At 45.5% G+C, this 288,358-nt stretch overlaps 6 protein-coding genes across 12 annotated transcripts; 2 read left to right on the forward strand and 4 right to left on the reverse strand.

Moving 5' to 3' along the window:
* Positions 1-23,040: 23,040 nt before the first annotated feature.
* Positions 23,041-64,947, reverse strand: CCDC50 (coiled-coil domain containing 50). The gene is made up of 11 exons (XM_054639173.2): positions 64,738-64,947; positions 47,962-48,024; positions 46,505-46,634; positions 41,900-41,990; positions 39,128-39,236; positions 33,378-33,484; positions 32,741-32,785; positions 32,104-32,208; positions 31,118-31,197; positions 30,036-30,127; positions 23,041-29,038 (listed from the first exon to the last, which is right to left on the reverse strand). The coding sequence occupies exons 1-11, from the start codon at positions 64,784-64,786 to the stop codon at positions 29,019-29,021; spliced, it is 891 nt and encodes a 296-aa protein (XP_054495148.2). The 5' UTR covers positions 64,787-64,947; the 3' UTR covers positions 23,041-29,018.
* On the reverse strand, positions 33,496-35,518 carry LOC143694888 (uncharacterized; the record flags this gene model as incomplete). The annotated part of the gene is made up of 1 exon (XM_077183992.1): positions 33,496-35,518. A coding segment is annotated over one exon (801 nt), but the record flags the coding sequence as incomplete, so codon positions are not given.
* Positions 64,948-76,000: 11,053 nt separating the features above from the next.
* UTS2B (urotensin 2B) lies at positions 76,001-84,665 on the forward strand. Its single transcript, XM_054639634.2, has 5 exons — positions 76,001-76,370; positions 78,554-78,655; positions 81,533-81,570; positions 82,274-82,367; positions 84,037-84,665. Exons 1-5 carry the CDS (start codon positions 76,247-76,249, stop codon positions 84,060-84,062), a joined length of 384 nt encoding a protein of 127 aa, XP_054495609.2. The 5' UTR covers positions 76,001-76,246; the 3' UTR covers positions 84,063-84,665.
* A 3,988-nt stretch (positions 84,666-88,653) lies between these two features.
* On the reverse strand, positions 88,654-145,772 carry OSTN (osteocrin). Of its 4 annotated transcripts, none has more exons than XM_054639596.2 (5): positions 145,581-145,772; positions 95,913-96,011; positions 93,871-94,088; positions 89,305-89,401; positions 88,654-89,017 (listed from the first exon to the last, which is right to left on the reverse strand). In XM_054639596.2, exons 1-4 carry the CDS (start codon positions 145,593-145,595, stop codon positions 89,317-89,319), a joined length of 417 nt encoding a protein of 138 aa, XP_054495571.2. In that variant the 5' UTR covers positions 145,596-145,772; the 3' UTR covers positions 88,654-89,017; positions 89,305-89,316. The 4 variants fall into 4 exon arrangements, with proteins under 4 accessions (XP_054495571.2, XP_077040110.1, XP_077040109.1 ...); XM_077183995.1 differs by lacking the exon at positions 145,581-145,772 and adding an exon at positions 135,581-135,707; XM_077183994.1 differs by lacking the exon at positions 145,581-145,772 and adding an exon at positions 113,687-114,149.
* Positions 145,773-168,457: 22,685 nt separating this feature from the next.
* On the forward strand, positions 168,458-177,056 carry GMNC (geminin coiled-coil domain containing). The gene is made up of 5 exons (XM_077183996.1): positions 168,458-168,531; positions 169,330-169,486; positions 169,582-169,667; positions 171,056-171,172; positions 172,515-177,056. Exons 1-5 carry the CDS (start codon positions 168,529-168,531, stop codon positions 173,157-173,159), a joined length of 1,008 nt encoding a protein of 335 aa, XP_077040111.1. The 5' UTR covers positions 168,458-168,528; the 3' UTR covers positions 173,160-177,056.
* Positions 177,057-218,735: 41,679 nt separating this feature from the next.
* On the reverse strand, positions 218,736-269,790 carry IL1RAP (interleukin 1 receptor accessory protein). 4 transcript variants are annotated; one of them, XM_054639277.2, is made up of 11 exons: positions 269,463-269,790; positions 253,494-253,561; positions 241,230-241,515; positions 240,290-240,482; positions 238,403-238,568; positions 237,395-237,466; positions 236,135-236,264; positions 235,081-235,229; positions 231,620-231,769; positions 230,234-230,377; positions 218,736-220,603 (listed from the first exon to the last, which is right to left on the reverse strand). In XM_054639277.2, exons 2-11 carry the CDS (start codon positions 253,558-253,560, stop codon positions 219,885-219,887), a joined length of 2,076 nt encoding a protein of 691 aa, XP_054495252.2. In that variant the 5' UTR covers position 253,561; positions 269,463-269,790; the 3' UTR covers positions 218,736-219,884. The 4 variants fall into 4 exon arrangements, with proteins under 4 accessions (XP_054495252.2, XP_077040112.1, XP_077040113.1 ...); XM_077183997.1 differs by lacking the exon at positions 269,463-269,790 and adding an exon at positions 269,154-269,440; XM_077183999.1 differs by lacking the exon at positions 218,736-220,603 and adding an exon at positions 223,463-227,592.
* Positions 269,791-288,358: the final 18,568 nt, after the last annotated feature.

The following is a 288,358-nucleotide window of genomic DNA, read 5'->3' on the forward strand; positions in this document are numbered from 1 at the left end:
TTTACCCAGTGCTGCCTGGAACCACGGGTCAGAGACGTGGATGAAATGCAGGCTGAAATGTTCAGAGGCACAGAAAATCCAGTAAACTAGAAAAGGATGAAACAGGAACTGCTTGGCTTAGAAAAGGGGAGGGGAAGCACTCAGTGCTCTGCAAACAAAAGGTAATTACAGAAAATAAAGTTACAAGTTCATCTGTGGTGGTCTGGGCAAGGAGGGAAGGGCTTGGACTGAAGGAGGGGAAATTCCAAAAGTCTTCTTAATATTTAGCCAAGGGGGGGAAGAAATGGAGAAGGACTGGAAATTCTTGTGCTTGAGAGATCTGGATGCTCCAGACATAAAAATCTTACATGAAGAGTTTAGAAAAGGAACTTTCAGAGGCACAGCAAGGTGAGTCAATCCTGTCTTTAAACAGAAAGAAAGGGACAGACTTATGGCCTTTCCAACCCAATTTTCTCTAACTCCTGTGACTTCTATTGTTAGTACTTTGCCCAGCTAAAATGGAGCAGTTTCTCATCTTCCTCAAACATACTTTGCCAAAGACAGAGCAAGGAAAAAAAGGAATTTTAATTGGAATCTTATCCACTCACCTCCGGTACATCTCCCACAAAACAGAAAAACAGTTAAGTCATCTCTTCCTAACCACATTCTCCCATGAGGCTTTTGCAGAGAGGAAAAAACCCAGATCCATTAAAAAGAGCAATATTGCTTTTTTTATTGAAATGAAAAGAACTAAAATAGTTCTTTTCCCCACTGAAAAATAAAGAGGTGAATGGAGAAGCAGCAGACAGGCTTTATGGAGGCGTTTATCTCTGAACTCATCAAGATACCAGTGCTGCTAACATTGGAGAAGGACAAGGTCCTGTGTGCTTAACAGCCCAGAGCAACACTGCAAATTGGGGAAGGCTTTGAAGTGCAGCAGGCTCCTGTAACCAGTGAAAGCTATGGCAGGGGTGTGGGGGTGGATTTAGCTAAGCAGAAAGTAATTTCCTTCTCAGGTAAATTCAGCCCAGGTATTTCTGAAGGCCACAAAATTGGCTCCAGAAAAAAACTCCTAAGTAGCAGCTGCAAATGGATTATTCAAGCATTTTACATTTATACTACAGTTTGCAACAAGTAAGGGGGTTTAATATTGTGTATCTTCATTCCAAAAAGAGTTGCCAAATTCAAATTGGGGGCCAGATTTTCCTAGAGGAAACCAAGAGATGAGGCTTTTCTGTGGGATCATACTGAAGTAATTCTGCAATTTAATCAGGCAAACTCTTTGCAGACATTGACTTTGTGTCTCCATTCTGCAGCTGGCCAAGAAGAATGGTTATAAACTTTTGCATACACACATACACACTTACAATTGTGCATTTTATTTCTAGCTGATCCCACAAAAAAATCCCTTTTGCAAATATTGATCTGAGAATTCTGACAGAAAACAAAAGCACTAAATGAGGCAAATGGAACTATAACAGGGGAAAAAAATAGGAATAGAACTGGAAGGCCACATGAAATTTCATCTGCCATCTCTCTTTTAAACTGCTCCCAACAAAATTCATGACTCTGGAAGATATTGAAAACTCACATGCAAGCACAGTCCAGTCATCAATCCCTGTATTTTCTGTGCTGGGCAGAGTCTTGGGCTGCAACATTTTTCTCCTCCCATCCATGTTTTGACTGGTGAAGCTATCAAACTTCACCTGGTCTTCTCATTCCTTGGCAAAGCCCAGGAAAAAAGCAGCAGCTCTCAGGGAAGTCAGTCACAAAACAGAACCTGCCTTTGTCCAGACAAATCCAGAGGATTTCCCACCACCCCCAGTTCACTGAGTCCCTCTTTCCAGAGGCTTTTGGTACAAGTGCTGGAGAGGCCTTGTCACTGGTGCTTGACAGACACACACCCAGGCTGGGGTCTGAGCATCCCAGAGAGCAGAACCCAGGGAATTCCAAGGACCAGAGAACACTAAGCACTCCTCTTGTTTCCCTCTCACTAATAAAGGGTTTCTAATAAAGGCCACAAGGAAAAAAAAAAAAGTGTTGCCGCTTAAGAAATAAGTTATTAAGAGGAAAGGCTCCAAGAAATCCCTTTGCAGGCTCTCCTGAGGACTCTGAGCTGCCAGAGCTGCCCAGATGGATGAGTGACACCCTGCAGAAAAAGAAAAGAGTCCTCAGAGAAGCACTAAAGAGAATTGAATGATGTTTGATATAGGAAATTTGTGATGACCTGATGGATGACAAGGAAGGAGTTCAAACACAATGTCCAAGGTTTTCAGTGTGAAGGTAGTGAGACACTGGCACAGTTGCCCAGATGAAGCTGTAGCTGTCCCATCCCTTGTAGGGCCAGACTGAGAGGGGCTTAGAGCAACCTGGTCCAGTGGAAGAAGTCATTGTCCTGTCCAGGGGGTTGGAAAAAAGGTGTTCCTTCAGGTCCCTTTCAATGCAAACAATTTGAGGATTCTAGGATCACAGGACAGGCAACAACTCTCTTAGAGCTGGCCAGCAATGTCCGTCCTCTGAGGCAATGCTTATTCTCTTTGCAACTGCCTCAGGAGACTTTAATTCAACTTTTTATCCTTTTCACTAGACATGTTCCCAGCTGGAACAAAATAAATTACCCTTAGCTATCCAAATGAAAATTAAAAAGCATCAGTAAGACTTGACTAACATCTTAACACATTCCAAATTTCTTCCAAACCCATATTATCATTCTGAACAGGGCAGTGTAATCAATCCCCTCCTACATTCTTTTCACTGTTCCAAGTTGCCTTTTCCTTTACTTATAGCTGTGGTCTTGCATACTTGCATTCTACCAGAAAAACCTTAAAATAGGAAAACTATTTTTGCTCTTTCCCCCATACTCATCAGGCACAAAAAAACAGCACCAAAAAAAAAAAAAAATCCTGTAAGGTCACCTTATTCATGTGTCCTCAGACTGGTCTGAATAGTCTGACTCCCTGTTACCCAAAGCTTCATTTTCTGAGTGGCACTGATTTCAGTGAACCTGTTCCCACAGGTTAAGGACAGGCCAGTGAGTTTATTTGAGTGACAGCTCCACATACCCATACCTTCATCCTGAGAAAGCAGTCAAAGATAGCTGAAATGGTTCCTAATCTAAAAAGATTAGGTTTCTTCAATCCTGAAAAGAAACAACTAGGGGAAGTATAAAAATATCCATAAAATCAGGAGTGGCATGGAACAGGGAACAGGTACAAGCTGCACATGCACTGTCTCCAAATCAGAACTAAGGGCTATCAGACAAAACCATAAGAACAGCTTCAAAACAATCTAAAGGAGGTGGTTCTACATAAATGTGTGTTGCAGCCAAGGAGCTCATTGCTCTGAATGCTGTGGATGACAGAAGTTGACACAGGCTAAAAATTGGAACATTTCTCTGAAGAATAAAATACAAAGACAGGCACTGCCTTTGCTGTACAAGAGCCCTGCACCACAGACTGCTGGAAGCAAGATTGTTTAGAAAACTACCCCTGCACTTGCCTGTATGCTGCTGTAAATGAGACCCTGGGCTACATCCAGCATGTTTATTCTTCCATCCTTATGAGAGTTTCCTGAACGAGACAAAAGTTTGCTGGGAGGAAAATCAAGGTTAGGAAATAATGTTACTGAATGCTTTCAGTATCCTGCTACAAACAGGAGAGAAAGAAGTATTACTTTTCCAGAAACTTCAGTGGAAAACGGTGCCTACAATGTTTTTTCCAAAATGCAATCATGCTTCTTGCTCCAGTAGTAACCTTGGTGTCATGCCACGTGCTCCTCATTACAGTTTTGAGTGCAGCTTGCTTTGAAGTGTTACTGTGCCATTCAAAATGCTCTTTATGTGTGTTCTCACACAAATCTGCTGGCTCCAGCAACAGAACACATTTCTGCTCCTCCTAATTCCTGCTTGCCCTAAAATTGAAGAGCTTTGCCCTCTTCTGTGTGTCACCAAGAGCACTGATCAAAAAGACACAGTTGAGCACCCAGGGAAAGCCTTCCTGAAGGGGTCAGATATTGCATAAGGAGTTTACATTGAGAATTTTGAAAGGATTTTATTCATACAAGTAAGTCACAAGGAAGAGGAGATCCAGGACAGCTCCCAGATCCCTGGTATGTCTTTGGGATAACAAGCTAGCAAAAAACTTGTAAGGAAAAATATTTTTAGTTACATGATCAGGCATCACTAAAAGATTTTTTGTGCATGGAAAGTTCTTACTTATATAAAAGCACGTTCAGATTTGCAATGGCACATACAAACATTATCAAAACTGAAGTGGGCCTGATGCTGCTCTCTGTTCTAGAAGAACAGGTCTCTGTAGGATGAGCAGGAACTCCATCCCTCACTGCTCATCAGTGGGTCTCTCACAGAGTGTGAGCTCCTCATGAGGCATTAAAAACAAAGGGAAATAAAACAATTCTACCATTTGGCAACAAAACTTAGGAGAAAGATCTCCTAATTTCATATCAAGGAAAGGTTCAGTTACATTTGGATATGGCTCTTGGCAACAAGGCAGAATTCTGGCCTACTATTTCTCCAAGATATGGGAAGATGGAAAAAGTTAAATAATCCATGAGCCTTCAGATGATATTTTTTTATAGATACTATGGGATTTAGAAGCCTTAACCCAAATCTAAGGTGTCCAAATAATACTTCATTTCTAACCACATGTCTGCAACATAAATGACATTCACAACCCTATAAAAACCCTCAACTCTTCCTCTTCTGATTTTCAAATTTATTCATAGGAGAACACTTCAATCATCACTGAGCTGTGATTGCCTCTTGGGTGGCAGGCAGCACTTAAACTGCTCAGTGCTGGAGGATGCAACCAGATGAGACAGAGCCAAGAGAATTTTACCTGGGCAAAGCAGCCCAAATGCCCAGGAGCACTTTGGCTCTAACTCTCACTGACACCCCTGGCAGTGGGGCCCTAAGGAGCTGCAGGGAGCTGGGACAGTGCAGTTGCTCCAAGCAGGGCTTGTCAGTGTGCAGCAGGGACTGCTCTGTCCTCTCCAGGGGTGATGCTGGGAGCTTGAGACACTTTCTGTTTTACTCCTCCTGCCAACAGCAGCCTCCAGACAGAGCTGTTGAGACAATCACAGCAGGCACCAGTGTCAGGGCAGCTCTGCAGGGTGGGTGACAATGCAGAAGGCCACCCCAGTGTCCACAGCAAGTCTGAGCATTAGCACTGCCCTGTCTGTGTCAGCTCACTCCAGCTCTGAGTAACTCACAGCGAGCTGCCAGCCCAGCTTCTGAGAGCCTGAAAAATGCCACTGACAGAACAAAGTGTGTAGACAGACACGATGGGAAGCAAATTATCAGGATTGCTATGGTAACAACAGGGAGTGAATGATGACTTCAAGGTCATGACAACATATGCATCTTGTAGGAACAGCTAATTGTCTGACTCTACTCACTGACACCACAACAGATTTTTCACTAAATACCTTAGTATTTTGCTGCCTCCAGCTACTATTAACATATTTTGCATTCATTCTTTGAATAAATCTCCACTAATGTTTCCAGGTAAAGTTCACAAACATATATTCAATTTATATTTAATGAGACAGTGTGAGTTAAGTAAATGAGTGCTAATTAATTGAAGCATATGTATAGTGGGCTGAGAGGATTAATTAGTTAATGTTTGCAGAGAGCTCTAAAAAATGTGAAATCTATCTAAACATGAACTGTGCTTTAGAAGAAAGAAGGAGAGTGAGGAGATGAAGAGATACAGAACATTATATCTAACATTTAATGAACACCTCAAAATCATGCATGGTTTGTCATCAGTGTTATCTGCAATGAGAAACTAGCCACACATTAGTTAAAATCTGGTTAATCCGTTGTTACTTTTCAGTTAAAAGTAAAATGGGCCAAATTCTCCAGTTCTGTCTCCACTGGGACAGTGCCACATGACATGACTGGCCAAAGGTATCCAGAATCACTGGGCAAGCACCAAGAGGGGACAGCATGGCCCAAGGGCAGGAGCAGTGTTTGAAGAGATCCCAGTGCTGGCTTGCTGAGTCCCAGTGATCTCCATCTACCTGTAAACCACAATTTTTCCTAATGCTCCCACTTCTTTCCTGGCACCCAGCAAATCCCTGAGCTGAGCACTGGGGCTCAGCTCCTCTCTGGCTCCAGGGCAGAAATCACCAGTGCTCAAACCTTCTGCTGCAACCCCTACACACATCTTCCCTCTCCTCCTTCCTCCTCTCAATGTTTTCCACTCCTGGGCACTGTCTGTGTACTTGGAGACCTGCCTGGCAGCATGAATGAAGAAAAAGAGCACTTGGGGCTTTCCAGCTCAGTCTGCCACTGGCAGCTTGGTCAGAGTTACCTCCACTGCTCCCTGGGCTGTGCTGAGACAGCTCAGACCCCACAGCCCCAAACCCACCCAAATCCACAGAGCCCCAGGGCTGAGAGTGCTCTGCAGGCAGCATCTCAGGGAGTGATGGACCCTGAGCCAGAGGCAGCCAAAGCTGCCCCATGTGCTTGCACTACCCCTCCCCAACACTCCAAGGATAAGCAGGGAATATTGGTGGGCAGACAGCCAGAAGGATTGTGTTTCTTTGGCTTTTGCCAAGGTATTTCATTTCATACAAAGCTGGAGAGAAGGGGCAGAGCAAAGTCTTTGGGAAGGCTTCTTTAGACAGTGTAATTGATGCAGGGCAGTATAATTGATGTAGGTTTGCTTTAGAAGAGCTTTCCAGGACAGCACACTGGTAAACCTTATGCTCCTGCTAAACAGCCCTAGAAATTAATTTGGCTGTCTACAAACATAGAATAAAACAGTCTGCCTGACCTCAAGGTGAGTCTTTCAACCAAAACAGGGCAAGGAATTTGCTTCCCCCTTCACCTCCTGAAAACTGAATAAAATTTGATGAAACAAGAGAGCTTACCTGTGGCAGGCTGCTCAGCACCTGGGCTGTGCTGTGTCCTCAGCAGGCACTGAATGCACAGGAGCCCAAATTTCTTCCCACCTTCATGTGAGGCACTGAATAAGAGGCAAATCCAGCAGAATATCTGTGAGGGGTCCTGCTGGGGCTTAGGTGGCACCCAGGTGCTGTGGCAGCAGCTCCAATGCACAGCTTTCCCAGGCATTGTCCTGGGGAAGGCTGAGAGGAGATCAGAGAAAATAATGATAAACAATTCTTATCTTAACTTGCTGCACCTGTTGTTGTGAACATGGGGAATGTGTTATGGAGATTTGTTTACCAAAGGGTGATTTCTTATTAGGCAATGGTGATGGTGTTTGGATTGAAGGATCAATTGGGTCCACCTGTATTCTAACTGTCTGTAAGGGCAATGGGTTTCTTAATAAGTGTAGGATAATAGAAGGGTTGATCAGCCTTCTGAGAATCATGGAGCCAATGCTAATCATTACCTGGGGCCTGCAGTGACATGGTGACATGTGTCCCATGCAGGTGAGCTCCATAACCAGCACCCAAAATCCTAAACCAATCATGTACCTATTAACCCCTGAAGTCAGGGGAAACCTCCCAGCTCTAACTCCCACAGGATGGAACAGTCTATTAAACAGTTTCTGGGCTGCTCTCCTGTACCTCAAAAGGCCAGACCCAAGGCAACATATCCCTGGAAAGATTTGGTTAGTTACAAACTCTAACAAATGGCAGCCTCACCTCCTGCCTGCTCCAGAGAAAGGCAGCTCAGTGCAGCCTTAGGGAGAGGTTGTGGCTACTGCCCCAGGCACAGCTCCCCACAGGTCAGCAAAAAGCTCCTGCAGCTTGTCTGGATACAATTCTGCAGCAGTGCCAAGGAGGAGGAAGGCCCTTGGGTGGCAGAGAAAGCAGAAAGCTCAGATGCAAGGATGCCTGGAGAACAAAGCAGCACAGGGCAGCTTCATTTCTAGAATGGAAACATTTCTAGAATTGAAGCCCAGTCTGCCACTGGGTTTCATTATCCCCCAAAAGGGCTAAGGACCTGCTGGCAGGATGTTTCTGCTGTCCCACCAGCCACCCTGCTAACCTGGGGCTCTCTGGGGAGCATCCCCCAAGAGAAAATCCATGTAAGCACGAGCCTCCATGCTGCTGCCAGCATGCCTGGTGTGCTGCCCAGAGGAGAACCATGTCTTCTTCCAGGAGAATAATCCTCATTTGTTCAGTAGACTTAGGAGGGTCTCAGTGGTAAGGAATGCTGCATGATTTATTCAGCAGTGCCTTTCTCCTGGAAGGACATAAGCCATTCTCTTAGGAGACCTACAAAAATCACATTAACACTAATGTGTTCTTTGATGATTAGAGAGTTTCTCTGGCAGCACTCCATCAGTGCAGGCTGGCAAAATATATTGTCATAATTGGAGATAGACTTTTCCCCCTTTTGCATTGCAAAGTAATCCAGCTGAAGGACTCCAGCTGGATTCTTCCACATGTGGTGCCCATTTTCAAATAAAACTATCTCCTCTGAGATTATGGAAGAAGCAAATTTTCAGGAATTTCCCCACACTGTCAGTTGTGTGCTCATGTGGTTTTGTTTAACACAAAGCAAGAACTGGATCTCCCATCTGTTGCTCCATGGCTCATGCAACATTTAGCTGTGTTTTGTATTAATGATGGTCACCATTAATAAAACAGTTTGTAGATTAGGAATTTATACCACCTTTATAATTAATAAGAACCTCTTGCTAAATCTCCTCTATGGTACTTTCTGTCCTAAATTCTCAAAGCACTTTCTCTTCCTACCTAGATCCCACTGGCAGGCCATAATCTACCATGGGGGACTGGCTCAGCTTCTAATTGGGAAAAAAATGGAGACGTGGCAGGGCACCAGCTGGTGCAGCTATTGCAGGAAATCACAGCCATCAGACTTAATGAGAGAGACCACAGCAGCTATTAGAGAAGCTGTTGCACCAAACATCAGTAGAATTTCTATATTCTTCAGTAGAGAAGTGCAGTCAAAACCTCAAACATTTGCTAGAAGCATTGATTAAGTTTGCAAGCACCAGCACCCACCCGGGGATACCAACCTGACCATAATTATCTGTGTGACTAAGTCCTGACAAACACTTCCCTGGGAGAAGATAAGAGGCTTTAGGAACTGATACCTGCCAAGACCTGTTCCATATTCCCAGTCTGGCTACTGAGAAAATTCAAGCAGCTTCAAGCCTCAAAGAAAACTTGAGGCAGTCACTGGTGAAATGACAAAGCCTTGATCTCTCCCCAGAAGTTGGACTTGAAGTCTAATAATGGGTCCTGAAGAAAAAGAAAGCATAAATTATTTCTGTTAAAAGTACAGAATTAAAGTTATGTTAATAGAAGTCATTTAGCCATCTGAGCAGTCTCCTAGCAATTGCATAAATTACTGACAGAACAAGGAGTTTCAACCAGAGCTTTATTTCACGGACAGACCCTGACTGATTTCTAGGCAAGCAATAACAAGCACTCTGGAGGGAGCTGCTCTATCCTCAGATGAATGGAATTAATAAGAGACAGAAAGCTGTTTAATAAACAAAGTCCCCCTTTTTCTCCTGTGAGCTGTATAGGAACAGAGTATGTGAACAGGGAAGCCTTTGCTATTTCTCTGGATTTCCCAGACAGTTTCCTCCTCAAGCCTTTGCCACTCACTTTAAGCCCATCACTTCTAAGCCCCAGCTGCTTTGATCTGCAGCAGAGAGCCCATGGCACTGCTGGCACCTCCTGAGAGGGTTTGTCACCTCTGTAAATCCGTATGCTCCACTCAGGGCAGCGTTTTGACTGGTCTCTCTCTGCCTCCGGGGACAGAATGGCAGAGTTTTGGTTTAAATCTGTTATTCCCCTCTAAGACTCAGCCATTTGTAGCTCATAAATTGCACTTTAGCAGATAGATTGAGATGTTCAAGTTTATCTTCCCACACAAGTAACAGCAAATTGTAGTGTGAGCCCTGTGTGCAATTTTGCTGGAGTGCCCTGAGGCTGGGAAGTGGCTCAGGGAAGCTGCTTTGCTGGAGATGAGCACTTTCCCAGGCACCATCTTTCCAACACAAAGCTCTTCTCCCTCTGAAGTGGCTCTGGGAAAAGTGATGGATACGCTGCAGGCAGAAGCTTTGTAAATGGCCCAAACTGAAAACAGTGAGCTAAAACTGCTTGTTTGAGAAAAACATCTCAGAACTTCTTACTGAGTTGGAAAAAAGATCATTGGACTTGTTTTTATTGTGCCTAAAAAGGTTCTGTACATTCCTAGGGAACAGCAACAGTCCTGCTGAATCACCCTGAGGAAAAGCCTGTATCTAGGCAGATCTGGCCTTGCAGACAAGAGGCTTCAAATTCCTTAGGACTAGAAGGATTTGAAAGAAGAGCCAGCTGTGCACACATTTACCACAGGAGAGCTGGATCCTCCAGCTGCTATCACAGTGGAGTTTATCACCATGGGCAGAAAGGAGTATGGGAAACTTCTTTTCCTGAGGCACTTCCATGTGGAGCCATGGCTGTAATCACATTCAGTTTATCTATAAAGTGCCTAAAGCAATCTCAGGCCCATCCATGTCTCCACAGCTGAAGGCACAGAGATAGCACAGTCTGGCTGATATCACAGCAAGGCTAATCTAGATTTTAATAAGACATAAGCTGAAGTCTTGTGGCAAATGTTGTTTTTAGGACCACGGTGGTGTCAGACTGGAAGGAGCATTCCTGTCCCACCTGAGCTCTCAGTCTGTGCCAGTGTCATGGGGTGGTCAGTGCCAGGGGACAGAGTGGCACACCTGCAAAGCCACAGGAGCACCTCAGCTCTCCTCATGACCCAGGGATTCCCTCGTTATGGCAGCACACAGCAATTCCCCCATGCAGGCCCCCACCAGGCAAGGGTGAGGATTTTGGCCTCATATCTGCTAAGCCTCATCCTCTGTGGGGAGACACCACAGCAGTCTGGCATCTTGGCCCCTTCTGCCACTGCATTTCTGGGGGAAAGCAGAGGGAGATGGGGCTGGCCAAGACTCCCTGTCCCAGGTTCCAGACCTACAGCACTGGTGGGGGCAGAGCCTCATCAGCTCCTGTGGAAACTGGCCACCCAAATCTTCCTGCTTTTCCAATGGTGTGCAAATCTGCAGCTCATTAACAGGATCAGGCAGGGAAGGGGAATGGCACAGTGCTCTATCAAAGGCCCAGCTCTGAGAAGCAAACCCATCACTGCTGCTGCTTCCATCCAGCTCCAGCATGACCTCTATTATTTACCACAGTTCTCCACAACCCACAGAGACATCAAGTGGCCAAAGAATCCAGTTGCACATACTGAGCAGACTGCAGACTTGCTGGGGAAGGTTTGGGAGGAGAGTGGAACATCTGAGCTTAAGCAAAGTTGGGCCATTCACTGACCCATTCATTGGCCAATCCAGCAAGGATTATTTTCTCCACATTTTTGCTCAACGTTACTTCTTTTTATTTTTCCTTTCTCTCTTTTGATTATAAGCCTAGTAAAAACATGCAAAAAAAAAAAAAAAAAAAGGAAACCAAATAAAACCACTGAGAAAACACACAAAAAACCCCACCAAACAAAAGAAACAGAAAAGAAACTGGGTGATCCCTGAAGACTGAGTGTTCACACCCACCAGTCCACACAGACACTGCCCCTGCAGGGTGTGTGAAAAAGCTCCTCAACACAGCAATCTGCTAAAGGAGACCCTGGCACTGGGGCCTGTGCTCAGGCAAGAGAGGCATCACAGTAAACAGGTTGTGCAAATTTATTTCCTGGAGTCTGTCCTCCCTCTCCTTCTCCCTGTATAAAGTAAATTAGCTGCTTTATTATTATTATTATTATTATTATTACTATTACTATTACTATTTTGGGTTTGTTTGGGGGTTTCCCCCCCTGAATCCCTGCTGTGATGTTATCAGCAACAGAGAGCAGAACAGAATAGAGGGGAGGTGTCTTTCTCTCAGAGCTGGAGAAAAAAAAACATGTCAAAGCTAACCCTAGACCAAAGCTCACATCACTTGCTCCTTTCTACACCTTCCCTGTGATGGTGCCAGCCATCCCAGCTTCCTGGGGACCTTGGCAGGAAGTCCTGGAGCCCCAGAGGTGCTGATGGGTACCACCCCAGCTGATGGTGCTGTCAGGAGCCTGCCAGTACCTTCTGGGAACCAACTTACTAAATCTTGCATTAAATCAGTAGCTTCAATCTCACACCAGAACTAAGAGGGTGAGGAGTTTATGGGACAAGTGCCCTGTGCAGGTGTCAGAGGGGAAGGACACAGTCACAGCTTTTGCCAGCCAGCCAGGTGTCCTGTGCTTCAACTCTGAAACACCACAACAGGGTCTCTGCTCCCAGCAGTGCTATTTCAGGAGAGACTTTTCCTTTCCCACTCCCAAGCAACTCTCATCACAGTCTGCAAAAGAGCTGAGACCATGCTCATGCCTCCAGGTCCTCAGCTTCCTCAGGAACCATCTTAATGAGATGTACAATCAATCCCTCCTGCTTGGAACAGGTAACTCCTCAAGTTCTCAATTTCCTAGAAGGAACAAGAAGGAAGAGTCCTGGGACAGAGACACTTGACAGGGCTCTTGAGCAGAGAGGCCAGGCTGAAGGCATGAGGAGCTCTGTCCCCAGCCACAGAGCAGAACCCACCAAGGCTAGGTCAGCTCTCAGTCTCCCTGCTGCTGCAAGCTTGCCAGTGTAAAAGGAAAGCAAGTGTGATGGGATTGTTACAGAAAACCTGGGTTAAACCTGCCAAGAGACCAATGTTTCACACTGAGGTTCAGGCACTCATTTGAACCAGCAGCCCTTGCATTCCTGAAACATTAAATCATGACAAATTCCCCCCTAAGACACACCTTCACTTCTCCTTCTCCCACTGTTGCCTGTGGAGGTTTAATACCCAACTCAAATTCACCTGCCTGGCTCTGGGGAGAATCAAATGTGCATTGCTTCCTGAGAGCAGAACATGAAAACCTATTTTCCTTCACAAGCACCACTGTGGATTCTCCTGTTGAGCACCCACAGCAATGCCTAAGATGCCTCTGCCCAATTTCACTAAAGCTCACCTGTTGTAGGTTCAAAGGGTAGAGGAGCACTGGCAGAGTTTCAGCTCAAACCACAGGAAGCCAGGCAAGGAAGAAGGTATATCCCAAAAGCATTTCCACAGAGGAGAGTTCCTCCTTCTATAGCTAGACAATAACTGTGTTTGACAGAGCAAAGCTGGTTTTACTGCACTTTAGATGTCCTCTCTGGAGAGACCAGGGCTCCCAGCAGTGCCCTTTCATACATGCTTGAAAATAACATCCAGATCAACTCTTCCCAGCTGGATTTGTCTTTCCAATTCAGGTTTAAAAGCTGTGCAGTCTGTAGGAACTGACGTTGCTGCAGTCTGAGCTGCACGAGGAAATTCCAATTTGAAATGCAAAGTTTGTTTGCCATTTCCCTCAGCTCAGCACGGGTTCCAGGAGTGCAGCTGGGATGGGCATCACCCATGGCTGTTCCCTCTTCTGGCAGTGGCACCTCTCTGAAACTGCCCCTGTTCTCTGTAAGTCAGGACAGAACTGCACAGAGCTGCTCCAGCCCTGTGCATGTCAAACAGACAGCTCTATTAAACCCAAAGGACAATTGTCCTCCCTGTGCTTCAGATTGCTCTAAAACTGTGCTATAGGGGACAATTAATCTTCAAAATCAATTTTTTGTCAGGAGGCTACATTTCAGTTGTCTCAGGAGTGGTGGTGCTGGGCTGGTAATAACTGTCTGATGAGGCAGCCTCTGAACTGACTGCCCAAGAGAGCACTTCTTATTAATAACTTTTGTCACAAACCACAGGTCCTTTTTTTGACTTTGAGAAAACATGTTGGTTTATTTACTGTGTTAAAAACCTCCTGCTGTCAGGAGTCAGAAGATTTGCTTTGGGTTTTCATTGCATTGTGAGACAGGGAGTATTTTAAAAGAGATATTCCCTTTTTCCCAGGAAGGCAAAGCAAACCCCCCAGTTTCTTTTAGAAAAAAAAAATTACAATAAAAATTGTAATTTCTTCCTTTGCATTTGTGGCCTTTTCCCCCATGGCCCACTCCACAGTAATCCTGATTAACCCCACCCATGTGCTGAAGGTGAGGCTGCCCCAGGACTCCCCATCCAGGCAGTGCTGAGCTTGGCTCCTACAGCCTGGACATGCCAGGATTTAATCCAGTGACTCTGTCAATGCCTGGATCACTGCAGAGACAGGGCCAGGGCTCTCTTTGTCCCAAGGGACACCAAGGCTCCCCCTTGCACCACTTCCCTTGGCCTGGGAGCTCAGCTCATCCAAAAGCAGCAGATGCTGAGCAGCAGGGCCTGGAGAGCCGAGTGTGAGCAGAGCAATCCTGTGTAGCCAGCACACTCTCCTGGCCCAGTGGAGACATGGCTTTGCATCTCAGAGTGCAGGCAGCAGAAACCCCAGCTCTTCAGCTGGCCAGCCACCCCTTCTGGCTGCAGAATGCTGCTGGGCTGATGCAGAGGGCACTGCCTGGAGCATGTATGGATCTCCTGGAGCCATGGGAGCCAATGTCAGCCTGAGCCAGGCACACCCACACACATTCCTGAGCAATAGTCCAAAGTGTATCAGCACCCTGACCTCCTCAGCCATGCTTCTGAGCCCCCAGAGTTCCCCAGGAGAGGTTTGCTGTTGGCAAGGTGTTTCACACACCTTCCTTGGCACCAGGCTCCTCTCACTGGTACCCTCAACCTTGCCAACACTGCACTTCCACTCAATGGAAGATGGCCCCAGATGTCCCATTTTCTGCTACTACTGTCCTTCCTGTGGAGGAATGAATCCCCAGTGTTTCAGGAAACTGGGCTCTTCAGGAGCTACTTTTTACTAGCAGAGGGATACTAATGAATTGAATTGCCTTTAAGTCCCTGCATGTTCTTTATTGCCAGCTTACCCAGCTAAAGCTTATTTGATTTCAAAGATAATCCAATAAGCATCAGTTAATAAAATTAACTCTGCAAGGATTGGATTTCCCTCGTGCATGAGACAGATTAAGGCACAGGCCAAAAGGGAAACAGAGCTGAAATTTCTGTTATAAAAAGGCATTTTTGTTAAATCCTGGACATTTTCCTTTGTGCAAGTGAAGGTTCAAAGGACTCCTGCCCTGCAGAAGGCCAGGCCAACACTGTCTGTGGGTGAATAAATCCCTCCTAGGTGTTGAAACAGGCACTGCACAGGTCCTGAAGAACTCAGCTTGTCCAGGCTGGTCCTGCAGGCGCTGAGAAGCAGGAATGGTGCTGCAGAAGTTATAAACAAGGCAGCCCTGCCAGTCCCACTCACTGTTGCAGGCTCTGCTGTCCCCAGATTCACTGTGAGCCCTGCCCAGCCCACCCAGGCTGGAGCACACCATGATTATCCTGAGGAATGAAACACACAGGAGCAGGACTCAGGAGGAGAATGGAATGTGCAATATGCTTCCAAGTGAGGACAGCAGTGTCTGCAAGACCTGTAACAGTGTTCCTTTGCATCCTGCAACATTTGCATTGCTGCTTGCATTACCCGATCACAGCTGGAAGAGCTCATTCTCTATTAAGACCAAATTGAGCTTTCTATAAGCCCTGAAAACGAAGGTTTGGTAAAAGTTCCCTGCTGTCCAAATGTGCTTCTGAATTATTAGCACCAGCTTAAGCTCTTTCACTTTTAACCACAGAACCTTTTTCTTACCACAGCCAGTGTACTTTTGAGACAGTTAACTCCAAATGGTTGAAGGCAAAACCATCACAAGGACTCTCCTGGGCTGCTGCAGGATTTCCAGGTTGGCTTCCGAGCACCAAAACAGGAGTAATCCCTTCAGTGACCCCAAAATCCCTTCAGTGACCCCAAATACATTCTCAGGCACAAAGCATTCTCTGATGCTTCAATTCATATATCATGAAAACACCATTTATGTCAAGAAAAAGAAAAAAAAAAGGAGCAAGATGCTTAGTTACAAGGAAATGCCATTTACCAGTAGTCTGGGGTTGCTGCAAGCCTGAGCTCAGCCCATGAAAAATTAAAGGCAACAGAGACCTCTAATGCATCACATATCAGGAGAACCATTAAATAATCAGTCAGCATCCAGTTTTATAGGCATTTTGGGCATAATTCAATCTCCATTCATTTTAGATCATTTCCTTAATGAAGTAATGCACTGGACATAAATATTTCAGTGCAACTCTCCAATGCTCTTTAAGTAGTAAGCAGCTTTCAGTAACACAGAACCCAATTAAGCTGTACAGGATAAAAACTGACACACAAAAAAAGCTAAAGAAGGCCTACATGTAGGAATCTAGATGCAGGAACAGTGATGTGCCTAAGTCCACACATAGATACAGTCTGGCACATAGATACAGCTGTGCTCCTGAAGAGCCATTAAAGACAGCAAACAAAATCAGAACAGAAGAAAAACCTGGGGTTATTAAGATGCTATTCTACAGCTAGATTTCCTCTCCCTTACATGTGCACCTCAAGCAATTTGAGGAAAGGATTGCTTTGCTGTTCAGGTTTGTACAGCACCAGCACAGTGGGATGGGTATTGTGAAGGGAATTTCCCAGTGATGCCTTTCCTGCCTCCATGCTCAGCAAAAAGGGAATGGGTGAGTAAGGAACAGGTTTCCTTCAGAGCTTTTTCCTGTCGTTCACAGCACTAAGTGATGGTTTTGCCACAGAAGATCTCTCTTCCACAGGTTATGGTAGCTCAGGAAGACATTTAAAATCCTTACTAGGAGGTTACTACAGCAGCCATGTCCCAGCCCATGACCCTCCTGCACTGCAGGACAGCCACTCCTGTCCCCTGCCAGGCCAGGTTCTCAGACAGGGTGCTTGGCACATGGGGACCCAGTACAGCCCTACAGAGGTGCCACACATCCAAGAGTCACTGCATGCTTCACAGCTGCAGCCACAGGTTTCTCTGGGATTCACACCACAGTTTGATAAGAGTCTTCAAAACAGAAAACACTGCAAGTCCAAGAAAACCTTTTACTGCCTTTGAACCACAGGCTGAAGAATTTCACACCAAAAAGTTACAACAAACATGGGGGAGGTAAGCTAGGGAATTAATTTTAGCATGTAAGAGTCAATTTTGAATCCTCTGAAGAACAAACCAAAACACTTCACAACAAAAGGAGAGAAAAGCTTAAATCCATCAGAAGGATGGGACAGAGTCTTTCCAAGTGTGAAAAAGCCTATTCCCAGGAGAGCAAGCTGGGAAGGGCTGGTGACAAAAGGGAGGAGTCACTGGTGGAGACTGGCTCCCAGCTGGAGCTGGGTGAGAGTGGTTGTGTTATTTGTCAAGCAGAACTCCCTGTTCTTTGGGGACTTTTGACTCCATGTAATGCTTTAAAACTTGTCAAATTTTCTTTTTTTTTCCCATAATGTCCTAGTAGCTGATGTGTTGTATTGCTGGGGAGCAGCATTCCTGTGGCTGCCCCCCCAAGTCTGAGTTCATGGCATCTCTACTCCCAGCTCATCCCACTGTGAGCTTGCCCTGGGCCTGAGGCAGGAGCCCAGGGAAAAGTTCTGCCCCTGATCTTCCCTGGATTACACTGTGTGCTGGCAAAGGGGCTTCTATTACTTCAATTCTGCTAACTTTTAAAAAGTTTTTGGGTGTTTGGCTTTGCCACATATTCAACAATACTAAAATCCACATTTTCCTGCACAGTTTCTGTAATGAAATAAACAGAAGGTGTTCAATACTGCAAATAAGAAAATTGCCCAAATACTACCCTGCAAGCTCTCAATACTTTAGGTGCCAATGGCTGCTACCACCCATGCTGCCAAATGATAAATGTAAAACAAATATAAAGGAACAAGGACTCCAAAGACTGAAGGCTGGTCAGCCTAGAGGAGGAGCCCTCTCTGCTGTCAGTTCCCAGCTGCAGGGTGTGGAAAGGCAGAGTGACTGCCCAAACTGAGCTCTGTCTGTGAGCAGCCCTGGAGGGGACAGCTGCCCCATCCAGCTGCTCAAGGGATGCTCAGCCCAGCATGTTCCCCTTCTGGGGGGTTCAAATCCAACACAACCCCCCTGCACTTTATTTTTACCCTGGGGAATTCACAGGACTAAAGCACCATCAACCTGTCTGTTCTGGGTTTATTCCTCTCTCTGCACACCCCACAAGTGTGGGCTGCATTTCCCTGTGTCCCTCTGGCCCCATTAGGAGGCACATCCATGAGAGGGGAGCCTGTGGGGGAGCACAGATCCATCTGCTGGGGCTGCCAGCACCCGAAATCCCAGCCCCTGGGTGCGCACGAGGGTGCCTGTCCCTAAACCCACAAACAGGTGCCTGTACCTAAACCCACAAACAGGTGCCTGTCCCTGTCCCTAAACCCACAAACAGGTGCCTGTCCCTGGCTGCAGGTGTGTGTCCCTAAACCCACAAACAGGTGCCTGTCCCTGGGTTCAGGTGCCTGTCCCTAAACGCACAAACAGGTGCCTGTCCCTGGCTGCAGGTGTGTGTCCCCAGACCCACAAACAGGTGCCTGTCCCTGGCTGCAGGTGTGTGTCCCTGGCTGCAGGTGCCTGTCCCCAGACCCACAAACAGGTGCCTGTCCCTAAACCCACAAACAGGTGCCTGTCCCTGGGTTCAGGTGCCTGTCCCTGGGTTCAGGTGCGGCGCCGCCTCTGCCGAGTTCCTGCCCAGCCTTTCCTTTCTGGCCACTAGAGAGAGCCCTGGGATAGAACTGGATGCTACTGGAGCATCCTGGGTAAAAATAATCGCTTAAAAGCAGAATAAAGCATTTTTCTGCCTTCCTGACTCTTTTTTTTTTGTTTGTTTTTTCCCCAAAAAACCTGTTAAATTTTATATTTATTAACCTAAGTTAATTTTCAAGCCTTTATTTTTAATTAGCTCTTAATTTCTCAAGGGAGAGCTGGATAAAATTGACAAATATCCCTTTTTAAGGATATTTGGGAGAAAAAAAATCTCACCAGGAAAAAATGGACTGCACACCAAGGCTGGCACTAAAACTGAGTAAAGTTCACTCATGTGAGAAACGCCAAGGTTGTTAATACACCCAGTAAGTGTGGGGTAGAGGTATCAAAGCATTTCCATGGGAGTTTGGGAGTGCAGAGGTATCAGTGTGAACTCTGGTGGAGTTTTATCTGAAGGGAAAATTGCTTTTTTTTGCCACACAATATTGGAATGTTTGTGTTGCTGCCAGGCTGGGTTGGAATGCTGCAGCCCTGAGCTCTGCTCACACAGCTCCCACTTTGGGACTGACTCCAAACCTGCACAGAGCAATGCTCTGCACACCTCGAGGTGATCAGCACTGACTTCAGTCTGGGCTCTGTGGGACCAAGGAATTCAATTTAAGGAATAAGGCCTCCATCTTCTTGCCTGGCTTTGTACTACCTTTATAAATAGTCCAGTAACCCACTAAAATGGTGACCATATACATAAATTTGTTGTTGTTTTATTTCTGCAAGAATTGCCATCACTCTAATTTTTAGGTTTAGTAGCTCATTTTGAGTGTTTTCTGTTCAAAATTCAGGTGGGCTGGACTGGATCACAGGGTTTGGCCATCCATATGGTGACATTTTCCCTTGGTCCTGGGGACTTTCTCTCCTCCTCTCCCAGGGAACATGTGCTCTATTTGCACAGCTGAACTGCATGAAATTATGAGAATATATAGAGAAACAAAAGTTTTCAGCTGAGCACAAAGTGACTTCTACATGACAGCTGGTGCTGGGGTCCTGTCAAGCAGGACATCCTGACCTCAAGCAGACACCTTCCCAAACCCAGCCACCACTGTGTCCCACAGCAAAGCAAACCACCCCTTCTTGGCTTACCTGCTTCCAACAGGAGCCAGCCTGGGCCCACAGGGGCTCTGCTATTTCCACAGCTGAAAGCAGAAAACAGCAGGGCCAGGGGGGTCAGCTTTGGCTGGCTGCTCCAGCATCCTTGTGGATGAGACAAGCTGGCATTGACGTGCACCTTTGCACAGCTGGGTTAACTCCTGGCATCAGGAGAGCTGGCCTAGCTTCCCAGAGGAGCAGGCACCTGCAGAACCTGGCTTTCTGCTGCTGTTAGGCCAGTCCAGTTCTCCTTAGCAGACAGAGACCTGCCCACCCCAGAGACCCACCCTGCTGCTCCTGGTCCCTGTTATCCCCTGGGGATGCTAACAGGACACAGCTGCTGCCGGATCTGCAGTCAGGGCCACCCTGGAGCAGCTGTGGGTCCTCCCTGCAGCAATGCATCCCTCTCCTCCTGTGGGATGCTCCTCTCTGCCTCAGGTGTGGAGCAATGCATCCCTCTCCCCCTGTGGGATGCTCTGCACTGACTCTTGCAGGTTCCCTGTGGCAACAGTGGCAGTCCTGTCTGTGCACAGGACTCACAGCCTGAGGCTGGGGACCTTTCCAGTAGGACAGTGTGTCTAGGTTTGCTGGCAGCCTGGAAAAGTCACTTGGAAACCCTTGTTTTGGTGCCTCCCTTTGCCTTTGGAGGAGAGGGCACTGCAAGGAGCCCCTTCCTCCAGACCTGCCTGATGGGAGGGATGTTCCTGGACATTAACAGGCACCTTCAGGCTGGCCTTCAGTGTTTCATCAGTTGTGAGCAATTAGCAATTAAATAAAAATGCACAACTGAGGGGCTTGGGTGATGTTTATGTGTCCCTTGGCAGGCTGAGCAGAACCTTTTGGGATAATGTGCTGTGTGGCCAGTAACTGGCAGCCAGTGCCAGTGGTGGGAATAAACCTTGTGTACATCTCATGCTCTCCCCAAACACCTCCCCTTAGTGAACCTCCTGCTGCTGTACCAGCACCTGCTAAAGCTTCTTTGCAGTTTGGCTGGGACAAAGCTCACAGTCCCCAAGCCCCCTCTGGTGTCATGCACATCCATGGCCATGTCATCACTCTCTGGCACTGTCTGCACCTGGGGAGGATGAAGAGGGGAGGAAGGCAGCACTGTAGAGCACTCTTGGGTCACAAGCTGTCCCAGCTCCAAGCTCAGCCCAGGGAAGGGGATGCTGGTGCACTTCTACTCACCTGGGTATGAGCCCCAGCAGTGAGACACACACAGGTGCCTCTGGCTCACAATTAAACCCTGCATATGTCAACCATGTTTGCAGTAAAATGAGAAACCATTCAAGTCTAAAATAGCCAGGAAAAGCCTGTGCTGTGGCATGACACTGCAGACACATCAATAGGAATCATGTGTGGCATGGCCTGGAGCCCTCAGTGCCAGCCAGGGGCTGGGCCTGGGCTGGCCTCAGATGGCCACAAGGTGAGTCCCTGGAGTTAGGATATGGCTGGGGGGAAAGGGCAGGGTGGGAGCTATTACTAAGCAAAAGCAGTGCCAGGGGAAAGGAGACTTTGTGCAAACTGGTGTCAGTACTCAGAGCTGCCACTCACCAGCAACAACATGAAACAGGAGCAGGTTTTGGCAGAGCTGCTTGGGTGCTTGTCTGGGGCTCTCTGGGGTCAGGGAAGCACTGACATTCAACAAATACCCAGCTGCCAGACACAAGTTCTGTGCTTGTTTTAAACTTGGTTTGCAGCCTGATCCCAGGTCTCATTTAGTGAATCTAATTTTTGCCATTAACAGTGACAGGAATTCTGGCCAGAGTGATTCAGGATCGACTCAGGGCACTGTTCAAGGATCACTGTTTCTAAAAGAAGAAATCAGTGATGGACACGTGTCCCTCAGTGCTGAGATAACTGACTGCTGCCAGGAGCTATCACTGTGTGCTAGCAGGATGGTGCAAAGAATGTTAGGGGCTAGCTTTGCTCAATACTGAAATTGAGAAGGAATAGTTTCAGGAATAAACCAGGGTTTCACATGGCAGAGGGGATGTTCACCTCCACCCACATTGTAACACACCAGGTCTCTGCAAAATGAACTGGGAATGGTGCACACCTACCATGTGTACTACAGCAAGTGATTTGTGCCTCAGATACCTCACCTGGCTTGGGTTCTGGGTCTCTGCAGCTGTGATTTGCCTTCTGAACAAAAGGAGCACGGGTTCCAGGTAGGAAACCCCTACCAGCATGGAGCTGGGTGGGAGATGAGGACCTGGACATGCACACAGGCAGGAGACTGCAGCTGCCACCCTGCAGGGCAGTGTGAAGCAGCCAAAGGGGCAGGCAGGCTGCTGGGAACCCAGCAATGCTGCCTTTTAGCAATCTCCACTGGCTTTTTTCACAGATGGAGGATACATGGGAAGCCTTGATCCATCACCAGTGGCACACTGGATCCACCCACCATGGTACACCCACAGCCTGGGAGCTGCACGCAACTCGGAAACTCAGAAACCAAAGTTTTCTGGTACAGAAAAAAGTCCCCAGGGGCTCTTCAGTGCTCTTTTTGTGGTCCCCACACCCAGTTCCATGTGCACATCATTGCACCAGGTGGAAGATGTTTCTCAGGGCTCCAGCTGGCCCTGCTCCCACCACAGCCTAGTGCTTCAACAAGTGCCAAGGCTCCATGAAAGAAGCCTTTCAGAGAAAACAGGCTGACCCAGTCACTGCAGACAAGAGGCTGCAATAGGTTGGAAGTTGGCAGAGCTCTTGGCACTCCCAAGAGCCTTGTTTTTACAACCAGGCTCTTCCCCTGCCAGCCATGTGTGTTTTGCTGACTCCTATTTCCACTCACTGATAATACCCAAGGGACTCTGAGATGCAGCTGGTGAAAGGTAAAGATGGCATCGAGGAAGCACTGGGGTGGTGCTGTGACACAGATCCAGCCCAAAAATGAACTCTGTTGGAGTCAGAGCACTCACTTGTGCAGCCCAAGGCCCTGGCTCACAGAGGGAAAGCCTGGTGCACCCTGTGCTGGGGTGCCAAAGGGCTCTCTGCTCCCCTGTGCAATGCTTATTCTTGGCACGCAGACAGAAACGAGTAAATAAGCATTTAAGAAATGGTTTACAGTCCAGATGCAAGATCCAGAATTTGTATTGTGTGACAACCTCTCTATTTCAGAATGCTCAGTCACAAACTGAGTTTGTGGGATCAGGTCTGCTCACATTTGAGCTTCATGTGGCTGCATCCTCAGCTGATGCCTTTGAAGACAGCAGTGAGTCCCAGGGCATTTGCCATTCTTCCTTCTTACATTCTGTCCCACCACTGAAGGTATGTGTTGCTTGAGGGCATCTTCAAGCAGGCTTTTATCAAACTCAAAAGTTATGTTAATGAAATAAGGAAGAGCATCCTATCCTTGCAAATAATCATACTGCTTTATTTTTCAGTATCACAGTCTCAGGAAATGAAACAGTCCAGATCTTTTCCAAGATATTACATAGCCTTTTTTCCATCTGTCTGTCAACAAAATAATCAAATTAAATACAAATTTGTTTGTTTGCTACATCTATTACAGTGGAAGAACATATTGTTGGTAGAAGCAGCTAGGTTTCAGGAACAAAGGGTGGAACAAAGTCTTATTTTCCCCTGCTTCTGTGTAACCCACTCAGGTTTCCAGAAAAGCACACGGAGGGACAGAAGGAATTGGTGAATAACAAAATACAGCAATTTATTGAACAAAGTGGGGCAAGGCAATGTTCCCTTTACATTCTATGACAATTCAGGAGTATGAAGCAAAACATGCTATACACACACACACACAGACATGATACTTTGGTTAAATGTCATTCAGAAGTTCTATGCCAAACCTGGTAAATTATAGAGTGAACAGTCAAAATAAAACCAAGAATAGGCTTGCATAGACAGATTATTGTCAGTGTGCAATTCATATTTAAGGATTAGCTGTTACAATGCAGGATACACTTGCAGCTCTGAGGAATTTAAGCCTTCTGACTAATCCACCTCATTGCATGGCTAATATTTAGATTCAACAGGCTGAAAGTTTACCCTGAAGAGCTAAATGAGACAACTGCAGTTATTTATCTGAGGCAATTAACTATATTGCAGTGCACAGATGCAGCTGGAGACAGACCATGGAGTCTACTTAGAGTGAACACTGATACAGTGGAACTTGTTTCCCATGAAGTAGAAAATACTCATTTGTGTGTGCCACTGTCCTCTCTGGGACTCTCCTGAAGAGCCCAAACTGCCCAGCTAAGCCTTGCCCTGTGCTACTGATGGGGAGGAGGTGGCTGATAGTACCTCCAGTCCAGAAACTGAGGCTTGGGCAGCTCCTGAACATGAAACCCATGTCCCACCGTCTGTCCTGGGCAGGGCAGTCTAAGTGGCACCTGTGTGCAGCACAGCCAGTCCCTCCCCAGCAGGGCTGCACAGCCACAAATGGGCTGGACTGCAGCAAACTGGGATCTCTGCACGTTTGTGCCTGTCCTCTGCAACAAAAAGAAGACAAGCTACCCATGGTGTGTCCATGCAAGGGATATGTACCATAGCCACCTCCCAAAGCAACTGCAAAACTAAGCCCTGAACACCTTGGGAGAGTGTGGCAAAACCAAGTGTGCACTGGCTGGGGACAGCTAAAGAGCAAAGCTCAGCCCCCACCACCCTGCTGGGCATTCCTGCCTGGCACAGGGCAGCCCTGAGCTCAGGCACCCCTCAGGCTGTGCTGGGAGCTGTGCTCCAGCTCCTGCTGCATCCCACACAGTCCTGCAGCGCCAGTGCTGCCAGGAGGGACAGCAGGAGCCACCTGCAAACACACAGGAGATTGCTCTCTGAAGGAAACAGTGAGTTTCATGTACTGGCTGTGCTCAATTTCAAGAGTGTAAACTAAGTAGGGGAATCCTCACACTGTCTCCAAGTGCTCCCCTTTATACATATATAAATTAGCAATCCACAGTTAGTTTGCATAAAGGATAATATGAATTAAAATAAAAACCTTGATAATAAAAATATATAATATACACATTGATGAACAGCAATAAACTGAATGAAAACACTAGAATGTAACAGTGGCTGTAATTTGGCACAAAATAAACAAACAGACCTCTAGCACTGTAAAAATAACAACCCATTTTTTTCCACAAGTAGAGAATGTTATCAATCCTGATTCAAATCCTGATAGATGGGAATGCAGAGATATAAAAATACTGTACATACAAGATCCCTTTTATAGACAGAGAAGCAGACTGCATCATCTGTAACTTCTATCCTTCTTCCCCAAGAGGAGAAATTCAATGATGAGAATTCATCTATCCCTTAACAGCTGATATTTCCTCACCCCACCAAGTTCAAACCCATGAAGTTCTTTAAAAAAAGATGAAATCAACCTGTTGGATCTATCCCTGTGATGAGAACTGCTTCTTGCTGCAGGAAGCTGTACAGTCCCCATTAAGACAGTGTTTCATAGCAAGGTGACTCAGGTCAGCCTGCTGAAGACATCGAATATCCCTGCGTGTAAGGCACGATCCCGCCAGGTCACCCGACCTCTCTTCTGCAGACCGTTGTGCTTTGGACGGAGGTGAGGAGGTGGTGAGAACTCTTGCTGCTGAGATGAGCTTGCTAGGAAGGTCAGGAAGTGCCAGGATTTCAAGGAGGTGAATTTTCCACGTGGTGCTGGATGCCTTGTTAATGCACAGAGTCAGAAAGGGATGCAGGACCCAAACAACCTGGGCAGGGGTCCCAGCAAGGGCTCCAACATGCTACTAAATCCAGAGCAAACCCATAGGCAAAGCTACTGAAACTTGGCAAGAGTAGACAAGTAAAAAAAACCAAGATACTTAAGACATTTTTCTGTCATAGAAAAGAAATATTGCTGAGTGTTTTTTAAGAAGATCAGTTTCATTGTGCCTCTTTCCCGGAACACATGTCCAAGGTGCTGATTCTGCATCTCACCTACACAAGCTGCATCTTCTTCTTGACTCTCAGCAGAACTGTGGCTGCTGAGCCCCAAGGAAAGTGGCTCTTTGTTTATCCATAATCTCAGCTCTTGTTGACTTCAGTGGGACCATGGAACCCCTTTCCAAAGGTTGTCACTAAAGATGCAAGTCCCATTGCAACCTCTGCCTCAGGAGGTCTCTAACCTGCATGGCTGCATGAGGACCCCAACATGCATAAGATGAACAACTGCTCTGTTCTTATCCCATTTACCACCTGCTTTCCTCAGCTGCCATTCCCAGCATTTCTCTCCCTTTTCTAGCAAAGCCTTAGGAACCCCCTTTTCACAAGGACTATGGAGTAATAAAACAGGAGAAACACTTACAAGGAACAGCAAATGAATAATGGTAGGCAGAAAAAAAAAAAGGATGAGGACTAAGGGAGGATACAGAGCAAAACAGCCCATAAAGCATTCAGCACCCCCCAAAGGCATCCAAGAAAGCAGCAACTGCTCCTGGGATCCTTCTCTTGGGCTCTTGTCTCTTGGTGTCTTGGCCAGAGAGCTTGACTGGCCACTAAGGAGAGTTTACAGCTCCACAGAGGAGGCACTGAGGTGTTCTTCAGAATACCCAGCTTCCAAACTAATTCTACCAGAGTTTTCCCTCACATTCCTACTCATTACCATTGATAACAACAACCTGGATACTCCCAACCATCCCTCCTGAATTAACAGGTTCTTTGAATGCCAGAGGGCTCAGGCTCTTCATGACTTCTCTGACAAGGTTAAGACAAAAGCTACACCAGCCAACTGCAGTGCAAGAAAGTCCATCACTGCCAGACACAGAGGCCCATGGAGGGCTGAATTCCTAGCTGGTGATTTCCCCATGCCTTCTACAGAGAATCACCAGTTTTCTGCAAGCACAGCCAGTACAAAGCTCAACCTCTTTCTGATTTGGCAGGACTTTTCTCCAACCAGTTTTCACAAGTGCACCAGGTGGTACAAGCAGCAGTGCCTGGACTAGGGTGTTCGTAGGAAGTATTAATTCTTACAAACCCACCACACATCCATTTCACAACAATTACTCTGATGGCAATGGAAGGGAAAAGCCCACAGGAAAAAATGGCATTTTCAGCAGTAGAAATTTTGACTGTTACATAAAATACAAAAATAAATCCATACAAAATAAAACCTTGGTAGATGAGGTTGCCACATTGGGCCAAGTTATCAAATAAGAAAGAAAAAAATAGCATCTGTGTTGGTTTTTTTCCTGAATCCTTTTAAACAACATGAACACTTCTGAATGGACAGAGACAGAATGAGAAGTGGGAACAAGGCAAGGACAGTAAAATCTAGCTGCTGACTAGGATATTTCCTGAGAAGCAGCAGCAAGCAAGACCTTGCAAGTCACTTAGGAGCCTGTGCAGGCAGGTGAGCCACAGTGTGGAAGCAAGGGTATGCAGGTAGCAGGATTCTGCCCATACACCAAGTCCTACATGGCAAGGTTTTTGGTTAGGGTATCCCTGGAGCAGAGATCCATGGGGGGTATGTGGTTCTTCACAGGTACTGAACTGCTGCCAATGGGCCAGTGGGAGTAGGAGATGCAAGTCTTTGAGTTACTGCTCAAGGCAATACATGATCTTATTATGTGGTATTAAACCTGCCCCTGCAATTTATGTGAAAAAGGAGTTGCCCTGTCTTCCCAGAGATCTGGCCCAGTAATTATCCTGACCAAGAAGAGCCAAGGTTAAAGCCTTACAGCTGCCTTGGGGCTTGAACTGTGCACTAGAGGAACAGCAGACAGCCAGGCTCTCTTCCTATTTCCTAGAGGTGCTCTCTCCCCACAAAGCTCCAGAGAGCTGCCAAGGCCCCTTTCCCAGGCAGATCAGTGGTAAGGACAAGTTTCCTGCCCTAGACACAGGTGTCTCCCCTCCTCTGCAGAGCCAGAGCCAACAGAGAGGGTGGTGAGACAGACTTGGTGCTGGCACTAAGGGTGGGCTGCAGGGGCAAGGCAGCCCAGCCCTCTGCCATGAACTAGGCTGGCCCATGGACAACCAGCCTGCCCTGGCTGAACACACTCCAAGACAGTGTCCAGATGTTCAGCTTTGTAGTTTAAAAATACACCCAAAAATAATGGCAAAAAAAAAATTAAAATGACTAAAGAATTTAAATGAGAGGAGGCCAGGGAAAAAGGCTACTTTTTTGTGCAGGAGAAAAATTATTTTCAAAGAGTGGAGGGAAAACAAGCCAGGATGGAATCACTGCATGGGAAAATATATACAGACAACAAACCTGCAGACCCTGCTGTGCCCTAGAGAGCAATGATTCTTTTATTCCTGACTGGAGCTTGCCTGGGGTGCTGGATGGAGCAGTGCAGAGGAAAAGCAGTCAGCACAGACATCATGTGGACTGATCAGCACTCCGTGTCTGGCTCAGGTTGCCTGTAACTGTAGATTTTGATGCTCAATGCCCATATGGCCCTCTCTCCATCAGCCCCATGTTTACAAGACACATCCAAGTTCAGAAACAAGTTACTCTACTCAAGTGCATCAGCAACTGAGCTAAGAGTTACATGAGATCTGACTTGGCTTTAATGAAATTCCTTGGCTTCTTCCACACTGAAACTTAAAGCAGGTGACCACAGAGCTCCTTTCAGACACATAGATCTGTTTGTATGAGTTTTCCCAAACCACAATTCACAGCTTCTTGAACTCCCTGGCAAATCCTAAGTCATGCACACAAGGTCTAACTTCAGTTGGAATTGTCTTTCCTTTTAATTGTTCTATCCTATATCCTGGAGCTAAATGCCTATACACACTCTATTCAGATTGTTGGAAACCCTAGATACAGCAGTTTAAAAATTCTGTTTCATAGGCTATTTCTGCCTCACCAGTCTCAGGGTTTGGCTTTTGCTGGTATATGTTTGACAACGCTCTCTCCTTTCTGCAAGCTCATATGACTGTCAGGTTGGCTCAGCTGTCCTATCCAACACAGGAAGAAACCCAATTCCTCTTATAGCTCTCTTTGCTAAGTTATCCTAATGCAGAAAGGACTTGTACTTCTGATGTTCTGCTGCACTGCCATAACCCAACTCATTTCTTCAATTTTCCTCCATTGTACATGCATCTCAATTTGTCCAGTTCATCAGAGCTCCAGCCAAACTTAAAAATAAAAAGAAAGCCTCAAAAGAATGTATGAGGGAGCTGTTGAGCCAGCTGGTTGATTGGCACAGCTCAGTGGCAGCTAGATTATACTGCACTGCTGAAGTCATCACAGATGAGTAAGAAATTGAAACAAACAATTTTCCTTAACATGACGACACTTAAAGAGATGATCCTGGGAGTGGAGGGTGGGCCTCCCATAGGTCAGGGATGGAGAAAGTTGCCTGGCAATTCCAGTAATGTTTGCTACAGAAGAGTCAGTACCAAAGCAAAGGCTAGCACAGTTTACTGCTTCCTACGGGAACCTAGAAAACAAAACAGAAAGGAAACAGTCTGTGAGGCTAAATCCTGGTGAAAAAATTACTGCCTGCAGTCATATTTTACCTGGCCTGCCCTCTTGTCTGTCTGTCTGACTTCTAGGGTACTAGTCAAGTCAAAGGCCAAAATGGGAGCTATATGTTACATGACTCCAGCAAAAGGAAGGACAGATCCATGAGACAGGCAGACGTGCATTTCTTCTGGGGTGTGAATGGTGCTGCAGCCCCATTGCACAGTCTCACTAAAGCAAACAGACCCTATAAAGTGCCATCAACTTTCCAGCTTTCTTGATGAAGACACAACATAAGTTTACCAAACTAAATTTTGGAAAGGAAAGCGTCCACATTGAAGTTTCACTAGAGTTGGAAGAAATCTGAGACTGAGTTAGTCTCAGACTGCCCCCTTCCTTCCCCAGAGGCTTCTACAGATAACTCGGACAATGGGCATTCAGATTTAAAACAACTGCAGGGGCTACCCTACCCACACTGCTCTGTGCCAAGTGATTTCAGGAAACAAACCAACAAAGCAGTGCTGAGGTGCTACAGGAATAAAACCAGCCTGCTCTCAGGACAAATTTCTGTCTGATCATCCCATCTGCTCACCAGACAGGTGAGGTTCTGTCTTGTATTGGATTGTTTGAGAATAGTGAGTCACCTAAAATCCATCATAATGTTGTCTTCATGACATTTCTTTGTCATTTGCTACCTAGATTTACAGTCATTCATCATTAAGAGATCAGAGAAGACATACAGACAGCACCTTGACAAATTCCAGGCAAACCAATTCAGTTTTTTAGTCTCACAGCCTGCAACGTGCTCAGCAAGTCCAACCCAAACACTGCCCAGCATCACCTGCCTGCTGGGGCATTAATTCCCCTTCTTTATTTGCATCACTTTCCATCATCACTGTGTTCCCTGCAGGCTCCTTGTGTGAGGAAAAGAGCTGACAATAACCCAAGTGCTGGGCAGCCCTGGCAGATCCTACCTTTAGGAGAGTGCTCAGGTCTGGGGTGGTGGCGCAAGGGGCTGGGCTGGCTCGTGTAATACCGAGAGTGTTCATCGAGGAGGGGCTGTGACCTGCCAAGGACAGTGTCAAAGGAGTGTTGGGAAATAACTCAAAGTCACAACAGTGCAGCAAGAGCAACACCTCAGCTGTCTGGCCTGTTACTGACAGTTTGATGCAAACCTTGCCTGGCCCAGACCTTCCACCTGCAGAAGAGCTCCTCTGAGCACAGCCCATTACTGTTTCTGCAGTGAGAAAAGCAGAGTATGTACTGCTTGTCATGGATCTCTTTCATTTCATAATGGTTTCAGTTATCAGGAAATAATTTACTGCAAACTTCACTCAACAGGGCAGCATTTTAAAGTGGTTATTGCTTGCACAGTTTTACCCCCAGAGTATTTTAATATGATCAATCTCAATCTCCACCTGCACCTCCATTTGTTGTTTCTTTTGCAAGTTCAACAAGAATTTCTAGGTTTATTTCTGGAATGGAAATCAAAGCCACTGGGGTCACTTTCAGGGTTTAGTACCTCATGAAGACCACTGAGCCAGAGTATCAAGGGATTCAGAAGCAGCACTGGGCTACAGCATGTTCCCAGTTTGGGATGAGACACCCCAAAGCACAGTGCTCTTGCTTGCAGGGTGGTGCTCAAATGCAGCAGTGGGAGCAGTGCACAGGGCTCAAGTGGGAGCAAGGACCAAGGGAGCAGCTGTGCAAATGCATGGTGATTGCTCCTTCCTGCCCAGAGATGACATTTGGTTTCACATCCCCAGAGGCTGTTTAACCCTCTCAATGTTTCTCTGCCATTTAACAAATGTCACTGCACAAGCTCATCAATCCCTGTCAGCACTGGGCATGGGGACCAAGATGGACAAGTGCCACGAGCACAGTGAGTGACGCACGTCACCAACACCTCATGAGCTCCGTGCCCTCATTGCCCTGCTCTCCACCGAGTCCCTTCAGGGTGGGTCAGGCTGGTCATCCCACACCTCCTCCCTAGGACCCAGCTTCTCAGCAGCTTCCCAACTGCATTCCCCATTCTTGCCAGCCAGTTCAAGCTCACCTTGAAGGCCTGTCACTTCTGTGTCGCTGAGTTTCGGGCCCTTCTCTTGACCTTGAGCGCGTGGACTCGCCTGGATCAGGCTGATGGGAAGAAGGGAAATCAGCTCATCTGTGTGCCCTGCTAGACACCAGCCAGGACACTGGGACTGCCACAATTCCACACAGCCCTCTTGTGCTTGGTTTACACATAAAATTAACTACAGCCAGACATGCAAATGGCAGCATCAGGACTCGTTTTCAGTAAAAACCCAGCCCTGCTGAGCCAAACTCAATTTCTGCGACAGCAGTAAGGGACAGTTCTGAATCTGGGGCTGAACACAGTCTGGGTGTAATGACAGTGCACAAGGCTGGGCTGAGCAGGAAGGACCAGCTGCAGGCAGCTGTGCTCCTGCAACCACTGAAACTCAGGAAGGAGGCTGAAAACGCCAGAGCTGCCACCATCTGGCCCCAAGATTAACACCACATCCCCTTTAGCACCTTAGCAGTGCTGACCATAAAATCTGTTTCCTATCCCCTTCTATGCTGGCCAGCCAAGTCTCTCTGGTGTTACTCCTACCAAAACCAGGCATGATAGACTCAGGACTTTCATTACACAGCCAGTTATGAGGCAGAGTGACAACTGAAGCAGCTGCATTGCCCTTACACAAACAGAACCAATTACTGCCTTTAATGCTACAAGTCAGGATTTCAGCAAAGGGAAGGTCCTGCAGAAGGGACTGACAGTGCTTCAGGGAGGCCACAAGGTGCTGTGACATCCAGTGCCATCCTTCAAGGCTAGAGCCCCAAGGACTACCTTGCTTGAGGCTGAAGCCAAAAGCATCTTAGCAAGGAGGTGGCTCCAAAAGGCTTGGGAGCAGCTGAGTAACAGACAGCGAAACCCTTCAGATGCATCACCACCTCTTGCTCCCACCATACACTCCCCTCCCTCTGAAAATAGGAATAATGTTATAGCACCTTATCTGTGGTGCCTCCTGAAGCCTGGCATACCTTCCAGTCTTGATCATGCCTCCTCTTTTCAAAGGAAGACTTTTCTCTTTCTTTCTCTTTTCTTAAAGCCTTTTTCTCCTCAGCCATCAAGAGACGAGCAATTTCCTAGAAGGGAAACACAGACTTTGTCAGACAATTTTACTGCTCTTGTGGGTTTGAGAAATTCAAACCCTTTTCCATGGGCAGCTGCTGAATGGCAAGGGTGCAAATCCAGGATTTCATCCATCTGTAATCAGAAATCAAGGGATGGAGCAAAGTTAAGACTGGTGACATGCAGCATGTCCACTAGCTGATTTACAAGAACTGCATTTGCAGAACCTTTCTCCCCTATATCCCTTCTCCTAAAAGGGGTTGGTGGTTCATCTCACAGCATCTCGGATAGTCCCCCTTGGGTTTTAGTTACAAGAAATTCTCTTACAGAACCATGAACTTCCTGCCTTTGTCATGGTTGTAACAGGCAGTGCAACTCTCTGCTTGGCCAGCCCATACACAAAACCCACCTGGGAGAAATTCCCACTAGAGCCCCAGGCTTCCCCTACAAGGAAAGAAATTAACAACTAGAGGGTCAGAGAAAACAAGGGCTGTTTAGCAGCTTCTGCATTAAAGGAATTCCACAAGTATTTGACTTGTTGCTCACCTCATCTTGGGCTACTTGAGCTGCCTTCTGATCTGCTTCATTAGCCTGGAGGTGGGGGGAAAAAGTGGGGAAGGAAAACCAGAGACAAAAAATTACCATCTCTGAATTAATCATACTCATCAACCTACTGGGCAGGGCAAGTATGTGCCCATACAAATACACCATCATCCTCTCCAAATACACTTAACTACCCCAATACTTACCTCACAACCCAACTCCAATCTGCCATTTCAGCTTTTCAGCTGAATTTTGCCCTCATGTATCTGCCTGGCCACACCACAATGCACTTCCCACTCTGCTGCCTTCTCTCTCAAAGATGGGCAATGGCCTGTCTCAATTGGAGCTGCTTACACTGACTACATGCCATCTTCACCTGCCTGGAAACATCCATTTAATATCACTTTGCTTCAGCACTTTAATTTTAGGGTGTTTATTTCAAAAAATAGGGCTTATTAATTGGAAGCCAGCTGTCATGCCATATTTGTGTGTATGGAAGACAAAGGTAATTAGCAGAATGCACAGGAGCAAGACCTTTGGTCTTATAGTCACTCTTATATATTAAAGGTTTACAAAGTAAAGTTGTCTGTGCTGGTTGCCTTGGTTCCTTTGAGTTGAGCAATGCACCCTCTCTACTTACCAGGAGCTCTTCCTCCTGCAGCTTCCGAGCAATCTCTGCATCAGACAGCTCCTGTTCCATCCGGGGGCCATCGTACATGGCTTGTGTCCTCCCCCTCAAATTAGTGCCTACACAATTGAGAGAAAACAATCAACTCAACCATGCTCCAAATCCTTTGGGAAGGAGATCCCCACCATCTCCTCAGCCACCTGCAAACCCCTCACTCAAGAGAACCAGAGATCATCACAGTGTACCTGCCACACCCTGTCTCAGATAACAAATGCAACTCCAGGGCAGAACAGGCCATGTCCCTTGAAGCACTCTTTGGTGACAGCAGTGCTAGCAAAGGAATTATAACTTGTCACTCTGCATTGATACAGGCACAGTGGCAAAACTGGGCAGCAGAGAGCAGCCCAACATTTGATATGAGCACAGCAGAGTCTGAACACACTGCTGAAGCAGCACGGGCCGCAAGGGTTACCCAGAACAGGCTCACCTGAGTTTTCAGACAATTTCTTCCTTGGGATGACCCATGAATTTTACAATTCAATGAGAAAACAGAAAAGTAAACATTTTTGAAGTTCATATAATGTTCAGTTCTTATTTTGAGTACAGAGTTTTGTTATTTCAAAGCTAAACCTTCTATTTCTCTAAGGAAAGTGTTTGTATCATGAGGAAGAAGAATAAGTGTCCCAGTGTCTTTAAAAGTAGAAAGATGGGTCTGGATCTTTAAAGCCAAGTGCTTGTTGAGCAAGAACTACACAGGTACACATTTCCCAGAAAATTCCACGCACACAGAATTTGGCAAGAATCTTGCAAATAGAACCCAGTTGGGTGCCCAGTGCCACTAGTGAACTTTGCCCAAAATGAATTAAGTTGCAGCAGGGTTTTCAATAAGAAGTGGATGAAAATTGCTGGGTTTTTTTGTGCTTAAGCAAAGTGTGCTCACTTACAGTCCTGCATCTCAACTCCACAAAATACAACCATAACCTAACATTCAGGGGTTTGTTCCCTTTTTTCCTCCTGTACAAGGAGGCCACGGCACAAAATGTATTTTTAAAACAAAAGCTGGGTGTTGGTTGGAGTTTTCTGGGGGGTCTTTCTTTGGGGATGGTATGGTGTTTTTTTTTGGTGGGGGGAAGAAATTTGTTTTCTTAAATGAAAGGATACCAAGGGCACCACCTCCAACAATACCTTCTTACTCATCCTCTCCAATGCCATGGAACATCAGGATATAGAGCAAGAACATTAATGGATAAGAAGAATCCTGCTAAATCAGGAAGAAACCTGGGCAAGATTCCCTGTGTACACACTGCAGGTAGATACTGGAGAGAAGCATCTTCAAGGAAGCCAAACATATCTCAGACAGCAGTATGGGGCACGCAAAGGTCCATCCCCACACATACGCACACCTTCCCCATCACTCGGTTACCTGGCTCTCGCTGGCAGACTCCAACCTTCCCCTGGCTCACAGCATGAGGGGAGGGGGAGTGTCTCCTGTGTCCTGCCCTTTTGTAGGCTCTTGCCTCACCCCTCCTATGGTCATCTCTAGATTCAGCATCACAGAGCTTCTCGTCACGTGCCATCCTGTGTGACGAGTGGCCCTGGTGGTGAAGTCTGTGTTTCTCAGGGTGCTGTCTGCCACCCCGATGCCAGCTCTCCTGCTCTGCCTCCAGTTCCATCTCAAGGAGGGGAAGTTGCTTTTCTCTGTCTTGCCTTGGTGGCTTTCTGCTGTGCCGTGCTTCCTCCGTGAGTCCATGCTCCAAGTCCAGGTCCAGACTGAGGAGTCTCCTCTCCTTCTCCCTGCCAGCTGTCCTCCTCTCCTGCAGCTCCCAGCTATTGCTGTGATCATAGGCACGGTGCTCGGTCTCTCTTTCCAGGTCAAGGCTGAGATGTCTCCTGGACCTTCCCTGGCTGGCTGTCTTCTGCCCCTGCTGATGGCCACTGCTGGCCTCTCTCAGCTGAGGAGACCTTCCACGGCCCTCTGAGCTGGAGTGCCCGTGTGTGGGGGCACGGCTGGACGAAGGTGAGGGAGGTCCTCGGTGCTCTCTCTGCTGGTGCCTGCCCCTGCCATGACTGTGTGCTCTGGGAGGTTCAGAAATCTGCTCTCTGGGGTCACCCCAGGGCTGCTCTGAGCAATGGGGGGACAAACAAGGAGGGGGTTAGTGGTGCAGGTGTTAATGGAGGTTCGAGGCCAGACACACAGCAGGGAGAGGAAGAAGCTTGATACAAGGTGCTGAAAATGTAGGCAAAGCATGATGAAAGAAAGAATAATAACAGGGACAGATAAGGCTGGCAGGGTACAAGAGAAGACACAGTGAAATGGCAGCCTGGGTAGCAGGGCAGCACAGGAGGCAACAAGGTTGGAGCAGAAAGCACAGGTCCAACCCAAAAGTGTCTGAGCACTTCCTAGACAAGGACAAGTCAATACAGAGACAAATGACTTTTAATGATGCCACTGGGGCTGAAAAACTGCCAAGAGAGCAACTCATCTCCTGATGACACATCACTGCTGCAGGATCCTGAAACCACCTGGAAAGATTACAAAGAAGGGCACAAGATGCAGGAAAAGTTGGGAGACAATGAGGGGCATAAGGCCAGGAGGGGCCAAGCAGAGTGGTCAGGTTGGACCTTGGTTTATAAGCACAGGTGAGACTGCCCTGGCTCCAGGCACAAGGTCTTTCATAAGAAAACCCTAGCTGGGGGAGAAGACCCACATAAAGCAGAAAAGAAGTAAACAGGTAGGATAGGTTTTTTTTTTCCTTTAAAAGCAAGAACAGGATAGCTGCAGCATCCAAACATCCTCCACCACAGATTGTCATGTTTCTTTTGCAGACCCACAAGTTTCAGGGCCTGCACTTATTGATTGTCCAAAAAGAAGTTTCAGCTCTGAATGCAAAGGCAGTTATGGACAGAAATTTTAGGGCAGATTAAGACTTCAGAAAACCCAGGCTCCTGACCTCAGCATTGTAGCTAGAAAAGCTGCTTACTTGGCATTTTAGTGGGATTGTTTCCTCTGTGCTTTCCAGAAAGCAGATAGAATTTTTCTCTGCTTTTAGTTTCAGTAATAAACCTGAAACAGCTAAGAGGATGCAGCAATCTGCCTGCATACAATCTACTAATTGATTTATTCTTTCAACTAACCTATTTGCTAAGAAAAATCATTGCACTGAGTGAACTATTATCTCTCTACAGCAGCTTTACAAAATGAAAAAAATGCCTTGAAGCAGAGATTGATTGCAAACAGAACTACACACACAACCCCCCACCAGAAAAACCCTGCAGCAGGAGACTTTCCTCAACTGTCCAGAGTTTGTTTTACAGTATCTCAAAATATTTAAAACAGATTTCACTGCACACGAATTGCATTTTGTTTTAATGAAGAGCTCTGCCTCACTTACAATCTATCTAGATTTCAAAGGGAGAAAAACAAACCTCACACCAAAACTGAATGTTCCCTTCGAGTCATTCTATTCAGAAGAAACTTTTTCAGAGCCAGCAAAAATAGAGCCTACAGAAAATCCACCTTCAAAACAAGTCTGTGTGACTTTTATCCAGAACAGGTGTATTTTTAAAAGTCTAAGAACTGTAACAGGAACTGCTGTGGTCACTCTTTAAATGGTTGGATTTTTTCTGTTCAGTTTTAGATCCTACATAAGATTTACAGAAAACAAATACCCAATCGAACAATCCAAGTGACTTACTGAACAACAGAGACCAGAGCCTGAAAGCAAGAGTCAGTTTTTGAACAACAGTCACAAGGATCAAAAAATTAATTCAATTTTGTCATTGAGGAAAGCTCAATAAATACAGCAGCAGAGAGAAGGAAAAAAAAAAAGAGCAAAGCCTGGCTGTGCTGGGAAAGGATTGCTGCAGGTAACACAACCATGCCAAACAACCCAAGCAGATAATTTGCTTTTGGGGTATCTCAGGGTGACTGGTTCATCAACAGGTGCTGGTTCCTGTGGCACCTTCCATGGAGGCCATGTAAACACTCCACAAACCCTGGTGTTACTCTCTGAAGCAGCAAGTGACTGAGTGAATACAAAAATGTTTTTCATGGCACAGGCACTGCTGGGAGGAACTCTGCCTTTTCTCGTGTTTATTTTTCCACTTTTAAAGAGCTCAGGTTGCTTTGGAGCAATAGGCCTAATCCACATTCCTCCTGGACGTGGATGAATTTTACCTCAGTCTCAAACAATAAGAAAAAAAAAAACCAAAAACACACTCCACCCTCACCAAAAAAAAAAAAAAAAAAAAAAAAGAAAGAAAAAAAACAACAACCCAAAACCAAAAAAAAAATTCACAACTAATGAGGACAATACAAACCAAGGCTGCTGAAGCCTAATCAAATGCTGCTCAAGTAATTAAGAGTTCCCAGAACAACATGCTAGATGATCCAGGCATAAAATCCACTCCAGTCCTTTATAGCTTTTAAGGAGCACAGATCAAGAGCAGCACTGTTTGACTGGTCAAACACCTCCTGCCTCACATTCAAAATTATGGATTACTGCAGGAAGAAAACAGACCCACAAGATATCCTACCCTCCAAGGCCACACCACAGTCTCACTTCAGGAAGTCACAGGCTTTGTCAGCTGATTGGTTACAGAAGTCCATCCTGTCCTACCATCTCTGCATGCACACTTTTGCTTATGTTGTATTTTTTCAGACTTCTCCCATTTAATTCTGAAAACCTGAAGAGTGGGTTGGCCGTAGGACTCCAAGATCAATTTTTCCCAGCTTTGTACATGTAGAAGGACTTGTGATCATGAAGTTTCCACTTGGTTACTGTTTTGCACTTCTGAACTTTGTGCTTTGTACTCTCTTGGCTATCTTTGAACTTCTTCCAAATTGAAACTAAAATACTTTGTGTAAGTTCAAATAAAGGACTTTAAACTGCCAATGGCATTGATGTTAAAATGAGAAATGAGGTTTGATCTTCATCTTCACAATCTGTTAATCAAAAGCAACCCATCTTTCCCACCACATTTCTGAAGAAAGAACAGAGGAACCACCACCAGCACACAGCAAAGCCATCCCCAGATTGCTCCATAATTAAATACACCCTGATTCTCTCCTCCCAGTTTAAAGAAGGTCTGTATTCAATCACAGAAGCTGACCAAAAGGAAGCAATAGAGCACTGTGGATCAAATCATTTCCACACTGTACAGTCCCAGACGATAATCACAGCAGAGACATTCAGTAGAGATGACCTTGTTCTTCAGTAAGTCATTCAAGGCAGTTGTGCTAATTTTACAGCTTGGATACATACCTGCAAGGAGCTATTTTTGAAACATCTCCATGAACCAGCATTTATTCCTTCATGTAGCTGTGCCAGCATCACAAATGAGCACATGGAACTGTCTCTCTTCAAATGCAAGCATGGAATTTCACCAGCATTTCTCCCCCACACCCCTGGTGTCACACAGCAGTAACTACCTTATCAGCCACTGTCTTTTTCCACAAGCACTTCTAAAACATGCATGTGTGGCTGTACTTGCACATACACAAACCACATTGCCTATCTCTGTCATTTAGGCCACCTTCAAGGACAATAAAAACTATTCAATTGTCTTCTTTGCCTTTTGTTTTTTAACTAAACACTTCCTGATTAAAAAATAATCTGATTCTGACCCCAGAAACGATGTAATGCTACAGTGCTAAATGCAGGACTGTAGCATAAAGTTGAATCTGAGGGATAAAGAGTTGTCAGACCACCAGGTTCACCTAAACTGCCATGATCCTGACCTTTTATCTTGCAGAAACATACCTCCATTTTGTGCATAATAGCTCTCTTCATAGCCTGTGTGTCCCTGGGACTCTGGGTAGTGCTTCTTGTGCTTTTTTTCTTCCTGCTGTTGTAGGAGACGGGCAATATCCTGCAGAGATGGAAGAAAACAGACATTAAATCACCACTAAAAAGTATCTCCAGATTATTTTGATCAAATTCTTTATTCAATTATTAAAATCCTCACCAAAAAAAAAAAAAAAAAAAAGTAATTTTTCAGACACAAGAACAGTTACTCAAATTCAACCCCCGGACTGGACGAGGCTTTCAAATTAATGGGTGACACAAGGGACCGTGTCAGCAACCAGCAGTCAGCTCAGCCCAGTACTGAGATTCCAACACCATGGCAAACTCCCAGGTTCCTGCTCCTCCTGCACACAAACCTGCTAAGCCCTAATGGCCAAAGCAGGGCAGAAGAGACTGCGTGTGCGACCTCAGGCTTTCCACAGTATTTGGAAGTCACAGAAGTGCACAGCCAGAAATGGGAGTGGGATCTCCTCCCTGCAATCCACCAGGGAAAGAAAAGCACAGAGGCAAATACTGTCCAGCTAAAGGCACTTCTGACTGGAAGGAGTTCCCCAAGCAAACTGTGAACTCACTTCACACTGGCTGTAATTTGCAGGGACTACAGGATGCCAGGCAGGGAAATGCATCAGTTTGACAGACAGAGACTTGAAGGAAAAGAAAATCGAAAGGACATTAGGAAGAGCAAACTAGGCACAAGGCAGGAGCACAGTGGGGACTGCAGCCATTTGTCTCCTGTCACAGTTTTGGTAGATATGCCAAAGAGAAGAGCACTCCATTTTCCTAATTGGTTTTCCTTCGAGATGACTAATGGGTCAACAAGGCCTAGGAACCACAAACAGCTCCCTGGGGCCTGCTCCTCTGAGGCCCACGAGCTTGTGAGTCAGTGAAGCCAGTCTGGAGCTAGAGAGCAAAGCTGGGAGACACCAGCAGGTCATGCTGCCCCTTTGGATGCTATTCATTTAAGCCTTCCTAATCCTCAGGACCTTTACAGAGCCATGCATGTAAAGTGGACACTGCAGGCAGGAAAGGCATGGCTGAAATGCAAACTAAGAGTCAACACCCTCCAGAGCCAAGCCAGCACTGGAGGACATTGGATGGCTGCTCAAGTACAAACTATTATTTCAGGATTCAGGTAAGATCTGCTCTGAAAGCAGCTTTGTGGAAAATCTGGGGATGACACAGGCTCTTTCGAGAAAAAAAAAAAAAAATAAACAACCCAAAAAACTAAACCTCCACAAACTCCTTTCCCTGACAAGGTTAACCTTTCTAGCAAGTACTGTAAGTCTATAAATATATGAGCTAAAGCACATTATCTCCAGGACTGAGACAGCTCAGGACTTGCAAATCCACACAAACCACTTCTTACAAACAGGATTCATCAGCAGGCAGGGCAGGCAGGCTTAGTGCTTCATTTAAAATACCTGCACTCCAGAAAGGATCTGCCTCAGTCCTCAGCTACATTTCAGACACACTTGGGAACTTCCCAAGTACCAGCAGGAAGAGAGAGAATATTTATGACTTCTCCTTGCTTTAAGGCACAGTCAGCTGAAGCCTGCTCCCAACTGCACAAGATGGTCAGCAGGCAGGTTTGACAGGCTGCAAGGACCTGTGGTCAGACTGCCGACATCCCTGCAGTTCTCTACATAAAGCAGGAAGGAAAGGTGCAGCTCCACAAGTCAACATTAGTTTTGCATCTCCTTCACCTTCCTGATAAAAATATGACAGATCACTACCTTTTAAGCAGAAATCCTATAGCCAAAGTGTTCCTCCCACCCTGTTAGCACAAACTCCTCTCTGGGAAACCAAGCTCTTCCCATCTCTCTGGGCAGCCTTTCAGTACTTGCTTGGAATTAATGGTAGAAGAAGAAAATGAAGTCTTGCAAAAAAATCCAGTGCATCTGTCAGGTAAGGGCAGATTCTTATTTCAGGCTCTTCCAGGAAATTCAGCCTTGTATTCAAGCTCTTCCTAATACAGAGAATGCCACCAGGTGCCTCTTGAACATCTCGAGACAACTCAGGCTTCTCAGAAAACCATCTGAAATTACAGGTTCTCACAGGTGTTCCTCTACCCTGTGGGTTTCTTGAAAACTCTATATGACAGGATGATCCACTGAGGTGACCAACAAGCAAAACCCTTTGTACACTATGAAGAAACCACACCACCCACTCTCAAGCAAAAGGAGCAGAGAAACATTCTGAAGTCACAAAAGGAATCTGCTTACAGATTCCTTACAGCAAGAAACTGTAACAGGGTGTTCAGGCTGTGAAATACTAAATTGAAAAGTGAAGAACCCAGAAACAGATGGCTGGGCCAACAGGCCCACTGAAATCTTTGCATTAAAGACAAAGAAATAATGGCCCAGGATTCTCCCAAGAGCAGTACCTATCTTCTTGCATTTGAGAAAGCAAGCAGGTCTCAGAGTGTATAAACAATTACAACTTCCTACAACAGGGCAATAAACACCTCAGCAAGACTTACCTATTATTTGACCTCTTCATTAGCAAGGCCACTGGCATCAACAACCCTTATGACCCTTGAGTGTGAGGACTATGACTGTATCTTATTCCTGTAACAGGACTCCCCAAAATCTGTGCATACAGAGCTCTGTCATGACAAGGGCTGCCACTATGCAAGCCAACTCCTGTGGCTACTGGCCAAGAAATGTCTGCCCTGAAAAGGCTGCTACAAATAGCCCAGCCACCCATCCCTGCAGCTTTAAAGGTTACCTCGTCTTTTTCCTCTTGCCTGCGGCGCTCCTCCGCTTCAAACGCGAGCTTCACTTGGATTTCCTGAGCAATCTCGCAGTCCTGGCGTTCCCTAGAAGGCAAGGAGACAGGGATTATAGGCAGCTGCAGTCACAGGCATCAGTCAGGCTGGAGAAAGGGATAAAAGAGCTAAAAAAAAAAATCCACCCAATTTACACAAAAGAATTATTACTCAGTGTTAGTGCAGAGCTATGAATCCTCACCAGGGACCAGGACTCCCTGTACTTACTGGTGGCCAAATTTAGAAAATACTTCCCAAAACATCCACAGAGTAAAATGTAAAACAGATTCATGGGCAGATTGCTAAGAAAGGAGATAGGTATCACAAAATAGGGCAGGCCAAGGTAGTGCTCAGGAGAGTCTGCAAACAGCCTAATTCTGCTGAGTTTTTGTCTATGTGGTATCTAAGGAGAGGTTCAGGGGTATGGTTAATGCAGGCACTTCTGGGAAGTGACTTTCATGTGTAAGCCAAGGAGAAAAAAGTGCATGAATATGGTACATAAGCCAAGTGGAGGCTGGAGGTGGCAGTCCAGTAATGAATGAGAAATGCCACTGAGGTGGGACAAGATACAAAAGCAGGACCAGTGTCCAGAGGCAAAGGAGCAACATGTGTCAAAACAAGGGGGAAGGAGCCACTGCCACAGTGCCAGTGTGGATGGAGGAACACAAGACTGCATGAACTAGGGACAGGGAGAGATGAGAGCAATTGAGACATGAGAAGTTTGGCTGTGCAGACAGACCAGGAAGGCTGAAAAGCATCTGCAAGAACAGTGCCACACTCAGCAGCATGCTGTGATGTCCAGCAAACAGGCTGGAACAATGCCAAGGATTCCTCAGGGCAATTCAGAAATGGACTGGGGGATCTGAAAAGAAAAACTAAAAGTTCTCTCTTTCAGCACTGTTGAGATTGAGCTAAAGACCAGCTCTAAACATGTCAGGGAAGTCAATCCCCACAATTGCAATTACTGAGAGGCAAGGCATAGGAGAACAGTGTGAGCAGCAACAAGCAGAGCCTACCTTATTAGAATACAATCTTTTGAAGAATACACTGACAATGATCAGACAGGTGATGAAAACACTACCCAGAGTGGAAGACAAGCAAATAACTGAAGCAGATTGAGCTATGTCAAAGGTGTGCTATGTGGGCTGGAGCAACTAGTTCTAGGTTTGAGCAAGAATCTGGGCATAAATGACCGAGTGAATCTGGAGACAAAGGACTGGGAGAGAATCTAGGACATGAGAAGAGGAAGTTAAAACACTCAAGTGCAGACAAGCACGTTTTGTTGCAAAAACAAGAAATGTGGCATGGATAGAGCAGCCAATGGCACGACAGAACCTTCTTTTACAGAAAGTAAAGAAGAAGGGGAGAAGCAGAAGGGGTGGATATGTGGCAAGGGTGGAGAGGAAGAACATCGCAACAAGAGGGTTTTAGAGGACAGATGTCACTAAGAAACAACTCATTTGTCATAGGTAACAAAAAGGCACGCACAGCAGGAAGGAAAAGAAGATTATTTCTGTCAACAGCTCCTTGGGAGCAGACCTCTAGACTTTAGTTATCAATAGGTCAAACATTTCAGGACACAAGTTGCTTTCATCCAGGTAATAAAATCTGGCAATTTTTGCATGTGCCTGTGTGTGTTTCATTTGACTCTGGGGACAAATCTGTTCAAAGTCACGAGAGTTCACACAGCAGCATATCTAGTTCTTGAACTTGCTTTTTTATAAAGATACTTTGGCAAACCTGGCACCAGCAGAGAACCACAGCTCCCAGGAAAACAATAGTTGAATTAGCAAATCCCAGGGAGCAGGCTGTCAGTGAGTCTAGTAGTGGATCCTTTACAACCCCAGGCTCTGAGGACATGAAACTAGGCAGAAAATAAGTTAGAAAGGTCAGACACATCAAGGCATTGCACGTCTCCAGTTCCCCTGGCACCTGTGAGCAGAGCTAAGGTGCCAAGTTCATCAGCACAAACTGACTTGCTAAATGCTTAAAATACATCCTATTGAAAACAAACAGGACAGAAAAACAACTAATCATCTTTCAGAGCCAAGGCAACAAGGTCATTGCCTCTCCGTTACCAGCAAGGAACACCAGAAGTATTGCCAACATAAAAGCATTTTCTTCTTTCTGATGACACATCTTGGAATACACCACATCAATTCCTAAGAACAACATTATAGAGGATTAGATTTGGAGGTTTATTGCTCAACAGTAATTAAATACTGAGACTTGATTACTTAGTGAACATAAACTAATGTATTCACTTGTGTGAGCATAAGAAAATAGGTTCAAGAGCTTTGACAGCTCTTCCTGCCCTTCAGTTTCCTTAATGTGAGCTCAAGTCCCAATCAGACCCCAAAAATCAGCCAGAGCAACACAACCATCACCATTCCTGAACATCCCACTCATGTCCTACACTCCTGGGCAGCCAGGAGTGTTAAGAAAGTCGGGAAAAGTCTACATCAGTTTACAAAAAAGAGAAAAAAACCCAAAAGTTTGTGTGATCAGAAAGCTCCCTCCCATTCACAGTGACTGCAGATACTAGTTGTTGCCAGATGAGGAGAAAAAAAGGGATTGCTGTTCAAAGGAACTATTCAGAGGAACTGCTCACATCAGTGCAACAGAACTATCACACACTGAGAGCAAAACAGGGAAAGAACACATTTTCACACTATTTTATTTTAGTAATCTTGCTACTCTGCTTAGCACTTTGCAGGCTGCTCAGCTAGATGCGAGAGATGCTTTTAAAGAAGCATGAAAATCAGGTTTGATGTTTCCCTGAATTCTTAAAAAGAGATGTTTCTGTTCTCTCATTTATCTTCACAAAGTCTTTCTGAGAGAAATTAGGATCTGAAAGAGAGAAGAAAGCCAATAAACTTGAAGAGCTCTTTTTTGTTTCCTGTTTCTAAAGACCCCTTAGTTCTGCCCTCTTACTCCTCCCATCACCTTGTAGCATCAAACTGTCCTACGTGACACAGAAAGCAACAACAATGGGGATTATTTTGTTGCCAGTACATGCTACTCTTGGGCAAGGAAGAGACTGTGGGAATGTACAAAGAATTAAGGAAGAAAAAGATCCAATTACAAAAGGATGCCTCCAACTTCTTTTACTACTCTTGCAGAAGAGCTCCTGCTCTCAGAAGCAGAACTGCTGCTGACATAACGTTTTACATCAGCAGTTCTGCCTGTGCTTTGGCTCACAAAGTTTGTAAATCCCATTTTACAGAGTCCTACAACAAGAAAATTGTTTGCAGCTCCCAGTAAGTAACAAAGAAGAATCATGTCTGCCATACAAAATCAATTTTTATGTTGTCATTTACTGACTCACATCTCTAATTGGTAATAAAGAAATAAAACTATTGAAAAAAAGCACAGACTTGAGAGATACATATGTACACAAGGTTTGTCCCAGTGTGCTGGGAACATTGGGACATGTGGCTCATCTGTCACGCCCCAGCTTCAAAGCTTTCATGAGCTGCTGCTTTGAAGCCAGTCCTGTATCTCCCACATCTGCAACACAGAGCTCTTCTGCTCTGTCACTGGTCCTGCCAGATGAGCTACCCAGGCTCTGTGATCCACCACCAACTGCACCTAGTGGGTGGCATTCCAGAACCCAACAACAGTCAGGAGGCAGCACAGCTGCTGGGAGATGCATCCTGCCTTGCAGACCTTGTATTTGCAGGGACCCCCATCCACCCACATCTCACGAGTGGGATCTGGCTGAGCCCTGTCCCATGAACCATCTGTTACATCCAGTGCTCTGCAAGTCCACTCTGGATTGGAAAGCACAGTTTGTTTTGTCCTGTGCTGCCATGTTTCACTTCTACATCAGCTCCACAGCTGAGAACCATGGCACACAGAGAGCCAAACCACAGACCACAGGGTTAAGATGTGGCATGTGGGGACTGAGCAAACCTGCAGAGCAAACTGGATCAGCCATTAAACCCTCCCACAGTTACTGCAGAAGTCAGTGACTGCAAGAGAAGGCCTGTCCCCCAACACCCATCCCCATCGAGGCTCCCTGGAGCAGCAATTCCCCTTCCCAGGTCACTTCATGCTGAATAAACAGCTGCAAGCACACACAGGGGCTGTCAGTGCAGCAGGACACCAAAAGCATCACACCCAGCTCCTCAAAAGCATTCACCAGGCACAGGGCAAACACACCAATATCTGCAATTTCCACAGGACAGAGATTCCCTGTAGCTGGGTACTTCTGTGGCACAGTTCCTTCAGTCTCAGACTTCAGCCAGGGACAAGGTCAACACAAGTGGCCAAGTTACCCCATTTTCACAACAAGCAGTAGAATGGGAAGGCTCCTTCTCATGGACAAGCAACAGTATCTAAGGCAGGATGGGCTCCAAGACCACCTGCTCCCACACTGCTCTCATTCCTCTGTGCCAGAGCCTGGTATCACTACTTTCACAGCAGTGGGCAGCCAAAGAAAAAAAGAAACAAAAGCAAAAGGCTGATGAACCCCACACACAGTCAACTCAAAGCAGCTGCTATTAGTGCTCTGACCAAAAGGGACTAGCATTCCCATTCCAAGATCTCCAGCACAAACTCACAAGTCTTTTTGGTGTTTCTGGATTTGAGCACGGGCTTTCTTATCCTCCTCTTCTTGCAGTTGCTTGGCCATCTGCAAGTCATGTTGCACCAGACGATTACGCTGAACATTTGTGGCCAAGTGATGCTCAACTGGAAATAAGCACAGACAAGAACCCTCAAATCAGGCTGCAGAACTTCACTGAGTGAACAAGATAAACCAAGTGGGAGGGAGATTCCAGCCCAGAAAGGAAGACAGATCTTGGCAGGGAAACACCAAGCAATCTCTCTAAAGGTGGGAAAGTCCTGAACTGAAATTATGCTAGCAGCTTGAGATTGCCTCTTTTCAGCACTGAGGGGGCTGTACACGGGTCTGATACCAAAACAAGTTCTGCGTATTTTAAACACATCCAGGTTTATAGGGAATGGTTTTTAGGCTTTGAATTTCATTCTCTGACCACAGAAAATTAACACAGACAAATGAAGTGGGTCTGGGAGGGACCACCAGAGGCCAGTGAGGATGAGCTGAACCTAAACCACTTATTATGGATACTTTTCTAATTTGTTTTCAATAACCTCTACAGAAGAAAACTCCTCTCACTCTCAGCAGAATCAGTTCCAAAAATCTCCCTACCTTTATATTTAGCAACAGAGCAACTTAGTGCTCCAGTGAGTCCTTTACCATACATGGATATTGCCTGCCAGAAAAAATGGCTACATGAGCTGCAGCCCAGAGTCCTCTTTAATTCAATGGTGTCAGGTTCCAGCACCAAGGGCATGAGCAGCTGCACCCTTGGTGGAGCAGCAGGAACAGCATTAGCACCTGGTACTGGCAGATACCAAATCCATGAGAAGCTGATTAGAGAGGCCACCACACCTGAAACTACAACATAAACATTCCCAAACTAACAGATAAGCATGTAAAAAAAAATTAATTTAAAAAAAAGCACCAATCACTTTGCAGTTTCTGGCTGGTTTTTTTTTCCTCCTTTATAAACTCTTCTAGTGTACAGCTGCCCTACCTTAAAATGTCTGAAAAGGAAGGCTCCTTTCAAAAGGCAGACACTGCTAATTCTGAAATAAGTAAACAAACAGACTCTTCTGGTGGTACTTTAGGTCAGACTATAAAACTTGAAGCTTCCAAAATTGCTAGTCATTTCTAAAATCCTTGCACAGCAACAAAACCCCAAGTGCACTCCTACATGCAATTTTATCATAAATGGCATAAACAAACTCAACTCTAAAGGAGAGCACAAAACTGAAATATAAAATGCAACTATCTCTGGGGTACAATGTGAGCTGGAGCAGAGTGAAGTGTAGTGTTACAGGATAGTGAAGACAGCAATAATAAACTGTATTCCATTAAAAGGAAAAAAATTAAATAAAAGCAGGAAGTATTTTTCTTAGCAAAATCAAATAAAGCCAGCTATCTGCTGGGACAAGCTTGCTTCAGTTTGCTCTGAAGATTGTTGCTACTTACTCTCTTGTTCCTGTAAATTATGGGCCAAGGTATGATCTTCCAGAATAGCAAAGTCTCGACACACTGAACAGGGAAATAAAGTAAAGAGAATTAGCACCAGAAAAACAAAAAACAAACAAAAAAAGCATCAAACAAGCTATGGTAGTCAGGGAAGCATATGAACTTCTGACAGCTTCTACTAGCCAAGGTCTGGAATTGTGGTTTTCCCCCACTCCTATCATCATGTCTATTTTTGTGTGCATTTATTTCTTTGTCCTTGTTGGCATAAAATGCCTTCTCCACTCTCCCCTCAACCTCCATTTCAAGAACAGAACAGTCCATGCTACCACTGGATCAGACCTTAGGTACAAAGCTCTGCATTCCATTCCAACAGAATATATATTATATATTTTTACCAATGCCCACACTGACTGCTTTCAGCTAAAACCAAGGGCAGGCATTTGTGTTTACTGTGACTTTCTGTGCCAGGTTGAAGAGTCTGAGAATAGGATTTTCATGGCACAAAGGGCAGGTGCACACTGGCATCTCTCCAAAGCTGAGCAGACTGAGCTCCATGGCTCTCACTGCATTTCTCTCAAGGCATTTCTACCAGCTCAGGTATCATTTCCAGTTGTTTCTTGTAAGCTTCACTGACTGTCTAAAAGCAGATGCTGGATTTGCACCTAGAACCCAGATATGGAATCAGTCACAGCATTATAGGCAGGGATAACTACAGCTTCTTCAAAAGATGCTGAAAGTGACCTTGAGACAAGTGAAATGGGAAACAGATGAACTCCCTTTGGCACCAGTTTAAAAGCAGCAGATTTTTGCCAATGCCTATCACTTTCCCACTTGAACTTTCAAAGGAATGCTCTACCTGCACTGTAGGAAAACACCAGAGTACATTTTTAACTTGTTATGATAGGCAGTAGGGCAACAAAACACAAGCCACATACATACTGGGATAGGGACAGACACACAGCATCAGGCTCAGCCTTCTGGTGGCAGGTTCACAGCAGCTTCTCTGTGAGCCAAAGACAGTGACCTGTCCCCCCAGACTGCAGAATGGGGCCCCTCTTCACAGATCTGCCAGACCTGGGGTTTCTGCCTGCTTTGAGGGGAGTTTTAGGCAGTGGCACCAAAAAATATACACTATAGAGGTCTGTCATTTATTTTTCCCTCAATGTGACAAGCTAAGAAGCTTAACAGCACCCACAGAGGGGAATATCTCCCACTTGAAACACATCACAAAGCAGAGAACTACAAGGTGCTTCTGAAGCCACAGAGGGAAGTACAAACTCCTCCTGCTGCACTCCACTGGCAAAACTTCTGGGGAAGACCAAGATTTCTCTTTAGCAGAGCACAGGCACAGCCTAAAAGATAAACTGAAAATAACCCCAAAACCCCCAGAATGCATCAAAAGTACAAGGGGAATTTATGAGGATCCTGTTTGTGAAAGGGTTCAGAGTCAGAAAAGATAAAACATTTCCACTGCCACAAAGGAAATGAGAAAGCAGCTGCATTTCCTAAGCCATGATCCCACAAGCCTTCCCTCTTCTCACAGATGCACATGCTCCACTAGAGAAGCATCAAGACATTACTCCACACCCAGGTATCCTCACAAAATACCTGGAAGAGTTTCTAGTTGTCTGTACCAAGAGATCAGACAATGCTTTACCATAGTCAATTGAGTTTTTGGTTCAGTCTGCACTGAAAGGTGTTTTAAGATGACAAAAGCTCCTAACAGCCAGAGCAACGCTTCAGGGAAGGACAGTGACACGCAGCAGGGTGGAGATGAGGACAAAGGTTACAGTTATATGATCCCACAGTGGCCCACTTTAAGCATGAATAAATCTGGATGGTGTAATTAAGGTTTTGCCGTTGCTTTTTTTCATTGCAACTTCTTTTAAAAAAGGAAAGATGATATGAAACTCAATAGCATTGAAATGCTTCCAGTGGCCATTTCTGTAGAAAGAGAGAAATGTTGCCTTGAGGCACAGATCTGGAAAAGCCACAGCTGAGTCACATGCTGCAGTGCTATTCACAGGTGACAAACCCAGAGTGCTTGGTGGTCACCAACACATGCTTTTTACAGGATAGGGCAAGGGAATCTTGCCCTAGAGACTAATTCTGTGATCCCTGCTGAATACTGCTTCAGCTTCCTAGAACAATTGTGGAACAACCACCTTCTGCTCACAAGAAGCATCATCTGGCTTGCTCAGTGACTGGGCCAAGAAGCACATATAGGCCAGAGTACCCTGGTGCAACTTCCAGCTCCTGACCCAAAGCCACCTAGGTCCAGTGCCATCCCTAAGATGGCCACACAGCGCCCAGACCTGGGGCTGTGCCCTGCCACCGCCTGTCCCACATCCACACAACACTGACAAAGCAAGTGGGATGCTGCCCTGGGATGAGCCACCAAGTTGCAGGGCTTAGAATGAATAGAGGAGCTGGGTCTTAAGCCAGTGATATTGACAGAGAGAGGGAAGCTGGACAGTTACCAGTGATATGCACACTGGAAACTTCTCAGTGTCTAGGTTCCTTGGTGCTCCCATCTCACAGGGGACAGACACAGCATGGAGCAGACTGGTGGGGCAGCAGAAAGCCTTGCGTTTGTTCACACATTTGGAATTATTTAGCATTGCTGAAGAAGCCATTTGGCTGCACACACTCTCCTGTTACAAACCCAAGCAGACAGCTTGAGCACACAGCCCTCTCTTTGTGCTGCTGTGGCTGCTGGCAGGGCAGGCAGCACAAGAAAACCTTTCGTCACTGTCAGAAACTTGGCTGGGCTGGCTGCCTCCAGCTCATCTGAGCACATTATCCTCAAGTCCCATCAGCCTGAGAACAACGTGCTAAGGAGGATGAGAACATCCCATCAGGAACACAAGGAAGCACTGTCAGCCAGCCAGGTGGCAAAGGATGGGAACACCTGCACCTCCCTAGCAGATTTGGGGCTGATGGCAGTGCAGAACATTCCCTCACAATCAGACCCAGTACCCATGGCACCGAGCCAAGCATGACAGCAGCTGCAAGAGAGGCCAAGGAAACCAATCCTTGAAGACTCACATCCAACAATGAGGCAACTATGAAATTACTGGAGATGTGGACAGGCCAGCCATGGTCTGAAATGAAGTTTCATCAGCACTAGTTCTCATTCCCTGCCCAGTCTCAGCAGGGTACAGCACAATCATTACTAGGTTCTGTGTACCCTGGGTTTGTGCTGAGAAATAGGATGGCCCCAAGGACAACAGACTCAATTTCTCCTCTTTGTATTTAAGATAAAAGAAAGGCTTTGTATTTAAGAGAAAAGAAATCCATTTCCTTGCTCCCTAACTGTATGTCTAAAAAATGAAAGGTGAGATTAATATTACTTTCACTGTTGCAAATTAACTTGACTTCCCATCCCTGGGCCCTGGCTGGGAGCCACCAGGCAGTCAAACAAGCAGCAGGGGTGCAATGAGAGCAGCTACAATTGGCAAGTCCAGCGAAGCATGGAACATTCACAACAGGTTTACCAAGTCTGATTGAGCCAATCTACCTTGGCACAGCAGGGAGCAGACCAGGAATACACTCTGGCACAGCTGTCAATAAAGAAATGCCTGCCCAGGAATCCCAGTGGCTGCTATGGCCAGCAGTGCTGCCAGCTGGGGAAGATGAGGGCAGAAGCATCAACCTTAACAGTGATAGGATCCAAAATCCATGCATGGAAGAGGGAGCTCACTTGTCTTGAGGAATCCCTGAGAGCCTCTCTGCAAGCTCCAAGCACAGATCTGCTCCTCTGGTAGTTCTCACTGGAAATATGCTTTTTGTGTATTGGTGCATCTGAGGCTCCTGGAAACATGGCTGCAGCCCTGCCTTTATGGCTGACATAACAAAGTCCCTAGGTACAACAGTTCAGCAAAATTTCATTAAATAACCTCTTCCATTTTACATTCTGCCATTTTACATTCTGCCACCCATAAAACTAACTTTCCCCAGCATTACCTCAGCTCCACAGCTCAGCATTTTTAACACCTCAAACTGTCTCAAACAGATCAAGATAACCACAAGGGAGGAGCAAAGGCACCCTTAGATGTTGCTAGTGATGCTCAGGTGTGTGCCAAAGAAGTAGGTAACACCCAGGAATGGGTGCTGTGGTGCACCCATTGTGTCTCAACAAGAGGTCAGCCCCTACTGGCTTTTCATGCAAGGTTCACAGCAAAACACCCCCCTCACTTCTGCCTGAAGTCTTAGATCATGATTTGACATCCACTGTGGGTCCCAAGGGCCCCTTGGTTCACGTGGCCCACGTAACGTGTCCAGTATCCATGCCAGTTCAGTGACCCAGGCACCACAGATGCATGTTCCAAGCATTTCCTTTTGGGTCTTAAAAACCATCCCCACCCCCTCCACTCCCAGCATTTTCCCGACAGCACTGTGTGCTGGGTAATTCACAAAACAAACTAGGTGTGAGTCATGCTTAGTTCAGAGCATCTGCAGCTCTTGAATTCTAATCTAAAGGACAGGAGGGAGAGGAAAGACAAAAGTAACATGAAAAAGCAGTATCATCAGCTAAAAATCAGTTTTAGGCCTACAGAGCTGATAAATTAATGGCAAGTATCAAATGCAGCCTTTTACAAGCCAGCAGTCTCAGGAGGATGCCTGAGTTCTGCAGACTCCTGCAGATTAGAAAGCAAGATGGGATCTCTTAGAGACTCTTACCAGCAGGGACTGGTCAGGCCACTCCAAGACAGATAAGCCTTCAAAATCTGGGAATTATTTCCTTGAAACAAAGCCAACCTGACCAAGTAGTCACCCAGCTGGAGGTGAAGAGCTGCCCTGAGGGCAGATAAAACATGCAACTGGGACGTTTTCTTCCCAGCCCCAGCAGAGCTGCTCTGTGAGATACACGGCCCAGGCTGAGCAGCTCCCATTTCTGCCCTGCCTCTCCCATCACAGCAGCAGCTCCTGCTACCACACATGGGTGCTGACAGAGGCTGGACAGGACATGTCTGGCTGCTGCAGTTACACAGATGACATTCCCAGGGCTTTGCTCACCAGGCCTCATCATGCCAAGGAAATCAGAAAATCATGCAGGAAGAAGGTGGATCCCAGACAGAGGGCAGGTCTGGGCAGTCTGAGAAAAGGAACAATTTCTGCTCCTCAGCCACAGGACCAGAGCATCACACATAGCTGGGAGCTATGAGGCAGCACAAGGAGACTGGGTAACTCTGTGGGGAACCAAACTGAAGGGTCTCAGCCTAATTCTCAAAAATGTAAACATGCAAAATAATAATAATTAAAAATAAATAAACCACCAAACCACAATGGTTTTTTTTACTAGCAGTCTTGGCCTGGAAGCTAAGAACATCTTAGGATTTGGGAAGGAGGCTATCCTCTCTGCTTAAGCTAAATGCCTTGAGGTCAAGGCCATGAGATTTTTGTGCTCTGTCTGCACCTTTCTCCAACATTAAGCTCTCACCTGCCTAACAGTGCTTTAAGAAGGAAGACTGCATTTTGGAATCAAACCCTCAGAACGTCATTATATTTTTTTAAGCTGACTTGAGAGAGAAATGATCAACATTCACAAAGTGCCTTCTCCAAGGCTACTAGTTTGGCAGTCTCACTTCTGTAAAGAAGCCTGCACACTGTACCACAGACCAGTCCCAAAGCTGAGAGAGTATCTGCTGAAGACCTCAAAGCAGAAGATGATGTGCTTGCAGTGTAAACAGGAAGCTGGAGATACTCAAGATAGTGGAAAAAATAGCACAAGACACCTCAAAAGGTTATCCTTTGAGCAAGTCCCAGCCACAAAATTCGGTAAGATTTATCATTCTGCTTTTCTACAGAAGGCTGCCATGTTTTTCATCACTGGATAATTCCACTCTACCTGGTTTCATCTGCAATGTTTCTAAATAAGAGCAAGTCTTCTTATTCCCAAAGCTTAAAACACAACCCATAGGGTGAGAATAATAAAGACCATCTCTTTGACTTCCAGAAGAAAATGCTGAGTTGGTGCATTTCAATCACAAAATCCTAGAATAACTTATGTTGAAAAAAAATTAAGTCATCAAGTACAACCACTGATCTGGCACTGCCAAGTTCACCACTAAAGCATACCCCTTAGTGCCACATATACACATCTTTTTAGCATCTCCTAGAATGGAGAATCTCCCAAATACCTTCCTGTTTCAACCACTGGTCACCCTTATGCTGAAGATGTTTTTTTTAACATCCCATATAAACTTCCCCTGACAGAACTTGGGCCAATTCCTCTTGTTCCATCACTTGGTACTTGGAAGAAGAGGCCAATGGCCACCTGGCTGCAACCTCCTGCCAGGGACTTGTAGAGAGCAATAAGGTCAACCTTGAGTCCTCTTCTCCAGGCTAAACACCCCCAGCTCCTCAAGGACTTGTGCTCCAGACCCTTCCCAGCTTCACTGCCCTTCTCTGGACTCATTCAGCACCTCAGTGTCTGTGCTGTAGTGAGGGCCCAGAACTGAGCACAGGATTTGAGGTGTGGCCTCACCAGTGCCCACAACAGGGTGATGGTCACTGGCCACACCATTGCTGATCCAGGCCAGGATGGCACTGGCCTTCTTGGCTACCTGGGCACACACTGGCTCATGTTTAGCAGGCTACTGACCAGCACCCCCAGGTTCTTTTCCACTGGGCAGCTTTCCAGCCACTCTGTGCCAAGACTTTCACATGTACCTAAAAATGGCATTGAGCCTTAAGAAGTAATGACATCCATGCTTTGAAAATTCACCCTTTTCAGCCATGCCCAGTTGGGTCCCTAGACACAGAATACCCTGAGTCACTAGAACTGTCCAATACTCCCAAGTCCTACAGCCAACATTGCTGTTACAGCTGCTGCTTTCTATTGCAGGGGCTCAATACACAGAATATATTAACACTTTAAAGCAGGGAGCAGATAGATGATGCAATATGTGTTAATGTCTGCAAGTCATTACCTGCCAGGCTCAGAACACCAATCTCTGCAGAAATTTCTTGATTGCCCCAGTGTCCATCTACCTGTCCAGGACTGCCTACACCCAGAAGACCACCAGTGAGCTCAGCCATTGCATTGTGGACCGGCCAGTAACACCCAGGTGGGGCTCTACCACAAAAACCTCAGGGTAGGGATGGCTTGGCTGGTTTGACACCACAGTCAAACAGCAGACCTCAGGCAGCCAAACACTTCACTCACAACATCTGAGACTGTAACTGAGTCTGTGTATGGAAGAAGATAATCTCAATCATCAGCGAGAACAAAAGCTGTTTGTGTAGCTCATCCTGTCCAGCATTGGACACAGCTTCAGTTGACTCAGCTAATACCACATGTGCAAATGGAACAACCAACAATAAAGGCAGGGAGTTTTCCTAGAAGTCAGTTTTAACCACTACCTCCCAACCATGGACCACAGCAAAACAAACAACACTTGACTCCAACAGCTGTGCTTTACCCTTTACCCCAAAGGCAAACTACCATGCACATCACTGGAGAGCAGGGCTGGAGTTGCCTTCACCAGGAGAGGTCAAAATCTCTGGCCCACACAGGCCCCATGAGCACCACTGTAACTGTAAGACACACCTTTAGCTGTGCCCCATGGATCACATGATACCCCTTTTCTCGAAGGTTTTTTGGTTTCTTTTGCAGACAGAATGTCATGGCACCTTTAAACCCAGCTTTAAACCCAACACCACTCATTTAAATTGGTGTAGGGGAGGGGTAATAGAAAAAGAGTCTTTTATCAAGTGCAACTCAAAACAGCCACCCACTCAGAAAACTGCTGGGGCATGGAACTTGCATCTCAAGAGATTTACACCATATGTACACTCCCTTATCCCACACCCATCTCCAATAGCAATCACTGTATTCTGTGGTTTTATCTGTTTAATTCAGCTTTTATTTCAGCATTTTAACTAATTTTGCACCATACAAAACTTTCGGAAGGACACACTGAGTTTCCTGGATAAGCAAAATTTCTGTTCTCTTACACACACTAAGTTTCCCAGATAGGCAAAACTTCCATTCTCTGATGAATGCACAGCTAAACTCCTTGTTCAGTTCAGCAGTTTCTCTGCAGAGAGCTGGCAGGCCCACTTTGTGGTTCAGGATGGCTTTCAGGAGCCATGGCACCCTGGACTGCAGATATTTCACCAGCACTTCTCAGCCCTCAGGCTGTGGTGAATAACCTCACACAGCAGCTCCAAAGAGGCAGCTGGGAGCAGAGATAATGCAAAGTGTCAGCTCTCACAGGGTTCTCCTCTAGCTTAATCCTGAAAGATAATGTAGAAAAATACAAGGGAGACAGGATGCAAAAAGGGAGGTTTGAACACCCCTCTGGTGCAGCTTCATGCCCTGGCTCAGTTTAGTGACTGCTTTACAAAAGGCTGACTGCTGGAAACCTCACACCCACACAGAAGCTGCCAAGTGCCAAAAAAAGGTTCAAGTTCCTCTCTCTAACCCCACAGCGTGCTTTTACATGACAGTGACCTGCAGTTGTACAGAGAAACAATAACCTCTGGAAAAAACAAGCAGAATAAAGAGTCCCCAGAGATGCCACCTTCTCTTCAGCCTTTGGATGACTAGAGCCAACCCTGAGACTGCTCCATGGCTTGTAGCTAGACCAGAGCTGCAGCTGAAAGGACACACCACAGTGGCAGTGCACATTCAAACAGCCAGGTTTTATCCCTGCAGATCACATACTAAGAGAAGCAAAGCTCCAGCAGGATGGGCCTCTGAGCAGCCTCCCCTGCCAGCTGCAGCATTCGAAGCAGAAGGTGTCTGAACTAAGCCTGCAGTCAGCTCCAATTCTTGCACAGATTCCTATCAGCTTCCTTTTCCCTAGAAAGGTGGCTGCTAGGATGCAAGCAAAGACTCCTGTCAGCCACCCGTTCAGCTGCTGCCAGCACTGCAAACTGCTCTGCAAGAACAACCATCCTCTACCCAGCCAGCCGAGGTTGTTGGTTTGTTTCAAAACCCTTCTCCTTCGCTCCACAGCTCCTCACGGGTACTCTCCCCTCTCCCCCCTTGCTTCCTGTGTTTAAGTTCTCCAGGTTTATTGGTCAGCTCTGAGGAACACAAAGTACCAAAGCTGGCCCCAGATCAGTCAAAATTCCACATCTATCTACAAGTCACAAATCAGTAAAGCTACAGCACTAACAATACATGTTCCCTTTCCTGTCACAACCTTGTGTTGGCAACACTGCCCTAAGCGCAACGACAGATTTAAAACCCTGGCATACAAGGGTAAAAATAAGTCTCTGACTTCTGAGACCAGATGGACAGGGAGGCAGAGCTCCCTGCATCATTTTGAAGCAAACTGCTTTGTGGCATCTGAGCCCACAGTTCATATACATTGCAAAGCATGAGGAAGAAGCAGGCTGGCAGCCTTTTCTCCTCTCCGAGAGCACTACATGAGCTCCAGGTCAGTAAAGGTAATTTTTTTTTTGCTTTGGGAACCATATCACCTTCAGGTGATATTGCATACTCACAGCTTCTTAAAAACAAGAAAAAGTTAAAAAAAGAACAGTTAAATCAGGACCAAGTTAAGTTCACCTGTTACACAGCCAGAGTTGGTGCTGTGGGCAATGCCAGCTGCCTGGAATACCAGGTAAGTGAGCACTGAGCTGGAGACAAACCTGCTTTTTCCACCTTGCATCAGGGATGTGTGGAATCCAGGCAGGGCTGTGCAGCCCTAGCCAAGGACTCAGTCCCTCCAGCACTGCAATTAAGGTCAGGAGAGCTCAGCCTCTTCCCAACATCAACTTCCTCTGGAAACCTGGCGCCAGGCAGATGGCCTGCAGGAGAGCACAGCCCTGTGAACAGCAGAGCTCTCTGCCTGCCATGAAAACAGCCAACACCCTGGTGCCTTGGAAAATTCCCAGGCCTCCTCCATGCTGTGCTCCACCACCTCACCTCAGCAGCACTGCCAAAAGCTCCAGGAGCTGCTGCTGAATTTAGGTCATAAATCCTTCCCGTGCCACCAGCCAGCACCTCAATAATAAAACTAATACCAGAGCAGAAGGAGAGGCCATTTCTTTGCACCAGGATGCTACAAGTAATGCTTGCTGTAACCAGAACAGATAGATATAATAAGCTGCTTTTGCAGTGCAAAGTCATTGTGCTGTGCAGAGATAGAGAAGCTTTCCATCCACATCAGGGAAGGCTTCCCTGAGCCAGACCAGCGTTACCCCAAGCCATGTGCCAAGTCAGTGGCAACAGTCCCTCTGCAAGGAGCATTTCCAGCCAGAGCACACTCCAGCCTCTTGTCCTGTCTGGGTGTAAAAAGCCAATGCTACACATATAATGCAGAAAGGAATTAAACCCCCTGCCTTCTCACTGCCAGGAAATACTCCTGTTTGCATAAACTTCCTTCCTCCCTTTTGTCCCATTACTTCTCATGTCACTCCTGTCAGCGTCCTTATGGAATGTCTGTGTCTCAGTGTTTTCAAATATTTCTTCACTTATGTCCTTTTCCCCTTTGTTATCACTTATTGAACACCACATACTGAGCCCACATAACATTTCCCCTTAGAGTTGACTCCTCTGGTTACCAAGTTCTGGTTCAGCAGAAGGGCTCAGGAAAGGATGAACAAAAATGCACGCAGGAACTCAGTTTCACTGCACATGGCTTGTCACACCTCTTTTGAAAAGGGAAGTGAAGAAAAGTGACTCACTCACAAACCACTTTGACTTTCTGTCCTGAAGAGCACATAATGCTGGGTGGAGCTACCAGGTGCACACAAACCAAACCTCTACCAGGCCGAAGACAAAAAGATCTCCCTATTTTAGTTTGGCTGACAGAGCATTGTGGCAGTGACATCGTGGGTTGGTGTGCAATGAAAATAACCATCAGCTGATCTTCAGGAGCCTGACACAAAATAATTGGGCAGGTGCAGATGGGCTGTGCTAGGCTCTGAGCAGGCTTTCATCTACACCTTTATCCCCAGGGAGAGTAACACTTCTGGCAAATTTAATTCACAGGGTGCCTGGGCTTACAGGGTAAATTTTATGAGCACTAAGGCGTGAATGAAGCCCTTTGCTCAAGGTAAGGTTCACAACAGCACTGCCTTGCACCCCTTACACAGCCAGCCTGATGCTGCACTCTCCTGTTCCTTTCCCAGCCCAGCTAAAACATCATCCCTGCAGCCATACAGTGTCAAGGCCACACAACACTCAGTGAGCTGTGTGGTATCTTTTCAAGTACTGAGAAAGAAAACAGCAGGAAGGCTCCAATTTCTATTTCTCAAAAAAGAAGTAGAAATGAAATGTCAAGGGACCTTCACAAAGTCCTATACATGTTCTGTGGAAAAGCCAGTGCTGTAAGGTGAACAGAGAGCATTGCTGACACACATCAGCCTCCAGGGAGACTGCAGCTTTCCTGGTGGAAATGTCCAGCAAACGTGCCCTTTGCTCCCTGCAATGCAGCCAACCAGCAGTGAACAGCAGCTGTTGTTATCACCTTCTTGGAGAACAGCTGAAGGTCAAGCCAGCAGTGAGTGTCACGCCAGAAAATGGACCTAAAGCTTCTTAAGTTTTAAGGCAATTTCACCAACAGACCATCCTCCTTCCTCAGCCCTTCAGCCTTCAAACCAGCACTACACAGGAGTAGCAGAGAAGGAGCAGGAAGCCAACCAGCTGGGGACACTCTGGAAAGGGGAGAAGGAAGCAGGCAAGGAACTTGTCACTTTGTCCTATAAATCAGCACATTCATGTGAACTGGATGACTCCGAGCAAGAAAAAGAAAGCTTATTCCAGCAAAACAGAAGTTTCACACAGCTCCAAGGCATATCCCATTGTTTATCCAAGTGGGGTTTTTCTTGCACCAGAGAGAGCAGAACTGGCCTTTCCTGCTCCTTGCAGCAGCCATCTCCAACTCCTGCCTGGCATCCTCTGACGTTTCCCATGGCCACAGGAAATGAAAGATTAAACAGAGGCCCATGGTGACCATAAACACACTGCTCAGTTGGGAGCATTCCCCAGAGACCAGCAATGGGTGATGGACCAAGTCACGATGTTGTATCGTAAACAGGAGAAAACTCCCCGCTGCTATCCCTGTATCCCCAGGAATCAGTGCAAAAATAGGATGTGTCCCCTCTTACCCCCACCCAAAAATCTGCCAGGAACCAAGGAAACATCTCTGCAAAAAGCATCAATGGGAGTCTTGGGGTGTCTTTCTGCCAAAGCTTTTCGAGCAATCTTTTTGCCTCAGCAGAACCTCCACAGCAGCTCACAGAAGTGTTAAGGATTTAGGGATGGGAGGAGGCAGACCTGCTTGTTCAGCTGCCTTTCAGAGCCAAAAGCATAAAATATGCTAATCCTGCCCATCTCTGCCAAGCACTGCAGACCCAGAACCACTGAATGCAAAATAAAACTTTCACCCAGCTTTAACCAGAAGTGAAATGAGTGCCACAGCCTCAGCTACAGAAGTCATGCCTGCTGGAAGAACAGATCTCCTATTACCCAGAAGGGCTGGATGTGAGCCAGTGACCTGTGTCTATGTCCCATCACTCTCCACCTCCCCGCTGCCCTCAAGCCATCCATCTTGCCTGAATTTCTCAGAGCCCTTAAACCCTTAAAGGAAGTCACAAAGCAGAAAATCGTGATGCTGCAAGGAAAAATCCCAGCTGGAGCCAAAGGGCATGGGGCAGGTGGCTTCACAATGACCCGGCTGACCCTCAGCTGCTCTCAAAATTGTTGCCCTGATTATACTAATCCAGTTAAAGGCCAATGCTTCCTTCAGATGAATACAGCTGACAGCTCATCCCTCAAAACCATTCCCCTGAAAAACCCCTAAGCAGAATCTTTCCTCATCAGACACCGTGCCAGCCATTCACACTTCTTCAATCCTCTTCCACCTCTGACAGACATCAAGTTTCTCCTGTCCACTCTCATGTTGCTGAGCACAGAGGCACCAAAGGCCTCATTATAAGCCAATAACCTCAGTCTGCTCCATGGAAGCCTGACACATTGCCCCTCAGACCTCATCCCCCTCCCCAGTCACTGGGAGGGTCAGTAGCCAGGAGGTTTTTATTGCAGGAGTCTCAGCAGAGGTCATGTTAAGCTGCAGAGGTCAGCAGAAAGGTCTGTAGCTGGGAGGAAGAGGAAGACTGATGCTAAAAGCAAACTTTTATTCAATTTATGCTAAGGCAAAAGAGAGCCAGCCAGACTGCCTGCCCCAGAGAACACCTTGCCAAGACAGAAACTATTCAAGCTCTTCCTGTTTCCCCAAGGTCACAGTCAGAGCTGTATCTTTTACTACCACGTTTTGGATACTGGCCTCTCGGGCAGCAGATTACAACCAGCAGCATTTGAATGTACAGTTCCCAAAAGTCAAATCAGGTGCTGAACAAAGAATAGGAAGCAGTGTGAGTGTTGTTGTATCTCTCCATGCACAGGTGCCACAATCAGCCTTTGTCAAGGCTGGAGCTCCAGACAGTAGTGGCAGGGTCAGTTCTAATCATCAGCCCAGACATACTACCCTTGCATTTCCTTACAGTACTACTAAAAATAAAATTCAATAAAAACACTTCACCCACTGCAAATTTCCACAGTTCTCCAGAGTTGCACACTACTGGGGCAGAGTTCAGAGTCTTCCCCCATCCCACCCCTCCCTTTTCTCTCCTCACAGAGGATTCAAACTGGCAGGAAGATGAGGAGTCCCTGGGAGAATGCCTGGACCTGGTTTTCTTCTGCTGCTGCCAACAACTGATGACTCTTGGAGACTGCAATGGGTGAAGGACTGAGCCTCAGCCTGAGCAGGCAGGCATTCCCTTCACAAAGATGTTGCCCCAGACCTTTGGCAAGGCAACAGCAGACAGGACCACAGGTACATCCTCCAGGGAGGGGTATGGTTTGCACAGCTCCAAAACACCTCCCTTGCAGCTCAGCCTGCCTGCATGAAGCCAGAAATGCCTCTCAAGTCCAAGGGCTCACTCACAGCTGAGTGCCAAAAGAGGGTGGAGCCCTTCCCAAACACAGCTCCTAGGAATGCATCATGTCACAAGAGATGAGAGGCAGTTAGAGAGCAGAGCCCAAGACAGTTTCATTTGCTTTATAAATAACTAATAAAAATAATGTTTCTAGGATGTTTTTATCACCAAAAGGCTCACAAATGAGACCTCTAGTAAAAAAGATCTACACACACAAAGCTGAGCAATCTCCTGAGGTAGGTCAAAAGAGCAAACAGCAAAGGCTGCTTTGTGAAAAGCAAATATGCCACAGACACTTGGGAGATGAACAGAATGCAGGCAGAGAAGCACAGGCCACAGATTGCAACTAACACCAAAACAAATAACTTACATGAGGTTTACTGACCACAGAGGTCAGATCCACTCTGCTACTCATGGAAAAATGGGTCTGTAACACCAGGCTGCAGCAGCAAGGTGTAGTTCATACTAGGAAAACTGTGTTTTGAGGGTGTATTTTACACCAGTAAACCCCTGCCCACAAAATAAACTGGACCAGGTGAAGTGGTTTTCACCAGCAAAATGCCATCCACCTCAGGCCTTGAGCTGATATAAATGCTTTTAGAGATAAAAGAGGAAAGACCTCATAGAGCACCTAGCTACAGTTATCAGATCTTCACTGCCATCGCTGCACTGGAATGATCCCACTTTTAGAACAGCTTTTGAGATCAGTCCTGAAAGACTCGGACATAACACCTCCTCTCCTGAAGCAGAGCTGGTGAAGAACAAAGTACTCAAACCAAAAGGTTCTTCATTGTTAATGAATGACTAAGCCGACCTTTACCCTAAACAAAGAAAGGGAATGCTTTTTCCAGAAAGATCAACACTGATTTCTCTATCAGGAACAATAAATATTTCCCTCCGTATGGCAGGCAATGCTTTTCTTTCTTTGGCTGGCATTGACACAGAGCACGAAAAGACCTAATCCAAACCATAGCTCAGTCTCAACACTTTCCAAAACAAAAACAAGTGATGCCATTAAACTAAAAGCGTGACACATGCCTGAGGCTTTGCAGAACATGGCTCAAACCTCATCTACTTTGCACGTTGCTCTGGCACACCACTTTAATCCCACTGCTATCAAGTAACAACAGATCGTAGTAACAGGACACTCTCGAAGCTTAATCCACACTATAGCATAGGTGCAAATTTCCCAGGGACTGGTTGAGTTACACTGCAACGCTGTTCATGTACTTTCATTCACAATGTAAACGACCTCAGCTCAGCCCAGTTAGTCCAATTCAAAAACTAATAAAGGCAAATCAAATCCAGCCTACTTGAATTGTGAATATAAGCATCTACACAGGGATTTAATTCACTTTAATCAACCCACTGGAAAGGTTAATTGGATTCATTTTCTTGAGTTACCAACCATGTGTGGACAGACTCTAAGGAAGAGATCTTGACCACACTAAAATGCCCAATAACAGTTCTGCTAATGACTTAACAGGAGGAATATTAACCCCTAAAACATCAGCTTCAGCTTTTGTTCCAGTAACACTGAGTGAAGCATTAAAGGATGACATAAGGTTAAAAGGAAACCCTAGCTGCCTGCACAGAAACAGGTTTTCTACTCTTGGCCAGCTAAATCATCAAATTCACAACTGCTGTTTTGTAAGAATTGAAATTTGAAATTTGAAAACAAAAATCACCAGTGGGAAAAGAAACAAGTTTAAGGAAGTTTGGGTTTTTTTAGGCAGGAAACCATTGCTCTCTATTACAAGAGAGTAAATCTAAACTAACTTGATTATGACAGAGCTTCTACTGGTTTATATCACAAATCACTATCAGAAAGAACAAACTATCTCTTACAAAGCTTTCTAAACCCAAAGCAGCTCCAGGGCACATTTAATTGAGCTCAAAGGCTCACGTGTGAGGCAGGCACTGTGCTAGCAGGGAAGCCAAGGCCTGACAGAAGGTGAATCCGTGCTCTGAGCACAGGCCAAGCCAGCGGGACCCCTGGAAGCGAGGGGGGCACGGGGGGTCTGCGGGGCGGGAGCGGCTGCTTGGCGCTCCCAAGCCCAACGCAGGCCAGTCTTCATAAAAACCAGTAGGTTAATTGTTTGTAACCGGGGCCTCAAAATCACCAGTCCCCGTCAAATCGCCAAATCTGTGGATATCCACAGTTCTACTCCCATTTTAACAACGGCCCGAGCGGAGTCTCCGACCCCGGCCGAGCCGTAACTGCCAGGGACAGACAGACGGACGGACAGACAGACATCGCTGCTGGTCCATCTCCCGCAGGGTGCCCCGGCTGCCTCACCCGCCGGGGCAGCGCAGCCCCGGCCGGCGCCCCCAGCCCGGCTGCCCGGGCGCGGCGGGGGGAGCGCGGCGGCGGCGCCGGCGGCAGCCTCGGCCCCGGCGCAGACAAAGGGCTGCGCCCTCCCTCCCCCAGCGCCGCTCCTCGCTCGCTGCTCCCGGGGAGCAGCGGCGCTGCCAGCCCGACCCCCGCCGCTCTGCCGGGGAGGGGAGCCGGAAGCGAGGCCAGCAGAGCGGCCACGGCTCCGTGTCCAGCCACTGCGGCTCTGTCCAGCCCCTGCCGCTGCTCCGCCGCCGGCCTCCGCCTCTCGTCCCCTCCCGCCACCCGCCGGACACCCCGCACCGGCAGCGGGACGGCCCCGGGCACCCCGGCCGGAGCACGGAGCGCCCCGTCCCCTCCCGCTGACCCGGCTCCCCGCCAGCGCCGCGAACCGCAGCGGCGCCTGGAAATTGTAAAATGATAACGTTTAAGAAAAGCCACCCCAAACCAAGAGTTTCTCTCCTTGCCTCGCTCCCATTTCCCCCACGCTGCCCCGTCCCGTCCAGCGCCCCCTCCTCCCCCGCCGGGGTGAGCCGCACCTTCCTTGACTCCGGGCAGCTTGGAGTGGTCGATGCCGATGCCGGCCATGGCCGGGCCCGCGCCCCGCTGAGGGCGGCCCCGCTGAGGGCAGCGCGGCGGTGCCGCCCGCGCCCCGCACCACAAAGTTGGGAGCGGATGGAGCCGGCGCGGCCGGGCCGTACGGCGCGGGAGAGCGGACAGAAAGCGCCGGGCGGGGCGGAGCGGGGCCGCCTCGCCGCCCCTCGCCCCCCTTCCGGGGAGGCGGACGGGGGCGTCCCGGGCTGCTTCCCCCTCCCCTTCGCCGGCGGGGCTCGGGCAGCGGCTCAGCGGGACGGGCAGCTTCCGAGGGCAGTTATTAAAGCATTTGGGGTTTATTATTGTTATTGTTATTATTATTGTTTTATTGTTTGGCGGGGTGTTGGCTTCTTTGAGGCCATGCCGGGAGGCCGGGGCTGCTGTCAGAGCTCACGGATAGCTCCGCTCCCCCGGCGCTCTCCCGTACCGGGTCCGGCTGCCTGTGCCCCTCATCCCCAAAGCAGCCGCCCCCTGCTCGCACTGTTCCGCCGGCCTGGCAGAAGCAGAGGTGTCCCGGGGGAGCCTCCGAGCCAGTGCCCAGCCGTGCCACGGACCCGCACCTTGTCCCTCACGACGGGGCGGTGTTGGCACGGGCACCTCTCGAGGAGAGGCGAGAGATTCCCGGAGCCCTGTGAGAGGCCTGCGGGTCCCGGCAGTGCTCTGCCACACACGGGTGGTGCCTGCTCTCGGCGGAGATGGAGGATTTACAGCTGCTGCCCACCTTGGTTTGCCGCCAGCAAAGAAACAGAACGAGATGATGTTCCGTGGGCACAGGGGAGAAGATAAGAGGAAGAGGATTTGGGGTTTAGGGATGTCTGAGCTTCTCTGGGCTGTGCTCAGCACAACCAGTCACTCATGTCAGCTGTTATGTTTGATCATAATGTGTGACGCTGAGGACTATGCAAGAAGAAGAAGAAGTTAATATTGCCACATTCAAAATTAGTTACTCCCAGCATCTGTTCCAATGACCCATGGCTCCTGTGCCACTGGTGAGCATTGGGGATACAGAGGCTGAGCCCATTTCCTGCTCCCCCTCTCCAACAGGCTCTGGGAAGCTCTGCCCTGTGGGATGTGAGCTGAGGGAGACAGAGTAGGATGTCAGAAAAAACATCAAAGGGAATAACATTTCCATTTTATTAAAAAGCAAAAACATTGAAGAAAATGACCAAAAAAAATTATTGGCACATCCAGGCACATCCAGAAGGTTAGCCTTTTGCTACTCCTGAATATTTTAGTCCCGTTTCCTGAAACTCAGGAATCATCTGTCCCAAATTCTGCCCCTTTCAAACAATATTTCACCAATCCCAACATGGGTATGCATAGACTGAATTCAATCTGACTTCCTTCACCTTCCCTTCAACTTAGCCTCCTGCACAGAAAAAGCCATGGGGTTGTGTGTGTTTGTGATCCCTTCTCACACTGCACACACCTAGTACACCTCTCCTGTGTGCTGGCCCACTCTCAGAGCTGATGGGCCTCCTGCCCAGAGGGATGTGGGACCCACTAACAGAGGGGCGAGCAGTGCACAGCTGAGCCCCACTCCACAGGTTCTCCATATGATCACACAGATGGGGATTAGTCACAGGGTCTTGCTCCTCCAAGGGGCAGCTCACACTGATTATCTCCTGTCACAGTCCCAGCTCTGCCCAGCTCCTCCTTCTAATCCCCCTGCCATACAACTGGACTTCTTGCAAATAATCCTCATGGTTTCAGCCAGCTCTGGGCTAATGACAGGTCTAAAATCCATTCCTAGTTTCTCCTAAATTAGAGTTTTTCTGAACTCAGATATTCCTCTGGACATCCTTCACCTTTTTCATAATCAAGTTATTTTGGTCACTTAATATGATTTTTTATTGGACAAAAGAAGAGGCCAAGCAACCAGGACTATACAGCAGAAGTGGCAACGAATGTACTGATTTGACACAGGTCACACCTTTCCAAGCCCAGAGTATGGTTTTCTCCTGTCCTTCTCTCATTATGAAGTATTCAAGTCAGAGCAGCAGAAGCTGAAATTCTGGAGCATTCACATTTACACAGCAGCTTTAATGCAACAGAGCCACTCTATGGCCCTGCATTTATGAACAAAGCTTTAAAGCTGTCCATCCCAATGGTCATGCACTTTACTCCACACACACAGCTCTTTGCTCTAGTCTTCAGTAATGAATTTATATCATATTGAATTGTCTGGCTAGGGCCAAAACCAGCAACATAAATAAGTCATAAATCTGCACTGTATTCAGGAGATTCCATGTCGGGATGCTGTGGCTGCTGGCTGAGTACACTGTCTTCCTGCATGTCTTTAACTTCACTAAAGTAGGATCTGGTACCCAGTGCTCAAAGTCACAGCAGAGCAGTTCCTGATTTCAGGTTTCTAATACACAAATTAGGGGCTCCTAATGCCTTCCTGTAGCTATATTTATTTATCTTGCAAGGTTTGCTGAAGCTCAACGATAGCCAGTGGATGGTGAGCTCTGCTAGAACCTAAGGAAACTACAGGAGCACAAAGTAAATGACATTTTGTTCTTGCTGCTGGAAATGTGGAAATGCAGGGAACATTTCCAGCTGTCAGAGCACAGAAAGGCTGGAGCAGGCTCCTGGGAAGGGTAATGCAGGCAAAACCCTGTCAACACTGTCAACCTGTTCCCTAAGGCAGTGTATTACACACCAAATATTTTCTTTGCCTTCTTGACATCAGATTTCTCTCTCATTTTAGCTTGATTTTTGAGAGATTATTCAGATGAAGTCTCTGAAATTGGAAGATGGTACATATCACTTGATTACAGAAGATCCAAAAATGACCACAGCACTACTGAGGATAAGGAATTAAACAGGAACCAGGGAACGAGCTCCTGATGTAATGCTAGCACTGCAGTTAGCATCACATCTTAGGCTCCATCAAAGGGCTCTTCAGCGTGATTGATCTCAAATCACCCTCCCAACCCTCACTAGTGTCTGCAAGCTGCAGCTTCTAGGCAAAAAGCATGAAAGGTGTTTGTTCTGAGAGTCTGTCATCAGCTTTTCCTGGGCAAATTGTACAGCACCTAGCTTGACAAGTAGTACATGTTGCAGTGGGTAGGTGAATCCCAATAAAGCTGGGAAAAGTAACCACTTTATATTGAAGATAACAAGATAGTGACCCTTCACTCTTTTATAAAAGCAGGTACTTATTCTCACAGGACCTTCTGTTGGAAGAAAAATCCATATTGTTTCCCATGAAAAAAAGCAGAATTTGATCTGAGTTTAACTCTTCTCTCGTGGAGTAATTTAATTCAGAAGAGGTTTTGCAGGGCACTAGTCCAACCCCCTGCTCAAAGCAGGACTGGCTTCAAAATCTGATGAGGTTGCTCAGTGCCTTCCCCAGGTGAGGTTTGAAAATCTCCAAGGCTAAAGATCACACCACCTCCCATTATGATTTTTCTCCTTGTGTCTTGGTGGACTTCTCCTGGCTGCAGCCTGCAAATCTGGACCGTTGTTCTTGCACTGTGTGCCCAGCTTGGCTCTGCTTTCCAGCTGCCCCTCTCCATGGCAGACCACATGTACCAGGCACATCTGTGAGGGGTGTGCTCCACCAGGCAGCTGGGGCAGGGGCTCAGACATGGCACTGCAGCTGGACTGTGCCACCACACAGGTATTAAACCAGGGAGCTCCAGCACTGGGCACTTTGCCTACCTGCATCCAGGCATCTGATCTGCCCCTAAACACTGGAGTAAACCCAAACTGTTATGCAGATACACCACACAACACTTTTCCAGTTTTCACAGCACTGAAAACACTCCTGAGAGGATGCACAAATGAGAAGTTGGGATACTTAAAAACAGGGAAAAAAAGCAACACAATCTGGACTGGCCCTCAGAAAAATCACAGTGAGCTTTGATGAGCAGGAGCTGCCAGACAGAGCTTTGGGACTAGGAGCTAGGATTGCTTTATGCTGCTAAGATCTTTCTCCAGGCAGGCAGAGACTGTTTTGTGCTTGCTTCTTGAATAAACTGGGCACCTCTCCAAGTCTCCTGCTGTCATTTTAGGTCAACAGGATAACAACAACTGTGAAATAAATTAAGTCTCATAAAGATGTTCACTTTTGACAGAACAGTCTTTGTTAAAGTCTCCTTAATGACGGCAAAGCTCACTTCCAACTGATGGAGCTGCTGTCCGAATAGACACAGAGAATAATTATCCTACAGGCAGGAACTTGTGCATCCATTAATGCCTAATGCAAAGGAATGGGGGAAAATGGTTCTAGGTCTCTCATGCTAGCAGGCATTGCACAAGCCCATATCCAAAACCAGTATTTCAGAGGTGACTGATGCCGGGGAACTTCCTTCTGGGGACATAAGCTCTAGTTTTTCTCTCCAAAGTCAAATTCCTGTATAAAGCTATAAAACCCAGTGCAGGACTCCATTCCATCTGCAGGAAGCCTGAAGGATGTGAGTGTTTCCCCTCTGTGATAAATAAAAATCAAGAACAGAACCTACCCCTGGCCCAGAGCAAGGATGCTGCAGGGCCTCCCAGGGAGGGAGACTGGTGATGTAGTGATGCAGGGGAAAAAACAGACAGGGGGAAAAAATAATACTTCATACATCAACCTCCTTGCATTTCTAAGCTAAGACACTTCAGGAGAAGTTTGAAGTCCTGTGCCAGAAGGGCTGGAGGAGAGGAAGCTAACATTACAGCATTGGCAGGGAGCACCAAGAAGCAGGTGTGCAATTTCCGTAGGTAGCTGAATGGTGCCTTTGGGAATTCAGGCTCCCTGAAGAACAAGGAGAGCAGAAGCCTGCAAGGATTAAGGTATTATAAAGCTCACCAGGGGTAATGAATGGGGTGATTGCAAAGAATGAGCAGAGGAAACATAACTTGTGCTTACATGTAACATAACGAGGAGCACTAGGAAAATCATGAGCCATGCCAGAACAGAACAAGGGCATTTTTTGACTGTCAAGTTGGAGAGTAAACATGTGCAATCTGAAGTGAGATATGCTTTCCAAAAATCTCACTTAGGGAAAGTATTATTAAAAGTGTTACATAGTAGATGAGAGAAGAAGAAAGTAGCTAAATGTGTCATTCCTTACTCTTATGTCAGAAGAACAGAACCCACCAGAATAATACATTATTCACTTAGTGCACTGCAGGGAGCTGCCTGCAAGCCCACACAATCGAGGCATAAGAAGCATAACAAATGTGGCAGCTAGTGATGAAGCACCTTGGTCATTGTCAGATATTTACAGCCACTACTACCTGGATGAAACCTCAAAACACAGATGTTGTAAGAGGGAATTCGATGAGGGCTGAAGTCGGTGCAGTTCTTGCCTAGCAGTGACTTTGCTATATTCCACTAAGAAAAATTTCTATGTCTACCTAAAAAAAAAAAATCACTTAATATGATTGCACCTGCCCCTCCTCTTCTGGATTAAAAAAAATAAAAAATTCCTGTGTTATCACTTGTGCCAGCTTTGCTTCCTAAGCTGCAGGGTGGTAAGGCATGAATATGTCCTATAACCTCAGCTGGAGCCCACATTTCAAGTTCACTCAACATTCATTAACAAAACACTCTTTTGCATGTGTAGATCTCTCAGACTCTCAGTAGATCAAGGTGCAAATGAAAAGCTAAGTTAGAAGACAGGCTCTGCAAAAGGCAAAGTTTATGATTATCTGCACAAGTTTCACCAAAACACTACAGCTCTGTGTATGCTCCAAGTCATCCCTTGGGTGACTTGTAGTGACGGTTTTCCAAAAAAATGGGCAACATTTATCAATAAACCAAAACACCAGATGGCAACTGAGCAGGAAGAGAGGGAAAGGGGACTGACAGTGAAAGTTGGCACTGTTAGCAGATAGAGCTGACCTCCACAACCTTAAAAGTGCCCTTACTGATATTTTTAGCAGGAAATCACCCAGCCATGTCTTTACTCAAAATAATTCATGCACAAGCTACATTCATCATCCAGGACGAATTTGGGGCTTGGAGAAGGCAAGTGAGAAGAGAGAGGGGTCAAGCTCAGGGTAAATCTGGTGGTTTAACCAGTTCATACCAGATCGTGCCTCTTCAGGACACTGTCCTGACATGGAGGTCAGATTAGTCAGATTAGATTACACAGGCACACCAATATTTACCATTCAGGAGCATCATGGAACTGTCTTTGAGACCAGCAAGTCACAGCACATTTCAAAGCAGAAGATGTTTCCCCATTGCCTTCCTCTCCCCAGCAGGAGCCTCAGCCAAGTCACCCCAGTCAGCAGGGAGGCTGAGGTGGAGGAGGTGCTCCAGCTCAGGATTGAGGCAGAAGTGAGAGATGGGGCATGACTGCCTCTGCTCCCTGTTTTCTCCCTAGGCTGCCTCATCCCACATTCAACACCTGCAGAGTCCTGATTTACTCTTTCACCCCCTCACTGCAGGACAACACTTTGGAGCTGCCTTGTTCTCTGAGAAGTTGAATGCCTGGCAAGCCCTGGACTGGAATCAAAAGTCAAACAGGCAGCCCAGCTTCACTCCTTACCCTCCCCAGCCCAAACCTCAAGGAACTGGTTCTCTTTACTACAATTCCTGTCAGATGTGAGCTGGTGATGCTCCCCTCTGTGTGTGATCCTTGGTTGCCTGCAGTGAGGTGGCAGCTGAGCTGCTCTACACTGCCTTGGACCTTTCCCTTTTCTTTCTCTAAGCAAATATACAGTTGAACCACAGCATCTAATTTTATATCAGTAACAGGCCAAGCAACAGCTGAGCCCCAAAGACAAGCACATAGAAGGGGGAACAAATTGCATGAGTCAGACTAAAAGCTTCATAAATATTGACTGGTTTTAACAGTCCCTTAAGGAACAGAGAATCTCACAGAATCTTTATAACTACATCTCCCCCCCCATTATGCACTCCCTCCTCTCAGGAAGCTGCAAGGGGAGTTAGTCTTCTGGCTTATGAGCACAATATTTTAGTTCTTCTCCGCAGTCAAGTTGCTCTGGCTGGGACTTTGCACCACACACCAGGAGGATATCTGAGCACCTTCCAGTGGTTCTTTAATAACATTCTGGGGTGGGCTTTGTTCACTCAAGTTGGCTCCAGCATAGAAGTGACTTGGTTAGAGGAGAAATCAGACATTAAATGTGTAAGAGATGAAAGCTGAAGAGCATAGGGTGCATTTCAGTATCTGCTCCTCTGATTCCTACCAGATAAAGCACAGCTGGAGACTCAGAGGAGCAGACATGCAATAGGAATGTAGACAGAAGAGATAAATATTATTAAGTGTACAGTAGTGATACAGGCAAGAAAGGCAGACACCATGGGAGAAAGGAAGGACTTGGCTACAGAAGATGGAAACATCTTGTTGTGCATGTGAATAGACTGAGGGGATGGAGGCATGTGGAGGGACACGTGGGAGCACTAAGCCACTGCCCAGGATGGAGAGCAGGGTAACTCTTGTCTTTCTGACACTGTGCACAAAGCTCTCTTCACCCCTGCTGTGAGGGCAGCTCTCTTTTCTTGCCTGCTAAATGCTTACCAACTTCTCCCTGATTTGTTGGCACTGTCAATCCCCCATTCTGCTTTGCCCTCTACAAGGCATGTCCACTCCCCATTTCCAATTTCTTTGTTGTTCCTTATCCTCATATTATTCTTAGGATCATTCTAGGCAAGAAAACAGTGATACATGAATCTCTCCATGTGTACCACACAGAGAGAAGTCCTGTCTCTACCAGCTGAAGCTACTGACTCACAGCAAAGTCCCACACTCAATGCAGAGGTTGTGGCACTGTTCATATGTGCTTTCTTAAGCACCTTTAGTAAAGACACTTCCCTGATAGGTCCTTTCTCAGCAGGTTGTTTGCTTTGGGATGAAACAAGCTATTGTTAAGTGGAGTCCATAGGACCATGACAAAGTCTGTGGATGCTCATGAGGTTCAGCTGAAATACATGGTGCATGTGATGTTTTATGTGTTCTCAGGAAGCTCTGAAAAAAGAGATAATATTGTGGGTTTTTTTCCTCCAAACCCCAAATGTACAAAGTGGTCTGGAAACCTGCCACTGCAGGCTGGCTCTGGGAAATAGCCCTTTTCAGCAGCTCACTCACCCTCCCACTGAATTCCACCTGCCTGCCTGAGGCTTGCTGGGGAACAGCAGGGGTTACTGCTTTGGGGTTAAACTCAGGTTAGGTTATTTGGAGGCTGCAGCCCTACCATCATTAGAGAGAACTGCAAAGCCCTAAGCAACTTCAGAGAAACTGGAATATTATATAACATACCTGAAAATCTTAATTGCTGCAAGATGTACCCATCCACCTGGCAAGGAAGAGGAGTCCATGCACAGAGAGAAGCTGAACATTTTGAGGAAGATGATGTCAGAGAGCAGAAAGGGCCAGCTGTTCCCTAAGGAACAGGGAGCCAAGGGCAAGCAGGTGAGGATCAGAGACTGCAGCCAGGTTCAGTCAAGAGCCCCAGCACTCAGGGAAGGCCATGAAGATGAGGCAGATCCCAGGTCAAGATGGAAGTCAATACACTGGTCAGCATCAGGCCTGATGACAGCAGTCAGAGACAAACACAGCTCAGTGAGCACCAGACAGGCCCACAGAGACAGGACATATCCACAGCCAAGAAGAGAAGTCCACTTGCAGGTTTGGGTCCAGACCAACAGGGACCATGGGCAGGCAAGGACAGCTGAGCTCCAGACCACAATTTCTCCAGCATAGCTCTGGGAAAAACAGGAGAGCAGGCTGGGATTGAATGGGTCTCATGAGCTGATGGGCAGAGAGGGTGGAGAGGCCCCACCTGAGGACACTCAGGACCATTAACACCCTCCAGGCACTGACACTCCTGTTCATCTCTCTCACACTGAGAGCTGGTGCAGCTGCATTTGGTGGCACTGCTTGAACCAAATCTTCTCTATTCCTGCCCTTTGGGCTGTTGCCCCTTGTCAATTTTCCAGTTTGGTTGTGTTGGGTTACCCGAAGTCTGAGTAGCTTTGTGGAAAGAGAAACTTCTACATGCAAGGACAGACTGGGATCATGGGAGGTAGGGGTGGAGCTCACATCTTTGTGTTCTCCTTATCCTTGAACTCCAGACACAAATGGATGATTATCAGTTATCAGACATTATCAATGAGTAAAGTAATAGAAAGACTGTGGAGATTGCATTGTTTTCCTATGGAGAATAAAATAGACAAGAACAATAAAATGTAATATCATTTCCAGCATCTGGACTAATGGGGTAAAAGCAAAGGAATTTTCCAGGTGGGAGCCTTAGAGAAGCCCAACAGTACGAATCAATTATTCCCTAACTTCAAAAAATCAAAAAAATTCCACTAGTGCCTGGCAGCAGCTGCAAGGCTTCTCTCCACCAACCCATCCCCTGAAAGCATCCACTCCTCACAGCATCCAGTCATCTTCCTTCTCATACGTAAATGTAGCATGGCAGTTCCATACCTTCACCACAGCCATCACTTGAAAGGTCTGGCACACTCTCTACATGAGTTGCTTTGGGGGCTGAACAGTTGCAATGATCCAGAACTGAAGATCCTCTGTAGTGAAAGAGGAAATCCCAGGAATAGCTCAACTTCCTGAAAGAGCCTGCCAACAGCCCATGAGATCTTGTATCCAAAGGTAGGGAAGAACAGTCAGAAATCTGTGGATTTTGTACAAACTTATATGAGATGGAGAAACTCACCTTCTGTATCCAGGCAAAGTCAATTTCACAGCAGATCTCAAGACAGATTGAGATTAAGCCATTTAGCACTAAATTAAAATAGACTTGACCTTCCCTTAGGGGTATAGTTTTGAGCCAGAGCTGCTATTTGCCAGACTGGACTCCTGTGCAAAGTGGTGCTCATCAAGTTGTGGCCTCTGCTTCGTGAGAGCTGCTCACCTCTGACCAGTTTGAAACTGGCACCTTAGGGAGATGGAGGTGGCTGGAAAAGTGTTCCAGTAGGACATATGTGTCCCTCCATCCAAACAGAACTTTGTAAAGAAGGAGAGCACTTCAGATAGCTGTTCACTAGTTCACAAGTCTGAGGGAAACTTACAAGTTTGGGTAATTTGTACATATTATATCTCCAGGGAAAATTTGTTTTCTCAATAGAGAACTCTTCATTAATGAAAGCATCACATTCATTTTTATAGGCATTTCCCACAAAAAAATCTGAGCCTCTCCCACTCCATTTTTGTTAATAATATATTAAATAATAAAATATTACAAGGGTTATTAAAAGGCTTGTCATTCAATACCTATCAAAGGCACAGAACGAGCTGTAGTGGGAGCTGGAGACCTGAAGCCAAAAGCCCAAACATGGAAATGATACTGTCTTTTAGTTGAGAGGTACCATCAAATAAAGCTATCTTGGGTAATCTGGCATGATGTGGTGTCAAAAAAGCACACACAGTGAGTCACTAGGAGTGTATGTACAAATCAGAGCTTGCCCTGATCCTCTCCCCCATCCCACCACGGGGGGAGTGAGCTGGCAGCTCTGTGGTGCTTAGCTCCTGGCTGGGCTTAAACCACGACAAATACAGATGATTCAGTTCTGCAGGAAGTGAAGAACAAAGCCTAGCACTGTTACTATTACAATATTTTTCTTGGTAAGTTTGTTGTGGAAAAGTAGTAGCAGGTCCCTCATCAATAGTGATGGATAGGCAACAAATGGAAGTCAAACCAAAATGTAGTCATGGCCTGAGAAGATGTGGAATATATGCACTGTCTCAGTACTTTGCTCTAAAATTATCAAACAAGGCTGTGTAGCCAGAACCAGCATCTGACCTTCCACTTCTTTTTTTTCCCCCAAGAAAAAAACTGAAGACTCTTGCCCATCCTTGACGTATTCCATACCTACTGCCAAAGCTGCACTCCCCCACTCAGACATAATCCCAAAATAGGGTGTGATGCCTTTCCCGTTGACAAAGCCATAAGTCACAGCGAGCAAGACACACTCAACATTCTCCAATCAATTAAATGAAAAGAGCTCTCCCCCTCTGTTTCCCACCACTTCAGCACTCATTATATCTCACATTAATTAATATAGGCACTAGGAAGTGAGATGATAAATTACAAAACCCCATTAACCTGATTCTGTCCAAACTGGTAAAATATGGCAGCTTGTACATTAGACAAATCTTCTTTCTAACGTGGGAGTCCTCATGCCTGAACTCTGTTAAAGCAACAGCCCTGAAAAAGTATTTTTAATGTGTGTACGTATGGAATGTATATCAACGTGCGTGAACAGTGCACGCCTGTGGGAACATCAGAATTCATTAGATCAGTCTGATATGAGATATATTGAACAGGTTCCATCTGACTTATGTTACTGGGCTGTTCTGTCCACTCCCAGCAGAGTGAATCATATTGACAGGTTGAATTATATCTCAAGAGATATTTTTCTCCCCTCCTCCAAAGGCCATTTGCAATCACGGCACATCCACTGCCTCTTAAAAGTGAGCTCATCTGGCGCTGGTTGCATTGAAGTCCTCCACTGTGCCTGAAGGAAGGATGCTTTTGGGCTCTGGGAACGTGGAGAAGATGTGGTCTGCCCAGCTGTGTCTGGGAATGCTGACCATCCTGACCATGGCTCTGTGTGTCCCGTCAACGCATGGAGACCCTTTTTTACTCCAAGGTAAGCTGGAATACAGGCTACATGACACAGGTAGGTGGTTATCTTTTTGCTTTGCTGCTTGCCATGGCCAATGCAACACTCTCTTCTCTGGGAAAGAAAACAAAATGAACCTCGAGCTATACTGTCTGTTAACATGGGTGCTAGCGAGAGGCTTGTTCATATCATCATGAGCCAAAGCTGTCCTTCTGCTCTGCAGCTGGCTGTATGACACCTTCTGCTAATCAGTGAAAATATCAAATCTGGTGAAATCTGGTAAGGGTAGATTTTTCTCTCCCATAAGGACATTAAAAAAAAAAATTAGAATATCAGAGAGTAGCAATTCCAGAATGTACCATACGAGATTTGACAGCTCATAAATGTCAGTAGTACGGCGATGCTGAACTTTTTTTTCTTCACAGAACTTCTTTTTATATGTATTTCTCCCATAATTTAAATTAATGTTAACTTGAGTTTATACTGCAGGGAAATGTCAATCATTAGTGCTCTTTCTTAAAGAGGCTTAGCAGTGGAAAAAAAGAAAGAGCCGCTAAGTATAGGCTTCAAAATAACATTGCTTTTCAAATTATTTTTCCTCTAATATCACCTATTTATTTTTGGAATTACAACCAAAACATTCCCCAGACCACTCTATCTAAATCCTGCTTCTGTTTAGCTTTCACTGGAGTGTTTATAGCGTTGGGGTTTTTTTCCCTGTAGCAATTCCCCCAAAAAACTTAAAGTAGCTATTTTAAAATTATAACTGTCCTTCATACTTAGGAATGAGGTTTATGGCACTCCATGCTAACTGCAGGTCGCTCTGCTCGCTCCCCTGGGTTTATTTCCAGAGATCACAATCGGGACCAGCGGCTTCAGCCGCAGCGTGAGGCAGGGTTGAGCCTGGCCAAATGCTTGGAGCATCTCTTTGGCCAGCATCCCTTTGGCCAGCATCCCTGAGCTTCTGCAGGTTTGTGTGACATTAGCTAATGGAGCTGATTCCCACACGCTCTTGAGCATCCTTCAGGCTTGTCTGGTACAATGTTTTGTTTCATGTGTACCAAGAATAATTGCAGTCATCCCCTCAGAGGGGCTGATAGCCCCTCTATGATATGAAACTGCATTGAGGAGAAGTACTACAGATCCTGGAAGAAGAGAAGAAAAAGCTTTTCTATTTAATTTCTTAGTATTTTCCATGGAATTCTATAGGCATCTTCTAGGGCTTTGTAGGGTCTGGGTGTGGTGTAGAGCTGTTCAGACCAAAGATTTTTTTGAATGCTCAGTCTCCCTATAAAGTCTGGCTCCTATTCTATCATTCTCAAAAATTAGTACAACATTTAGTTCAGATGACTCTGGAAATCTGTTGAGCAGAGCTGGGAGTGTCTCAGAGCCTTCAGGGCACTGAGCAGACCCATCTCCTGTGTCTGTTGGTTTCTCTGAACCCTTGACCTTCACAACCATTCATTTGAGGGCACAGCCACAACCACTGAAGTAAAACCACTGAGAAAGTGCCCTAAAGGGGCCTCTTAGAGAGCTCCAAATTGCTTTAGGACAGCAGCTTGGGGAGATTTTTCCTGGAAAATTCTGCGTGGTCTTGCTTTAAGTTCCTCCACACTTGAACTCTGTTCAGGAAGAACCCTTCAGTACTGCTGGGAATCAGAGCTGAGTGAGCTCAAGAAAGGGCTGTGGGGCTGCAGGGCTTTTCAGCAGTGGTACCCACACCTCAGCCCAGTGAGGAGGGACTTCCCACCTCTGTCAGCCCTGGGAAGGTGCATGGAGTGAGCGGGGGAACTCCTGCCCTTTTGAGAAGAGAGGATGTTGTGGGCTCCTGTCTAGCTTTGCAGAGGCGCCCGCTCCAGCCGCCTTGCAGAAGAGCTCAGGACTGTGTCAATCAGGGTGATGGCTCCAGCTCTCTGCAGCCAGTCGTGCTGATGAGGCTGCAGTGGAGCTGGCCAGCAGCCCAGGGCTGGCAGGGAGGGCTCCCCATCCCACTCCCTTCCCCTGCACAGCCCTCACTGCCTGGACATTTTGTTCTGTGCTCACACACCTTCCTTTTCCACCGAGCTCCTTCCACCCCGATGAGTGCTGACAGGAGACATTTTCCTTCCACTTCTCATCCTTCTTAATTTGATTAAGAGATTAATTGCATCAATTGATTAATTGATTCTTAATTTGATGAGATTGAGAAAGATGTGTTTTATGTGCTGCAGAGAACCGAGTGCTTCCAGAGAGAGAAGACACAAATCATGAGAACACATTGCTGACTCTGCTTCTTAATAAGAAATTCGCATGGCGGAGGCCAGAAAATATTGGTAAGTGAAGGGGAGGGGAAATCTCTGCTTCTTGAATCTGTGTTTGCACGAATGCAAGGACCCTGCTTCTCAGGTTCTTCAGAAATACCAACTGCTCAGAAAGTGCAAGCAGCACCCAGTATGATGCCTACATGTGATTAATGTCAGATGCTCTCCAGCATGGGGCTCTGGGACCTCTTTTTGCAACGCAAAGTAAAGCCACCAAAACCCATGTGCCCTAGATCCTCAGACACTCAAGACTTTGCTGGGAACATGTGTGTGTACATAAGTAAAACCAAAAAAGTTTTCTGCTGAGTCCCTCTGGCCCTATTACCCCTTAGGTGTTGTGTGCCTTGCCTGGGGCATGGACCGGCTTGGGAGTCACCTCTCTGCCCACACCCCACACAGCCCTGTGTGCTTTTGAGAGACAGCTCCATTTTGTTACCATTTGGGGCAGGGGGATTTCACCAAGAATTTCCAGTGAGATCCATGGGGGTCAGGTGTAGTTTGGGACAAGGGCAGGGGGAGCTCCTGCCTGGGCCTAGGCCCCTGCTGCTGCTGGAGGAGGTTAACTCAACTGGCTTTTCCCACACAGCCACCAAAGATGGGCCGGGGAGAGGCTCTTCCTGTCTGTGCTCTGTCAACAGACACCACATTTAAAAGCCACCCTTCTGTGACTAAACTCAGACCTGCTGAAGGGAAACTTGGGCTTTCCCTGACATGAGGCAGAGCAATCACAAGCACCAAATGGACTGCAGAGGTCAGCTATTCCCACGGCCTCTGCAGCCAGGGGAGGGTTTGGGCTGGATGTGCTGGTCTCAGAGCAGGAAGCTGCCCTTCCTTCTGAAAACAGCTGAGAGGGGGCCCAGAAAAATCCTTGTTATGAAAATCCATTTATCAAACTCACTCAGTGCTCTTCCCCAGACCCTTGTTAATGCAGCAAGGCAGTGGTTAAACAAGCTTGGGACAAATAAATAAACATAAATAAATCAAGCCCTTATTCTAACAAAGGCATTCTTCTTGCAAAGGGGATGCATTCAAGAAATAACATTTTTATGATAAGTTTATGGATTATTGCACTTATTAGTCCTAGAGGAAAGGCTGCATTTTATGCCAGACAATTGAATATAATGAATCTCTGAGCAGAGCACAGACAGAGGATTTACAGCAGGCACTTTCTCAAAGCTTCATCCATAAATTAACTTCCTTCTCCCTGTCTGAGATAATCTGTTCCAAATTTCAACTGCTGTTCATTTTATATTCATAGCAGCCATTGGCCAAACTTACAGTTTGCAGAAAATCAAGCCAAAATAGGCATTTGAAACTTTGAAAGAGGTAAAAATGTTAATAATAATAATTCTTAAGTGACACTTTTGACTTATAGATATGCCAGGGTCTCTCTGTCTCTACCTTATGGGTATGTAAAGATATACTTAGGAGGAGTCTGAGTGAGGTCATTGCTGATAGTGCCAGAACAGAGCCCACACCTTCTGATGCCATCCCCATCCCCATCTCATCTCTCAAATTGAATCCTGATGTAATGGATTTGCTTAGGAACTGCTGCTTTTACTGTTGGATGAATATCAGAAAATATTCAGGATTTTTCAACAAAACTGTTCCTTTCTTGAAGGAGGTACCAAGAAAGCAGTCAGCTTTTTCTTGGCACCCTCCTCCTGCTCAGTTTCAAATGTTAAAAAAAAAAAAAAAAAAGCCCAAGTCTGGCAATGTGTCTGTGTGCTGAAGTCTTATCTGAAATCTGAAATCAAGGGGAATTATGTCTTAAATCCCTCTGATGATCCAGACCAATGCCTGCTGCCACACTAGGAACAGAGAAAAAAGGCAGCCCCAGGGCTGTTTTTTGGTTTGCTTGTGGGGCCCAGCAAAAACATTCTTTAGCTCTTTCCTGGCTCTTCTGCTTATTTTACTGCATTTTTTTCCCCAAACTAGCACTTAAAACCAGCTGATCACTTTGCACTCCCCTCCCAGGAGAACTACTGTAACCAGTCACTCAGCTTGGACTGAACTCATCTGTCTTGTTAAAAAATTTTGGTTTTGACATCAGTTTGGTTTGGAATAAGGTACCTCAGTCCTCAAGAGCAGTGAGACTGAAATTCCCCACCCCTGCAGCTTCCCCTGTTGCTATTCCAGGCTCTTCTCAGTCCAGCTGGATGTTTCAATCCCTGTTCTTGGGCACCTAACTCTCCCCTCTTTCTGCATGGGCAGTTCATTCATCCACCTGCACAGCTTTTTGACAGTGGTACAGTACTGACTAGCCTTGAGATCTCTAAGTCTGATCTGTGAGGCTGGGCCCCAGCTCCTCATGCTCCCCTAAGGTTTAGAAGTCTGGAATCTGTGCACTTACTGCTATGTGACTTTTCCTGTTGCTCCACTCTGCCAGCCTGGATCTTTGCTGACTTATAAATCAGTAAGTTAAGCTAGGCTAAATTTGTGTCTTCTGACTTCTGCCTGCATGGTTGATGTTAGGATAAACAAGCCTTAAAGGAAGCAGTGGGATTTCATATAAAAGCAGTGACAAAAAAAAAGCCAGCATTAGAAATTTGCAGTTAGCAGGATAAAAATTAAAAAGCAGCAAAGAGTTCACCTGAATTGGTTTCACACAGTCAGTGACCTCATTGGGCCAATTCCCCATGGCCTGGTGAGCAGTAAAGAACCCTCCCTCATAATGGAGAATTAGGATAAGATCCCATAGGATTCAGCAGAGAAAACCTGCTTTTCTCCCTGTTTCTGCTGTCATTCATTTTAAGATCACTAACAGGAGTTAAATGATAACTAGGTCTTTGCTTGTTGACCTCTGGAGAGGGCAAATGAAGAAATTATTTTTAATTTGAGCTTTGGGAAGCAATGCAGATACTGATGTTACTCTTTTCCCTCTTGCAGACTGGGAGCTGGCAAAGAAATTTGAAGAGCTTGAAGAGGTGAGAGGAGCAAATGCACAGACACAGATACATGGGTGCTGGAGGTTCTGCTAAGATCCACATAGCACTTTAATTTCAGATTGAAAAATCCCAGTGCATCATGCCAGACAGGAAGCTGCCAGATCCCCCACTAGCCTCTTGCTAGGGACATAAGCTCTGACTTTTGAGAACAGCTCTGCCAGAGCAAAAGTCAGACTGTAGGTGTTCCCAGTCCACAAGAAGAGAGTAGCTAAAGATGAAGGAATGCAGCAGACTGTCCATTTTATAACCAAGGGAAGGTAGCAAGAACTGTGAGGGAGGGAGAGGAGGGACAACCCAGGGCAATGGAGCAGCAATGTCCTCTGCTGCAGTGTCTGGATGCCTGGAGACTTCCTGTCCCAGCACTGTCCTGACTCTTAATGCTGCAATATCCTTCTACACACCCTCCCTTCCACAGGGACTTACCCCTAGGCTGGAGGGACAGAGCATGGAGTGCCCACAGCACTGCCACCAAACAAGCAGCTTAATGAAGGAGGGCATGAGGAGGTGTGAGTGCTCCCAAGGCAGATCCTCTGGGAAAGGTCCTGCTCCAGGGAGCCCTCTGTCCTTCCCAGTGAGGCTGCCAGCCAATCCACCTGTAGCTCCTTTGCCCTGCATCTCCCAGCACTCTGTGGAGCTCCTCATGCTGGGGCCCTTGTTTACTGCTGTGTTTCTGTTTAAGCAGCTGGAGAAGTTGAAGGATCAGCTCTCAGCTGAGGACGGGTCAGAGGTGGCCTATGCCTTGGAAAGTCTCTCGGCATCCCAGCCCAAAAAGCGCGGTAGGTTTTGAGTTTGAGCCTTGCAGCCATCCTGTCCACCCTCATTTCCAGGGCTTCCTTTGTGCAACAAAGGCAGTCACAGTAAACATGCCCCAAATATGCAGAAAAGCAGCTGGTTGGCAGCTTTTCAAGCAGTCCTGGCCCTCTCTTATGGCTGGCTGGTTTAGCAGCTGCTGAGAAGGATTGTGTCCCCCAGCCCTGTCTGCTGTGGAGGCAGATACACCAGGTCAGCACACCCAGGCCCTCACAGAGGCAGGCAGTGTCACATCCTGCTTTTCACAGGGGAGTGTGGGGTTGTATGAGCCATGAGTGCCTGCCCTGGAGGGGGGCAGTTCTGTATGAACACGTCCCCACAGTGCACCCCTCTTTTGCTCTGGCCTCAAAGCAACTGCTGGAGGCATAATGAGGCATGTGGACTGCAGGCATTCCCCTTTGCCAAGGTCAGTGCCTCCCCACAGAGAAAAAAGGAGCACTTGTCTGCTGCTGAAAAACAGCTAAAAAGGATGTGGAAATCAACCAAGAATGCAGGGAACTAAGATCTGGTATGTCCCTCGGTTGGTCTCCCAGCTTTGTTTGTGCAGTCTGTATCCAGTGGCTTAGGAGCATTTTGCATGAGTGCTCCTGTGAAGCTGCCCCTGACAAGCACATGGACAATGCTGCTCATGCTGGCTTTCAATGGATTCCTCCACAAAGCTGTAGCAGCTGTGAAGCAGAAGTCACTGATGGCAGATCTGGCCTAAAACCAAAAGAGCTGGTTCTGCCCTTAGCCCACATGCCCTGTACACGTGGAAGCTGAGAGCTGCCAGAGAGCCAAGAGAAAATCCCTTTGTGCAAGGCTTGCTTAGATGCTCAGGTGATCCTTAGGCAATATGCAATTTGTAAGCACCCCTGGAGGCTGCAATTAATTTGGCTAATGTAATTCATGCCCCCACCAGTCTGGAAGGTTTAATGCAGATAAAGCTACTTTCCGGTGCCAGGTTTAAATCAGATTCTGACAGAAATGAAAGCAGGGAATCTTTGTCTTCATCTAAAGTCCTTCCAGCCTGGGAGGAGCTCATGTCTCAGCACGAGCACTGCTGATTCAGTAGGAGTTTTCTTCCAAGATCCTGCTTTCAAAAACCAGGTATAAATCTCTTCTCATACTTGAGGAAACAGGAAACTCACATGGGATTCATGCTGGTTGTGAAACAGTTACTTATTCCAACACCAAAATATACATCCTTCCCTAATTTAGTCTTCTTAGAAGATTCTGCAGAAATCCATGTTGTTTGTAAGATGGTTGATAGCAGGGTGGTAGTGACTGGGTTTAAAAAAAGTTAGAACCAGATCTAATCTGTCCAAGTCAGTATCCTGCTCTTCCAGTCAGCCACAGGTGCAAAGCCCTGCACACACCTCTGAAGCAGCAAAACTGCTGACCAGTGCACAGGAAATAAAAAGCCAGTTCCTGACATCGCTGAAGTAGAAGAAAAGGAAGTCTTTTAAATCAAGCAACATGACAACTTTTAGACCCCATGTTTACACTATGAACAGCTAAAAGAAACACCTTCTAGAAGTGTTACATGAACTCAGAGCTGGTTATTGAGATGTTATTGACCTTCTCCAGGGCTAGAGTGGGAAGCTGGAAAAATTCCCATGTATGCTGACATCTTCCTTTGGTATCCCTTCACAGCCTGCTTTTGGAAATACTGCATCTGAAGGCTTGTCAGGACTGGAGGATGAAGACGAGCCCTTCCCCAAACTGCCTTGCTGGGTATCAACACGTTAAGAGTTTGTTCTGTTCCCTCATCGTGCTGCTAATCTGGAAGCCATCCTCCATGACTGCACCACAGCCGAGTCCAACAGGGGCCGTGGTGGGAGCTGGCAGCCCCCTGCCACTCTCTACTGTTCCTTCCTTCCAGGTTTAACCTGCCATGATCTTCTACTGAGAAGATGCTTCCCAACTTTCTGTGCTGTCCTGTGTGTGCCATTCAGGCTGCTGTCACTGTACACTCTCCCCCTCCTCACCAGGTCCCCTGAGGCACTGAGCACTAACTCAGCTTCCCCCGGCTTGGGGCTCTGCCCACACCTGCAGACGCTGCTCCCAGCGGTGTCTGGGCTTTTCCTGTCGCCTCCTGAGCAGCTCTGAGCTGCCCTGGTGGCCGCTGCTGGGACATGAAGGCAGGCTGGGTGCGATGTGGAGGGCTCAGGGCTGGGGTGCTGAGCCAGGGCTGCTCCTCGCCGTGTCCCGCAGTGTGCGCAGGGGAGGGCAGGCAGTGAGCTCTGGATCCTTTGGATACCATTCCAATAAAGATTTTCTGTTGCACAGAAGCATGTGTTTCTCAGTGTTTGCTTTCTCAGCCCCTGCAGGGACCCAAAGTGCAGCACATTTCCCTTGATGTTGGCTCCTGTTACCTTAATGGTTCATGTGGAGTTCACAATGGAAGAAAGGCTCCCATTAAACACCGAGGGGTTTAATGGGCCTGAGAAACAGATATCCTTTTGGCCAGGATCAGGAATGAGAGCTGAGTCTTTTTTATAGCTATTTATGGGATATTGCCCTCATTGGTCTGGACCAGACCCAATGGTCTCTATCTACTCACCCCAAAGAGATGTTTTGAGCAGAGATTTTTGGTAATCTGGCTGGTCAATGCAGGTGCTAGCTGGCCTGTTCTACTGCAGAATTATATCTGGCCCTGTTCAAAAGGAAAAGATCACAATCCATTAGTAATTCCTACATATATTCATCTCAAGTCACATTATCCATATTTATTTGCAAAAGCAAAGGACCTCATTCCCAAAAATGTAAATTCTAAATAGATCCCAATGCTAACTTTGAGGTTTCCAACAACCTAAATGACAGCAGGATCTGGTAGCCACTGTGAATGTGTGGAATGATTTTGACTAGCATTGAACTGTCTCTCCAGCTCTGTTGAGCCATGTGATTTAACTGCAGTTTGCATATTACATATTCTTCCAAAGCTACCTCTCCCAAAGCTGTAATTGCCATCCTACACTCATTGCCTTGGGCTCTGGCAAGAAGCACACGCTTACCACAGCAGTACCTTGCATGCACTTCATTAACAGGAATCCTATCCATCCTGTTGCAGGCCAAAGCCAGCATCTAGGGAATAAGGCCAGCTTGCTTGATTATATCAGTGAGTTCTAATGACATGCAAAATACAGTTTCCTGTTACCATTAGTTGTTTTTCATTTCTTTGGTGGTGATTCAGAACCCATTTCCCATTTGTTCTTTGTTGCTTTTGTGTGAGTGAAAAAGTCTGTGGGAACACACTTTCCCATACCCTCACACTGGCACCAAATCCAGGAAAAATTTATAACCTATGGACAAGAATAGTCTCTCTCTTTCTTTAAAAGTTTGGTGCTCCAGCTGAAAGGGAGGTGTGTTCCAAGAGTTGCACTGAGTGCCCCAAGGTGGTGTTGAGCTCAGATGATTTCAGCTTGCAGGAAATCCCAGCGTAAGGAAAGGCCAGAGCAGCAGGCTCCATCTGCCACCTGCTTGCTGTAGCCATGCCTTCCTGAGCCAGTGTGACAGCTCAACAGCAAGCCAGGAGAATGAATACTGTGTCTGCAGATATTTAACAGCTTGCTTTGACCTTAGACAGGAGTTCCCTGGAGTGCAATGCATCATGCTGCTTAGTAGTGATTTTCTGCTACATCCTATCAGTGTGGTTATTTAAGTGCTCGTGGTACCCAAACTGCCCCTATTTCCTGGCAGGCACTCTATGCTGCTGTATTAGCTGCTTGTATTGCAGACATCAGCATGTATTGAATGCAATTTATTAACTAATTAGAAGCAGAGGTGGTGGAGTTCCCCCCAGGCTTACCCTCGACATGGCAGTGTGAGGGTCCTGTCCTTTCTCCTGAACACACAGAGCAGAATCCCTTCTCCTCCACAGAGTGGCTGCTCACAACCTACCCATGCTTGGGCAGGCACTCTTGCTAAAGTTAATGACCCACAGGCAATAATTAAAGGGATTTCCCTGAGACATTCCAGTAGATCATGTGGATTTATTAGGAGAAAATCCTCACAGACATCTGAATGGATTTGCAAATCCAGGCAGCACAGGGCAAGTCTAGTGTGCAACGGATGCTGCAATTAATCCTCATTTCACATTTCCTGATCTCCATGCTGTGCACTAGGGCTGAAGCCATCCAACATTGTCTAGAAAATGAAATTGTGGTGTTTGGCCTTTCAGACATCATCGTGCTTGAAACAGCACTTGCCAATTTAGAGATTTTAAAGAGTGCTTCTTGAGCCACAGGAACTCTCCATGTGCTCAGTGACTGATGAGGCAAAAGAACAGAAAGACTGTTGCTTTCTCCCAGGTAATCCACACAGTGGGGTGGGAGCAGGACTGAAGCTCCCAGCTCCCAGTTCTACCAACACCACCAGAGACCCCTGTGTCCTGCTTTGCTTTCACATTTCCCCTCAGATGAAGGCCATTTCTGCACACAACTTTCAGCCTTTAAAACTCTGCTTTTTTTTTTTTTGGAAGCCTTGCCTAGTACTTGCCAATTATTAAATACTTCTATGCTCCAGCAGTGTCTTTGCAAAGCTGCTGTGTTTGCACTAGATTCCTCTGCTCTCAGTCTCCAAAAATATGTCAGGCACTGACTCTGGCCATGGTTCTTTGACTGGCAGCTGTTTGAGTGGTCAGGTCACCACTTCCATAATCTGCCCATGCCCCATACATATGGCTGCCCTGCAAGCAGATTATCTGCAGCCTGTCTGGATGAGCTCAGTGCAAGAAGATAAATGTTCCCTAAACTGCAAGGCAGGCTGAGGATGGATGGTAGCAATGACTGCAGAGCTCTGACTGCCTGGCACTGCACTTGCAGGCTTGCTTCTAGCATGGGCTGAAACTCTTGAGTCAGTCTACATGCACCCACTGAGCCCAGCTCTCAGACCCTGAACCTGGAGGCTTAAAGGCAGAAAATTAGCAGCATGACCAGGAGAAAAGCAGGAAGCAAAAACCCAAAATCATCACATATGGACTTACAGGCCTTCTTCTTTTCTCTGACCTCTGAGAGCTTGGTCTGGAAAGCATCTTCAGTGCTTCAGCTCACATACAAGGACAGACAGCTCACCCACCAAAGGGGGAATGATCTCCTAACTCAGCCCCAGTGCTCTGGCAGATGGCAAAGATAGGGACATCTCTTGATGTGAGTCACTGGTTTGTGCTGCTGCTCTCAGCAGCATCAGCCTATATTAGAAATATCAATAAAAGTGAAGTTTCTTGCAAATTTCCTATGCCTGGGCCAGTCTTGGTCTCTGGGCAGGGCTGTAGGCAAGGAGAGAAATGGAAAAGGCCCCTGCTATGTCTGAGCACATAAATTAGATGTTACCTGCTCTTCTGAGTGGGAGCCTCATCTCTCACCATGGCTGAACCAGGGCAATTGTCCCAAAGTCCCAACCCTCACAACAGCTTTTAAGTCTCATTGATTTGCCAAATACTTTTTTTTTTTTTTTTTTAAGATCAGGAAATTTACACTTAATTCCCATCTCCAGCATTGCTTACTGCCTAACACAGGCTGTTTGGCAAGAATAACTTTTTTTCCTTAATCCTGCATAATCCCTTTCTCAATGGATCTTCTTTTGCAATGCTAAGGATGATTTATACCCCAGAATAGCAATCCAAGGAATTTAGCTGATATGGACCAGTCCAAGAAGGAGAGAGAATGCAAGGTTTAGAAAACATCAGCTAGGAATCTGAGCACTGAGATGTCAGCAGAGAGCTCTTCTCAGCTGTACTTTATAATCTGGAAAGCAGTGAAAAGGATGAAAGAGGATTTAAGATAACCTGTTTTACCCTGAAATGAAGTGGAGAGGACATGTTTACATTTTACCAGAGTGAGAAATACTTGAACTTTTAGAGCTGGATTCTGACCATGCCCTGTGCACACATCAAGAGGCTAAAATAAGGCATAAGATGCAGATGGCCTTGGAAGAGGATGACCTCATATTTGGACACTATCCTATGTTATGCATAGGGAGGGGTGAAATGTATTCATCAACTAAAAGTCTCACCACAGTTCAGGATCTGCTATAGGATGAAAACATGTCTAAATATGGTGCAGAGATAAGAGAGAGACTACTCAAAACATCAGGACAAATACTAAGGGTCTTGTCACTGTTCTTATTCAGAGTAACTCCTGGTGAGGGCAGACAACATCTCCTCCCAAACAGCAGTTCAAAAGCATTCTAGCTTTGTCCCATAACTGCTATATCCTCCCTTCATCTACTGGTCAGCTCCCCTCCAGAAAGGAATGTGCAAAGCAAACTCTCTGCTTTTCATGGACTGCTGTTGGCATCTCTGGAAGTTTTATTTTCAATCCAAAAAATCTCAGTCCGGCCTGGGATAATAAAATTCTGCAAGTTTAACAGATAAATGCCATGCAATAAAAATATATACATATTCTCTGTTCCCTCCTACCAGTGACATTGTGCACAGCTGTGAGCATTCTGACCTGATGAACTGAACATGTTATTTGTAAATGCAACATTTGTAAAATGCAACTTGAAACAGATTTTGCAGGAGGTCAATTCCTTGAGTGCTGTATCATTAGGCAAAGACAAGACATGCTGTGAGGCATCTTCCAAAACTCTGTAATGTTTCCAATACAGCATCACTCATTCAGAATAGAAGCATCTGTAGGCAAAAAAAAAAAAAAAAAACAAAAAAAACCCCAGTAAACATTACATTTTCCAATGTCAGAAATGCAAGGCTTGGGCAAACACACTGTAAGGTGGAGTGGAGGAGATTAAAATGTTAGGAATATTTGTTTGCTTGTAGAGAGGCACTCAGTGGGAAATTAGGGCATTCCATGTTATAAGAAGCCATCGTTCCCCAAGCCTGCTGACATGACTGAGCACCCCCAGCAGCAGAGGACACCTGGGTTCTCCAAACCTGCCCAGAGCTGGGATGCTTTGGCTTACCTGCAGGAGCTGCTAAGCCCTGGTATCACCGAGGTGGCTCACTCCAATCCGGTCCAGAGGAACTCCAAACCTTCTCTTGGGCAGCTCCAGCACTTTCCTGCACCAGGAAAATGAGCAGAGAGGGAGGGAAACAAATGGGAAAAGACATCTATGAATAATCAAGGTGTTACTACATGTTTGATTCCTGTATTCATCCCACTAATATCTCATTGTTCAGGTAGAACAGTGTGCAGGAGCAGCCAAAGATCTGAGAGGTTAAAAATAAGATGCTGCACTTGTCTTACAAAAGGCTGCAGTTGCAGCTGTTTTACAGACTGGCTGAGCTTGATCCACTACCCCTATTTTTATTTGGCAGCAAACTGACTTCACAGGTTAACTGCTATTCATAAAAGAAAGGTGATACACTGCATTTATAAAGGGGAATTGTTTCCTGCACAGTAGCACACACTGCAGGTGACCCATCACCTGGGTCTCTGAAAGCTCCAGGGCCAGCTGGGGCCAAGATTAGCAAGGAGGAGGAGAAAAGTATTGCACAGTAAGAGGGGAAAAGTCAGAGATGGCCTAACAAGGTTTTTCTATAGGTTCTTTGGCAATGTAGTGTTCATCGAAATTCTATAGCAGCAGTCCTTTGATTGAAAATGGGAAGATTTAGGGGTTGATTTTTTTTCCTGTTTATGGTAAATTTCCTGACAATTTGATGAATTAGGGCATGAGGAATGTGTGAAAGAATTTCTACACAGCTATATTTTTTTTGCAGTTCTTTTTATATAAAATAATACATTTCCCCATCTTAATTCAGCATTCTTGGAGCATTTTTTCCACCAGCAGAAGTTTTATTTTAATTAGTTGTGGGAATGGCTAGAATTCCTGCAGCTGAGAACGACCTCAACTTTTGCCCTTAGAAATACTTGTCAGTGAAGTGCAAGTCCAAGAGAAGCCCTGGAAGATTAATTCTTTATCGGTCCTTGTTGAGGAGCATAAATAAAAATAAATTTTGTTCTGAAAGTTGACAACTGCTAAGTAACAAGCAGGAGAGAATGCTGTGGTGCACTGGAGGCTAACTTGGTGCCAGCACTGCTGGGCTGCCTCACCCTGGGGCTTTGGGGCTGTGCACACCCCACCCAGAGCTGTGCAGCCCTGGGGCTCACTGAGCAGGCTCCTTCCTCACACCTCTGGGCCAGGGGCTGCATCCAATGCACCATTCCATCCAATGCACCATTCCATCCAATGCATCATTCCAGCCCAATGCACCATTCCAGCCCAATGCATCATTCCAGCATCCACAGCCCTGCTGGCTGTGTCCCAGCTGCTTTCCACACGAGCTCAGGGACTGGGAATTGGTGGTGTATCCCCTGTGAGAGGAGCACCACATCAGGGCTGGAGCAGCTGGAGAACATCCCAAAGGAAGGGGAGTTTTTGTTTGGTCTGTTCCTTCCTCAGGCATCCAGCACTGCTGCCCCGAGCCCTGGGGAAGGCAAAGGGAAGGAAAGCCAGGATGCTCAGCCTGTCACCTCGAGGGAAGAGCTGCTTCCTCTGCGGGTGGGGAGGCACAGGTGGGACACTTGGGCTGTCAGAGCCATCCCGAGCCTGCTGGAGAAAAGGGGAGTGAACTCCCTGGAACGGAAGGGGACTGCGAGGCTGGGGCGGGGCGGTGCTTCTGCCCCGTGGGCTGTACCAGGACCATGCTCTGTGCCCCGGGCAGGGATGGAGAGCTGTACCAGTGCCATTCTGTGTGCCCAGAGCAGGGATGGAGAGTGTCCCAGTGCCATCCTGTGTGCCCAGAGCAGGGATGGAGAGCTGTACCAGTGCCATCCTGTGTGCCCAGAGCAGGGATGGAGAGCTGTCCCAGTGCCATCCTGTGTGCCCAGAGCAGGGATGGAGAGCTGTCCCAGTGCCATCCTGTGTGCCCAGAGCAGGGATGGGGAGTGTCCCAGTGCCATTCTCTGTGTTCAGAGCAGGGATGGGGAACTGTACCAGTGCCATACTGTGCCCAGAGCAGGGATGGAGAGCTGTACCAGTGCCATCCTGTGTGCCCAGAGCAGGGATGGAGAGCTGTCCCAGTGCCATTCTCTGTGTTCAGAGCAGGGATGGGGAGCTGTACCAGTGCCATCCTGTGTGCCCAGAGCAGGGATGGGGAGCTGTCCCAGTGCCATTCTCTGTGTTCAGAGCAGGGATGGAGAGCTGTACCAGTGAAATACTGTGCTCAGAGCAGGGATGAGCAGCTGTCCCAGCGCTCAGAGCAGGGGTGAGCAGCTCTCCCAGCGCTCAGAGCAGGGATGAGGAGCAGTCCCAGTGCCATTCTGTGTTCACAGCAGGGATGAGCAGCTCTCCCAGCGCTCAGAGCAGGGATGAGCAGCTGTCCCAGTGCCATACTATGTTCAGAGCAGGGATGAGGAGCTCTCCCAGCGCTCAGAGCAGGGGTGAGGAGCTGTCCCCGTGCCATACTATGTTCAGAGCAGGGGTGAGGAGCTCTCCCAGCGCTCAGAGCAGGGATGAGCAGCTCTCCCAGCGCTCAGAGCAGGGATGAGGAGCTCTCCCAGCGCTCAGAGCAGGGGTGAGCAGCTCTCCCAGCGCTCAGAGCAGGGATGAGGAGCTCTCCCAGTGCCATTCTGTGTTCAGAGCAGGGGTGAGCAGCTCTCCCAGCGCTCAGAGCAGGGGTGAGGAGCAGTCCCAGTGCCATTCTGTGTTCAGAGCAGGGGTGAGCAGCTCTCCCAGCGCTCAGAGCAGGGGTGAGGAGCAGTCCCAGTGCCATTCTGTGTTCAGAGCAGGGGTGAGCGGCTCTCCCAGCGCTGCCCATCGTTCCCTCTTGCGGCCGCCCCGCGCCACGGCAGCCCCGCCGCTCCGCTCCGCAGCGTCCCCGTGCCGCGGCGTACGAGGGACAAAGTGGCTTTTTCTACTTAAACCAGCCTTGTCTAGGATTCCCGCAGGTTCTTTCTCTCAGTCTGATGTGGATCTTTCTCTCTCTCCTGCCTCCTGCACGCTTTTCCCGTGCTTTTCAAAGCGCTACAAACCGGTGTTGATGGCAGACCAGGATCCGGGCTCTCCTGACATCAGTGGGTGTCAGGACAAGCTGGGAAGTGGCCAAACATTTGATCTGCTCTTTTCCAAAAGTTTCTGCTTTGTGCCAGGCACTGCACACACTGCATTGACTCGGGGGGCTCAATCTGTTTATCAGCTCTCACAAATTTGTTTCCTGGTCTCTAAAGGCACAGGAATGAGCTGTGATCTGCTGGCTGAGCCACTGGGACAGGCTGACACACTTACTCCTCCAAGTGCAGCAGCCTCTGCCTGTTTCTATCTGAAGGTACTTCTCTATCAAAAGCCTTACTACTCTTCCATATCATCCATCTGATCTGTGGTCCATGCTGCTGGTGGTGTCAGACTATCACTGCACTGATCAAAGCAGCTCAGGTGCCTCTAATAAATGGCTCAACCCCAAACTTAAAGGGTAAACAGCTCCCCCAAAGTGATAATCCCAACTCAGAACTGCAAACTGTGCTGATGCTGCTGGGAAAGGGGGAATTTTGTGCAGCGTGCCACTCATTTTCCTGAGCTCATTTTTCAGAGACAAACTGCTTTCACCACCATTTCCCTTTTTGTTTTTTGTTTGTTTGCTTTTTGCCATTGTTTTGAGGAATTTTTTGTTTGTTTCTTTGTTTAGTTTTTTCCTTGTGCTGCATATAGAATGAAAGATTTCCATCCAAAAAAAAAGGAGAAAAATTGGGAACACCATGTGCCTTTGCACAAAATTACAGCTTCAAAAATTACCTTTTTTTTCTTTGCCTAGAAAGGGAAAACATGCTAAAAAGCAAATGAAGAGTGAGCTGATTTTGATATCTTGAAGAGGCAGACAGAACAGAATAATTCTACTTAAGGTTTTAAGAATTTTGTATTTTATCAGTTTTGGCTGCAGCCAAACAGTCCTAGTGGCAGACTGGATGGATAAATGGAAAAACAACAAGAAAATATTGCAAAACTTTGTTTGAAAAAATACTTGTAATATTGACTGGCTCTCATGAATACTTTCCATTTCCAGATTAAGCTTTAAGCATGTTATTAAATACTTTGTGGCATTAGGGATTCCATCCAAGAGAAGACAGTTACCAGAAGAGCAGAACAGGACAGGCAAGCTCTGTCAGACACAGGGAACAGCCCCTAAAGCTGTGCCCCAAACTCTGTCTCTCCCCAGCCACACTGAGCATCATTCTTTGCTGAGCCCTGTTTATCTTCAAACACACATTGCTGCATTGTTTAAACCCTGACTTATCCAAAGCTAATGGAGGTCTTGAAGCTCATTCTACTGTCTGCCTGCCCATTTTCATGATGTGTCCTTCATCTTTCTGTTCAAAACATCCACTCCACCACACCTTCCTTCCATCCCAGTCTCAGGAGCACCCAGCCCTGCCCCTCTCCTTGTGAACCTCAGGCACATTTCTTGCTTTAGCAAAGCTCATGGCCAGAAATGTAGTTTTAAACTACATTTTAAAGCTAACCCATCAGTGTCCAGAGCACCTAGCAACAGCCTTCCTCCAACTTTATCACTGGCAGGAGCATTTAAGGGTTTACCTCTGTTTGCCTTTAGCATCCAGAGAGGATGAGGAAATTCTGTCAATGGGGGAGCCAAATCCTGGGAAGCTCCTTTTCTTCTTGGTCTCAGTCACCTCATTCTCCAGAGACACCAAGTCATCAAGAAGGAACAGTTTGGCTGCCAGGTTGGTGGCTGACTTCTCTTCACTGGCAATGGGATGGTCTCCCACGCCCAGAGCAGCAGAAGGCTCCAGAGGCTGCAGAAGAAAGCAGGAAAATTTCAGTTTGCTGGCTGCTCAAGTCCCAGGAAAAAAAAGAATTCAACCAGTGTCATAGGAGCAGTCCTGTAAATACAGAACTACCAGGACACTCACTGAAACTGGGACAACGTTTTAAAACAAAGATCCTTCTCTGAAACGTGGCCTGTTTCCACAGACAGGATTTTGCTGTCAAAGTCTGGAATTCTTTTTTAATAGAACTGAACTTGCTTTCGTTATTATTGCAAGAAATATCAAAATTTGTTACTCCACAAAGCCTATTTCTGCAGGCCATCCCACTATTCTTATAAAAATTTCATAGAGGCTTGCAACTGAACGATGCCTTCAAAAAAGACTGAACCCTTCCTTCTGGTTAGTGGGGATAAATATCTACAATAACAGTTGAAATTAGAAGGGCAAGAAGAGCCTTTGCTCTTGAATACCTTGCAACTCCACTTACTTTGTATTCAAAAGATATAATGGAATTGTAAGAAGTAAAGTGACAGCTAAAATGATAATCAGAAGTAGAAAACAGTTTCCTTCTGGTAAACCACTGAAAAAAGTACAATTTCACAGATAAGCAGAGATGAGAGTGGGTGTATGTGGTATAGTGGAGGGTTTGCAAACTTGGGAACAGCAATGAAATGAATAAAAACTAGTAATTCTTTTCTCAAGAGAAAGAGCTTCCGAGTCCATCCAGTGAAGTCACCAGATGGTGGATTTAAAATAAATATAAAGAGTTACTTTTTAAACACAGCACACAGATGAAGAGAATGCACTGGCAAAGAATGTTGTGGATACTGAGATTTTAAACTGGTTCAAAGACAAATTCTGGCCCATCAGCAGCTAAAACATGCCCTGGTCCAGTGCAGGTCTCTAGATCTAGAAGTCTGCAAAGATTTTCTGTTCTTATATTCTTCTCACAAAAATCTGTCACTGATGGGGGCAGGATACCAGGTGTCTGTGGCACCAGAACAGCAGCTGCTGCAGCACTTTGGGAGAATCAGGTCATGCTTGTGTGAAGACAGAGAGCAATGCAGAGGGATCCATCAGTATTCTTCAGCAGCCATCTAATGTTTAAGTTGATCTTAAAACCTATGTAAAAACCCTAGAGGCAAACAGCACTACTTTTAGTTAACTTTTAGATACTTGACTTTTTTTTTTTATGGCATGAAACCATTACATAAATACCTTTTCTGCCAAATCTGCCTTATGTCAAGATGACATAAAAATAGGGAATGCAGTAGAAGTATTTTCAGGTGCAACCCCTACATATCATCCTGGGTGAAACATGAGACAACTCATCCATTTCATCTGCTGCTCTCCTTTGCAGGCTTAGGCAAGTGACTTTGCTCCCTCCCCCTCCTGGTCTAGTCCATCTCCTTTAATTTGTAATTTTTGTGCAGGTGACCTTCTCCCAGGGATCTCCTTATGGCTTCTGAAAGCTTCAGCTTTCTCATGCTATTATTGTAAGAAGAATAATTAAAAACTTTCCCTCCAGTGTTAGAAAAGTTTGCTTTCCCCTCTTCCTTCACCTCCTTCCCCTCTGCAGGAAGTTCTCTATCCACTGGACAATGTTTTAACACACAGGAAATCCCCAGGTGTTTGGGAGAGGCTGTGAGAATTTGGGTGAGGCCTCATTCAGTCTGTTCCCTTAGAACCTTGCAATTTGCATCTCTCTCTTCCTGAGGCTCCTCCTTGGCCCTCACAGAGTCCATTCTGATCCTACACCTTCCAACAGTGTTTGGGTACTCCAGTGTCCTCCTCACTGTGGGGCTAAGAATGCCCAAGGAAGGGCAGGAACCTTCAGGAACCTTCACCCACCTCTGGAGCTGCCTGTGCAAGGAGCACAGAGCTGGAGTTCCACCACAGCAGGGCAATCACCAGGGCCAAATGCACCACCACCAGCTGGAACTGCAGCATCTGCAAGGGAGAACAATCTGCACATTACTCCACAGCTGCATCCCCTGAGGAATCTTGCTCCACAGGTCTTAAAGAGGTAAAAAACAAAGGGAGACTCTCCCCATGGCTGTTAAGAAGTTTTATCTGTCAGAGTCACTGCATAAAGATAATGCCAGCTGAATGCTCTTCACCCTTGCATGCAGCATCTGCTCCCTCCTCTGCTCCTTCTACAAAGCCCTGCCAATCTTCTGGTTCCTTTCTGCACAGAGGTGCAATCCTTGCAGCAGCAGTGAGGAATGCAAACCTGCCTTAAAACCAGATGAACTGCATGCTCACTTGTCAGCAGGGACCTTTGGCTGCCCCTGGCCTCCCCACATGCTGGAGAGGTGCTTAAAGCTGTGACAGAAGTCATGTACCCCTCCAACAGTATTTTGAAGGCAAGGCTGAATTTTGCTAGTTCCCAACATGATTTAGTGGGAGCCACAACCTCCAATGGCATCCTGCAATAAAATTATTCACAGTGAGCTTGCAGAGGGATGGGTTGGTGAGACTGGTGTGGTCTGACCATGTGTCACAGCTGCAGAACTGCAGATGCCCACCAAGCCTTTCAATAATGCAGGGAGTTTTGGGAAGCTCAGGATGAGGAAGGTGCTTGGTTACCTCTGGACACAGGTTTAGCCTACATTGTTTGAGTCCTTGTTTGGATCTAGTTCTTAAAACCTGATGTCCCCTCAATTCCCCAGGTGGGAGTGTTTCAGGTGATGTCAGGAAGAGCTGGGCTGGGGCCTTTTGCCAAAGGCATCTGCTAATTTGCTGTTTTCTCTGTCTCCAGGTCCTGCCCCAGAGTATAATTCAAGTCTGATTCTGCTATTCCTTGCTGATTCTCCACTTGGCAGAGCAGAAACACAAAGAGTATATGAATATATATACACATAAATTATTATTATTATCATTATCCATAGGTGATGGGGAGTTAGGAAGAAAGCTGCTGGTTTCTCTGCAGGGGTGAGGCAGACAGTTGACTGGAATTAAAGGACAAAGTCAAAGCACTAAACCACCTGGTGCCACTGTCTCTGAGCCCTGCAGCAACAGCCATTGCTTGGCATAAACACAGAGGTCTGCCTGGGTGTTTTTAAAGCTGGAACTCTCTACAATGTATATTTTTGTATGTGGGTGTGCATTGAAATTTGAAGTAGCACTCTACTACCTTCACAGATAACCACATCCTGATTATTTGGATACAGAGATGTAAAAATAAAGGGCAAGGTTAAAAACATATGTTTATTATGGTTTAAGATCTGTGCTGGTATTCATTCAAGCCAAAGACTAAAGAGCTAAAAATAGCAGCTGGTACACTAATGAAAATAAACAGTGAGGCACCTGCAGCACCAAAGACATTTGATTAACTGGTCAGAACTCAACGCCAGTGAAATTAGAAGCAGAGGAAATTTTAAGGACTTAAAGCTTGGCTCGACTTCCCAAAGAAATAAGCAGCTAAAGAGGTGGTGTCACTCACTGAAAAGGGAGCAAAACCTGAGTCCAGCAAGACCCTGTTGTGCTGATTTTCATGCAGCAATGGGACCAAGGCAGGAGAAAAAGGCAGGGTTATTGTAGTTGAACGGTTTGGCTTTAGAAAAGCAATTGCAAAACTAACAATGCAGTGAGGATTATGTAAATACAATTAAAATCACACTTTCTTCTGCCAGTCTGGGACTTAGTTTTACCACCTTCAGCCATGTCAAAGGACCTTAGTTATTAAAACAAGTTATTGGCATTTCTCCTTGAGCTTATTTGTTGCAATTGGCCAAGCAGAGCCCTCTGGCCAAAACGGGGTTTTCCCAGCCATGCACTGGCTATTGCTTCACCCCACCCATATTTTACCTTGACACATTCCAAGAGAGACTTTAAGAGAGGCTGGACAGAATTTGTTCCTGAAGGAGACTAAGCAAAGCCCTGACAAGCTTTTCAAGATGCACCCTTAACTGAATTTGAAATTCACTGTATTGAAATTGTATCCTTCCAGAAAATTCTTCACCACCAACTTCACAGAGCTAGGTCAAGGGATAATAATTCCATGCCTGCAATATCTGAGAGTCTTGTGTTATCTGACATAAAATATGGTTTTCCCTTCTCTAAATGTAATTGCAAGTCTGAAATTCAGACATATTTATGTGTCTTAGTGATACTTTAGCTTGAAATGTGTCAAAACTAAAATTCCTCATGTAATTAGGTATCTTTGTTGGCAGTCCAATTAAAATAAAATTAAAGATAAAAGAAAGAACAGTATTCTACCTTATCAAAGCAGGAGAAACATACAAAACTTTTACTTAGGAACCAGTGCAGAGCCATTTTCCAAGAAAATATCACAAGAAAGCAAAACACCTTACCAAACAGAAACTGTTAAGTCTCCAACATCAAACCAAAGGACTTAAAAGATGTTTTTCTTACAGACAAAAAACCAAAACCCAAAATGACATCCTGAAGATAAGTGGGCTGAACAAACCTCAGACAGAATGCAATTCATCACCAAGCTCCAAACCCATTGCCTGTCAAAAGCAGTAACAGCCATCATTGTTCTTACCCATTTGAACCACGATATTTCACATTACTGTGGAGATTACTCTGCAAGCATAAATCACAAGGGACTTATTTTTCTTACTGGCCTGTTAGCAAGAGAACCGAGGCAAGACATCATGCCTTGCTCTGCAATCCTTCACTCCAGTGTGTCCTGCTGGCTGTGCTCTGCTCGTGGCTCCAGCATGCCGCATGCCCAAGCCGCCTGCAAACCAGGACCTTGCTCTTGCAGTGAGCACCCTGTGGCCAAGCCTTGAGGCTTTGCCTGGATGACACCAAAGTGACCTGATGCAGAGCCAAGGCTTGGCTGTCCCACAGGCATTGGGAAGCTCCTGGCAGTGCCTCTTTGGCCTCCAGTGCTCCTCTTATAACACTGGGACAGCACTGGGAAGTGATGAACTTCATCGCCTGCTGGCCAGGAAGGTCTGGGACTGTGCAGATTCTGGCCAGCTGGGGGAAATCAGGTCTGCAAACCAGTTACTGAGCTGTTTTGTTACTGCTCCAGCACCACAAAACAGAATGTTAACTGCTGCTACCTATCTTAATTGAATTGATTAATCAAACTGAGTACTCACACTGGCCTTGCTATGTTTGCATTGCACACCCAATAGGAATATACCTTGGCCCAAAAAAATTATGATGGATGATTATCTTACCAAAAGAACAACTTACAAATGGCTTGTATGAAGCTCTAAGAAGTCTGCTCCTGCTGGAACAAATTTTCCTTACTTTTAAAAGTTGTAAAAGGTATCCTCTGATCATATAAATCACCACAAAGCCAAAAATACCACCCCTACCCCCAGTGATTTCAGAACTGCTGAAGGACCCTGTGTGTCCTTGTAGTTATGTAAATGTCAAGGAAAAAGGATAAAAATCCAAACAAATCTCACCCTCAGAAAAAAAGCAGATCTCAAAAATAGGTTAGAGTGGTGTTTCTGTTGTCATCCCACAGAGGAGATATAGAGCATTTCTCACATATTGCTTTCTAAAAGATACTGAAGCCACACATTGAAACTTGGGGCTTTAGTGACAAAATGAAATGTAAGCTGCCAGTGTCAGGCTCTTTATGTTATTAATAATGTGTTTTCTGGAGTAGGCATAGGTTTTTAAACAATGCCATATATTTTGTTTTACATGGTACAGACACTGACATTCTACAATGTATTTTTCCTTCTATTTTCAGTTTCATGACTATATAGATATATATAGAGGCAGGTAGGTTTCATCTAGGGGAACCAGAAAGAACTTGAAATTCATAGACTTATGCAAGAGGCTTATGATTAGTTATTTTGAGATAACTAGGCATTTTTGCGTCCCAAAAGAATCTTTTTGTCAGACAGTATTTCAAGGCCAAGCATGCTCCACTTCCTGAAAATGAAGCTCCTTCAAGGTTTCTCAAGGTAGTCAGGATTTGTTGATTGATTTCTAAAGCCTTCATTTCAATAACTGCATTCCCTGTGCCATGATTTCTGGTTATCAGTCCTGACATGTTCTCATCTCACCACGTGAGTCACCTTTGCCTGTTTGACAGCTGTGCTTTGGCTCAGAGCACACAGCTGTTCCTGCCACTTGTACTCAGATAAAACAGAGCTTTATGCCATGGTTTCAGTCATGGTTTAGTCACTGCAGGGTTCACCTGGACCCTGCCCACAGAGGACACAACATCTGTGGGAGCAGCACTGGCATCATGTGAAGAAAGGATGGAAAGGGGACCCTCTAATTTCCATGAGGAGTCCAAGAAGGGCATAAATGAACACAGCCATGCCAGGGCACCTTGGCTGAACTGACACAAGTATGATTCAGGAACAAATTAACTGACAGAGGTGGGCAAGCACTTGTGAAAAGACAGTCATGGTTCTCATCTCTATGGTTCTCATCTCTTCCTTTGAAAACAGGGCATGAAACCAAGTGGCCATACAGAACAAATGAGAACAAATTTCTTTAGAATGGACAGGAAGGACACAGGTTGGACATCCTGCAAAGCTGGCTACACATTTACACTATTACACTGTGTAATCAATCCATTTTTAGCAACAGATTTCAAAAATTAAAAACCCCAAACTCACACATATACCATAAAATTAGGAGACCGTGAAGCAACAGATAAACAGAAATGACGAAGCCCATCTAGAAGCTCAGGGGCTACTAAAAAGGAGGGATGCTATGAAGTGTAAAAAAATATCTCTTAGTGGGAAAAACCTATTTGCACCTTTCCTCAAAAGATAATTGAGTGAGCTGCAGTATTCCTGGTATGTACAAAGGAATACAAAACATTATTAGTCTGTTCTTCATTGCCAACAAACTCTCAACCCTACACTGTTTATAAATATACTGACTAAACATGCCAACTTTTCTTAACATTTCCAACAGTTTGACATTCAGCTTTCTTCCTTCTTTTCCACAAGAGCCAAAAACTTTTCATTGTTAGAGTGCCATCTTCAGAATTTGAAGCAAAAATAAGAAATCTTTCCATCAGGAAAAATCAGGAAATAGATTGCGGTTTTTTTATATTAGAAAATTTTTTTCCTAACAGCATTGAAGAGATAAGTAGAAGATCTTCACATCAGATATAAAGAGTATATTAGAAAAATAGGTTTTCAATAGAAAAACAGACCATTTAAAGAATAATAAAAATATCCCTCAAGATGAACTTTTCAGAGACCAGAATGGCATTGGAATTTCTTAACAAGATTCAAACACTGATACTGCTTTACTCAAAAAACACTTAAACATTCTGATCAAGGGTATTACTTGAAGAAGAAAAGTCTTGGGGGAGATGCATTGCAAATGGAAATCAGAGAGTAACCCGTCTCTCTGAGTTAAGTAAGAAGAGAAGGAAAGCTGGAAGCACTTGCAATCTTTGTCAGGGTCTAATAGCAGAGCTCTTACAACTGCTGTGTGTTTTAATTGGCTATTCAAGAAGCCCAGAGAGGCACTTGTCATTCATTCCAAGAGCGAAAACAAAGTCCTAATCTCCTGAAATCAGATTGGCAAGTATTTATAAAAAATTAGGAATGCCTGGTCCAGTCATATATATTTTGCAGTCTTCTCATCATTTACACCATAGATTTGCTTGGTTTGAGCTGGGGGGTTTTGCCTGTTATTCCTCATAATGTTCAAAGTATTTTACAGGAAAAGTAGGTTGAGCTGCATTTTGGATACAGGTGAGCAGAGACAGATAAATGCAATAAGAAATTTCTTGAGTTAAGCAGTGGGCAGAGGCACAAAATGTCCTCTCAGCTCCTCAGGTTTCAGCTCTGCACTCCCCACTAGAGAACAATCATTGCAAATTGAAAGACCAAGTAAGGAAAGCTAAGGGCACTGCATGCTAGTGCTTCAAAAATTAGTGTCTTCTGAACTTTATTGTAGCCTCTGGACATCTAAACCAAACGTTATTTGCATGTATTTACTTGTACAACTTCAGTGTGGGAGGAAAAAGAAACCCAGTGAAATAGTTTTGAACTCAGAATGGAGAAATTACAATGACTATCACAGAATCAGAGTCTGCCTTCAGTTACAGGGGCACAAAACTGAACTAGCCAGATCACTGGATAATGATAATTACTCTGCTAGTGTAGGAATGTTTTTGCAGTTATTCTATTATTGCAGGAATGCAGCAGAATCTGGATCAACATTTGTCTAATATGGGATATAGTAAAACCCTTTTGCAGATTCATAAATTAAAGACTTTTCCTAAATAATTTATCTCATATTTTCCAATATATTAGATGTAGCAAACTTGTCTACAACATAAGATATTTAGCAATGCAAAAGAATTATTCTGTCACAGCTCTTCAGCTTATTTTAAGAAGTAATATGCATTTGACAATAACTTACACAAAAGAAAAATCCATAACAATATAAAAAGACAGCAGTTTACTGCAAAGCACTGCAACAGCATAAAAGTAATTTGTCACTGCTGCAAAATGCACTGACACATTCTGTTTAAATATTGGTGGATTAACTGAAGGAAATAAGTTACCACTGAATATTTGTAGCTCAGTTTTACTACCAAAAATCCCAGGTGATAGGCACCTTATTATCTTAATTCCAAAGTAAAAAGTACTGGAAAAAGTACTTGTGCTTTTCCCATCAGATCTTTATACCTTTTACACGTCTGTTAATTAAAAAAAAAAAAAGAAGAAAACATCAAAAAGAGGAAAACACAGAAGAGAAGAATGCTTCTGTAAAAAGAGCAGAAGACATAAAACATCCCCAACACATTCTGCCCTCACTCCTCTTACCTTGCATTGGATGCAAGCAATTCCAACCTTAATGGTCCTGCTATGTTCTTCCTCCTAACTTATCCTTAATGTTCAGCTTTCTTTCAGAGTTTTTATAGTGTCTGGTGTAGGCTACAAACTCCAATCACTGCCTTTGCTTTCTCTTACATCATTTCTAAAGATTTTCCACTGATCCTTGCCCTAAACCTTTCTCTGTCCTGCACTCTCACACACATACTTGCCACACATTTGTTATATTTATTGCTGTGATCAGAATGATTAGGTTATGATTAAAGGTCTAGAGGTTCGTTCTGGGGTTTTTTTCAGCTTTTTTTTTCATATAATTTCAAGATTCAGACAGTCAGGGGAGTAGAAAGATTTTCAGCAGCATCACTATTCCTCTAAACTCTCACTTTTGTAAACTGCAGTACAGAAACAAAATCTCCTGAGTCATTACTGAGGTTTTTTTTAAACTTTGTTTCTTGGGGACATCAGAAGGACTGTATTAGCTTCAGAAAGAAATTACCATATTTTTAGTAGACCAAACACCACTGTAAGTTAAGCATTTAGAAAAGGATTGTGCTTTTGTAAAGCAAGTGACAAGAACTTCAGTCTTTCAGACACTTCATTTCTGTTATTGAACTGTTAAGCTATTGAATTGTAAAGCATGAGCTGTGGAGATGCCTATCTTTCCTAGGCAGTACCAGAGGACTTATTTCTTTCCCTGTTTGCCTCCCTAGAATAAGTCTATTTCCCTTTTTGCCCCTTTTTAAAAATCTCAGATTTTAATAGATTCTCAGAGCATTTTCAACCTGGTTCGGGGTTTAAAATTCTAACCAATGCAGGCTCCTTAAGAGTTAATTCACAGTAATTTTATTCCCTAAATAGAAAGGCACAGTACTCTGAAATTAGTTTTTACTCTGACTTGCCAAAAGGTGTTCCTACAAGCCATGGAGAGTGAAAGGAAATTTTCAGTATGTGGGAAAAAATTGCCAGCCAGGAAGCAAACACTTTGATTTCATTTGTCTTGATCAAAGTGACTAGGGAAAAACAGGAGTTTGGTCATATTGAGGCAAAGCAAGGACTCCTGCCCCATATCTGGACATGTTCCAGGCCAGGCTGGATGGGGCTCTGAGCACCCTGGGCCAGGGGAAGGTGTCCCTGCCCAGGGCAGGGGGGTGGCACTAGATGATATTTAAGGTCCCTTCCAACCCAAGGTGTTCTGTGTTTCTACAGCATCTCCCAGCACAGGCCAACAGGGGAATGTGGCCTAGAGCAGATCTGCAGAAATCCTGCAGAAACACACAGAGGAGCAGCCACAGGAGCAGCCACACCAGGGTCAGGCAGCTTGAGGCTCTTCCCCACTGCAGGGTCCAGCAGAGCAGTGATGGCAGCTGCAGAAGTGCAAATGGGCTCCACGGGTACTGGAGGAGCAAGAGAATCAAAAGAGCAGAGCCAAACACCAGCAGACTGCTGGAACCCAGCTGGAAATGCTGCTGCACAAAGAGACCTGGACTGAGGCCATTTTACTGCTTTTAGGTGGTGGTTTGCTGCTGGAAGTCCAAGGACACAGCGGTACTTGACCAACGTGTCTAAAACAAGCAAGAAGGATCTCAAGGAATAAAAAAAAAAAGAAAGATCATGACAATCTAACAATGAGGTATGATCAGTGTATGGGCTACCTTAGTGACATGTGACCACAAGGTGCTGCTGACCAGCTACTGCAGTTCCAGGCACTGAGTTTCTTCTTCCTTCTTCTGTTGGAAGGACACAAGGTGGCACTCACAGGCATTTACTCCTCTTGGGAGTTCTTACAGGGTCTATCTTAAGATCTTCAAGCAGATTCTCTGCAGGATTCCATTCTGCCACCATGCTTGGTGTTGCTGTGGCTGGTAGGAGAGCTGGGCTGTGACACTGAGAGTAAGCTGATGACAGAGAGCTGAGTGCTGGCAGTGAAGGTGTTTTGGTGTCTCACAGCACAGGGGAGAGTCTGGAGAACAGCTGAGACTCAGCCATCTACAACTCAGCACCTCACAAGAGTGAGGGAGAGGGGGGAGGACTGCAGAAAAAACAGCAGGAGAAGTGCAGCCATAGTGTCACCTCCTTTGGCTCCAAGAGGATGTCTAAGAACTGGCATCAAAATTTTCTTTTATCCTCTCCATGGATCAGTGATGCTACAGCAAAGCTCCAGCCACTTTTGGACCTACTCTGAGGTTGAGGGTCTTCCTTTAAGAAAATTTATTTTCTATTTGACAATTTATCATTGTGTCCTTCCTACAAAATCTAAAAGATCTCAGAAATGATTGCTGATACACACAATTATCATCAGCTCCAACTAGGAGGTGTGTAAGACTCAGATCTAGGTAATTTGTCATCTTTATGAGCTGCTTCTGACCTTAGCATAAGACATTCTGCCAGCACACATGTGGGTTTTCTCTCTGGGGAAAAAGAAACCCCAACAAACCAACCAATAAACAAAGCAAGCAAGAAGCAAACAAACAAAACAAAAGAAGAAATACTACTAATAAAAATGAATAGCATGTTAGAGTGTTAACATTTAATTTCCTGCTTTAAATTGACTGTGATTTATTAACACTTTTTTGACACCTTCTAGTGAAGACTGCCAAGGAAGCTTCCCAGATAATGAAAAAGGTATATGGTGGTTACTCTGCTGGCAGAGCATCTAAGGAACAGATACCCTCAGCAACGCTGTGGTTTAATTATACTTACAATATAATTAAGTGAGGGCAACCAAGAGTTTGGAAGGACTTGTTGTTGTCTTAAAAATGAATGAATAAACAAATATAATGTGATGTTTCTCAACTATGAAAACAAAAAAAAGGAAAATTGGAGGAGGTGAGGACACAAGACAGGAAGCTCTTTTTGTTACCATCCAAGAGAAAGACAAACTTACCTCCCTACTGCCCTCATGGTCCCACAAGAATTTCTGTAAATCTTTCAACACTGGTTTGCAAATCAGTTGAGCTGGCTGTTTTCCTTAAGTAGACAAGTTCTGATTCAGAGAGCAGGAGTTAGCAGGGGCTCACTTGAGTAATTGTTGAGCAATCTGGCTCTTCAGCACCCTTGCCTGTGGAAACTATATTTGGGGTTGTCAGACCTTGTCTGTAAAGGCGTGGGAATGGCCCAGGAACACAATGCTTGATATTCCTGCACTTTCAGTCCTTCCCTTCTCCCACTAAAATGTGCAGCAGTGCTGTTACATCCCTGGGATCTGAGCCACAGGAGCCTCCTTGCTCTATCTGAGCTGTCCCATGGGAATTTCACCTTCCAGCCTCCCCAGAGGGTGCAACCCTTTCCAGCAGCACTGGTTCCTCACACAGCATCACTCCCCATAAATCAACATGAACAGTGCAGGGGCCAGCAGGCGTCATGGCCAAAGCAAAAGACCTGGCCTCAGGAATTTCTGATTGATCTGGCATGGAGTAAAGGCTTGTGACCTGAGCCATTCTGATTACTTCTGATTATAAATATTATACATATTTTCACTAAACACTGAGTGTGTCATCAGAAAGAGTCCAGTTCTCAGTTTAGCATGGAAAAACAACACCACACTGAAGTTAGCAAAAGTGGACATTTTTCCAGATGTGCAAGGCTTGCCCCAAAATTCTAAGCAAGAATCCAAGTGCTTTTTTTTTGTTTTCAAATTAAAAACTATATTCTTTAAAATAAAGAGCTGATTTTCATGAGCCAGGTGCTCAGCTGATACTGATTCATATAGCTCTGAGATAAAAAACTGAGATATTCCAAATTACAGTGACTTCAATTTATTTTTACTTCTTGAGACAATAAACTCTTCAGATAAAATTGGCCCAATTCTGACACCAGTCTAAAAAAGGAAAAGCATTCCACCAGATTAATAAAAACACAGGATTTTACAGCTACATTATTGGTACAGGGAGAACATCCAACATTACTTTTGTTGCATTTACATTCATATCTTGTCTGGAGAATGGGAAACATTTAAAAATAACCACCCCAGATTTTTAGTCAATACAAAAGAGAGAATTTCAGAAACCAAGCTAATTCCCACCTATTTGCATGTTGATACAGAGAGCAGATGACTCAGTGTAAGTCAGACTATGGAAAAGAGACCCTGCATTAACAATGTGCATGAATGTTTTCCAATAGAAGGTACATTCTACCTTGGAAGGAAAACCTATGTTAAGACAGCTATTTTTAAATCTGCAAACTATCAAAGTAGGCTTTGCTGTGTCACTTCCATTTAAGATGAATCCTTGCAGCTAGATAGAGTTGGAGAAACAAAACCCACAAAGTGAAGGTAGAAAATAGCACTGAAGACAGTAACATTCTTTAGGAATGTTAGGCTTCTTACCAGAAGTTTCTATATATGTACATTTTTAAGTCCTTTGTGCTGGAATTATGTGCTTGCGGTAGGTGTTGGGCCAGGACATGGATGAATCCATGAAAAGCTCTCAAAAAAGCAAAGCACAAGTCCCCAAAAAGGACAGCTTCTTGAAAGGCAAGGCATGCTCTGATGCAGAAGGTTGTGTTTGGAAATAAAAGATGTTTTATCTCTGGTGCCCATGCCATTGGCTCCCAGCCCAAGATGGACGTGAGGAGTGAAGATGGCCAAGAAAAGCAACAGGACCTTTTGTGCTATGGACACAGTGGTCCATGAGCTAATGGACAAGGGGTAACAAAAACACACACACACCTCAATGTACCAAACAAACAGTAAGAGTCCTGGGACAGTGTCAGCCTGGTCCTGACCCAACTGGCAACACAGAAATGAAAATTAGTAGATTGTATTTCTGTCCCTTCTAACTATGCTCCTTGGAGTCAATGCTAAATATAAAGATAAGCTGGGAACCAGCCCCATCTTTCTGTGCTAGGAGGGAAAAGCGTTGATGTTTTCCCACTGCCTGCCTTGTCCAAGATGTGTTCTGATGCCCCTGCCACTGAAGCAAGCTCTTTGTGGCCTGTGAGCCCTGGTGCCACAGCACACAAAGCACAGGAGAGCAGAGTGTGCACCTGCACAGCTCACACTGCAGCTCCAGAGCCAGCTACAGACAGATGGGGCCATGCAGCACAGCCCTGGATGTGCAGCAGCAGCTCAGGTTTAGATGTGCTCAAAGAAGAAAAAATGTGTCTGCCCTGAAGCTGTCCTCACCTCAAACTTTATTTCAATCAACTTTTCATCATTTTCTTGCAGAACTGAGAAGTGTGGTGGAGTTTTGTTTATTGGCACCAGGACGAGAGGTGCAGAAGAAGCAAAGAAAGCAGCTAACCAGCAAAATGATGACAACAGATTGGGGAAAAAGAGGAAGGATAGATATTCTCCAGTCAGATGCAGAGGTGTGGAAGCTGGGCAGAGCCATGTGGACCACTCACAGCATCACAGGATGCTGCAGGAAATCCCACCACCCGTTTCCTACCTGACATGCAAGTAAAGGAAGTCATGTGAAAGGTGAGGCTGGGAAGCTGTTTCTCCCTGGAAACAGTTCCTGCACCAAATGGCATTAATAAGGAAGGTTCTGTCCCCTCATTCCTGGAAAGTCCACCCCTGGGATGGGACTATGCTGTGCTGGAATCCAAACAGAGCATGCTGTTAGTGTCAATCCAGGAGTTCAGAGCAATTTGTGCTGGCTGATTTGATTTCTTTTCCTGCTTTGCTCTAGTATAAATGCACTTATGGATTAGTTCTTTCAAGAGAACCAGCAAACAAGGGAAACAGCAAACCTTCATTACAGAAATGAAGCTCTCTGGTATTTCTCAGAATTCACCATCTCACAACAGTTTGGAAATACGTCCTAACAGCTGAGCCAAATTCTGGTGCATGACTTGTCCGCTTCAGCCGGACAGAGGCCTGACTGTGCCGGACTGTGCGCCTTTCTGCAGGCAGCTGCGTTCCGTGGGCAGCCGCCGTTCCCGGCTGGGCCGGGCTGTCCAGCGCGCCCCGGGCGCAGCGCGGCGCTCTCCGGTCGCTCACCGCCCCCTAGGGGCGGCCGTGCCGGGCGCGGCGCTGAGCGGGGCGCGCTGCCCCGGGCCTCCCGCAGCAACAGCGGCAGCAGGAGGGAGGCGCTGGCAGGCTCGAATAGCTCCAGGTACTCCTGTGGGCACAAAGGGCTGAGCCCCGATGCCCAGCTCCCCCCTTATTCCTTCCCTCTCCGGATCCGAGCTCACCCCGCTGGCAGCGTTTTCCCTTTGGGCATTTTGCATTGTGCCATGCAGAGAGGAGTGAGACACACAGAGAACCATAATACACAGGTACAGTAAAAGGCAGTACAAGTAACTGCCCGACTAAACTCTTGTTACAGCTTATTTTTTTTCACAAGCAATGTGCATGAACTAAACCAGTGGCACAGCTGCAAGGATTGACTGTGCCCACATGAGCTGGATGTGCTGTATGAGAAAAGCAGCAAGCCCTTCTGTACAACTACACACTTACTCATTACTTTTTCCTGTCTGGAATAGCTTGGGAGCTTTAAAGAGAAGAATACAAAGAGTCATGAATAGTAAGTAACCTACCACATAATCAAGTGATGAATCTACTGTTCCTGGTGTGCAAAGGCCCTCTTTGATTAGGTGAGTATTAAGGAGAAACTGCTCTGTACAGAGACTTAACATAAGATCCTGGAGGCAGGAACAGCACAAGGCCAGGTTTCCCCAGACACATCCTTCCTCTTTTTTTTTCCAGCTGGAAATTCTGTCTAGTTGGAATTTAGCAATCTTTTACATTTTCTTCTGACAGGCTGGCTGGATGTGCTGGTTTGCCTGCATATGGAGGGACTCTGCAGGTACCCATGCATGTGCACACACCACCTGTGCATGTGCAGCCTGATCACACACTGCTGTTGGCAGTATTTAATCAAAATACAGCAGGATCCAGTAAACATTACATTTCAAACATTACCCTGGGATTCAGGAGAGCTGTGTTCTGTTACAGACTTGCAGCATGGTGGAGCTTGGCAGGGACCTCTGGAGATTGATTAGTCCAACACCCCTCCTCAGAGAAGGGTCAACAAAAGCAACTTTTTGCCAGTGCTCTCCACAACCTCTCTGGGCAGCCTGTTCATTTTTCAGTCACTGCCACAGTAAACCATGTTAACCAGCTGCAGAAATCACCAGAGATTCATGTGAGCTGTGGAATCCTTTGGGCTTCAGTTACTCACACCAAGCTGGGCCAAGTCCCAAAGCCACACTCTGCCCTCCCTGCAACGTGGCTGCTCTCTGGAGCCTGCTCGGTGCCTCTCCCTCCCTGCCCCTTGTCTTCTCCAGAGGAGACCTCCACATCTGACACAAGGACCTTAGAAGAGGGGACAAACCCACCTCCCCTGCACTTGCTTGCCTCATTAATTAATCCCAGGCGTGAATCCATGGATTTGTGTGTGGAAGGAGGTTTGCCCTCCACCTCCACAAAGGCAGGCACTCTGCATTTGTGCTTACTTTACAATTACACTTGGAAGCAGGGAGCAGCAATATAATATAGTTCCTTATGTAACCATATATTTATTTTGGTTACGTGCAGCTTCGAGACAAATCTGAAACGGTGCTGGACCGTGCTGCTGCCCTCAAAAGAAGTTTGTCAGCAGAGTAACAATAATGTTCTGCTCCTGAAAATGATGTGCTGGGCTTTATGGTCAGCTTTTAAGTTTGAATGCTTTTTTTCCACTTTGATATTTGAGCCCTCCCCTCAAAGCAATTCCTTTGAGTGTATACACAGCTCTCCAAGCAGTGGTCACGGGAGGACAGAGACAAAGCACAAAAAAAAATGCTGATGGCATCTGAAAATGATTTACAATCTCAGCCACAGGAGCTCAGTCTCATTAACACAGTCATTTATATACTTAGGACGGGTTTCCTGATGTTCTTCTAGACATTTATTTTGGAATTATTAGGTATCCAAAATACATTTGGAACTAACCAACCAGAGGAGTGGGATGGAACAGATAATGCTGACTAAGCACCCCAATCCCTCTCTCAGAGCCCCAAATCAAGCACATTGCCACCAAGCACACAACTGCAGTGACCAGGCAGAGAGGATCTGGAGCTGGGTACTAAACTAAATCATGTAACACAAGCTGGGATGTTCCATCATAAGAGGCTCCTTCTGGGATTTGAAGCATCTACACTCGCACAGCCCAGCCTTGCCATAGCAAAGCCTGGTTGTCTATGAGAAAAAAACGGCATTGGGAGAGCATGGAAGCTTTGAACATCAGATGTGCTTAAGGTAAACATAGAAGAAGTGGCTGATCTTTTCTGCAAAATCTGTGATAAAATAAGAGATAATAAAATTACATTATAAATAACACAAGGAGCATATTAAACAAAACAAAACAAACAAGAAAAAGTGAGGCAGGCTACTAAGGCTGCTACTGAAGGAGTGACAGGCCTGGCACACTGCCACAGATAACTCATCTCTGCTCATCCCATGGGGCAGAACCCCTGCCCTGGGTGCTGCCATGTCTGGCTGCACACAGAAACTCCTGGGCACAGCCACTGCTGTCAGTCCTGCCCATACCAAATGCTTGGAGAGCTCCAATGCTCTCAGGAGCAGGAGTGCCTGATTCCCTGACTCATGGAGAGATGAGTTTAGTTCTCAGTAGACCAAATAAACAACCAACAGGAGAAAAACCAGCCAGTCCCAGCCATCCCTGGTTCTTCCCAGCCGAGACAAGGCACTGGCTTCTATTTAGGGGTGTTAGCAGTGGAATAACTGCTCTCAAGTCAGCACCTTGATAGCAGAGAATGCTGCCATTGCACAGAGGTCAGCGCTGTGACTGACACCAGCACAAACAAGGCCAAGGCCTGGCTGCAGAGGCTGAATGGAGAACAAGTCAGACCCCTTTCCTTCAAGGCATTTATCACACACAGTCCCTGTCTGAAGCACCTCAATCCTGCCCTTCCTCCATCTCTTTTTTCCACCTGGTCCTGTAAGCTCCATGGACCAAAGGGGAATCCCCCCTCCCCTCCATCTCCCACCACTGAATCACTCGGTGTGAGCAGCATCACCCTGAGGAGCAGCCAGGGTTCATGAAATGAAGCCTCTCCCTCCTCCTGCTGCCTGCCCAGGCTCTGCAGCCTCTGGGCAGCCAGGCACATCACCCAGAGACTCTGCAGGTTGTTTTCTGGGGCCATGGGAAGCAGAAAGAGCTGTCTGAGCTGTGCAGCTGCACGTTGGGCTAGGGAGGAGAAAGCTCAGCCCAGGGCTGACAGTGACTGATGACTGTAGGTGCTGTGAGAATTCAAATGTCAGCAGGTAACAGTGATGTTATTAAAGCACCACAGGAGTGCAAAGATCTGTGTAAACTGAGAGGATAATCACCATGCAGGCAGAGCAGAAGCTGTTTGACAGCTTATGTTCTTTGGTAGCTCTCTGATTTGTCACATGACTTGATAAACTAAAAACACCCATATTGTGTTTTTATGTCCATGACAATTGCTTTTCCTGCAGCAGACAATGATTTGTAAAATGACTTTTCTTTTTCCCAAACCACTCAAAATTTTGCAAATTGTTTTCCATGAACTAAAAGTGGTTTAGAAATAACCTTGGCTCAGGGAATGGCTCAGTTATGGGGCTTTTGCTGCCACGACAGCCAGCTGGGAGCAGACAGTTATTGCTAAATTACTCTATTTCTTACATTAATATCTCTTTTAGAGCAAAACAGCAGCAGAAGCAGAATTATTTCCGTTGTGTGCTCTGAAATAGAACTGGTTCCTAGGAACCACAACTTACTATCATCCCGTCACAGGCATCCCTGGCCATTTCCTATGGCATAACATCCACTGTCCCCCCAGTCCCAAGCCCTGAGATCACTGTGGGGCTACAGAGGCAGCTCCTTTTCTCCTCTCTACTGGGAACTGCCATCAGAAACACAGATCCCACTCTACAACAGACAGCCTTGTGTGGATAAAACTCTGCAGCCCAAAATCATAGAATGGGTTGGGTTGAACTGGGCCTCAAAGGTGATCTAATTCCAACCTTCATGACAGGGGCAGAGGAAAGGGAAAACCCATCTATGCAGGGGCTCAAACCTCAGCTTTCAGCTATGAGCTGAACATGCTGATGGACTGCACCACAGAGACTCCCTTGTCACAACTCTCTTCGTAACAAAAAATAACTTTCCTACCTAAAGTAAAACTACTTCCTGAAAAACGCTGATTCCAAGTAGCAGAAATATCACATAGACCAAGGTAGCCTTTATCATGACATTAACAGTGGTTCAAACCTACAAGGGCAGCAGTTCTCCTTTCCCAGAGCCCCACCAGCAGCTTCCCCATCTGCAGACTGACAGCTCAGACTGACAGCTCAGACTGACCAGCTCAGACTGACCAGCTCAGGCACCTTACAGGATTAGATCCCACATTCTCAAAGCTCTTGTTCCAGTAGCAAGGACAGAAATTTGGTGTCTTCTGAGCACACTGAGGACTGAAGCACTAATATGCCTCAATTATTTCACTGGGCTCTTCACATTTCAAGAGATCAAATGTGCAATCCAAAAGATTCCCAGAGAAATTAAAGAAGTGATTTAATGAATCTCTTAAATTTTTAAATTGTTTATCATTTAAAGGGAAATCCAACATCATCTTAAGGTGGGAGCAGAAAGAGGGGAAGGGGAAAAGGAAACAAATGAGGAGAGGCACCAAACTGGATTCCAAGTACACACAGTGGAAAATGCAGGTCAGTGCCAGCAGCCTAACAATCCAAATTCTCTTTCTATGCACTGACCTCTTCTGAGTAAAGGAAAGAATTTAAAGGCACATAAATGATAACTGTACATATGATGGAAGCAAACCTAAGAGTCCTGCCGGGAAAAATCCTCCTTCTCCACGCAGAGCCATTAGCACATCCCCTTCCACGGGGGCAGCAAAGGTCCCACCTACTCTGGAGGCAGGGAGGGAGGGGATGCTCCTTACCTGCCACACACAGCCAGTCCTCAGCCCAGCAGAGGGATCAGCATCAGATCTGAGCGGCAGAGGGGGATGCCAGGGCTGGCAGGAGCGAGGCACACACTGAGCACTGGCACCCAGGCAGGCACTGCAGCTTTCTGAGAGCCCAGCAGTGGAACCAGCCCTGCACACACTGAGCACTGGCACCCAGGCAGGCACTGCAGCTTTCTGAGAGCCCAGCAGTGGAACCAGCCCTGCACACACTGAGCACTGGCACCCAGGCAGGCACTGCAGCTTTCTGAGAGCCCAGGAGTGGAACCACCCTGCACACACTGAGCACTGGCACCCAGGCAGGCACTGCAGCTTTCTGAGAGCCCAGCAGTGGAACCAGCCCTGCCCCTGCAGGAGTCCATGGCAGGCACAGTGCAGGTCACCTGCCCCTTCCCCTCCCTCAGGGAACAACAAGAACTGCTTTGGAACTGCCCTCCAAAGAGCTGGCAACTAAGAAAATTGTCCTAAATGCCTTTTTTTTTTTTTTTGAAGACAAGCTTCATCCCTTTTACGTGCTCCAGATGGCTGTAATAGCAACAATAATTCATCAAAATACCAGCAGCTAGATCCACCAATAGCATAATTCTGTATAGGGCTTTATTTTCCCTTGTTCTTCATGCAGCTAAATGCCCACACATATCTCTGCATTATATTTCTCCTTTCATGCTGTTCAATGCCTCCCCTTGGCCCCAGTGAAGTGCAAGTCCCACTCATTTTGCACACCCACTTCATAGCAGCTTTGTTTAGATACTTTTTCTGGCCAGCTTACACACTGATTGGGTCAAACTTGCACAAAGAGGATTGCAAAATCTGCCCCCAACATTTCCAATGGAGGATTTTCTTGCCTACCCCAGCTTTGTCTCTGGCCCATCTGCCCCAGTTGTTGCAGGGCTGAGGTAGTGTCAGTACTGCAAGCAATGAACTAAATGTTCTTTAGAGGGGATGAAAATCCTGAGAAATTCACGAAAATCAATGGAGATATTCCAGATGAGGGAGGTATATAGCTAAAAAAAAAAAAAAAAAAAAAAAAAAAAAAAAAAAAAAAAGAATCAGAAAACACACACAAATGCAGGAGATGCTGTCCAGAGAGTTAAGCTGCCCTGGCTCAGTGTGCCAGGAGCACAGCTCTCAACACCCATGCAAAAACCTTCTGCACTGCAGCTTCACCCTGACCCTGGCCCCAGACTGCTCCCTTTGCTGGCTCCTGCTGACTTGGCATTGAAGAAAAGCTGAACCACTGAGATTACTTTAAAAACACATTTTGGGGTGTTCAGGAGGGGTACCCTGAGTGCCCCTGGGGGTGGCTGCAGAGCAAACCCTTGTCAGGCTCAGAGGGGTCACTGCCAGGGGAGGCCTGGGGCAGGAAGCCTGGGGAGATCCTGCTGGGCAGGGGCAGGGACACACAAGGACACAAGCACAGGGTGAAGAATGAACTAGCAAAATAAGTATAAGGTTTCTTGTATCTCACAGGATTATGTTGGGGTTGTAGCTCCTCTGTCCTCAGTAGCATTTACTTTGGTGTAACTGGAATGAAGATGTGGCTCAGGAGGATTGGAAGCTTCTGAGACCAGCTGGAAACTGAGAAAGCACCACTTTACTCCCCCAGCATAAGCAGCTTTCCGAGGGGCACATATCCTGAAAGGGGAAACAATTCACTGTACAGAGCTGCAGAGATTTTCACTATGACTTTCAATCAACCAAACCTGCCAGCAGCTGAGATTTTGGGCAGTAAACGTGGCTGGAGCTGAGCCAGCCTCTGTCAGGCTGGGACCCTGCCCTGCAGGCTCCTGAGCAGAGTGCAGGACCCACGAGTGCTGAGTGTGGCTGGGGAGGTGCCCAGGGCACAGGGGAGGAAACCAAACCAACAGCTCCAGACAGAAAACACATCTGGCTGCAGCTGCAGAAGGAAGGATGCACAGAGGAGGGCAAGACAGGACTCTGGTCCTTGGACAGGCGAGAGCAGCTGGACTGGAGAGGGGAGCTGGGCACTCCCATCCCCTCTGGGAACAAACACTGAATTTAATGGACACGCTTTTGAGAACATTAATCCAGCACAGTGAAAACAAGAGAAGTCACCAGCTGTGTGCTGATGAAACCAGAGCCTTTGGCTACTTCAGGGAGTTTACAAGGTGTGTATAAATAAACATGGAATACTTCACTGCAGCAGTTTAACAAAGTGCTAGAATCCCTTCTGAAATCTTTATGAGGTGAAAATTAGTAAGCAACCTCTGCAAAACCAACTGACATTTTTCAATTTATGAGGCTTCCCATGTCACAATGTCTATTATTTTACACAAAGATTTTAGTTTAAAAACCTCCTCTCTGAGCTATGCTGAGATGAGAGGGCTGCTGAGATCCTGGGCTAACATCCCAGGAACCTCAGCAGAGTGCCTGGTATTCACAGCTGAATTTCCTAATAAGATGGTGCACATTTCCAAAATATCTCTGCACAAGTGTCCATTGGTGGAGTTATTTTAAGGCAGTGGTTCAGGAAGGCACTTCTTGTGCCTGTTCCAGACATGCATGCCTTGAACTTGCTTAAGACCCTGCTGTGAAGAGAGACTTTAATGGCAAAGACAGCTCCAGGATCACTTACTGGAAGAGATTTTTATCAGTTGATTTTCTTCTCTTTGTACTGGTGTCAATTAGAAAAACAAAAATTTCTGAAATTCAAGAAGTTAGCCCTGGATAAAAGAACCCTGAACTGAGCCATATAAAGCAGCTTCTGCCTCACAGCAGTGGTATTTTCCACAGATAATTTGCACTAGAATAGATGCAAACACCATTTTCTGTCTCCCTTTCAACATCACATTGTCAGGGACAGCTTGGAGGCAGCTCTGTTCAGAGTGCAGCCAGCCAGGCTGGGGTGTCACACTCAGTGTTTGCAGTGCCAGGCACTGATCTGAAAGCCATGCCCAAAGAATCTCCTCTGATCCTCACCTCAAGGCTCTGAGAGGCACATACCTTCATCCCATCACCTCCTCTCTCTGGCAATCTGACTCTTTTCCTTGGTTTTGTCTTTATCTCTGCTCCCTGAACATTTTTCAAGTTAGACTAAATGCTCAGGAAGTTGCTGCTGTGGGGAATTGATTTCCTTTTCCCTTCTAGAACTGCAAGGGCCTTCAAGCACTGCTGGTAAGTCTTTCACAAAGATGCTCATGAAGATCGATATTTATGTTCCCTAAGTGCAAGGTAGAAAATCCAGGGAGCCTTAAGGTATCTGCTATTGTTCCTTAAGACACATTGGATATAATTTTATTTCTGTTTTTCTCCATTAGTCAGTACTTCATCATTCCTTCCTCACTGCTCAACTTCTGTAAGAACATTTTGTGATGGACTTGGTCATAGGTTTGGGGTACTGCAAACAAATCAGACCAGCTCAGCCTCCTTTCAGTATTATTTTCCAGCACAGAAAAGGCCAATCATTTTCACTTGTGAAAGAAAGTGCTTTAAAATTTGCTCTGGTGCCTTTGTCATTGGTATAAGTGTGGACTTTGACTGCCCTCTTCTATGGAAAACAAACAAACAAATCAGAAACAGGGAAATTGTAGCTTTTACGTGGCCTCCTATTTGTGGAAATGACTGCAGAGATGTACTTTGGAGAATGAGGAGCAGTGTCCCACCCACACTCCAATTCTGGCCGTGCAGAGTCACAGCTGCTGTGGGAAGGACGTGGCAGCAGAGGAGCAGAGCCCCTTCAGGATCTCCCCCACACTCCCTGCCCCTGCCTTGCCCCAGACACATTGCTTAGATCATTTCAATTCTACCTTTTTTATACATAAAATGAGCTTCCTGCCTCCCCTCATATCTGTTTCTACTGCATTTCAGTGAAATTTTACTTTGTCATATTCCCACAAGAAATTTAACGGAGTCTGGAGAGTGGACAGCAGAAATAATACACTGGAAGGCAAAATAGAAACAGCAGGGACAAAGTAAGGTAGACACTAGAACTATTTTAATTCCTTTTCTACTGACTATTGAAATCTCCTGCTGCTGATGTTATTTCTTTTCTTTTTTGCTGGGGAAAGCCCATCATGTGAAGAAGGAGCAATGCCTCCTGGCACACCTCCAAATTCCCTCTTACTGGCAGGCTAGGACTGAAATGTCCCTGAGAAAGCTGCTAAGAGGTGACAGCTGCCCTGCTCAGAACTTCTGAGATCCCATCTCTAACAAAGATATTCCCTTCCTTTTCTGCTGGTGGGGTTGAACTGACCCAGCAGAGGAGCCCATGCTCTGGAACAGATCCCACAGAGGGTGGGGAGCAGGAGGCCTGGGAGCCCCCAGTGCCACTGCAGGGGCACAGGAGGCTTCACCCCATGCAGGGGGGTGGCTTTGCTACCTGACCATTCCTTCTCCCCATGCAGGTGTTCCTACACCTGCCTGGCAATCCTACATAAGGGAGCCACTAGGATGCTTTCATGGAGAGCTGTCAGGAAAAGGGAATTTCTGATCTGTGGGAAGTTCCAGCATTCTGAAATTCGCTTTTCTTCTGCATATAAATGAGAGGCCAAAATTCCATGGGCTGTGTGGAATGGATCTCCTGGAGAGGAAGAGGGGGAAGGAATGGAGAAGATTAAGAAACTTCCTTTTGAAGGAAAAAAAATAAAATCCTGTTGATACGGTTTTGGTGAACTTTGCCAGTTTTTAACTTCCATGGGGACCAAACCAGACCCCTGAGAAGACTCTCAAAGTTTGCAGCTCACAGGGAATCTGAGAGAGATGCATGGAAAACAAACAAATAACTAATGATCAGTCAAGCCCCCTAATAAAGAAGTTACTTTCAAATTGGTTTTACATTTCAAACAATTCACATAAATTCAGTATTTTCAGACAGCTATACAACTCCTCAAAGAGTCCAGCAAAGCCTTTAGGTATGGTTTTCAATTTCAAAATATGTGTCCCCACTGAAAATATTTACTCAAGCATGTACAGTTGAAGGTTCATTTAACTTTTTCCTGGACTAGTTCCTATTCATTCTTAACCCAGGAACATTATTTTTACATTTGATACAAGATCCAACTGATTTCTAAGCAAGTTTCACTCTCAATTTCAGTCAGGGTCTGCCATTTAATTTTTTAACCAAAATCTATTGGCCTTTGGTATGTCAAGTTAGCCCTTTAAAGTTACATTAATAAAAGGCACTTATATTTCATTAAAACAGAAAATCTGCAGTTTTCCTCAATCATTGCTGTTCAAGAATCTGCAGCATTCCCTTTTACATGACTCATGAAATTTTGGGATGCTCATGGGCATAGCAATATGCATATTTCTGACAGTCCTGACTCCCACCTTTCTCTTTTTTATCATATGAAGTGGCTAAAGCTGCTCAACAAAAAACAAAAAAAACCCCAAAAACCTCTTGGTATTTTTATCTTGAGAAAAACAAGCTTAGAAGAGAGTTTGCTACCAATAATTAAGTATTCCAAAGTATTGAGGAATGATTATGGAAAACTTTAGGTGAAGGTGACAAGATGGTTTGTCTGGCCCAGAAAATGGACAGGTGACATTGAGTGTCAATAAATGTGAAGTGATGCACATGGGAAGAAACAATCCTAAATGCTTCTACTTTATCTGCATAGCAAAGGGCTTTGAGCTGACTGTTCCTGATCCAAAATGAGGACCAAGAGGGGGTTTGGCACAGCTGGCTCTCAAAATGATTGGTTCCAATGTAACAACTTGGGATCTTGAATTGAAAACGACAGGAAATATGCCTAAAAACCAGAAAGGACCTCTTTTTAACCAGAGTGTATTTGAACAGTGAAACTCCTCACCAATTACGTTCTAGGTGCCAAAAGCTTACACAGATTCAAAAACAAAGTCACCAAAGGAAAATCCCTCAAGGACTATTAAGCACAAAATATTGTGCCTGGTTCTAAAATCCCTCAGCCACAAATTGTTGGAGGCTGGGGGAATATTTGAAGGAAGTGACAAATATGCTTGCAGGATTGGCACTGTCAGAGTGAGTATCCTGAGCGAGACAGACGCCTGGGCTGACCTGGTATGACTGTTCTTGCACTTTTATATCACATTTTCCTGTTGCCTTGTTCTCAGTAAAACCCAAAAAGTAAATCACTTAAAAAATGGTCATTTACATTCACACACGCCCCATATTTTGTTCAATAGACGAAGCTGGCATGGAAAATTTCAATGCAAAGACCTAAAGTTCAGTAAATTCAATAAGCAACCAAAGGAAGGGAAATGCTAAATGTTTACAAGTTAAATAAGAGACAGAGCTATCTGCCCTACCTCTAATTAAAACAAAAATATTTAGAGTCCAAGTGGGTAGCACATATAAACAATTTAGGGTAATACAAAATACAGAAATTATATAACTGCTCATGAAGTGAGCTAAAGAAATTCAGAGAAAATCTTGAAATTTAAAGAAACTCAAATATACAGACACACAAAAATAAATACATATTATGCATCCAGACATAGTGTGGTGACATTTGCAGTGTTTCCCACAGCCTAATAGACTCTAGTGGTTTTAGAGATATCCTTTGCAGTAAAAATTCAGAATCCTAGTAAACCTAATACTTGTTCCTCCATTTGGTTGGAATTTCTTGTGCACACATAAAAATGCAATGTCTTTATTTGAGAGGCCAATGCCAATTAAATGTAACTGCTTCCCCTGTGGACTTAAATCATGGCTGGATGCTAAATTAATGTACTTCTATATATATAGTTTCTTTGTAAGTAATTCTTCTTCAGTAGTTGCACCTTTTCCATGTAGTTCAGAATAGAAGCTGCCCTTGTTCTCTAGCACAACCTCTACCATGAAAGTACCAGAAGAAAGTCATTACATTTAGCAGGCACCTCCCTTGTTTAATGGTGTATCAATGTCTTGGTGCCAGTCCTGTACTTGGCATACAGGGAAAGGTCAAATAAATGAAACATCTGCAGCCCACCTAGGGAAACAAACACCAAACACCGGTGAAATGCTGCAGGACATGTGATAAGCACAGAGAAGCACTGGAGAAATGGAAACACTAATGATGGAAGGGCACTGTTTAGGATAATTTGTAGTCATAGAATATGCTTTAAAAGTAAGTCCAGGGAAAATGATGCTGGAAATATTTCCTAATGGGGACACCTAATAGGCTGTGGAATAATCACCCAAGGGAGAGGAAGGAAGTCCTTTTGACTGAGTCATTTCTTTCTGGACTGGGCAAAGCAGGGAAAAAATGTGCTGGCAGACAGCACTGTTGTTCAGAAGCCTAAGACATTTCTGTTCTCAACAGTAGCAGTTTTATTCAGAGCAAAACCAAGCTCATGAAAACTTTTTAAATTGTGCATGAAGAGATGAGTGACTTCTGTAATCTCTCCCTTCTCTTCCTGAGATTTAATTCATTTAAATACACTTATGGCTCCTTCTTAAACTGCATTTCCAGAAGAGAGGTTTCCAGGGCTGCAGTCCATCTGATATGTGTGGCAAGAACAGATGCAGCTTTATCAGGAACTTGTCCTGCTCAGGCTCTGGCCAAGCATGACAAGTTTAATGTGACAGATTATAGAATGAAAGGAGAGCGAGAAGGGATGAATAACAAGTGCCAGGGAAAGATTAGATTCTCCACATTTCTGCATTTATTGACCTTTTCTTTTTCAATATACCATTAGTTACCCAGATTTACAGCTCGAGATGGCAGGCAAGCTGTCAGGTGCACTGCTTAGGTCAGTGATGATGTTATGAACTCTACTGGAAACTGATTTCATTAAACAAAGCTATGTGGCTTGGCATTTGATATTGCAAATATCTAACTGACATTTTTAATTGCTCTTCATACAATTCCTTTGTAATTAGTGTGGTCATTTTAATAACTTTTTAGGGACTTAAAAATTTTTAAAAATGCATGTTGGGTACCAACAGCTGGTATACAGCATCCATCCCTGATGAACAGTCAGTGTATGTGAGTGCAGTCTGGCATCACTGTACATAAATCTACAGAGAAGCAATATTTTATACTGAAGGTTCTTGAAGGCTCACTTCTTTGGTTTTCTTTCAGCACCCTCTACATCAAGTATTCTGTCATAAATTGGACTTGAGTTGCAATTTACTTGTTAACAAAATACCACCTCTGGGACTTAATCCAGAGTGAAAGTAAAGAACCTAACTGCTGCTGGCCAGCAGAAAGAGTTCAACATGCAGGACACCAGTCTGAAATGATGCAATACTCTACAACAGTGCAAGCAGGATTTTCTAACCTTTAGACCACATTTCTGAGGGAAAAATCTATCCTTTCTCTAAAGCACATGCAGGTCTGTGTCTTTATTCTGAGCCCAGGCTGTTACTGTGTGTTCACTTTGCTCGTTGCTGTCCTGGTTTAACCCAGCCAGGAACAAAGCACCACAGTCACTCACTCCCTGACCCCAGCAGGGGAAAAAGAAACCTCCAAGGGTAAAAGTAAAAAACTGGTGAGCTAAGATCAGTTTTATAATCGAACTGGGATAACAATAATAAATTTTAATGAAAAGGAAATTAACAAAATTAGAGAAATAATGTTCGGAAAGGACAAGTGATATAAATTGAAACAATTGCTCACCATCAACTGACAGATGCCCAGCCACTGCCTGAGCAGCCTTGCCTGACTCTGACCTTATCTCTAAGCTCTTTGCTGAGCATAATGTCAGATGGTCTGGAATATCCCTTGTGTCAGCTGGTGTCACCTGTCCCAGCTGTGTCCCCCAGTCCCATCACTGCTGGGGTGAGGTGAGGCAGAAAAGGCCTTGGCTATGTGGAAGTGCTGCTCAGCAACACGGCTCTAAGACATCCCTGGAATTCTCAGAACTTCCCAGCACAGGTCCAAGACACAGCCCCAGCCCAGCTACTGTGAAGAAAATTAACAATAGCCCAAACCAGCTCAATGACATCAGATGAAGCAAAGGAGTCACAGTGATACACAAAATCCCCACCACTGGGTCTGGGTAAGGGTTTGATCACAGCTCAAGTGCAGCATGCTGGAGCCATCCATACATTCATCTTGTAAGAACACTTGGAGGCTACAGCACATCTCCTAACCCTAAACAGGACAGGAAGGGGAAGGGATTCCTTCTGCAGCTGAGACTGTTTTGGATAGAGCAGATGAATGATCCTGTTGAATGTGCTGTCTCCTGCTGCCACAGGGGAGGCTCCAGGCCAGCACATTGCCTGGGCCTGCTCCAAAAGTTATGTACAAACAGAGCTCTCCCCACCACCTTTCTGCTCCTGAACACACCTGAGGGAACCACGAGCAACTTCACCAGGATCAAGCTGATTGTGTCACTGTGCCATGAGTGTAGAATACATTTTATGCACCCCTGCAAAGGAACCAGGGCACTGTAGGTCAGCAGGGTGGGTGGGGCTGGCACAAAGCAAAGGGGGGGGACTTGTTACCTTAAAAGTTCTTCCGCAAAAAGTGCCTTATCATCTCCCAGTTCCTGGATTCTCAGAGTGAGAGCAGGTGGGCACATCCTCCCTCTCCCCCAGGGTAGAAGGTGTCAGTCCTTGCATAGCTCAGGTTCAGCAAAGCAGGGTGCACATGTGCAAACACACTCAGACAACACTAATGTCCAAATGCTCCCAAACCCAAACAACATCAAGATTTTCTTTAATTATTGTACTTTTAAACCATTGATTTTCTCATGGTGGAGGCCTGAGAACCACTGGAGACCTTGGGGGTGGAGGGGTGCCAAAGACAATTGTGGCCTGGGAGCATTTGGCAGTTGGACTATATGATTTATTTTTCTTTCTCAATTTTTGTTTCCCCTGTTCTCCTTTCAGATCTTCCATTCTGGCTTGCTGGGGTATGCAGATGCCCTGATCTAGAAACTGCAAACCCAGACTGCATTGCTGCATCAGCCCCTGCAGCTGAGAGCCAATGCAGCAGTGAGCAGCAATTTAGATACCAGGAATCCTGCCTCTAACAGCCTGCACTCACTAGCCCCAGTTCCCTCTGAACTTTGAAGGCCCAGGCTTGCTCCTGTTTGCACCCCTTCAGCTTTAACTGCTACTGCTGGTTTATATGAGGAATACAGTTTGGAATATGGGATTCATTTCCTAGTCTAAAGAAAGAAAAAGGAAAGAAAAACCACAGTTTGGATCCAGCTATCTTGCAGGCTGAAATTCTGTTCTGCATTTTTTCCTTCCCGTGCTGCAGCCTCCTCTGCTCCTGCCTATTTTCAGATGAACTGTTGAGATGCTGAAATTCCAACTACACAAATGTGCCATCATATCTATCACTCACAAAGACTGTGTTACCTTCCTACACCAAAGTGAAATGCTCTGGGTGCCTGACACGGAGAAGACACTCATGCAAGTGTGACTGGAATTATGCACAGAAGAGGGTAAGCACTGCAGCAGCTGGTTCTTGAGGCTGCTGCCCACCATGGAGATGTGCAGTACTGCCTTGAACTCAGTCCCAGCTGTGTGCCAGCACAAAGCACCAGGACCCCTCCTTTGGAAAAGATGAAGGTGTGAGGCAAAAGATGTTGATCTGCTCCAGCTGGCAGAGAGGAAGCACTCTGTACCAGCTGCACACAGAAGGGAGAGCTGGAAGAGAATTTTGGATCTCACAAGCCCCCACCATGGAGAAGAGCTGAGAACAAAGCCCTGTTATGCAATAACCTTGAGGCATTGTCAGCAGCAGAGGTCTGAGGGGATGGCTAGAGCAGGAGAAGGACATTACACATGCTAATAAGGAGCAATCACAATTGTTTGGGACAAACTGGGGCTGAAGATGAGCTCCTCCATAGAATCTCATCAACATGAGCTGCCTTGCCAGGGACTAAAGGGAAATATTCAGCCTTCATGCTCTCAGAAGAAGAGATGAAATAGCATAGGTGGAGAGCCTGAAGATTCCCATTTCCTGCAATTCTTGCAAAAGACTCTCTGTGGCCACTTTGTAATCAGTTTGGTGCCATCTCCTTTCTGAACTTTTGTCTTTTCCTCATGAGTCAGCTCCTGCAGTACCCAAAGCAAAATAGATCCACCTTTTGGATAAGAAAAACCTTGTCCTATACACTGGTTTCATCTGTAGCAACCTGAGCCAGCAAGGTACCTAAACACCAGGTGGGTTTTCAGTCTCATTGAGAGAGCAGGAAGGGGAAGCCTTACTGGAAGGCAAAGCTCAGCTACACATTGCATGGCACAGCATGGACATCCTTCCTGCTGTCCCCAGCAACTTTCCAGGACTTAATCCACTAACAGCACACAGCATGCAAAACCACTGGAACCCATGGTCTTATTTGGAGACTTTGTCTCATTCCTCACCCAAATTAAACCTTTCTTTTGCAGCTTTACCAGCAGTTTCACAGCACTTCAGTCACTCCTTTCAGAAAGGAGGAAAATACTCCATCATCTGGATATGCCACAGACATCAAACTAGGATCAGCTTACATGAACAAAGTAGAAGCACACTACATCTGTGCTTGTCCAAATTATCTGGCAAAAACCAAGTATACTGGGAAAGAACAGATAGGCCAGGACAAAACAGAGGAGTTATTTCATCACAAAAAGCATTCTTAATAAATACCCTGAATCCCTTTGCTAAGAATAGTTTGGCTGGAACATTGGACTTAAACTGTTTAAAACTTTTATTTTCCACTTGGTCTTCATGTACAGATTCTGTGACAATTTAACTCATTTTTACTGGATTGGGGGACCAGAGCTACACCCCAGCATTGCACTATTAAGCTACAAAATTGTGCCTCCTCCCTGTTTTAGCCTTCTTCACTGGTATGCAACATATTTCTATCCAAACAGAAATCCTAAAATGCAACTTTGGGGTAAGATATAAAGTGCCCTACATGGCTGGTCAGGACATAAACAACCACAGCAAAAGTTGCTTGCTAACCTTCTACCACTTAGCAAAAGAGCTAAAGTCAAGAAGGCACTTCCTTCCCGTTACCCCATCCCCTCAGTTTTCCTTTTCCTACAGCCTATACAGCTTCAGTTTGTATAATATATAAACATTCACAGTTTCATTTGCAGAAGTTTTTAGCTCATCCATCTGGGTCATACATCTTTGGGTGATACCAGTACAAGTTAAATACTTAAGCAAATTGTGGGTGTTTGCACTGCATTCCTGTCCAGAAAAAAGCTCCTGATGGCATGCAGGCTCCACCAGCAGCCATACACCCTACAAACTGCCCAGGCATAAAAAGCAGATTTCTTTGCCATCTTCTGGGGCTTTTTCTTTTCCTCACAAGATCTGTTGTCAGAGGAAGGGAGTTCAGAGCTTATTTCCTTCCACCAGTGGACTGGTTTCCCTTTGCTACATTAATGGGAATTGCAGGTGCACATCAACCCAAATGTTCATTTCTTCAAACAGCAGAAAAGGCTACATGCACTTGGGGAGAAAAAATATCCATCCGTTCATGCAATCTTAGCTTTCAAGGGAAAATGCGCAGTGGAAAAAGAAGGAATGATAGGGGAAATTAAATTAAAATGCAGGAAAAAGAATATTAGTAACAGGAGGGAACTTTTACCTGCGGTGCTTGCCAAAACGCTTTCATGCTGCTCAGTGAGAATACACAGGTGTGCAGGAAGCCCAGCAGACAATCCAAATATGATGCCAAGTTGCCAGGCTCCAGGGCAGTTGTCCTGCAGCTGTAGCCTCAGGGACCTTAGCAGCTCAGTCAGCTCTGATCTGGGTGGCTCTGTGGTCCCCTATTTCCCCAGGCTGGCAGGACAGCCCCAGGGCATTCCTGCACTATCTCCTGTTCTCCTGCCAAAGGCGCCTTAAAGGCGGCGCAGGGCAGCGCCCGCTGCTCGCCCGGGCTGTTCTGGCCAGGCCTTCCCAGGCACTCTGTGACAAACAGCAAGGGAGGCTGCTTGCTCTGACAGTCCAAGTCACACCTACAGAACTGCCCAAACACTGCCAGCCTGCACTCAAACAATTTGCAGAGTTTTACTACTGTGCACTGCGGATGTTTCCATTTCCAATGCTTCCTCCAAGTGAGCCTGACAATAAAACACACTGGACTTGATGAAAATACAGCCAATTCTTTCTTAAATCCAGGCTCTGCTCTACACTTCCATAGCAGCTGACACTTTCTTTTTAAAGCACTCACCTCAATTTCTGAATAAGATTATCATTGTGTGCCAGTGCTTGGTGTTGGTTACTGTCTGTGGAAAAGCAGGGTTTTAGTTTTGTAGAATCTGGGGGGGGACCAACAAACCAACCAAATCAGAACTCTACTTTTGATTCCAATTCCTCCAGAAATTATTGTGGCCTGCTTCTTAGCCTGTGAGCCAACAATGGGTAAGGGATGAATTCTACACAGCAATATTAAAGTACAATTAGCATTTTCTGAGCTTGATATTTTCTGCACTTTTCCTCACAATTAACCTCTTTGCTGTGGATATGTGACCTTTCCCAATGCACAGGTGGATCACACCAAGGCCAAGCTCTGTGATCACCCACACAGCTACAACTCACAAAATTAACTGATTCACACAGAGAAACACCAGCCATGCAGGGCAGACCCTTGGCTTATGTTCAGGCTGGCCCTCCTGCATCTCGATCCAGCCACAGGCTGAGGCAAGTGTGAATTTATGGCATTTTTCACGCAGAGTGGCACCAGTAAGGCACCAAGCAGCATCCAGTCAGGAGGAGCACCCCATGAAGGCTCTCAGCTCTCTGCAAGTGCAGATCTGCCAGACCCAAAGCATGCAATAAAGGAAAATTCACTCAGGCACAAGACCTTACACGAAGGGAGAGCTGAGCACCTGCATCAATTCAGTGATCATGACTCAGTGATCTGCAATAATTTGTCAAGTCACAGCAATGTGAGCATCCATCCAAATTCAAGTGATTTCCCAATAGTTACAAAAGAAGCCCAAAGCACAACAGAATGAAAAGCTTCTCTGTTTCCCAGAATCTCAAATACCAAGCCCAGGTTCCCCTGCCTCCCCAGTAATAAAAAAATAGCATTCAGGTGTATCCTTTTATCAGAAAACCAGTACTCCTCTAATTGCTCCACCATAAGAGTTTTAAAAGCATCATTCATTTAAACAGCTCCCAAAAGCACTGAATCTGTACTAATGAAGATTAATAGCAGATTTGCAATTACAAAGCTTGGAAAGGCTACTTTTAGAAATGAACATCTCACCAAAAATACATTTTCAGCTGAACATTACTAATTCCATGGCTGTCCACTGCAGGGTTTCCTGGACTTCAGAAATAAAGGTATTGCAGGCTGTGGTGTATAGGACTAGAGGGGACCTCAGTGTGGCAATTTCTGTGCAAGACAAGATTTCCCTGTTATAGGATTTGCCATGTTCTCAAAGCACTTATGCAATCTCTTGAAAGGGAAATATAGTAGAGTTTTACACAACTGAGTTTATTCCACCTTGCAGCATGAAGCTGTTCTGCACAGGTAAGTAGTGAATGGGAAGAAAACAATTCTGCCATTTCTGGTGACATTTGGGTTTACAATGCTCATTTCCCAAACACATATCTAAGGGTGAGACCCTGAGATGGAGCTCTGTGTTAGGCACTGAGAGAACTGTGAATTACATTAGTCAGAAGTCAGATGCTTCCTTCACACCCCGAAGTTAAGTGAGGCCATTAAGTGTCTGGTGCCACTCTAAAGGATTTGCTACACCTCATTATTCATGCATATTCCTTAGGGGTTCCAAGAACTTAGTGTGTAAGAGCTCCCAGTGAAACCCAGCCCCAGTGCACAGGAAAAAAGGATAGGCATCAATATGGAATTTTCCAGAAATCTGAACCTAAAAGTTTTCACAGGCTTTGCAGAAAGTACAAGGAGTGTAGAATGCCCAGCAGCTGCCAGCCCCAGCACCCTCCAGTTTTGCTCTCAGTTTGCTCTGGCCCAGCCCAGCAAATGCACAAATGTAGGGTGCAGAGTGGTCTGAGTCCCAGCCTTCGCTGGGAAGGAGCAGCACTCCTGGCACAATAACATCCTGCAGGCAGCAGCAGAGCTTGCTTTGGTTTGAGACTTGATCACAGGCACAGCTGGGGGGTCTTGCAGCCAACTGTTACCCTCAGCAGTGGGCAGTGAGTGCTTGGCAGGATGAAGTGCAATTGGAGTGGGTTTCTGTGGAAAATATCTCTGTTGATACAGTTCTCTGTGTGCCTGGGTATGGCAGAATTTAACCCCCAAGAAGCTCTGCCAGCCACAGTTGCTGTCAGTAAAGCCCACACTGCTGAGAAAGGACCCATGACAGGGGAAGCACGTGAACAGCAGCTCTGCAGAAAGGGGATAAAGAACTTCAGCTGGAGCTGCAGCAAAAGGAGATGGGTGACTTGGCCAAGCACCCTGTCCAATTTACACTGAGTGCCCAGGGCACTTACTGCAGATGATATCAGGACCAAAGGACAAAAGGCCATCCTCAGAGAGCTCCTACACAATTCCCCTTTTCAGGTATTCTGCCAAAGAAATCCAATATGGGTTATGGGACTGGAGAAACAAAGAACTGCTAGATAGTAAAGGTGGAAGCTGATTTCCCTCTGTTTCTCTTGTTAGAGAGGTCAATCCACCTGATTTCTCCCACATGCTGTTCCTGCTTAGGCTGACACTTGCAGCCAAAGAGGAGCATCAGACTGGTAATATTCCATGTTTGGCAGCACACAAACAGACAGCAAGGCTGACTAAATGCCCTCAGTAACTTGTGGTTTATGTATGAGTTGACAGCACCCTGACACTTTCAGGAGGTATTAAATACCTCATAGAATTGGGCCAATAGCCAGGGCACAGATCTGGCACATGGAAAATAGTAAGTGGAGTATCTCCTTGTAACCACAGCAACTTGAAAAACACAATGAAAACAGTGCATATCCCTGCAGAATTACTGAAAATGAACAGACATATATTTGTGAAATAGTGAAATAAATATTATAATGATGCTCCTGAATTGCAGAACAGATCCTACTTCATGCAGACGTCAATGTCAGAAATCCAGATGCTGCCTATTGATAGTGAAACTTCCTATAATCCCCTAAAATTTGTTGGATAACATACAGGAACTGATTGTACCAAAGCTGAAAGGAACAAGAACAGCCCTGACACTTACACAACTAAAGACAGGGCAATACTGATAGTATTTCAGAACTTGCTCTTAATCAAACTTTAATTTTTTTTTAAGGCATATTTATTTACTTCCATGGATTGTGTGGTAGAGACCTCATCCACATTACCAGAGTTTGCATTAGGACAGACATGGCTTCAGAATGTAATGCCAAGACAGAATAGTAATTTAATGTCTTGAGATAGGGACTCTGATGCAGAAAATATGAAATTATTACACACTCCATCAAGCTCCTCGTAACAGCTGCTGAGCAGAAATTATAAACTAGTTTTTGGAGATAAAATATGTGATCATTAAAAAAAAATACAGTAAGAACAAGAATGTCCATGTGACATGTCCAAAGTGACAATAGTTAGACAATGGAAGGCTCTCTTGGGTCTTGCTGAGTTACAACTTTCTCATATTATGCCCACCTAGTGATGAGGCCAGAGGAATTATTTCCTGGATCAATCAGATACTACAGCAATACTTAATTTAGTCTACCTGAAGTTCTGCACTGAGTCTGATTTTTTTGTCACAGTCAGGATGGGGACACTAGAGAAAACTAAAAAGAGGATGAAGATGAATCTTTATCCAAAACTTGAATGAACGTCATGAACTTTTCATCAACAATTTCTTCCCTAATGGCTAAAATTTCTGTTTGCATTTCCTTGATTTCAGACATTACTGTTATTAAAGGTAGGCATTAGTATCAGGTTATGAACAAGTTTGCAGCAGTACAGAGCTCTTTAATCTGTGGATTTCCCTAGAGACTAAAAGAGGCCTCAAATACCCATAAAAAACTAATGATGATAAATAACCTGTGCTGGGTTAAGTTTACAAGAAAAAAGCCCAGTATTTCAAGACATTCCATTTGTGAACTGTTCCATGGTAATGGCAGGAAAACCCAAGGGCATGGCATCATTGTGCTCATCACTCTTTGTCTCAGTTTCACAGCATCCAAGATTAAACAAGGGCCAGGAGGAATCCTAGGAGGTCGAGCTGATCCAGATACTTTCAGTGCTGCAGATCCCAGACCCCTCTTGGCCAACTCATACCTGAGCTTTGTTGCCTTTCCATAAGAAACCTTTGCTGGTAATTGCAGCTCACACAGGACAGCGATCTGCACATACGTGATTCACACTGGTGAATCCACTCCAACATCACCAGACCCTTCCAGAGGCTCATAAAAGAGGACAGAGATCCCTGCTTTCTGGGAAATGGACCACTGAGAGACCAAGTGAGGTTCCCAAAAGAAAACACACAGCCCGCAGTAGAGCCAGAAAAAGAGTCATCGAAACTGAGCGTTGTCAGGTGTTCATTGAAAAACTGCAGTTGTGTTTCCCACTGGAGAGCTTCTGATCCTAAACCAGTGATCCACGGGGAACACAAATGCCACATGCTGCTAACAAGGTCTGTTTCCATCACAAGCATACATTTATCTCATCACCCTCTCTCTCAGACCTGGATTTTTTCACTGTAAGTCACTAACATGTCACAACAATTTCCTGAGTTGATGCCAAAGAAGCTGTTGATTGTGATTGCTTTAAATATGTCAAAGCTCTGCCTTGGTTTTTGTTGTTTTTTTTGTTTGTTTGTTTTTTAAAAAATATATTTTACCTGATGGCTTTTGCCTTAGACATGGCAGTTCAGTAAGAAAACAGACTAAAGCGATTTTTCTAACATATTAAAGTCCTTCTTAATTTAAATGTTGAAAGAGCTTTAAATGGGAAGGAGCTGCAAGCAGAGCTCAGAGCACAAGGGCAAATAATGCCTCTGTGTTGGCACCCTGTGGTAAGGAAAGCAGGAAGTGCCAGATCTGATCAGGCCAACAGATGATTCCAACCACGGCTCACAGGCTGGGACAGTGAATCACCAACCAGCCCAGAAACATTTCCTTCCATTAGTCAGGGGAAAGCCTCAAGAACGAGAGTTTATTCCACTTCTGGTTTTAATTTCCACTTTGTGGTTAGCCCTGAAAAACTAATAAACATTTAGTATCTCTACCACATAATTCTATGTTTGCCTGCCTATATAGGAGCTGTAGAGAGCAAACACTCACTCATGACAGGCTTTAAATCAAACTGACAGTCATTTGTCTGCACCAAAGAATTTTTTTTTCTTGTCCAGTGACAGCTTTTCAACCCCTAATAAATTTGAAATCAATTACATAAATGTGAAAACAGAACAGAAAAATAAATTTGCTAAAATATATGTGTGTGCAGATTCAACACAGGCTGGAAGTCTTCCCACAATTAACTAATTAATTCTAGGTGTTTTCCAGTTTTTAAGAATGCTGCTCTCCTGAAGCCAGTCCAGCCACACAGTGGAAGACTCCAGGAATTACATCAGCCTATTTCTGATCACTTCTTATGTATTGATACTGAAACTCTCTTAAATTACCAAGATGCTGCTATTCTTCAGTAGCCTACAGGCTCCCCCCAGGCTAACAGCCTTCAAATGACCTCTACTTAACACCCTTAACAGCCAAAAGCCTGGGACATGGTTTGCCTTAGCTGAACACCCCTTCCCATTTCCACATCTTCTCTTACTCCATCACACACAAGCCTAAATAATACATGACAGTTCACATTATGCTGCCTTTCTGTGACAGTTCTGAGATGGTTCCTCAAAGAGCTGCAACTCCCTTTGTGCAGCAGGTTTTTAATGAGCTTTGGGAAGGGCTTTATAACCTCTCAGAGTCAATCTGAGCCCTTATAACCACTCCTCAGTGACCTGCTTTTCAAATAAAGCCTTGTGGTTTTCAGCGAGGAAGATGCAGAGCTGGGCTGGTTATCTAAGCATTTGTTGTGGTGAGAGAGGAAGGAATATAAAGACAGCCCCAGCCTGAGCTGGCAGCTGGGCTTCCCAAAAGGGGCACCAGGAAAACCACAGAGCGTGGCACAGAGGTTCTGCAGGGTACAGGAGCCTGAGCAAGGGCAGAGCCAGCACATGAAGGGATGTCACTGAGCCAAGGTGTTGCCATTATCTCCAGTTCCAGCTGGGTGTTCTGTGCACACACAGGCTGCAGAATATCCTGAGGCTGTGCAGGGAGAAGGGCTGGCTGGGAGGTGAGCAATGGGACACAGAACAGCTCTTTGGAGAGCCCTGGTTTGTGTCCATCCCATCTCGTTAGGGGCCCTGGGTGGGATCCCTGCTCTGCTGACATCAACGGCAAAACTCCTGCTATTGTTTGCCTGGACAGGATTCACCCTCAAGAGCTTGTGACACACGAGGAAACCTTCACAACCCCACAGCTGGGTCTGCCCTGTGATCTACAACAGACAGCTCACTGTCCCACCAGGGTGACACAACCTTCTGCTGGGTATGTGAGAATGTGAGAGGCTGCGTCAGAGGGGACAGAGCCTAGTAAAGCACACACACACACAAATGCACTGTTGCCATCCCCACAGCAGCAATATCCTCTAAAGCTGGTTAGGGCAGGAATCTGAGCAAAGTCCAATGCCAGGAATCTGAGCAAAGTCCAATGTGAGAGAAATCACACCACAAGCAGCTTGATAAATAAACATTGAACGAGCATCACAATTTTGCTAAGCACATAGGAAAGGCTCTGTTTCAAAAAACCCAACTGAACAAAAAACAACCATCAAACAACAACTAAAATAATACCAAAACCCTAAAAACCAGAATTCTGTGTTTTATGCACTCAAAAGAACTTCAGTCAAAGAACTTCCTCAATAAACTTCATTTACATAACTTCCTTCATTTACAATACTCAGTCGGGTTTAGAGCAAGTCACTGCAATGACCTGGCTACAATTACAGCAATAGAAGACACTGATTGCAACACTACAGTGTTACACATTCATCTCTAAACATGCAACAAAGCATCTGCAGCCAGTCCCAGCACTCCAACCCCATCATTCACTGGAGCTGGATGCAGGCAAGGTCTTTATTACCATGACAGATTAGGAGGTCTGCAGGTGCCTAGCATGCCAAGAAAGCATTATGCTTTGTGCCACTGAATCTGAGAGAGGTGACACACATTGCAGTAGACCACTGCCATGCAGAGAAGAGGCCAAGTCACTCACAGCTGTAGCCACCATCCCACTCTGGAGCAGACTGTCTAACAAGGCAGCAGGAAAACAGGGGTGGATATTTAGCCAGTCCCCAGTTAGATGTATTTATAAGTTAAATAATGTAAAATGTTGCTTGCAGTATTAAAACCACAGAGTCTTTCCCACAGGGCTGTTGCTCAGCCTTAATACAATGGATCCATGCTCCTGCCTCAGTTTCCCTCAGGTGAGCTGGCTAATCATAATTATTGTACATCTTCTTATAGATAAAGTAACAATGTTTGAACTAAATCACAGTTTGGGTTTTGTGCAGAATTTTACACTGACTATAAATGCTGCTTCTGCAAATGGTTCCCAAAACAAACCTGCAGCTTCACACTTCCTGTAATTCCTCACTGACTGGAATATTGCTTTAGCAATTATATGGATGCTAAATGAGGACAAGCCAAGCACATAATTTGGGAAGGGTTTTAAAACTGATAAAATCTGATTCATATTTTAACATTAGTCAGTCTTGCAGTTATGTAAATGTAAAGCAAAAGGATCCCTGAAAATGTGTTTCCTACACAAGAAATTTACAAGAACAGTGATTCAGGTTTGAGTACCAATGAGATGTTGCACAATTCAAACCTGTGTTTACCTCAGGCAGCTCTCAGCATGCAGTGGAGCAGTGTAAGGCAAATGGAATTCTCTCTTCACCCCTTTCACATGTTCTATACTGCACAGCAAATTTCACCCCCTGGATTTCCACTTTTCAGAGCTATAGTCTGAGATCACTTTAGAAAAATATACAGAGGAATTAAACTCTAGACTTGATGGGCTGCTCCAGGAATATTTCCTTCCCAATAGCTTCCTGTGCAGTAATTGAAAACCCAGGATAGCTGAGCCCCGTGTTGTCACACTCGGGTGTGCTGCAGTTAAGTGTTACTGCACATGGTCCCATCAGCCAGGGGTGGAGATCCAGGGACTCCTGATGGGCAAGGACACCTGAAATTGTCTGCTGGCAGCACAGTCTCTATGAGCTCTTTGGATTTACATGGCTCCTGCAGTCCTCGTTCCCCTTAGCTGGAAATACACGGGACCCTGCTGCCAGTGAAGAGCAGGCACCAGAAGGAGCACAGCAAGGGAGAGTGGCAGGGGCTGGGGGAGTCTTCTCTCTTCCATCAGACAGCTCTCCCACTAAACCTTATCCCACAGCTCTGAGACCCTCAGGGAGCCCAGGTGATGAGTTAGAAAGTAGTCAAAAGTAATTTAAAAGAACAGGCAAAAATTAATGCTTGCAGTATGTTTGACTGATGGCACACTGAGGTGAGAACCACAGGAACAGGGACTTCATCAATTACATTTCCAGTTTCCAAATACACTTATTCTGCCCTACTAGATTAAACAATTACTCTTTGCAGCACTCATAAAAAAGTACAGGCTTTCCACGACTGTAACTGTACCTGCTCAGCACTCACATGTGGCATTTCAGTCCTTTCCCTTGATACCTAATGATCCAGCATCACACAGGCTGCTTCCAGGAAACATGTGTTTCTGCCTCTCTAGCTGGCCACAAATTAAAATGGGGTCCCAGAACAAAAGAAACCTGATCCGTGAGGAAATTCAGATCCGGATTTGAATTCCAGTCTAAACATTACATCTGGTTTAAAGAAAATAAAATAACCATACACACATAACACATATAGAGATCTGCGCTCCCCTGCGGTTCCAGACCAGGGAATAGGATGTATTTTACCTTTATCCAGTAGTTTTTTAAGATAATATATTTTCTATTCATTTCTATCTTTACTCACAAAATGCTTTCAAAGAAAACTGTGTATCTTACTGGGAAAAACAGGATAAAGCCGGGGAGGGTTCAGACGCCGTGAAAAAGACTCCATGCCCCCGGAGCCGCTCGCTGGAGGAGGGAGCTCTTTCCCCAGGGCTGCCAGGCTGGATCATTCCCCCCTGAGGCCCCGTAAGACAAAAACGCTGGCCCCGAAAGGCCCCGGCTCCCGGCCATGCCCGGCCGCGCTCCGCTCCGCGTGTCCCGCGCACGCCGCGCCGCGAGATGGGGCTCTGTGCGCACGGACAGACGGACGCGGCCCGGCAGGGGCTCTGTGCGCACGGACAGACGGACACGGCCCGGCAGGGGCTCTGTGCGCACGGACAGACGGACGCGGCCCGGCCGGGGCTCTGTGCGCACGGACAGACGGACACGGCCCGGCCGGCGCTCCGTGCGCACGGACAGACGGACACGGCCCGGCCGGCGCTCCGTGCGCACGGACAGACGGACGCGGCCCGGCCGGCGCTCCGTGCGCACGGACAGACGGACGTGGCCCGGCCGGCGCTCCGTGCGCACGGACAGACGGACGCGGCCCGGCAGGGGCTCCGTGCGCACGGACAGACGGACGCGGCCCGGCCGGCCCGTGTTCCTAGTGGCAGGGAAAGCCGGTCCATCTAAAAGCTGGTTTTTGCGTAAAGGAGGGAGCAGGATATACATAATGCTCTTGTATTTTAAAAGGACTAGAAATGGCTGGAAGGATATGGAAAAGAGGAAAAATAAAGTCCAGAATACTACACATGGTGTACATGGAGGCTTGTGTACAGAACATTCCTTAGCTGTCCTGCAAAACAGAAACATGAGTAAAATGCACATCAAATAGCTCCATAAGAAAGTCAAGACTGGAGCAGATGTCTCCTGGCCCTCAAACAGGCTCCTGTGGCAGAGGCAGAGCCACAAACAGCCCCTTTGTAAAGCAGCCCCTAAACTGCCTCCAAAATCTGCTGCAGATTCCACCCACACCCCACTGCTTCCCCCCAGGGGCACCTCTGCCTATTTCCTTGATGCTTGCTCACATCCCGGGGTTCTGCAGAAGAAGGAAGAGCTCAGATATCTGAGGCAGAGCCATGGGGCACCAGCCCAGCCTGTCCCTGTCCCACTGGGCAGCTCAGCTGAGCGTGGCCAGGCACACACCACAGGGGGAGGGTTATTCAAACGACCCAGGCATCCAGGATGTGAAGTCCCACCTACATTTGGATGGTACCTTCAGGTGATTTCACATCTGGTCTGTGTGCAATAGCTCCACACTGGCAGCAATACAGAGGGGTGAGGCAGGAGAGAGAATCCCCTGTGATTCCACAGTGCAAAGGAGATTGCAGGGGCTGTCCTTAGTGATCTCTGGGGTGCCTAGAGATGTATGCATGGTGATGAGAGGTTGGAGTGGGAGATAAGAGACCAAAGAGCCCTGTAAGAAACATGAACGCAGGAGAAACTTCAGCAGACACAGCATTTTTCTCTCACCGAGGCTGAGCCAGTAGGTGCCTCCCAAGGAGGTTGCTCAGAGAGCTCCTCTTCCCCTGGCAGCAGGGCAAGTGCATTTACTAATGAATAGGACTCTTAGAAAAGGCAAGGAATTTTTTTTTCCTCCCTACACATATTCAGAGAAGCAGAGAAGTTTTTTTTTGTTGGTTTTTTTTTCTTCACCCCCCTCTTCAAGATTCTTTCATTTGTGATTTCTAATCATCATTCCACTCTTCTTTCCCTCCTTTTCTTTACTCCCCATTTGTGAGTCACCCCCCCAGGCTTGGCACCTCTCCAGACCAAATGAACTCCAGGAAGGTTTTTTTCCTCTCCTTTCCTCACCACCACCACCTTCTCCTCCCTATTCAAGCTGAACCTGTGGACAAAATAAATGCTGGTACTGGGTCATTGTCCTTCCCTTCCCCATCACAGGATTCTGAGAGAGGATTAAACTAATCTCATACATGGACTCACTCCTGGGTGCTGGCCTGGACTCCTGCCATGCAGTGGGATGGCATCAAGTGCAATGTCCCAGCAAAGTGTTTCTGCAGTGACTTCCCATGCAAGGGCAGCAAAAGGATCCAACTCAGGAGCTGGTGGCTCTATAGTGTGCAATGTCAACACAGTCACCACATTTAACAGCTTGCCTTGATTGAAAAGGTAAAAAAAAAGGAAAAAATAAGAATAAGAAAGCCTAGGAGGGCCAAGGGATTCAACAAACCAACCAGACCAATCATTTAAGTGCTTCTGCATTGGCTCATTTGTTAATTAATACTTAAGCAAAGCATACCCAAAGTTGTGCTGTGATGGGAGGGAGGCTACTGGGAGTGGGAATTTCTGGAATTACTTTCTGGAATTACTCCTCCTGTCTCCCACATATTCAGATGATCAATACCTGCAGCAAGCTCCTAGGAGCTGGCAGTGCCTGCCTGCAGGGAGCCCAGGATCAGCAGGATCAGAACTCCTTTGAGTGCTTCACAAAGGAGGACACAACCATCACTGCTGCCCCTCAGCAAGAGGGGAAACTGAGACCTCAGAAAACACAGTGATTCCCACAGCCCACATGGATAAACAAATGGCTTACTCTGCAGCTTTCATTTCAGAAAATAGCAGCTCACTGCTGACAGCTCTGAAAGGATACTGCTAGGGTTCAACTGCCTGGGTAGCTCTAATGAAATGAAGCTGCTGGGCTGTGTGGGCAACTCCAGCACCCTTCACTGGCTTACACAAGGCTACTTCCATCCAAAGATGTCAAAAAAAAAGGAAAAAATAAGAAAACATTCAGCAGACAAGGCCACAACTCAGGAGAGTTTGTGAATCCTGTGAGTGCCATATGACAATGAGTTGACTTTGATGCAACGCATTTTTTAGGCACTTTTAAATTAAAACTTCTTAGTGGGTTTTAATTGATAAGGTTAAATCAACTCAAGAACCAGATGAGCATTAAAGACAGAAATGCACAAATGATTGAAGATCACAAATGATTGAGTTTTCCATTGATGGGGAGTGTATGTAACACATTTCTTGTATAAAGTGACACTGCTTTAAGGCTTGGAATACCAAGGTGTATGCATATAGAGGAGCTGTGGTCAAATGCCTACAGTGGCTGTGTTAGCAGCATAATCCATAGAGGCACAGCCTGAGGGAGAGCTGTAGAGCTCTGCCAGGCCAGCTGAGCCCCTGATGCAAAGCTCACCCGCACAGCCAGGCATCCTGGTGGCCCTGAGGCAGGAGCTGTGGCTATTCCTCATTCCACACACCATAGATACCCCCACATCCTTCAGCAACACACTTAACCTCTCCCTGCCACAGGTATCAGCCAAGGACACCTTCCTATGCCATCCACCCCCACCCTTGGTGTGCAAGCTGGCAGAAAGGTAAAGGTTGCTGGGAAGAAATAACTGCAGAAAAATTGAAGAGGCCAGACATGACCAGAGCATAAAAACCCTTCCTGATCCATCTCAGGCAGCAAGTGCTAAGGGAACAAATTCTCATTCCGGCATCAGTCTTGCAGCTGATGCCTGAACAGCTCTGAAACAATCCACAGACAGCAAACAATTCCAGTCACAAACACCCAGGCACAAATGTCTAGGTGGTTTGTCAGTGAGCAATTAAATCCTGTGCTGGATAAAAATGTTAAAAATGCATCACATTGTGGCTTTAAATAGTCTCTTGTTGGAGAACTTGGTCTCACTGCCAACTTGCACTTGGGTAAACTGTTTTTGCCACTGCTGGGATTCGCTGAATGTCCATCAGGCAGTTGCATCACACACTGAATAGTTTGGCATTACCTCATGCCTTAAGGGAAAGGCAGAAGAAAATGAACTAGCAGCCTGTTTTCTGTCTACTTATTTATTTACTTTGGTGAGGGGCTTTTTTATTTGCTTTTGTTTTGGGAGTATTTTTCTGTCCTTTTCCCTCCTGAGCTAAGGGTAACTTGAGTGCACAGCAATCAAAAAATGTGGTGAGGAAAGTACTTTGGAAAGTAGTGGGAATGTGGAAGGCAAAGGAGAGAAGGAAAAATGTGAGTCAAAGGATTAAATCCAAATTCCAGTCTGGGACTTCTTAACGAAGATGGAATACTGACTAGTTGAACAAATTAAGGTTTTTCAAGGGGGTCTGGGGAAGTGATTGGTTTCTATCCAAGCAGAAAATGTCATTCTTCTCCATCGGTACCAGAGAAAATAAGAGAGACAAAACACTCCCAACCCTGCTCTGAGAAATCTGAAAAGATGGGAGAACAGACAAGGACAAACAAGCAATTAAAAGGAAATTGCTTCTCTCTCCCCACCAAACCTTTTGTTTCTTTCCAAATGAAAGTGGAAAAAATTGATTAGGGGGTCAAAAGGAGGAAGAACCAAAGAACTGCATCACGTGCAGTGCCATGTGAAAAGAGACACTGGGTGTAGGCAAAAACTCCACCAGGGTGTAGGCAAAAACATGCTGCAGCAATGGGGCTAAAGACCTGCAGGAAGGGACAAAGACTCACTTCTCAACCTGTTTGGGTTGAGCTTCTTCCCATCTCTGAAGCTTACTTTGACAGTTACAGTTTCTCTGCCTAAGTCAACCATAACATGACTGAAAACTCAGAATATTTTAACCGGTGTTGTTATTGTCTCATCAAGCCACTCTACCATCCCTTAGTGTGGTTTCCAAGGGGACAGCAAGCACACACAGACCAGCAGCTGCTCAGATCTTCAGCTGGAGTCCCTGCCTGCACAGCAGGTCAGCAGAGGGAAAACGTGCCCTCATCTCTGCCACTGCAATAGCTACTCACACATCCTACTCAAATCTGGTTTAACAGTGGAATAACTAATATCAGGCTGGAAAAGTGGATAAAAGGGATGCTCAGCATTTGTTACCTGCTGCCCTTCTGCCACACAGAGCTGCAGACAGCAACTTTGTCAACCTATTCTGTAGCATTCACACAGGGACTTCCCTTGGAGCCCAAAGCACACTAGCTACACAGGAAAGGGGGAAAAACTCATGGAACACTAAGTATAAGCTTTATTTTCTGCAGCAGTACAGTACTTTTAAAGGAAGTATAATCTTTGCAAGAAATCTAGATTCCCTTCTGTGCCCAGTGGTCTGCAGCTTCAAAGTGTTCCATCTCTCAGCTCTGGATGGAAATAATTCATACCCAAATTATCTGAGAATTCAGTACTCACTAAGACTGGAATATAAGGCTAGGAGAAAATCATGTTAATAGAAGTTTTATACAGAAAGAGCATTTGCTGCATTGGACCAGAGTGAGCCCCTCTCTAAATAAGCAGCCTCCAAAATGGCCTCAGTAGCTGACAAAGCTCACAGATGTATGATATTTCTCCCTTAAATTCCTCCACTCTGCAAGTATTTTCAGCCCAGGAACTTCTCAAGTCAGAGGGGCATTTTCAGTGGTTGGTAACCCTGGCTGGATTTCTCCTTTCTGCACTTTTCCAGTCTTCCCTTGAACACAAGTCCAACTTTAGCCCCTACATCTTTTGGCAAGGAGACTCCAATCTCTAACACAGAATGTCTTTCAGGAGTTAATTGGAAAATCAGGCAGTGATGGACCTGATCACTTGGTGGTTTGCAGGGCCTGCAAAATTCTCAGCTCTTCTCTGTTAAAAATAGTGCTTAACACTCCACAGGTGGGGAAATCAGAACCATCTCTCCTGCATTTCCAAGCTGTCTCATAGGATGAGCTGTGGTAACACGTACTGGGCAGCTCAGCTGAGCAAAACAGAGCAGCTGGAAACCCTCTCCAGACACCCCCTAATTCCACCTTACACTACAATATCCACCTGTGCAGAGCTTGGACAGTGATATCCACACAACCATGATAACTGTGAATCTGTCAGCAAAACAGTGTGAGAAATCATATCAAACCACCAGATTTCTTGAGAAGCTTGAAGTTGGCACATTTGTAAGTGTTTCCTAGAGGTCTGCATATTGCCAAGGAAACCTGAGAGAAAGTATCACTGATTTGAAATACAACCACTCAGAATTTTGATGAAAGTGAGAAATCTAAGACATTTTGTTAAGCTCCACTTCAATATTTCAAACTCATGTGTGACTGCAAAAATGAAGTGACAAATTCATTGTGAGAAACACATTGGTAACAAAAAGGGAAAAGCCAGATGAATTTCTGCAAAGTGTGAAGGCTGTTTCCAGCATCTCTCCTGTTGGACACACATAACCAAGAAAGCTTTCTACAGTAATTTAAACTGAGCCAGAAGACCTCTGGCCTCATCCTTCTGACCTTTGTTTCACCACAAGGATGAAGGATTCTCTCTACACACTCTGGTGCTGGAGAGGTTTATCCTGGGAAACTCCTCAAGCATAAGGCATTAGTGACAACAAAAGTTTAGAGGAATTCTTGCATATGTAAAATGAGAATTCTTTTTTATGTTAGACAAAATAAACACTTAAACAGTCCTAACCTCCTGCACATCAGAGAACAGGCTGAGCACTCGTTACCTCCAACTCAAACTTCACTTGACAACGTTAGAGACTGTAATTTTTTTCTGTTTTCTGTTTTATTCTTAACTAAAGCATTTTTACTGGTATTTTCTATACATTTATCTACTTGAGATATTCACCTTTTACAGTAATAATTTATATAATTAAGTGATGTCATTATATACAAGTGGCATCATAATCCACCTGCAAATGCCATGTATGAAGACATGGCCCAGCAAGCTGAGGATGGGCAGGGCAGTCAGTCTGCACTGAAATTTCATTTTGCCCTGCAAGCCTTCTGCTCAGTAACCCAGAGGTCCTGGGTAACCCAGAACAACGATGCCTCACTCCTATGTCCCAGGCTTTGACTGGTGCCACAGCAACAGCTAAGTCTGGCTGGGACATTTCCATTATACTCTCAGGGCTGGAAAACAAACAAATTTGTACAACGCACACAAACAGTCTTTTCTAAACTCTTTTAATGGCACTCTGAAGACCAGACTGTCAATTGTCTGCTGTGTTCTCAACAATTTGCTAATGATAATTAAAGATGCTCAAAGTCTGCCAAATATTTCAGCACTCTATTTAACCAAGGAGATAAGGGTTCAGGAGGAAAGCAAATGAAATGAACTTGATCCAAGGAGGAGGTGTTACCTACAAAGGAACCCATAAGGGCATAAAGATAGCAAAGGCAGAGTAAAATGTTCTCTAATCTGCACAACAGATACACAGGGAGATGATGCCAAAACCCTGGAATGAGATTACAAAAGCAGGAGAGTAAGTGGATTCTTTTCCTTTCTTTCTGAAAGATTCCATCCCAAAGAAGTTGCTTAGACAACGGCAACCCCCCACCACGCGATCCGTGTATGAAGGAAAACAAATCCATGCTGTAGTAACAGGAAGATCAAAACCTGGGTTGTGGCTGCTTTTTGGGGTTTTTTCCTTTGGCTGAGAGAAATTAAATACTCATTGCATGCCCATTTCTGCAGAAAAGGACCATATGGGCTGTGGGATATGGTGCATGCTGGCCACAGAAAACAGGAAGAGAGAAAGAAGAGCAGGCACCCATAACTGGAAGTACAGCTCTGGTTGCTCTGAAGTTCTGCTGAATTAAGGGTGCTGTATAAATTCTTGATGCCAGAGAATCATTTGAGGCATTCAGCTGACCCATGCAACAACATTCACTTGATCACTAAAGCTGTGAGTTCACCAAGTTATTTTTAATAAGATCTACAGTGGCAAATTCCTAAAGGTGTGTCAACATGTGCAGCAAGCACACACCTGTTCCCGTGTGAGACTGAACTTGTTGCCTTACAGGAAACACCTTTCCTTTCTGAAGGTCACCAACCCTTGCAGAAGTTCCTCTGCCATGACCCAGTGTGATCACATGCCTGCTCTCAACACTTTTACAGAATTTTATCAAATTCAGACTTTCTGCAAGCCCCGTGCATGCAAAATTGTACCTATGGCCTTCTGGCACCCCTAAGCATTAGGCTCTTTGCACTTCTACTGGCTTATTGCATTATGTTCTAAACCTGTTTACTCCCTGACTGGGCCCATGTTTGGAGCAGCATAACAACTTCCCAACAGAAAATTAATAACATGGAGAAAACATTTGTACCAAAGGGCAGAAAGTCTTTATTGGGAAGAATAGTCTTGCTTTATACCTGAAGGAGCTTTATCTGCCCACCTATTTTCTGAGAGTATCATATTCAATTCTGCCTATTTCAGTAAGTGCCAATGACTTCAGCAACACCCCCTTGGCAGAACTATGTTCCCTTCATGTGAGGAAAATAGTAATGGTTTTCCAGCAGATTGCCCTCCACATCATCCTCAACTAGAAACTCAGTGAAAACACTGTATTCTTTAATTTTCAAACCACACTTTTCCATCTCCAAATGACTGGGACTACAAACAAATAATCAGAGACCCTTATTAAATGTTAATTTTGAATCTGGCCATATCGATGCTCAATTAGCTTCTACTACTGGAACTACTTTTATAATACAGTCCTGCTAAGTTTCAGATAATTATATTTTCTAAAAAATTCAAATTTTTGTAGAAAACATGCAACAGTCAAAAGCAAATAGAAGCCTACTGCCTGGAAATGTCTATTTCCAATGCAGCTCCACTTTTAGTGTCATTTATCATCAAAATCTTTTAAATTATTAGTAAATTAAAAACTCGGGAAGCATTTCATGTAAATATTTATAGGTTTGAAACCTTGCAGCATTATGTTCAGAGGTTTTGATGTTAGCACTTTGGGGCTAAATTGTCTTTATTTTCTCCACACTTTCATGCTCCCAAACTCATGTGAAATAGGAGCCAATTCTCTTCCAAAACAGCAGTCATTTCAGATTCTGTCTGGCCCAGTGGCAATAACTCCAGAAAGCAGGGGTGTCTCAGCACACAGCATTCCTTGCTCAGAATGTGTTTGACTGGAACCAAGTACTTGGCTCGGCAGTGACAAATCAGGACATAAGGTGGCATTATTGCCCTTCCTTAACTGTCTGCAGGGCCCGAGTCCAGATCTGCATGTCCACAGTGCTACAACATCGTTGTTTGGCATTCCAGAAACAGTACAAAACAACTTTAAAAGACCCAGTGAGAAAATCAAGTCTGTACCAAGATGCATTCAGAATACCAGACACGGCCAAATCCTGACTGTTTCCTGCTTTAAATTTTCTCCAAATACTGTGTGTATGAAGTAGCCTGACTGAAAAAAAAAAAAAAATAAAAAGATTGTTAGGCTTTTAGTGCATTAACTATACAGGACTTCTGAAATAACATTTTAAATGTCTGGACTTCACTTGTATCCTTGGCTCAGTGTTCAGCTGTGATTGCCCACAGCAGAAACTCCCATCAAATTCATACAGATGCTTGGAATAAGAAATGAGAACGTAACTGCAAAGGACACAGGAACATGGTTTGCAGGTTCACCATTTGATTGTTTTCAGTTCACACAAAAAATTTAAGGACTTGAAGCTATTTTTTTAATTAAAGAGAGCTGATAGCTGTACATTTCAGATAGAGGACTGAAACTACAGAACAGGGAACCAGCTTTTCCCTGGTCTTGTCCAACACTTGTGGTGTATTTGGACTGAGAAACATCTTTTTTGTCTGTTCAGTCCAGCAAAAGAGAAGAGTAGCATGAGACCAACAGCCACATCTGAACATGTTTCCAGTTCCAGGTACACACAGGATCTTTCATTCAATAGTTGGAAGCCACTACTCACAATAGAAAGAAGGGGAAGACTTCAAATAACACCAGCAGTTAAACACTGGAACCATTTCCCACACAATGGCACTGTCCCCTCACACAGTGACACTGTCCTCCAGTACTTCAAAATCAGGGCAGGTGCCTCTTGGAAAAGGATATTTTAACCTCATTCAAAACCCCAGTGTAGAGAGAACTAAGAGAACTGACAGAGCTATATGATGTCAGAGGCAAGGTGGCCCCTTTTGGGTTTCGAGCTCTGCAAACACTTGATTCTACAGAACAAAACTCATTGCAATATCCCCATATATCTCATTCATTAATTTCTCCTAACAAAATACATTCATGCCTAATTTTTTATTTTGTATCTAGCATGAAACTCACCAATGTCAGGTCCATGTCTGTATGAATAGAGGTTTAAAGATGAAAAGCTCTGCAGGTGTAACACAGACTGTCACAGTGTTCTCCTCTGCAAATCTCATGCCACTTTAACACTGAGACATGGGGGCCAGAAATAAGCAAAAGTGGGAAGCATCCAGTGAAAAACCATCAGAAACTCAAGACAGCTTTGAGAAGGGTTTGTTTGTGCTTGGTTACCGTGGTGGTGGCAGTTGGGGTGAGCTCCAATTACATCTGACCCATTGAAAAGGAGCTCATCACAGTCCAAGAGATGCCAAGCACAAAGGTGCTTATTTAAATTTGTCTGTCTCTGCTTCCATTAATCATGACCTCCTGACAACTTCTGGATCCCACTTTCCTCTTCCCCCATCTTGCTGCAGCCCTGAAGGGCCTCTTTTATCAGGTCCATTGAGCCAGCAGCACAATCTCCATGAAAGCTCCCAGTGTGGCACTGGCTCGCTGTCAGACGTGGCTCCACTTCATTTCTTTCCAGCACTAAGAGTCCCCTGCCATGGTTATTAATCATGGCCTCCCTGACAGGGCACTGAACTGTCTGGAGATGAAACTTCATATTCCCCTCCAGGGCTCCCCAGGTAGGACATGGAATTTGTTTCATCTTTGTGTAATCAAGAAATAGAGCACTGGGGGAGCGAATTAACCCCAACTTCAGGTTCATAAAGGTGTCCCTGCTCTGTTTAATTAAATCTGTCTTAAAACCTCCTAATCCCAAACTAAAGACTTAATAATGTTCAGGAACCTCTTTTTCCTTACAATATATTGGTATAAACTGCTGACAGCTTAATATTGAAATAAACATGCTGCTCCTGTACCTGACCAGTGCAAAGACCAAAACCCACATGACTAAGGCCAGCTTCTCCCAGAATGGCAAGAGGACAGTGCACCACAGATGTTAGGTGTGTAAAAACCTCTTAATTTAGTGCTACAAAACGTCAAAGACAGGGAAAAACATTTAAAAGAGCAAAATAAAAATCATGAATGGAAGCAAGAACAGGGTGTAAAGGTTTGATTCTCTCTCTGAACATGCCAAGACCCATCCTTTTAGACTGAGGATAGCAAACCCTTACCCATGGGTTTGGGATAATACACTTTCCTTTGAGAGAGTTTTGAGGCACCAAACATCACTCCAGGTCTGTTTCATAGTGGTTAGAGAGAAGCTCTGCTCAGGCTCTCCAGATGCGGTGGCAAATCTGGTTTTGTAATTCCTTCTTAAAAAAAAGTGAAGATTTTTTTCAGATTGTGATTAGCAAAATTCAAACCTAAATCAGAGCTTTCTTCCCCTACAATAAAATACAGGTGCTTGGATTTGGAATTTTGGTACCAGAAATGTAGTATCCTGGAATAGTGATCTCAGCATCTGTTTAGTCTCAAGAGGTAGAAAACCATAATCAACATTTTAGAAGACAGCTTGTGGAAAGCAGAGTGACTCTACATGAGACCTTTAAGGAGGCAACCACATCAAGAGAAAAAGAATGTGGTTTAGCATCAGAGAAGAACAGACAGCAAGAATAAAGCAGAAAAGTACAGAGATGTAAAGAAGAGGAATCAATGCAGGCTGTAAGGAAAGCCAGTCCATGCCCAAAGTGATTTATCGGAGGCAGACCTAATCATAGCTCTCCATCCCAAATCCATCCAGGTCCATTTGAGGAGGGGTATGACTTGTAGTGCTTCTCCCTTCCTAAGATGTCCTGCTGTGCCTCAGAGACAGAGGACAGGGAGAAATGTAGAAGACACAGCAAAGCCCGTGTCCCAACAGAACATGGAGCAAATGGAAACGGTTTCCACTCTTTCTTTCCCTAAGAGGATTATGTCAGCAGGGCCTGCCTGGCGTCTGCAGCAGAGCTCAGCGCCAGCGACCAGGGCAGCCAGCCCTACCCTCCTGCCCAAGGCTTTCATTAAGACTTTGGTTCCCTGTTGCTCACATGGCGGCTTGCACGTGCTCCCTAAATATCCTGCATCCACCTCCAAAGTATTTGCTGATATAGAAATCTCTTCCTCCCCCTTTGCCCCTCCTCCCAAGGGCCTGGGGCCACAGCACAAATCACCATCCTGCTGAGAAATTTTCATTACACAAGGATGGGACAGAGGACTCGAGCTGAATGGGTATTACCAGAGAGGCAAGGACCTTATAACTGTACATGGTGTCTGCTCCTCTGAGCCTGACATCAGTCAGCTGAGGGTGCAATAAACCCTGCAGAGCCCAGCAAACAACCCCTTCTGCTCATGCACTGCCCCTGATGGGAATAACCAAAGGAATTCCTGCTCCTGACCAGCTCTGGGTGCTCTGCTCTGGCTGCAGAGCCACACCACGGGTTGGCATCTTGGACTTCTCTCATTGCTAAAGGGGTATTTCAAACCTTAGAATTGAATAAAAATCCTGAAATCCCAAAGACACACCCTTGTAACTTCTCTTTTGCAACCTGCCTTGCCCTCAGGCCTGTCTCTGCCCTGCATCCTGAGACAGCCAGAACAGATCCAGGGGGGTGAGATCGATTTGGCTCAACATAGGCAGGTCAAAGGACAGTCCCAGCCATTTCAAATAACACCACAAATCTTCAATCTAGTTTTGAGATGGAAGTGAGGGATTTTCACCATTAAGCTCAGGGGGGAAAAGCCAGGATCCTTGTGGTCAGTCACACAGTTAAATACACCCAGCTGCAAAGAATGACATAGTGTGGTTAGAGAACCTGCAAGTGAGGATGGGTTTTCCCATATATTTAACTCCCCAGCATCCCAGCAACAAGGGATAGCTCTACCTGTCTCCAGGTAACACTTCCAGCAGAATCAGTCAAGGAATCTACATGGAAACCAGCTCATCCCTTTCATCTCATTTCTCTGTTACCAACTTGAACAAAACCAAAATAAAGAGTTGCCTCTGATTGTACAGAAAAATTAAAGGCAATTCCATTTACAAAACACAGCATATAAAAATGCATATACTCCTTCAGAATAATCAGCACATGTCAAAATCACTTATAAATCCCATTTGTTTGAGAGCATGGATTCTGGCTTCAATTTTATGTTACTTGTTTCTGAAGTAGCACCTATGGGTCAAGGCAGGAACCAAAGCATCAGACAAGTCAAATGTACCATCTAATGTGGAACTAACAAGTTTTTTCCAGTGTTTCTCACACATGATACCTGCCTCTACAGATGTCCAGTATGAAAGCAATAAGGTGATCATAAGCTGGGCTATTTGGAAAGAAAAAAATTTTCTAAAAACAAATAATAGAAGTCTTTTTTATTAACCACTCTCAATCAGCTGGAAAATAAGAACTACCTTTACTTGAGTGTCTTTCTTTTCTTTCAATCTATCCCAATTTGCATTCTGTCACTGGAGAGGTCATACTTAGTTCCTTTTTAATTTGAGAAGGCTTGTTTTTTCCTTCTTTCCAAAGACAGAAAAATTTGGAGAAACCAAAACTCTTTTGTTTTTGAGGAGGGATGAGCCTGTAAAGTGTTGGATCAGGTCCAATAAGTTATCTTTGAATTTCTATGGCAATACACATGGAAAAGTCAGAGACTAAAAATATTCGTTTCGTATTTAAGTCAAAGAATATTGAAGAAAATCTATTTCCATTTTAAAGCTTATATTATACTGTATTTTTCGTTTGATTCTTCTTAAAGCTTTAAATTGCTTTTTTGCCAAAATATTCAAAGAATGAGCCCCTCCAGAAGCATTTAGGAAACCACATATTTGTAAACCCACCACTGCTGGAACTGTGACAGCAGCTTCACCAATCATATAATTCATTGGGCTACCTGAAGTCCTCCTCTTTTCATAACCATTTAGTCCTTTAGCAAAGAAATATAAAGGCTGTATAAGCTAATGCCTGCAATCTAAGCTGCAAAGCAAGTCTTAACTCCAGGTTTAAATTAAGGATCCAACTTTTAGCAAAAAACCAAATATCCAAGCAACAGCTATAAGGATGATAATCTGACATATTTTTAGGTATCAGGTTACCTATACATGAACATACACACTGCAGATAAAGGTATGGTACAAACTACTGATATAAAATGTAATTCCCAAGTGACTGGCTGCAGCATGCCTGTAACCCAAGTCTTAAATATAAGAGAGCCTCAGTGACAGAAGTGATTAGTGATTGCCTGAGGTGGCTTAAGGCAGTTCCACTTGCATCTCAGATGGGCAGCATGTTTTCCAGAGCACAGACTAATGCTGCCATCTCTTTGGGATGTCCTTGTCTGTCCCAGGTGGCGAGAAGCCCAAGCAGAGCCAGTCAGGACAGCCTGGACAAGAGCCATAGGCACAACAGGCCCAGGCACTGGGGCAGAGCACACCAGTGGCAATCACTAATGCTGGCTTTGAGCACTTCTGAGACTCAGCCCTGAGCATCCTGCACCCTACATCTAAGGCCCAGGCAGGAAATAATGCTTAGAAAGGCCATCCTCAAGTCAGCATGGGGCATTGAAGGGTTCAGCTTTCTGATAAAAACTCTGTTTCTGGCCCTTCATGCATTCCTCTCCAAGTATGTATCTTGCAAAGTCAGTGGAGAAATCACCTTGAAATGTGGTCTGCCAGTCTAAAAACATTTCAGAAATGACCACAAGAGCCACTACTAACTAAAGCCCATCAAAACAACGGGATCTTTTTAAGAACATACAAATTATATATGGTTAAGTGTGTGCAATATATGCATAGTGCCTATGTCCAATTCCATTGTATTGTAAGCGAGTACCTGTGCCATAAGGGAAAGTCACCAGGATGAACCTGCATCGTGCACAGCACTAGATCCTGCTTTATATGCACAGATCCCAGTGCAAAGGCAGATGGAGGGGCCAGTTGTGTTAAACCCAGGTGATTAGGTCACAGGTTTGCAGTTTTGTTTTGTGTTTTCTTTACCAGCAAACTGTCCATTAACTTTACTGAGAGCAGAAAGCAAAAGGAGAGGAATTTGTGAAGTTGGTAGCCCATATGGCTGGTGGGGAGTTAATCTGTGCCTAAGCAGCAGGTCGCATGAGCCAGGCTGTCTGTTGGGGTTGTTAGTAACCTAGGGGCAGATCATGGAGCAGCAGGGAACAGGATAAACTCAGCCTACAAATACAGTCAGGAATGTGGCAGGAAATTATTTCTGAAAACATACTCTGAAGCATAATAGCAACGATCAGACGGTCAGGCTGTGTGTATGAAATCTATCTGGACTCAGGGCACACAACAGGAGTGCACACAAGGGTGTGATAAAGCAGATTGGGTGGATACTCCTGTGTCCATACATGCATGTTGAAAACATAAACTCTGCTCAGAGAAAAAGTGCAGGCACACCAGAGTATAGCTAGACAAACATTGCTTCCCCTACCATTCTAAGCAAAGGAGAATAAGTTATTTGCTTATGTTTCATGCAAACCATCTGCCAAACAGCTTTATAAAATTATTCATTATGTCAACTCTAAAGAATGAAGGACAGAATTAGCAGAAATTGAAAGGTTCAAGGAAAAGAGTTTTTTTTAAGTGAAAAAGTCATGAGGCAAGCCTCAGGTCATAAGAACAGCACAGGACAAAGCTTTTGCACCCCAAGTACAGACTGTGACACCAGGCAGGGAGCAACATGACAGAAAACCAAGAACCAGGTGGCACCAATGGACACAGCCTGAGGCAACGGGGAGGAGCTCTGCAGGTCTACACCAAAAGAAGCAGGAAATCTAATTACCTTTTTAATTTAATTTTTAAAATGTCACTCAATAGGAATTTTGATGCTCCAAGCTTTTTCAGCATTCAAGACAACAATAAGACAGCCAACAATTGTCTAGGCTGTAACACTTAATTTTCAATCATCTTTTTTAACTCATCACTGGCATAACGTCAGAAAACATTAACTTTACAGCTATTGCCAACTTTAGGATAAGAAATAGTACATATTGGACACTTCAAGCAACACAACACCACACAGCTGGGTAATCTGCCCTCATTTTGAGGAGAAATGGTAAATGATAATCAAATAATCTTTGTGAAAATGTAGGTTTAACAGCACCAATGGACCATTTAGCTCTACAGCCTGTCTTCTGCTGCGGCTAGCAGAGGTTGTCTAGGAACGTTTGCAAGAGCAGGGCACTGCTTCAGCCATATACTCACCTACTTAAGAGGCATTTCAAGTTCAAGAACTTCCAGAAGCATTATCTTTGTATTTATTACTAGTGATCAGTGCACTAGCAGGACTTTATTTTAGCCTCAGCAAAGAGCAGCCCTCTTTACTGACCATAACAAATTGCAAGGCAGTTCAACTCAGAGGGAGAGACTCAAAACCTCCCATCACAAGTGAGAGCTATTCTTCCCCAAACTTAAGCACCAGAACAAATCAAACCTGACAGATGTCATTTGTATTACATATTAGGGCACTACAGGAAAGCCAGGGCCCACCAGCAATGTGTGCTTTATAAAGAGCCCCAGCACAGACTGCATAGTTAAAAGAAGAGAAAACAAGCAATACAAAATTATTTTTATGCAATGACTGATATTCTTTGAGACCACTTGGAAACAAAATTTTTCTGAAAGTAGTAAAATGTTGAAAAGTGAGTGAAAAAGCAGATTGCTTTTTTAAATAGGAAAAAAGGCTTCACCTTGCCTCAGGTAAGCACTAGAATGCTATTTAGGTCCATGTACAAAGTCAGGCATCAGGAAAGTTTTAACAGAAATTACATTTCTCTAGATTATTGCCTGTTCCCAAAACTGTAGGATGACACCAAAAACGACAGAAAAGAGTTTATCTTGGGAATACAGACGAGCTTTGGAGGGGTATTAGATGTAAACCAAACCTTAAAGGGAAAAACAGATCAACCTAAGTGTGAAAAAAATCTTAAAAGAGGTTCTCCCATGACCTTTGGTCAGAAATTGACAGTATTTTGCATCTAGCAAATGGGAGGAATGGAGAGTCAACGGCTGGGCAGAAGCACTGCATGCTGCTCTCTGGATAATCTCTGTATCTGCCCACCAAGTGTCAGAGGTGCTTGGCCCAGCACAGGAAGACCCTGTCATGCATTTCACTTGATCTCAGCCACCTCTCCTCTCTTAAGAGGGGAAGTCCTGCTTAGTGTGAAAGAACCTTATCACAGTCTCCTAGAGAAAAGTGCAAGACCTCAGTCTTTAGTGGATGAATGGAGTAGATCTGAGCATTCCTTGAACCTTAGCAACTGCAGGGCAACCCCATGTCCTTCACTGGCTCTGCACACACTGCCAACCCTGTCCCAAAGATCAGCTTTGGGATGCAAATCTCCTGAGCAGAGCACCTCTGGAGCTAATTAGCACATTTATACATGAGCTGAAGGTGAACACTAAACCTTTTCCTCTTCCTTAACCATCAGACTCTACCTTGGTCACACAGGTAAGACTGTGTTAAGCATCATCTGAATTTCAAGATGCATTTGGGATTCAAAGCAAATAAACTGCTGCTGAATATTCTTTGTCTCACAAGGGTTTTTCCATTAGTCTTCAAGCTCTGTTTTTCTGCTTTTCTTCAGGTTCAGATATTCTACATAAATTTGTTCCTACAGAGACCACAATCCTTCTCCAGTTTTATCCTAGACCTGCAGCGTGACCTCAAAGATTCCAGCAGTCACAGATCACAAATACTGACATACTGGTCTTGAATTCAAAGTGAGATTTCTTCAGTTCATATATGAAAAAAAGCCTTCCCTCCTGCATTTGCTTCTCTCCTTTAACCATCAGGCCTGCAACAGGTCAAAATATTTCTCTGCACTGAGAGCCACAGGTGAGCAAGGAAGAGAAAAGGAGGTTTATCTCTTCAGAGAGAAGAAGGTGGTAGGAGCTGCCTGCTGGTCCTGGCACTCAGGCAGTGTGGGGGCAGAGTTCCACCTTGTATATAAGTTATTTCATCAAGTGTCTCAGCTGACCAGCTGCTTCTGACCAAAGAAAGACAACACTGAGATCCCAAAACCTCCAGAGTGACTGCACAGCTCCCATCTCTGATGGGCTGAGGGTGCTTTGCACTGCTCAGTTCTTTAAAAGGCAAATTGAAAACTGTCAAGTTAATGGGGAGGTTTTGTGTGTGCTAATTATAGAACACAAACCCTCATTGTCTCTGTCCAAGGCTGGGTCACACTCTTGTTACAAAGCTTTTGTAACTCTACTAATGCCTTTAATATAAGCTCCTATTAATTGCATAGTCAATTCCTAAGCCCAATGCTACTGGGTTGCAGTAGCCAGGCAGCTGACTATAATTACAACGTGCTTATAGTGTGCTTAACCTGCATTTATAAAGCATGTTAATTCTCATGATTCTGTTTTAATTTGGTGCAGGATTGACAGCCTTTTGGTTTTACTGCACAGATCAGACTGAGCAGAAGCAGCAGCCAGGTGAATATGCCATGCTGTCCATGTGGAAGGAGGTGACCAGCACTTCATCCTCCCTTGGGTAACTGGAACCACACTGTCCCTTACAGCTCTCTGCAAGTTGGTTGTTTTTTCCTTGCACATCCTGGCTCATTAGAAACCTTTATCTCCAAAACAGCCACCCTTGTAGAAGGCACAAGAGGGAGTCCAGGGCAAACAGGAGCTCCTGTGAATGTCACCACTAGTAAGGGATCCACAGCCTCCAAAAGAAGAGTTTCCCTATCCATAAAGGCCCCAGTTCAGGCCACTATGCAATATTTAAGCAATTTTAGAAACTAAATGAATTTTTTCCTCAACCATTTCAGACCAAGTCTGGACTCTACAGGTGAAAGCAGATCAAGGGAAACACTGCTTTGTCCATTTGCTTTTTTTGTCTATAAAGAAAACCTCAGAGAAGCCCTGATAAAAACCAGAATGCTGCATAAATTGGGATGGAAGCCAATTCCTCCTTTACTCTGCTGGCTGTCTGCCCCATGAATGTCCATTTTTGAATGACTCGGGGGCACTGAGGCATTCAGGTCTTCCTGGTGCTACTGCCATGAGCTGCACTAGGCTCAGGGAGCTCAGTGCTTATGAGGGTGGGCCACTCACAGCTGAGATGTGCTCAGACCTCAGGATGACAACTGTGGCTTGGCTACATCCAGCACTGACTCCATTCCCCTGACTTTCCAATTAGCAGGTGGCTCCTACCTACAAAACTTCTCCTGGGTAACAAACTCTCTTTGCAGCAGGGCCCAGTCTCACCTTCCCTCCTCCCCCATCTTCTCTTGGTTGTTCAGCAAATAATAAATAGCAAATGGACAATAGAACAACTAGTGATTTGGAAACCATGAAAGAAGAAGAAAAATGTGGTGTTTTCTCTGAAGAAGATTTAAGAAAGGTATCAAATATAGGAAATTCTGCTGAAAGAGGTAAGTGAATTTATTTTACGCTCAAGGAGTGCAGGACACGAAGCAATGAACTTAAGTTACCACAAATTCAATATAAAGGAAAATCTCTGTAGTAAGAACAGTGGCATGCTGGATTTGGTTGGCAAGGGATCTTCCATTCTTCTGTTTTCAAGAGCAGGCCAGGTAAACACCCATCAGACACAGCTCAGCTAAAAGCCAGCTCATTTTACAGCATGCAGAGACATGCTGACTGACCAGGATTTCTTACAGCTATCTTTTTAAAAAAATTTTTAACCTTTATTTTACCTTCCTTTGCGTGTCTACCCATTTCTCTCTTATTAGCTTTTTCTTTGGCAATAATAGTTTTAAATGGGAATGCACACCCTTATTTAAGGACTTAATACCAATATCCAATCTTTCTCATTTGTGTTTCCCCTCTTGAAAGAGATATAAAATCCCTCTATCTATTCATGTAACTACACTGATAAATATTTTCAAATCAAAATGTTCTTTGGAATAAAGTGAACTTAAGTAAACAACACTAACATCAAAAAACTTCTGTTAACAATAGGCTCTCATGGAAAAAAAATCACTGTTTTAGAAGACCGTTTTCAGCAAAAAGGATCTTTGACTTATGTTTTCAAAAGAAAAAATAAACTTCCTAACTTGAAGAAGTTATTTCATTGTTCCTTGTATGATTCTCTCAACATTTCCTGCATTGAACTCCCCATTAACATATTATTTTTATTTCTCTTCCTAGGTATTTTTCTAAAAACAAAGGCCACCAAAACCTATAAACTGAAAGTGTTTATATTGGATATTAGATCACTGCCCATGCACACGAGTGCTTGTTTAACACATGCTCCAGCAATAATATCTCAACTTTACAAATTCAGAGCCTGCTTAATCTCTGTTTAACAAAATCCAAACAGGGAAGCCCTGTGTCCCCAAATGCTGCTCTGCCTTCATCCCAACAGGTGGGCTCTGGGCTCCTCTGTGGATGCGATTATTGCTGTCCAATTCCTTGCCTTTCTCCCAAGGCCATTCTCCTTCTGCAGGATGACTCATTAGCCCGTCCCTGGCAGGGAGCTGACATCCAATTAACCAGCTGACAGTCCTCCAGTGGCTCCCACTACTCCTCTAAGGCTCTGTTTACAAACACAGGCTGCTGTGCCCGTAAAGGAGGGAAAGCTGAAAGTCCCCCTGCCAGGCCAGTTTGTTCAGAAGGCTCAGAGCCCTTTAAACAATACTTTTGTAGGGTAAGGATCGGGCACATTGTGTGCAGCAGGATGCAAAGTCACCCTAATGGCTGCAGCTGCATCGGGCAGGAGAGGGAGCAGCAACGGGTATGAAACAGCAGCATCAGGACTCGGGTGCCAGCTGCAGCTGGGAAGCCAAAATAAATTAGCAGATGGGGAAATATCACTGAGTTTTATATGGGAAAGCACCTACAGAGTTCATCCAGAGTGATGTCAAGGTTTCTCTGACAAAGAAATAAGCTTTTAAGTACAAAGCTACAGGTATTGCAACTCCATGGAGAAGGGACAAGTCATTTTACCAACACACAGCAAAGAAGCTCCACACACTCGAGCAGGAACATGATGTTCCCTGCAGAGAACAGAGGTTTTCAGTTTGCAGGGACTCACTGCAGAATGCCTCTGTCTTTGATCTGTCTGTGTTGGTCTCATTCATTGGCACTGGGAGTTCTGCTCAGATTTTTTCCCCCCCTCTTTGGCCAACTCCAGAGAAAAAAGGTGCCCAGAAAACTATGATCATTGCTACCCAACTTCCACTTGGCACCAGCTAAAGCAAATAACTGCTTCTTCTAAGTTACAGGTCTGCCTTGGTATAACAACCTCAAACTTCGGTCAGGAAAGCTTCTAACTCAACAACTAGGAGATGTCCTTGCAGCAAGTCTGAAATTACACTTCAAATTCACATGTTTGAGTATTTACTGTATTTTTGGGATTATGATCTACATCCTAATTTTTACACCCAGCTACCTTTTTGAGTTAGGTACAAAACCGCAAACTGGTCCAGCCAGTTTCAAATCTGAGCCAAATTCAGTGGAATTTTTCATAACCACAGTCTCATCATTTTAAATAACTTGCACTTGCTACAAACCAAGGCAGTGGCAGATTTTTGCAGTGAGGAATGACAACACTATCTCAAGAAGGTCTCCACTGTAGTACACTGCAGCTCTAGGTAAGAAACACAGCAGAGATGATCCCAAGAGAGATGGGGAAGCACAAAATCCTGGTTCTTCTTTCCTCCAAAGGTGTTTTGCACCATGCAGACATGCTTATAAAGTGTTATACTGGGATTAAGTGCCTTCAGATTTCTCCCTCTCACACTAATAGTGTGATACAAATAAGGATTAATTGAGAATGTAAGGCTGAATATTTAGTCTCTGTGCTTTTCTTTAATGTAACTACTCTTATTTGGTTAGCCAGCAGCCAAGGATTTCAGCCAGAGAAGGTCCTTGCAGGCAAACCAAAAGCAGGGCTTTGGCCAGAAATATACTGTAAGAGCAGATTTAATAGCCTGAGAATTTACTCCTCCACCTCCTCTAGATGAACATGACTAGAGATGAACCTGTCAATAGCCTGTACCTGTAGTTAAAGTGACATCAGTGCTCCCAACCTGCAGCAGTGCAGCTCAAACAGGTGAATGAACTCAAACCATCTTCAGCAGCAAAATGAAATCTCACAGGGACCACTCATGTTCTGGTCCTCAACTCACCTGCAGCATCCTCTCACAGGAGATAAGAAATAGATGAAGGACAGGCACTTATTTAGCCTCAAAAATAATTTCAGTTCTAACCAGCTAATCACAGCTGACAGCAGCCTCTGCTAAGAAAAGCTATTGCTTTATCTGGGTGAATTATATATCCAAATTATTGTGTACAGATCAACTTTACCCACTAATTATCTGCCCTAATTCATTACATTATAGAGGCAACAATGATAATTGCCATGAACACTGTGGTGTGACACCAGAGCCACAAACCAGCCAGCACAGCAGCACCCACAGAACATGAGCCATGTGCCTCTGTCCCAGGCCCTGGGCTGTGCTCCAGCTGCAGCCTGATCATAGGAAAATAAAGAGTTCCTTCCAAATTTAGATCACACTGCTCAGGACTTGGCCCAGGCAAGTTTTTTGCGAAAAATCACAGAAATGGTGATTTCATGATCTCTCTAGCTTATGTCTGGTTTTTTTTCTTTTTTTTCCCTTCCTCTCATATCTAATTAAAATATAAATTCTCCCAGCTTTTGAATACTTTCACTGTGCATGTCTGACTTGGTCTCTGTCCTCTCTATATACCCCCACAGCAGCAGAAAACTGTCATCAGATTCATTTAGCCCTCTTCTCCAAGCTAAGCAAGCCCAGCTCCCTCACGCTCACATTCTCCAGCCTCCTGACCAGCTTATTGGCTCTCCTATTTGATTTTCCAGTTTGACAACAACTTTCTTGCATTGTGAAGACCAAAACCAGATGCAGTACCTCACATGCAGTTTCACCAGTGCCTAGTAGAGGTTACCAACCATCTCCCTCAGCCTGCTGATTGTGGTCTTGCTAATGCACCCCAGCACACAGAGAGCCCCCTCTGCCCACTTCTGCTTTGTCTAGGTGGTCATAAAATGATCTGTTTGTTGGCTGTGTCAAATCACTAATCCCTGGAGTTCTTTTAGATGCCTGTTACTAAAACTGTCTTGTTTTACACTCAGCATTTGCAGTTAAGTCAAGTCTAAGAACCCTAAAATTGTTTTAAAAGTTTGGGCAGAAATAAGCTCACTCTTTCTGCAGACCATGTACACCCACAAAAAACCAGTCTAACTACACTGCTTTGAATCCTGTGGCATAGACCAATTCACTTGTGAAAGACCAACAGATGGACAGAAAGAGACACCCTCCTCCCCCCTCTGGCTGGTATCAATTCCCATTAAAGACTCTCCTGTGTCCACACTATGCATGCTGACCACTCAATGCAGGCAAAATTGCAATCCACCTTGATTAACTTCCTAACAAGTTCTTTGCACCTCCCTCCTTGTTCCTCTACCAGTCACACTCCTTCTCTCTAAAGTTTTCCTCTAATTAATTCCATATTAAGCACTGAAAATCGGCAGGGTCCTCTCAGACAGCCCTGGTCCCTTTCTGTGCTCACCCTCCGGGTCCCCAGTGCTAAGCCCACTGGTAAAAAGCTGACATCTGTGCAGCAGCTCCCAGGCTGCACTTTCAGGTACAGCATGTGTTGCACCTTGAACTACAGTCTCATTTCAGACCCCACCATTGAGACCAATTAAGTACAGAGCATGCAAGGAGCTGACCGAGTGTCGCATGCTGGCTATAACCACAAGGACTTAGAGGCCCCAAATCTGTTATTACCAAGCTGTTCCTGACAGCAGCATGCTGCCTCCTAACAAAAAGAATAGATTAAGATCAATCAAGTCTCCCTCTGGCTTGTCAGTGGGACTTTGGACCACACCTTCCACCCAAAATTTCTCTCCTCTCCTGCTTCTGAACACCTAGGCAGCTCCAGGCTAACAAGGTGGCTGCTGAGTCAAGCGTGAGCTGAACCATATGTTCATAATTAGTTAACTTCTTGCTTTATAGCTAGAAGCACTATCAATAAATCAGTGACAGCCCACAGTGGCCTTAGGAGATGCAACAAGCCACCCCCAGCCAGCACGGGGCCCTCCCCTCCACACGAGCAACCGGCCATATTTCATTCCAGCTGTGGCATTGTGCACTGAATTAACTTTATCCTCAATTTAGAAAGCCAGCATGAAATCAAGAGACCTGAGGGAAAGAATAAAGCAAAAGAAAGAGAAGGAGAAGAGGAAGGGGAGGGAGGAAAGGGAGAAATCATAGCAGGTCAACTCAAAAAACAGTTTGGTGAGTGACCATCTACAGGGCTGGTGCTGCTTAACCCATTGCTGCAAGGCTGGTTGTGGGCAGCACATTAATTAATAAGAGCCTTTCTGCCTCTTATTTCCCAGGGCTGCAATTGAAGGTTTCCTAGCACAAGCTGAAGGGGGAACCCAGTGATATAATTGTTTTTTAACCAGTCACTGTTAAGTTGCAGCCTAAATAGCAGGTAAAGCAGAGGTGAGTGTGCTCACACAGAGCTGTGTCCAGCTTGAGCACAGGGCTGTGATAGGTCAGATATTCCCGGATCTGGGAAAGCACATGGCAACTGTCACACTGCTGGGTGTTAAGGCAGATTCCCTGTGGGCAGTGGAGAGTGCTGGAGGCTTCTACACAGCCATTCACAACACCTGAATCCAGAGCTGGCCCCTTCTATGGTCCTCACATGTACTGCAAAGTTACACAGGCAACCTTAACATCACCCACAAAGAAATGCTGAAATGCCTGTAGTTATCTCATCCTGAGATTGTTCTGCCTGCCTGGACATTTAACTGAAACAGCCCAAGCTCTCAGTGCTCACACTGGCAACTTTTATCTGGTTGAAAATGCACCTGAAAAGGTCATTGCCATAAGGCAGAGTAAGTGCTATCATCCTCCTGAAGCTGATAGAATTTTGAAAATGCAGCACAAAATAATTCCTTTCCCCCGTGTTGCTCAGTTTTCCCCATCCTCAAAACTTAAATCCAGCTGTAAGATCCTAAGTGAAGGCTTCCTGATTTACTCAGCTGAACCTTTTTGCTGTGCACGGGTGGGAGCAGAGGGAGAGATGCTAGCAAGCCCTCTAGTGTCCACCTGCAACATCCTTCTATTAAACATCCCAGGGTCCAGGAGTGCATGAAAACCATAACATTTTCAGCAATAAGCTAACCCTCCAAATTCATGATACTAAACCACATCTTTGATAGAATAAGGTCTATAATCAGTGTTACTCTTGAAAATAAAACTGACAGCAATTACAGAGGGCTATTCTTTAGTAAGAACATCTATCATAGTATTTTCCTCATCACACATTTAAGATAAACAAAGCAATAAAAGCAAGTTATTAAGGGCACTTTGCAGGCTGGCAGCCAACACAGAATGGGGCACTGTAGGGTCTTTCAGTTTCCCAGTGAAGTATTTTGTTCCAGGGGCCCCACTCCTTTGTGCCCAAGGCACCAAGGGTGCTTGCCCAGACTCTTCCATGTAGATTTGTATCTCCTGGGTGCTGGAGATTACAGAAAGGTCTAAGCCCTGTCCCTAAACATAAAACTCTCTTAAAAATCGTGGGGTTGCAAAACAACATCCAACAGCTAATAGCTGATAATCACAAATTAAATTAGTTCAGTTCAAATGAAGCTGCAATTTCTCAAACAACACTACACCTATCCAGCTCTAAGGGGGAGGTCAGAAAACACTGACCAGAGCCAACAAGGTCCCCATGTGCACATCAGGAGTCTGCTGAGCTTCAGTGCTGGCCATGCATGACAAACCAGTCACTGCAGCTTCTGTGGGTGGCAAGTGGTCTCATTTCTGTCTGACTAGAAAGAGAGAAAGGAGGGATGATACAGAATCCACATGAGCTTCTGGGCAGCTCAATAGCTGCCATTAAAGTCTCTGTTCCTTCCAGTCACTTCAGGAGACTCAGACACAAGAACCTGGAGCCAGGAGAACATCTCCCCTCCAAAGCCTGCTCTGTTGCACTGCACTGACCTTTCCTTTCTTTCCCTGCTGTACTATTAGAGTTTGCAATGGAATTGCAAAATTACAGTAAGGCATGGATGAATCCTGCTCTCTCATCCAGGAGCAGTTAAAAACCAAATACTTCTCTTGTTTCTTATTCACTCTCAGGCCTTTTTACATTGCTTTGGCACAGTATGAGGCTGCCAAATGGATACAAACCTCCCACCACCCCTTTCTCCTCCAGGATAGCATAAAACATAACATGACCAAAAAAATCCTGTCTGCAGTTATTATCCACTGCACATCATTCCTACAAGGGAAGTCATGCTGCCATTGAAGTGTGTAAACTTTTGGTTAAAATTAAATTTCAGAAAAAATTCAGGGAAGAAAACAGCTCTGATGTGTTTTGAATGGAATTCTTTTAAAAGGCCTTGGGATTTGGAAGACATTTACTCTTTTAATCCATTATATCAAAATAATTGACAAAATCACAATGAAACATTTTGTTCCTTCCTAAAAACAAAAACCAAAGAGGGGAAAGAAAAAAATCTCTCACAGAGAATTAAAAAGCATTCAGGTTTCATTCCAACGAGCTGGGCGTCAGGACCTCGGCATTCTTCGAGAAAAGAGATTATTGTCTCCAGCCAGCCCTGGTATAAGCCTGTAAAATCCTCTGCCAATCTTTTAGATGAATTACGAGCCAACTAATTCCTTTTCATCACCAGTTCATCGAACACTACCTGCATGGACTAGGAGCTGGAAATTTTGTGTATACAGACAGAGCTGTTTTACTAGGCTATCTCCCCCGTGACTTATTGCTTTAACTCAGCCTTTGAAAAGTATGCACAAAAACCCTGACATCTTTCTCAGCTCATGACAACAACATCCTTCACCTTCTGACCTCCAACACATTTACACATGTCCTAGAATCTTTCTTTCATTATTGATTAGGGAAGGCAATGCCATACAGCTCTGCAATGAAGAGATGCCCTCACACATATTTACTCAGATCAGAGATCTCTGCCAAACATCCCAACTGCCAGCCAAGAATGGAAAATGCCCAGCTCTGCACCCAAAGCAAGATGGAGAGAAGCCAGACTGCCAACTCCTGAGCCAGAGCCAAGAGGAAAAGCACTGTTCAATAGGTGAAGCCCAGTACTTTGGGCTGGCAGCACCGTTCACACAGGAGGAGCTCACAGGCCAGGTTAGAAGCAGGCAGATGTACACATCAGTGAATGATTAGACACGAGGCCCCAATCATGTCTGCATCTGGTCCCGTGAAAATTCATCCTAATTTGGACTAAACCCGTCAGCTAAGCTTTTCTGGCATGTCTCCCTGCAAAATAGTTTGAGTTCAATAGAAAACACCATGGAGAAAAACATGGCTTTTTAGCACACAGCTCTCTCTCTTGTAGGCGCAACAATTTCCCTCAAACCACGATGGTCAACACTCTGAGCACACTCAAGAAAAACTGTTTCTGCCATCTGTTATTTAACCCTGGGACTACCTCAGGGCTTTTGTTTGCACTGCTGAATCACTTTCTATGGTGTAAGGGTTACTTAGCTGCAGCATGGCAGCTCAGTGCAGTGGGAACCTCTGGAATGAGGGACATGGACAGCAGCAGCATGCTGCTGATGCCAGCCAAGAACAGACTTTCCTTCCATAACTACATCATGGTTTATATTAAAACTCCCATCCAATTAATCTCCAAACGTCACAAAAAATTATCAGTTCACAATTAATTTGCTCTTCTAGAGCCAATTGGTCTCAGCCAAGAACAAAGGGATTAATCTGGCCAGGGGCTACATGAGGACATTTTTTATTACAGAAATGTGAAATCTAAGCAGACACACCAGACTGACAGATGAGGAACTGAAACAAAAATGCAAAGACTGACTTAGGTCTATACCGTAAATGGGTGATGTTCTGAAATTTCAGGCATTTAAGTGCTACTATAAAACTGTACAACATCAGAGCCAAGAGTAGAACGTATTTCTCTTCCATACACCAATCAGATTGGCAACAGTAACAAATTCTCACCTGCAGTTTTCAGGAGAACCTATCACCTCATCAAAAGCCAGCCCTAGGATCAGGACCTCCAGGTTCTTTTATATTACAATTCCAGCCAAAGGAAAGGGCAAGAAACAGGCAATAAATAGAGCCTGGGATAAGTTCTGAGAGAACACGTCCATAGGATACTAAACAAGTGCAATTAATGTCCACCTCTGCCAAAAGATCAATATACCCAGTAGAATTAATGAAAGCATTCAAAAGAAAAAACAAGAATTATAAAACTCATTCTGTTTTTATCCTCTCACTCTCAATGACATTCTGCAAGCAGTGAATTCTGTAAACATATTCTGTGCTCATAAAACATGAGCTTTCTCCATTTGCCTTTCCATTTCAGGGAAACCTCATACTTGTACCTGAAGCTGCAATCAAGTGCAATCTAGAGGACTGCTTCTCAGATGGCTGGCAAACAAAAAAACAATTGCACAAATCCAGACAAACACAGCATAGATTGTTGCTTATAACACATCAAATGGCACACAGGGCAAACCTGAAAAAGCTAAAGCCACAAATGTCAGATTAGAAATTGGAGTGAAATTCTGAACAGTAAAAAGCAGTACCAGCATCACAAGAGCACATCTCTCACATAAAAGTGCCATTATCTATTTAGAAAACCTTCAACTTTTTCAGATAAATTCCATCCTCTAGTCACTGACTCACCACTCTTGCTGTGAAAAACTGAAGGTAAACCCAGAAAGGTGCTATGCAATTTTTCCATCCTGTAGTCAGCTTTTTTCTTCATTCTAAACTTGTGGAACTCCACAGTACTAAGAAATACCAACAGAGGAGAGCTGGAGCAAACAGCACTAAAAACTCAGTTTGACTTAACTGCATTTTACAGGAAATAAAGCCCACAGGTGTATTAAATAACCCACGTAATAAATCCCACTGCCACCTGACAGTGATTTCAAGACTAGTAACTGGTGTGAGAGAATGATGAGAAAGGTAAAGGCTGCCCTAAAATATACCAGGAAGATATAAAAGAGAAATGCTTTTCTGTAAACAATGGTGTGTTACACAGCAACCTGAGTAACGTTGGTCATCCATCTGAGAAACAGGTTAATATCCACTGGAATATTTTCAGAGATGGGCTCCTAAGGTTAGGAAAGATTGTAAAAGATCCTGCCTTCTTTGACCTAAAGAAAAAAAACCAATGTGTGACAGTGCTTTGCAAAGACATCAAGGCTAAACACTGGAGAGGGAGATGAAGTGTCTAAACTAGAGTAAGAGTTTGGCACAAGGACAAAAGGGATTATACCTACTATGAATACATTCAGCCTGAAACTAGAAAGTGTCCAGCCATCAGAGCTCAGAGTACGGGGTAGCCTCACAGTGGGAATAACATAAGGAAAATAACCTAATTAGTTTTAAGAGGGAGATTGAAAAGTTTAAGAATGTCTCAACAGCAGGGGACTGGATTTGGGAAGTGCCTTTTAGTCCTGCGTTCAAGGAGGAAGACTGATCAGAAAAACAGCCAGAACCTGTATCTGCATAAATTCCCTTTCAAATGCATTTTTGCAAATCAGTCTCATCAGGTTCAATTTCTCACACCTTTGGCTCACAAACATGATCAGAGATGCATGCAAGTGCCATGCACCTGTGTGTACCTGTGTGTAGGTTAACATCCTGAGTTATAAGTGAGCCTCTGTTCAGTCACTGGTTCACTTAACCATTCTGAACACGGATAAGAAGCACTGCAGCAGTAATATGGCAGGACAAATAAAGAGGATTTGGGATGGGTTTGGACACCAGTGCCAGCACTCAAAGTAATCCATACTGTAACTGCTATAAACCTGGTATAAAACTTGTATTAAACTATGTGTAAGCATTATTTTCTTCTCTGTACCATCCCTTCTGAGAGCCCATTCACTATGATGTAAATGCAACTTTAAGGCTATTTTTACACAAAAAAGGGATAAACCAGAAAAAAAAATTTGGTTGGTTTTTTTTTTTAATATTAATCTGAAGGATTAGCTTCCCCACTGTTGTTTAAAGAAAAAAATCATAGAAATTACAAAAGAAAATATAAGTACAAAGAACATACAGTAATTAACACACTACAATACACTTAAATGTGTGTTCCCAGAACTTCAGAAAAGAGCTGCTATGACATCCAAAGTGAAATCTCCACTGAAGCAATATTGTAATCTTGATAAACATTCTCCCCCAGAACTTTATTCCCAATTAAAGAGGTCCATCATTAACTGCAATAAGCAGTAAAAGCTCCAGATGAAGAGGAAAATTAGTAAATTATTGTTACTTAGTTTTGTTTTACACACACACATCAACGTGATTGCTACTGTGTCTTCAACCTCTTCCATCATCATGTGTGATCATCCATGCAACGTGTTTCAAAACGAGGTGTTTCTCTCCTACAACAGCATTTTTATTTCTTTGGCAGTCACCCAAAGGGGATCTCCCCAAACCTACCAGGGCTCTGATTTGGCTTTTACCCATTACCACCTTTCACTCCCCAGCACATCAGCCTCGGTGAGTTGACCGGAATTCCCTGAGCTCCGAAAGCCAAGCACTGTCAGCCCCAGCCAACACCACACCAGCTGTGCACACCCAACAGCGGCTGACAGGTGGGTGTGAGATGTCTCTAGACAGGGAAAACCCACAATTCACACACGACCTGGGCAGCTCTTACACTGCCTGCACCCTCAACAGAGAGTTCTTCCAGATGTTGAGGTGAAGCCTCTTGTGTTCCAGTTTATGGCCATTTTTCCTCGTCCTGTCACTGGGCACCACTGAAAAGAGTCAGGCACCTGCCTCTGGACCCCCACCTTTGAGCTATTATATGCATTAATGTGATCCCCTAAGGAGAGGCCCCGTTCCCTCAGTCTCTCCTCATAACAGAGCTGTTCCAACCCCCAGTTATCCCCAGGATGTGCTGTTCATTCAGCCGGCTCTCCTCTCCCTGCTGCTGCCCTGACAGACAGCCGCGAGGTGGCCGGGGCCACATGGGGATCACCCCCTGCGCAGGGCATCCCTGCCCTTCACCCGCTGCAGGCTCCTCTGCGCCCGCCTCACCCCCTCCGGCGCCAGGCGGCACCTCCCGAGCTGCCTGGAGCCGGCACGGGGAGTCGGGCAGCCTGGGCACCGGGAGTGGGGCACGCCGGCCCCTCAGAACAGACCGCGGTTCTCCCCGCCGCCATGTCCGCACGGCGGGGGCGGCGCGGGCTGATGACGCCATCTTGGGGAGCCCCAACATGGCCGCGCTTCGGGCGTTGCGGGGCCCGGAGGTGCTGGCGGGGCCCGGCGGGATCCATGGGGTGTTCGCCTCTCGCACGGGGCTGCTGCGGGAGCGGAGGGCTCCTCCAGCCTGCCCGTCCCGGGACGTCTCCTCTCCCGGCTTTACCCGCCTCTGCCACGCCATTACCCAGCGCGCTGCCGCCGGCGGGGCCCCAGAGCAGCGGTGCCTGCGGGGGACGTGCCCAGTGTGAAGGAGCCGCCGGTGCCACAGCGCCCTGCGGCACCACCTCAGCAGCGGGCAGACGGGCCAGAGCCGGCCAGGGAGCTGCGCTGGGTGTTGGGCGTGTGTCACACAGCTGCAGTTCCTCAGTAGCCAACAGAGGACCCAGCCGTGCAGGAGGAGTTGGCATTGAAGGGAGTGGGTTATCATAGCAGTTATCAAATGCTGTGCTGCGGGTTAAGAAACCTAAAGTGTGACCCCAAACACTGTAGGCTGAGTGAGAGAGTGTGAAGCCTTTTTAAAACGCTTCTGTTGAAAAAAACATAAGGCAGGAGATGGCAGGGGTTTAATTTGGTATAACTGCCAGTTTACCTTGGGCACCAACCTAGGAAAATAGCCAGTAATAAAAGAATGGAAGGCAAATGGCGCTCTTGGTTTGTCCCTCAGGTATTGTCCCTGAGACGTGCTGATGGAGGAACAGCACTGAGCATCCTGCAGGGGAGAAATGAAAGACCATCCCATATGCCAGCACGGCCTGCCCTTGGCCCAGCTCATCCTGGCTGGCTGCAGACAGGTTGGGACGGCACCTGGAACAGCCCTTGCCGTGGCAGGGGCAGGATCCTGGCAGAACAACTGCTTTATTCCCACCATCCCCTATGCTATTCAAAGGCAGACCCTCAGTGAAGATTTTTTGTTTGATTTTTTTTTTTTTGTTCCCCTCTGAGAAAATCTCAAATTTATCCATGGATTTTGATTGCTACATAAATCTGATATGAATCAGAAGTGACTATATGGAGACAATCTCTGCCTTTCACACACCTGTCCATGGCTTTGCAACATTTTGGTAGTAAATCCTTTATGATAATAAATCTTTTACCACTGCCACATTTATAATCTAAGATCTTCTGGAAGTCTGGGGCTTGATAGAAAACATTCTCTATATAGTGAGATATTTGCAGAAGCTTGTCCTTGCAGACTCTGTTGTTCTGAAACCTGCACTTTCCTCCTCAGAACTGTCCACAGAAGTGCTCTGAATCATATTTGCTTCTACACACCTCTGTAAGCTGGGCAAAACTCACTCTGACAGCCAGGCAGGTTGGACAGACTTGTTTCTTCCTGCTGGGTTTTACAACTGCAAACAAGTCTTCAAAACAAAACAAAACAAAAAAAACTCACCAGCAACACTAGCAGCCTTATTCTGAACATGTGGGATGCTTCCCTGGATGCCTGTTCATTTCCTGGAGTGAAACTCAGACACACCAGTTCACTGCTGCCCTGAAGTGTGTGGAAGCTTTTTTTTCCTTCTCCCTCCTTTTCTTTTCCCTCCTTCCTTGTGTTGATTTGTGGGACCAGAATGACTTTGATTTCAGCAAGTTTGCTGTTTATTCACGTCACAAGTTTGACAGCTTTACACCAAATCAGATTGCTGGGTTTCAGGAGAGCTCTGAGGCGTCACTGGGAGCTCCTTTAGATTAAACTCGCCTCCCCGGTCTCCCCCCTCTCCCCCTCCTTCAGAGCCATTTAAACCTCTCTGGGGCTTTAACAGAAACGTGCTCCCAAGACCTGCATTTCATTCTGCCACTAATATGGTAAGTGCTCTTTGCATTTCTCTCGACCTCGAGGCAGAGGAGAAGCTGGTCTCTCCCTTGGGGGAGTGCAATAAATTTTGTGCCCTCTTAAGATGGGAAAGAAAGAGGGCTCTTCTCTACCTGCCAGTGCAGTCTCTGCTGCTGTGCCTTCCCATGGGTGGGCAGACTCCCTGACTGAGACTCCAAGTTCTGCCGTTGCCTTCCTTGCAGAGATTTAGAGTTGCTGCAGATGAGGCTTATTTGGAGGAGGGAGAAAGGGTGAATCCAGAGACAACCCCAGGCTTTGCCGTCTGGGACTCCTGCAGAACTGCAGGGGCAGAAGAGAGTGCGAGCAGCCAGGAGGTGACTGCTGGCTCTGTGCTGCTGCTTTAGAGCTGAGTCGAACACCCATGGTGGCAGGAACGGTCTGGCCAAGGACAGCATTGGACCCCCCCTTCACCCTAAACCCACTCAGGACCGTAGCATTTCCCCAGGCTCTGCAGGAAACCGAGCCGCCTCCCCGGCACAGCCGTGCTCGGAGCCCCGGTGCGGCGGGGCTGGCGGGGCGGCACTGCCCGCGCTCGGAGCACGGAGCGGTGCCACCGGGGAAACGGGGAGCGGGCACCGGGTCAGCGCTGGCCGGCAGGGGCGGGGGGGCTGCCCCGGGACAGCACCTGAGCACAGCCAGGGACAGCAGCGGGGAGAGCGCTGCCCCGCCGGGGCGCTTGTGCCGGGGCGCGGCGGGGCCGGACCGGCTCCGCTTCTCCTCGGGGCCCCTGCCCCCCGAGCGCCCCATCGCCTCTGCCCTTCCCTCCGCAGAGCGCCGGCCGGCCGTGCCCGGAGCCGGACTTCGCCGGGGGCTCGGGCTGCGCCTGGCCCTGGTCCGGCCCCGCCGGGGTTTCCAAGGAGACCTGGGCCGCCGTCTGCGCCGCGGAGCCGCCGCACAGCCAGGGCCGGCGGGAGCCCCGGCCGCAGGGTGAGTGCTCAGCCGCCGCCGGAGCGCCGCGCTCCCCTACCCGGGGGGAGCTGGGAGCCCTACCCGGCCGGGATAACCCTGGCTCTCGTCCGCAGGCCAGTTCTGCAGCCCGCAGCTCGGTGCCCAGGACGCGGCGTGGCAGGGAGACCAGCTGTCCTCCCAGCTCTACAGAAACAAGCAGGTAAAGGCTCCGCACCCCCCAGCACGCCCGGGTTCACCCCACGAGGCTCCCGAACTTTGTGTCACTTATTTCACCTTCTGGGTTAGCTTAGGCATGTCTCCCTGTCACTGGCACGGATGTCAGAAGTGACACAAAACTGTTGTTCCTTGCTTGACGTATTTGTCTCCCCCATGTTGTCCTGTGAAGTTGGACCAGCTGTGGTGGGACTATTCCCTGTCCATTCCTCCCCTCTTACATCATATTGCAGCTGCAGCCTTGGCACTAAAGAAAACCAGGGGCATGAACAGGGGGGCCTCAGGCTGTGATGATGCTGTTGGCTAAAAGTATGTAGAGTGTGTCCTCCTGATTCCACCAGGTTTAACTTCATGGGAAATGATTGCAGCAGAATTGCCCAATTACATGGAACATCAACTGTTTTGATCAACAGGTTTTCCTTGTTACTTTATTTTCTCTTATATTTCATTTTTTTGTAAATCCTTACAAGAGGCAGGAGAAACTCTGAACTGTCTTCGGTGAAGGTACTCCAGTTTGATGACTATGATCAAGTACTTGGAATAATGTTTTGACAGAGTCAAGTCAGTGAAAATTCAGATGTTATTTTAAAGGTCCCTGGAATCAAACCATAGTTCCAGATGTCAGTGTACTTCTTTCTTTAGCTCTGCCTCAATCATTTAAGTCTGTTTTTACGAAGCCTATGCTCAGAAGATGCCTGTGATCCTTGGCAGAAGATTCTTTGTCCTCCTAAAGAAGTCTCCAGAGCTATGGTCAGGAACCAAAAATCTATCTGTAAACTCTTAGATTTCCCATGGAAAAGTGTTAGGTGTCTGCCATTCCTGTTCAGCTTTTGAGACCAAGGATTATCTCAACTCTGTATATGTACCAGGGCTGGCACAGTAGGGTCCAGAACTGAAGAGATCACCGAGTGCTACTTTATCTTAAAGAATGGCAACTGCATCTCCCTTCTGCACTCTACCCCCATAAATTGTTAGTTTGCAACATTTTTTTTTTCACCAGCCAGCTCTAAATGGGAAGGAGGGGTGCAAAGGGGTGTTTGCTGTGGTTTAAGAGGAGATCCTGAAGCTGCTGTCATGCCCGTGACCATTTCTGGCTGCTCACAGGGCTACTTGTAATTCATTTCCATTATTATTCTGCGGTTGCAGGTTTTTTCAGAGTAATCTTTTCAAACACTCACTTAAAGATTAAAGGAAGTCAAAAGTGAAAACTGAACAGTCATGCCACTTAGATTTATAGAGACAAGAGGCTGGAGGGGGTGGGTTGAGCTCACAAAGCAAACACCCAGATCATCAAATCCAAGCAGCTTGTACCAGAGGGCAATTGCTATTAAGTTACAGAGTCAACATCTATTCATCAATATCTCTATTCCACAGCTTCAAGATACTTTGCTTCAGAAGGAAGAGGAACTTGCTAGGTTACATGAAGAAAATAATAACCTCCGACAATACCTGAATTCTGCCCTGATTAAGTGTTTAGAAGAAAAAGCCAAGGTATTGTGTTCAAACCTGTCATACAAATGTGTGCAGAAGGAACAGGTTGATTAGGTACATGCCAGTAAAATATATGGAAAATCTAAGAGTGTAGACAACCTGCAGTGGAACCTACGCTCACATTTAAATTCACAAAGGTGACAGTTTGCTCCAGGAATGATATCCTGTCAGGTTCTGACTGTGGAGACAGTGTAGCACCTGAGATAATTAAGTTTGATTTATTAGTTAGCTGTAAGTAAGATAAGATTATATAGTCAAGGTAAAATTATTCCCTCTAATGCTTTTTTTTCCAGTAAAAAGTTCAAATTTGAATATATTTGTCAATTATCCCTTTTATAAGGATTTTTTTCCAGTTTATTAATTAAAAAGTTGCGTGGGAGGTTTTTTTAATGGTGAAATACAAAAGTAAACATTTCAGGCTGGATGAAACATTCTTTTAAACTAAGTTTGAAGGGTTGTATTTTTAAGATTTGGATTCTTTGTCTCTCAGCTAAACGAGAATAAAGAAAATAATTCTTTCTTGTCAGCTTAAAGAAATTTTTTGCTATTCCAACCTTGCCCATGAAACTGAACTACTGATTATTTGCTCAACTCTGTGGATTGAGTGTGAGGTAAAAAAGACTGTAGGGCATAGGAGACTTTCCTTTTCCATCCTGTTGATGAGTTGATAGCATGATGTCCTCCTTCCCATGGCCAGACCTGGCTCCTGGCAGTAGAAAAGGTCTCCTTCACTGGGCACAGCAGGGAGACATGGCCACCCCCTGTGTCCTGTGGAGAAGGGTCCCGTGTGGAGCAGTGAATTCATGACATGGTGGGGAGCTTCCTTGTTTATTCTTGTCTTCACTTGACCATAGCTGGGTGCCTGAAGGCCCTTGTCCTGGGATAATGACAACTGGGGTGAATTGAGGAGTGCAGTGCCAGTCAGGCTGCTGCTCTGAGCACTGCCTTGTCAGGATCACCCTGTCCCAGCAGGAGTTACCTTTGCATGCTCCCTCTTTGTCAGGCTGCCACTTTGCCCCCCATGCCCTGCTCACCTGCAGAGTGCTGCTGGCACAGAGGCAGGTGGCAGCTCAGGGCTGGAATGCCATCAAAGCCCAGGTCTTATTGACATGGTCACACTCTTCTCATTCAGGAACAGGGTTGTTGCAGACACTGTAAAGATACAAAATAGTTGGTCATACCCATATGTTTAAGCATAGGGGTAAAAAAAGTCTCTGTAAGGACAGTAGTAATCAAGTAGTAACCATCTTGTGCATCTGAGGTCAGAAGCATGTTGCCTTCAGGTATCTGGAAATTCAAATTTTAATCTTCTGTCTCCACCTTGTTTTGGCTTTTTTAACAGAAACTGCTGTCTGACCATGGGCAAAAAACCTGTGCTATCCTCAAAAGTACCAAGAGGAGATTAAAAGAGGACCACTGCTTTGTTCCTCAAGAAACTCCTCATGCTTCCAAAGCTAGAAGGAACCTCTTCAATGAATTCACTGCCTGTGAAGAGCAAGCCAGCCCTGCTGTGGACAGCTGGGTCTTGCAGACCTTAGGATTAAAAGATGTGAACACCATTGATGAAGCTTCAGCTAACTACAGTGCCCTGTCCCCAGACCTTGGAAAAGACACGTTCTGCCTGAGCCCTGGGGGAGCAGCAGACTATGAGCACAGGGAAGGAGCAGCAGCAGTGTTCAGCTGCAGCCAGGAGCCTCCAGGCAGCAGCAGCCCCCATCCATGCAGCCAGGATTCTCCCTTCCTTCCTCAGTTTTCTTCAGCACCATGCATCTCCTCACCAGTGCCAAGTGTTTCCTCCCTCCCAGCCTATGGGTTGCCTTATTTGACTGGTGGTTTGTCACCCAACAGGACAGAAGTGGCCTTCACAACGTGCCTGAGTCCCCACCGCAACGTGAGGACGCACAGCTTCCACCAAGGACAGGCCTTCGTGCGCAGGGACGACGATGGGGGCTGGAGGTTCACCTGGGTGCCCAAGCAGCCTGAATGATGCACCTCATCAAGGGCCAGCCATAGAGGAGGGAGGAGACATACCTCACCTTGTGCATCAGGCAGAGAAAAGGATTCCTTTTGGGCTGCTTTAAATGCTACCCTGTCACTAACCCACTCCTCATTCCCTCACAGATTTTCACAGATGTGACTCCAGATTGCACTTGGACAATTTTCTGCCCCAGATGTTGAAACTGGATTCCTTTCTCTTGTTGTGCCTGTGTTGAGATACCTGCTTTTACTTGTTTCCTGGGGTTTTGTCATCAGCTCCTCCTTGTTACTGGTAGTTCCCAGGCTGGAGGGCTTTCACTTTTGATGATCACTTTCACATGCACCAACCAGGAAAGCACTTTGGGAATACACCTCTCTCCCTTTGGAAATAGCACCTATCTCACAGATATCCACAGATAACAAAGGTGGCATAGGTTGGAGGCTGAGGATCAGCAGTTTCTAAGTGATTTATGTCTCTCTTGACTACACAGATAGCCTTGGATTTAACAAGCACCCATGGTTGCCTTAGGTGCTGCACAGGGCTGACCCACCTGCAGTTCCATGGTGCTGTTACATTCTTTGATGACTCCTCAAAATAAAATCAGGATTTACGTCTAATGCTTGGAGGCGACGTAGTTACAAGTGATTCAGCAAGGTCAGGGGATCTTCCTAAAGTGTGATTAAGAGACTGATGTGTTTACCAATACGTTTTAAGGGTATTTTGTCTATCAATAAAGGGAGTTTACATGTGAGGAGGCAGTATCACTTAGTGGCTGGAATGGGTCTTTGGGACCCCCAACCTTCAATGCCAGCTCCTGCCTCTCTGTGTCTGCCAGACTGGGATGGGCTGAGGCTAAGACCAGCATTACTTTGAGAATGCTTTAAAACTCTCTAAATGAGGGTGCTCTAGCACTGCACAGGACTTAACTTTCACTAGTGCTACTAAATGATACGAATATTTGATTATATAAAGTCAATGGCATGAAGGAAGTTCACCAGTACTGTTTTCTGTTACCTTTGTCTTCAGTTCTACAGTAGTTTGACCCCTAAGTATTCAAAATAGATTGACTTGGTTATTCTTGCTTTCAGAATGGAGCCACTGACATTGAGGAAGGACTTAAGTAAAAATAACCAAAACAGAGGGTTGGTTTTTTTCGGTGCCTTATTTTCGTATAGAAAACAGGATATTCCTCTATTTTTAGAGGATAAAAATATCTTCTAATAGCCTGTTGTGCGCCTTAGAATTGCAATATTTGAGACACTCCATCAGGAGCAGTAATGATTTCCCAAAGGACTTCTAAATAAACAAATTGTATTTCTGGGTAGTTACTTTGAAGTAACTGTGGCAGACTTCCAGAATAGGCAATATGAAACCATTGATTGTAGGCATTATTTCACTGGATTAAAAAGCCAACCAAACTGGAAAAAAACACCACAAACCCACACAACAACCACTGCAGAAGAAAACCAGTAAAACCCAAAAAACCCAAACCAAAAAATGCTCATTGAATAAATACAAGTATTTGTTTTGGGAGCTTGCTTGTATTCCATATAATTGTGGTAGATTGATGAAGACAAGGCCACTGTTTCTGTAGCACCTTTCTGCTTTTCAGTGAAAGCTGAAGAAAAATCCTGTCCTACAAACAACTCACTTTTTTCTCAATGCATTTCTTTTCTATTATTCTCCCCTCGCCCCACTATGTAAGAGAGCATTGAAGAAAATGCTCCTATCACTGGAGTTTTTGTTGATATGTGTGGTAGTGTAGAAAATGCCTGAACTTAAACTGAGTATGTGATGGGAACCCCTGGAACAGGTGATTGGAGGATTCACAGCAAACTGGGACTAAGGCAGCGTGGCCAGAGGACTACACCCAGCACAGCTGTAGATGCCACATCTCACAGCAGGTGTAAAACAGAAGTAGAGAAACATCTGCCTATGTTTTCTAACACTATAGAATGCTATTACATGTGAATTTCAATGCTATGGAGGCAGCAGCACTACTAAGTGCTTTTGTACTACCAACAAATCTTAAATCAGGGCTTTTTTTCTCTGAAGAGGGAGAAGAGCTTTCCATTTGCCTGACATTTCCTTTCCACATTTTTATATCATTGCATGTGAGAACTTCTCCTGCAGAGAGCCAGAACAAAAGTGTCAGATCTTTGGTACAATCCTGAAGTAGGGTTTCAGTAGGAACAAACTGATGCTTGAGCCTTTGCCAGCCTTTTGTACAGGGTTGACTGGCACTTTGTCTCATAACAAATAAATTATGAATCTGAGGAAATAATTTACCTGAATGAATCCTCTTCTTCTCCAGTGGGTTCCTGAATTTTACTCTATATGAAGGAGCTGAGTCCTGTTGGAGAGACTTTTTTCTGAGCCTGACTTTACTGGAGTTCATTTGGGTAGAGGATCCCGTGGTGCTGCTCCAGTCAGCTGATGGATGCTCCTGACCTGCACATGCAGACTTAAAATTCTGGTGTAGGCAACTGCTTGAACAAAGTTCTCTGTGTAATGATGCTGCTGGGCACTGGAGCAGAGGGAACACGCTGGAAAGGAAACAGAAAAATCCCCAAAGCATTTTAACCAATAAATAAGAGTGATTTGTTTTACCCTGACACCGCCATTTGAAGCAATATTTCCTGAGTTACATGAAGAAGAATAGAAAGAGGGTTTGTCTAACACCAACCCACAGCAAGCAAATCAGTGCAGTGACCAAACCATTATTTTAGATAAATATTGCTCCTATTACCAGAAGAAAGCCATTGCTCAGCATACCTCACTCTAAACTGCCTGGTTCCTCTGAAAATCCTGCCTTCCTACAGGTGTAATAGAGGTGGAAAATGAGTAAGAGGCTGAAGGCATCTCATGGCAGATTACAGTCACATGGTGGGATGTGAGGACAGTTACTGCCTGGGCTGGTGCTGGGTTGATGATATGCTGATTACCCTGCTGTGTCCCCATGATTTCCTTGGGCCTGGAAGCACTGAGGCTGCATTAATGTGGTGCAGTTCTTAGGCCTGCAAAGATGTGGGGGAAAAGTTCTTGCTGGTACAAAGCCTAGATGGGGCTTTGAAATAGGTGTTCAGTCTTGTTTTGTGCTCCATCCTCCCTGTTTGTCCTTTTGCATCCATTCCCAGTGGGGGAAAGAGGTTCAAAGCCACCCTGCTGCTCATGGAATGTCCAAGGTAAAGCCCAGGGAAGCTTGTGACACATTCCTATGCCCCAGAGGTAGCTAGAGATCAATGGCAATGAGAGCAAAAAGTGGAAACAAAATCCAGTTCTTCACACTGCCATCACAACTAGGCAGCCAGGAGACAGCAGAGACAAGTTTCAGCTCGGTACTGTATTTCTAATTTCAAAAAACAGGCAGCTGGAAACAAGGGCCAGAAGGCAAAAGTTCTGGGTTCTGATGCTGCCTCTGGTGTTACAGTTGGTTTCCATGCTTTGGATTCTATGGAATTCACCACTGGACCAGTTCATAGCTATTTAACAAGAAAACACAACGTTTGCTGCTGCAAACTCCAAGAAGTTCCTTCTTGCCAAGGATCAGTACCAGGCCCATAAAACTCCAGGATGGGGAGCTATGACTTGAATTGCCATAGGGCCCTGGGTGGTTCTTTTAGCAGCAGTGAACTTCCTTGTCTGTAAATATTCAGCTTGTGTTAACATAATTTGTTTTATTTTTTTATTTGAAGTTTGCTTTATTATGTGAATGTAATGTGCAGCTGCATAGTTTAAAATAATCTATGTTTCTAGAAAGGTATGCTAATAGAAATGGAAGTTAATTTAACACTTAATATGGTGATGATCCTGATTTTTGTGATTTAAAATGGCCATGATGATATGTAAATGTCAATTTTACCACTGTCACTAAGTTATGTCTAATAAAACTTAACACCCAATTAATGCAATTCTTTCTGCCCACTTGAGCACCCATTAAACCATGCAGCTGTTGTTCACACAGCACAGCAGCCACCTGGCACCCACATATCTCCCCAGAGGGCTGAAAGGCACCTTTATTTCCTGCACTGACAAGTGTCCACACAAGGACATGCCAGGTTTTGTGATATCAGATCCAGCTATATGGACAGCCACAGGTGTGCTCCTTCCAGCCTGGGCTTGCACAGCATATTGCAGGGATCCATGATTGCTTTGAGTCAGGAATAGATGCCATGCTACCAAACAGCAAGGACAGAGGGAAATACTGTGCTTTTAGTCTGTTGTTTTTGCAGCATCAGGCTCTCTCACTTATACCTTCCCAGGCAGCTGAGCATCCCGATCCAGGACAGCCTGATTCATTATAGTACTCTCACTACTCCTGATTTTGACTCTGAAATGATGAATTGCAAAATGGCACTGAGGTGTCATATGAAGAGACTGGAGGGGAGACAGAAAAGCCTGATTAAAAAATTCAAACCTTTACTTAGCTCTACTTGACAACAAAGAAAAGCTGTGTTAGTTATTAACTTACCCTTCTATACATGAGCTGGTTTATTGGTAACCATGCACCAGCTGGGACCAGAGAGATTTTTCATTGGAATGGAGATGGCTTATTGCTTAGGAAAAGACACAAAGTGAACCTTCCTTGATCTCTTTTGCCCTCATCTTGAAGTCCACGAGATGATTCATGAACACTCTGGCCTGTTGCCAGGTAGCTGACACCCTGTCGTAAAGAGAGAGCAGTCTATAAATAATTCGAGGAATGAGCTGTGATTCACCAAAAATGCCATCTCTCCAGTCATTCCTCTGTTTCATTAGCTGTGCATTGCTGAGTTATTTTAAGGCTGAATGCTTAAATACAGTACAGCCCAAGGAAATCAGTATAATAATAGTTCACAAGGAACAGATTATAAAAAACAGCATGAAGAGCTGGGAGGTCTGAGGTCCCATTTTCCCTAATTTATTTTTAAAAATCCCACTTGAAGTGTGGCTGTAGTACCGGTATGGTTAGCTGAAACCCCCAACACTACTGCCTCCAAAGCTGTTACGAGTCAAAGACCACTCTAACATAACATTCATTTACCAAACAATGTTTGCATGTGTAACATCTTCCACCCACGACATTATTCTCCATTAGTGATCACAGAACACATGGTCAGAAACTGGGAGCTTTGTGATGCTTTCAGGAGCACAAACAACGTAACCAAAGCCAGCTTCCAGCTGTGCAGAATGGCGACCTGACAGCCCGTTAGAGAGTGGAGATGTGCTGTCAGTGTCCCAGATGTGCTGTCAGTGTCCCAGATGTGCAGAAAGCAGCGGCCGCCCAGCCGAGGCCTCAGCAGCGCAGTTACACGCAGCGGTGCGGAGCGGTTCCCGCTGCGGGGCTGTGTCCCCAGGCTGGCCCATCTGGGGGATCCCGGTGCCCACCCAGCCCTGCCGGCTCCCGGCACGATCCGCCCGCAGCCGCCGGCCCTGGCCAAGGTGCTGAAACGGCCGCGCTGCGAGAGCATCAGGGCGGGCAAGGGTCCCCAGCAGAGAGAGCCGAGATATCCCACACAAACGTGATGCGACAACTGGGACAGCCCTGTCCCCCTGCCAGCAGCTACCAGGGCTCGAAGGACGCTGCCACACGTGATGGCATTGGTTAGAAAAATGAGCTTGCCTTGATCTCGAGGCAATCTTTACCTGAGAGCTGGGGGCGAGGAAGCAGGGAGAAATACCATGGTCACGGGGCTACATCCTTGGTAACCATAAGTGACACTTTACAGGTACAAGCAGTTCTGGGCTCCTCTGCCCTGGCTGTGAGGCAGCAGGGTAATTTCAGAGTATCCTACTCTGTATCACTGCATGCAGAGGCTGTGTCAGCTGGAAAGCTCCCCTGTACCAGTGTTATGACCTGCAGTTTATCCCAGATACAGAATAAAGAGGTTATCCACTGCCTCCCAGCTGGGACAGAGAAACCAAGAAATCCCTGTGACCTTTGAGAAGAGCTTAATTGTAAACTCCAAAACATTGCACGTTTGATTATAAGCTTGATTCTACAGAAACTTTTGTTACTATAGATTTAAAATACTCATCACTCTTTGTTATAGGATTATTTAGACTATCCAGGTAGGAATATGATCTCCATTATATAGGAAATTATATCACAAATGTTAATCACTCTGTAGTAAATTTTGTTCTCTTTTCCCCCCAGATTAGGATTCCCAACAGCCTCCCACATTCTAAAAGGTTTTTCCAAGTTACATTTATAAGTAGCACCTAAAATATGCACATATTGTTTCTGTTTTTTCTCCAACATCCACTCTGGAAGTACATAAAAGACAGCTGCTATAATGATTTTCAGTAATCAAGAAACAGAATATAGTAATAACTACCTTTCTACTGCTCTCCTACTTGTTGCTCATCCAGCCCAATTTAAATCCAGGAGCTCAAAATTATCTGACAACATCAAAAAGTCATGAAAAAAAGGAAAACCTATGCTGATGGAAAGCCTCTAAGGAGACTCTGGTTTTAAGAAAAGTTGACATCTCTTTTGGTTATAAAACCACACTGTTCCAAGACACGAGCAACTTCTCTTTCTAAGAAATACACATTCTTGTCCAAGTCTAGACAAACGCTTCACCAACAGTGCAATCCAGGTCAGCTCATTCCCAAGTTCTGAATATTTCTGTAAAGCAAAGATCAGCTCAGCAATATTCAAACTCAGCTGTAATTGTTGCATCTGCTTTGAGTTCCAGCTCCCTCCCTTGGAGATAGAATCAAACTGAACAAGTAGGGACGACAGGATCCCTTCTTGCTTCAGGAAACAGGGCTAATTTTGTTTACCTATGGGTCATGAAATATTTAGTGATACTTTCCTGTAAGTGAATGGAGAAACACTGAGTTAATACTGGTAGTATTGTTCAAACCTGCCAGCTTCAGTTTCCTTCAGAGTGTGATATTAGCCTGGTAATTTTTCTTGCCTTCTTATCTGAACAAATCAATAGCACTGCTAAGGGAAAGATGCTGTGTTCCTCCTGTACAAAAGTTTCGTTTCAACAAAAGTGTTTTTCTGAACTTTACTTTGAATTTTTTTTACTTTGAATTGCAGTAACCCACTGAAATCAGCATGGCTAAGTCTGACCCCAAGAATAAAATGGAGCTGAGAGAGCTTTAAGTTTCTTCTTAGTAAAAGTACTTTTATCAAAATGAAATATCACTACCTCAATGGCCCTGTGGCCATTCCAGAGGTATATAAACATTTGCTGCCTGTCTGTAAGCCATTCAATTATAAAGATCTTGATACTGTGTAAATATTTAACTACAATAGAGGATATAAATCAGAGAAAGTGATTCTGTTTCATTTCACTGGTGGCAGTAAATCACAGGCTATTCAGACTACTGGGCTACACCCAAATAAATGACTGAGCTGTGAATACAGGCAGACATTACCTAAAATTTCCTGTAAAGCAAGTCCTAATTTAATCCAGAATTCATAGAGGGAAGATCAGCAGTACCACAACTCCAGAAACCTGAAGCACTTCCAGATATTTTTACTGTATCATCCAAGAAGGGAGAAGTCGCCAACACCCAACCTTTGGACAAGTTCCCCAGAAGATGAGACCAGAAACATGAAAGGGCTGCAAAAGCAGGTGCTCTTAAGTTTGGAAACCTGGATATTAATGACAGAGGCAGCAGAGAAAAGGAGTAGCCAGTAAATTCTGGTCTCATTTAATCAGATAGGACTGACTATAATTAGAAGCAGCAGCATGATGGAGCATAAGAGACCAGTCACTCCTTATGCAAGGGTTTCTGTGCTGTAATGAAGGTCCTGGAGCTGCCACATGAGAAACGTCCATGCTGTGTGTCACTGCTCCAGAGATGCAACACTGGGCTCCTCATCACAGCAGGGACAGGAGTTCCATCAGAGCACTGCAAATTCAAAGTTAAAGTCCTCCAGACTTGGCTTTTTCTATGAGAAGAACAACTGCAAGTGCCTGGACTCGTGCTCAGCTGCAGCAGCCAGGGACTGAGTCACTGTCACCATTCTCCTGTGAACTGCCACTGCAATTCCTTCTCTTTGGCCTTCTGATGCACAAGGTTTGGTGCCAGCCCTGGGTCCACAAGGATGGGTCACACTTCCTCATTTCTAAGAGCCACCAATACAATTGCTTGTTTATTCAGGACTTGTTTATCCTCACGTCCTCATTTCTGCCTGTCCCATTCTCTGCCATCTAAACACTTCAACCAGAGGAACAACATCACCCAAGTGGCTCACAGACCCTTTCTGCAGTCTTTAAAGGGACATCAGGAGACAAGAGACCAGACAATTTGAGAAAATAGAATAGGAATGAGATGCTTCTACTGGGAAAGTATGGGATGCTCCTGTTGACAACATATCACGGCCCTGGGGCACCTAACAGGGTCTCTGCTTACCTTTTGCTTTGCTCTGGAACGGGCTCTTTATCAGAGAGAAAAGCAAGGGTTGCTCATGAAAAGATAAGAAATGGGTTTATTTCTATCAGTTTAGACTTAAGGTTTATCTTCCTGCTCACAGGACACTTCATCCCATCAGTGCTACCTGGGAGGGCCCAGCTCCACAGACCCATTCCCAAGGAGAGGAAGAGGAGGGTGAGCCAGAGATCCAACAACAGTCAGGAATTCTGCAAGACAGTGTGACTGCTGAGACAGCAGGTATAAGCTATACACACTTTTTTCAACTTTTCCAAGCTGTATGGCCTCACCTGGGGCTGATGGCAGTGGTTTTTAATCTGAGCAAAAGCAAGAATTCCCTCTGCCTGTCCTCTTTTTCCACTTGGCCCACAGGCAGGTACAAGTTCAATGAGTGCCTGCAGGCCCCAGTGCAAACGAGCCTTGTGCAGCATTATATTTTGGTTTTCTCTACCCCCCCTTTGGGCTCCCCTGGCTAAAGTCAAAGAAACATTGAAAGCATCCAAGTAAATCAGTCTATTGCATTTTCTCATCAGCTTAAAATGCTCTCCTTGGTGCCAAAAAAATGACAATCCACTGAAGAACCAGGCTTGCAGGATAGTTGTATTGAAGCTATTTCTTTTTGCCTTGCCATCTTGAGAGGCCTGTTGGCAGGGAGCACATCCCCCTGCTCTCCAGTCCAGTGTGCCATACTGAGCACACAAAATTATACCCATGGCTCTGACAGAGGGTGTCCCAGCAGGAGCCTCCCCCATGAACACTTGCCTCCTGCCATGGTCATCCTAAAACAGATCAAATTAAATGCACCATAATAAAATAAAACTACTCAATAAATATCATAATAAATGTCATAAGACAGGAGCCCAGACATGTTTGTGTGTTACCCACCCTGAGGGACAGGGCTGAACCCATGAACCACCCTGAGCCAAAGAGCTTTGGGTTGGGTGAGCCCCAGCAGGCTGAGCCCTGGGCTGGCAGCAGGGTCTGAGCCCTCCTGTGTGGCTGGAGCAGAGAGGGGAGCTGGGCAGAGAGGCCAACAGAGAGGCTGGGGCTGGCACAGGGCAAGTTCCTAGGATGGCACAGCTGCTCCTTAACACATGGAAGGGATTTATTAACAAAGAAGCAGACCCAGTATCCCCAAGTCATGTTCTGCAACACTACCCAGTCCTCTGCCCTGCACCTGAGCATTTTAAGCCATGGCAGCTACTTCTGTCAGCAGCAAAGCTCAGGCTGCCTGTGACCAACCTGCTCTCCCCTTCCGCAGCAACAGAGGAGAGGCACAGAACCCCACAGAAAGGAAGATGGGAAAACTGGGTTATTCCACTGCTGGAAACAATGAACATTCACTACAATTATTATTTGTAATCTATTACCTGAACAAAAAAAGCAGAGTCTGAACATCAGCTCAGAGAAAGGAATTAATTGTTAAGTTACACGTGAACAGTTTAGAAACACTTGTTTTACAGAAGTCTGGGGAAGTTTTAGAAGGATAGAAGAGATATAAAAAATACAACTCTAAAACACTCTGTGATAACCTTTCTCTGGCTATTGCCTGAGTCCAAGCCAGAAGAGTTAACATGCAATGGGAGGCAGCAGTCAGGGCTGAAGTGAAGGGGAGCAATAGTGGCATGTTTTTCTTTCTTATTGATTTAATTTTCAGCGCACTCTGGAATTGGCTGTTCATTTCAGCATGGATGCACTCAGCAGTTTGTGACACACTGTGCTGCTTTGCTCTGCCAGCTGTGCTGTGCCTGCCAACATTTGTTGAGAAATAACAGGAGGTCACACATGGTGTCAAAAAAAAAATACCCCTGGCACAGCACATAGAAAAAAGGCATTGTATTAGTGGCAATGAATTCAGACCTACTGATGGTGGAATTAATGAAATCCATGGCTGGCACTCTCTCTGCATCCCAACGGAGGCTACAACAAACAAAGAAAATGTACTGGCCACTAGCCCATGGGGTCAGCAAACCAGCCTTGTCCAGGGCAGCTGGAAGCCCATTGCCTTCCTTGGCAGGCCCTGAAGTGGAGAATGGAATTCAAGTGCTTCCCTAGGACCTCTCTTCTCTGACTCTAAGGCAACAGGAAACCAGGAGACAGGCAAGCAAGGAGCTAAGTAATGCTCATGGAGAAAAAACAGCACAGAATGGTGAGAAGCATTTCACGATTTTAGTTTAATTTTCTTGGTTTCTTAAGCTCTTTTTTTATTAGCTACAAGGGAAGGACATCTTTCCCTTTGATTTTTATTTGCCCTGAAGCTGAACCTCATCTCCTGAGCCTCAACATTCTCTTATTGTTCTTTTCTTTCCTGAAGGGTTTCCAGTCCCTTTCAGGAAACCCTCAGAGACCATTTATGTTGGCCTTTGTCTCACCATTCTCTTTATGCTGCCCAGAGACAACTATGGCTACATACATTTCTACATAAAGACAAAATTCCTCACAAGAAAAGCAAGGATTTAGGTAGCTCATGTGCATCCTTGGACATAGTCAGCAGGTGGCTGGACAAGGTCCTGAGCAACCCAATTCAACTTTGAAGTTACCCCTTTGAGCTGAAATGTTGAGCAGAAAACCTCTTTATGTCCCTTTCTACCTTTATATTTTCAATATTAGTGATTCTAAATCCACATCTGATCAGCATCTCCTCATGCACTATCTACATGCAAGTGAAACTCAGCACTCACCTGCCTTAGCCTAGCCACCCTCAGCTGGAGCATGATCCACCACTTGCCTTTTTCCCCTATAAAATAGGACTATGGATTCTTGCTTTTATCTTCACACTTTCTACCTTTGTCCAAATGCATTTGGGAGCAGAATTCAGAAATTGCAGCCATGCCCCAGGCATCTCAAAGCACAGAGTCATTTGTTGATGTTTCTACACTAACCCCAGCTGGGTGTTCTTTCCCTTTTGAAAGGATAATTTAACTCCTACTGCTGCTCAAAAATATAGTTGGGTGCACCAAGTCACACACATGCCCGTGTCAAATCCAGAAGAACCACCCACTGATCAAAAAGACACAAGTAATTCCTTTCTCCTAGGGCATTTTAATGCAACTCTTTCATGTTTAATGTTTAATGTGAGTGGAATAATAGTTTGTCTCTTGCTATCCCCCATTAACACAGATCAGAGGCACCAGATGCTTACATCCAACTTCATTCTTCCCAGTTGGTCACCCAACCAGTAGGTTCAGCACAGGGAAAACACTGTACAATTGGAAGCCTCTCCTCTCAGATAGTTCTAACAGGCACCAGCTAATCATGGATGCAAGCCCCTCCTCAGACTGCATTATTCTGCAATTCCACTGTAACTCAAACCTTGCAGCAACCTGACAAATCTGATAACAATTTTTACCATTACAGATTGACAGATTCTCCCTAAAGCTAAGCCGAAAACAGGTGATTCTGTCATGTTTGGCACTGACATTACACCTTTTGTTTTCTCTTTGGAAAAAAAAAGAAATCACTGGACAAGGAAAATTAAGGATTTTTGCATCAAAGGCTTTGAAATAGAACATTTGAAGTTCATTTTATGCCTGAACTGGAGCTCTTCTCAAAATCAGTAGTATCCATTACATCCCCTCTCACCTGGAAGACCAAACTGCTCACAGACAAAGGCCCTGGAAGAACCAGTTTTGCACAAAAACTCTGCTTAAGCTGAGCAGGGAGGTGGACAAAGAGACACTAATTAGTGATTTATGGATGCTCAGCTGTTTCTCCACACTCATGACCAGCCTGCAGCAGGGAAGCACTACTCATCAGCTCCAAGGAAGCCAACTGTCTAGGGCTTGCAGGTAAGGAGGGACTTGCCAGGTAGCACCAATGATCTGCTCTTGGGGTTGAAGCAGCTTTTGGAAGACAGAGGAGGCAACCATGTGTGCTGATAAAGCCAACAAACTTGGAAGCAAGGCCTTTTGTTTTCTTTCCTCCGATGCCAGGGAGAGGAGCGTGCCTGGGTCTGCACAGAGTGTTCCCACTGAACAATGTCAGACACACGCCAGGCTGGAGTTCTGCCAGTCTGGGCCACCTCAGTGAGCTCATATGGCAAGGCAGGAGGAGCACACAAAGACCAGACCAAGGTTATCACAGTCTTCCCAGAGAAGGCCAAAGCAACCATTTGTCATCATTATGTTCATTCTCTATTCTTATTTCTGTGCTCCCTAGAAAATAAAGTAATGCTTACTAAGAAATAAAAAGAAGGAAGAAACAACCTGAATACCTGAGACTGGCTAAACTGATGGAGAAGATGATGAATAACCAGCATGGATGGCAGAACTCCTATTCTTCTTTTATGAATGTTACACAACCCACTGCTTAAAATATCAGAGCCCTGATTTATTACTTGCCATGGTATAAACAGGTTTTGATTGCTTGGCACCTCTCTTCTGTCAAAAAAAAAAAATGGAAGAAAGCATCCACCCATGGTGGTTCTCTCTGCATGTCCTGTATAGCTGAGACTCACTTTTGCAGACTCAACTTCTCAGCAAGGACCCTGCTGGACTGGGACTCGTGTCAGCTCAGTGGAGTCTCTACACCTCCTACTAAAACACATTTGCATGTGAAAGCCTGGAATGAGGCATATAAGTAGTAAAGAAAGAGAAACTAGAGAAAAGCAGATAAAAACAGTGGGAAAATACAAAGACAGAAATGATAGTATTTTACCTTTCTGTGGTATTATTCATCAATTAACCTATATTTGCAGCATTTTGCACTTGTCTCTGCTTTTGCCCGCTTCTCCTTAGCAGAGAAATCCCCTGGTCAGATCTGCCTCTTCACTGCAGTCTTACACAAGGTAGGAGAGTAAGAGCCCAGCACCAACAGCCCACAGCTGAAATGTGCCAGGGTCAAAGATCAGGGACAAGCCTTGCCTGCAAGAAGGGCAAACTGAACACACACCCTGAGGCACACAGCTCCTGATTGTAGCTTCATGTCCAGCTGTTATCCCCACACCCTGTCCGTGGTGCCTGGGAACAGGCAGGAGAGGATGGATGGCCATCCTTGCCTCTGACAGACAGACAGACAGACAGACTGCTATCACAGCAAGTATCCAGCCTCTGCCTCACATCCATCATCCTGCTGGCTGAGCCTTCACCACAAGGAGTGACTGCCTTGGCTCCACAGATCTGCTCCTGTTATCCCAGCACTGAGCAGTCACTGAGGGACAGAGTCATTCCAAAAAATCACAACTCAGCATGAAGTGACACAGGAGAATGAACACATTTGTGTTGCATCCTGCCATATACCACTGCAGTCAACCTTTCCTAAGCATGGATTAGGGCATCAGAAGGTGTCTCAGGAAACAAACCAACCAATTTGGACAATTTAGCCGAAGTTTTCCCCTTGGGGACATAACCTCTTCAGACTGTCCCTAAAGAAATCTGATTCTCAGCCTGACAAATGACAGCAAGCAGAGAAAAGGGTACACTCAGATACTTCCAGTGCCATAAAATGAGAGGGTTGTGATCATCAGCCCACACAGGAGGAGGAGGAGGATGGCTGTGCCAGGTTAATCCAAAACCAAGGGAAGGCAAACAGAGTGGGCATGGGGCACCTGTGCAGGCGTGTGCATTAATTGTGCTCTCCTGGGTCTGATCATTTATGCCAGCAGCCCTTGATTAGCTGCTTCCTTGTTGACTCTGGGTCTGGTTGAGTTGTTAAAGAACAGCAGAGGACACTGGAGAGTCTTCATTGTAACTGCTGAATTGAGAGCAAACAAGGAAGCTAAAATTAATCACTTGCTCTTAGATTGTCATCATGGTGCACAACACACACCACAGATGGGCTCCCTTCCCTTACAGGGAGAGCCTTGAATGCTGTCCTGCCCCAAAAAGGAGGTGCAGAATAGCAGGTCCAGGAGGTACAGTCAGTTTGGGTAGCTAAAAACACCTCAGCAGGATTGTGAAATGGTGGGGTATGAGCTCCTGTCTGAAGAGACCACCTGAGGGAATCCACATGGGTCAGGCAATGGGGCAAGCTGTCAGCCTGGCACTTTACACTAACTTCTGACCTTGTCCCTTGGTGGTTTTACTTCTCTTCTAGGCTGATCTCTTCAGCATTCTCCTGCTGTCCATCTCCCTCCTGGAAACACATCTCACTTTCTGGCGATCAGCAAAGGACACTGTGCAAAGTTTGCAAACACTTCACTATCTTTGTTTCTGTTTAAGGGGGAAGTTTGAAATAACTGATCATTCTCAGGTCAGAAGAACTGCTTGGTTCTAAGTTATTCCCCAGTAGTAAAACCCCTCTGCTTTTGGGTACTCAGCTTTACAGTCAATCATGGAAATACTAAAGGAGGAGAGAAATTTCCTCTTCTGTCACTGTGAGCTTGCCTCTGCCAACTCCACTCTCCTACTTCTGATAGATATTAGGAGTCAGCATGATAAAAATAATAGCAAGAGTTTAATGAGACTCTTTTGAAGAGTCCCATGAACTTATCTTGTATAAAGAACCAAGGTCTTTCTAGAGGTGAGGGTAAAACCAGAAGAAATGCAGCACAAAGTGCTCTGGGGGATACATCCCATGATGGAGCCAGAGCTGCCACACCAAGAACAACACCCTCATGTCCCTGGAACAGGTGAGTATAATAACTCTTCTGAGCCTCTAACTCCTAAAGGGCAACTGCACAGCTTCATTTTCACTGGTGCTGAGCAATCTCTGGCAATGAACCTTGTGTTAAAACTACATTCCTGCTTTAGAAATCAACACATTCTAACAAATCTCACCTACACTGTTAAAAACCTCTCAGCTGAAGCTCCAGGGGAGTAGCTACCCTGGGCTCCAGTGCTCAAGTGAATCTTCAGCCATCTGGTCTTCCCAAAGTCCTTAAAACACAGCTGCTAACATTTTTTGGGCTTTACAACCACTGTGCAGTCCATGGAAATCAGATATGAAAGATCAATTAAGGAACAATTGATTTTAAACTTGCACCTCCATTCCCTCCAGCTGGATGTGCTCAGACACAGCCCACTGGTGGTTTCATCTTTGTAGAGGTAAAGTTGGGGTTTTTTAATTATTTAAAAAAAAAAAAATCTGCCTGGAAGGATTTGACATATAAACTGTGATCAGCTTGAAGCTGATCACAGTACAATACTTGTTAAAAAAATAAAGCATAAAACCTCATTTCTCATTGCCACCTTCTGGCCAGAGCAGTGTAGTGTATTCTCTTACTAAAACGAGCTGTAGTGTAGAGCACAGGCATGCAAGATGCAGTGCACAAATTGCACGAGTGCAGCTCTGGTTTGGCTGCAGTATGTGCTCCTCTACAGGCAGGGTATGAAAGCAGCTCTCTGGGATTCACCATCCAGCTGGAACAGCTGCTCAAGAAGCGAATCCGTGAAAAATTATACATTTGAAAATATTTGAAAGCCAATCTCCCTGAAACCTTTATCTGAAATGGCATTTATCCACCAAGTTCTTTCTCAGACTCTAGTTATATTAAAATGGTTATCAATCATTTCAACACCCTCAAAATGCTTAAAGGAAAAATACCCTTTAAAAAATCACTCTTTAGTTAATCTAATCTCTTCCAAACCACTGTCCTCCAGCAAACTGTAATCTTTGGGGCTAGGCTAGTACATCTATATTCAATGAACAATACTTGCAATAACAGACCATTTATTTCTGATCCAGAGGCCAAATTAGGCTTGGCACAAATGCACCACACATCTTGCAGTAGTCTGATTGTGCAGCTATTGCCCCACTATTCAGAGTTACAGTCCCAGTCAGCCTGCAAGTTTATGTTTATACACCAAATAGACACAGATAGGAGATGAAGTGGAGGAGATTGATCACTATCAAACTGATCTGATAACTGAATGGGAAGTGACTCTCCCTGTCCTTAGTTCTTCCTGCTTTGTAATCACCTGCACAAGTGAAAGATTCTTAGTGTTAGCAGAGAACAGAATTCTCTGCATCATTGTGGAAGAGCATTGCTCGTAATCACCTTTCCCAGTATTTTCCCATCTTGAATACATCCTCCCAAGCTGCTTCACCTAAAGGCCATTTAAAATACACACAAGGATTCCTCCAGATTTCCAGATGAAGAGTCAGGGCTCGGAGCTTTTTTCCAGCTCTCCCTGCAAAGGGGAGGACAAAGGAGAGATTGGATTCCCTCTGCTTGCCTCAACCCTTGTAGGGGAGCACCTGCCCTGTGGCCATGAGTAACACCCCAATGGAGAAGCAGCTGTATATTTACACACGACACACCTCTTGAATCTATAAGAATTTTGACAATTTTTGACCAATCCCTAACCTCTGCTGTCTTTAGCCTTTAGTTAAACAAGTTGGACAGTTTCATTGGGAATTTAAAATAGAATAACAAGAAAAGAACAAGGTAGGTAAATAAGTTCAATCAAAAGTAATAAAATGTAGCAGGATAAAGGAATAAAACCACAAGCATCATAGCAGTGGGTATTTGCAATAAGCAAGTTCCCCACTCCTCTTGCAGAAATACACCTGAGTCAAGGAATATTGGAATTACTGTGCCAGAGCTGCTCCAGGTGCACTGGGAGGCTCTGCAATTCTTCCCCAGAGCAACACAGCACTGGAATTCTGCTCATGCTTTCCCAGACATTCTTCACACTGCCCTTCTTCCCTGTGCTTTCTGTAGATGTTTCACGTCCTTCCTGTGGAGCATCAGCACATGCTGGCAGGGAGGGGGCTGCTCATACAGATTTTCCAAATCCTGTGCTGTCCATCGTGTGCTACAGTGCTGACAGCCTTCAATAGTCTCAGCCTGGCTGCTCTTTTCCCAGTTGTGTTGCTAAACTGAACTGCAGTTTCTTTTCATCACTTGTTTGTAATGGTAAACACCCTGATCTTTTCCTCATGGTCTTTTACCATGGCATATTTTCAAAAACCCATTTACTTTCTGAGCCTTGGATTTGAGAACAGTATGTTGTATATTCTTGCTTCACAAAAAAGCATCTTCATAAATCCATATTCCCTTTGGGTTCCCTCTTAATTATTTAAACTGTTCAGTAGACAAAGATGGGGATTATCTAAACATATAGTTGTATTTGTTTATAGAGTCTGTTCTACTCAGTAACTATTTTAGAATACTATTAGGATGTGGAAACCCAATCAGATTAGGCCTGTCTCTTGTATATGTTTATACAGACATCAGTCTTCAATTGAAGTTTTTATCCACTAGTGCCACTGCTTTTCTGGATAAGTAATTGCATGCAAGCTCCATAAAATAACTCCTTGTTCTAAGAGAAGCCTGCAGCAGTTCCTTCATAAGTACTTCCAGGAAAGGTATCCAGATTTGTTTGAAAGCAACTCCACCTTCCAAGTGGATGATTGATTCCATTGTTACTCTTTAAAGCACTCAAATCACATCTTGGCCATCATTACAATATACTTTTACATACAGCAAAAGCTGGGTTGCTTTGAATAAAAAATTTAGCCCTTGAATCACTTGCACTAGAAAAAGGGAACAGATGATATCACCTGAATGCTCCTTTTACAGGCTGTACAGCCCATGAGGCCTGGAAGGCAATAAACAGTGATAAGGAACACATCTGAGGGGAGCAAGTAGCAGTGAGAGACCCAGCCAAGAGTTATGGTTTTCTCTACTTATTCTCTGACCAAATGTAACACTTTTTTCTTGTTCAGCTCTGCCATGCTAAGCCAGTTAATGGATCATTCACAGTGAAAACATAATTAGCAACAATTAATAAAGGAGAAATGGCTTGCATAACAGCCTACACAGGACATCTTGCCAGGAGACCACTTATGAAACACCACTTATTAACACCATAATTATGACTATCTGCTGCTTGCATTGTATTGGCAGATTTAAGCTCCACTGCATACATTGTGTAGAAAAGGATGCTGTAGGACCAGACTCCAAGCACCTAATAAATAGATCTAAAAGTTTTGGATGTGGCCCACTAGTAACATTTAGCACCACTGGGTGCTACTACACATGCTGTGTGAGGAACATATGGAAACAAATTGCTGTGCCCTACAGCTGTGCCTGCAGTGGGTGCTGGCAAAATTACAGCAAAAAACAGTTGAGGTGGTTGAGAGTAATTCAGTGAAACAGCTGCAGCTTTGAGGCAATCCAGGAGGCTTCTCTGGATTTATGCAAATAAACAACATTTACAGGACAGAAAGGAATCACAACAATTTAGGGTTTCCACCATGTCTTGGCAGCAGCCTGACTCATATCTGCTGTTTGGGGTTGCAGAACATTTTACACTGAGGTTGTCAAGCAGACAATTCATGGACTGTGTGGAGTCCCTGGATGCACACAGGTGGCCTGCATTAAGTGCCCATATGCTCCACAATTTCAGCTTTCAGACAGTAAAAGACTTTCAAGCAAAAAATAAAGATTAGGCAGGCTGGCCAGAGGGAAAAATAAAACAGAAGTCAGAGGAAGATGAAGCAGAAGAAAATGGGGAAAGGAAGAGAGAGATAAAGCAGCAGCTCATGAAAAATGAGCTCACTCACAAAGCAACTCTGTCAGATTTGACAGATTGGGATATTAGTCTGTTTGATGCTGAATTAAAGACTGGCATCACCTGGGATGGCTGTGCAAGCCTGCCTGAAGGAGCACACTGAAGAGTGTGACAACCCCCACGTGTTACCAGTAACCAAAGCCAGCAGGACACCCTGAAACCCAGGATTCATCCCTCTCCCTGGAGAACAGCAGCCCTCAGCCTTGTCCTCTGATCTCAGACCACTTTAACCAGCTTGTCCTGAACACTCAGCCACGACAGTTTGGATTCCAGTCGAGCAGCATAAAGTGCATGGTCTGTTGCAGCTGAGGCAAGGGAGATGCTGGCAATGCAGCCCCTATTGTTTGCATAGCAAGGGCTCTGGTTTTGTTTCAAAACACAATAGGTTGATTTGAAGGAATTTTCCCCCCTGAAATAACTCATTTAAACCACATGACAAAATAGATTTTGAAACAAAAACTAGTTTTTCAAACCCCACAGCTCTTTCAAGAACTAGGAGCTTGGACAATGTGTCCCTTGTACTCAGCACAGGTGAGGCCACACCTTGAGTGCTGTGTCCATTTCTGGACCCTTCAATTCAGGAAGGACATTGAGGGGTTGGAGCAAGTCCAGAGAAGGACAATGAAGCTGGGGAAGGGTCTGGAGCACAAATCCTGTGAGGAATGCCTGAGGGAGCTGTGGAGAGTTTAGCCTGGAGAAAAGAAAGCTCAGAGGGGACCTTATCCCTCTCTACAGCTCCCTGAAAAGAGGGTGCAGCCAGGTGGAGGTCAGGCTCTTCTAACAGGTAACCAACGACAGGACAAGAGGATGTAGTCTGAGGCTGCACCAGGAGAAGTTCAAGTTGGACTTTAGGAGGAATTTCTTTGCAAAAATGGTGATTAAACATTGGGATGGGCTGCCCAGCAAGGTGGTGGAGTCACCATCCCTGGAGGTGTTTAAGGAAAGACTGGAGGTGGCACTCAGTGCCATGGGCCAGTTGACATAATGGTGTTTGATCAAAGGTTGGACTTGATGATCTCAGAGATCATTTCAACCTAGTGGATTATGTAAATTCAAGCATTTTCAACAAGCAGGACAGTTAAACATTTCCCAAGGCATTCACAGAAGCAACCCTAGTTATTTATTCCCAAGAGTAACCATGTCTATCTGCTAACATACCTCACCCACCTTTACACACTGCCAGTGACAACAGCATCCCCCCTAGAGCAGAGTCTATTATTGGCAAATCCTGAATTCCAGCCCTCTCTGGTATGTGAGCTTATGAAAAGCAAAACAAAAGCAGCCAGAGTTTGGATATTACTCCAGTAAGTATTTACATTTCAGCAGCACCTGGAATCATGACCAAAACCACACAAAGGTAGGTGTTCCATATGCACTGAAAAGATAACCCTTGACAAAAAGGGTTTACAAACTTGGCATAATATGGGGTCTTGGTCACACCTATTCACCTACTACTGACATCTGCAAGGGTCACAGACCTGACACTCTGTGCCAAGGCTGGCTGCAGTGAGTGCAGGGTCCTGCCGAGGGCCAGATTCCTGCACTGCACCCAGCTAAGGAGGCTGCAGAGGCTGAAAACAGGCTGCTGCAACTGCTCCTTCTCCAGAGCAAGGTCTGCATGGGGTGCAGGAGCAGAATATTCCTTAATCCCCCTTTGTCAAAATAGAGAGGAAGCCCTCAAAGTAAAGGCATATCTCTGATGCACTTACCCACAGTGAAAACTGCCTGGACAATTCCATGGCTAAATCAATTGATTTAGGAAATTCAGCCACTGCACTGAAATCTTCTGCATTCAAGGTGCCCAGCACATTTGCAAGGACTGACTGGCAGCACTGGGCCTCACCAGCCAGGAGCCCATCCACAATACCCAAGCAAGGCAGACTCAGCTGAGCATTCAGAATGCTGGAGAACCCATGGTGATGAGGCAGGCTTGAAGTCAAACCACAGGTCAGGCTCAGGTGGATCCACAGCAGCAAGGCACACACAGAGCCAGGGCAGAAGTCACTGTGTGCACTGGAGCCTGGATCAGTGGGATTCATGGCCAGGAAAGCACATGGCCAAACTGCAGAGCACCCCACTCCTACAGCAGAGCTCAAACCCTCAGTCTGAGCCTAAATAGGATCCCTGGGTTGATGAGCAAGGCTGTGGGTGGAGGAGAGGCTGATCAGGACAATGAGGAGCTGTTGGGGCCATCAGGGCCCCCACACCTGTGTAGAAGCAGCAGCTATGGGCTGTGATGGCACTTTTGTCAGCAGTGCCACTGGCCACTAGAAAACAAGTGATGGGATTGCTCTGGTGTCCTGGGGGGTCTGCAGCCTCCTGCTTGCTTAGTGCCCATCCATTTTAATCTATCCTAGAAAGAGCCTTCTGCAGCTCTGGCTTGAGCCATAAACAGTTGCCTCTGTAAGACAATGGAAAGCTCAAATAAATTAATAGAAAGCTCTTTTCCTGTTATTGGAGTGGACTTTGAATCATCATGCAACAGCAGATCAGCACCTACTGTGCTGGGAGCCACAGAGGCAGTGTGTGCTGAAGAAATCATTCCCACTGCTCATCTGGCTGCTGAATTAGAGGTTTGTTTTTACCACTGCTCCCTTTTCAGAGTTCCCATTTCATTAGTTACTCCCATATTGTCCATTAGCCCCATCACCAGCACCTGCCCCAGCTGTATCTCAGTTGATGACATATGGGAAAACTGCTCTCAGTAATTCTTTTTCCAAATCATTTGTTCAATATGGTATATATTGTTCTGACTGACTGGAACTGGAATTTGTTCGTACTTTTCTGTGCAAAATGAGATTAGAGGTAAATATTCTGACTTGCTGAGGAAGTGCCAAATGGAGATACACTGGGCACAAAGGCCTGTCTGTCTACACACCAGTTAGATATTCAGATAAAGGCAAGACAACTTTGGTTTGAAACAAAAAGTGCTCTTGATTCTTGAAATTAAAAGAGGGAAGAATCTTCATGACAGCACTGCCAGGCCAGAATAAAGGAAAACTGACTCAACATGAGAAGAAGAAATATTCAGCAACGCTCTCAGCTTTTGGGGATCTGTTCCCCAGGTCTGCTTGCAAGTGTTGTAGGAGCTGTACCAGCTTTATGCATGTAGAGACAGCCATGACACCTTGCTGCTGTGCTGGCTCAGATGTCAGTGCATATGTGTGTGTACATAACAATTCAGATTTCCGTGATATTGTTGATTGTACTCCTTTTTCCTCTGGTGAAACACCCCCAAAGAACTTAGAAAGTGGAAAATGGAAGAAGAAATGCCTAACAAAGCAACCAAAGGCATTTCATCTTAAGGATGCAGGGCAAATTATGGACCTAGCTTGCCAAAGATTATTTCTAGTGTTCAGTTTTTATTTTATTAAAAGAATCACTGAGTATTTATATTCTGTTATTTCTTGTTTCCTCGTGATGGAAGTTTCTCTGCATTTTCAGCATACTAACATCAGTAACTTTTAAATGCTATAAAGTGTGGAATGATGACTTTCACTTCACCTCCTTTTTTACCAGCCAAAATGTCCAAGTCAGAACCCTGTTGTATTTGATGGAATATAAGCAGTGAACACAATCCAAGAGCTCTAAAAACTATAAGAGATTAAATACATGAAACTAAAAGAAATTCATACATGAAGGAATGGCTGATAGGAGAATCCAAAGGGATGGTGATGTTCAGTGCATTTCTTTTGGTGGATGTGATGGTGGTGTCCAGCAGCCTGAGGGCTGGCAGTTGAACTGCTGGGAGCATTGGCTCTCAGGAAGATGGATCCTAATAAATTGTATTCCTTTTGCTTGTTGTTTTATCTGTATTAATTTTCCCAGGGCTTCTTCATTTTGTGTTATGTACAGAGAGCTCTTAGCAGAGTGGGCTGAGTTTCTAAGAGAGATTCCAGTCTGCTCTCTAACCACAGCACTCACTCACACCAGAAATCTCCACGCTTGTCTATTAGCAAGAGAAAATGTGAGTGAGATCTGCCATGGAGGGCCCAGTCAGAGAGGGAAAGCAATATCAGAAGCATTTGGAGAATGAGGACATGGAAAATGATCATGAACAATTTCCAGAAATGTCCCAGGAGATCACTGCCTTATTCAATGCGTCTCATTTCTGCCAGACTATTTTTGTCTCAGCCCTGAATGTGTCCATCTCAGTATGTGCAGCTAACTTGGTAATTTTTAACTCACGGCACTAATTGAATTGTTATTGAATGTGATTAATTAGAACTGGAACAAGCCTCTAACAAAGAACTTATCAGATCCCTCCACTGACTCACTGCTTCCCAATGGCTTTGAAACTTGCAAATTGGACAAGCTCCTGCAATCTTTGGCAGGTCCCAGCTATCCTAACTCCACTGGAACCTGTTGCCTTATGGACATGATGGCTTTGTGGGCACCCTGGCCACCCTCCACCCAAAAATGAGCCTCTGGTGGGGGGCAGGTTTTTTACTTGCACATTTTCACCTCCAAGAGCATCAAGGCTGGCTCAGCAGACCTCTGCTCAGAGCTGCAGTCACAGTAACTGAGCTGGAATAATGCCCACTCCATAGCAGGACAACAGGAGGGTCCTTCAGCCTGTCTGGGCTCCTGGACTTCAACAGGAACTGAGATCTTTAGTACAGATTAGGGTTAAATATCTTTGTGGCACAAACAAGGTGGCAGAAGGTTTAATATTATGTGAAAATGTCTTAGAATGATTTAGGATACTTCTGGAGATGTGTGTGTGTGTCCAGGCAGAGACAGATGCACATTCATCTCAAGTGCAAGACTTTTCATGTGTCTTGTGGTATTCTTGACCACAGTGATATCAAATACCACTGATTTCCCAGGCTGATTGTTCCTGCAATGGAAAATGTAGTTTTAATTAGATTGACCTTGGCTTTTTAAAATTTATTTGGGTATATCTTCCTCTATTTCCCATGGGAGCAAGCAAGGAATACTTCACTTCAGAGGTCCCTGGGCAGGAAAGCTGCTGTTCTTGTGTTAACTGGAAATCCTTTGTAAGAGGTGTCAAAGAAAGGAGCACTTTGATTCCAGGAGCTGCATCTTTCAGACCATGGACCCAGGATTCAGGCTCTGCCTGGACAGATCAAGATGATGCTTTTGATGTTGTTCCTGTGCCTTCTACTGGGCATGTTTTGTACAGGAGAGGAGCACGAAGACAGTCAGACAGCCAGAGGGGAGGTTTTAACTGAGCTACTTGTCAACCAAAATATCATTTTCATCTACATGGAAAAGCAGTGTATAAAAGCCAAAAATAGAGTGATGTTTTTCTAAACCACTGAAGAACTTTTACATTCAACATTTAAATTTTTTATTTCCAAGTTGTCTTTCAAAATTAGATAAGAATTGGGTTTTTACTTCTTTCAAGGGAAGCCACATTTGTTTTCAGTCTGGAATTCAAAATATGCTGAATACTGACTTGTCCTGGAATATTCGGTTCTGCTGTGGGACAGCTTCAGGCCAAAATCTGTCAAAAACTGAGTAACTTTTTGACTGCTTGATGATGAAGGTCAAACAATCTGTGAGAAATTATCATTCTCTGGAAATTATTTCAAGCATTGAGGTATCTCTTCTGCATGCATAAAATTGAGCTTCTTTTAGGTGGTTGCATGAACTTGAGACTTCAAAAAGTCTTCCAGCTTCTCTGAATATAGATGAAAGAATTTGAGTCCTAGCTCAAGCAACCCCAAATTTATTAAGCTAACCCCAAAATATGCCCAGGGAATTGCTAACTCACGGAGAATTATGGAAAATAAAATGGACATTTAAAAAATTACAAAAAAGGAAAATAAACCACAAAAATATGGTGAAGTTTTTCTGCTGCTCTGTTCAGTGCCCAAGCAAGACACAAAATTCTGATGCATTTCACCCCTGGCCCAACTATGAAGTGCTGGGTGGGTGGTAAATGGAAGCTTTGGACACCAGAGCCAAGTGCCCATCCTGCTCTCCTTGGCTGCTTAGGAATCCAGATAGAAAAGACATGCAGCCTAGCATCAGCTCAGCTCAAGTATTATTTTAAAACATGAGGTACAGCACACTTAGACAATTGGACTGAAGAACAAACAGAAGTATGCTGATAGCTATTTACACTAGATTTAGAGTCCCCTTTTGTGTGATGTCTCAACTTACAAAAAATACACATATTTAATTCTAATTTTCCAAGGCCTTCCTATATTCATCGTGGCAACGTGCTTTGGCACCTGAGTCCAAAGGAAAAGAAATGAGGACAGAACAAATAAATGCTAAGAAAGTTCAGTCCTGCCCATTTATTTGAGCTAATCATCTCACCTGTACATGCTCAGCAAACAAAAGGTGATCCAAATCAGTTGTCCTCCCTGGTTTGCCTGGGGAACGTAGAGCAGGTAGACCATATCACCTGGGGGGCGAATTCATCATTGTTTCTCCTGCCAGCTCACCAGAAGTCCTGTTTTAGAAGCTTTGGGCTTATGTGTCCATCCAAGGGGAAGAAAAAAAAAAGGGGGGGAGATTTACTATCAAATTGTCACATTTGGAATTAAAAACCCTCTCATTCTTTCACCAGTGGTGACTTCAGTGGGTGTTATGGAGCAACTTGTAACACAAACTGGCAGCAGTATTTGAGCAGTCTTCAGTTTTCCCTCTGGGCCCTGGGTCCCCATCTGTACACATTTTTCCAACATTTTTCTGACTCAAAGAAGTCTGGAGACAATAAAGAGGCTTGACTTACACATCTTAAAGAGCAGGTCTTGGACTGATGATAAGGGCAGGCAGTGAACTTTTGCTTTGGATTTTTCATCACTTCACCTGCTGCAAGCTGCCATCCCCACTCTATCTCCTTCAAAGGTAACAAATGTAAAATCCCCCTTTGTGGGCCAGAGAAGGATTTCCCCTGTGATACTGGACTTTAAGGAAGATGGAATAGTTCCCACTCATTCCCCATATAACTCTCCTGTATGGCCAGTTAAAAGTTGAATGGGAAATGGCAGTTAATTGTGGATTACAGGAAATTAAATGTCAATACAGCACCTTTGACAGCAGCAGCGCCTAACGTGGCTGAATTGATTGCCATAACACAGGAACAACCTCATCCAATTTTAGCCATCACTGATGCTAAAGATGTGTTCTTTATGGCCCCACTTCAGGGAAATGACTGAGAATATTTTGCTTTTTATCTGAGAGCAAAACAATTGGGAAGTTAACAGTGTCCCAGACTTCTCCATTATTGCTGCTCTAGTGGCTTTATGCCAGACAAAATGAGATATTTTCACTGCTGCTCCAGTGTGGATGAAGCCCTCTTCAAAGCAGCTCCTGGCAGCCCTGCCAGCAGCACAGATGTGCCACAGGAGCTCGGGACCTGCCCTGGACCGGGGACAGATGCTGAGGCACCCAGTCCTCACTGTCATCTCCACATGGGCACTGCCACCCGAACAAGTGTGAACCTGCCCCTCTCTGGTCCTGTGCCTCACAGCTTTTGGGAGTGCTTAATTTTGCAACTCCCTGTCAAGAGCTCCAACTGTCTTCTAACATCACAACGTGCAACTTCTGCCCAGCACAGCCAAGACATGTCCTCAGATTCAAGGTGTTCTGAGCAGGTATTGGAGGAACATTTGCTTACTACCAACTACTTAAATTCCTTTTTTCCTTTCCACCCAACAAATATTTCTCCAAGCCAAACACAAAGAGTTATACTGTACACAGTCTTTGAAATGTACACTTCATTTTCAAGGAGCTGGCTTCAAGGAGGGCAGCATACTTGTAGGTATTTTGAAGTAGCAACAGAAAAGAAAAAAGATAATGCAACAGCAGAGAACTGAAGCATGACTCTTCTGATGTTTGGGGTTTTTTTTCTGTGCCAACAAAGATTCAATAGTGTGGGGGATTTGTCTGCAAAGTCATTCTTTTCCCTCCTTCCTTTTCTTTCTATTTCACCCCTGCCCCCTCAGCTCTAGTAATTCTTTACTCTCAGGATAGATCACAAGATGCCTCATTTGCAAAATAAAGTATGACCAGCACCTGTTAGGTAAAGGAAATCATGGCCAGCAAGGTGCTGTAACCTGTTGACAGGATAAAAATAGACCAGTGAGGTGCTCAGGTGGGAAATCACCCAGGCTGCAGGAGCTGGTGGGTGTTGCAAGATGTATTTCTCCTTTCAGTCAATTATAAACCACTGTGTTTGCAGAAGTGATACATAAGCTGCAAACACAGAGGCTGTGACTATTCATATTCACTGAGTCGCTTCTTTTTGCTAAGTTCAAATATGCCCTTAAATCCCAAAGCCCTACACTGAGTTCCAAAGTCTGTGTTTGTAAGAATTTTCCATGTGCAGATCTCCTGTCTGTAAGGACAGCTGGCTGATTAGTTCTCTCTGTATCAATTTTCTTTCCATTAAATCTGTGTCCACAAAGGCCTGGTAAAACAGTGGCCAAGAAGAGGGCAAGGCTTCTACCAAGATGGACTGGAAAAGGATAGATCCCAAAATTCAGACATCTGCTAAAGGGAGAGTGCAGTTACATCCATTGACCTCTGCAGATTACACCAGAGAGGGTGTAACACATTAAAAAAACCCATAAATGAGTGTCTTGGGTGCTGATGACACAGCATTTCTGAGCATGAGGCCTCACAGAGATAAAAATTGAATAGAACAAAGTAAATTCAATAGGTTATAATTTTGTCAGAGTTGTTAAACTTTTACATTTTAATTGTTCATAATTTCCTTAACAGTCTTGGATTATAGAAGAAGAACACATCTTAATAGAGAACAAACTTTCAGCCAAAGGGGTGTTTGGCAAAAGAGCAGGACTGTTGATGTTTTACATAATCCTTTTTTTTCCAATTACAAAATATTTATAATAAAAAACATATTGCAGATCTAGACATCAAATCTGGTGTTGATTTATGGCATCATCATGAACCTCCTTCTAAATACTTATGGTAACTGCATTACTTATGGGTAAGAAAATTGCAGGTAAAGTAATTGTCTCTTATTACTTGAATGTGGGGAGCAGCAGGTGGAGGTGTTAGCACTTGTGTGTCTGTGAGAGAGAGAAAGATTAAAAAGAACTTGATGATAAATAGGTTTCTAGACACATGGAAAATGTTTTGGCATGGAATTTTGTACCATTCAGAGCTGCTCTTGAAGTCCCATAGCACATACAGGTCCATCAGAAGAATCTCAGATTTGGTCCCTTTCCAATGAGGGATTCCCAGCCCCAACAATTTACTATATTGTAGAAATAAGAATTTTATCTATATGGAAATAAAATAAAGAACGCTGATTTTTTGAACAATTCCCATCTGTGACAACAGAAAAAGTTGCATTTCACAGAGCTTGCAGGCAGACAGGTAACACACAACACAGGTGGACTCACTTAATTTTGTACATTTACTTATGGTTATACTGGAAGTGCTTAGACATGAAGCCTTCAAATTCACTGTGGATCACCTGTGGATTTTCTAAGACTACATTTGCATTAACAAATAGGATTAACTTAGAGGAGCAGAGCCAAGGACTAGGAAGATTTTTGCTGAGGACTTGACATCCACAGTAAATGCATTTCTTGGTTTTATTACTTGAGGCTTTGCTGTTTGGTTTTTTGCCTCTTTTTTAATTCTTGCCACCCACAGTCTGGTTCCCAGTGGTGCCTGGAATGGATTAGGGAACCACATATTCCAGACAAGTTTCTTTCAAAGGGACAGTAATTCAAGCATCCTTAAGATGGCACCACAATGCAAACCAAACTAATTTTACAGGGAGCCCTGATCTGAACTGAAACCCTAATGCAGAGACACACTCAGGGCTTCACAGCAGTCTAAATCAATGGATCAGTAATCTCAGCTGATATTTGGGAAGGAAAACACAGTTAGTAGTCCTCAAGTATTTCTATTCTCTGGGATCACACCAGATGAGGCATTGTGGTTACTAAAGTTATTAATTTATGTGTTTTATCAACTCTCCAGTGATATAAAGCTAATGTTAAAAACTTCCCATCTTGAAGGGAGTGGGGAAAAAAAAAGGAGGGGCAAGAGGACTGAGAAAATAAATAAATAAATAAACAAGAAATTAAGAGATAAGATCAACACTACTATTCATTTTTCCTAAGTGTGTGAGATAAATTAAAGAATAGAGATCTCTATCTGGGCAAAATGTGCATCCAGTACCCTTCTTCCCCTCCACTGAAGTAGGAAATAAGTAGTTTATGACCAGCTGGGACAATCTCTACTGAATGGCTTTGAGGCAATAAATCACAGAAGCTGGTTTGTCCACATTTCTTTCTTTTCTTCAGACTGTTTGGCTAAATCTCCCACGGAGAAAGTTACGCCATGCAGGGGATTCAGCAAAATGCATGAAAAATGTACTCATGTCACCTACAAATTCCTCAGTTCTGGCTGAAGTCCATTTGTGGCTTTAATACAAGACAATGCCTTACTGCTCTCCTTCCCTGAATCCTACAAGGGCAGCTGTTTAAACATTTATCATTAAATGTTTCAAAGAAGAGAGCTCACTGTAGCACAATGATGCCATTTGAGCTTTCACGTTTGTTTCCGGGACCCACGGAACACGTGCAGGTTTGGGTGGGGTCATCCCACAGCCCCACTGTTGGCTTATTTTGCTCACATTCATGCTAAATACCTCACTAATGATTTTTTTTTTCTGTATGTTCTGATTCTTCACAAATTTGGTTTAGCAAATCCAAAGCTGTGGCAAAGACCCAGCATGTTGGGAAAAGGCTTCCTTACAGCTGCATCAAGGAGGAATGGAGCCAGAGGAAAGCTGGCTTGCTTTCTCCTGCTGCTTCCAACTGTTCTTCATGTCTATTCTCTGCAATTCAATTCTCAGATTGATTTGTTCCTGTCTAGGGATGGTGTGGACACAATAGGTCTGTGGGAGAAGGAGGAGGACAGAAAAACTTCCTGAAATAGAAATGTATAGAGCTGCTCAAGACAGAGAAACTCCTTCTGGCTCTGACTGACCCTTCCTAAACAGCAAATAGCTGCATTTGGGAGATTCATATGTCCTTGCCAAGCTCTTACATGCTTTTACATGGATCCACTAGTTGATACAGCACATTGGAAGAGCTGGATCTTTGGACTGAGGTGGTATGGCCACCCCTGTGCTCACAGGAGACCACTTACATGGGGTACCTCACAGGGACATTCTCCTGTGGACAGATTCCTAAAGGGACAGAAGTCAGCCCATTCCACAGCAGGATACCAAGAGCCACTGTTTGAACGACCTTCCAACCTGAACTAGTTGTGAATCAATTCTCTAAAAGCATAAAACTCTGACTGCCACTTTCAGAGGTCCTGTGGGGCTGTGGATCTCGTCTGTTTTCTGAAAACATGGTTTCAGGAAAAGTTTTGTTTCTCCTGAGAAAGGAGTTTATTAAATGCCAGTGTGGACTTCAAGGCCCCTGTCTGAAGGCTCCCAGGTCGCCTGTGCTCTTGTGGTGCAGCAGGAGACAGCATCATGGTCAGCCAGCCTGCACCCAGCACCAATCTGAGCCTCTCTTTGCCTTGCAACAGCCCAGTTTCTTCAGCCTGGGTGGCTGAAATGAGGCAGCTAATGCTATACTTAATGACCTATTTAATGGCCCATTTTCCAGAAGTGATGAGAACTTACAATTATTCCTGTGCTCAGTGTGAGCTTTGCAAACAAAAAGTCCAGACTAGGCATTCAGCTACCCCACTTTAAAGGGGCAAAAGTAAAAAAAAACCTCAAGTCTTAGATCCTTGTCGTTCCTGCAGCAACATCAAACATCAATCCATCAGAATAAAAGACATCCTCCCACTGACTTTCACGGGACTCTCAGTGTCACCTGGCAGAATTGGTCTTTCCCCAAAGCACAGCAGCTCCAGCCAGTGGCTCAGCAGCTTCTGCATGCTCTGGCCCCACTCTGCACCACATGTGCTGCTCACCACTAGTTCACCAGTCTCTGCCAAGGGCACCACGTGGAGCTGGCTGCCCATGGGAGCAAATTTGGGATCCTGTTGACTGGAAAGTCCTTTGGATTGTCATAGACTTCCAGGACCATTACATCCTCTCTGCTCATTTCAGGGTAACGGAAGATCTCAGCTAAATGGCTCAGTGTAGGACATGTCCTCAACTCAAAAAGCAATTATCATTTCCCAGCAGCCAGGCCTGAGCACAGGCTTTGTTGATTTTGGCTCAGAATTGGGAACATTGACTCACCTGAGGTGCTGTTTATGAGCTTGCCATCACATCTATAGACTGAAAAGCCTTTCCTGCACAGCAAAAAACAGGCTGGCACTCTGGGAAGGGAAACCCTGTCACTTATATGGAATCCCTTGTCAGCTCAGGGCTGGCTTTTTCCACGTGGGGCTCAATCCACCTCTCTATCACCCAGTGCCATCAGCCAAACTGTCCCTGCCATGTAGGCTGGCCCACAGCAAACACCACTCTCCACATGAGAGGGATTTAGTAGTTGGCAGAGCATAGTGTGAAGGAGGCTGTGACTGCAGACATGGATTTCAATTTCAGTACTCAAAAACTTCCGGGTAAATTGGTTGGAAAATGGGGATTTAGGTCAGTGAGAACAGTGGAAGGTGTTTTTTAAGTGTTTCACTCAAATTTGGAACATTTTGGATTGAAGTATGGTCCAGGCAGCAAGTCTTGAAGCCCAGCATTTATTTTTGAAACACCAAAACATATCTGATTTTAATTCAGAAGGCTTAATATTCACCAAGATAATGAGAACCATGAAGTTCAGCAGCACAAGTCTCATGTTTAAACAGTTGGGGCTTCTTGCTGCATAAACACTCTCCAAAGGCCTTTTAGAGCACACCAACATGAAAACAGCTTACTTTTGAAAAATGTCAACAGATTTTACTCCTACACACAAGATACTTCAGGCTTCATTGGCATCTCTTGTTATCCTGGCTTAGGTGGGTTTTCACATGTTGAAGCTGCAGTCATGTTTTTTCAAAAGGAAACTGTTTTCTTGCCCTGGAGTTGTCATCTCTATATTTTGCTCTCCCAGTCAATTTTTCCCCAGTTAACTTCACACTGACTTTCAGGGGTGGTTTCTGATCTGCCATGCAAGATGAATGATCTAGTCAACGTCCAAACCACTGCCTACATTAGGAACTTTCACCCCAAAAGAGAAAAATAATAGGTGAGAACATGGCACAGCTACTTTAATTCACAATGGGCTTGCTGAGGATGAAAAGGTGGCTGCAGCTTTCTGTTTCTGATATCAGCCTGGGAGGACATGGTGGGAAGCAATCGAGCATGTTCAAGAGAGACCAAAGGAGGTGGTTTTTTTTCACACAAAGCCAAGTAAACTTCACTACTTCAGTGCAAGAGCACTGTAAATACCTAAGGGCTACTGGGATGCAAAAATAATCAGAAGTTAAAGACCTACATGTTTTCTACCAAGGGCTGAGCTCTGCATCCTGAATTATCTGAGACACAGTTGGCTGGGAGGACATTCTAGGGAAAACAGCTCAGTGAAGTTTACCCTTGGCATCTCCTAGCAGCAAGATGTAAGACTGGATGGAAGCTGCACAGCAAGGACCTTGACCTTGAAAGATGCTTTTATATGAGCAAAACATTATCACAGGTTCCAACACTGTGTCCAAAACCAGAAACACATGAGAACTGCAGTCACTGGGCAAACTTGAGTAAGTCCCAAACCAGGTAAGCCAGCAGCCAGGCTGGGACTGTCCAGCTCTGTCCCTGCAGACAGAACCACACCAGAGCCTCATGAGACAAAGGCAAGAGGCAGGGAGCCTCCCTTGAGGGTTGCAGGTTTGCTTTATGGAGACCTGCTTTGCCCTCTAGTGACTGTTCAGGATAGACCAGGAAATCAAGTACTATCCATTCCCATCAATAAAATTCATGTCCAGCTACATCAGCTGGCTGGGAGACAAGCAGTGGGGCTGTTCTGAATTTGTTTGGCCCAATTCAGAATATTTCTCTCCCGAGGCAGCCTGTCCATGCAGGATAGAACAAGGGAAGGAGATGCTATTCAGAAAAGTTGAGAACAGACACCCTAAATTGGGAAATAAATGTCCAAGGGATTGGTAAAGGAAAATCCCCCAGGGCTGATGCTATTTCTAGTCTGCACATGCCTTGGAACTGAAAAGAGACTATTTGGGGGGAAAAGAAATGGAAGAATAATGGAAGCAAAAATAGTTGCTCCAAATTCCTTTCCAAAGCCATGTTGCCTACGAGCTCTTTGCAAACAACTGACAATTCATCAGAACATGAGCTCATATTTTGTGATCTATGGGGCCATAGACTTTGTGAGATATGGTCTGTGTGACTATTAAAAGAGCTCTTTTTTGGAAAAATAACAACACTGATCTTTGTTTAAAGAGTAGCAAGGGAAGAGAGGGATTAGAATAGATATCTAGATTTTTGCAATTGCTGTGCTATATGAAAAGCAAACTCTTGGAAAACACTGTAGAGAAAACTTTTCCTTTAAATTTAAGAACAAATTCTTACCTTTTCAATTTTTAAGATGCTTGTCTGTATTTGCTAAATTAGAGAGACTTGCTAGAATGAAAGATAATCCAGTAATGCATATGGAGTTAAATTCCTTAGTATCACAGAAATTAAAAGAAATCAAACTTCCATTTGGAGACCCTCATTCAGCCAGTTTTTCCACAATAGGATTATTATCATGTGATTGAAAAACACTTTTCCCGTGTATTTATATAAAAACTATTTTACAGAAACTCAAATTCAGTCTAGATGCTTTGATATTAGTTTTTTGGCAAATACAAGAGAGACATTTTGTGTTCTAATGCTCACTCAATAAAAAAAGTCTGGGGAACATAAATGAATTTTAACAGAAAACTTAAGCCCAGAAATAGCCTTGAGCTTTTATGCAAAGGTTGATTTACAGGAATATTTCAGGTAGGCTGGAACCATTCTCTGACACTACTGACTAAAGTGAGGAAAAAAACCAAACACACAAACCAAAACAAGAAAAAGCAAAAGACAAAGTCCATCCCAGCTAATTTGTGAATGAAAGAGGACAGGCTGCATTCGAGGACTTGCTCAGTCACTGATTTCTAGACATATTTCGTTGGACTATTACAATACATACAGTCGTGCCTAAGAACTCAATCCTAAATAGGATTTTTTGCAAAGCTGTGTCATCATCTGGGATACTGTTGGCAGAGGAAAAATGTTGGCCTTGGGTTGTTAAATCACTTGGAGATACTGCAGGACTTAGAAGGAACTGAGAAAGACTCACACAAAGTCTGTAATCTTATTTGAAACCACTGTCAGTCTGTCAGCTCCATGTCCATACTGGATACCCAGAGCTTCACATTAGCATCTGTAGTTTTTTAAGGATGCTCCTTCATTTGTTTTTCTACACCCAAATCACTTTCATCACTTTCACAAATGGTTTTCTGATAGGTTTTCTTGGCCACAGCTACCTAAACTCTGCTGACCCATGTCTATGCTGGGATCTGACATGGATTTGGTGGCTTGGTTCATGCCAGTAGATGATTAAGAGTGGTCTTACCTGACTTTTAACTTTGTTCCTCCAAGAATAGCCATTATTTGCAATGCCCACATCCCAAAGCTGGGCTGTTCACTGCATGAATCCAGTGATGCTGTCTGAGAGCTCTTTCCCAGCAGCCACCAGATGGCCTGCAGAGAGGTGCTGTACCTTGGAGCAGCTCTTACAGGTCAGTAGAAACCAGCTTTAAAACCAGTACACCCAAAAACTGTCTGTGACACATGGGCTGCTTTCAGGTGGGCAGATTGTTTACCTGCATTCACCAGCATCTGCAGCACATGCAGGGTCTATCCAGGCTTGGCTTTACCATCCCAGAGGACTAAACACCTATGCAGGCAGTCCTTCCAAAGGAGGGGTTCTTTCAGATCAGCTAGAAAATGCTGAGTCTGAAATAGTGATTTTGAGGCTTTTAAGAACTATTTCCTGGGTTTTGACCTTTTAGAGACATAGGTGTTACTACTCTATAACCAAGTGTTCAAGATCTTGCTTCTGATAATAACCAAGTGCTTCAGAGGAAGGAAAACCACAGATGTTTGATAGTCACTGGCACAAAGTTTGTTATTGCATGTTAGTTCACTACTGATCTTAGTAGCTCATAACTGATTTAGACCTGAAAAACTAGAATGTAATAATATGATTGTCATGGATCAGAGTTCTTAGCTCTTCTTACATCTCCAAGAGGTAGAAAAAGCATCAGGAAAGCAACGTGTAGGTCTTTTCAGAACAGTGACAGCTATCCTGCAGACCAGCTCAGGAGTGCCAGGAAGCAATAGAATGGGTTAATCAGAAGTATTTCTTCTCTGAGTTCCCATATTTGTACCTAAGTGAGCCAGTTTCATGCCCATTTCATGTGGAGATGTGTCCTTTTTGGCAAAGCCATGGGCATTGCCAGGCAGCTCCAGCTCTGCAGAGCCATAGGATAGGCTTGGACACAGCTGAGGCAGCACTGAGGTTTCTTGGGGAGAACTCCAAGGATGGCATTCCCCTCAGCCTGGGGAACCAGGTAACAACACAGACAAGTTTTGTCACACTGCTGATATCTACTTAGGGCAGATCTAACTACACTAAAATTAGCAAATGCATAAGAAGGCACAAACTCTCTTCAGAGTTGTCCACCTGTATCCAAGTGCTGCTGATAAAATCTTGCAGTCCCTTAAGGTTTCCCCAAGAGTAGACAGGTGTTATCAGCATGTACATCCCACCTGATTCTCTGACTCTGAAGGTTTCTTTGTGTCCCTCTTTTTTTTTTTTTTTTTTTTAATGAGAGTCATGAGAAGGCAGCACTTTGGCCTGGTGATCCAAAAGGAGGGAGTTGGAGGTGCAAGGGAAAGGGGAATAGGCTGTGACAAAATATGATACTGACTTACTGCTTTTTTGGGGAAAAGAGCAAATATCTGAAAAAAAGCATATTAAAACTGAAGGACTCAAAATTAATCCTGTTCTATTTTTCACAAACAAGTAAATTTCAGCAGGGCAAATTGTATAACAGACTAGGTTACTGTGAAGGAGCATAGTGAAAGAATGATTTCAGGAAATATCCAGACTTTAAAAAACTCCATGTATTCAAACTGGCAAGGGCTGCTGAAATTCCCCCTGGAGTGCTTATAGAAAGAATTAGCTTAATTAAACCTCTGAACCATTAGTGATTGCATTTGAGGAAGCAAAGACAGCATCAGAAGTCTCAAAGGAATAGAAAAGGGCAAGCAAAATACTTATCTTAAGAAGAGAGCAAAGAGGGGCTCTGGGATTAGCCTTTCCAAGATCCAGGACATGAGAGTGGTTACAGAGCATCCCATCACTAGCACTGAATGGATAATGAAACCATAAGGACCTGGCAGCAGGGGTTTGATGAAAACAAGCATGTCAAATCAACCTGAATTCCATGAGAAGGTTAGTGACCTGATGGGGAAGAGGGAACCAATGTGTGTGATCCTAATTGGAGATCCTGGCTTTCAATTATTTTTCCTTTCATATGTTAACTGAGGAATTGGGCTGTAATCACTTCTAACTCACAGCGCTGAGCAGCTGGGCAGGGAAGTGCTGATATTCCTGTCATTGCTCTTGTACAATTTGTCCCACCAGTTTCATTATACTGAGAGCATCTCCTGCTTTCTTACCTGCACAAGATCGTGTCTCACGTCCCCACCATAACTGATGACACTGGGAGTTTTAGTACAGACCTTTAAAGATCAGCACCCACGAGGCCATTGCAGATCATAAATGTAGTCCAAAAAATTTATATGAAGATGGAGATAGTCCAGGACAAAAGGCTGGATCTCCCTTGCACTGAATTTTGTGTAGTTTTTGTCGTGTGGTTTTGGTTTATTTTAATCAAGGGGTTTATAAACCCCCTATACCTCTATTAGGGTTTTAACCAAAGCCACCTTGGCTAAATTCTTCTAGCAGTAGAGTGCATTTGTGAACTAGATTCTGTGCCCAGCCTTGTGGGTATGTGCCCAGTGTCAGCCATGGGGTAAGTCTCCTTTCCCTTCTATAGGCTATTGAGATGTTTTCTACAGCAAGCAGAGAGAGAAAATAATTCTAATCTTGAACCAAATTCCATCTGAAGAGATCTGCTTTGACTACCTCCAGCTTTTTGAGAAAAAGCTGCCACTCCTTGAAATGTACAGCATTTTCTGATCCCCTCTACCAGAGTCCCCTTCAAACTGGGAAGCATGAGAAAGCAGCTTGGCAGAGCCTGCTTGACAAGACTTGACATCTAAATTGAACATCCAGGCCTCAAGTTCCTGATTTGATTGAAAAGCCACTGGAATTGCTTCTTGGAGACTTGAGGACTGCAAAACTGGCTGTGTGCTCCTCCAGATAAGGGCTCCTTTGTGCCGCGTTGTGTAACGGCTGCCACAGGGCTGATGTGGGCCAGGCCATAAATAACTTCTGCATAAATATTTTTAGCAAATACTTTCTGCTCTCTTGAAATACACTGGACAGCTTGAAGTGTGTGTATCTGTGTGTGAAGGAGGAGGGGGGAGCTAGCAGAGCTCCCATCAGGAGCACAGAGCAAATATCACAGCGCTCCTGATGCGCAGGATAACGCGGCCGGAGCTGACGCCTCCACCCAGGAGTGTCCAGAGCAAGGAAGATGTCCCCAGAGAGCTGCCTTATCAGAGTGGCAAGGCCTGCTGGGCTGTGGCAGAAATATCTATGAGCCCAGTGCACACAGGAGGTGGATGCCAGCACAAGTGCTCTGAGCAGGACTATCCCCAGGCAAGCCCTGAGCTGCAGACTGTCTGAAGGGACCCTTCCAAGGCACCTCCTGACCTTTCTGATGTGCAGAGGGAACTGCTGGTTGTATTCCCTGTGGGCATAGCCTGCCTTTTCTTCTGCACCTGAAGGGCCCTGTCTGACTCCAGCTGCAGACAGAACCACTAATCTCTATAGATGAGCGCACCCATAGCAAGGGTTAACAGGGAAGCACAGCTGCTAGAAGACTCCAGCTACAAGGGAAAAATAAAATGAACCCTTCATACATTAGTCCTTACACTAGGAGCCCAAAGATCCCTGAAAATGCAGAACAGGACAAAGTCACCTACTCACATTTTCTCCCCACCCTAGAGGCACTTCATGAAGGTGTAAACCAGCCCTTACTGGCTATGGCTGATGGGACAGTGGGGAAGGTGCTCATTGGTACACATCCATGTATTTAGAATTACTGATTTTCTGACTACTTCTGTGCAGAGCAAGCCATGAACACAGTGCCAGGCAAGAGTCTGTGTATGTCTCTTCAACACAAAACAGGTCAAGAAAGAAGGAGTAGTAAAAAGCTGGGAGGAGGGGATCAAGAGAGGAAAAAATGGTCTGGATCAATGCAGACTGGGATTGTCCACCATAGCCTGTGCATTGCAGCTGCTAGTGAAAGGGAGCTTCATAAATAGGGTTAACTTCACAAAAATGTGGAGAGGGAGCAAGAACACTGAAGGCTGTTAAGCTCTCTAGTTAAAATATACACTTGGCATGCAATAGGACAGGAGGATATGTGAGTGAGCAATCTTGTCTAGTGCACTCTGCAGCTCCTGGGAGTCTACATCCCTGAAACTCAAAGGAGCTTCTCCTGAAATTGGCAGGGAAGTACCAGCACATTTTCCTTCAGTTTTTCCACAGAGACAACACAGACGTCACATTTCAACTGAACAAACTGAGCTTAATGGCTGCAAAAATTTCTTTCTGGGTTAGGAAGTCTGCACATAACCAGGGGCAATTACCTAGACTAAGGTATCTGGAAGCACTCAGATATCCACCTTTCAGAAGCTTTTATCAAGGGAGGTAATCAGCCATACTTTACCATAGGATAAGTGATCTCTGGTGACTTTCTGGTAATATATCTCAATCCATTTCTCAGACTTTCTGGGAGGGTTAGCTTGTCTAGCTGTATTCATCAGACACAGTTGACGTGATTAATAAATGTTGACTGATTATTTAATGAGGTGACCTGAAGAGAGTTGCCTGAGACACTAAAGGAGTTGTTACAGGTGGGACTTGTTGCAAAGATTTTCCTTTCCACCTGCTAGCAATGTTACTTAATTATTTGGTGCCTTCTATCTTTCAAAAATGAAGGAAAATATTAATGTAACTTATCTAATATTAATCCAGTCTTCTCTGCTTGTGCAGACAGGAATGAGAGATACAAGAGCTTCAAACTTTCCCTAGTTATAACAGGAGGGAGGTTGCAGCACTAGGTATTTTGAAAGAAAGGCCAAGTGCCAACCTGAGAGGAAAGCAACAAAAATCAAATAATGAAAGCAGGTCCAATTCAGTGATAAAGGTGACAATGGGAAATGCTGCTAAGGTGTCAGCCAGGCAGCTGGGAATGCTCAACAATAGCCCTAGAGCTTGCTTTAGGGCAATTCTCTCCTTATTCCAGTGTTTCTGTAAAAGCATTGACTAAATAGAGAATAATAAAGGTTGCTTTTAGTCTATGAAATGAGTGATGACTGTTTCACTTTGTAGTAGTATAATGGAGAGCTGCTATTTGCCTGTCAAGTACTGTAATTCCAAAAAGAAAGAAAAAAAGAAAGAAAAAAAGAAAGAAAAAAAGAAGAAAAAGAAAGAAAGAAGAAAATAAACCAATCATAGATAAAATTATAAAAGTACAGCTGGAAATGCCAGTATGAATACAATATTTTAGTTGGAATGATGTGATCTACTTATGGAATGTGAATCTACTAATGGAATGATGTGATCTACTTTCTCTGCCACATCTTTCCTTGTCCCATATCCTTTCATAAGATCACCTACTAGAAACTAAATATAAGCCACTCACCCAGCTGAAGCAGCCGGTGACAGGAGGTGACACCCTGCAGGCTGCTCCGATCTGGCTGCTCCAGCATTTTGTGTAACTGGCAGACAGACAGACGTCTGCACACAGACGTGGGCCAGGCTTGCTGATGAAGTCAGTGCTCCAAAGCATCTGTTGTGTTGACCCCTGCACTGGAAGCAGGGCCAAACTGAACAAATTTAGTGTACCTTGAGGAAGTTTGCTGTCAGACAGCTGGGGTTGCACAAAATAAGAGTAAAGTCCCTTGGAGAAGGAGTCACCTGACATCCACACAGCACCTGGCACACTCTTCCTTAGCCATGCAGGATGGAGAGGAAGAATATGCTGGAGTCTGAAATATCTGGCTACTGATGGAGCAGAGGGGTGTAAGAACGGGAGATGAGCTGCTGTACTTCAGAGAAGAATAAGTGAGAGAAAGAAAACAAGCAGGTTGGGATGGAGTACAGCCAGATGGTGAGCCCCAGCCACCTGCTAAGTCTGTCCCTCTCTAATAGTCAGGGCAGTGTGCAGAGCAGCTGGAAATACTTGGATGCTGCTTGTGTGCATGGCAATGGTTATCAGGAAGCTTCAGACTAAGACAGGCAAGACACAGGGGTAGCTAAATTAGAAAAGAAGATGGGAAGCTAAATCATCTTGATCTAGTTTTACAAAGTGGTGACCTTGGGTCCCCCCTTGGCATAAAATTCATGTAAGAGGAATTGCAAGCAGTTGAGCTGGACTGAGCAAAGCATTAAGTTTGGAGCGAGCTCTGGGCATCTTCCCAATTATGTCTGTGTGTAGGAGCTTGGCAGGAGTGAGAGGCAGCATGTGGGAGAGGTCTGGCTCACTGATAACAACCAAAAGAAACAGAAGTGCAGGGTGTCCCGAGGGAAAAGGGTAACTTAGCCCAGCCACTTAAATCTTATTATCTAACCCCCCAAAAAAGCACTAATAAATGCTTAAAATTAGTGATATGAATGGATCCTGATGACACTGTGGGCATTTATTAAACTGTAGCCTTGAAGTCCTCAAGGGAACAAGGAGTATTAAGCCAAGCCATCAGAAAACTGGGAGTCAGCACTAACAGAGCAGCCTAGCAGGGGATCTGATGGTTATTTGAGGAGCTGGGTAGTAGCTACATGTTAACATAGCCCAGATACCCTGACTTTTCTTCATTCAAGTCCAGCTTGGTGCCAAATGAGCCAAAACTATTCTTTGGGTCAGTACTCTGACAGTATTGTGCTGCTGGAGTGGATGAAACCTGGCAAAACAGATGTGGGTATCAGGGGGAAATGCCAGATATTTGTTGGCTGGTTTGGGGTGGTTTTCCTTCATGTATGCAGATCTGAAATGGATGGGGAGTGAGTTTGAAATGCTGTTTGATGTTAAATGCAGGTAAATGAACATGTACCAGGGAGGCTGACACTGAACGTGAGCCAGCAGCTGCTCTCTCCTGCATCCCCAAATGGAGCAGATGCTTTCGAGGCAGAGATGCAAAACAAAATGATAGATGTTACTCTTGCTTGCCTCCAGAAAGGAGCATGCAATTAAAATGTAAGCATGAATTGAGCAGAATTTTCTTTCAGTAGCAAGTGTGCATGGAAAGAGTGAGAGCAAAGCAGAAGGCATGGATTGCTGTCTGCAGAGACATCCCCATTTGTGTTGGCAGTGTACAGAGGAGAGAGCTAGTAAGGTATTATCCACAGCCAAGTTCTTGGACCTGATACACAAACATAAGTGTGACTTGAGGAGCTGATACAATCTGATATGCAAACATGTTGATTTTTTCCAGCAAGCTGTAAGAATATAGTTTGAGGCTTTTCAATTGCTAGAGGGCTGGTTAGGGAGCTCATGGCAGCACTGACCTAAATCTTTAATAAATCTTAGCAGAGTGGGAAACTGCAAACCCTGAAAACTGAGAGTGCTGGGCCAATATGCAGAAAAGGGCATTTATAACTAATGTGGATCTGATGTGTTTATAATGAAATCTGCTTTCCAAAAGAAAATGCTGTTTTCATTTAAGTTGAAATGTTTTAAAAGGCACTAGTCTTAACAAAGCATGCTGTAAGCAAACAGAAGTGAAATACCAGACTGATTTTGACACTCTCAATATAGCACATTTTGAGCTTTGTTTAAAAACTTTCCAAAACATATTTATGTTAAATAAAATATAATTTTAAATGGCAATCACATGTTTTCCATTTTCATGGAAAATTTTGATGTCGTCTTGTGCTGATTTTGTTCTGCTTGAAGACAGAAGAGGAGGGAAAAAAATAAAATCAAAGAAATGGAATTTGCTGTGAATGGAAAACTCAAGTTCTTTGTGATTCTGTCTAGTTCACTGCAGGCTCATTCCCAGACTGGTCAATACGTAACTACCCACCTGTGGAATTTCAAGGTGTCACTGTAATCAGCAGTAGCCAGTGAAAACAGCTCAATGGGATCAGATATTCCCAAATTACCTTTTTCCATCAATAGTACTTCCAGCTTGGCTGGTAACCGTGGGTACATAGATGTGGTGATGTTTTGTAAGCATCACCCTGCACACATTAATAGCTGGCATTTGGTTCTTCATCCATTAACCTACAGATCTCAGAAGGTAAAAACTCATTATTGAACAAGTTTCTGATGGGAGTCAGTGTCTCAGTGTCTTCATGGCTGATCTGGAGATAAATAAAACATCATTTGCTAATAACCACGGCAGATGGAACAAGGATTGCCTGTCATCGCTATTTCCCGCTTCACCAAGCATGCAACGTGATCTGCCTTGCCTGATGAACTGGCCCCAAGCAGGCACAGTGCACTGTAACAAAAATTCATCTAAGACCATGCCAGTGGAATGCCCCAAGACACCTCAGCCCTAGCACTTCCTTGGGAAAGGTGTTGGACACAACAGGCTATCACATCCCGTTTCCCACTGAGATGCAGTGGGATGAAGAAGAGTGCCACTGGGAAGCAGTGAATTCCTGCAGGTCAGGGACTTCACTTCCTTGTTCAGCCCAGGCAACAGGAGAGACACTCTGCCACCTATGGTCTGAAAATTATTAATAGCAAAGAAAAGGAAGACAACCTTTTGGAAAACAAAATCCTTTCATGGGCAATGGATTGTCAGATGATTTGGAAATAGAGTGCAAGTACTCCCACAGACAGAAAAATACCTGAAAAGTCTCTTTGCTGCAGCAGAGGAGTAGAACCATCACCCCATCTGGAAGCAAAATCCAGGTTACACAACAGCCAGGCACAATATTAAGGCTGAGGCTGACTAGTCACTTGAACAAATACTGATGAGTTGGGAAACTCATCAGTGTTTTCAAGCCAAACGAGTTTGTGGCAGATACATTTTAGTGAAGTACAAATCATTAGCCTGATTACAGGCACATCAGTGGAAATGCTGTGTCCCCTGATGTCTGGCCATTACTGTGTCTGGTGCTACAAAGAATTCAAGTAATATTCTTCTGTAAACCACTCTGCAGCATCTCTATTTGTCATTAATATCTTTATATCTTTGCAAAAGGAGCCTGCATGGTATGTTTATGATGCCATTTAAGAGCCACAGCCTTTTCCCAGCAGGACCAGTGATGGTATCCAGTGTGAACATCCATGTGGACAACAGTCAAACTCCAGCACCTCTTTCACATGGATTTGGGCAGGCAGCTGCAGGGTCATTCATGTTCCTCCCTGCTCAATCCATAATGTTTTAACTTGTGCATTTCCAGAACAGCACCAAATTTCTTTGGATGCCAGGTGAGGCCAAATGCCTGGGTAGTGGCAGGGAGCACATGTATCCCCCTATAGACCCTGATATGGTCTGCCCTCCCCTGCTTGATATGGCTCTGGGTTATACTCCTAGGCTGGGTACACACAGGGCAAACACCATCCTAGAGGTGGTGCTCCCTTCAAAGACACTGGTGGTGAATCAACCACGGAACATAAAACACAAATGTGGAGCAAGGATTAAAGGTTAGAAGCATTTTTCCCCTATTTCTGGCATCTGTTGGTTCCTTCACAATCTTGTCATTGTTTGGAAAAATGTCTGCTATAAATACACTTAGATCAGATGCTCTGAGATCAGCATCTCGTGTAACAGATGAGAATAAAAATCTGTTTGATGTTAGAAAGAGAGTTTCTTTTAGTTCTTGCAGGTTAGCGATTCATCTGGCATTTCAGATGTGAGGAGCAGCCCATTATTGGCATGTCCAGTGGCACTTGCTAGGGAAACACCTCCTAGGCACCAGAACAGTCACTTTGCAGTCATTAAAGTGAAGACAGCTTGATGTTGAGATGGACCATGTGGCTTCTCTGTGTCCCCTAACTGTTTAGTTACCCATGTTCAGTGTCTTCCTGACAGCACCAGCCTTCCACAGTTTAAAAACCTCTAGGAAGCAGTGGAAATATTGTACAAATGGCTCTCCACATCATAACCTGGTAGACTTCTACCATTGCATGCTTAGGTAGGATATTCAACTTTGTATGAATGTTTTTATATTAAGATATAGTAGAAATTGTACATATATACTAACTCTGCTCCTGCTGAACTGTTCTTTTGAAAGAACCATGTGAGGTGAAGGAGGTTGTAATACTGTGCTGCCAGTTAACTTTGGAAATTGTTACATTTTGTATTTAACTGGCAAATGCACGTGTACCAGAGAAGAGAGCAGTGACTACAGTGTCAGATGGGACACGAACAGATTTTAACAGATTTTCAAGGAGCAGAGTTCAATTCTGCAATGAGTTTGTTCTGGTCCTAAAGTAGGACATTGAGATGAGATATAGGGTATTTCTAACACGTTCCTTAGCATGAGAGACAAACACAATGGAAATTGGTTCTAGGGTTTCTTCCCATAGCCTTGCTCAGACATCCCTCCAACATGATGTGCCTTTGGCCTCTGGGACCTTGGCCTTGGGAGGCAGGGTCTCTACACACACTGGAAATTCACCATGTCTCTCTCATTTGTTATGAGAGCAAACAAGACCCTGGATCCATTTGATAGGTTAGAAAAGAAGTGGTAAAATTGCACTGGCTCTGTTGAAGCATCAGGAAAAGCAATGGTCATTACTAGTTTGCTTTTGTTCTTTCATGAAGAGATGACAGTTTGCCCCAAAAGGCTGCATTTGGCCATTTTATGCATCTGTGAGGAGCTCCAGCTGTTGTTTCTTCTATCTTTGCATTGTTGTAGTCGATTGAGACAATACCACACTCAAATAAGGGCAAAGTCTGTAAATAAAAGCTGATTAAATGCCAACAAATAACAAATATGTTGACTCTGGAGGCTGATTGATTACAAATTATTTATATTTTGTAGCTGCACTTTTCCTCACTACCAGACTCACTGACAGTATCATCCATATTTAATTGTAAGCAACTGGAGTAAATGCATTTCATGGCATTTTGATTACGTCTTACAACACATCCTGCGCTGTGTCAGCTTGCTCTCCAAATATCTCATTCCTGCTTCTCCTCTGATCACTGAGAATAGCCACATATGGACAAAGCTTTTCTGAGCAATTTACAATGCTTCTGATGGAAATTAGAGAGAAATCCACACCTGGAAACATCTCCAGAGACTGAATTTTAAACTCCTATGAGTTGGAAGGGGTTTGTTGCCCTTATTTTATTTAGATTGACTGAGCACCAGGTTTTTTTGTTTCTATTTCTCAGTCTGTTGCAGGAGGCTGTTAGGATTCAGCTCACAGAGGCTTCTAACAGGAAAGCTGTCAGCTGTGCTTGATCTCAGAAGGAAAGGATCAAAAAAGGGCAATACTGAGGGAGAGGGTCTGCTGAGAGAAGGAAAGTGATATATGAATTATAACTGGATTTCAGGACTATAAAAATGGGTGAGACATGGCCCTGTCCTTCCTCACAGCTCCAGCAAGTTCACCTGAGGCCATCAGATAAAGGCCCTGAGGCCACCAGACCCTGTACCCCAAGGGCTCAGATCATATTTTCAAGGCAGAAGAAAAATAATTACTTGTCAATCTGATACACAATTACTGGACTGACTAGAGTGGTGAAGGAGACCTTTATTGGTCTCAGGGAAAGGAAACAAATGTAGTGTATTAGCAGATCTGTCATGCCAAAGCATCAGCTGAAGGCAAGCAACTGGCTGACAGGATTAGCACCCTTCCTTGGTGAGGAGAGAAGTCCTTACACAATGTGGAATGAGGCAAATGAAGTTTTCAGTGCAGGAGAAGAATGGGAAACACTGCTGACAGCCAGCTCAACAGACTGATGAAACAGCAGCCCCAGGGAGACTGTTCAAAGGCTCTTTTGGTTATTTAATGAAGTGTGGTTGAGTTTTGACCCCTCAGATTCAGCGCTGGAGGTTTTCTGTGAGTCTTCAAGGTCTTGCTCCTATCCCTGGGCTCATTGGCTACTCACAGAATTTTTTAAGTCATATTCCCTGTAATGGTTTTCTTTCCTGCTGTGTGGAAGGCCTCTCAACTGACAGAACAAATTCCTCATATGGTGAAGCAGAGATAGGGAGCAAGCCCAGGAGCCCACTGCAACCTCAGGGAACAGGAGGGGACCTCAGCCAGCTTGGGCAAACCACATCTCCAGTCACCGCCTGGTGAACTTACAGCATTTACCAGTTCCTATGGAACTTTTCACAACAGCAGGTTAAAGAAATCAATTTTATTTAGAGAGAAAGGGCTTGTCTTGAAACTGTTGAGCAGGTTCTTTTAGACCACAGTGGATAACTGCAGTGGCAGGGGCTCCCATTACCCTCATTAGCAATGTTTTAGCCTTTGCAAAATGCGGGCCTGCTCCCCTTTCCCAGGGGTTACTGCCAGCAGGATGGCTCTCCCTGCTCCCTCCCTCCCAGGCCCCAGCTGGGGCCCTGCCCTCCTGCTCCCGACCCCAGCAGCAGCCCTACTGCAAACACAGCCACGCCAGAGAAACGCATTTTCAGCTCCACTTTGTAATTAAATTCAGGAGAAACAGCCGGGCAGGAAGGCCCCAGCCACTGCTCTGTGCATGGCTGCAGGTCCCTGGCCCAGGTCACCAGCAGTGGCACTGCTGCAGTCCTCCATGCAGGCATGGCACTGACACTCAGTGGCACCGTGCCAGCCTGTGCCACGGTAACAATATCCTGAGGCCGCAGTAAGTTCCTTTCAGTGGGCCAGCACCAGCAGTGCTTCGGCCTGTGGGTTAGAGCACGTAGAAGTCGTTGTTGTTTGACAGGTCACTGTAATGGCAGAGGGCGAGAGCGGGGCCCTGTGCCGGCGGGGGCTCGGCTCGGCCCCTGCCCTGAGGGCCCTGTGCCGGGGCCCTGCCCGAGCCCGGGTTGCAGAGCTGACTGTCCCACCTGGGCTCAGCCACGGCCTGCTGCTTGTGTCTGCTGCTGCCATTGCAGGAGGTCCCGCAGCAGCGGCACGTCAGGAAGTGCTTGGCTCGCTGCTTGGCCTTGGACTCGGAGGCCGAGGCCGTCCCTCCGCGGGTCAGAGTCACAGGAGTGGCACCCCGGGGCTCGGGCTGCCCTTTCAACCGGCTCCGTCTCCTCTGCACGGGGTCCAGGCTGATGTCGGACTGGGAGGAGCAGCTCTCGTTCCAGCCGGCGCTGGCGCTCAGGCTGCGCAGCGGCAGGGCCAGCCGCAGCGCCTTCCAGAACTGCGAGCCCGAGCGCTTGGACTTCTCCCCCTTCCAGGTGACGAAGGAGACGGATTCCTTCAGCTGGAGGATGCTGGGGTGGGTGCACTGCAGCGGCCTGTACTCCACCACGATGAGCTTGGTGGCTATGGCGTTCTGGCACATGATGCCCAGCTTGAACTCCAGAAGGCTGATGCTCTTCTCTGTCAGGTAGTCAGGGCTCAGGACCACGATCATCCTGCGGCTCCTCTGGATGAAGTCGAACACGGCTTCAGTGGTATCTAAGAGTGCAAGGGCAGAGGAATTGGGGTGCACAAAAAGGAGAAGGGAGTGGGGAGAGAAAAGCTGAGGAAGCTGTTTGGTGGCATACCTGCACAGATCCCTCTTCCCACAGAGGGAAACCTGGCACAAGCTCTGTGACTTTCAACTTGCCCACCCTCCTGCTGGCAGCCTTTTTGCTGTGCAGTGGTTTTTTGAGAAGGCTGAGGCAGTAAATGAGAAGCCAGGATATGCCATGATTGTACTCTGACTTGTGCACAGCATCAGTCACGCCCAGAGAAGTGCAGGCATTTGATAAAGGGTGGGTCTTGTTTGGGAACCACCTGCCCACAGCTTGAGCAATTCTTTGCAATCGGGGTTTAAAGCAATCATGTCATCCTGCCCCAGCTCAACCTGCAGGGGCTGACCCACCTCGCCCCTGTCATGCTCTTTAAGAAGAAACCTCCAAATTTAGAAAGCAAAAATGTCAGCCTTAAACCCCTCCACCAGTTCCCCTCAGCATGGGGGGGGGGGGTGGAAATACTGTCCTTCAAAGCATTTCTTGGGATTAATTGCAAGTTGTAAAGCTCAGGAAGAAGCTTAGCTGAAATGGTGCCAGGCAAGAGCAACATCTCTTTTATTACCAATTTTGAAAAGCAGCAAACCTGAAGGATGTCCTTGGACTTCTACCTGTGGCTTGGGACACAGAAAGTATATCGAAAGTGTAGTGGCTAAAGGGTGAGCAGTGGAAAGGATGGGAATTATATGGCTGTGGCACTCAGCAATTTAACAAAAACTGAGTAATAAAACAGAAAAAAAATTTTAAAACCCATACACTTACTAAGTGCTGGTGCCTGAGATGAGAGGGGACCCAAGGACAAATTGGTGTTCAAGCAAGATAAGGATCATTAGAGTAAGAGCTCTTGCACATTCATAGAGAAAAATCTGCCTCTAGGAATGTCTTTCAAAGAGCTGTTCTGGGAAGAAGAGCTACCTCCTGCTTCCCTTCCATTTCACACTGCTAAAGCCTTCATTCCTCAGGCTGGAGACTCTCCTCTCTCCCTGACAGTGGAACACTGCTCCTTTATATGAATAAAAGTACTGTTCCTTCCCTGCAATGGCAATGCCTCTTGATTCTCCCAGCACTTGGCTGTCTCTTATCTCACAGCAGAAGGTGCACTGTGTTGCATCTGAATGCACCTTATTTTAATATGGTACAGAGCAGTACTTTTCAAAGAAGTATGATTAGCTGTAAAACTCCTTGTCACTAGATTATTTGGAGACCCAGATAGGAAAAATGATCATACAGTAAAATGCTAATGGAGAAAGTAGGGCATTGTTTGGTTAATAAAATACTAGAATTAAAATCAAATTATTTTGAGGGGGATTTTTTTCTTGTATAAAAAGGTTGGTGGGATTTTTACCCCCAACACACACAGGACAACACTGATTCATTGAAACCAAAAGTAGATTACAGTCAGTCCTGTCAGAATTGTCACTTACCACCATGACACATTTTTACCACCCTATTCAAAGGCATAAAGAATTGCCAGCAATCTCCTAAGTCCAGACCTCATTCAAACTTTTCTACAAGTGATTGAAATCTATTTTGAAAACTGCCAGGCTTCAACAGTTTGTGAAAGAAAAAGCTCTTTCGCTATTTGAAAGGTCTTTCTTTTTGAAACTGGAATCACAGAACCACAGCAAAATGTAAGCAGGAGCAGCCCCTAGAAGGTCTACCTGCTTGCTCAAAAAGCCCAGGTTCAATTAACATGAATGACTCTGATGCTGCTGAAAATAAATGTTTTGATTGAGGTGACAGTGCTGGTTTTCTTTTATCAATTTTGAATTTGCAATGCTTTTTGAGACTTTTGAGACTCATGTTTTTCAACAGACTTTTTTTTTCTGAGACTTTTTTTTTTTGGTAAGGAAGGTGTTCAAATTTCCAAAGATATTATTTGATTTTGAGAAAGGGATGCATTTAGACTTGGCTGACCAGGATACCATGGGATGTTCAGTTTGCAATGTTTACCCAGCTCAGGAAAAATCCTGAGCAGACACTTCACAGTGTGCAGGTAGGATCTTCCCCCTCAGTGAAACAGTACTGGATGGGACATGCAGCAATAACACTGCAGGGGATTGGGGACTCAATACTCTTGGTTATCTGCTCTTTACTAAAAAGCCTTCCATCTTTACTAAATGTTTGCAAAAGGCACCGCGTAATTTCATTCGTTTACTTGTGTCTCCCCAGTGCACCCCAGAGATGTAACAGATTATAAGGATTATGGTCACAGATCCCATATCCATAAACCTCAAACCCATAGGTGGTCACAGGTACTCATTTTGCTAGTGGTCTGCAAGTGCTGGGCTGTCTCTCAACTTACCTGCAGGCAGGCAAACATGGAAAATGGGCAAGAAAGTGACTTGGATAAGAAAATATGAATCTCCCTGAACCTAGAAACTGATGGGCAAAGTAGCCTGAGAGTGAGTTTGATTTCTGTGGTTTTGGCAGACTTCTAAAATTCTGATTTGATATTTAAAGCAGAGATTATGTTGCCTTCCCATCTTTCTGTCTTGTGATTGCCAAGTGAGCACTCTTCAGATCAGAGACTTTCTGTGTCCACTACCGTGGACTTCAGATCAGAGTGTATGTGTCCACTACTGTGAGACATCTGAATGCTGTGTGTCACTGTGTTTCTGCTTGGATGGACCTGGGAGCTCAGGTGCCTCTGCAGGCACAGCATGAAACAGCCAGGAAAATGTCCCATTCCAAGGAGGAGCCCCAAATGATCTTGATGCTTGGACTACACACAATCATCTTTCTTTAACAGCATTTTGCAGACGTAATGGGAAGATGGTACTTATGAGAAATGCACAAGGACTGAAATGCAAAAATGAAAATGTTTTATTGAAAAGCAAAATAAAATAATACTGACACTTCACAAACCAAATCACACAAAGGCAAAAACATACAGAAAAGGGAAAACTCTGGAACAGCTGTACAACATCAAACAGTACGGGAACAGAAGATATTTTTTCCAATTTGTGCCACGCTGTTTCCCAATGAAAAAACAATGAGGAACTTTGCATGAGCTGCATATTGATAAATGTTAGGTTAGAGCACAGAAACTCAAATGAATCAACTGATTCAGACGGATGCTGTGACAGAATCCCACAATGGAAGCCGCACGTGGCATAGAATGAAATGACAGGCGTATCTGAGGCACTTGCACATCTCCTTTACAGTTGGGACTGGGCTTTACCCTTGGCCTGAAATACCCCAGCAAAGCCAGTGGTAAAGCTCCAGGTGAGTGGAACCTGCTTCTGGACTGTTCCTTCCACACTGCTCCTCTGACCTCTCAGGCCCCTTCCAAACCATCGCACCTTTCGCCTTGTGGCTGCTCTGCTGATGTCTCTCAGTAACCCTGTTCTGGGGTTGCAATGACACCAAAGGCCACTGCAGTGTATGCCTGAGAAAGTCCAGGCCTATTAGTTATTTGGACAACTCTTCCAATAAAATCAGCAAAATACATGAGGTGGATTTAACTTCCTAAAATAATCAGACTTACTAAAACATCAGCGTAAAACCTCTTGGTAACTTGGGTAAAAGTGAGATGTGATGTAGTGAGGTCTGGGATGTCAATTCAATTCAATTTACAAGTATTTGGGAGTCAATCTTTTAAAAATCATATGGGAACCTAACACAGCTCTGCTTTGGCTTCAGGGCCTTCCCTCTGCCTGCAGATTTGGCAGCTGATTACAGAGATGCTTAAAACACAAACAAAAAGGTGAAGCTGGGCACAGTGACAGGGTTGCAATGGGTTCACAAAGCTGAGCATGGGTTTGGGTGCTATCTCTTATAAATGAAGTTTTCTGGAGTGTAGGAAGCAGCTCTGTCCCTCCACAGACAGCTACAGCAGAAAAGCTCATAACAAAACTTTTAAGCACCTCTGAGCAGATGAGGAGCTCCACTGCCTCCAGTGAAGCTGACTGCAATTTTACCTGCTTAAATCAAAGCTTACTTGTGGTGGGAAAGATGAAGAGGACAGTAAGAAAGAAGCCCTATTTGTTACACATCTGTACAGTGTCCTGGTTCCGGCCAGGACAGGGTTAGTTTTTGCAGTAGTCAGGAGGGGGCATGTCCAGGACACTGAAGTTATTCTACACCACCTTGCATTTGCAATGGGTGGAGGGAAAGGGGTCTCTTGGAGAGCAAGGGTCCCAGCACAGCGCAGCTGGGCCAGTGAAGGCAGCAGAAGGAATGGTTGGATATGGTAAATTATCAGGGGGTTTGTCCATGGGAATTATTCATTTCTTGTACCCTCTATCACCAATATTGTTGTTGTTAATGTTCATTCTCTTATCTCATTATTGTTTCCAGTAAATTTTTCTTCTCTCACAGCAGGATCTTTATCTTTTGTGCCTCCAATTCTTCTCTCCCTCCCTCTGCAGAAGAAGGGAGAGGGGGAAAATGAGGGGCACATGGTTTCAGGGGGAGCCCTGAATTGTGGGGTACCATTCCTAAACATGACATACAGTACCTGACTAAGGGCATGGGGGGCTGTAGCTCCCTGCAGCCCTGGAATAACATTATTACTCATAAAATGCTAAGGGCAAAAGGCTTTCCTGACACCATTCAGTCCCACACCCTTAAGGCTGGGCTTTTTACTGGGATGCCCTCAAAGCTCCCAGCTCAGCTGGGTGAATAGTGCATAGACTCCTAATTGTAGTGCTTTTATAGTGCCATTATAAATGCTTATGCCTCACCCACTGGACATCAAGAGAATAAATGCATGAGTCAAAGGTGACTCAGGAGCAACCATCACCAATAAAAATAAGTATACACTTGGTGTGTGTAATACTGAACTCCACAATTAAGTGGGCAGGTCCTTGCACTAAGAGCTGCAGGAGTATGGAGACACCCCCAGAGCCTGAAGTTTTATTAGAAAACATTGTGAACCATAGCACCAGTCAATGCCAGGGCCCCACTGTGCTTTGGTTTGTCCTACAAGAGAGATTAAACTCCCCTCCTCAGCATGAACTGCGTGATGGGGTTTAACTCACCAAGGACACCTACACAGCGGGTTTTTGTGCTTGTTTTGTGCAAATGTTGCAGAAGCTGAGATACACTCTCTGTTCTGCAGCTTTGGGCTGGAATCAAGATGGGGAGAGACTTGATTTGTAAAGCCAAAGCTAGTTTAAACCTAAACCCTGAATTAGAAGTGGTGATGTTGTTCAAAACCAGGCATTGAAGAGAGTCTTTATAAAATCAAAGAATAATTTGGGTTGGGAAGAACCTTCAAAGGCCACCCTCCCTGCAATAAGCAGGGACATATTCAACTGGATCAGATTGCTCTCAACCTAGTCCAACCTGGCCTTGAATGGTTCCAGGGATGGGGTATCCACCTCCCTTGGCAACTTGTGCCAGTGTTCTACCACCCTCATTGTAAAAGATATCCTCCTTAAATGTAGTCTGAAGCTACTCTCTTTTAGTTTAAAACCATTACCTCTTGTCCATAAAGGGGTAATTGCAAAAGGCCCTACGAAAAAGTCTGTCCCCACTTTTCTTATAAGCTCCTTTAAGCACTGGCCACAAAAAGGTCTCCCAGGAGCCTTCTCCAGGGAGAACATCCCCAACCTTCTCATCCTGTCCTCACAGTCTTATCTACACAGACAGAACTAGTAGTTTTTAGGAAGTTCAAGTAAGTTTCTGGGGTGTCCTTCTGAGTTGGACTTATATCCATGTTATTCCAAAGACCTTGGAAGCACCTTGCATGATGCTTTCCCCCAGCTAGTGGCACAGAGAGTAGGCAGGTTCAGTAGTACATTGGGGTTCCTTGTAGTGCTTGTGAAGTCCCTGAGTTTAATCTACAAATAAACATCTCTCACATGCTCCACAGCCTGTACTCATGAGAGATTTCCCTGGATTACAAGCAGCTCTGAAGGATCTGGGGCACTTGTGAGACTACAGAGTCCCAGAGATTGGGACACTTGTTCCTAGATGTGCTACAACACAAATAGCACCCAGTAGAGTTGTGGGGGTTTTTTTAATGCTTCTGTAACAGCCATTTCCCATTGCCAAACTACCTGGGTGCATCTGCTTCAAAGGAAATTTGGGGAACAGAGATGAGGAGCTTCAAAATTCCACGCTCCCCACAGTGCAGCAGGAGTCTGTGATCCCATAAGTGATTGGGACTACAGACCTGGCACATGCAGGAAAGGCTCTGCACTGGAGCCACGTTGCAAATTGTTCCTCAGCCTCTGCAACAGGGACTGAGGACCAGAAAGGAGTGAAGTTACTTAGGACTGGAAAGAAGCTCTGTCCTAGATGCTAATGAAGGTCCCATAGCAACTGGATCTAGGAGTACTGGCCCTGCTATCACAAGGTGCTGGATGCATCCACCTAGATAGCAAATTTAAACCTTAAGCCCAGGGCTTGTGTGCTTGATAACAAGGACATACATTTGCAGAAAGCAGGTGTTTGCATCTTCATCTCTAATGACAGAGCAATATCAAAGCTGCAGGGAAAACATAACTATCCTCTGAAATGCTTGGGACATGGTCCTTCATGGAAAAAACCCTGAGCTCCTCCCCACTCCCTGGCCTAACTTGGGGATTTTTGAGATGTGTTTTGGTTTGTTTTCTGATTGTGCCAAACATTTTTCAGGGATATGCATCAACCCATCAAGGCTTAAACTCCTGCTAATTTTTTTCACTGGCATTTCCACCTGCAGCTGCTTCCAGAACCTGCCCTTTGGGAACTTGGATTTCTCTCCTTTCCATTTAATGACATTCAAGGCTGCCTTGGCCTGCTTCAGCTCCTTCACTTTGCTCTTCTTGATGGCTTTGTACTGCACTAGAATGACTTTGATGTTGCCCTTGGAGGCCATATTCTCTAGGCCAGCCTTGAGCTCCAGCAGGGCCTGTGTCCCCTGCAAGACGTAGTTGGGGCTCAGGACAACAAGCAGACGTCGACTTTTCTGGATGAAGCTCAGGGTTTCATCTGTGACAACTGGGGGAAAGAAACATTGAGGTGGTTAGTGATGCCCAAGAACATGCTGCTGAGCTGCTGCTGTGACAGCAGGTGACTCTTGAAGGGGACAATAAATCCCTTGGAGGCTCTCTCTTGACTACACTGGTGCTTCCCAACCCTGTTAGTGACTCCAGGTGGGACCTCCTACACCAGGGCTGGTTCCCAGTACCCCATACAGTGGCGTATTCTCCATCACTCCAGACTACCTATGGATGCCTGTCCTCCTCCCCATGCTACAGAGATAACCAAGAGAGCTACACCTACAAGTCACTGCACTACACATCAGTGACACCACCCAGTGCTGTGAGGATGCCTTGTGGTCAAGAGAGCTGCTGATCTCAGGCTGAGATTTAGCTTCCTTCTAATGAGAGGTGGAAAAGAGGCTCTCTGGAGCAAAGCAGGAAAACTGCCAGTTGCATAACACATGAACTCAAGGGAAAGACTCACCCTGAAGAGGCTTCAGGAAGTCTGAATGTCTATGCTTACATCCTCATCTGGCAGATGTCCAGAATGACTCTGGATACTCCCCTCACTCCTCTTGCCTTAGTTTCCCCACACAAAGTAAGTATTCACACCGTCCCCAAGTGTCCTCATGGGATAATTTGCTTTGGTAGTGCTACCATCCTAACTCCCGTTACTCATCCATCTGTTCCTGCTGCCGTCATCTATGAAAGCAGATTAGAGCATTTTTAGAACTGACTCTGAGGACTTTCAGTGAAGTGTCCCAAAAATGACATCCTTTGAGCTAGAGAAATGTCATGGTAACTGTGGATCCTCTTTAATTTTCTAACATCTGCAGGTAGACTGTCCTTGGCCATCGTCTATAATTAATGTGAAAATCCCTTGTAAGTGTGAATCCGGGTGCTTGTACTCTCTGCTGCAGGATCTCCCACACTTCCTTGATAAGGGAACACTCTTGACTGGTCAGAAATTACAATGGAGAGTAAAATAATGCTGACAGACAGCTTCATTTAGCTGTCAAGCACATTTGATTAGTTCCTGTCAGCTAACTCACAGGATAATCCATCTCCCACTGTTTCTTCATCAAGGACAACATAACTCTCTACCCATGACACAGATGCACGCTCTGGAGGCGTGACACCAGCTGCCAAAAGCTATTTCCTGGCCCCTGTGCTTTCCTGAGAAGGAGATTAGTCAAATCCTGGCTAAGAAGCTCCGGGGAAGCCCCAGCAGCATCGCGGACGGCAGTGCGGTGACAAACCACTCCGGCAGCACTCTGCAGGGCTGGCACTGCCTTGGGGCTGGCAGGGACTGAGGGGGGCACAGATGGGAACCTTTGGGGGTAAGGTGAGGGACACAGAGCCAGGAGAGCAGTGCTGGGAGGAAAATGACACCCTCTAAAGTGAACAGGACAAGAAGCAGCAGAGGGAACAGGAGGGAGATGGACATCTGGTGAAAATGGCTCAGAGCAAACCTGTTCTGAGCCTGACACTGGCATCAAGGAAATTGAGCCTGGAGGGTGCCCTGCCACATCATTCAGGCTGTCTTCAAGGAGGAACAGCACCAGGATTGCAGCTGTCTCACTGAGACACATATTTATTTACTCTCAAACTTTAAGGTACTCCTAGATCCTGGCAACAATCTAGAAAGGAAAGATAACAGAAGCCAGACTGATTCTGCTCCCTTTGTCAGGTAGGTGGGCTGAGAATCCAGCAGTCCACCCAAAAGGGTGGACTACTACTCAAAAGGGACACCCCAATGGACTTTCCCAGCACAGATTTTGTCAGCAAAAAAAAAAGGACTTTGGGGTCCTGAGCCAAAGCCCATGAATTCAAAGCAGGGTGGCTGCACTGGCAGAAATTCAGACTGAACTTTTAATAGGCATCAGGATCATACAACCAACTCAGCCTCCAAAAAACTAAAAATCAAGAGTGTTGTCTACATTTATGCCCTTGCTGTGAAATATGTGTATCTGGACAGCTTCACAAACTTCCATTCTTGGTGATTCCCTGCCTCCCTGAAGCAGACATTATGTCCAGAACCTTGTGTGGTTTATCTCAAAACAGTAAAAAAGGACTACATCTTACTGAAGAGATGACTCTCACTACCAGCAATGAAGTCCTTTTGATAATAGCAGCTAAATTGTATGCCGTATTAGACACAAACTCCCTAATTAACGAGGATGAATGGGATGCACATTATCTTCTCACTGGAAGCTTTGACACCTTCCACTCCTTCCTGAAGTAGACACTCCTGGTTTTTACAAGGACTCTCCATTACCCTCTGTGAGCTGATCCAGTATAACACTTTCCCTGCCTCTTCTAGCTTTGACTTTATCCAATTTTTTAAGGCAGCTCAGAAGGCTTGCATGAAGATCAGTTTTCTGGTTCCCCATGCTGACATTCCTGCACATCACTCCTGGAAAGAGCAACTGAAACAACCAACCACCATCCCCACAGCAGCCATTTTGGTGGCCTGGAGCATCTGCAACACTGTCATGTGAAGCAAAAGCATGAGAAGACACTAAAAAGAGTTCATTAGCAGTGACAGGGAAAAAACCAAAACATAATCTGGATAGGCTCATTGCAATCCACGATCAATACCTCAAAGAGCAATACAGAGGACGTGCATGGAGCACAGCCCCCTGTGAGATACTCACTTCCCCCAGGGAGGCTGTCTCTGTCGAAGATACACAGCTTGTACCCGAACTCGTTCTCCAGGACTCCACGCAGCGTCAGCAGCACAAACTCCTCCTCCTCAGCGTTGCGCGCGTAGGACACGTACACGTCGTACTCCTTCCCATCTGGGCGTGCGAGCACAGGGGGACACAGAGAGCACAAGGGACACCTGTGATACTGCCCATGCTGGACCTTGGACTTGCAACAGAAGCAGGCAGGAAGGCTCACTGGGAGCCCAGGCACTGCAGGTTAAGGCACGTAGTGTCACAGACATATTTTATGAAAAAGCCTTTTGTTAGGATCTTTTCTCCTGAGAAGCTTCAGCTTCTCCGTGTTTTGCTGCTTTGGAATGTGATTTGGAGAACTGTTTACCCAGCCAGCATGTGAAATTATTTTTACTTGATGGCCAATGACAGCCACCTGTGTCGAGGCTGTGAGCAGTCACAAGATTTTATTATCATCCCATTCCTTTCTATTCCTTTCAAGCCTTCTGATGAAATCCTTTCTTCTATTATTTTAGTATAGTTTTAATGTATCATTTTCTTTTAATATAATATATATCATAAAATAATAAATCAGCCTTCTGAAACACGGAGTCAGGATTCTCATCTCTTCCCTCGTCCTGGGACCCCTGCGAACACCACCACAACATAGATTCCCACAGACCAACCCGTTCTGTCCAGGCTCCTTTTGCCTTTTGACACCTCTGACTCTGCTCCCCCTCGCTGCTGTCTATCCACACGAGCAGTCCCACCAGACAGAGACTTGCACCCTGCCTACACCCTCCGAGAGCTGCCGTGCCCCGTGGCAGCTTCACACCACAAGCTGCAAGGGCTCAAACACCCTCCTCCTCCTCCAGAGGAGGAAATCTCACCTCAGAGTCCCTAGCAATGAACTCCCAGTAACACAGGGAAGAACTGAGGACAGAACGGTGTATTTCCACATCCATCCTTTTGGATGCCTTCCCACATTTGAAAGCAGATCACTCTGGATCAGATCATGAATCCTTTACAGAGAGTCACCAGGGAAACAAGGAACTTATTGAAACCTGATGATGTATCTTGACAATCTACAGATTGGATGATGCAGCTGGATCAGCAGGGCAGGGCCCTGGGGAGCCTGGCATGTCCATGCTCCACCTCTGCAGAGAATACAGAGGACTTCTTTCTCCTTTTCCCTGAGCCAAAAGCCTGACTCCTCTTGCTCTAATGAGCAATGACCCACACAACTGCATGCAGATAGAGAAATGGAAGGTCAAAACGTTATTATGCTGTGAAGAGGTTTAAAAATAGCTTATAGGAAAACTCCTCTATGAAAATAAAGGGCCTGCAGCAGGATAAATAAAAGAAAGCATTTTAACTCCTTACCTAGAATAGTTTCATCCGTTCCAAAATGAGCCCGATAGAAGAGGACCATTTCAAGCCAATACACGTGATAGATGACTATGAGCACCACAACGAGCAGGATGGTGGCCCCCAGGCCACAGGCCAGCTCCACAGTGTACTTGGGTGCTACAACTGAGTACAAAAATAGACAGAGGGTCAGGGTCAAAGAACAGGTTGGACCTTCAGCTGGGCAGGAACAAGCTTGTGTCATGTGCAGCCAAACACCACAGAGGAACAGCCAGGAGCCAAGCTGCCCCTTCAGAGTAAGGTGGCCAAGCCAAGGCTCTTCTGACAGAACACGTGATGGCTGGCCACCCTGGAGCCCCATTCTGGGTTACTGGGTCTGGTTATGCTGGCAGAGCAAGTAGCACAGGCTGGAATTCTGTCTCTGAGTGAGGCCCTGGTGACAGAATGACCTGTTGGTGGAAGAAACCTGCACAGGCCAAAGCCAGAACATGAACATGACCTTCTCAGCACTATCAGCAAACTCTTGGGGGAACACAACTGCTCTAAGACTTCTAAGAGATCCAGCTAAAGCATCTGCAGCAAAATAAAGGCAATGGTTACCATTCTCCCTCCCTATCAAACAGACACAGGTCTCGTGGCATGTCCCAGACTGACACCCAGCATATAACTAGCCATGGCCTGACTCTTTTCTACCATGAAAGAAGAATCAGAGTTCCTTACAGAAAAGCTGAAATGCTTACAAACAAACAGGGTAACCTGTGGGCATCAAGCCAGAACATCACAGGCTCCCTCCAACTCATGCACTGTCACACCACTGCTGCCTCTTTGTACTAAGGACAGAAAATTTCTAACTGTATCCCTGGGCAACTCTGTTGGTGGCAGTTGATGTGCAAATTGGCAAACTGCACAATAACAGAACAACAGGGAGTGGAAACACCACCATATTCCAATATTTAATAAGCTTCTAATAAAACTGAATTACAAAATTGAAAATGGAAGGAATTTATCGACGCTCATTAGGTGATGAGCAGCAGAAGTACATGAGAAGGAGAGGGAAATCATCCAGAAAAAGCAAGAAATGCTTTTTCTTGAAATGCTTTTTCTTCTTACATTATATGACCTAATGTAATGGAAGAGTTGGAGCCAACATATAGAGCCACTTGCTAAAAGCCAAGTGCTGAGGGGTTGGTTCTGGCATGCCTGATGCTCCTATGGGATGTGCAGTGGGATGGGCTGCACTGAGCTTAGCATAAGGCTGCTCTGCCAGCAGCAGCTAGGGATGGCTTTTGGACTTTGGTGTGGAATAGAGCAGGAAGAAGGAGTGGTGGGTAACCATGTCTGCTCAGAGCAAACCCAGTCAACTAACCAAGAACAGATGTGGGGAAGGAAAAGGGAGGATAGTACAGGTCAGTCCACTAGAAAATAGTATTTAGGCACTGATATTTATAGAAAGAATCTGAATATTTCAGATTCACTTCTGCTACATGTACAAATATTATCACCCCAGAAGAATTATATATGGAGTATGAACTCACTGACAGATGGTTTCAGCCTTTCTCAGTTTTGTGTGTGGTCTATTGTTCCTCCCCAACAATCCAGAAAAGGTTTGTCTCAAAGGAATGAGACTAAAATAGAAGGAGGACAAGTATCAGGAAGAAAAGATCTTCCAGTAAAGACCTCCAAGAGCTTTTCCATGCTTATAATGCAGAGTAGAGGGAGGAAGGTGTCTGGTGTAAACTACACAAGCCATGGCAGCATTCCCTGTGGGAGAGGGGAGGTCTGGCTTAGAGTAAAAGCAAATGTTGAAGCTCTAGATGAGGCTGATAAGAAGGCAGAAAAATCCTCCTTAATCAGGAAGCCTCACATATCTTTTATTACTGAGAGGTGGGTCTGGGAAACAAGAACAAAATCTTTGATGAAAAAAAGATGTTGGAAAAACCCACATTGAACAGAGCTGAATCAGTCTATACCATCCATGCTGAGGTGGCTGTGTCTAGACTGCAGCATCATGACAGCAAGGAGTAAAGCCAGAGAGCTCCGTGGTGTGACTGTCTCTGAGCAATGCCAGCGAGTGCAGACTGTCTTCTGGAGGATGCCAGCTGCTAGCTGTTGTGTCATGCAAAACCCTCACACAACCAAATAACCTGAAATCATTTCAAGCAGCCTGTGCCCGCAGCTTCAGTTGTGGTATAGTGTCACTGTCATATCTTCTGAAAAATCCCTTTGCCAGAATTTCTTCTGGGAAGATGAGGAGCCTCAGAGAAAAAAACAATATTATCTCATTTGCTTCTCCCTGTTTTGCTGCTTGGGAATGTGGCTGGAGATCATTTACCAACAGGTGCATGTTGGATTGGTTTCATGTGAATGGTTTTTATTTAATGACCTGTCACCATCAGCTGTGTCAGACTCTGAGGAGTCAGTCACAAGTTTTTATTATTCATTCTTGTTAAACTTTCTGTCTGTATCCTTTCTTTAGTATAGTTTTAGTATAGCATTCTTTAATATAATATCATAAAATAATAAATCAGCCTTCTGAGAACATGGAGTCAGATTCTCATCTCTCACCTTGTCCTGGAGACCTCACAAACTCAACAGTGCAGGGATGGGATAAGGACAAGAGATCTGTCCTTTCTCTACCCACAAACTTGCCCATGGGGGAGTCCTTTGTTCCCTGCCTCTGAGAAGTGGCGCAGGATGCCAGCAGTGCCTGCAGAACAGACTCTGTTAGGCAGAAAGGGTGGATGGAGCTCTTTGCTCCCTTACTGTTTTGCAGGGTGTCCTAGGGTGACGTTATGATGCTTGTATCCCCATTTGTGTGTGCTGTTTATGCTGGATATTATGTTCTGTGCCTTCAAGACTGGCTCTGAAGAGCAAATGTTTTGTTTTGGTTTCTTATCAGCTGCTCCCCCACGGCTGGCAGGACACACAGACAGGGCAGTACATGGGGCTGCTTTTGCTTTTTTGCTTTTGCTTTTCACTTTGCTCTTGCTTCTGCTTTGCTTCTGCTTGCTCTTGCTTCTGCTCATTTGCTAGTTTAGCTAAACAGTCCAAATTTCTTCCTGGACTGTTTCTCCTTTCCTTTTTTTGGACCTACTTGAACCTGCTCTGGACTGGGACCTGGCAACACTGAGAATTTGCACCCTGTGGCTGCAGTAGCTGCCCCAGCGCCAGAGGGACTGATAACAGAGCAACCACCCACAAGAGAGACTTTCTGAATTTGTCTTCTTTTTTCAGAGTGGTGAAAGAGTGGTGTCATCCAGTATTATTCATTTTGTGTGCTGGGGGGTGCTGTGCCTGGTAAATAAACAGGTTCTTTCCACTTCTCTCTGAGGAATTCTTCCCGAACCAGTTGAGGGGAGGGGCCGTGTGGGTTTGCTTTCTGGATTCTCACCCAAATTTGCCCTAAACCAGGACGCAGGGCAAGGCTGAAGGCAGCAGCAGAGCCCCCCAGCACCCCAGCCCTGCAGGCTCTGTACCTTTCATGCGCACCACGGCCTGGCTGCGCTCCTCGCCCTTGGCGTTCCTGGCGTGGCAAGTGTAATTCCGCTTCAGCTCCTCCGCCGTGGCTTTTGCCACTGTTAGAGTCCTCACCAGAGTTTTGTCTTCAAAATCTCTGATAATTTCACTGTAAGAGAAAAACTAGAGCATTACACATGTGAAAGTGCAGCAAGTTTTTAGTGACATATATTCCTTTCCCTGATACAACTTCTTTCTTTAAAAAGGCCAAAACACATAACTTGGTATTTATAAATCAATATATTCTTCAGATTGCAATACAGCTGCAGCTATTCCTTTATCTGATTTTCCTTAATATTTATTTTACCGCTCATAATTTTCTCATTGCAGCTGTGCCACATTGCCTTTTAGAGGAAATGAAGTTCTCGCCTATAAACAAGAAGATCTCATGAACTCAAGATTCACAGCTCACGTCACATTCCCTATGCAGTCCTGGATGAGTCACTTTGTCTCTCTCTGCCTGAATTGACCGTCTGCAAAATGAGGATACAGTATTTCCTTTTGCCTTTCTTTTTTCTACATTGGTTTTTGCAAACCAGCTGGGGCAGTGACTACCTTCCACTTGTAACTCAGCATCCAGCAAATGGGACTTTGATCCTCATTTGGGTTCTTCATGTGGTTGAATCTCTATTCTTCCTAATCAATACTATGTATAATATTACATTTTTGTTTTCAGCCTCTGTTTTTCTGAAACCCTTTTATACCCTATGCTATTTGGGAACACTCCTCTAAATAGAATTGTCAGCCCCTCTTTTATAAGTCCCACAACAACAGCAGCTGTTTGCATCACTACCAGGACCTGAACAAATGATGAGGTTAACAAAGCTCCCTCAAATCCATCTGTAAGATGTGACACTGTCCAGGTCTGGAGGCCTCCTCCTTGGACGTCCTGATGCTCATCACAGCAGGGGCTTCTGATTAGCAAGGAGACTACACACTCCATTGGGACTGTCACATGCCTGTACCCACACAGGCCCCAGGGGATTAGAAATGAAGGTTCACATTAGATGTTACCTTTGTGTGACTTTTATCTTGGGGTCTGTGATGTCATCTGTGTTTCTCCCGTCTATGGTCCACCACACCTCAGTCCGGGAATCCTTCAGGAATGTGAAGAAAACCTCACAGGGCAGGATAAGGTCATCACCTGCAAAGAAAGGAAGATGATCTCCTAGGAGAAAAGGTATTGCAGTGCAGGAACAGCACCCCCCTCACTTTGGTGCTCTCCAAAATCCTACCAGACTAAGCTCTGTGTCCATTCAGGAAAGAATGCGGCCACCATCCACTTTCTGACATAAACTGTAATAACAGCTCAACATCCCTGGACATGAGGATTTGTGACAGACAGATAAATAGAAAAAGATGTCCTGCCTTCTCAAATGTGTTACAAATTCCTTGACTGCATGAAGTAACCCACCCAAAGGGACATGCTCCATGCCAACCACTTCACTGGAAACCCAGGCAGTGCTAATCAATCCCACTGCACAGGGGACAGATGCCACAAAGTGAAGGCTCAAGCTCCACAAAAGCATTTTGGCTTGGAAATACTTCTTCAGGAATTTGACTTCTGCTCAAGATAGGACTTGGGAGTCTGAATATCTTGGTGATCAGTAAGTGATTTTATCTTACAGAGGACTGTGGATGAAATCTGACCTTCTGAGCCAAAAGAGCTGTTCTTTAAAGTGAAGACTCTGGTGCTAATCATCATCGTTGCCACCACATTTATTACAGCAACGTAATGGGACACAATCCATTTGATATAGGGAATTGCTCCAAAAAGCTATTAGGCAAAACTGATGGTGTGGGGGAAGGGGTGAGGGAAAGGGTGGGGTGCCCCATTACCCAGGGATGAGAGGTCAGCAGAGGAGAGCTGTCATTTATTAGGAAGTCATAAGCCAAAAAAGGGGAGATGAGCAAGAATTGGCTAAAAGACTAAAGCCACTCTAGGGGTGAATCAGGGAGGATGGGAGCAAACCACAGCCAGGGCCAAGGCTTAAACAAGGTCCTACAGGAATTCTCCTAAGCGGCTGAGTGTCCCCGTTTTATCTGCTTCTGCAGCTGCCCTTCTGTATCATCATGCTTGAATATCTTGCAAAAAATCAGCTTTTAAAGCTGTGCTCTCTATCAAAAACTAGCATCTCATACTGTCCACCAGGCACCCCCTGGCAGCTCCAGTGCTCTGTGAGGGAAAGCACCAGGGATGCAGTGGAAGGGGAGAGCTTTGCGCCTGGCTGGGTCTCCCTGTCCCACTGGCACACTGTGAGTGTTGGACTTTACCTGCTTCCAGTTCGTACACAACTTTCTCATTTGGAGAGCTGAACTGTGGTGGCAAGGCCTTGTTTGGAGATCCTGCAGGAGACAACAGAGAGCCCCCATGGGGCCCCAGACTTCATAAAAACCTGGAATCCTTGCAGCCTCACTCCCGATGCTCTTGCACTGCACATTCCCCAGTCTAACCCGTGATGCATTCCTGCTCTGGAGTTCTGTGCGCACACAAATCTAATCCTAATCCACAAACTCAGGGTCAGGTCCAGATTTTAAGGTTCCCCCAAAGTTTAGGTAAGCTAGTTTGGGCCTCTCACATGAGAAGAGCTCCATAACCTTCTCATTTCCCACAAGGCATAACCTGCACCAGTTTCTTTTTACTGCTGCTTCTAAAAAACAAAATACAAACCTCATTTTCTGTCACAAATATCTATTTCAACCCTTAAAACAGCTGTTTCCATGGAACTCAGAATGTATCCTACAGCTCACTAGGTTTTTAAACTCTGCAATTCCCTGGCAGGTAGGCTGAGCCTCTGTGCCTGGGATGGATGTGTCCAAGCAGTGGGCACCTGGAGCTCTGCCTGGCTGATTAGCAGTCTCAACCCCAGGACAAATGGCTTTGAGATTCCAAGAAGATCAAGACAAGTTGGCTATGAAGTGACTGTCCACAAATAGTGATGAACAAAGGGCACAGGAGACCATGAGCAGGAGTGCCAAGGTTATGCATTCACATGCCAGCAGAGGGTACCCCTGGCCATCTCATGGGCTGAACCTCACTGGCCTTGGGCTGGCCACTCTCTGTGTTTGGGGCATTTGACAAGGTGGTAGGAGAGACATCTACTGCAGTATGTTCTGGACAGTCACACAAGTCTGACCCCAGCAAGAAAAAAACCATCAGGTCAGCTGGGTAACACAGATTGACTACAACCAAAAATTGTTCGTGCAACAAACCCTTCCAGCTGTTTTTACCACTTCTGCAATTACCCACATGCATTGTACACATTTTAAAGTCATTCTTACCCACCACCTTCATCTTTATGGTTCTGGTGAGATTATAAGTTCTTCCGTGGTCCTTGAATGTCACAATGCAAGTGTAATTCCCTTTATAGGCACTGCGGACAATGCCAATGACAAGCCTGGGCCCCTGGGGATATCGCTCATAGAAGCCATCCACCGAGTTGCAGTTCTGGAGTCAGGCAGAAAAATACTTGAGTTTGGGACTCAAAAGTGCAAATATTGGTTTAAATGCTTCTACAAAGATCTGATTTAAACTATTAATGTGACACTTGGGATCATGATGTAGGTCAGACCTAAATACCATGAACTTTGAGCATGTTGGAGTAGAGACTGCTATGTTCACCTTGAAAATGAAGTGATGAAGCAGATCACCCTAGTAACTTTATCCCACTTTAAACACAGACAATTTTATAAAGGAGAGATCTCTGATCCAGAAGTACCTTGGCAATCAAAGTGAGCACCTCAGCAGAGTGAAGAACAAAGTAAAAAGTGATAAGAAGAAAATGATGACATATTCACAAATGGATACCAAGACTAAAGGACATGTACCCCATTGATGTCCATCTTTCAGGACTAATCAAGCTCTCCTGGCTGCCTTCAGCTGAGGATGAGGCCCCAGAATTTGCAAATAGCAAACGAGAATCTATAGTACATAAACCTTAATAACTCCTCTCTTTCTGTCAGGCAAGGAAGGAAAAGTGCCAAAATACCAAGCTGGAGATCCCTTTGCAGAAAGGGGTTATGCAGATAACATCTTGGTTGTCATAAAATCCAAAGATGTGCACATTTTCTAAGAGATTATTTTTGAATGGTACATTTCCAAATCTGATACATCCTAATGGGGTAGTTTAGGACAGGGGTCATATACCATTTTTAATGATTTTTATTAGGCATGGGATGACTTGCTGCCTGAAAAATTACTTCCAAGGGGCTTTTTGTTTCATTCTGCTAATTGATTGCTGAGATGTGAATTTCAATGAATGATACAAGTAAAGCATTTAAACTACTAGAGTGAAATGGCTCCTCTTGATACAAGAGGAAGTTTTTCCTGAAGGGTTTTAGAGGTGGGGTTTTCCTTTTGGGTCTTTTTAATTTCTTTTTTAAATCAGCACATACATTTGTTGACAATTTCCCTTATTATTAAATTCATTTATACAAAATCTTCTATCTAGAAATACAAAAGCACTTTATAGAATGTTATTGAAGAATTTATTCCCATAACTCTCATACTTTACATCCCCTGAGACTTCTTAGTCTCTACTGACTAAAGGCATCCACCTAGGGAAAAAGAGTGAAATCAAATTTAAGCATATTGAGCAGTAATTCTGTAGGCAAGAGCCTGAGGATGGCTGGAGACAGTCTAATAATCAGAAAAGTATGGAGGGTGGGGTAGAGATGTATCAGTCTTCAGCACAGAGGTTTGCTGAATTGTGTCAAACAGGACACCCATTGTCTTGCACAGCCTGATGTACAGCTCCACCCCCTGACCTCAGAGGATTTTGGAAAGGATGCAATTTTATTTAACAGGTGAGGTTTTTTAAAAAAGAGGGAATATGAATGACAGTTTCCTTTACAGGAAAGTGAGAGGCTCACACACAGCAGGTCAGGCACACTGCCCATAACTGAACTGAGCCACCTAAATCCCTCTTAGGAGTATTTTTCACTTGTGCACACTGGTCAAAAAAGCTTCAGTGTTAGCTCTCAATTTCTTTCCAAGAGCAGTTTTACCCTTGAACCAAATGGAAGCAGAGCTCTTAAAATTAGTAAAGCTTCATTAACAGTATCATCACTGGGGAGACTCTGAAATGCAGTTCCATGACTGCCATGCCAACCACTGCCTTTTCACACACACCACTGCATCCCCCTGCTGCCCAAGTAAGTTCTTCTTACCAGGTACCACTTGACAGTTGGTGTCACACTGGCAGGGTAAAACCCATCAATATCTGGACATGTGATCTTCTGATTGGCATGCTCCAAGTAGAACATCTCCTCAGTGGGTTTTATGGACTGGCTCACACAAGAGTGCTGGTCTTTTGGAACAACCTCCAAGGGAAAAGCAACTTTGCTGCAGTAGGTTGTGTTCCTAAGGGTAGGCAAGAAAAGGACTGATTAGTTGAAACTTGTTTACTCCTACAGCAGTGGAATGGAATGAAATAAAAATTACATCTGCAATAACAAGCATCATAGGGATGATCAGGTACGTACAGCCTTAGCTGACTCATTTGTAAATGGGAAAGAAAACCCTACCAGAGGTGGCCACACAAGCTCACAAAAGCCTATAAAGATGACTAACAAGCAACATCCACTCTCCTGCTGCTAAAGCAGATCATAAGGTCAAAGACACAGACAAAACACAACGTGAGGAAGACCAAAAAGAGCTTTATGCATAGCAGATGCTACGTTCATTCTGCACCAGTTAGAGACACTTTTAATTTCCTAGAAGTCTGAATCTCATGAATCTTTGCCAAATTAGCGTGCAGTCAAAACATTACCCCTGCATCTGAAGCTATTTTTACTCTAGACATGCAGATCACTTCTTAATGGTGAGTGCCTGTGGATTTTGCCATGGGCTCAGCAATAACATTTTCACGGACACTTGCAGCAAGGAGAGGCACACTCATTAGTGTCTGCAAGGCTCCAAGCATTATTGCCATGTAAATTGGCTCAGCACTGAGCAGTCCTATAATTGCAACATTCTTTTCCCATTAATGCTTTTGTAAATGGTAGTCTCCCCACAGGAAGTTATGGTGCTAACAGCATCATTTCCCCACCTCCACAAAAGTCCTTTGATTGCACTGAAGATGTACAGAAACTGCACCACACGACCTACCTGAGCATGCAGGTGTAATTCCCAGTGTCATTGAGAAGAGCAGGCCAGAACCAAAGGGTGTCTTTATCCTTACTGATGTGATTGTCAGGGAGACGATAATTGATGGGCTCCTCCAGATCCCGGTCCTGCGCGATCCGGTACCAGATCAGGGTTAGGCCAGCAGAATGGGCTGTGCTGTAGTTGTACTTCAAGAAGGTCTCAAAAAGTGGGCATTTGATCTTGGCAGGTTCCCCATCATAGATCTGGATCTGCTTCATGGTGTCCACACCCCAGTCATCGCAGCGCTCTGCAGCCAGAGAGAACAAGGTGCCTTAGGCTTGCAGGGGGAAAACAGTTCTGCCCGTGCTCCCCACAGCCCTTGGTTCTGTCCCCATTAAAATCAGAGACAAAACCTAAGTGTTCTCAATGAAAGCAAACTGAGCTTTTATAAAACAGAGCAAGAACATTGTGTTCATTTCTAGAGAACCTGGAAACTTCTGTTTTCATTTGTACACCTCCTACGTTTATGCCAAGCTATTTATCTCTCATCAGGACAATAGAATAGGATATTCCTGCATAAAACTAGGCTTCCTACAGAGCTCCAAGAAAATTTACCACAAAAGTCTTATGTAGGAAGATAAAATTTGGATGACAACAATGCCAGAGGTGCGTGTGCATCCATACACAATGATAGGGAAGATGGAAATAGATGTGCTGAAATAGGAGGGGAAAAAAAAAAAAGAAATCAAACATCAACACTCCCTTAGAGCTGTGGGTCACTTTCCCTGCCAGAAGAAGCTGGACTGTGGGTTCCAGAAGTGAGGACTGTCTTTCCTGTGATGGATTCATGTGACAGCTGTGCACACCAGGGTAACACAATGAGTACAAGCAGTACTAAGTGACACAGAAAGGCTGTTGATAGGGAAGTTTAGAACTGGAGCCTAGGGGGCAGAAGAACAGTAAGGAGCAGGTAGCAGCAGGTTATCTTGTATTCCCAGGCAGTGCCCAGGTGTAAACCCCAAGCACAGCTCAACAGGCAGTGGCTCAGTGTGACTCACAGCAGACTTGGACTGACACAGAACTCAGCCAGCGTGAGACAAAGCTGTATAGAGCTTTTTTCTTTAATTACTTTCTTTTAAAAAATATTCTTGTCATTAGCAAACAGTTTCACCACAAAAAGCACAGTCCAAACCCATTTCTCTTCCAGGGACTCCCCTCCATTCCTCCCACCCATCAGGATGCCCAGGCAGGCAGGGACTCAGTGCAAGCAAAGCACAGTCCCAGGGTGTCAGCAAACCTGGGAGCAACCTGTGCTGTCAGAGCCAACTGAGACACACGGGGAGGCTGCTGTCACTGCACCTCCTGCTCCCCACGCTGACGAGGCAGAGCACAGCATGCACACTTCCCAGTGCCTCTCTTGGAGCTGCTGGGAGGCATTTGCTAGGGCAGCCTGACGTCTGAGAGCCCAAAATGAGTCAAACAGGAGAGGGGTGTGCTGCCTGCAGCAGTCCTTGGGAGCAGTGTCTCAGCACATCACACACAGGCTCACCAGAGATGACACTGCAAAGCCTCTCCCATTTGTAGATATTAGAAGAACTCAGACTGAGAGGAGAAACAGAATACAATATGCTCTTTGAGCCCAATTCTTCTGAATTCTTCTGAACTGACTTCACAGGCCCAAAGCAGGATTTCTGGCATTTATTCTTCCCTAAATAGACAGTGGGATGTAGCTTGCCCCCAAATTCATACTTAATTAAAAAAAGCAGAGATAAACCTTTGAGAAGACAGGCCTGCAGCACTTGAAGGCAGTGATGCTAACTCCTGTGGCTCAGCAATGGTTAGTCATGGGCAGGAGGAATCTGGGCCAGTAAGAATAGAAATGTTTTCTGGCGGGTTTACACATAAATGTAAATGCAAGCTGCACTGCTCCTCCTGCAGTATGCCAAACACTCATATGACACAGTGCTACTTCTGGAGGAAGAGAATGAATTGGGCTAGAAAAAGGTGGTGAAGCTACCCAGAACACAAGCATTTGTTCAGAGGAACCCCAACCCAAATATCTGGAGAGTGCTCATCATCTAAAAACATACAGATCTTTCAAAAGTATCACACACTATGGCTGCTACCACAGACTGTGCTGAGGCTCCTTTTCAAAGACCAAACCACTGTTGGAAGCCTCACACCCTGGGAAGGAGCATAGTGACCCATCACCACCCTGATCAGGGCAAACTGGAACCAGCAGACTGCTTTATGCTGGGGGGGCCATGAACTAGGCATGGTCAAGTGTCCTTAGAGTGGCAATGAGACAAATGAGCCTGCAGAGCCTGCCTGCTAACTGCATGATAAAGCAGGGGCTGTTACTCATGGAGACAGGGCATTTTTTTCTGTAAAGAAAGGCTTCCCCTCTGAAAGGAGCAGACCTGGCTCTGTAAATCAGGATGCCCAGGTTCTCTTCCCAGCATCTGACTTGCATCTCCTCTTGGGCTGCATAAAGGCAAATCATCCTTATTACTTCAAATGCCAGGACTGGGGAGAGAAGAAACTATATAAAACATTACTGTACTGAAATTCTTGGAGTCAAGATCAATGAAATTTGCAATCATGAGCAGCTCTTGCATTTTGCAACAGCCCATAAATCAGCACTGTAAAACTACTTACCCGTTCAACCTGAATGAGTTATTGAAAATAAATACAACTATTTTCTTTTTTTTTTTCTTCCTACGTTTCTCTAAAACAATGCCCAGGCCTTGCTTTCTTGGCTTGGGAAGAAGGGACTGTTATTGTTTTACTCTAAGAGCTGTACCTGGAGATTTTGTCTCAGAGCTGGCCTGGCTTCAGGGACACTGTCACAGCAAACAGGTGGTGCTAAGGCTCCCCACGTGCCCTGCCCTGGGGTGCTGCAAGCTCTGAGCTGAACCCCAGACACAGCTGGGAGTGAACAGCTACACCCAGAGCACAGGAGCAGCTGTCAGGGGGAGATCCCAGGCTGTGCCTCCCTCCCAAGGCAAGGACTCCTCCTGGCTGCCAGGGCAAAGCCACCCAGCACGAGCCCGAGGGTCAGCAAGTACTGCCATGACCCACCACTGAGAGCAGAGATGGCAGGAGCACCACAGGCTGCAGCAGAATGTCCTTAGCACATAAAACACCGAGCACAGAAACTGCAGTGCTTTGCACAGCCTCCCTCCCCGCTGTGCCATGCTGACAGTCACACTGCTATTTCTACATTTTGGGGTGTTTTGCTCCCAAGATAGCCAGGCTCTGCCTGATATAATGTGTGAGAACGGCAGGGCACCCCTCACACACACCTTTGTGAGCCTCCTCCTCCTCCTCCTCAGCTGTGACAGTGCTCTCCTCCCTGTGACAACAGCAACCTTTGCTGTGGTGGCACTCCTGCAGCAGACCCAGCAGATGGGGCAGCATGTCCACACACATCCATTAAGTAGAGGGGATACTCACATTATTATTGCTATAATTTTATTTGCATCCAACAGCTCCCCAGAACATTTTGTGCTCTTTCCACTATTTTAAGGTCTACAGGTTATTCAGAGCCTACTTGCTGCTAACATCAGCATGCAACTACTTGTGTGTCAGTCTAAACTGGAGATAGCCTGAATAAATGGCATAACTGACCCTTCATTGGCATAAAGCAGTCCCACTAGGAAAAAAAAATAGATATGCACACATTGATATATGCTGATTCCAGCAACAATGTGATTTGAGGGAGCACTGCAGAAAAAGGATGCAAGGATCCAGTTCTAATTGTGAGAAACAGCACTAACTTCCATGGTGCTGTGCCCATTTGTAGCAACTCACACTTGTTTTCACTGGCTAAGCCTCAGAAATTACTTTCTTCTCTCTTGAAATGTTTCCTGCACAAAACATCTGCTGGAGTTAAGAGCAGCTCCTGATTAAATCATCTGGGATCAGCATTCATGCTGTGACTCCAGAGGTTCCCTAACAAATGGAAACTAGTGAGAAGATGGAGCTATATCCAACTCCACCTCTCTTCTAGGATGCAGCAAATGGAGCTCTACACATACACCTGAGGGACACAGTAAAATTCTCTAAAAATACACCATCCCACAAATGCACCTTCCTAGGAATGCCTCTGCAAAATGATTTTGAAAGAAGCCACCTTGTCCTCAGTATCAATCAAGAGCACTGCAGCTCCCTTGACCCCTCTTACTGCTGAATGCTCTGCAATTGCACAGTGAGCCCATGACCCACAACACCTACCTGGGACAGACAACGAGGGAAAAAGGCAAGAAATGGTCCTGTTTGCAGAGCCCTGCTTAGGAAATGTGGTGAGGATCATACAGGCTGCATGGTGGAAGGAAACACCTACAGTAAAAGCAGGGCAACCCCTGATGAATGGGAGAAATTATGCTTCTGACTCCATGGATATCAGAAGGCTAATTAATGACTTTATTATGCTGTATTATTCTATACTATATTACACTACATGTAAACTGAATCTGCACAAGCACTCAGCTGCACAGAATCTTGTGACTGCCGGCCGACAGTCCCAACACACACTCTGGATTCAGTGGGTCAATGAATCAAAACACTCACACCAGAATCCAATTACTAATTCCCTCCAGGTAAATAATCTTCTACAATGCATTCCATTTGTGAACAGGAGGAGCAGCAATTGAGATAAGAATTGTTTTTTCTTTCTCTGAGGTTCCTCGCTGTGATTTCCAGAAATATCCTTGAGAAGTTGTGCCTTGCTTTTCTCTGTGAAGAGAAATGAAGCCACAAACATCCATCTCCAGAACTGGAAGACAAAGTGCAGGCAGGGCAGAAGAGTGATGATAAAGATTCCCACCTTGATTTCATGTGCCTTGAGGGGGCCTTCCTTGCATGCAGACAGGGACCCTGCAGTGGCAGCAGGACACAAAGCCATCAGTGCTGCCAGATTAATGATCCCTGTTCCTCACACCACTTCAGCTGCAGCATCAGATGGGGCTGTACTATCATAGGATGATTTGGTTGGAAGGAACCTTAAAAATCACCCAGTTCCAACACCCTTGCTGTAGGTGCAGGGACATCTCCCTCTAGACCACATTTCTTAGTGACCCATTTAACCTGGCCTTGAACACTTCCAGAGATAGCTCATCCACAGCTTTTCTGGGTATCCTCTTCCAGTGCCTCACCACCCCCACAGCAAAGAATTTCTTCCTAATATCAAGGAAGAAGAAAGCTTCTCCTTAAGCTTCTCCCTAAGTTTAAGGTCATCCTCCCCTGTCCATCACTACACACCCTTGTGAGAAGTCCTTGTGCAGCTTTCTGTACTGGAAGGGCTCTAAGGGCTCCTCAGAGCCATTTCTTTTCCAGGCTGAGCAGCCCCAACTCCCTCAGCCTGTCTTCATAGGAGAGGTGCTCAGCTCTCAGATCAACTTCATGCCCTCCTCTGAACTCATTCCAAGTGATTCATGTCCTTTGTATGCTGGGGATCCCAGAGCTGAACTCAGCACTGCAGATGGGGTCTCACCAGAACAGAATAGAGGGGCAGAATCACCTCCCTTGACCTCCTGGCCACACTTCTTTTGTTGTGACCCATGACACAGTTGGTTTTTTGGGGCTGCCAAGTCATATCCCAACAGCTTCCTACTTTCTTCATCTGTCCCTGCTGCATTACCTTAAAGCAAAGCTGGTATGAGTCAGCCTGTACCCAGGGGGCACAGCAAGGCCAGCCTGTTATGATGCACGGATCAGCATCAATAAGGCAGAAAAAGCTGATCACACAAAGCAATTAAGCAAGAATTAATCATTACTACCCTTAAAAAAAATCTCCTCACCACCATCTTTCAAGCTCAGTCGGTGAGAAGGAAGGAGAGGAAGCCAGGCTGAATGGAGAAGCCGTGCTGTGAGCACAGGAGGCACCAGCTGTGGCCAGCACCATGTGTGGGTGAATCTCCTATTTATGTCAGTGCCAGGAGCACCCACTCTCCCCACTGTGTCTGCATTCTTCCTTTTACACCCTGCACGAGACCACCCCTGGCTGTTCCCTGGCTGTGTTCTCTGCTCAGCAGCGTCCCATCTGACCACACAACAGGGTAGAAGAATAGAAGCATAGAACAAAACAAATGAGAAGCTCTGCCCTTAACTGGGAGAAGAGGCACAAACCAAACACGCTGAGATGGGTGGGAATGACGCAGAAGTTGGGTTAGGCCCAGCCAAGATCAGTTGGCTCTCACCATTTGCTTTCACTACTTCTGCAGCAGTGACGGTGGCCACAGAACACCTAGAAACTGGTTGTAGCTAAATGCTGCCTTGGAGGCTCAGCCTAGAGGCTGTGCCAACTCTGCAGAAATTTGTAATCTCACTTCCAGTGGAAATGCATCCAAAGAGGCCTCTCATAACCCCACTGCCTTCCTCCCACAGCCTCTCCAGTAGAGCAAGGAGGTGGAAGTGGTCCTGGCACAAACCTCCTACACAGCCCAACCCCATCCATGTAGCTCTGCTGTGATGGCATTGGTGACATGGTTTTACACTTCTCCCAAGTTCCATCATATTCATGCTGTGTTGCCACTGAGCTGTGATGCCCCCACAGAAGCCTCACATCTGGATGCTGCACACTAGGATGGAGTCTCTCTCTCTCCCCCCAAGTGTTTTTATCATTTGAATAGGTAGGACAGCTCAGAAAAGAAGAAGGAAAAGGACCTTCTGCTCAGTTTTGAAAAGCACCTGTACATGGCAGTTGATTAACTTTAGACCCTGAATGTCTAATTTAAACAGGTGTGAAAACCTGCCTCTGCCAAAGTCATGGAAAACAAGCTGACTGCATAAACCATTGACTTCAGGGGAAGCAGCCAAAGCAAGACATCCAAAAAAACTGTGATTCTGTAATGGAGCCCAGAGCTTCTGACTCTGGATCTCCTTATCTCATCAAGCACAGCCTGTAACACTGGGTAGTCCTTATTTGTGTCTCTTAGAACTCCTCCACAGTGAGCACTGTGACTTCACTCTCTATCTGTGCACAAAGCTGTTTACTGCATGTGGCAGAGTATTTTGGTTACCCCCAGCAACTGGGCCAAAAAAAAAAACCAAAAAAAATTTATATTCAGATTTCTCTAGCAAGCTTGACATATTTTTCTGGAGGCTTTCTTTAAATTTGAGATCAAAACGATAAAGGTAGGGGCATGAACTGCTTCCCTGAAGGATAAGAAGAGCAAACAGCTACTTTCCATGCCATTTCATTGAGAAAATTTATGTGTGAAGAAAAGCAGAGCAGCATAGGAAGAGGAGAGGTACAGGAAATGGAACACCCCATTGCAAAGTAGGAGAGGCAGCATGAAAAGGGGGTTTATCTGATCAGCATCACTGCTGAGCTGTCCTTAAGCTGGCAGAGGCTCTTGCGTGCCTGGGACACCACACTGGGACGTGACAAGGTCCAGGCTAAACTCCTGGCTCTGCCAACAGGCTTGCTTAGCTAAACCCAAGCAGCCCAGTCACTGCACTTAGCCAGGTGCTCTGTTGCCTGCTTTAAAATACACTCAGCAATTCTCCCCTGCCCATCCCACAGGGATGTCTGCATTACAAAGATGCTGCAGCAGCTGTCCTTGGACAAGGATGGGAACCAAACAAACACAGCAGGCAGCAAAATGCACTACGAGGGTCTAAGAGTCCAGCAGAGCCACCTGGGTGCCACAAAACCTCTGACAGTGAGAGCACAGCCCTGTGACTGTGACAGGGGGACAGGACAGCTCCCTGATGCCCTGTTTGATACACACACAGGAGCAAAGGTGACTGTTCAATGCTGTATCAGCAACACAGCCAGAAAGGGCTGCTTTCCTCCACACACTGCTGCACTTCAATGCAGAGAGGTCACCCCATGATGCCTGCACAGAGCTCACCCCTCACAACCCGTTTCCTCAGCTGACAAGAAGCAGACCTGAGGTTTTATCTCCTCAGTGGGCACAGCTCTGGCTGGTGTGGAGAGAGGCTGGCAGCTGTGGGGACACATCTGCACCCAGGTCAGCTCTGCTCCACGGGTTTTATCTCCATCCACTCCAGGGCTGTGCAGCTTGCAACACCCTCAGTGTCAATGACTTCATGCCCCCAAGTGCCATAAACTTCTACAACCACAGTAGCTCACAGATGGGTATGGATGGTTATAAAATCACGTCCTAAATTAGGACAGCAAGAAGCTGAGATTGGAAGAGTAGGAGGAAGTCAGGAAATCCCAGGAGATGATGGTGGGGGAGGGATTTAGTCTCTTTAGAAAACAATAATGCAGTTTAATCTGTTTTTCTTTTGACTTTACACACTAAAATAAGCTTCTCAGCTTCTGGGGCTGTCACAAATCATAAGGAAAATAAGGCGACTGGAACCCCATCAGTAGAGTAAGAGCCATGTAGTAATAATCCTGAGGAGCTGCACAGGGCTTTCCATCTTCAAAGTGTTTTACAGACAGTAATTTATTAATCTGCAAATTTCCCCTGGCCAAAAGCAACTGTTCTCTCTCTCTGCTAAGCATGAGATCCACAGTGCAGTTCAGCACTCGGGAGAGACAGTGCAGGCAGTGGCTCTGACCTCTGGAGCTAGACCTCTGTTTCTTTCTCACTGCAACAAGAGCTCCTGGCTGCTCCAACCACCACCTGAACCCAAAAGCATTGATGACATCAATAGCCATCAAAAACCAAAGTAGCTGAAAGCCTCTGATATGGGGGAGTGTAAACAGACATGTTCACAATCCAGCAAATAACAGCAAAGCCTGAAATAAAGCTCCCAGGAGAGAAATTCCTGGCTGCCTTCCAGCCACTGCCTGCCATGCTGGGGTATCATTCTGGCCCAGTCCTGGGCTCATCCTACCACACAGCCTGTCTGATAGCCCCCAAGGGAGCTACAGAGGCATTTCCTATGCACACATGATGATTCCCCCCACCAAAGGGCTATTTATGCACAGCAGGGACCTGCTCAAACTACGTGGGTCCATTAGATAATCAGCATGAGGCTGCTCCTCCTCTCCTGGCAGCAATATTCTGCTTTTGCAATCCCCTAAGATAGTACTCCCAACCATGGTCATCTCCCCAGCCCTCATGCTACAAAAGCTCCTGGAGGGTGAGAGAGCAGCCTGGTTAGCAGAGAGGGAAAAGTTGAACAAGAAGCACAATTACAGCCTGATCTTATTTATAAGTTGGTATCTAACACTGGCCAGCTTTGTTCAGAAACAAGGAGACAACTTCATTCTGCATTCATAGTGGCTGTTACGTTCTTTGTCTGAGAAGTTTTTCATCTCTTGTAAGCCAGTGTATATTTATATGACTTCAGCAGTGCCAAAGAAACTATTGTACAACCAGACCCAGGTCCATGGGTTTTTGTTATCCTTCCCTGGCTATCAGAACATTTGGGTTCACTAAGCATCCTACAACATGAGTCCCATCTTGAGGATGGCTTAGTTAGGCCGGGAAAGCAGAAAACCTTGACTACCACTAGACACTGACCCAAAGGTGATGAGTGATGCACTCGTGCACTCCACGCACTGCTGGTCAGGATATTGTCAAGAGCAGGAGAAGATTTGCCCACATGTTCAGCGTGAGCAAACAGAAGACTCAGGCACCAGTTCAGTCTCAGGCTCTGCATCTTTTACTCTACACTACTCAGATCACATTTATTCCCCTGTACAGCTTGCACCTCCCTTTCAGCAACTGATTTTGTTTCAGCACCAGCCTCCATACGCAGCAGAAACAGCAGAGCCCAGAGAACAGATGTTTAGAGCCACAGTGCTGTAGGCAAAATCTGGAGGGGAAATAAAGTTTGTGGGTTTGTCTCTCCAGTAGGAAGCAGGGGGAAGAGTAATGCTAAAGCTTTCTGACACACTGCCAGAGAGACTGACAGCCACGGTGGCTTAACTGGATGGAAAGGCCACTTGCAGCCAGAGCAATGCTGGTATTTTAGAGCTGAAATTTAGCAAGTGATGGTTCCTCACCTCCTCTGTAAGCTCACAAAACTTGGGACTCAGCAGAGCTGGTACCCCTGGCTTGGGCAGTCCCTGGTCAGTATTGCTGACCAGATTGCTCCACTGGGAAGGATGGCAGAGGCAGGAAAAGGGGCAGCAAACCACAAGACAACTCCTGTCCCTGCCTCCAGCCTTCCTCAGTCCAGCTTGGGCTGCAGAGAGAGCTGGTCCCAACAATACAGCATTACATGACTTAATGCTCAAAGCACAGAAAGGCACTCAGCTGAAATGAGAAATCCCTACCAAGCCACATATGTTAAATATCCCAGGAACCAGGGTACCCAGTGAGAGCTACCCATCTCCAAGGCCCTGCTTGATGTTTGGTGACCACCAGGGCAGCTGTAGACTGTGCACAGCCCTTCTGCATTCACTCCAGATAAGCTCAGCTCTGCTCCCCCCACCTACACACCCTGCTCCAAGAAGGAAAAGCAAGCCCAAATGCTGAAACATTTCCAGAACAAGGCCACCCTACCATACTGCTGTGTATTTATGACTTTGCAAGGGTGAAACGAGCTCCAGTCTCCTTTTGGTGCCAGTCCCAGGAAACCCTGCAGTGAAACAGAGGGCTGCACAGACGGCTGCCCCTCCATCCAAGTACAAACAGCCATCCAAGCCCATCATGAATAACAAAGGACATCCTGACAGCCCAAACCAGTTTATGAAGTCTGTGGCACAAAAAGGAAGCTTTGAACTGAAGAGTGGATCTGACACCCACAGACCTGCAGGAAATTAAATGCATACACTGCAGTGGAATTGCAGGAGAAGTGTTATTTTAACTGATCACGTGTCTCACGTATTGAGGCTTGACTTACATTCTTGCAGCACTCTACAAGGGTTCTGGCCACCCTTTACAACAAATCTCTGCTAAAGGAGGTATGTTTAAAAAGTACTAAATGCCCTGCAGAAATGCATGGAAGGTTCTGGTTCTGCCAGATCAACTGGCACAAGCCTGTGTGATCCAAATGCCAGGGTGCTCATTTCTGAAATCAGCTTCTTCCCAGCCAACTGTGTTAGCTTCTAGAGCTGCTCTAACATTTCCTGGGCAATCCTGATTCAATTGCACCTACCTCTCATTTCTGCAAAATCCCAAGATGACTGCACGTGGGGTGTTGTAATGCTGCCTCAGCAGGAGGAGGATGTTGCGTTGGTGGAGAGCAGAACAGCTCGTCCAGAAGCACAAGCAAAGCAGGGATTTTCCCAGCCAGCAGCTGAGATCCATGTCCCTGGGCCCCTCCTTCCCCACACACTCCTACTGCCTAGGGCTCACTGGAGAAGACCTAGGCCATGTATTCTTTCTCCTTTGCTGTTTCCCCTGTTAGCCAGGATGGGACATCCCCCACTAAAGATCACAGCCTACTGTGAGTGCCTGCAGCCCTTGGGCAGCCCAAGGGAAAAAAACCTCCCAGGCTTCAGCCTCTGCAATGAACACTGCACTGAGATGAACCTTGCTGAAGTGCACGTTGAGAGTCTGGCCCACAATAATTCAGTGTGGTCCAAGAGAGAATGACAGAAGAGCTGTTCATCTGCTCGGGGTAAATTGTAACTGCTTGTCTGCCAGCATCGCAGAGGGACAAGAGTTCATGGGGGGACTCGTCAAACCCCTGTACAGCCCTTATTTCTGAGCATCTCCCCCCATAAAACCAGCTCCTGTTCTTTCCTCCCTCCCCCTTTCCACTTGCCTCCTGCAAATCATGCTGTCTCCTTCCACCCCCAAATAGGAAGTCCGGAGCCGAGACATGCACAATCTGCCTCTTCACAAGAGCTGGGCTGAACGAGTGCCAGAGGAGCTGCGAGCATGACAACATATTTCCTGTCAGGAAAGTGACTCAGTGAGACTGGTATCAGAGCTCCTCTTACTCTAGAAGTTCCCCTCTCCCCTTGCATTGCTAAGGCATGAGTCAGAATTGGAGAGCTGAATCTCAGTCCTCTCTGGATCCAACCAGGGATAGCAGAGTTCAGGTTCAAGCCTGGGTCCTTCCTGCAGCTCAGGGACAAGGCAGCTCCATGGGCCAAGCCCTGGATTCACCCCTCACAGAAGGGCAACAATGATACTGACAAAAGGGACAGCTGGAGTTTGAAAGCACTTTTAGTGGAGGTGCTGTTGCTATTTGCTCATGCACCTCTTCATACCACACTGGTCATCTCTACACAGAGCACTGTACAACAGCCCCCCAGAACCAACATTGTGTCCATGCATTTTACTAAAGTATTTTATACACAACCATTTAATCCAGAAACACTGCAAATGCTCAAAACTCACTGCAGACAGTTTCCTTCTCTGCACGGGAAGTGGGAAGGTCCATCACATGCCATGTCCTTACCTGAGCCTCTGCTGAGGGCAACCATGGAGAGCCAGAGGGAAACCAGCAGGACACTGACCATCTTCATCCTGGGAGACAAAGCACACAGACCTGGTTATCTGACACTGTTTTACCTCTGCAGGCCATTTTTAAACTCTGTGTGTTTATTCCTCCATTCACCCTGTGATCCTTTAATTCTGACACATCCCTGTTTTATTTCATTAAGATTCCTCAAGGACGGCACCCTCATGGCAGCCTCACTCTGCCTGCAGGCAGCTTGCCAAGCCTGGGAGGTGATGGCTCTGAAGAGGACAGCCCAGCTCATTGACCTAAGTCACCAGAATGGGCTATATCAGGAGCACAAGGAGTCAAATGGATGTTTGCAGGCTACCAATCCCAAGCTCTGACTCCCAAAAGAAGGTCCTTTGCAAAGACCTCCTTCTGGTCATCTCTAAGAACAAGTGCAGAGAGCGCTCGCAGTGGCTGTGGCACACCTGCACTGAATGTGTGTCTGACACTGACAGGACAGGCACACCAGAGCAGTCCCAACTGGCAAGGTGTGCTGTCAGTGGCCTGCAAAGGGGCCAGCTGCCAGAGCCTGCTTCAGCCTGCTCCTCCAGGCAGTGGAGGCAAGACAGGGCCTCACCAGCCCTTCCCAGCCAAACCCTCCTTGGAACTCGCAGGAGTAAACAAACACCAGGTTTGTACACTTTTCAGAAAGGATCTAAACAAAGGCCTGTACTTTCTAAGCAGCGGTGATAAGCAAAAAACAATCCCAAACTTTTCCATTCCCACTACAGAACACAATTTTCTGTAATTTGAGATAAATGTACACTGCCAGAGTTTCACTGGCTGCCCACTCCAGTATCTGGCATTCAGCTCTCAGAGCTGCTCACTCACTGGAATTAAATATCCCTCTGTTTCTAGGTTTTTCAGGATGCAATTTATAAGCTGGTAGTCATGAAAACTGACATCTACTAGATGCTCTCATTAAAGGGGTTAAGGTCACATTTGATATTCCTGTGTGCTGTCAGATCACAAAGGGAGAAGAGATGGTTAAAAGGCTGAACTTCATCAAAGCATCTCAGCTCTGCCAGGCAGATGCAGTAATGAGCATGGTGATACTGTCAGGAATGTGCTCATGAGATGACAGAGAAACCTGCTCCATCAGGGTGTGTTAAAAGTGTGGGGGGAGAAGCCACAGAGCTCCCTTAAACATCTCCCTCAAAAACCTGTCCAGAATATATGCAGTACACAGAAGGGCTTTGAGCATAGGCAGAGAACACCTAAGACTGCACAGATTGCAGAGATTAACAAGAATGGGACACGTGAACTGCACTACTCAAAGCCCAGCAGCGGATATTGAATCCTTCCTTTTCAGGGCTTACATCTGAAAAGCCTTTGTGCGATGCCTTCCCTCTGCTGGGCTCATCTCAAAGAGACAAAGGAAATCTGAAGCATGCCTGTTCTTCCCTGCACAGTCCATGGAAAGGGCTGCACACTGCCTCAGAAGCCATCAGGCTTTCAAGAATGGTCAAGAAGCAAGGAAGGAAGTGAGGGTTTTTTTCCCCTGGGGTCCAGCTGAGAGGGCTGATCATCTCCTACCACTTCTTCCAAATTGAAATGCCAGCTCCTTATCAAACCTCTCTCTATTGCCACCTACAACCAGCTCCCAATGTTACTTAAGACTCCATAGGGAAGAAACAATATTAAGTACTCCCACCCCTTGGAAATGCTGAAGAAAGATAAAATATTTTTATGCCATCAGATTGGACAGAGAGATCCAACATGCTGCACTCCTGGTAGGAATTAAGGAACTTTTGGTAATTGAGATGTTTGAAGAGAGGGGGTATAAAGAGTGGCAGGGAATCATTCCCATAATCAAGATCCCTCATGGTTCCTTCCCTCTCCATTTGTCATTAGCTAAATGCACAGTGTGTCCTAACTCACCCTTATTTTCCAGCGACTCTCTCCTGCCTTTTGCACAAATCAGACTGAATTCAGCCCTGAAGCAAGCAGGAACCACTATGGACTTTGGATGAGTTTCCCTTGTATTGAGCAAGGCCATTTGCGTGGCCTGAGGCCAAAATAAACTACTACATTTCACTGGGTGATACATGAACTCTGCAGTGAGCTAATATTTACATCCATTAGCTGTGCTCACAGGAACGTGCTCCTTTCAACTCTCACAGGTTCCCATGAGCAAGGTATCCAAGATTTCCATGCTCTGCCTACTAGTAGGAAAATCCTTTTTTTCTTGCTCTACCCAGCTATAAAATCAGGAGCCTTACACACAGAGTGATTTACTTCTGGTTCATTCCAGGCTTTCCAGAGATCTTATCAGTGGAGACAGACAGACACAGAGCCTGTCAGATTACAGCAATTTCTCCATTACAGAGAAGGGACACAGCTGACCACAGCCCTGGCTGCTCCACTCTACACAAATGCAAAGGACCATGGAAGGGACAGGCACAGAGTCAAGGGCTGGTCAAGGGGAGGCATCACACCCCTCCTGGATGCCCTGACCATGCCAGAATTTGCCAGCCCAGCCCTGTTCCTGTGGCACGTATTACTCAAAAATACTCCAAAACCCAAATAGCCCCAAACCTGTGATATCCCCCCAAATAAAAAAGTCTTCCCACAGCAGTCCTGTGGTGACACAGGACACGAGTATTGCATCCTGCTGCAGAGAGGGGTGGGTTTTGCAATGCCCTTAAGAACCTGACACCACAGCACTACAACCCACCCTGGTCCTGCCAGAAACAGAAGAGTTTTCTCAACCTTTCCCAGCAACCTGCCTCTGTGTTTTGTGACAGGACAGAGCATGTTGCCATTTTTCCTGCCTGTGATGCAATTCCAGCGGTGTCTGACGAACTTCTTGTGCAATTCTGTAGAACTGCCCCAAACACCAGCTTCTGTGGCTGCAACCGAAGGAGCCAGAGGCCAGGGAGGGCAAACCCAGGCTGCAGCAGAAGGCATCTCCCAGCTGCATCCACCCAGTGCAAATAAAAGGAAAAGGAGAATAAAATCAGTGAGCAGGAGAGCTTACCAGCTCAGAAATCACACTGCAGCTAGAGAGCAGGCAATCAGAGCAGCCAGGAGGCAGCTGGAGAGCTCTGATACATCCTCAGCACTCCAGGAACTTCTCACGAGACCAACAGACTCTGAGGTGCTCTTAATGTCTCCATAAATTAACATTTTAATAATAATTCATAGAGCGGTTAGGGAAAATGATCCGTCACAGCCCTTGCTAGAATTTCTTTTAAGGAACTTAACTTGAACTGTTCACTTTGTTTCAAATCAGAAATTGTTCCCTTTTCCTTCCAGAGCACTTTTTACTACCAACTTTCACCTTCTGTCTACTGAGGAGGAAAGAAAAGTGGGGTCGGGGGAAGCACGATCATGGAAGTGTCTCATGCTCTTAACATCAAAAGGGGTGGAAAGTCTGATTTTTTTCATTTTATACTGGTCACAAGTGGCTTTTCTGTCAGAAAAATACATGAATATTTTTATTTAAAACACCTTTTAATAAAACACCCTTGCCAAAGAGACCTCAGCAAGGCATCATTCCCTCCTGCCTTTAGCAGCACGGACTCTGCAAAGCCCACGCACTCTACCAGCAATTATAAAACCAAAGACAGATGTCAAGTAATTAACAAAGAGAACTGCACTCAAAGTAACTACTGCACACCTATTCTCAAAGACACTGTACCAATTCTACAGAACAATGCTGCATTTTTGAGGAAAAATGCCTTTGTCCCTCCTAACCAGAAGCCTCTAGGCAGAGCTGATAGGTTTTTTGCTTTTCATGGAGAAGTCACACTACAGCCTGCAGAACAAAAGCGCCCTTCAGAACCTTGCCACTAAGTGCTCTGACTGAAAGGGAGTATAAAATAAAGCAGTTTCTGAAAGAGGAAATAAATAATTTCAGCCAAAGCACGCTTTGCATAGTATTTTCTCTCTGTAATTCTGTCCCGACTCAAAAGCATTTGAGAGCCCCCAAAAATGGGACACAGACATGGGAAGGTTGGCAAAATCCAGAGTGGGCTAGCTTGGGAAATGCTTTGGTTCTATGCCACAAGGACTTGGAGATAGAGGTCAATTGATGGGCTCAGAGCAGGGCTGGGGCTCAGGAAAGGGGCTCAGCTCTCTGCTCCCAGTCACAGGGTGCCCACGAGCCCTGGGTCCCTGCATCAGCCCACTGCAGCATTGCAGAAGGCTGCTCAATGAGTCTGCTGGGCTCCCTTATGGGGAAAAATAGATGCACAGTTCAAGTAAATTCAAAGAATCCAAAAGGCAGACAAAGGGCAGCCTGAAAAAGCAGCTGCAGAAAAGTAACAGCAAAAACACTAATGGAAAATGGGAAAAGGCCCTTCAGCCCCCCAGGAAACACTTTTGCTTTTCAGTATGTTCAGGGGTAAGTCAGACAAAAGGAGGAATTACTGTAGCATAAATCATCTTGGTGCCACTTAGCCTGCACAGCGTCTCCCTGACCCTGCATCTCCTCCAGAGGCCACGGGGGCACTGCCTGGCACTGCCCTTTGCTGTGGTGCCCATGGTCCCACTGTGTCCTGCACAGAGCTGGCCAGTGCCAGGGACAGCGTCCAGAGGAACAGAATGTGACCCCTGGGCAGAAAGACAGGCCATGGCTTTTGGGAGTCCAGCCTTTACTGCCCAGGAGGAATAACCACATTGATGACCATTGTAATCCCCAGACAGCTGCCAGGAAGGGAGCAGGGAGGAATCCAGAGCAGTTTGATGATGAGCACCCAGAGCAGCTGGCAGCACTCTCCCTGCTCTCGTGCACGCCACGCCACGCTCAGCACTTCAAACACAGCACAGTGACCAGAGGGCCCCAGCGCTGTCCTTGGATAAAACATTCACATCCCTCCTGAGGGCAGGGAGCCCAAGCTGTCTCAGCAGCAGCTCCCAAACAGCCAGGCACATCTCAGCAGGGATCAAGCAGAGCTGAAACCTGCCCTGCAATCAGGGACATCACAGGAGCCATAAGTGTGACCCAGTCACTGCATCTACTGGTGGCACACCTAAGGGACCTGCAAAATCAGTGCTGGAGTCCCACCTGTGCCAGGGCAGCTGCTCTCACCAGGCCATCGCCTGCCTGACATCACAGCAGGCTGAGAGGAATTTGTTCTGAAATATTTCTATTACAAAACTAATTCATGTCATCAGAACCACAGGAAATGCTGAAATTTGGGCAGCCTGAAAGCTTTTCACCAGCTAGAATCACAGCAGATATTACAGACCTGCTTTTGCAGAGGGGAACAAGAATTGAACTAGTGGGGGTCAGATGGAAAGTTGCCCTGGTGAGAGGTGTCTCCTGTCACCAGCACAAAGGATTTTCTGCCTTGCTAGGCCAGCCCTGGCCACTGGCACACAGCTTTACAGCCACAGCTACTGAGCACCCTGGAGGACAAAAATACCAAACCAAAACCAAACACACAACAAGAAAATCTGGGAATAGTCTTCTTCACCAGTGGCTCAGCCAGCTCAGGACATGACACCAGGCATCCAAGGTGGGGCTCCCTTTGCCTGTCACCCACCACGGCCCCTCCCTGGCTTCCTGCCTGCACATCCAGGCCAAGGGCTGCAGCCTGATGGCTTTTTAATAAAGACATTTTACAAGATCCCCAACATGGGGATGAACAAGCTCAGCACTGATGCTCCAGAGTCACCGTGGGAGGTGATCCCAAGCTATTTCTCCTTCAACAGAGCAGCACAAATTGCAGAAGCAAGGCTGCCCTTCCAGGAGCACCAAGGGCTCCCCAGGGCAGAGCTGGCAGCAGCCTCCCCCCTCAAGCTCAGAGGCTTGGGAAAAAGTGTGGAGACTTTCATTCACAGTGAGTCATTCCTGGGAGCTTCCTTGGTAGTGCAAGATTTGCCAGTGCCAATGTTTGGGACATGGAGGTGAGATTTCCAGGCAGGGAATTTGTGATTTGCTATTGGCACTTACATACCATCTCCTGGCATCCTTTTGGCTCAGCAGATTTAATGCTAACAATGAGAATTCAGAGGAAGAAGGGTTTTTTTCACCCTGACAAAAGAAAGAAGTGTAATCTAGGCATGTGGAGAGAAGTGGAATGGGGGCTTGAAAATGTACCTGAATAAATTTGTAATCCCCTGCTTCCCTTTGCAGTTCTCCTGGGGTCCTCTCAGGACCTGGAGAAGCAGAAATGCTACAGATTTTGCACACTGCTCTGCTGGAGTCCAGGGTGCCACTGAGTATGCTCTGCCACCAATTTAGCAGGCAGAGCACACTACACTTCATGCAGCCAAAATAAACGAGCTCTCTGTCACCTCTACAAAATATGCACACCTGGACAAGTCAAATAAGCAGCTAGGACTATTGCCTGGAGATCTGTGGAGTGGGCTGGAGAGGGGCAAGCAGAGCCACAGCTGTAAAATCAAACAGCATGGATTACAAATGGATCCACGCTGGCCACTGAGCAGTTCAAACACTGAGCTACAAGAGCACTTCTGTGCTCAAGCAAAAGGTATCCAGCTAAGATAGTCTACTTTTCATGTGTGAATAGCCAGGGAATGAAAAGTTTCCAACCGTGCTTCAAAGAGAGCTGAGATCTTCCATGAAGGCAGACACAATGCTTCTATTTTGGACAGTTGTGTTATAGTGAAGGGAGAGTTCTGAGAAACACACACAATATTGTGCTGCCACAAATAAACTGAGAAAAACCAATCTTTGCACAGAAAAAAAGGAAATCTGCAATCAGTGTGGCCCAAAGACCTGAGAAGACCCAAGGAATCCAAAGTGAGATCCCCCCTCAGTGGAAAAATTCCAATTAACTATCATGGAACACTTGGAGACATCTGACAAGAAGCATTTAATTTATACATTCTGCCTCCTGACCTTTTTAATGGTTTTACAATGTGAGCAGCTCCACTTCCCTCCCTGGGAGGTTGCTCCAGTGCCCCAGTGGACACAGCAGCACATGCACACTCTGCATCAGATTGCACAGCAGCAGCCCCAAGCCAGCTCAGCACAAATCTCCAAATCCAGAGAACACAATGCAGATTTGAGCAGGTTTCCAGATGGGCTTAATGCCTTTTTCAGGACAGGCCCAGGACTCTCAAACCCCAGAGCAGCTTTCCCAGGAGGAGTCTCCTTGCAAGCCCAGCCAGAGCCCTGCAGCCCCAGTGCCACAGCAGGGGCTGCACCAGCCCTGCTCAGCACCACCTGCAACAGGCCTGCAGTTCAAAATCACTCCAAGCGTTTTTTCTTAAATTCAAGCCCTTGCTGGCAGCTACATACCTGCTCCTTCACTTCATCTCCTTCCCACTAAGTGCTTGAGCACCAGATTCCCAGGATGGCTGCTCCATATCCAGACAACATCCTTCCCTTCTTGTTCCTCCAGAGAGGGACACAACAGACCAAAATCCTCCAAGCACCACCATGCTCCAGAGCACAACACTGTCTCTCCCTTCCCTTCCCTTCCCAGCAATCTGCTTTCCTGTGGTGCCACAAACCCCTCAGGCAGCTGCAATGTCTCCAGCACTGCCAGGTTTGCCTGTGCTGCTGCCAGTGGGGAAGCCCATCTCTCCCAGAGGAATGATTTCCTCAAGTGACTCTGGGTATCCTGGGATGAGCAAAATATTCAAGGGTAAAAGCCAGCCAGAGGAGTTTTTCTTTTTCAAGTTTGGGCCACACAGCATTTCCACACCTGGTACTTATATTAATCATGTTGATTTAATCCCATTTAAACTTACAAGTCAAAGCAAACAAGAATAAGACATCAAGATGCTTCAATCCCTGTCCTGCAGCTCAGATAGGCTGCTCCAAGTGTGCTTTACACATCAATCAATTTAAAGCAATATAAAAATAGAAAGCCCAGGAGCTACCAGCCGCCCCCAAGACAGCACCTCACTTAAAAGCAGTTCTCTGGAGGTCCTTCCAGCCCTCCACATTCCCAACCCACCCACCTGGTCCTCCTGGGGACTATCAGAGCAGCTTTCTTTTGCATACCTGTCCCCTTCTGGCCAGCATAGTATAGTTCTGCAAAGGGGACTAGAAAAAGCTGTGTACACACAGAAAAAAGGAGGAGAAGAGAAACAAGAGTGAGACAATCCTTCCCCCCCCTGTGATGTGTATTCCTTTTGCTCCCCATGTCTCTAACATTTCCCTCTGCAAATATTTGATTGCACCATCACAGGGAACTTGCTCAGGCTCTGCCTGCACTGGCCCCATCAGTGCATCTTGAAATTCAACCTTCAAAGAACAGCACCCTGAAATTTGAAGTCCAGGAGCCTCCTGTCAGAAAATCTGCTCTGTGACCCACAGCACCCACACAGTGGGAAAGCTGAGATGGAGCTGCAGGCAGCAGTATACTGTGACTGTCATCAATATTAATTATTTGGGGAGAATATGATTGATCTCACAAGGGCAATGAATTCATTTCTCCAGCTGAATGACAAACAAAAGGCAATACACGCACTGCTGACATTTCCAAAGGCTACGAGTGCAGAGACACAAGGAAATGCTGCTCTGCACTAAAGTCCTGCTGCAAAGAGCCAAAAAATCTGAAAAGCCTCTGAAATGTTCATTTCTGAGCACCTTCAATGCCAGAAAGTAGATGCCTTCACATTCTCAAATCTGTGCTGACCCCAGCCCTGGGCTGGCTCCCATCTTTGCACTGAGAGGAAGCAATCCCTGAGTATCTTGGGGAAGTTGGTGTCGTGGTTTGACTCTGGCCCAGTGCCAGGCACCCACAAAAGCTGCTCGCTCACCCTCCCCTCCCGAGCCACAGCTGGGCAGAGGAGAGGAGAAATTAATGAAGGGTTCATGAGTTTAGATAAGGACCAGGAAAAAACACTCCAAGGGCAAAACAGGCTCAGCTTAGAGGTACAAAATGAATTTATTACTAGCAGAGCCAGAAGAGGATAATGAGAAGTAAAAGAAAGCCCTTAAAACAATTTTTTTCCCCCAACCCCTCCCCTCCTTCCCACCAACAGCACAGGGAGACAGGGCCATGCAAAAACCAACACAGCTGGGTTGAGTTTCCCTTCTGCTCTTTGACACTTCATGCCAGCAGCTACAGAGTCATTGCATCTGACAGATAAGGGGGCAAAAAAAAATGCTAAGGGAGCAACATTACCCTCCTGGACTATTCAACAGGGCTGAAAGGCAAGGCACAGCTCCCCTGTGCAATGGGAGGAAGGGAAGACACAGCCAGCCCGGAGAAAAGCGTTTCTGCCTCTCCATGGGGTCAGGACTCTGTGTGTGTGTGTGTGTGTGTGTGAAACCTCCCAAGGATCCAGAGCTAACCAGCTCCCAAAACTCCACACAGCAACATGGGGGAGGACAAGGAAGGAGGAGAAAGGTAAATGCATTGGGGCTATTTTCTCAAGAGAATGGATATGGGGGAAATCCCATCCCAGTCCATTGGGATGTTATTCCAGTGGAGTCTGAGTTCTGTCCTTCAGTCACTCCAACACATCAGCTCAAATCAAATGCAACCAGCACAATTTGCTGGAGTAACACATTTTACAGCAGCACATCTGTGGGATCCAGCAGCACATCTGTGCTCATTCAGAGAGGCTGGGTGCCCTCAAGACCTCCACAGCTTGCCAGCTGGGCAGCAACAGCCTCCTCCCACTACCCACATCCCTTCTTAAAAACAAGGGCTGGAGGTATCTGTGCTTGAAGGAAGAGGGGCTATTTCTCAACAGAACAAATCCAATTATTTGTATTAGAGTGAATTTGCATGCCTCTTACTGACAAATTAAGTATTTTTTTACACATCTCAGAGCTTTGACTCAACAGATTGCTAATAAATTCATGTAGGTGGGGCTCTGGATGTTACTATGGTGGGAGGGAGGTGAGGTTTTACTTTTTGCAACAGGACTAACCTGAGAAAAAATAACTTGGAATTTGGACTCCTTACACTGCCACTTACTAGGCTCCTGTAAGTCCCTAAGGTTGAAGATTTTAAAACACTCTCTAGTTTAGGGTAGAAATATGAGTTTCTGGCTAATAAACATGAAATCTGTATATAGGCATCAATCACCAAATGCAGTGCATGAAAAACTGTGGTGCCTCCCTGATGATCAGGCATTAGAGAACTTATAAATGGCTGGCCCCTGAACTGAGTGCATTAGTAGAGGCTTCTGAAATCTGTGCCTCTGTTTCCCCAGCCACATTTAGAACAGCCTCTCCCCATCTCACACCACAGCAGTGCATCTTAATATCTCTAAAGTGCTTAGAGATGCTGAGATGAAAGATAACATATGAGTGCAAAGTATAGATTAATTCCCTGAGCTCAACAGTCAGTGGAGCTGATGGAGCTAAAAGTAACACATACCCACCACAAAAAACCAGGGTTCTGAGCCTATCTTAAATAGTAGCTACTTAAGGAACAGGTCCCTTGGAACAAGTCATTTTGGGGATGGTTAGCTGGGCACATGGAGCCCCAGCAAGCAGGAAACAGAGAAATGCAATGCACTACTATGAAAAAGGGATGCTTTTGCAGAAGGTCTTCAACCTGTTCCTATAGAATTTGGCACATTTCAGTTAGAGCTGCTCACATTTTAGCAAACCACCACATAAAGAACATGACCAAACATAATTTGAAAAGCTATTTCCCTTTCTGTTTGTTTTTATAAATTATTAAAAATCCAGTTTAAATATTGCAAAGAAAACTTTAAATTGAGCAAGATAAGTTTTGGCATCCTTCCAAGTAGAAGGCAAACCCCAAAATGTTACTGCAAATCCAACAGATGGGTGTTATTTTTCATGCTTTAAAATTTCATTCCTTTGCACTGAGATTAACTGTAATTAGCTCTTTATTTACATCTAAAACAAAAAGTAAAATGATAAAGAAAGGCAGCTATAACCACAACTCATGGCAGAAAAAGTCCAAAAAAAGAAAACCAACAAAAATTCTCTCTGAGAAGAAAACATGTCTTTCTTGCCAAGCAGCATAATTGTTACAAATATACAGTTAAACAACTCCACAACATCCTGTCAGCACTAAGGATAAACATTTAAGTCCCAGTCTTGCCAGCCTTTGCACAGAAATTGATCAAATACCTAAGAATCTTCCTCAGAACGCTGGAAAAATCTCGCATCCCTCTAAACAAACAGCATCAGGCCTAAGAGAGGCAAGATACTCCACCACACTTTTATTTCAATAATGCAAGGGATTAAAGAAAACTGTGAGGAAAACAAACAAACAAAAGCAAACCCAGCAGCTTTCCCAGATAAAGAGAGAGGTATTAAAACCTACTCTTTTTTCTTTACTAATTTTTTTTTTAAGCCCTCTTCTAATTCTGATAACACCTTGGCTGAGTAGAGCTGAAGAGGCTCCTTCAGTATTTGTGTGAGTGAATGATTCACGCTGTAGCTTTGTGTTTCAGCTCAGCACAGCAAAGCTGTCCCGGGAACCCAACTCCATGCTCTGACCCGGCACTGCCAGGCTGCACCAGGAGCTCCCACACGCACCCCGAGAGCCGCTGGGCCAGCGCTGCAAGGGTTAAACAGCACAGCCTGGCCTGCCTGGCCTCACCGAGCTCTCGGCGATGAAAAGGAGCGAGGGGGCCTGCAGGCAGCCTCAAACGCCTCAGAAGCAGGTGGGAAGCGAGCCAGGGCCGCTGAGGGCTGTGGGCGATGGACACGGGTGGGAGCGCCGGGCACGCAGGGCTCCTGCCAGGCTCAGCACTGGGCCTCCTTCTGTGGCAGCGCTGGGAGCTCCTCTGGCCCTGCTCTGAGTGGGATTCCCAAGCTAATGGCTCTCTGGCACCTTCCCAGTGCTCCCAGGAGAAGGAGCCACCTACCACTTCCCCGACTGAGCCCAGGATTCATGGAAATCTCTTATTCTCTGCTGCAAATGGAGCGTTTAAGTTAACAGTCTCATTTTGTTAACACATGTAAATGTAAAAAGATTCCGTAAGGATCAATGTAACTTTTTCATCTAAATATCAAGTCAACACATAAGAAGACAGAGTAGAGGGAGGGAGAGAAGAGGGAGGAAGAGGGAGGGAGATCCAAACACCAGGGACCTTGAATCCACTCACTGCAAAAGTTAAGGACTGAAATAATTCTCATTTACTCATATGAGAAAGTGAAGCTCTCACTTTCTCACTCTCTCCTTCTCTTTCCCTAACGCTCTCAGATACTTCTATCTTTAGCCAATTATCCTTGCTGTAATTTTCTTTAAATTGTAATTGGATAATCATCCAGACTCAGGGGAAGCCTTTGTCAGAGGAATTCCTGGGGATATATTCCCATTTGATGAAACTGAGAGTTGTTAGGTTAACAAAGGACTGACTAAAGACAGTGATTCTTCACTTGTAGTGAAAATACTGTTTTACAGGCAACTATTTTTAGAGAACCCTATAACAAAATACACACACTTGTACACTTGTTTTCCTGTATTTTACTATCTGTAAAATCAGACTCCAAAATTATGAATATCATGTTCTGTGCATGTGTCTTATTGGGGCCTCTGAGGCTGAACACAGTAAACACAGTGACCAAGACTGAAATTCCCCAAAGGGCAGGCACCACTGAAGCAATTTCCCCAAATCAGTTCCCTCCCTGCCCTCTCTCTGAGCTCATCTGGCTCAGTCACGAGCAAAAGCCTCACAGAGAGCAGCACTGTGGCTGAGAAACATCAGATTAGCCCTCTGCCTGGCAAAAGCACTGCTGGGGGGGCAGAAATCCTAAAATACCTCCCAAAAGAAGAAGCTGCTTTGTTCCTGTTTAGCAGGGAATCTCAGCTGCACGTTTTGCTGGTGGTGGAGCAGAACAAAGCAGCCACAAACCGTGGCTGGCAGGGCCCCACCTGCACACAGCCCCCAGCCTCCTGCAGGGTGTGGAGAAGGGCATGGCACACCTGAGCCTGCTCTGCCTCTGCATCTGTCCCACTGTGCCCAGCCAGAGATGCTCCAGCTCCCCTCCAGGTACAGAGCTGGCACCAGGCAGGCTGCAGCAGCCTGGCAGCACAGAGGACACGGGCTCTGCTCATGGGGACACTGAAATCCATGAGCTGTGTCAAGAGAGAGAGGAGGAAGGAGGAGAGCAGAGCTGCACTGGAGAACGTGTTTGAGTTCCCAGATAACGTGGCGCTGTTCACAGATTTCAGCTTATATAGGCTTTTCCCTATTTCTATTTTTATTCCCAAAGCACTCCCCATTACTGGATGATAAGGGGAAAAAAAGACATGAATGCATTCACATGCTGATATAATCTTCCAAAGTGTCCACCTGGCTAATGCAACCTGCACTCTAAGAGCCAGGCTGGGCTCTCCCACACCACCAGCCACAAGGGCTTTATGGCAAGTTTGTGCAAGTCAGAGTCTTGCTGAAATGGGAGCACACTTGACAAGAGAGGGGACCCAGGACACACAAAGGGAAAGAAATATGAATCATGTGCCTGCCAAAATAGCCAACAGAGAAATCCAAGCAGAAGTGAGAAGAAGGAATAAAAACTCAAATTTTGGACTCTTATTCTGAATAAAGAATATAATTCTTCCTCCCTAGAACTGGCATCTGGTTCATGCAGGTCTTGAAGGAATAAGGCTAGGACAAAATCTTTCTGCCTTATTCTTCCTGAATGCTTATTTTAGAGCTTAAAATTACAGCTCTGAGGCCAGCAGGGAGGCATTTCCCACACCTCCAAGTATTCAGGCTGCTACACCACTCCTGCCACCCTCTTGGGTCTCTCTTATCTGTGTGTGCTTTGTGGTGCCAGGTGTTTTAGGGTAGTGCTACCTGGCCCTGGGGATGAGGCTGCTGGAGCCCAGAGCAGGGCAGTGCTCATCCCCACTGCATGTGCTCATGCTCAAATGCAGAATACCTGCACAGACCAAGAGAGTCTGGAGGGGAGAGCCCAGAAGTGTTCACACACAAGCTTTCCTTCCACACCCTGGAGGGATCAGAGGACCTTCTGCACTCTGGGAGGCATGGACAGACATCAGCAAGCATCATATCAAATGCAGACACTTTGAACTCAAGCTAGAATCAGAGACATGGAGAACAATCCCAGGGCTGTGTGGATGCAGCTCTGCCTTGCACAGAGGCATGGAGTCAGAAACACAACCTCTCACCCCACAGCCCCTTCCTCCAGCTCATGCAGCAGCTCCCACCTTCCCAGCTCAACATTTCCAGTCATTGCAGTGCCCTGCAGGCTTCCACCACCCCAAGTCCTCTCAGGCTTACTCTCCATGTCCCTCATTATCCCACATCCTTAGGATGCTGCTCCTCCAAACAAGGTGATCCCAGCAGCAACACCGTGCCTACTTCCAGGGAAGAATATCTGGGTTTTAGAGTTTAATCCTCTCTGCCTGCCCTCTCCTGCTCACACAGGCAGGCAGTGGAGACAGAAAGCAGGAGCCTTTCCAGCACCAAGCCTGCCCACCCGAGAGCCTGTGGGCTGGAGTGATGCTCTCCATGAAAACAAGGGATGCCTTTCCTGCAAGGAATACAAGACAGCAAGTAAATCTTCCAGAGCTGTCAAAAGCAACCTGTTATATATGACCCTCTAAGTTATGAGATATGGACTCTCCACAGTACAGTTAATAAATAACACCTCACAATCCTGGAAGAGTATGCTGGGTGACACTTCTGCTTGCCCGAGAGGGGCACAGTTAAAAATGGAGTGTCAGGAAAAGAATACTTTTTAATTATGAAGGAGATAAGTGTTTTTATAATACAAGGAGCTTGCTGCAATCTGACAAATCCAGAAGTGAAAAGCCTTTCCTATGACAAAAAAAACGGAATGCATGGAACAAAATCCATCATTTTATAAGAAAAGAAAGATCTGTAAAGCCAACCAGAATTTTATCCAAGCACTATAACCAGCTATTCACAAAGCAGAGGTCAGGATGAAAAGACAGAGTGTGCATGTGAGAAGGCATTTATAATCCAGTTTACTGTGACATCCCAAGGCCCCAAGATCAGGATTCTGTTGTGCCAAGCACTGTACAGGCACACTGCAAGAAACCAGCCCAGAGTGAGGAACAAGCACTGCCACTGTAACAGGGGAGAGCAGCATTGGCACAGAAAAGGGACACCCGAAATAGTGAAGCACTGATGGTTCCCTTTTTCCCCTTCTTTTATAGGAAACCATCCAGTTTCCCTCCAGATACACACAGCCCCCCCCCCCCCAAAAAAAAAAAACCAACAAAAAAAAACCTGCTTCACATAAGAGGGCAGCTGCCCCCAACAAACACAGCAAAGGCCATCTTGCTGCCAGCATCTAATCGCTTCCAGTCGGTTTTCTTGCACGTCTCTTTCACTTTATTTCCCGGCTACGGCTTAAGCCTGACCCCTTCCTCTCCCCACTTCCATTTCAGAGACCCGTCTGACAGCAGAGAGCAGCTATCAGAGGCTCAAGGATTTGCGATCCGGATGAAAATTAAAGTTGCATTTCCCAGCGCGTGTAGCGCTCCAGCCAGCAATGCCCAGATCTCCACGGCACACGGGAGCGAACTGAAGCGAATCCCTCCGCATGTCGGGGACCGGGGCATCGCCGGCCCGGCCGCCGGAGCGGCGGGCACGAACCCGCGGTCCCGCGGCTCGGCTCGGTCCCCGCACACCGCGGGATCGCCCAGGGTCCCCCGAGGTCCGCGGGGTCCCCGGCCCCATCGCGCCCGCTCCGCTCCGCTCCCCCATCCGCGGCCCCGCTCGCTCGCTCGTTCCCACCGTGCCCACCTGTCCTCCCTCGCTCGTAGCCCGCCGGGCGCTGCTCCTCGGGCTCTCCCGAGCGCTTCCTCTTCTTTCCTTCCTCTTCCCCCCGTGCCAGCCAAGGAGCGGGGGCCGCTGCCGGCTGCGCGCCGCCGCCGCCCGGCTCCCCCCGCGCCGGGGCTGGAATCCGCCTCCTCCGACACAAACTTTCCCTTCGCGTGCGGGAAGTTCACGGCCGGGGCGGGGCGGGACAGGCTCCCTTGTCCCCACTCCCGCCCACGCCCACGCCTACGGGAACACGGGCGTCCCCCGCGCACCCCCGGCAGCGCGGCTCACCTGAGGACGCGGGGAGCGCACAGCTGTGCCCGGCGCGCCGCGCTCTCCTCCTCTTCTTCCTCCTCCTCTTCTTCCTCCTCCTCTTCTTCCTCCTCTTCTTCCTCCTCGCCGTCGTGCCTGATCCGCGCCCCCGGCTCCGCTCCGCCCCGCCCGCCCCTCTCCCCGCGGCCGCGCTCCGGGGGCGCTCGGGGCGGCCCTGCCGCGGTCACTGCGGGGCAGCGGGGCCGGGGCAGGGCAGGCTCAGGCTCAGGCTCAGGCACAGGCACAGCTCCGTCCCTCCGCTGCTGCCGGCTCGGCCCCGGCCGGGGGAGGCGGGGTGCGAGGCGGGGTGCGCGGGGCCACGGCTCCCTCTCCTGGCCGGAGCCGTCCTGCCGGCGGCAGCTGCCGGGGGCGGGAGGCGCCCGGAGCCCCTGGAGCCGGCCCGGAGCCCTTGGACACGTCCTGGACGCTTTCTGGCTGGAGAGGGCTGGCGGACACAGCCCTGCCGCAGCCCCTGAGCGCTCTGCGGGCCGCCTGCCCCCTGGGAAAGTGAAGTTTCCCCATTCTCCTCTCTGGTGTGCTGGGGTTCCTTCCTGGTGATTTCCTCCCAGGGCTCCCTGGACATTCTGATGCCACCTCGTCCAGAGAAGTGGCACCGTTTTTGCTCGATCGCTGGCACAGATACAGCCTTGATGAGGCTGAAATTGTTGATGGATGAGGAGTGGGCACCTGAAACAGATTGCAAGGGCAGTGTCAGGGAGTCTGAGGAGTGGAATAAAATTCTGCAGAGATTTGGGCCAGCACCTGCTCTAGGAGAATGTGGCCAGTGATTTTAAGTGCACTGCCCTTGCCCAGGAAAGCTCATTGTCCTCTCAGGTTGGCCTGGAGTCTCTTCCATCCTGGCAGTGAGCAACCTGCCCTTATTGGTACTTTTATCACATCTTGGCAGGCTGACAGCAGAGAGAAATGGCTGGACACAAAGCCTGTAGTGCTAAGGAAACTCCTGTCTGCTCAAAGTGCTGCAGCGCTTCTTAGCACTGTTGGCTACAACACTTGGACTGAGTTCAACCCCTCAGTTGTTATCCTCAGAAGGTGATTCCAGGATATCTAGGAGACCAAATTTCACCCCATCCCGTGAAGCTCCTCTGCAACAAATCTGTCCTGGGGTGCAGGGTCTGGCCAAGGCATCAGAGCCATTGATAGCCCCCATCTCCCCATCCCTCTGCAGGGCTGCATGAGGCACTGCTGCAACGTGGCTGCTGTGAGAGGGGGTCCCTGCCCTCAGCAGCCCCACCACCTCTCCAAGGTGGGCACTCCTAAAGCTCCCCCCACCCTGGGGAACAGGAGCTGTTCCTACACACACCCAAAGCTTCCCCCCACCCTGGGGAACAGGAGCAGTTCCTACACACACACCTAAAGCTCCCCTCCACCCTGGGGAACAGGAGCAGTTCCTACACACACCTAAAGCTTCCCCCCACCCTGGGGAACAGGAGCAGTTCCTACACACACACCTAAAGCTCCCCTCCACCCTGGGGAACAGGAGCTGTTCCTACACACACCTAAAGCTTTTCCCCACCCTGGGGAACAGGAGCTGTTCCTACACACACCTAAAGCTTTTCCCCACCCTGGGGAACAGGAGCTGTTCCTACACACACCTAAAGCTTTTCCCCACCCTGGGGAACAGGAGCTGTTCCTACACACACCTAAAGCTTTTCCCCACCCTGGGGAACAGGAGCTGTTCCTACACACACCTAAAGCTTTTCCCCACCCTGGGGAACAGGAGCTGTTCCTACACACACACCTAAAGCTCCCCTCCACCCTGGGGAACAGCCTGGCTGTGCCAGGGGCTGGGAAGGAGCTGTGGTGGGAAGCCAGTGCTGTTCCTGCAGCTCCTGCAGGAAATCTCTTCCTCCTGTACCTCTCTCTCCTTCCCTTCCCAGGGTTCTGGCACAGCAAAATTAGGCAGAAAGTTTCTTATCTCAGCAGCTTCTGTGTCCTGGTGGTGAATGCCCTTGAAAATCTGCCTACTTGGCTTGTGCTTAGAATCAGCTCTACTCAAGCCATCTCTAACCCAATTCCATCCAAATATTAAAGCAACTTGTTAAGGCAGAGCTCTGTGAAGACTAATTTACCCCACTCTAAGGGCAGATTGGTGCATATTTTGCTCCATGCGACCTGCACAGCTCCAGGACCCCATCTTGTCTGGAGCTGCTTTAGGTGTCTGTATAACTTGGCTGCAATACTGAATATAGGCAAAACTGGAATAGCAAGGCACATTTTATGAGATGTATTTTCCAACATACTTACTGAGAAATATGTGCTTAAAATTGTCTGTTGAAATATGACAGTCCACTTTTCTCATAGAAGATGAAATAACAAAAGGGTTGCATATTTTAGTCATGATACCTAATGCAGCTGTGGGAGTGAGTAGCTCAGCTATCTGGTGATTGTTACAAGAATTAAATAATAATAATAGTAATAATAATAATAATTCCTTGTTCTACGTAATATCTGCCATCCATAGATACAGATCTGGGATAGGACATGTCATGATTCTTGTTTGGGAGGATCCAGCACTGTTGCAATACTGGTAATTCAGGTTAACAGTCACCAACACACACACCCTGGGAAATTCATACTGTTCCAAACTCCAAGCCTGCCAGTGCAAATTGGGGTCTTTAGGCCAGGGTCATTAATTTTCTCTAATCTTGATGAAAAGCCAGAATTCAACTTTAGACTTCATTGAAAGGCTCATAAAAAAGATTCAAGACCAAATTTTCAGAGACTGGTTAAAAGCTACAGCTGATAGCAAAGCCCCAAACCACACCTGCTTATTATGTTTTCATGGGAAAGGTTTCAAACCCTTTTGTTTATGGATTAAAAGAATCAAAATTTTCCTACTGTAAAATAAGGGTAATATTTCTCACTTGGGCTCAGTGTTGTCATAAGGATATTTTTGTACTGCTATTTTTTCTCCCATCCTCTCTCCACACTTGCACATGCTATTTCTGTGCAGGTTAAAATGCAACACAGTTACACTCTAGAGTGAATTATACTATGTTTTGAAGAGCAATTCAGTAAATAGAAAACATTTTTAAGCTCAAAAAGACAGCATTGTTCCACAATTTTTGGACAGGGAGCAAAGAGTAGCATTACTAAGTGAAACCACGGGGGGGACTTAAATAGCAGAGGAATGTGTTGGTGTTGAGCCAGGACACTGGAGCTTCTGGCATTGCAACTGCTGTGAAAATATTCCACAGACCTCCAGTAACAAGTGGCCAAAGGCTTTGTTTTGCTGCTGTTCTATTCCTGTTAGGCAATTTGAAGTTACAAGCACAGGAGGATCCTGGATCATAGAGCCCAGTTCTCTGCTGTGCCAGGAATAATGTTGTTTATGGTCCTTTTCATGAAAGGACCATGCTCCCACTTTAAACAATGTTGTGGTTTTGCCTGTTACCCCTCTGTGAGGTTCTCCTGGGCTGTCCATGTCCCTGCTGGTCAGGAACCCTTCCCCACGTGTTCTGGCACCAGCACTGGCTCTCATTTCAGTAGCTGTTTTGCTCACTTCTCCTTACTCAGGTATTTTTATGGAGATGGTTCCTGTCTGCCTTTCTCACTGAGCTACAGAGGACTGGCTTTTCAATCTTCTTTCCTAAATGACTCTCAGTTCACCTCAGACCTCTTCCCTGCATCTGCTCTGGTGTCAATTAATCTCAAAGTTCATATGGGTTACCAAAAGTAGTTAGAGTATTAAATGGGAGGAGGTCTCACTGATGCTTCATACACTGAAATTAAAGTCCCCATTTTTCACTGAAATATCTCACCTGGTAATCCCAAGATTGCACTTATCTTTCTGCAAATAAGCTGTAGTGGTGACCTCATATTTCTCCTCCATTTTTGCTTGCAATACTAAGTTCCCAGCCTCGATCAGAGACTTGTTACTATTCCCATGTCAGTTCCCAATTCCCTTGTTTTTGTCCCAACTCTCAGCCTGCACAGAGTTTTCTGATTTGTTTGTTCTTAGCCAGCATTTCTGATACTGGGAGATCAAGGTAGTTTCATAACCTCTAAAAGACATGTTCTTGCTTGTTACTCACACCCACCTAACCCATTTTTCCTCCTTCCTAGTTCAGGAAATAAGCCCTAGACTACATATAATTATAGTCTGTGGAGTTATAAATGAACGTGCCTTCTGTGTTTGACACCTGCCTTTTAACTGGCATTGAGAGGAGCACGCCTGATAACCTAAGATACAGGACACAGGGAAGATGGGAGAATGACAGATATTTCTGACATAGCAGCACATGGACCTCCCATCTGCTTCTGTCAAGGGAGCTGATGTTACCCACACATGGAGCTGAACGTTTTCTGCTGAGACCATTTTGCAGCAAGGAACCTGTGCCTGGCAGAGCAGGCAGGCTTGGCTTTCAGACAGGTATGAGCTGCACATTCACCAAAATGCACGAGGAGTCACAACTGCACTTGTCAGGTGAGCCTGACTGACAGGGATTGTGTATTCTCTGCTGTATTGGCTATGCCCAAACCACATCTTGGATCTCACTGCCCAGTGAGGCATTTTGTGTGAACCTCTGTAAGAGCCCTGCACGATGAGGAGGATTGGAAGCACAGCTTTGTTATGAGTTCATCTGTGTTTATTCCTGAAGATGTAGCAAATAGCTTTTGTCCATGTTAATATGCTAAATATCATTAGTGTCTCTTCCCCTGTGCTACTACAGTGGTAGGACTGCTAATGCAAATGGTTCTTAAATGGAAACTTGACCTTACATGACTTGCATCCAAGTCCATTTAAATCTCTGTCACACGTGTTTTGATACAGCCTAAGGCTGGAGATATTTCCAGTCCTATGAGTCTGTATTTCATACAAACTAAAGCTGTTTCAAAGCAGTGGTGGAGAGGAATATCTTCTCATCCTACTGAAGGCTTTGGCATTTGGCAGGTATCTGACCCACAGGTACACACACATTGGACACTGTTTGTGTTTAGGATGCCTGAACATCCTTTTGCACAGTGTATTCAAACACACCAAATCTGTGTAAATTGCCTGACTGTGGAGGTTGCAGGAACACTTAAACTGGGTTGGCATTTCTGTTGGGAAAAACCAGCATCTGTCTCAGTCAGTCTTTGAAGAAAGCCTCTAGCCTGGCCATTAATTAGGCTGCAGTTTACCTGGCTTGCTCAGTGATGCCAGCGAGAAGTGGCAGGCTGTCAGCAGATTAATAAAGCTAGATAGGCTGAACACAGCCTTGGCATCGAGGCAATTCCCTACTGATGGGTATTTCTACAGGGAGTGGTCTCTGGAGATGATTTCAAACTCCTGCCTTCTCTGGCTGATGGTTTGCTGACACCACTGCAGAAGGGAAAAGGCACTAAATTAACACATTGTCTTTCCTGGGTAAATGGAGCCAATTAAAAGATCTTAAAAGCAAGAAAAGGCTTAATACAGTGTATTTTTATCCTACCTATTTGTAAGAGTTCCTCCTGTCTTGACATAGGTTTATACAGGTGTTTTGGTGCTTTAATAATTTTTCAACAGTCTTTTTTATTGAACAAAACCCAACTTCTCTGGAGAACTGTAACTGTCTGATAATAAACTGCAATGGTTAAGGAAAAAAAGAGAGCATCGAGTGTGGTAAATGAAAAAAAATCCATTAGCATATTCCAAAATCTTATTATTATAGTCGGTAACTGTTTATTTTCCCCTGAAAATGCAAGATCATTCTGCAGAATGACTTTTTAAATCTTTGATTTCACTTCAGCAGCGATGAAGCAACATTAACCTTTAGACTCTGAGTTTATCTGTGCATATGTTAAGGATTTCTTAAGGAAAACAATTCTTTTGTGTAGCTCGTAAAAAGATTACACAAGCAACAGAAGATTTTAGGAGCAAACTCAACAAATTGCAGAAAACCTTACACAATCACTGGAAAAGGCAGCTGCAGGTTAGCAAGACCTTGATGGAGGGAGATGCTGTTACTTGCCAAAATCGGGAATTCCTCTGTAACAGGCTGGCATGTTTAACCAAAGGGCAGGACCTCTGCTCCTGTTAATCAGCACTGCTAATGGAGATGTAACAGTTCACACTGGTGGAGGTTTTTGGCAATGCTGATTGCTCTGGTTAGGCAGAATACCCATCTGCACAGAGAGTGATTTCTGGCACCCTTGCAGCTCTTTTCCCAGGTCAGTGTATTTCCAGGCGTTTGTAAGTTCCTTTCTCTTAATAGCTGCTATCCATCCTTATAAAAATGAGGATAACAGATGAAGCAGAATGGCCAGTTTTGCTCTACCTCTATTGACCTGACTGGATTTACATTACAGAGGATTTTGGAGTAATAAATTTGCATTTGCACAATTACTAGGAACTGTAATTCCTCCCACCCTGACTGCTATTGATTCCCGGGTGCCAGATCAGTGCAATGCAGCCCTGTGCCACTGCAAAGGTGCAACAAATATTGTTAGCCTCCCAGGATAAAACAAGCCTGGACAAAGGTTTTTGAAGGAATGGGTGAGCCACAGGAATATTGAATTAGTTTTGTGGATGGCGTTCAGAGAACAGCTGTAAAAGCAAGCAGAGGAAGTATTCAATTTATATGGAGAATGATGAAAGGCTGCTGCCTGCATGTGTGGGTAAAACCTCCAGCTCTCACAGGAATGTGGGCATCTTGAGGAAAACACATCATTTAGGACAGTAAATTATTGCTATGCAACTTGACAAAAAAAGACGGAATTAAGTCAATGGAAATTGGATGGATATACAGGCAGCCTTACTCCACAAAGCCATGCTTATGGAAACTTCTTTTTTTTTGGAAGCAGATCTCCCACCTGCCTCTTCCTTATGAAATGAGAGATCTTAAAGATCACTGAAGAGGAGGGAATCAAGAGCAACGCATTTGTTAGCAAGTCATAAATTTGCAGGGAGAAAGCGCGGGGAGCAGAAAAAGAATGAACTCGAATTTCACAAGGGCGAGAGGCGCCCTCGGAGCCCAGCAGTTGCTCGGCTCATGGCACGGAGCCATCAGCTGGGAGATGCAAAGGCGCAGAGCAGCATCTGACAATGAAGTTCACAAGTCGTTAACCAGCAATGTAAAGACGATCTCGGCAGGCTGCAAGTGAAACGACCTCCCAGGTTTAACACTTAGTCTTCATAATGTGCCAGAGATGTTTCTGAAGAGAGTAATTGGCCAAAAGGAAATGAACAAAAACCCTGTGATGGAAGTCAATGCTCCTGAGAACTTCTAATTTTTTTCAGTTAACATTTTCTGTATTACTATTTCTCTGTATGTAGCATGGATGAAAGATCCTGGGTGAACTGGAGTCCTCTGCCCACCCTAAGGCTGAAGTTAGAGGACATTTCAAATCAAGGTTGTTCATCCTGGTAAACACAAAATCTTCATCTGATCCGAAACAAAAGGTGTCCTTTCATGTTTGAGCCACTCAACTTTTTTTTAAACCACTTAAAATACTTCAGATTTGCATTTTTTTCTTTAAGATTTTGACTTCTATTTCAAGCACATTAAAATTCTCCCCTCCACTCCTTTTTAGTCAAAACTCTTCACTGAATTCTTCTTCAGTTTATAAATAGTTTTGGTCCCTCTAAACCATCATTTTTATGACTTTCATATTTCTGGAAAAAAAGGAACTGCTATTATTAGCCATCTACAGTCATCAAGACATTACCCAAAGTATTGTCAAACAACTCCTGTTCCATTATTGCTGAGAGAACACCCTATTAAATGGATGGGGTTTTTTATTTGGCCAGTCACTTCAGACAGGTTTCTCAACCCACAGCTGTGAAATCAGCTAGCAAACTGAGGTTGAAAAATACCCTTGGAGGAAATTTCCAGTTTGTTCTCACATGGCTGTGTGCTCCCAGTAGCCTTTTGCCTGAGCCCATGCCACCAGGTTGAGGTTCACCAAGAGCTACACCTGTCCATGTGGATGGGGAATGCGTGTGAGATCCCACCCTAATGGACAAATGCATTGGATTGGGCTGAATTAAGTCAGGAAAATATCATGTGCTGATATATACTGCTACAGTATAACAGAGGAAATTTAGTGTTCTGGATATCAATAAAGGTTCATGGGGAGGTGTGGAGGGATAGAATGTGAGAAAATAAAGATAGTGCAGAAGGTAGTCTCACACCTGAGGAGTTGCAGCTGTACCAATCACCAAAGATTAGGAACAGGCCTGCCCTTAACAGGCCACAGCTGTGTCCAATAAGAAGATGAGAGCCACAAAAGAGTGGGTGAGCTGGGTGAGGAGAGTTGGAGTTTGTTGGTTGTGCTGTGAGGAGCTGCCCATGAGAAATCACCAAGAAGGCATGGGACTTTTGAAATAAGATGACAACAGGCAGGGAGCTGTTTATAAATAAGTGGTGAGTCCCCATTACTTTCCAGATATATCTGTGGGTAATGTCTGGTTGGTTCCTTCCTTTAGCTCCACTTTTCTGCTCTTGCCACACCTGAGATATAATTACAACCTGTGTTACCTGCACATAAGTCAGGTTTAAAGTACAATTTTTAGCACATCCAATGAAATGAAAGTTCTCCTTTGCAAAGGGTAATAGGAGAAAAGGTAATAGAAAATAAATGTTACCTGGCAAGTCAGGTAAAATAACTTCAAATCTGGACTTCCTTGTGAGGAAAAATATGGGGCTGCAATTCTTCCATTGTCCATGAGCAGTCTGCTCTGCTGGTGAAAAGATATTTCCTTAAGCTTTTTATCTGGTGAAATCACCTAACCTATCCTTTTCAGACATGGGATTTTTCTGCTCACACATCAGTCAGTTGTTCTGTGAGGTTATTTCTCATGCAAACCAAAATAGTTCCTGATTTAAAATGTTCCTCAACCTGACTGTTCACATGATAAATGACATAATGGAGTCGCATTCGTTAGCACCAGAAGCAAACTCCAAAATAGAAGCAGACAATTACTAAACAAACATTCTGTAATTATCTTTTTTTTCCTGACCAGCTGAACGATGAAGAAAGCAGCAATGTGTAGAGCTCATGATTAGAGCTGGTCATTTAGGCAAGAAAAAATATCGGACTCTGGTGTATTTCATCAATCAGAACGTGGAGGGAGCTGGTTTCAGCCGATGGGACCAATATTGTGGTGGATGTTGATCATTTTCCCAATGTTGCCTCCCACTGACTTCCCTTTTTATATTTTTAATCTGTCTCCTAAATCACTTCATGCAGCTGTCTCTGGCTTATTTTCTTCTGTCTCACATTAATAATTAATTCCATTGCTTTTGGTATGCCCTTGACCTTCAGCCACTTCCAACACTGATATAAATCTTTGGCTGTATTGCATTATATATTCCATTATACATGTTTGAATACTACATGGAGGTGTTCACACTCTGGCCTGTCCTCATAAGAACTGCCAGGAGTCTTTTACAGACCTTTTTTACTACTTCTTTGGCACTCATTAGTCCATTATCTGGCAAAATAACAGTCTTATTCTGAGGCACACCACTATTTCAATTACAGAATGATCATAATTAGACTCTCTGCTCATTAGGACTTCATTGCTTCATCTACACATGGGAACCTGTATAAATCTTAATTAACAGAAGAAGAATTGCTTGTTGTTTAAACATGAGTTTAACGTTAAATAGGAATCTGCAAATTAAGGAAAAGTTTAAGTGCTCTTTTACATATAGGTAAGGCAATGCTTACTGCGGGCTTGCCCAAACACAATAAGTGTTCCAGATGTTCAAGGCAAAACAGCTGTGGGATTATTTGTTGGGGATTCAGGGAAGGCTCAGGGCACTTCCTGCCTGATGTTCTGTTGGGTCCCTTCCACCTGCTGGTAAAGCCACCCCCTGCCTGGCAGTAGAGGGGCAGAGAGTTTGGTTTCTCTTAGATTAAATGTTAGGAAGAAATTCTTTACTGTGAGGGTGGTGAGAAGCTGGCACAGGTTGCCCAGAGAAGCTTTGGATGCCCCGTACCTGGAAGGGTTCAAGGCCAGGTTTGATGGAGCTCTGAGTAACCTGGTCTAGTGAAGGGTGTCCCTGCCCATGGCAGAGGTGTTGGAACTGGATGTTCTTCAAGTTCTTTTCCAACCCAAACCATCCTATGATTCTTAATATGCCATTCTGGCAAACATTTAATTTGTTGAATGAAGAAGCAGTTTCTTTCTATGTGAAGCAAAAATTGTCACTGGGGAATATCCGGAAGGGGAGAGTCTGAAGCGTAATAATTATTTGTTAAAAATATTCAGCATGTATTTACAAAGAATGAGGCACAACTGCAATGCAGTCTGATGTTTTGCCATTCCCAAAAGTATTTATGACAGATATTATCATTAGTTAACTCCTGATGAGCCCTAACATGGGAGTGTTCGGCACCGTGAAGTTTTGTTGCTCTGTGGAACTGAGTTTCTGAAAAACCATGGCACAAGTCCTCACTGGGGTTTGTTCTGTACAGTGAAAAACCAGGCTGAGGGGATTGCTGGAGACTTGCTTACAGCAGAGCATGGACACCCAGCAGCAGAGCTGGTGAATCCCAGAGGCCTCCTGCCTGCAGGAGAGGGAGCTGCTCCAGCCTCCAGGGAGCACTCTCCAGTTTTCCTCTCCCGCTGTAGCTAGGTCTGCTTGTGCCTCTGGAAGGAGCTAAGCAAGTCTTTTGCATTTCAGTTACATATCCAAAGGGCTTGTGCTTTTGTTATTGCTGGCAGCATCTGTCAGCTCCTCCTGAAACGGCTCTCCAGGCGTGCAGTAGATGATAAAACGTGGTTGTACTATGGATCAAGCCAACTACTGCTGGTTTCTGTTACAAAATAAGGAACATCCCAGCCTTGTCTGCAACAAAGAAAGAAGGTTTAATTTGCAAAGCAATAATTCACAAAGCATCTGTTGTCCTCTTTCTATTAACCTTAAGATTAGCCAAGAGAAACATGGAAGATCAGTCCTTTTCCCCTCCAAGCAGTGTCCAGGGCTTGAACTGATACCACGTAAAAACAGCTCAATCTTATGGGGTTTTTTATAACAAGGAGTGGATTAAAGATCCAAGCAGAGCTACTTCATCACTGTGGCCTAATGACATTCAGTAAATACAAGTGAATCACTTAGATTCCAGAAGCAGGAGGAGCAATGATTGATTAAACCTTCAATGTTCACGATCAGAAATAAAGTCAGGGGGATGCTGCAAAAAAGCCAGGAAAAAGCAGGGAAAACTGATTGAAAGTCACATCAAGTGTTAAGGGAGCATCTCATCCTCCCAATGTCCAGGGAAAACATTTCTTTTTTTAATAGTTATTTTTTTTTTAATCAGTCAGTATCACCAAACTTATTCTGGTGGTGGCCACTGTTCTAATCTTCCCAATTTTTGTATGCTCAGCAGATTATGCGATATCAGATCCAATGCCATTGCTCAAGGATTTGTGCCTTGTGGTTTAAAGATGCAGCCTGAAGTGGAAGTGCTGGGACAGAAGTGGGCCTGGCTGTGCCCACTGTGGCTGGTGGGCAGAGCAGGGAGTGGCAGGGACAAGCAGAGCTGAAGCTCAGGGCTCACCTGCCCCCTTGCCAGGCACACGAGTTTCCCTGGGAGAACTGGGAACCTTTTGGCTTCAGTAATGAATCAAAAAAGTGGAAAGATTGTTCTAAACACTCTTAAAATCAAATATGGGGAGGTCTACCTTTTTATCTGGTGAGTACTTGTCCCTGTTTCATGCTAGTGAAATAAACACTCAGTTTTTTAGAAGTATCATACAAGGGTTGAATTGCTCAGGTATTGAGAACAGTGTTATAAAATCAAAGCTTATGAAATTACAAATATAAAAAAATCAGTTTTATTTCCTTACTTTTTGAAAATATCTCTTCTGCTGTTTGTTTAGACAAAATTGAGTATGGCTCACAATAATTTGTTGGGGTTTTTCCAAAAAGTATTGTCTTTGTAAGAACAGAAAATTCTGTCTCTCTGTGCAGTCTATCTCTGCATACAAATGATTGTTTTTAGTTGTGATTTCCTAACTCCTGAGGGAATCAATCAGTAAAGAAGAGCTCTCCATAATGCATGCATGTATGTGTATGTCTCTATATACAGTGTATATTGCTTATTTATTATTTATGTCACAGGAGCTTATTCAAAACATTGCTCTTTTTTTCTCTGAAAATATTCATCTGGAAAACTTACTGACCTATCTCTCTGCCCTGTCCCTCTCAGTGCCAGCTCAGGTCCCTTTTGTGATCCCACAGTGGCTCCAGTGCAATGACCCAGCCTGTGCCAGGCCTGGAGCTGAAGGGTTTGGTTCATTCTGAGGGTTCCAGGCTGGTTCATCTGAGACCTCCTGTGTGACCCCAGGTAAGTGCCCTGCAGGGATGGCAGTGGGGAGAGGGGCTCTGGACAGTGTGGGGTGCAGTCCATGGCCCCATGGAGCAGAGCATCCCCACAGCCCGAGGAAAGCCCCCACCACTCCCCAGGGAGCTGGGACCAGAGACTGCAGCATCCTGCTGGCAATGTCAGTCTTCTGAGGCAGAAAGACACAGCAGGCTCTTTTCATTAAAAATAGGTCAAGAATTAATTGAAATGAAGGAACATTTTTGGTAGTGCAGAAATTTGAACCAGAGTTGAACCTTCCTTTCCCCCCCCCCCATTTGATGCCCAGTATTTGAAAGATGTGCAAAATTTCTGGATTTCTGCAGTTGGTGGTGATCCAGGAATGTAATAAAGCTCTTCCCTCACTGCCCTCTCCCCCAAAATAATTCCTGAAGATTTATTCATCATTTCACACATCACTAAGTAAACATCCCCCTTCCCATCACTGGCCTGATGGAGACTTAGTACATTACTGTGTAAAGCAGAATGATCATGATCTGAAATGCAATACACAGGCAATCTCAGTATCCTTGAGGTATCTCTGCCAGGAGCATGGAAAGCAGTTCAATTTCAAGAGTAATGAGACTAATTTGCAAGTCTCTTCTACTGAGCCTTTTGTGATTTTGCTGTTCTCTCCTACAGTTACAAGTCTTGACTAATAAACAGTGTTATTATATATAATACAGAACATTTCCATGTCTCACTGTGCAGTGTGGCTGGAGAGGGTAGACCTCAGCTTGAGTTTTGTAATATTTTCCAATTAGATGACCAGACACTAGTGTTGAAAATTCCTGTTTGGTGGAGGTTGGCAATCATTGTTCCTTAGCAACTGAAGTAATGTTAAATTAAACTGATAAATGATGCTCTAAAAAAAAATTAAGAACTTAATCAGAGTGATTATTTTGTGATGCCCTTTTGGGAAAGGTTTACAGGATGTGCTGTGCATTTTCTATCTGCCAAGTGCAGTTCTTCATCAACTGGCTACACAAGCTTTGAGAAACTGTTTTCTGATGAAGCGAAGAGTAGATCTACTCACCGCTCCCAGCTGATGAGGAAAGATCTACCCCTTTTACAAGTCTTTTTTTCACCCTGCCTGCAGTCCTGGGAAGTGCTGGCCAGGCTGGGAGATGTCCAAGCTGTCACCTGAGGCACAGATCAGCCCTCAGGGCTGGGACATCAGGAGATGATGTCCCACCCCTGATGCTGTGGACAAACTCACTCCAGCACCTGTTTCCACCATGCTGGGCCACTTCTTCTCATGCACAAAATACTGAACAGAAGAAAAGCACAACCTCCACACCCCAAACTGTGTCTTACCATTCCTCCTCTGCCTTTTCCTCCTTGGTTTAATTAAAACCACAGTTTTAATCCAGCAGATGGAAGGCTTTGAGACTAAGCCTATTCATTTCTTGGTGATGAGACAGAGCCTGCTCTGTCCACTCAGAGGGACAGGCAGCATGTCCTGCCTCCTACAAGCTGCTCCTCCACGTAGGCTTTCATGGTGGGCAGTGTGAGACAGACTTCTGGGGGGTGGAGGCAGCAGGAGTGAGGCTTGGGGTGCATCTCATGCACAGAGAGGTGATGCTGGGTGCCTGCCTTCAGAAACCTGGAGAAAATGACCAACATGCAGGTCAAGGCAAGGCTGCAGGCAAGGCTTCTTCTTGACTGAGCTCCCCAACCATTTCCATCTTTCCTCTGGTGTATCCTGACATGTGCCACTGGCCTGCCATGACTTCCAGCTCCTTCACCATGAAATCACTAGTGAAAAGCTGCTTGTTTGATACCCTCCAGCTCCCTTTTCTCTTCCAGTGATTGCTGTTGATTGCTGGCAATCCTTCTGACATGTGCACTTAATCAGTTTGTGACAGGAAGATGGGTCAATGGGCGAGCTCTGAATAAACAGTAAGAGCTCCAAACTGGAAACAGGGATTGCTTTGCTGAGCACAGTTCTGGTGTCCTGGCTCCCACTACAGCCAGAGGAAAGTAAGAGAGTAATTATGAGTTATGTTTCTTCTGCACCTCTGTTAGTGTGAATCTAGTTTATGCATCATAACAGAAAAGCTTTCCAAAAAATATTGTTCTGCAAATTTTCCATAGCGATGTCCAATTTTTCTTCTGAATTATGTTTGGCTCTTGTCCTAAATAATTTCCAGCAGCCTTGGATTTCACAGGGCATTTATACACTTGCTATAAAATCTTCTGATGAGTTTTAAAAGGTTGGATTAAAGGATTTGACACCCATGAGCTACCTGCCAGTTGGCTGACAGTGCCTTCCAGCTTCACTCCCTTCTGTTGTTGTTATCAAGCAAATTCTTGCCCAGAGATTATTTCCAATTTGCCTTGATCATGGCAGTGATTCTCAAAGTATCTTCTTTGATAAAGACTGAACAATCTCAGGCTGACTTCCATCAAATCAACAAGTTACTCTCATGGGACTGCACAGTCTTGAGGTGTGACCTGATCCTCTCCTCTGAAGCCATTAGAGATGGAAGCACAGCCCTCCAGGTTAGTTATTTCATCTCCAGGTGAGCTAGTCCATCCTTGGGTTGCTCCATGTGCTTTCCCAGACAACATAAAGCTGAACTTCACCACGTGTTCTCCACTCCCCTTCTTAGCAGCTTTTCCAGCAGGACTTATCTCTGCTTCTTATTCTGCCAGCATTGCCTGCAGACCAACGAGCAGCTCGCTGCTCCTGGCAGTCCCCTTTGCCTCTCATGGCAGTCCTTCCTCTGTGATCTCTCCCTGCTATGCACCATCACATTTTCCAGTGTTTGTGCAGAATAATGGACATCCATGGAATCTGTGCAGCCCAAACCTTCCTTGTGCTGGGCAAACATGGCCTTTCTAGCATTACGTGCCCAGCAGTCTGCAAAACACCAGACTAGGGGCCCCCAGAGGAGTACAGGAGGCCCAGCTAACACACTGACTTTAGTGGGGTGCATCTGTTTTAGTGCAATGCTCCTACTGTTCTGTTGTTTTTTCAGAAAATGACATAAACATATTCCTAGACAACTTGTGAGCACCAAGAAAACAGGTGTTTTGCCATGGACCACACAAGAGCTTATTGTTTCCTCTCACTTTTAATGTCACCGCCCATGAATTCTGTTTATAACATTTTGGGTAGACCACTGTGTTTCCCTTGCTCCATGCTGTCCTCAAGCTCTTCAGGAAGACAGCAGCTCTGTCATAATTGGATGTGATTCTGGCACTTACCTTCCATCAAGGAAGATGATTTTCCATAGTGTAATTCCAGATTTATTGAATCAAGTCTTAAACCTCAAGAGGTAAAGTGGGCTGTATTTTATACAGAAAATGGTTTTCCCTGCCAGATGAAATCTTAGGGCAGAGTTCCTCATTTTATATAGCTGCTTGGACATTTCTTCTATCTTTGGATTAATGGTGATGGGGTAATTTAGATTCTGTAGCAACCTGAGATGGCCGGATATACAAAGTTATCAGTCCAGCCACTTACAGGCATCTTTGCTTTAATTGAGTTTAGTGCTGTGAAAATGATGAACTTGATGAAGGAAAGCCTTTTCCACTTGCCTGGAGAATAAAGGCCCAGCTGAGGCAGGACCAGCACCCTGCCTTCCTTGGCAGTGCAGCACCCACAGGGGCAATGGCAGAGTGATGCTGTCTGGGGGTGCTCCCAGCCTGTGCAGAGCAGGAGGGAGCTTTGCTGCCTTGTGGTGACTGTCCCAGAGTCTGAGCTGAAGCAGAGCAAGGGGTGCTTCTAGACCTGGCTTCTAGACCTGGCAGCTCTGTACTTGAGGTGCTTTTGTTTGCATCACCTAATCTCCTAAAGGAAGAGAGTGGTTTGGACATATGACTGATGAACTGATGTCCATCTATCTGATTCCTCTGGCTCCATAAACTGTCAGCCAATTTTTAGCCTGATTTGAATCATCCCAAACCAACTCAAACCTAATCATAACTTCCTACAAGTTAAAAAAAAAAAAGTAGTTGACAGATAAAAAAGATAGAAAAGAGAGAACTGTTAATCCTCCCCTGAGGAGGAGGAGGAGGACACATCAAATGCGACAACATTGGGACAATATGAATCTGGAACTGTCAGACTGAGACCTCAAGTGGGAAAGGACCATCTCCCTAACCAGGACCAGCTTCTCAGCTTTACCCAGTGCATCAGAAATGCCAATCTCCTGCTGTCTCACTCAAAGCCTGGCCACCCTCTCATTTTTCTCACTGTGTTGGCAGGAGATTTGTGAGTACATCACCATGTGCCATTTCAAGCTTCATTTGAATAAGCGTCCCATATAATAGACTTTTATAGCTCTCTTCTGCGAATTCTAAATTAACACAACTAATTAAAATGTTCCAAAGTTTTATGTAAATAACTAATTAGCATTTGAGAAGGAATAGTAAATTCACAGATGGTCATGCTCCACTCAGGGCCCACGGTGCACAGTGTTGGGCCCTTGGTGCAATGTCCTGCCTGGCAGGACTGGACTGCCCAGGTTTCACCCCAAGGATGACCCAGAACCATCCACCCTGCCTGCAGGCTCTGGGAACTCTGCATCTCATGGGAATAGGCCCATTCTCTCTGACCCTGACATCAGGGCTTGCAAGAGTAAGGAGAGCACAGGAGCATGGATGAGAACATCAAGGAAGAAGAGGTCTGTGCACAGGAGATGAGGGGGGTGTCTGAGCTGGGATTTTCAGTGTTTGTACTGAACAATGGATGTTCCCCTAGAAAACCTTCCTCTGGGATACCTTTTAGGAGAAGAAGCTGCTGTACTTCACACAACACAGCTGAACCTCAGCACTCCCACTGAGACCCTGCAAGTCTGTCCTGTCACACAAACCATGTGTCCATGGACCACAGCTGGGAATGAAGCTAAATACTTGCTTCCTCTCTCACAGGATTAGAGCTTGCTGATATCTGTAGCACAGTGGATGGAGGGGTAATACCTTGTAAGAATGGGGAGATTTAAAAAATAGATCTGCCTCTAATTCTGATTGCCATCCAGGTGGAAGTTGGAAAGTGTCCCTTCTCTGTCATCTGGACTCTCCTATGTACCAGGAACCCTACATTTATGCAGCCCATGGCACCCTGCACATCTAAGTGCTGTTGCTCACAAAAAGGACCCTCACAAATGCAAGGAAGGAGTTGGCCAGCTGGAGTTTGCTCTAGAAGACAGAGATTATCATTAGAGCAAGCAAGGAGAGGGAATTCATTTTCCCTTCCTATTGAACTGGTCCTACAGGATTATCCTCACCTGTTCCAAGGGCAGCTCTGACTTTTTGCATCCTTTGCTCCCAGAGCTGCAAAGACCTGGGGGAGATGTAGAGGTTGTAAAAATCTGCTTTTGAGTAAGATAAGGGGTTTTGGTGTATTTGAGCAGGTCTCTAAGGAGGGAAAATGAGCTTGGGAAGATTCATGTTGCTAGGACAATTTTTTTGGCCAGAGGGAAATCGAGAGAGCAGAAGCAGGAGTCGGTGGGGAAATCAAAGGGTGAGTTAAAAGAAAGGAGTGTGAAGAGCCTGGCTGTTTGTGTTGAAATTATAAACAGGAGTGTGTTTTTCAGATATATTCTTGGGGAAGATGTAAAAGTGGGAGATGAAGTAAAACAGTAAAGCTGTTGAGGGGGAGAAAGGGCTAAGCTAAGCCTTCCTATTGCGTGGTCTTATTTGCAGTCCCTGTCTGCCCTGGAAGCATCCCCCATATCTCTCTCTGTTTATACATGCAGAAAACTCCTGCAGAGTGGGGAGGAAGATGCAAGCTCTCCATCTGGTCTTCCAGACGTTGTTTCTCATCCTGGCACCAGCCTGGAGAGGAGGTGAGCTCTGAATTGGGTGGCCAGAGGGCAGCCTGGCCATGGTACAGGGGTTTGGGGACTCATGGGGAGGGGAAGCAAACCCAGAGGAGCCTCATTGTCCCATCCTTACCCTGGTCCCAGACACGGTGCTGCAACATCCTTGGGGAGCACGAGGTGGGTATGTACAGAGCATCTCACTCAGCATCAGCTCACTGTTCCTAGGCAGAGCATTTGGCATTTTATCTGTCACAAGAGGAAGCTGGAGAGCAGCCTGCTGGTCCCATGTTTCTTGAATCCATAAGTGCTGGTACCAGCCCTCACTAATTCTGGGCACACAGGAGCGTGGCTAGAGCCTGTTCTGAACTGACTCTGCCTGCAGGGAATGAGGGTCTGCAATCACTGCCCTCACTAATTCTGGGCACACAGGAGCATGGCTAGAGCCTGTTCTGAACTGACTCTGCCTGCAGGGAATGAGGGTCTGCAATCACTGCCCTCACTAATTCTGGGCACACAGGAGCGTGGCTAGAGCCTGTTCTGAACTGACTCTGCCTGCAGGGAATGAGGGTCTGCAATCACTGCCCTTCCCTGCACAGAGCCCAGGTGGGTGGGGGTGCCTGGCAGGGGACAGGCTGCATCTGAGGCCCCAGCAACTCAAAATAAACCCAGAAAGGGCACCTGGAAGGAATTCAAGGTGCATGGGAGGCTGGTAAGCAATCAAGGGTAAAGGTATTTGGATCATCATCTTAGGCTGAAATGTCAGCAGGTGCCTACACTTAAGGACAAGCACAGGGTGCTCCT

Source organism: Agelaius phoeniceus, chromosome 10 (genome assembly GCF_051311805.1).
Source record: "Agelaius phoeniceus isolate bAgePho1 chromosome 10, bAgePho1.hap1, whole genome shotgun sequence".
Classification (NCBI taxonomy): domain Eukaryota; kingdom Metazoa; phylum Chordata; class Aves; order Passeriformes; family Icteridae; genus Agelaius; species Agelaius phoeniceus.

Bases quoted from the DNA above. Each gene is read 5' to 3' on its own strand.
- UTS2B (XM_054639634.2), top strand. From the start codon at position 76,247: ATGCTTTTGGGCTCTGGGAACGTGGAGAAGATGTGGTCTGCCCAGCTG. The intron at 76,371-78,553 runs GTAAGCTGGAAT...TATGTGCTGCAG, and splicing joins AGACCCTTTTTTACTCCAAG to AGAACCGAGTGCTTCCAGAG. The intron at 81,571-82,273 runs GTGAGAGGAGCA...CTGTTTAAGCAG, and splicing joins AATTTGAAGAGCTTGAAGAG to CTGGAGAAGTTGAAGGATCA.
- CCDC50 (XM_054639173.2), bottom strand. From the start codon at position 64,786: ATGGCCGGCATCGGCATCGACCACTCCAAGCTGCCCGGAGTCAAGGAA. The intron at 46,635-47,961 runs GTAAGTAGCAAC...GCTTATTTCCAG, and splicing joins TAATTTACAGGAACAAGAGA to TTGAGCATCACTTGGCCACA. The intron at 39,237-41,899 runs GTAACCTTTAAA...CCATCTCTGCAG, and splicing joins GGCAAGAGGAAAAAGACGAG to GATATTGCCCGTCTCCTACA.
- IL1RAP (XM_054639277.2), bottom strand. From the start codon at position 253,560: ATGAAGATGGTCAGTGTCCTGCTGGTTTCCCTCTGGCTCTCCATGGTT. The intron at 241,516-253,493 runs GTAAGGACATGG...CTCTGGCTGCAG, and splicing joins TGCCCTCAGCAGAGGCTCAG to AGCGCTGCGATGACTGGGGT. The intron at 238,569-240,289 runs GTAAGAAGAACT...GCCTGACTCCAG, and splicing joins CAACTGTCAAGTGGTACCTG to AACTGCAACTCGGTGGATGG.
- OSTN (XM_054639596.2), bottom strand. The intron at 94,089-95,912 runs GTGGGTGAAGGT...TTTCTTCTGCAG, and splicing joins TTGCACAGGCAGCTCCAGAG to CCTCTGGAGCCTTCTGCTGC. The intron at 89,402-93,870 runs GTAAACCCTTAA...TTCCTGGTGCAG, and splicing joins GATGCTAAAGGCAAACAGAG to GAAAGTGCTGGAGCTGCCCA.
- GMNC (XM_077183996.1), top strand. The intron at 169,487-169,581 runs GTGAGTGCTCAG...TCTCGTCCGCAG, and splicing joins GCGGGAGCCCCGGCCGCAGG to GCCAGTTCTGCAGCCCGCAG. The intron at 169,668-171,055 runs GTAAAGGCTCCG...TCTATTCCACAG, and splicing joins AGCTCTACAGAAACAAGCAG to CTTCAAGATACTTTGCTTCA.